Source organism: Botrytis porri (genome assembly GCF_014898465.1).
Source record: "Botrytis porri strain MUCL 3234 chromosome Unknown BPOR_003, whole genome shotgun sequence".
Lineage (NCBI taxonomy): Eukaryota > Fungi > Ascomycota > Leotiomycetes > Helotiales > Sclerotiniaceae > Botrytis > Botrytis porri.
This window is the reverse complement of record NW_024066077.1, coordinates 3,134,284-3,357,461: the sequence shown is the minus strand read 5'-3', so window position 1 is coordinate 3,357,461 and position 223,178 is coordinate 3,134,284. Positions and strand designations below refer to the sequence as shown.

At 39.0% G+C, this 223,178-nt stretch overlaps 57 protein-coding genes across 57 annotated transcripts; 27 read left to right on the top strand and 30 right to left on the bottom strand.

The window, feature by feature from the left end:
- Positions 1-4,785: 4,785 nt before the first annotated feature.
- Positions 4,786-9,141, bottom strand: EAF01_002994 (uncharacterized protein; the record flags this gene model as incomplete). Its single annotated transcript, XM_038911248.1, has 1 exon — positions 4,786-9,141. One exon carries the CDS (start codon positions 9,139-9,141, stop codon positions 4,786-4,788), a length of 4,356 nt encoding a protein of 1,451 aa, XP_038774170.1.
- A 374-nt stretch (positions 9,142-9,515) lies between these two features.
- On the top strand, positions 9,516-10,012 carry EAF01_002993 (uncharacterized protein; the record flags this gene model as incomplete). The annotated part of the gene is made up of 2 exons (XM_038911247.1): positions 9,516-9,749; positions 9,800-10,012. 2 exons carry the CDS (start codon positions 9,516-9,518, stop codon positions 10,010-10,012), a joined length of 447 nt encoding a protein of 148 aa, XP_038774169.1.
- A 418-nt stretch (positions 10,013-10,430) lies between these two features.
- EAF01_002992 (uncharacterized protein) lies at positions 10,431-11,246 on the bottom strand (the record flags this gene model as incomplete). The annotated part of the gene is made up of 5 exons (XM_038911246.1): positions 10,431-10,496; positions 10,552-10,618; positions 10,670-10,839; positions 10,889-11,059; positions 11,112-11,246. The coding sequence occupies 5 exons, from the start codon at positions 11,244-11,246 to the stop codon at positions 10,431-10,433; spliced, it is 609 nt and encodes a 202-aa protein (XP_038774168.1).
- A 1,732-nt stretch (positions 11,247-12,978) lies between these two features.
- Positions 12,979-13,395, top strand: EAF01_002991 (uncharacterized protein; the record flags this gene model as incomplete). The annotated part of the gene is made up of 3 exons (XM_038911245.1): positions 12,979-13,041; positions 13,132-13,287; positions 13,345-13,395. The coding sequence occupies 3 exons, from the start codon at positions 12,979-12,981 to the stop codon at positions 13,393-13,395; spliced, it is 270 nt and encodes an 89-aa protein (XP_038774167.1).
- A 45,386-nt stretch (positions 13,396-58,781) lies between these two features.
- EAF01_002990 (uncharacterized protein) lies at positions 58,782-60,268 on the bottom strand (the record flags this gene model as incomplete). Its single annotated transcript, XM_038911244.1, has 4 exons — positions 58,782-59,781; positions 59,833-59,960; positions 60,010-60,110; positions 60,166-60,268. The coding sequence occupies 4 exons, from the start codon at positions 60,266-60,268 to the stop codon at positions 58,782-58,784; spliced, it is 1,332 nt and encodes a 443-aa protein (XP_038774166.1).
- Positions 60,269-60,825: 557 nt separating this feature from the next.
- Positions 60,826-62,414, top strand: EAF01_002989 (uncharacterized protein; the record flags this gene model as incomplete). The annotated part of the gene is made up of 2 exons (XM_038911243.1): positions 60,826-60,978; positions 61,044-62,414. 2 exons carry the CDS (start codon positions 60,826-60,828, stop codon positions 62,412-62,414), a joined length of 1,524 nt encoding a protein of 507 aa, XP_038774165.1.
- Positions 62,415-62,590: 176 nt separating this feature from the next.
- On the bottom strand, positions 62,591-63,594 carry EAF01_002988 (uncharacterized protein; the record flags this gene model as incomplete). Its single annotated transcript, XM_038911242.1, has 2 exons — positions 62,591-63,200; positions 63,293-63,594. 2 exons carry the CDS (start codon positions 63,592-63,594, stop codon positions 62,717-62,719), a joined length of 786 nt encoding a protein of 261 aa, XP_038774164.1. The 3' UTR covers positions 62,591-62,716.
- Positions 63,595-64,630: 1,036 nt separating this feature from the next.
- Positions 64,631-64,939, top strand: EAF01_002987 (uncharacterized protein; the record flags this gene model as incomplete). Its single annotated transcript, XM_038911241.1, has 1 exon — positions 64,631-64,939. One exon carries the CDS (start codon positions 64,631-64,633, stop codon positions 64,937-64,939), a length of 309 nt encoding a protein of 102 aa, XP_038774163.1.
- Positions 64,940-65,741: 802 nt separating this feature from the next.
- On the bottom strand, positions 65,742-68,381 carry EAF01_002986 (uncharacterized protein; the record flags this gene model as incomplete). Its single annotated transcript, XM_038911240.1, has 3 exons — positions 65,742-66,979; positions 67,033-67,457; positions 67,606-68,381. 3 exons carry the CDS (start codon positions 68,379-68,381, stop codon positions 65,742-65,744), a joined length of 2,439 nt encoding a protein of 812 aa, XP_038774162.1.
- Positions 68,382-69,994: 1,613 nt separating this feature from the next.
- On the bottom strand, positions 69,995-71,581 carry EAF01_002985 (uncharacterized protein). The gene is made up of 3 exons (XM_038911239.1): positions 71,075-71,581; positions 70,909-71,013; positions 69,995-70,734 (listed from the first exon to the last, which is right to left on the bottom strand). The coding sequence occupies exons 1-3, from the start codon at positions 71,381-71,383 to the stop codon at positions 70,330-70,332; spliced, it is 819 nt and encodes a 272-aa protein (XP_038774161.1). The 5' UTR covers positions 71,384-71,581; the 3' UTR covers positions 69,995-70,329.
- Positions 71,582-72,143: 562 nt separating this feature from the next.
- On the bottom strand, positions 72,144-72,762 carry EAF01_002984 (uncharacterized protein; the record flags this gene model as incomplete). Its single annotated transcript, XM_038911238.1, has 2 exons — positions 72,144-72,386; positions 72,478-72,762. The coding sequence occupies 2 exons, from the start codon at positions 72,760-72,762 to the stop codon at positions 72,144-72,146; spliced, it is 528 nt and encodes a 175-aa protein (XP_038774160.1).
- Positions 72,763-87,895: 15,133 nt separating this feature from the next.
- Positions 87,896-89,569, top strand: EAF01_002983 (uncharacterized protein). The gene is made up of 5 exons (XM_038911237.1): positions 87,896-88,303; positions 88,354-88,458; positions 88,513-88,904; positions 88,971-89,048; positions 89,109-89,569. The coding sequence occupies exons 1-5, from the start codon at positions 88,148-88,150 to the stop codon at positions 89,515-89,517; spliced, it is 1,140 nt and encodes a 379-aa protein (XP_038774159.1). The 5' UTR covers positions 87,896-88,147; the 3' UTR covers positions 89,518-89,569.
- A 441-nt stretch (positions 89,570-90,010) lies between these two features.
- EAF01_002982 (uncharacterized protein) lies at positions 90,011-90,991 on the bottom strand (the record flags this gene model as incomplete). Its single annotated transcript, XM_038911236.1, has 1 exon — positions 90,011-90,991. The coding sequence occupies one exon, from the start codon at positions 90,989-90,991 to the stop codon at positions 90,011-90,013; it is 981 nt and encodes a 326-aa protein (XP_038774158.1).
- Positions 90,992-91,879: 888 nt separating this feature from the next.
- EAF01_002981 (uncharacterized protein) lies at positions 91,880-97,457 on the bottom strand (the record flags this gene model as incomplete). Its single annotated transcript, XM_038911235.1, has 2 exons — positions 91,880-92,270; positions 92,323-97,457. 2 exons carry the CDS (start codon positions 97,455-97,457, stop codon positions 91,880-91,882), a joined length of 5,526 nt encoding a protein of 1,841 aa, XP_038774157.1.
- Positions 97,458-99,468: 2,011 nt separating this feature from the next.
- Positions 99,469-101,716, top strand: EAF01_002980 (uncharacterized protein). Its single transcript, XM_038911234.1, has 3 exons — positions 99,469-100,177; positions 100,380-101,322; positions 101,372-101,716. Exons 1-3 carry the CDS (start codon positions 99,664-99,666, stop codon positions 101,562-101,564), a joined length of 1,650 nt encoding a protein of 549 aa, XP_038774156.1. The 5' UTR covers positions 99,469-99,663; the 3' UTR covers positions 101,565-101,716.
- Positions 101,717-102,905: 1,189 nt separating this feature from the next.
- On the bottom strand, positions 102,906-104,210 carry EAF01_002979 (uncharacterized protein; the record flags this gene model as incomplete). Its single annotated transcript, XM_038911233.1, has 2 exons — positions 102,906-103,818; positions 103,891-104,210. The coding sequence occupies 2 exons, from the start codon at positions 104,208-104,210 to the stop codon at positions 102,906-102,908; spliced, it is 1,233 nt and encodes a 410-aa protein (XP_038774155.1).
- A 521-nt stretch (positions 104,211-104,731) lies between these two features.
- Positions 104,732-106,785, bottom strand: EAF01_002978 (uncharacterized protein; the record flags this gene model as incomplete). Its single annotated transcript, XM_038911232.1, has 4 exons — positions 104,732-104,955; positions 105,040-105,660; positions 105,727-106,279; positions 106,489-106,785. 4 exons carry the CDS (start codon positions 106,783-106,785, stop codon positions 104,732-104,734), a joined length of 1,695 nt encoding a protein of 564 aa, XP_038774154.1.
- Positions 106,786-109,104: 2,319 nt separating this feature from the next.
- EAF01_002977 (uncharacterized protein) lies at positions 109,105-110,720 on the top strand (the record flags this gene model as incomplete). Its single annotated transcript, XM_038911231.1, has 5 exons — positions 109,105-109,237; positions 109,291-109,316; positions 109,375-109,411; positions 109,590-110,142; positions 110,198-110,720. 5 exons carry the CDS (start codon positions 109,105-109,107, stop codon positions 110,718-110,720), a joined length of 1,272 nt encoding a protein of 423 aa, XP_038774153.1.
- Positions 110,721-111,807: 1,087 nt separating this feature from the next.
- EAF01_002976 (uncharacterized protein) lies at positions 111,808-113,169 on the top strand (the record flags this gene model as incomplete). The annotated part of the gene is made up of 1 exon (XM_038911230.1): positions 111,808-113,169. One exon carries the CDS (start codon positions 111,808-111,810, stop codon positions 113,167-113,169), a length of 1,362 nt encoding a protein of 453 aa, XP_038774152.1.
- Positions 113,170-115,001: 1,832 nt separating this feature from the next.
- EAF01_002975 (uncharacterized protein) lies at positions 115,002-116,028 on the top strand (the record flags this gene model as incomplete). The annotated part of the gene is made up of 2 exons (XM_038911229.1): positions 115,002-115,451; positions 115,510-116,028. 2 exons carry the CDS (start codon positions 115,002-115,004, stop codon positions 116,026-116,028), a joined length of 969 nt encoding a protein of 322 aa, XP_038774151.1.
- Positions 116,029-116,538: 510 nt separating this feature from the next.
- Positions 116,539-116,958, bottom strand: EAF01_002974 (uncharacterized protein; the record flags this gene model as incomplete). Its single annotated transcript, XM_038911228.1, has 1 exon — positions 116,539-116,958. One exon carries the CDS (start codon positions 116,956-116,958, stop codon positions 116,539-116,541), a length of 420 nt encoding a protein of 139 aa, XP_038774150.1.
- A 556-nt stretch (positions 116,959-117,514) lies between these two features.
- On the top strand, positions 117,515-118,782 carry EAF01_002973 (uncharacterized protein; the record flags this gene model as incomplete). Its single annotated transcript, XM_038911227.1, has 5 exons — positions 117,515-117,556; positions 117,622-117,706; positions 117,788-118,142; positions 118,495-118,613; positions 118,679-118,782. 5 exons carry the CDS (start codon positions 117,515-117,517, stop codon positions 118,780-118,782), a joined length of 705 nt encoding a protein of 234 aa, XP_038774149.1.
- A 109-nt stretch (positions 118,783-118,891) lies between these two features.
- EAF01_002972 (uncharacterized protein) lies at positions 118,892-120,763 on the bottom strand (the record flags this gene model as incomplete). Its single annotated transcript, XM_038911226.1, has 5 exons — positions 118,892-119,008; positions 119,499-119,659; positions 119,720-119,991; positions 120,054-120,547; positions 120,704-120,763. The coding sequence occupies 5 exons, from the start codon at positions 120,761-120,763 to the stop codon at positions 118,892-118,894; spliced, it is 1,104 nt and encodes a 367-aa protein (XP_038774148.1).
- A 60-nt stretch (positions 120,764-120,823) lies between these two features.
- Positions 120,824-121,468, bottom strand: EAF01_002971 (uncharacterized protein; the record flags this gene model as incomplete). The annotated part of the gene is made up of 1 exon (XM_038911225.1): positions 120,824-121,468. The coding sequence occupies one exon, from the start codon at positions 121,466-121,468 to the stop codon at positions 120,824-120,826; it is 645 nt and encodes a 214-aa protein (XP_038774147.1).
- Positions 121,469-125,030: 3,562 nt separating this feature from the next.
- Positions 125,031-126,362, top strand: EAF01_002970 (uncharacterized protein; the record flags this gene model as incomplete). The annotated part of the gene is made up of 1 exon (XM_038911224.1): positions 125,031-126,362. The coding sequence occupies one exon, from the start codon at positions 125,031-125,033 to the stop codon at positions 126,360-126,362; it is 1,332 nt and encodes a 443-aa protein (XP_038774146.1).
- A 1,141-nt stretch (positions 126,363-127,503) lies between these two features.
- On the top strand, positions 127,504-129,674 carry EAF01_002969 (uncharacterized protein; the record flags this gene model as incomplete). Its single annotated transcript, XM_038911223.1, has 5 exons — positions 127,504-127,612; positions 127,675-127,729; positions 127,782-128,981; positions 129,036-129,310; positions 129,367-129,674. The coding sequence occupies 5 exons, from the start codon at positions 127,504-127,506 to the stop codon at positions 129,672-129,674; spliced, it is 1,947 nt and encodes a 648-aa protein (XP_038774145.1).
- A 164-nt stretch (positions 129,675-129,838) lies between these two features.
- On the bottom strand, positions 129,839-131,524 carry EAF01_002968 (uncharacterized protein; the record flags this gene model as incomplete). Its single annotated transcript, XM_038911222.1, has 1 exon — positions 129,839-131,524. One exon carries the CDS (start codon positions 131,522-131,524, stop codon positions 129,839-129,841), a length of 1,686 nt encoding a protein of 561 aa, XP_038774144.1.
- A 1,624-nt stretch (positions 131,525-133,148) lies between these two features.
- EAF01_002967 (uncharacterized protein) lies at positions 133,149-134,521 on the top strand (the record flags this gene model as incomplete). The annotated part of the gene is made up of 2 exons (XM_038911221.1): positions 133,149-133,200; positions 133,893-134,521. 2 exons carry the CDS (start codon positions 133,149-133,151, stop codon positions 134,519-134,521), a joined length of 681 nt encoding a protein of 226 aa, XP_038774143.1.
- Positions 134,522-135,038: 517 nt separating this feature from the next.
- On the bottom strand, positions 135,039-135,431 carry EAF01_002966 (uncharacterized protein; the record flags this gene model as incomplete). The annotated part of the gene is made up of 1 exon (XM_038911220.1): positions 135,039-135,431. One exon carries the CDS (start codon positions 135,429-135,431, stop codon positions 135,039-135,041), a length of 393 nt encoding a protein of 130 aa, XP_038774142.1.
- A 3,970-nt stretch (positions 135,432-139,401) lies between these two features.
- On the top strand, positions 139,402-144,303 carry EAF01_002965 (uncharacterized protein; the record flags this gene model as incomplete). The annotated part of the gene is made up of 1 exon (XM_038911219.1): positions 139,402-144,303. One exon carries the CDS (start codon positions 139,402-139,404, stop codon positions 144,301-144,303), a length of 4,902 nt encoding a protein of 1,633 aa, XP_038774141.1.
- Positions 144,304-144,756: 453 nt separating this feature from the next.
- Positions 144,757-148,725, bottom strand: EAF01_002964 (uncharacterized protein; the record flags this gene model as incomplete). Its single annotated transcript, XM_038911218.1, has 7 exons — positions 144,757-144,899; positions 145,032-146,030; positions 146,090-146,675; positions 146,740-146,825; positions 146,886-147,526; positions 147,576-148,105; positions 148,213-148,725. The coding sequence occupies 7 exons, from the start codon at positions 148,723-148,725 to the stop codon at positions 144,757-144,759; spliced, it is 3,498 nt and encodes a 1,165-aa protein (XP_038774140.1).
- Positions 148,726-149,935: 1,210 nt separating this feature from the next.
- Positions 149,936-151,558, bottom strand: EAF01_002963 (uncharacterized protein; the record flags this gene model as incomplete). The annotated part of the gene is made up of 4 exons (XM_038911217.1): positions 149,936-150,808; positions 150,863-151,269; positions 151,329-151,427; positions 151,489-151,558. The coding sequence occupies 4 exons, from the start codon at positions 151,556-151,558 to the stop codon at positions 149,936-149,938; spliced, it is 1,449 nt and encodes a 482-aa protein (XP_038774139.1).
- A 1,920-nt stretch (positions 151,559-153,478) lies between these two features.
- Positions 153,479-155,803, top strand: EAF01_002962 (uncharacterized protein). The gene is made up of 4 exons (XM_038911216.1): positions 153,479-154,003; positions 154,149-154,341; positions 154,391-154,687; positions 154,737-155,803. Exons 1-4 carry the CDS (start codon positions 153,650-153,652, stop codon positions 155,726-155,728), a joined length of 1,836 nt encoding a protein of 611 aa, XP_038774138.1. The 5' UTR covers positions 153,479-153,649; the 3' UTR covers positions 155,729-155,803.
- A 314-nt stretch (positions 155,804-156,117) lies between these two features.
- Positions 156,118-157,334, bottom strand: EAF01_002961 (uncharacterized protein; the record flags this gene model as incomplete). Its single annotated transcript, XM_038911215.1, has 6 exons — positions 156,118-156,276; positions 156,331-156,393; positions 156,527-156,629; positions 156,684-156,760; positions 156,829-157,104; positions 157,311-157,334. 6 exons carry the CDS (start codon positions 157,332-157,334, stop codon positions 156,118-156,120), a joined length of 702 nt encoding a protein of 233 aa, XP_038774137.1.
- Positions 157,335-159,222: 1,888 nt separating this feature from the next.
- EAF01_002960 (uncharacterized protein) lies at positions 159,223-159,857 on the bottom strand (the record flags this gene model as incomplete). The annotated part of the gene is made up of 2 exons (XM_038911214.1): positions 159,223-159,425; positions 159,626-159,857. The coding sequence occupies 2 exons, from the start codon at positions 159,855-159,857 to the stop codon at positions 159,223-159,225; spliced, it is 435 nt and encodes a 144-aa protein (XP_038774136.1).
- A 1,080-nt stretch (positions 159,858-160,937) lies between these two features.
- Positions 160,938-161,468, top strand: EAF01_002959 (uncharacterized protein; the record flags this gene model as incomplete). Its single annotated transcript, XM_038911213.1, has 1 exon — positions 160,938-161,468. One exon carries the CDS (start codon positions 160,938-160,940, stop codon positions 161,466-161,468), a length of 531 nt encoding a protein of 176 aa, XP_038774135.1.
- Positions 161,469-161,935: 467 nt separating this feature from the next.
- Positions 161,936-162,632, bottom strand: EAF01_002958 (uncharacterized protein; the record flags this gene model as incomplete). The annotated part of the gene is made up of 3 exons (XM_038911212.1): positions 161,936-162,045; positions 162,117-162,360; positions 162,441-162,632. The coding sequence occupies 3 exons, from the start codon at positions 162,630-162,632 to the stop codon at positions 161,936-161,938; spliced, it is 546 nt and encodes a 181-aa protein (XP_038774134.1).
- An 892-nt stretch (positions 162,633-163,524) lies between these two features.
- On the bottom strand, positions 163,525-166,329 carry EAF01_002957 (uncharacterized protein; the record flags this gene model as incomplete). Its single annotated transcript, XM_038911211.1, has 1 exon — positions 163,525-166,329. The coding sequence occupies one exon, from the start codon at positions 166,327-166,329 to the stop codon at positions 163,525-163,527; it is 2,805 nt and encodes a 934-aa protein (XP_038774133.1).
- A 443-nt stretch (positions 166,330-166,772) lies between these two features.
- Positions 166,773-167,129, top strand: EAF01_002956 (uncharacterized protein; the record flags this gene model as incomplete). Its single annotated transcript, XM_038911210.1, has 2 exons — positions 166,773-166,804; positions 166,895-167,129. The coding sequence occupies 2 exons, from the start codon at positions 166,773-166,775 to the stop codon at positions 167,127-167,129; spliced, it is 267 nt and encodes an 88-aa protein (XP_038774132.1).
- A 6,401-nt stretch (positions 167,130-173,530) lies between these two features.
- EAF01_002955 (uncharacterized protein) lies at positions 173,531-175,348 on the top strand (the record flags this gene model as incomplete). The annotated part of the gene is made up of 1 exon (XM_038911209.1): positions 173,531-175,348. The coding sequence occupies one exon, from the start codon at positions 173,531-173,533 to the stop codon at positions 175,346-175,348; it is 1,818 nt and encodes a 605-aa protein (XP_038774131.1).
- Positions 175,349-176,212: 864 nt separating this feature from the next.
- Positions 176,213-177,980, bottom strand: EAF01_002954 (uncharacterized protein; the record flags this gene model as incomplete). Its single annotated transcript, XM_038911208.1, has 2 exons — positions 176,213-177,481; positions 177,696-177,980. The coding sequence occupies 2 exons, from the start codon at positions 177,978-177,980 to the stop codon at positions 176,213-176,215; spliced, it is 1,554 nt and encodes a 517-aa protein (XP_038774130.1).
- Positions 177,981-178,836: 856 nt separating this feature from the next.
- EAF01_002953 (uncharacterized protein) lies at positions 178,837-179,898 on the bottom strand (the record flags this gene model as incomplete). The annotated part of the gene is made up of 2 exons (XM_038911207.1): positions 178,837-179,057; positions 179,400-179,898. 2 exons carry the CDS (start codon positions 179,896-179,898, stop codon positions 178,837-178,839), a joined length of 720 nt encoding a protein of 239 aa, XP_038774129.1.
- A 528-nt stretch (positions 179,899-180,426) lies between these two features.
- Positions 180,427-181,044, top strand: EAF01_002952 (uncharacterized protein; the record flags this gene model as incomplete). The annotated part of the gene is made up of 2 exons (XM_038911206.1): positions 180,427-180,429; positions 180,496-181,044. The coding sequence occupies 2 exons, from the start codon at positions 180,427-180,429 to the stop codon at positions 181,042-181,044; spliced, it is 552 nt and encodes a 183-aa protein (XP_038774128.1).
- A 765-nt stretch (positions 181,045-181,809) lies between these two features.
- Positions 181,810-183,341, bottom strand: EAF01_002951 (uncharacterized protein; the record flags this gene model as incomplete). Its single annotated transcript, XM_038911205.1, has 2 exons — positions 181,810-182,881; positions 182,983-183,341. 2 exons carry the CDS (start codon positions 183,339-183,341, stop codon positions 181,810-181,812), a joined length of 1,431 nt encoding a protein of 476 aa, XP_038774127.1.
- Positions 183,342-184,820: 1,479 nt separating this feature from the next.
- On the bottom strand, positions 184,821-185,618 carry EAF01_002950 (uncharacterized protein; the record flags this gene model as incomplete). Its single annotated transcript, XM_038911204.1, has 3 exons — positions 184,821-185,219; positions 185,292-185,459; positions 185,547-185,618. 3 exons carry the CDS (start codon positions 185,616-185,618, stop codon positions 184,821-184,823), a joined length of 639 nt encoding a protein of 212 aa, XP_038774126.1.
- A 3,285-nt stretch (positions 185,619-188,903) lies between these two features.
- EAF01_002949 (uncharacterized protein) lies at positions 188,904-189,506 on the top strand (the record flags this gene model as incomplete). The annotated part of the gene is made up of 2 exons (XM_038911203.1): positions 188,904-189,025; positions 189,080-189,506. The coding sequence occupies 2 exons, from the start codon at positions 188,904-188,906 to the stop codon at positions 189,504-189,506; spliced, it is 549 nt and encodes a 182-aa protein (XP_038774125.1).
- A 379-nt stretch (positions 189,507-189,885) lies between these two features.
- On the top strand, positions 189,886-191,583 carry EAF01_002948 (uncharacterized protein; the record flags this gene model as incomplete). The annotated part of the gene is made up of 1 exon (XM_038911202.1): positions 189,886-191,583. The coding sequence occupies one exon, from the start codon at positions 189,886-189,888 to the stop codon at positions 191,581-191,583; it is 1,698 nt and encodes a 565-aa protein (XP_038774124.1).
- A 528-nt stretch (positions 191,584-192,111) lies between these two features.
- On the bottom strand, positions 192,112-193,326 carry EAF01_002947 (uncharacterized protein; the record flags this gene model as incomplete). Its single annotated transcript, XM_038911201.1, has 1 exon — positions 192,112-193,326. One exon carries the CDS (start codon positions 193,324-193,326, stop codon positions 192,112-192,114), a length of 1,215 nt encoding a protein of 404 aa, XP_038774123.1.
- A 1,109-nt stretch (positions 193,327-194,435) lies between these two features.
- EAF01_002946 (uncharacterized protein) lies at positions 194,436-195,388 on the bottom strand (the record flags this gene model as incomplete). The annotated part of the gene is made up of 2 exons (XM_038911200.1): positions 194,436-195,047; positions 195,110-195,388. The coding sequence occupies 2 exons, from the start codon at positions 195,386-195,388 to the stop codon at positions 194,436-194,438; spliced, it is 891 nt and encodes a 296-aa protein (XP_038774122.1).
- Positions 195,389-196,787: 1,399 nt separating this feature from the next.
- EAF01_002945 (uncharacterized protein) lies at positions 196,788-197,961 on the bottom strand (the record flags this gene model as incomplete). Its single annotated transcript, XM_038911199.1, has 2 exons — positions 196,788-197,873; positions 197,926-197,961. 2 exons carry the CDS (start codon positions 197,959-197,961, stop codon positions 196,788-196,790), a joined length of 1,122 nt encoding a protein of 373 aa, XP_038774121.1.
- Positions 197,962-199,561: 1,600 nt separating this feature from the next.
- On the top strand, positions 199,562-200,845 carry EAF01_002944 (uncharacterized protein; the record flags this gene model as incomplete). The annotated part of the gene is made up of 3 exons (XM_038911198.1): positions 199,562-199,858; positions 199,912-200,697; positions 200,819-200,845. The coding sequence occupies 3 exons, from the start codon at positions 199,562-199,564 to the stop codon at positions 200,843-200,845; spliced, it is 1,110 nt and encodes a 369-aa protein (XP_038774120.1).
- Positions 200,846-202,741: 1,896 nt separating this feature from the next.
- Positions 202,742-203,371, top strand: EAF01_002943 (uncharacterized protein; the record flags this gene model as incomplete). The annotated part of the gene is made up of 1 exon (XM_038911197.1): positions 202,742-203,371. One exon carries the CDS (start codon positions 202,742-202,744, stop codon positions 203,369-203,371), a length of 630 nt encoding a protein of 209 aa, XP_038774119.1.
- Positions 203,372-204,404: 1,033 nt separating this feature from the next.
- EAF01_002942 (uncharacterized protein) lies at positions 204,405-205,388 on the top strand (the record flags this gene model as incomplete). Its single annotated transcript, XM_038911196.1, has 5 exons — positions 204,405-204,542; positions 204,601-204,638; positions 204,737-204,771; positions 204,816-205,273; positions 205,362-205,388. 5 exons carry the CDS (start codon positions 204,405-204,407, stop codon positions 205,386-205,388), a joined length of 696 nt encoding a protein of 231 aa, XP_038774118.1.
- A 1,789-nt stretch (positions 205,389-207,177) lies between these two features.
- On the top strand, positions 207,178-208,481 carry EAF01_002941 (uncharacterized protein; the record flags this gene model as incomplete). Its single annotated transcript, XM_038911195.1, has 3 exons — positions 207,178-207,432; positions 207,741-208,391; positions 208,455-208,481. 3 exons carry the CDS (start codon positions 207,178-207,180, stop codon positions 208,479-208,481), a joined length of 933 nt encoding a protein of 310 aa, XP_038774117.1.
- Positions 208,482-208,886: 405 nt separating this feature from the next.
- EAF01_002940 (uncharacterized protein) lies at positions 208,887-209,811 on the bottom strand (the record flags this gene model as incomplete). Its single annotated transcript, XM_038911194.1, has 3 exons — positions 208,887-209,219; positions 209,408-209,530; positions 209,650-209,811. The coding sequence occupies 3 exons, from the start codon at positions 209,809-209,811 to the stop codon at positions 208,887-208,889; spliced, it is 618 nt and encodes a 205-aa protein (XP_038774116.1).
- Positions 209,812-211,582: 1,771 nt separating this feature from the next.
- EAF01_002939 (uncharacterized protein) lies at positions 211,583-215,471 on the top strand. The gene is made up of 4 exons (XM_038911193.1): positions 211,583-212,199; positions 212,312-213,025; positions 213,074-214,163; positions 214,212-215,471. The coding sequence occupies exons 1-4, from the start codon at positions 211,762-211,764 to the stop codon at positions 214,976-214,978; spliced, it is 3,009 nt and encodes a 1,002-aa protein (XP_038774115.1). The 5' UTR covers positions 211,583-211,761; the 3' UTR covers positions 214,979-215,471.
- Positions 215,472-216,019: 548 nt separating this feature from the next.
- Positions 216,020-219,208, top strand: EAF01_002938 (uncharacterized protein; the record flags this gene model as incomplete). Its single annotated transcript, XM_038911192.1, has 4 exons — positions 216,020-216,053; positions 216,105-216,144; positions 216,216-216,335; positions 216,382-219,208. 4 exons carry the CDS (start codon positions 216,020-216,022, stop codon positions 219,206-219,208), a joined length of 3,021 nt encoding a protein of 1,006 aa, XP_038774114.1.
- Positions 219,209-223,178: the final 3,970 nt, after the last annotated feature.

Sequence of the window (223,178 nt, the reverse complement as noted above, 5' to 3'; positions counted from 1 at the left end):
CCCGAAACCCGAACCCCGAACCCGAACCCGAACCCGACCCGAACCCCTAACCCCGAACCCGAACCCGAACCCGAAACCGAACCCGAACCCGCACCCGGGCGAAAAAAGCCGGGCGAAAGAGCCCGAAACCCCGAAAGCAAAAGAGCGAGGAGGGCGGAGCGCAACGGAGAGATAGGACGAAGCGCCGGGGGGGAGAGGAGAGCAGAAAAGGCGGAGAAAAGGCGAGGGCGCGAAGGAGGAGGGGAGGGCGGAGGAGAGGAGAGGCGGAGGAGAGAGGGAAAGAAGAGCGCGAAGCCCCGGAAGAAAGCAAGAGCCCGAAGCCGGGAAGGAAGGGAGAACCCGAACCCGGAAAGGAACGGATAGCCCGAAGCCGGGAAGGAAAGAAGACAGGCGAAGCGGGAAGAACGTAGCGCGCGGGGCGGCGGGGCGTGGGAGGGGAAGAGGAAGGAGCGGAGAGGAGAGCCCGAAAAAAAGGCCGGGGAGGCCGGGGAAAAGGGAGGGAGAGGAGGAGGAGAAGAAGCCGAAAGAGGACGAGGGCGGCGAAACGGGAAGGGGAGGGCAACGCGAAGGCAAGGAGAAGGGGAAGCGCGGAAGGCAACGAAAACCCGAAGCCCGGAAGGAAAGGAAGAGCCCGAAGCCGGCAAGGAAGAGGAAGGCGACGGCGGGAACAAACAAAGAAGCCGAAGGGGAGGGGGGGAGGGGGGGGAAAAGAGGCGGGAGCGGGGGGAAGAAGAAAGGGGAGGAAGGAGAGGGCGGGGAGGGGGCGAGGAGGGAGGCGGGGGAGGAGGAGAGGGGGGAAGAGGAAGGCCGGGGGAAGAAGCGGAGAAGGGCGGGGGGGGGCAAGAAGAAGAGGGAAAGAGGAGAACCCGAAGCCGGAAGGCAAGGAGAACCCGAAGCAGGGCAGGAAAGAAGAATGGCCGGGGGGAGGGCAAGCCCGGAAGCGAGGGAGCGGCGCAAGAGGCGGTGGCCCGGAGCGCGGAAGGAGGGGGAAGGCGGAAAAGGGAAGGAGAGAGAAAGCGCAAAAAGGCCGGGGGGAGCGGAGGGAAAGGGAGGCAGGCGGAAGGGGGGGGGGCAAGGGAGGAGGGCAAGGCGGAGAAGGGAAAAAAAGAGGCGGGAGGAGAGGAAGAGGCAAGGAGAGAGGGAAAGAAGAGCGCGAAGCCGGGAAGGAAGGAAGAGGCGGAGCCGGGAAAGGAAAGGACAGCCGGAAGCCGGGGAAGGAAAGAAGAAGCCGAAGCGGGGAAGAAAGGAGCGCGCGGAAGGGGAGGCGAAGCCGGAAAAGCGGGGAGCCCCGGGGGCGGGAGGGCAACGGGGGAGGGGAAGAGGGAGGAGCGGAGAGGAGGGGGCGAAAAAAAGCCGGGGAGGCCGGGGAAAAGGGAGGGAGAGGAGGAGGAGAAGAAGGCGAAAGAGAGGAGGAGGCGAAACGCGAAGGGGAGGGCGGGGGGAAGGCAAGGAGAGGGCGAAGCGCGGAAGGCAAGCAAGAACCCGAACCCGGAAGGAAGCACAGAACCCCAAAGCCCGGAAGGAAGCAGAACCCGAACCCGGAAGGAAGCAAAGAACCCCCAAAGCCCGGAGGAAGCAAGAACCCGCAGCCGGAAGAAAGCAGAACCCGAAGCCGGAAGAAAGCAAGAACCCGAAGCCGGAAGAACGCAGAACCCAAGCCCCGAAGGAAGCAAGAACCCAAAGCCCGGAAGAAGCAAGAACCCGAAGCCCGGCAGGACGCAAGAACCCGAAGCCGGAAGAAAGCAAGAACCCCGAGCCGGAAGAAAGCAAGAACCGAAGCCGGAAGGTAAAGCAACCACCCGAAGCCGGAAGAAAGCAAGAACCCGAAGCCGGCCAGGCAGAGGAAGGCGAAGGCGGAAGAAACAAAGAAGGGGGGCGGGGCGGAGGGCAAGCCGGGAAAGAAGAGGAAAGAGAGGAGCGCGAAGGAAAGAACGCCCGAGGGCAAGGAGGAGGGGAAAGAGGGAAAGGAGAGCGAGCCCGATAGCAGGGGAGAGAAGAGAAAGGGAGAGCCCGAAGCCCCGAAGAAAGGGAGAGCCCGAACCCCCGGAAGGAAAGGGAGAGCCCGAAGGCCCGAAGAAAGGGAGAGCCCGAAGCAGGGAGAGAAGAGAAAGGGAGAGCCCGAACCCCGGAAGAAAGGGAGAGCCCGAAGCCCGGAAGAAAGGCGGGAGGGCGAAGCGCGGGAGAAGGGCGGGGGAAGGGCAAGCGGGCGGGAGGGCGGGGAGAGCGCGCGCGGGGGCGCGGGGAGGAGGAGGAAGAGGAGGGGGCGGGGGAGGGGGCGGGGGGCGGGGGGACGGCAGGCAAGGCGAGGGCGGGGCAGCAGGAGGAGAGCAGGGGGCGGGGGAGCAGGGGCGGAGAGGGAGGGAGGGGGAGAGACGCGAAAAAAGGGAGCGCGAAGCGCACGGGAGGCGGAGGAAGAAGGGGACGGCGGGGGTAAAGGGAGGGGAGAAGAAGAGGAAGAGAACCCGAAAGGGAGGGGAGGCGGGGGGGAGGCGGGAGGGGAAGGCCGAAAAAGCGGAGGAAAGGAGGAGAGGCGGAGGCGGGGCAGGGCGGGGGAGGAGGAGGAGGCGGCCGGAGGCAAGGATGAGCAGAGGAGACAGGGGAGGAGCGGGCGAAAGGGGAGGCGAACGCGAAAAAAGGGGACGGGTGGCGGAGGAGCAAAGGGAGGAAGGCGCGGGGAAAGCAACCCGCGAGGGGAGGGGAGGGGGAGGGGAGGACAAGGAGAAGGTAGAGAAGGCGGGGGGAGGGGGAAAGCCGGAAAGAGGCAAAGGGGAGCGGGGGAAAAGGAGAAGGCGGAAAAGGCGGAAGAACCCGAACCCGGGAAGGCAGGAAGAACGCGAAGCCCGGAAGGCAGGAAGAACGCGAACCGGCAAGGCAGGAAGAACCCGAACCCGGCAAGAAAGGAAAACCCGAAGCACGGGAGAAAGAAAGAACCCGAACAGGGGAAGAAGAGCGGGGGCGAAAGAGCCGGGGGGAAGGGCAGGGAGGGAAAGCAAGAGCGAAGAGCGGAGAGCGGGGAGGGGGAGAGTCAGAGGGGGAAGGAGAGGGAGGGGGGCAAGCGGGGGGGGGGGAAAGGGAAAGGGCGCAAGAGGAAAGGGAGCGGGAAGACCCGGGGGGGCAAGGAGGAAAGGAAGAGGGGAGAACCCCAGAGGGCGGAGAGGAAGCGGAGAAGAAAGGAAGAAGCCGAAGCCGGGAAGGAGCGGCGGGAAGGGAAGGGCACGAGAAAAAGCGGAGAGGAGGGGAAGGAAGGGAAGGGCGGGAAGGGGCAGGGAGGGCAGGGGGAGGGCAAGGAAGAAGAGGAGGGGGAAAAGAGCGAGGGGGAGGGGAGGGAGCGAAAGGAAGAGCGAAGAGAGGAGAGGGGGAAGGGGGGAAAGGGGCAGGGGCGAGAGAGGAGAGGGAGGGGGCAAGCGGGGCGAGGGGAGGGGGAAGACGGGGGCGCCAAGCAGGAAAAGAAGAGGGGAGAGGAGAGAGGGCGAAGACGAAGCGGGTCAAAAAGGGAGAAGGCCAACCCGAAAAAGGAAGAACCCGAAGGCCGGGAAGGACGGAGCGGGGGAAAGGGGAGGCGGGGGAAATAGGAGTAGGAGGAGGAGGGAATTAAGGAAGGGAAGGGGGGGGGCCGGGGGAGGGGGGGGGGGTAACGCCAAGGAGCGGGAGGCGGGGTGAGGAGGAAGCAGGAGGAGGGCGGCGAAGCCGGGGGGGGGGCGCGGGGGGGGGAGATAGGCCCGGGGGAGGGGAGAGGAAGAAGGTGCAGCGGAGGAGGCCGGAAGAAAGGGGAGGGGGGAGAGGAACCCGAGAACCCGGACGGGGCGGAGGGAGGCGGGCGGCGGGAGAAAAGGGGAGGGAGGAGGAGACTGAAGAAAGCGGGGAGGAAAAGAAAAGGCGGAAGCGGAAGCTGCTGGGCGTAACAGCGGGAGAGGAGAGCGAAAGAAGAAAGCTGGATTGCGGGGGCAAGAAAGCCGACGGGAGGAGGGTATGGAGAGGGAGACAGGCGTGGAGGACGGGGAATTAGGCGAACCCTAAAAAAGAACCCGAACCCGTTTAATAATATCAGTCTTAAAGAACGGGGGAGGATTTAAACAAGAGGAAGATCTGAGAGCGGGAAGGAGGGGGAGAGGAATTTAGCGGGCAAGCGGGGCGGGGGGGAGGAAAGGATTTTCAATCCGCTTTAAGGCAAGGATGAAATAATATTCGAGAGAGATACGGGTAACCCAAGCCTAACAAATTAATAATTTTAATTCTTTAATAAATCCCTAATTCCATTTATAACCCTAATAATATTCATAATCTTTAATTAAATACTCTAACTCATTTTATATTTTCAATTCAATATTTATTATTTCAAATCCTAATTTATTCTTCTAAATTTAATAATTTAATAATAATCCTAATTCTTAACCCAATTATTAATTTCAATTTAATTTTTTACTTTTCTTTTTTAAAATTATTTAATTCTATTAAACCCTATTTTTTTTTAATAATTTTTTTCTAAATCTATATTTCCTTATTCTATAAAATTCTTTTATTATCTTTTTAATATTATTCTTTAATTTTAAATCTTACTTTTATATATTCTCTTATTTCATTCTTTAAATATTTCATTAACCCTAATTCCTTTCTTATTATCTCTTAACCCTAACCCTTACCCTTACCCTTACCCTCACCCTTTTTAAAATACGTAGCGGTTCTTAATCATTTTAAAAATCTCTTCCAACTTTAACCCTGATCTCTTACTTTATTACTAGAACCCTTTATTCATTATTTTATTCTTATCTTATTATTATCATTACTCTATTCTAATTCCCTTAATATAAGAGCTGCAACCTTATTCCCGTAAACCCATTCATTCCCCTCCAAATCAGTCCTCTCCCCAAGCCAAATCATATACGCAAGAAGATCTTCCCACGTTCGTTCAAAATGCCTCTCGAGCCATGCCACCCCCCCCACCCTCTTATATGCCGCCACGCAAATGGGAATCACCATGTTCGGAAATCGACACTCGCTCTCTTCGTGATCAGGATCGGCCACTCGACAGATATCTTGTGGTTGATAACAATTCCAACACACGATGTATCGTGGCATCCAATCTCTCTCGTCAAATTGGCACGCTTGTAGAGCTTCCCCCTTAGCATTAATCCAATCAAATCTTCGAGAGCATTGTGAAGAGAGGTGATCGAAGCGACGATGGTGAATTCGACAGTAGAGACAAGAATCCTGAAAGGTTAGGAGATCCTGCTCGTATCGATCGAGGATTTGATCCTGTCGAAAATCTTGAGTGTGAATCTCTCGAGGGCCAGTGGATTCAATTTCTATAGTAGATGGATTTAAAGTGTATATCAAATGAGGGGGGCGAGGTTCCTCATGAGGTTCCCTACACACTTGACAGACCTCATCACTTGACATGCACCAACGCCAATCCGAAGGCCGATCGAGGAATTGACTGAGGACGCCACGTGAGCAATATTGTTGAGTGAGGTAGAGTTGCATGGTAGCTTGATCGGGTGGAAGAAAGGTATCACGTTGAGGTCTCCAAGTCGAATTTAACAAGATGATGGAGGAAGCTTTCCTCCCATCGCGTCCCGCCCGACCGGATTCTTGAGAGAAAGCCGTCACCCGCTCTGGAGCATCGAGGTGAATGACCCATCGAATGTGAGGGTAATCAAATCCAATCCCGAGAGCGGACGTAGCAGCGATCACGGGTTGCTGAGGATTGGAGAGCCACCGTTGAATGATCTCCCCCTTCTCGCGAACCGTCCCGGATTCTGATGTGTACAGAGGACAATTCATCAATTCTGCTACCGCGCCAGCAACATCACGAGTGCGACAGTAGATAATAATCTTATCACAACTTTGATCAAAGATATTAGGATCGGGCCAACACACTTCAATTAACTCTCTCGCTTTCTCCATCAAAGAATCAACTCCATCTCCATAACTAACAAGATATTGAAGGTTAGATCGATTGGTCGACTCTCGAATGATTTGAGGGCAAACCAATTTGTTCTGTTCGATGAATAATTCTTCCATCACCGGAGGCAAGGTGGCAGATAGCCAAATGGATTGAGTACGAATTTGTCGAATGAACCACCCAACTTGCGTCATGCAAGAGCGATACTCACTCGTAGTAATGGTAAGGTGACACTCATCCATGATGATGCGATCCAATTTCTGTCGAAAGACTAGCCCTTGAGCGTATTCCAAAAAGCTATCGTTGCAAACCGCTTCAGCCGATACGATCACCAATGGAGGGGTTTCCCGACACTCCACCGACCACACGACCGAGGGAATCCCAACTGCATTAAAACGTTTGATCATGTCAATCCGCAAGGCCACCATAGGAATGATCATGATGGTGGTGCTAGCGTCCGCAAGGCTAGCGCTGAGCATAGGAATTAAGGTCTTGCCGGAGCCGGTTCCCAAGATCAAGATGACTTGTTCGTGAAAGGTAGTTCCAAAAGTAGTCAACACCCCACGACGTTGACCAGGTTGACGAAATTGAAAAGTGACAGAAGGGAATAATCTTTGAGCCACTTGAAGTAAATCCTCTTCCGAGTACCCTTGCCTCTGACGAAATCGACTTCGTTTCGCGGCTCGCAACACTAGAGCATCCGATGGACTCGAGGCTCGCTTCCCTTGCAGAACGAAATCGAATCGAAAGAAGGAATGCCAACTAGCCGAAGCCCGAAAGCCTCGATGCAACATAGTATTCATGGTGAGATTGGTCGTTCCAGCGTAAGCTACATTGAAGGTTTGAAAGCTGTGATTGCTAAATTCGGCCAACGCCCTCAAATCGGATTCATCTTCAACAAATTCACCAGGAGTATGGTCCAGATCAAAGTTGGCTTGTTCTCTCGTAGTAAACTTCTCTTTCGTGATGGAAGCAGCAAATTGTCGCCAATTGGAAGTGTGTAGTATCGAAACCTGAGCACGTTTACATGCTTTCCGTAAGCAAGTCGAAATAACTCCATCTACCCACACAGTCCCTTGAAGATTGGACCAGAGGTACGGGGATATCAAAGCGGTCGGATTTTCTTGTCGAAGAAAGATTTGTCGAAGGGGAATAACATATGCAATATAAGTAAGTAATAAATTCCCAATAGCTTTCGGGAGAAATCGAATATTATTCTTGTATGCACCAGATTGTTGTTGTCCTTTGTGATATTGGGTATAGATCATCACCAACTTTTCCCAAATATAAATATGTCGCTGTCGTTCCATATTCCGCCACGTGATAGAAAGCAATTCGGGCTCTCGCAGAGGTGGACCAGGAGCAATGTGACAGAGGATCAAGAGTCGCTTTAAGAATTCCTGAGCTTGCACTTCATATATCTTCATAGCTTTCGAACACAAGATTAACCCTCCCTCTTGATCAACCTTGAAGAAAGTGGTGTGCAATTTAGTGTTCGTCTTGATGTATCGAAAAAGCCTCAGATCTGCCCCTTCTAAAAATTCCGAATTGTGTGAGTGGGAGAGCCAAGAATCCCCAAAATCCTCGGAATCCAGATCATCCTTCATCCGCCACGAAACCATCGAAATTAAATCTTGCATGCCAAATAACAATTCATCGTACAGGAGAGAGTGAGCTTGTTGAAATTCCGAAAGCACCACGTTCGAAATCTGTTCCATGGATATTTCTACCCCGCGATACCCCACAATCTGTCGATCCAAAGACCATCGAGCTTGGTGTTTAGCAATGGAAGCCTTACTCACCTTGAATAAATATAAACGCCACTGAAGAATGTAACCGAAGGGGGTCTCGGCTAATTGTTGAAAGAACTTCTTGCAGAGCGTGGTGAGGAGAATGGGAATTTGATCTTCGTCCTCTTGCTCTTGAAAACAGACAAAACCAAAGAGGATCAGTTGCGCCGTCCACGTGAGAGCCGACAGGTAACTATTAAAATTTCCTGGCTCTTCCCACAATCCCCGCCCATAAATCATGCGACTCTTCATAGCACAAAAACTCAAGACCGGTGATTTAAACGGTGCACTTCCAATCGAGTGACAAATCAAGGCTAGATATAATCGTCGAATAGCATGCTTCAAAGCTAATTCAGATTCTTCGGGATCTTCCATATTCAAGGCTTCCATGATAGCATCCATCGCACGAATTTGGGTTGAGGTCGGTTCGATAATATCACGTGGTAATGATTGATCCGATTCCGTGGCGGTGAAAAAGCCATCCTCCGAATACACCACTCGATAATAATATACCAAGAGTTGTTTCCCGATCAGGAAGTATTTGACCAACGTCGAAGCATTCTTGTGATATCGGAACCCATCCGCCTTGCCACTCGCTCCGGAATAAAATTCATTGAGGATGTTAGCTCGCTGCTGAGTCATCTTACGATCGGGGGATGTATCAGAGCACAATTGATAGGCATCTCGCATCATAGCTTCGGCGGCATGGAGGATGCGAACAAGTTGAGGATCATCCGCTTCAAGGTAATCTCCATCCAATTCCTTCTTCGATGGGAGCTTATACGAAGCCCAAATCTCCTCGTCTTTTAAATGAACTAAGTGAAAAGGGAACTTGGTGACGTCGTGCAACCACGGTACCCTCTCGGAGCGAGATTCCTTAATGTCCCGAACGACGCCAGCTGCCTTGAAGAGATCCTTTTTGACATTCAACGCATCTTGCTCAATCTGATCAATGGAATCCTTCTCCGACCGGGTTAAAGGGATCACATCGCCATTTCCACCATGGGGCCCAGGATTTGCAACAACCACAAAGTAATCAACATACCTCGGTGCAGTAAAGTACGTTTGGAGTAAGCATGCCTGCCATAGCGGGGTCGCTTTGTGCTCGCTCGCTTTCCGGCCATGAGTCACCATGTGATCCCGCATTCGTGGGAGGTGAGTGGTTAAAAAGGATGGATCGCATGATAAACACTGAAAGCCGTGGAAGACTCTGAGATGCTCTAACTGCGCAGCCCTACGCGCAGGTTTGTCTTCTCGCAATTGACGCTTCGTCTTCAGACTTAACGATTGAGCGTAGCTCAGTTGAGCTTTCAAAAGATCACCTGACAGGCGGTGGGGTTCGGCTCGGAGGTGTTGCGCGATACTTCGGGCCCCTGGAGCGATGCACGTCTGGCACTGTGTGCAGATCAGAACCTGGTGGTCAGAGTTGTATGCGAGGTCGCAGGCCATGCGGAATGGCAACGAGACGTTCTACGGTTGCAAGATCGGGATGGGAGGCGGGGATGAGGAACCCAAGAAATCCCCTTTTGTGAAATCCCTTTTATAAAATCATGTGGGGGTCGTGTGGGGTCTTGGGGTTATGTTCCCAGACAAATAACGGCCGTGCCCTCCTTTTATGCCATGAAAGGGCCCTCGCATAAGGGGTAGGGTGAGCTGTTAGTAACGTAGGGATACAACAGCTCCATAAACAATAGTGCCTTGATGAAGAGAACCGAGTTATTAAGACCAGTTTGGAACCACACCCCTCTGCAGACCAGGGGTGGAGGTGTGAACTCCATGCCAACCACAGGATACTCGACGAAGCTACTCAGGAACTCGAGAAGATGTTGTCCGGTAGAGGCGGCACCAAAATCATTACATCCGAGATTCTGTCACGTCTGGATTTCGTGGAGATCACTCTACTCTCTTGTGCGATTATAGTTGGACAACCCTTACTCGACCGCCAGACGTCCAAAATTTGGACAAAGAGAGAGAAAAAGGCTTTTCGTCGCAACGATGGCGTGGGTCTATTATCAGTTTTGGGTGAAATCCTAGGTGGATGGGAGCAACTCTTAAAGGTTCGTCGACATATAGAATGCTGTGCAAAGCTAATGTGGAATGACATAAGTTCCTCGTTCACGAGGTGGATATATGGCGGCCCGAGGCGTGTTGTAACATGGTTTGGGAGGCAGGTCATCAAGATGGCACCTATTTGGAATCGCTGGCAGATCTCGAGCATAGAAATCGACATCGCATTTTTAAGGCGACAAGGATGGAACTACAAATCCCGATATGTTTTCAAGTAGGATCTAATGGATTGTATACTGAATGTATTGTTTGATGATATTATTATAGTCCTCTTAGGATTCTGTCTTGCTAATGATTTGATATATTACTTTTCGAGTGACTAATTCTATTTACCTTTCGAAAACGATATCAATGATATACGGCCGAATTTCGAAAAACAGTAAAACAAGTCTCACTTTTATCCAAAACATTCTGATGTAGCGATTCAAAGACAAATTGAAGAACTGATAATACGAGCATTAAGATATCCAATGAATGCGCGACTTAATGTATAATACATCAATTATTTCTGACAAGGACATTGCAGCTTGTATCTCCTTTCGAAGACGTGATGAGATATATCAATACAATGTGTTGGAGCCTCCCCTCGTTTCGTCTCTCCTTCTATCAACTTAGTTCCCAGAAGTAGCTTCCACCATGTAGCTTGTCTCGTGGTTATAATGGCAACTTCCTTAACAAGTAAGATCGCCTGTATTACCATCATAAGAACAACGGCTGCCATCATAGGCATAAGCGAGCTAGATATTCATCAGTCATATGATTTAGCCTATCTAGCACTAGATTCAAACTTACATTCTCGTATCCTCCATCGCCATCGGTCCAGAAAGCATTATTTCCCATCATAAACATACAATCGTAGCTATTTGTAGTTTAGTACGGAGGAATATCATATTTGATAAGCTTGGCTTACTCGGTATGTAGAAATCCACTCTTCAGCTTCTGCTTTTGGGGGGTAGAGATTCGATTATAGTCTCTTACTCGGTAGCCTTTGTTGTAACAGATAGCTGCAGCCCAGGTTCTAACGTCTGGGTTGTTTTTCCACATCTCGTTCGTGGCATCCTGTGTGAAGCGCTGACGCTTCTGCATTGAGTTCAGTAATTATCATAATACTATTAATTAGTGCACTGACCGAATCCCAGGTGATAGCAGCGTATGCCCATGCCACTGCGTGGGCAATAGCATTGACCGTGACCTTGATACCGTTGGCTACACCTTGTTGACGTGGCTCGAGCGAGGTCGCAGTTTCTTGAGCAGATCTCATCATGACTTCCACGCTTGTAATGTTTGCCACGGTAGGTTCCTTGAATATTTAGATTTAGTTTTGTTTGTTATAGCGTTTTGTTCACACTTACATGAACCCCGTCCCAAACCATTGAAACCACATTCAAGTCAGTCTCTGTGCTGTCGCCGCTGTTGGTGTCCTTGGGTAGGACAGCTGCTGTAGCTGTTGTCGCGGAGACGATAACAAGAAGTTTTGAGAAATGCATAATGTATATCGGTACTGAGGACAGTTGATATTTACAATAGATCAAGCGATGATAACTTTGACAATAGATGGTCTAATGAGATAATGTGTGAGAGAAATGTCGTTGATATTTCTTAGATTTTGTGAAGGTCTTGAGGCTTTTTATAAAAACAATTGAAATTTCCATCTCTATTGCTTTAAATTCGCAATTTGGAAAAGTGTTTGCATATGCATTAATATTCAAAGTGTATTAAATTATTTGAGATTGGGAATAAAGCTGAAGAAATGAACTCGTATTCACTTTATCAAATATATTACACTTTTGTAGAGGTCTTGAGGCTTTCTATATGTTGGGCAGACTTGATAAGGTGTATACACAATGTATATGAGTAAAAGGGTTATATTTTCTATCTACCCTCTTTGTACGAAGAGGGAATTGATATCGTGTACTAACCCCACTTACGCACGGGATGCGTATGTGGGGTAAAACGTGACATATAATGTCACGCCCTAGTCACGTGTTCCAACATTATAAAAGTGGTTGAAGTTTCTATCCCTGTTGCCTTAAATTCGTACTCTGAAAAGAGGTTTATACATGTATCAATATTTAAAGTATATTAAATTAACTTAGATTGAGAATAAAACTAAAGAAATAAACTCGTACTTACTTTATTAAATATATTATACTTTTATATAGGTCTTAAGACTTTTTATAAAAGTAATTAAAGTTTCTGTTCTTATTATTTTAAGTTTGTATTTTGAAAAGGGATTTATATATATATTAATATTCAAAGTTTGTTAAATTAATTTGAATTGAAAATAAAGCTAAAGAAATGAACTTGTACTTATTTTATCAAATACGTTACGCTTTTATAGAGACGGTGATTAGGTCTTATCTTATAATAAAAAGTCAACTTAGACCAGGCCACCTCAGTCAATAACCTACACGACTCGTATAATTTAGCTATTACGATCTATTAATAAGATTATACTCAATTTCATAACTAGCTTTCAAAATGTGACTTTTCTATGCCTCATTAAAAACATCTAAATGTTATATTTCTATTATTCATTCTATGACAACTTTACTAATTTGACATCGATTTCAATAAAAATGATATTTTATGATAAATAATGATTAAATCTATCATATACTCAATTTTCAATTAATCTAGAATTATATTGATTAAAATGGAAATTTGAGAGTGAAAATCTAAAAACTAAAAGCTTTCTTTCGAAAGCTAGTTATAAAAACCTTCAAAATATTACATTATTTTAAAATCGTTATTATTTCATCTATATTACTTTAAATGAATTCAAATTTGGACGATCGATTTAATGAAATAATAGCTTTTATTCAATACAGAACTTTTTGATTTTAAAGCTATATTAATAAAGTTAGGATTTTATAATTAATTGATTTCAACTGAAAGGTCGTGAGACCATGAAATCACGTTTTGGAAGCTAGTTATGAAATCGGGTGTAAACCTTAAATACGAAGCATATGACATGTTTATGCACCTTTACAAAATTGGCATCTAACTTCGCATGATAATAGATTTTTTAATTACAATAGATCATATCCAAAGCACTAGGGCTTAGACAGATTTTCACGCGACTCCTAGCAGCACTACAAAGATAGAATTGAACGTGAGTATATAACCTATGCTACAGCCGCACAACCAAATGAATACCATCTATTCAATATCTCCTTCAGAACACATACTCAAAACGCATCCAATCACTGTTTTAAAATGCACTCATCTATTATCGCAGCTTTCGTATGCCTACTAGCATTTGGGCAGTCTGTAAGAGCAGTACGTGCCCTACCTCCTTCTATATTTGGTGGAGCCTTTAAACCTAGCCCACCATTTTACTTATATCAACTAATTGAGCCAATCTCACAGTGTACAAGAAGCGAAGATTGCTGTTGGGGCGGAAGTGATGGCGGCGAATCTGGTTGTAACGGGCAGCATTCTGGTTGGCCCTGGGCAAATCCTTGCCATCGCGATAGTTACAAAGCCGATTTCTGCAAGAACAATGGTGTCAGCCATTATCTATGTGTTAGTTACCAACCGATGCGCTTCTGATATTGTTCTAACTAATGTATATCCATCTAGGATGCCGATTGTTGCACTATTAGCACTCAGAAGGGGCGACCTTGCCCATAAATTGTTGCCGGTTGAAAACCGTAGGAAGTTTAGCATTATGAGTAGATTTTAAGCACTATTTCAGGGCACTGGGTGGAATGTCTAGGACCAAGTTTTTGTAGCTTAAATAGAAGTCTTAGACTCACAATTCTAGAGAGCAAACTATCCTCTATTTAGCCTTCATATATCAGAGTCTACATATTGTGTGGAGGCAAAATTCGGCGTGTTAGGAAACGTCGGGAGTGCCTAGAGGCCCGATGTCGTCGTTGGCTTGAAACGATTAAGCTAGAGGACGAGTATTTGAGAAATTTCGAGGTTCCCGGCGAGCGGAATCAAGATCGCCTGACGAAAGAAGAGGAGGAATGGAAGATCTTATAGGACATAATCAATTGAATGCTGTTGAATGATGCATGTTAAATCAAGATGCTTTGAAGCCACTCAAAGTCACATCGCCTGTCCAAACTTCCTAATTGAATTCGTTGAATAGCCACATGATTCAAGAGCCAAGCAACCTCATCACATTGAGGCAGCAACTGCATCGGCAAAGAACACCCAAGGGAACTCATATATTCATAGAAGGTCACCATTTTCAGAGAGCCTCGTGGCATTGAAAGGCGGACTTCTTCCATTGGCAAAGGGATCCCTAGTGCTCTAGACTATAAGAAGGTCTTCGGCAGCTCAATGCCACAATCTATCATACGTATTTCACCTACTAACACGTTTAGCATACGTGAGCATTCAGATGGAAGGAAAATGCAAAACTATTGGGACGCTCCTCCCCACTGCCACCAATGACGTCCTTAAGCAATGGTCAGACTTTTTTCGAGGAAAGGGATGGACGGAAGAGGAGATTAAAGAGGAGGCCCTGTAATAGCAAAGTTAATATCATAAACAAGAAGAAATTCAGTATAAATCCTCATACAAATTTCTATTATATATATAACGATATTAATCTCTTTTTTATTATTAACGAAATATTGATTTTATTAATAATGAATATTATTAATATAAAATACAACCTATTTATTATTAAATTTTTAAAAAAAAAAAGAAAATAATGGCTTTTAAAGGCCTTTAAGATTTCAAGATCTTTAAATATTAGAATTGTAAGAAAAATAGATGGAAGAATATGTATACAAAAATTAGAAGAAGGCTATAGAGGTGAATAAAAGTTGAAGAAAAAGAGGAGGAAAGTAAATGTAAGGATTAGAATAAATAAAAGATATTAGTTAAAAGTCTAAAGAAGAATTTATTTATCAATTGTAATACTTCATCTTCAATTTATTCTTTAATTAGAAGCTTTACTATTATACTTCATTTTCAATTTATTCTTCAATCAGAAGCTTTATTATTATACTATATAATATGAATATATTAAATAAACAATTTGATTTTAATACAAATAGATCTTTTTATTTGAAAGTGATTATCTTAAACTAAAAATTAGAATTAACTTTCGAAATTCAAGAATTCAATTAAAACTTTATTGATTAAAATAAGCTTTGTAAACTATAAAGATTTAGATTAATTATATTAATATTTTAAAAACAATTGATTCAACATATAATTAAAGGATTGAAGAATTTATTATAATGACAAAGAGTTCACTTCGTCAAGTACTGATTCTGTTACTATAGGGCTAAAGGGCATCCCTATTACCATGACACGAGCAGAGGCTGTCTTACGAATAGTCCCGTATGCTCTAATGGAGATGTCTATAGTGGCTAGGGAGGCTACTGATGATCAGGTAACTACCATCGATATCATCACATATATGACGCTGATATTAGGAGGTCAACGTTCTGATGAGGCCATTGGTGACTGGTGGCAGGGATTGGCTTCTGCGGTGTCGTAGTTTTGCTCGCTCCTGGTGCTGGGCGACGGCGAATCTCCCTCATTGGAGGGGCCGAGAGCTGGCGTTGTATCTTATGCTAGGTAAGCTATACAGTAGTGCATTGGAGTTAAGGCTGACAGCACGCTACAGTCGACGGACGGGGGGAAGCGCCTTGGCGCGCCCTGTTTCTGTTGGAGGTAATTTTCCAGAATATAATAATAATAATATTCTAGTAATAGTGGAAGACTTGGTCACTTTGGCTTGAAGGACAAATCGAATATAATATAAGAGTTGAATTGAAGACAAATTATAAGAGAGAGCTTAATTAAGCTGAATTTGCTTGCTTTTTCCTAGGTTTTCTTTGAAGAATATCCTAGGTTTATATAGTTTATAATGAAATTCTAGTAGTTTTTATACTTATAAATAAAATCGATTTAAATCGAATCTTATAGAATCATTTTATATTATAAAAGAAAAATACAACCAATCAATTTAATTAATTTATTAACAATCTTCTATATGATTCCATCTTATTCTATTTCATTATAAATTAATTTGATAAGAAATATAGCTATATTATAATATAATAATATAATTTTATAATATAAAATCATATTATACTTATATTATTAATATATATATAGCTTGATTAGTAAGATATTGATAAGTGATTTAGTATACTTATTATAACGTGTTTTATCAGTGAGTGGGTCACTTTCACCTCAATTCATTCTCTTCTCTTTCAACATGCGTTTTATCAATAACTTATAATAAATTCGAATACTCAAGAAGCCTATATACTCCTTATTATTAAAGCTATTCAAAAAGACAAAAAAATAAGCATTTGAAAAGCTGCGAAGATTTATAATGTCCTGAATACAATACTACAATATAGAATTAATAGTTCTATTCCTTATTCCAAATGTCAATCTAAATCTAATAATCTTTTAGAATTAAAGGAGAATATCATTTCTGAATATATAATCAATATGAATGTAAGAGGATTTCCATCTAAATTAAGAAATGTGGAAGATATAGCGAATCATATTCTCGAATCGAGGAGTACAAAGCATATTGGGAAGCTCTGGGCGCATTGATTCGTAAAGCGTCGAATCGAATTAAAGATATGTTTTAATTATGTTTATAGCTTTCAAAGAGCTTCCTACAAAGATCCTAAGCTTATTGAAAAGTGGTTTTGATTGAGTACAAATCTGTGAGCGAAATACAGTATTTTGGATAACGATTTCTACAATTTCGATGAAACAAGCTTTATAATAGATATAATATACCTTAAAATAATAGTAACTAATATTAAACGAAATAGTAGAAGCAAGATAATATAACTAAACAATAAAGAATAGATTATAATAATTATATATAATAATAAAGAGAATGAAACTATACCCTCATTTTTAATAGTTTAAGGATAGGTTTATCTTTCCAATTAATATATCGAAATCGATTTTTCTATGAATTAGACTATTAAATCTATATCTAATAAATAAACAAATAATAAGACAGATTTAGAATAATTGAAATACTTCAATAAGTACATTAAGAATCAAAGAAAGGATAGGTATTGAATGTTAATACTAAATAGATATGAAAGTTATAAATCAAGAGCTTTTCAAGTATATTATAAAGAAAACAATATTATATACTTAAGTCTATCATTACATTCAAGTTATTTAATTTAACCATTTAATATGGATTATTTTAGCAATCTGAAATATTCATATAATAATCAAATTGATGAATTTATTAAGACATATATCAATTATATTTTAAAGATTGAATTCTTTATAACTTTTAAAGTTATATATAAAGAATCAATTACCTTTTAGAATATGAAATCAAGATTTTAAAGAACAGATTTAATCCTATTTAATTTTACAGTTATACTCTCGAAATTAGATATTCGAATTCGTATACCTACCCCCCCCTCTTTCGACCTAAATTAATAGATCTCTCAAACCCCTTACAATTCAACTAAAGTTCTTTCTTAGTTAATATTAATTAAATTTCAAATAATTCATTATTATTCAAGCTTCTCTATACCTATATTTAAGACTATATTAACTTTAACTAAAAATACAAAAAGATTAGCTTATAAGAATACACTTTTAAATATAGAGATTCGTATACTTTAAATAATAAATGAAATATTAAGCAAATATTAATATATGAAAAAAACTTAATTATATTAAGGAAGAGTATTTACTAAATAAGAGACTCTTAATATATTATTTTAATAAAAGATTAATATTTAAATTCAATATAACAAGTATCAAAGAGAAAGGAATTCTAATAAAAAAGTATCTTCTAGTTAATATTATAATAAATATAAAAAGATAGATTATAATATAAGAATCTATCAAAATGATATAATAAATCCTAGATTATTAGAATCTTTATAATTTCAATTAATTGATTTTATTATTATTGAATAATATGATTTTGAATAAGTGAATTAAGGTAAAAGTAATCTATTCATTGATATGACTCACTCACTAATAAAACACGTTATCATTTTTAATCATAAACTTAAATTATCTAAAAGATTTTATATGAAATTAATAATACTTATAGAATTTATTGAGTTTCTTAATTATATAAATATTAATATTATATTCTACTTAATTTAAAAGATTTATAAGTTTTTATACAAATAAATAATTAAATCTTTAATAAATTTATTTAAGCTTTATTCTATTAAGTAATTATATATAATTAATTTCTCTTTTTAATTCAAAAGTAAAAAAGAATATTCTTATTCTTGTATAATTGAAATTATTTCATTATTTTGTTTTAAAATATTTATAAGATTATTAAATAACATATATAAACAATTTATATCTTATATATATATAAGAAATAAAGTGTTTATTAATATAATTAAAAAGATAATATTATTAAAAGGTATTTTGATTAAAATATTATTTTACAATTATATAGAGCCTTTTTCAAACTTGATATTATATTAAGTATTATTTATATATTTTATATTTCTTTCTCTTTTTAATATTTATATTTAAAGTTCTTTTATTATTAATATTCTTGATATTTTAATATTAAAAATAATATTTCGAAAAATATTAATCGAATATCAATCTTCAAATTGAAAAATCTTATTTCTATTAATTATCTTTTTATATAATTATTTAAATTAATCTTATTATAAAAAAGTATATATAAAAGATTATCTATTGAAAAGTTCAGTTATATATATTTTATTAATAGATTCTATTTCAATAAAATGTATTTCATATTCTATTAATTAATTATTCAATAAATTATTCTATTAATATTTAATAATATTTTATTTATCTATAACTTTATCAAATTCAATTTTTATATTATTTAGATTATTCTTATATATAAAAAATAATTAATAAAATTGATTTTTGTCTATATTATATTTTATTATAAATTAATTATATTAAGGTTTTCATTCTTTTACAAAATAATTTATAAACCAATAATCTAGTTTCTTATATATATAACATTTTAATAATAATATATAAGAATTATTTCTAAATTATATAAATTGTAAATAAAAAGAATTATCTTAAAAAAAAAGAAAAACTCCCTCTATTTTAAATTCCTTAGAATTAACCTTATTTTTAATATAATTCTTAATCTTTATATATATAATCAATTTAATATATTTCTATATTAAGTAAATTATTAATAATAAAGATTAATATAAAGAAACTTATTATTTTTATATACTCAACTTATCTAATAATATTTTATAAATTAATATAAAGATTTTTATATATTAAAACTAATTATAATAATATAAAGTTATATTTAGGAATATTATAATAAGCATTTATAATTTAATTTCAAAGTATTAACTTTAATCAATATAAATTAATCAAATTATATTATAAATTCTAAAGATTTTTAAATAAGATTTTCAATTATTAAGGAAGTGTTTTTTCAGAATTATTTTGTATAATTTATAAAAATATTATATTACATTATTCAAAAAGATATTTCTATTATCTTTCTTTAATTTCAAAATATATTTATATTAATATTAATATATTCTTAAAATTGAGATTTCTATTAATAATTTTATTAAAATAAAATAATAAAGTATTGTTTTTAAATATTATTAAAAAAAAATTATATTAGTTTAATTTGATATTAATATTTTTATAGAATTTATAAAACATTTGAAACTTTTGATTAAGAAAATTATATTCTTTATTATTATATTTGTAATCTTTATTAATATACATTTTCATTAAATCTAAAAGAAGATTATATATATATTTTATATATAATGTATATAATATATCTTCTTTTAGTATTATATAATCTAGTATTATATAAAGTTTAAAATAAGGTTGATTTTGATTTTATAAATATAATATAGACATTTGATTGAATAAATTTGAAGTAGGTATTAATATATATATTAATCTTTTCAGTCTAATTATTTTATATATATTTGAATAATTTGTATTTAAATTCTTTATTTCTTTTTCAATTTTATATATATATTTATTTAATATTTTTTTGAGATAAATTTAATAAGAACTTTAGTATAATTTAAATCATTCCTTAATTATTGAATTTGAAAATTGTAAATAAAAAGTTGAATTTATAGGAATTTAAGTGCTTCATAATATATGATTTTAAAGGTAATTTTGGTTTATTCTTTATATTACTTTTGAAATTCGTTTTATAATTATTATTCTTTATATTATTTGAATTATAAATTGATAATTTATATAATGATATTAATATTTATTTAGAATTCTGTGAGATCGAGATTACTTAGATTTAATTGTTTTCTTTAAAATGTAAAATCTACTTTATATAAAAATGTTTTAGGGGTTAGAAAAATTATATTGAATAGTAATATTTGATATTGTATTATATTAAATATGTTTTATATAATATATATAAGAATGTAATAAATATAGATAGAATTAATATAAATCAAATTATTTTGAAGAAATTATAATTATAATTAGAAATCTCTTTTTAATATATAATTCAAAAAGATAGTATAAAGAATATAGTATTTTAGTCTTTTCATATAAATCATATATAAACTTAGTTTAATATAATTTTATTCATTTTTTTAAAAAATATCTTTTTTTATTAGATTTGACTTTATTATTCTATAATTAAATTTAGTCAATTACTAATTAGTATTAAGTAAACTTAATAAAATATATATATATATAATATTTATACATTTTGTATATATATAAGGTAAAATGTGATATGTAATATCATGTTATTAGTTATATATTCTGACATATATTTTTAATATAAATTCGAGAAGTTTTTCTTTTAAACTTAAAGGAATAAAAGATATAACAAATTATATTTTCGAATTAAAAAAAAAAGCTATTGAAAAGCTTTAGGCATATCGATTTATAAAACAATATAAAGAATTAAAGATATATTTTAATTATATTTATAGCTTTTAAAAAGTGGTTTCAATCAATTGTGAATATATAAGCGAAATATAATATTTTAAATCAAGATTTCTATAATTTTAATGAAATAGACTTTATAATAAGAATTATTATTAATATTAAGAAATATAATAAAAGTAAATCAGTACAACTAGATAATTAAGAATAAACTATAATAATAATATATGAAAATAAAAAGAATAAAACTATTTTCCTATTTCCAATAATTTAAGAATAGGTTTATTTCTTCAATTAATACATCAAAAGCAATCTTTCTATAAACTAAACTATTAAATCTATATCTAATAAATAAACGAATAATATAGATTTAAAATGATTAGAATACTTCAATAAGTATATTAAGAATCAAAAAAAGATAAATATTAAATATTAATATTAAATATTAATATTAAATAAATATGAAAATTATAAATTAATAACTTTTTAAATATATTATAAAAAGAATAATATTATATATTTATATTTACTATTACATTCAAATCATTTAATTTAATCATTTAATATCGATTATTTTAATAATCTAAAATGTTTATATAATAATCAAATTAATAAGTTTATTAAAATATATAATAATTATATTTCAAAGATTAAATTCTTTATAGCTTTTAAAACTATATATAAAAAATCAATTACCTTTTAGAATATGAAATTAGAATTCCAAAAAACAAATTTAATTCTATTTAATTTTAAAACTATATTCTCGAAATTAGATATTCGAATTCATATATTTATCTCTTTCTTTTTCAATTTAAATTAATGAATCTCTGAAACCCTTTGTAACTCAATTAAAGCTTTTTTTTAATTAATATTAATTAAATCTCAAATAACTTATTATTAATTAAGTTTATTTATATTTATGCTTAAGATTATATTAATTCTAATTAAAAGTATAAAATAATTAGCTCATAAGAATATACTCTTAAATATAAAGATTTGTATATTTTAAATATTAATATATAAAAAAATCTAATTATATTAAGAAGGAATACTTATTGAATAAAAAGCTTTTGATATATTATTTTAATAAGAGATTGATATTTAGATTTAATATAATAAGTATTAAAAAGAAAATAAATCTAATAGAAAAGTATCTTTTATTTAATATTATAATAAATATAAAAAGATAGATTATAATATAATAATCTGTTCACAATAAAGGAGCAGGCCAGTGGAATGCATGTATTATTGACTATGTAGATTAATTGTACTAAGGTAAAATCTAACTACGAAGTGGAAGTGATATATGCACAGTAGCTTAGAGCACGTGCCACAACTTCCAACATAATCTATTAAAATGATATAATAAATTCTAAATTAATGAATTCTTAATAGTTTTAATTAATTAATTAATTCAATTGTTAATAAATAATATGAGTTTGAAAATATAAATTGAGGTAAAAGTAGTATATATATTAATATAGTGTATGTATTAATAAACTATGTTATAGTACTTTATATTAATATATAATATTATTATGAAATATTGATTTCAATGTTACCTTAGTAGTAGTAGTAGTAAATTCATAATCGATTCGATCTATATAGCTATACTAAGACTATGCGATACACTTGTATCTATGTCTAATTGAATAAAATAGATAGAAAAAAGATATAAAAATCTATCCCCCTTTTAATATCCTATTGAGTCGTCTATATTGTATACCTGTTCTGTTTAACATTTATAATCTGTAATACCTATATTTTCGAAGACAATGTTATTACAGTTGCTTTGTTTTCATTCTACAAATTAGTAATGTGTCGTCTATTTCCACTCAGCATAATAGTGTAGACCCCCTTTCCCCTCTTTTTGTTACGGGAGCTGCCTCTAGGGTCACGTGGAAGTGTCTAGAGATCTCTCGAGGTGGTTTAGACTAGACTTCAAGTAGGAATTCAATAAGGTTGTAACTGGTTGCAATTCTCGTAACTATAGTAATGAAACTAATGATTGTTCTTGAGCACGAAGCTCTACATTGTAATGAAACCCATTCCCTTATATAGACCTTCGTTCCTTGTTGTCCCATTGATCCCATCGTGTCCCACCAGGTGGGAGCAGTGGGATCCAGTGGGAATCTCTAATCCCGTGACTTTCTGATCAGGTGACTCGGTATGTTAGATGTCGTCGTAACACTATCCCCTTCCTAGCTTAGCGCTTGTCCCAAGCGTTCATAAAGTGAGTTTCCCCCACTTGATTAATTCCGTAGTGCCTTCCTTTCTGTTTGTTATGATGTCCGTTATTCGTTCTTCAAAATCTGTTGCTAGTCGTAAAAATATTTATTTTCGTTCTAAAGACAAAGGTGTCATTATGTCTTACAAGTGTAGTCGCTGTTTGGAGAAGAACCTTGAGTGTCGGGTGCTTCCAAATGCTGTGCGCTGTGGTGAATGTATAAAGAGTGTGGGCAGTGGTCGTTGTGATGTGTATGGCCACTCTGCGGGCGATTGGTCTCGTGTTAATTCTGAGGAAGAGCGTCTTGAGTTCGAGGAGGAGAAGGCTGCGAATGCTATGGCTGAAGCAGCTGCTCGGCTGGCTCCTGCGAAGGCAGAAGCGTGTTTTGCGGGAAAAGGCTGGCAAAATGCTTCAACATGACCTTCGTACTATTGAAGCTCTTGAAGAGTTTGAGGCTGAGGAACAGCGATTGGAAAATGAGCGTATTGAGAAGGAAAAGGAGTTGGCGTCTGTCTCTGCTGCTGGCCCTAGCGACGGTTCCTTTGTTTTCGATTCTTCTTCTTTGGACCCTTCGATCCTGGCTTCAATGGATTCTCCTTCCTTCTGGGCAAATCCGGATATTGCTGGTGGAACGCCTCCAACTTCTCAGGGCAGTTGAGGTTTGTTCTTGGTTCCCATGAATTTTCGGTATGTGGATAATCTAACCATTTGATCAAATATTTGATCGTGCCTCTGACGTATTTACAATCTAGTATTGTTTCGACATCGTATACGGCGTTCGGGTTGACTGGTTCGATTTCCGTTAATGGCGCATTCGGCGCTCCTGGTGGTGCTGGTTCGAGCAAGGATATGTGGAATACTGGGTGAATATTCATTGTGTCTGGTAATTTCAATCGATAGTTAACCGTTCCTATTACTTTATCAATCTTGAATGGTCCTAGTTTCCTGTGGTCGAGTTTATTGCTTGGTCTTTTGGTTTCAATGTTTCGTCGTAGCAAATAAACTTTATCCCCCTCTTTAAGCGTAGGTCCCATACTACGTTTCGTATTGTAGTACGCTGCTGTTCTGGATGATATGAATCTTAGATCGAGAGCAAGCTGCTCTTGTAAATCCTTTAATTGTTCGACTTGTATTATTGCTGATTCGGCATTAACCTCCTGTGGTATCGGTGTTTGGTATGCTTTAGGATTAAACCCAAAGTTAGCGCGTGCTGGTGTAATCTTTGTGGTTTCCGTTTCCGATGTGTTATATGCGAATTGTGCCATAGGTAATAGCTCTACCCAATTGTCCTGTCGATAATTTATGTAGCATCTAAGATATGCTTCCATTGTCTGATTGGTCCTCTCTGTCTGACCATCGGTTTGTGGGTGAAAGGCTGTTGATAGCTTTCTTTTAACACCCATTAGTGCTAATAAGGTAGTCCAGAATTTCGAGGTAAAGAGCTTGTCTCTGTCCGAGATTATCTCATCTGGTACTCCATGTATGCTTACTATGACCCTAAAGAATACATATGCTAGTTGCTCAGCAGTCCATGTTTCTTTGAATGGTATCATGTATGCAAATTTTGTCAATCTGTCTACTACATTGAGTATTGCGTCGTACTCAATTCCTGTAGTAGGGTCTTTCGAGAGTGGTAGTTTGACCACAAAGTCCCATGTAATGGACTTCCATGGCTGAGAAGGCATGTCTGGGGTCTGGAGCTGACCATACGGAGCGTGTCTAGAGGACTTATTCCGTATGCAGGTATCGCAATTTCCAACAACTTCTTCAACTATCGTTCTCATTCGTGGGAAGTAACTGATTTCCCGTAATCTTGCGAATGTTCTCGCAATTCCCTGATGTCCATGTGCCGGCAACCCGTGTTGTTCCGTCACGAATTCCTTAGTCATTCGACTAGGAATGTATACTTTTCCGTGGAAGTATATGATCTCGTTTTCTATCGTGAATCCTGGTTCTATTGTCTTGCGTATGCGTATAGCTGTAGCATCCTTGTCGTAATGTGATTGGATTTGATTTCTGAGATGGTTGTCTTTCAATATATGAGTAGCTGCAAGCTGTGGTGCATTGTAAACAAGTGATTCGCCTTCTTTCTTGAATATTGCGTATGATTCGTACAACTTATTTTCTTGGTATTCTGGTTTTCGGCTAAGAGCGTCGGCTCTAGCGTTTTCTGATCCTTTAACATATGAAATCTTAAAATTGTAGTTGGCCATGGTTTCCGACCATCTGACCTGTCGTCTGTTTAACTGCTTCGTTGTGGTGAAGTAAACCAAGTTCTTATGATCCGTATACACCTGTACTGTGTATTTTGATCCTTCCAAATATACTCGCCATTCTCTAAATGCGTCGACTATCGCCAGTAATTCTTTGTCATATATTTCGTAGTTCAATTCGGCTGGTGATAGCTTTCGAGAGTAGAATGCGATTGGTTGCTATTTCTCATTTTGACCTGGTTGGCTCAACACTGCGCCTATAGCAAAATCTGAGGAGTCCGTTTCCACTATGATTTGCTTATCAGGATCGAATGTCAACAGTATTGGCTCCTCGGCCACTGCCTGTTTGAGCGTTTCGAAGGACTCCTGCGCCTTGGCGGTCCATTCGAAGCTTCCTTGATCTTTTCTGGTTAACGTGGTCAAGGGTGTAGTAATTCCTGAATAACCCTTGATAAATCTTCGGTAGAAGTTGACAAATCCCAAAAAGGATTGTACTTCCTTAATGGTGTTTGGCTGCTTCCATTCAAGCACTGCTTTGACCTTATCTTTGCTCATCTTGAGCCCTTGGCTTGATACGGTGAACCCTAAGAATTCTGTTTCCTTGACGTGGAATTCGCATTTGCTTGGTTTACATAGCAAATCTGCCTTGACTAAGCTTTCGAGGATGCTGCTGACATCCTTGATGTGTTGGCTCTCGTTGTTTGAATATACTAGGATGTCGTCCAAGTAGCATATACAACAAGTGTCTAAGTATGGTGACAACACATTGTTCATGAGTCTCATGAAAGTAGCTGGTGCGTTAGTTAGCCCGAACGGCATAACTTGGTACTCGTATAGCCCGTATCTTGTTTTGAAAGCGGTTTTCCATTCCTCGCCTTCCTTCATTCTGATCAAATGGTACCCGTTGCGCAGGTCCATCTTGGTGAATATGGTAGCTCCGCCTAATCGATCTCTTAATTCCGTAGCTAATGGAAGTGGATATCGATCCTTCTTGGTAAGCGTGTTGAGCTTTCTGTAGTCCACAACTAGTCTCTTAGTACCGTCCTTCTTGGGTACCCACATAGTTGGACTTGCCACTTGGGACGTGGATTCCCTGATCCATCCCTTGGCCAAATTGTCATCGATATATTCCCTGAGCGTCTTCAGCTCATCGGCTGACATTGAATAAATTGGGGTGTGCACAGGCATCTTGCCTTCCTCCAATATTATTTCATGATCCCATGGCTTGTGTTCTGGCAAAGCCTCATGGATCCCTGGTTCCTTGAACACATGTTCGTATTTCTTGTACTGTTCTGGTATCATAGGCTCTTCTGCCTTGATTGCGATTTCCTGCCGTGTCGTTGGCTTCTGCATTTGTAGAGGAGGTGTACTGGCCTTCGCTCTTAATGGAGGACCCTGGACTGGGTGTCCTACGTCGCCGGGATTGTTCGCGTTCAACTCCCCTTGGCGCGTGTTCCGTCTCGCGGACGCCTTGAACGTGTCCTTGTGACCGTTCTTGCACTGATCGAATGTCACTGTCTCTTGTGACCAATCTATCTTAGGATTGTGTGCCTTCAACCATGGCATCCCTAAGATGGTCTGTTGTTGGCCCAATGGCACAACGTCAAGCTGTATAACCTCTGAATGTTGGGTTATGTTCATTTGTACTGGTCGTGTCTCCTGTGAAACGTTCCCGTCAGATCCTGCTAGTTGTCCGTCAACTAACTGCAATTGGTAGGGTTTTTGTTTCTTCTGGAGTGGAACTCCCAAGTACTTTGCAGCTTCTGGTGCAATAAAGTTTCCTGTAGCCCCTGAATCTATCATGGCTTGCTGTATTTGTCCGTTTATTTTGACCTTGCAGTATATCTGTCCTGCTTGTCCTGTAGCATTCAATTGCTGGGTAACTTGTTTTTTGTCTGTTTCGTTGGATTGTTGGTTTCTTGTCTTTCTTTTCTTGGGGAACCATCCGGTTGCTTCTTTATCTGATCGATGGATTCCGCAGAATTCATCATAGCAAGCAGTCCAGCTCATCATCGCGTGATCTGCTGGTATCTCTTCCTTAATACATTCTTCCGTTACCGATGGTGATGGGGTTCGGTAGTACTCCTGTTCCCACAAGTCTACTGCATTCATACCCTCTTGGTTTCGCGGTAACTCGTCCAATAATTTCCGGAATTCTTCACTGGTGAAGGTCTCAGTTTCTTCGGTCTTAGCTGGATGTTCCTGGGATACAAAGGTAGCGTTAAGTTGGCCTTTGCCGAACTTGGGTTTGAAGTTGCCTTTCTTTCCTCCTGTCTTCTTACTTCGGCAATCCGCTGCCCGGTGCCCTGCTTTTCCACATTCAAAGCATAAGTTGTTTTCTCGCCTTCGTCTTTTCTCTGGGTCATCATTCCCGTTTCTATGGTGCGTGGCGTCTAGTTCCATGGGGTCCCCGTAACTCTGTGTACTGTAACGTGGTCTACCCTCATTCTTGCGGTAGCGCCCTTGCCTATGATTTGTCTGAGGCTTGTATGATCGTTGGGTTTGTTTGTACCTGTATAGTCGGTCATCGGCATCGATGGAGCTTTTGATTAGTCCGTTCAAGTCATCGTCCTCCCCTTCCCTATCAAGTTCCAAACGTACTTCTGGTTTGAGTCCTTTACGGTAATGACTCATGATGGCGACCTCGTCCCATTTAGTTGTCCCCGCATATCTTCGGAACTCCGTAGCATACTTCAATGCCGATCCTGTCTGTTTGAGGTTGAAGATCTTCTCTTCCGCTACCTCTAACTCATTGGAGTTTCCGAAGATCCTACGGATTTCTGTCTTGAATCCTTCGAAACTGTCGAAGATGGTTCTTGTGGGTTGCATGCGTTCCCTGTCGTCATGCTCGAAATAGTCGCGCAGGTATGGCTGAATCCATTTGCCTGCCTCGCCTCTGAGGTATGACACGGCCCAAATACTCTTAGATTCCTTTTCGGTGAACTTGTCTTGGTTGAATCTAAAATAGATTTCGAGTTGTAATAGGAAGGTGTCGAGTTCCTGTTGACTTCCTTGGTACTTGTCTGGTAAGGCAATCTTGAGTGTTTCGTTGATGGTGATCTCCTTGGGAGCATCAGTCATTTCGACATCGTCGAAGTTGCTTGCTGGGGCCTGTTGGCTTCTGGAAGAACTGTTGGCTGCCATATCGTCGGTTGGTATTGAATCGGTACTTGAAGCAGAAATGGTGCTCAAAGTGTTACGGGAGCTGCCTCTAGGGTCACGTGGAAGTGTCTAGAGATCTCTCGAGGTGGTTTAGACTAGACTTCAAGTAGGAATTCAATAAGGTTGTAACTGGTTGCAATTCTCGTAACTATAGTAATGAAACTAATGATTGTTCTTGAGCACGAAGCTCTACACTGTAATGAAACCCATTCCTTTATATAGACCTTCGTTCTCTGTGCTCAGTCGGATCACAAATGATCCCTCTGATCCGATCAACTGGATCACTAATGATCCCTCTGATCCGGTTACCTAAGCGTCGGGGTCACGTGACGTCTATTGTGGCAGACCATCGTAACACTTATAGTATTACTATAGTCTATACATTGGTGATTCTACAGCCTGTTACTAATCCGTTGTAACATATAGCTTTTATAATATTTTTAGAGAAATTGAATAGAAAGAAGAGGATTATTATAATAGAATAAGAAGTATAAAGTTTTTATAAGTATATTAAGGGACTTAATAAAGGAAAGGTTTTTAAATATAATAGATTGTTGGAAGTTGTGGCACGTGCTCTAAGCTACTGTGCATATATCACTTCCACTTCGTAGTTAGATTTTACCTTAGTACAATTAATCTACATAGTCAATAATACATGCATTCCACTGGCCTGCTCCTTTATTGTGAACAGGTTATGAGCCCGGTAGCTCTGCAGTAAGACTAAGGCCGAAAGCTCTTTGAATAGCTTACGTTGCCAAAGGAGAGGTTGACGACGAGAAGCTCCTACGCAACGCGACGTCAACATACGAGGTGCGCACAGCAAACAGATTGCTGAGCAGCGACAGCGAAGTAACCACTTACATCGCGCCTTTTCCTCAAGTAAGAAAACTACGAGTTATTACTGAAAAGACCATTCATTCCAGCTTAACGCTGAAGAGCATCACCTGCTACATAGTGTTCGATATCACTTCAAAAATCATTATCTACAAATCAAAATTCACTATTCTTAATTACCCCGCCTTGAAGAGAATTTCTCCCTTCAAACACTAGTACATCCCAATCGGGACAGCGCAGTCTTAAACAGTTCCTCTTCCACTCTTTCATTCCACCATCAATCACGCCTAGGTCATCGACGCAAGCTTTCTACTTGCAGAACCTTCAAAATGAACGAAGACACTGGATCCAAGGATTACTCCAAGCGCATCCCTCCTCTCACTCAAGAGAATCACGAACGCTAGACTCGTCAAATAAGAATTCAACTTCGAGGAAAAGGTTGGTTCTATACATGCGAAAAGACATTGCATGAATATGCACGGATTGCAGCAGCCGACAACTTAATCCAGGATTTCGAAGAACTTCAAGTCTCCAGCGGCAGCGGCAGTACCACTACAAAGATTCGACTCAATATCGACAAAAAGGCCACCTTTCTTAAGGACGACGCTAGTGCATTATCTTACATCTGTCGCTCATTATCTGACGATGATGAGGCTTTAGTGGACGAATATGATACAGCAAAGAAACTTTGGGATTATCTAGCCGTCAAATACTCCAGAATCGATGATATCGCAGCAGACGAGTACCTCCTCAAGATCAAGACCTTCTCTTTCGACGATACCCCTGATATGACTATTATAGGTGCATGGGATAAGCTCAAGGATCTTCGACGAAAGCTCTTATCTGCGGATGCTTCAGCCGGTGCTTTGTGTACAGATAAATCACTCTTTCAAAGCCTGACCTTGTCTCTCCCTGATGAGTACAAAGTCATCATTGATATGATCCGTGTCGTCAGTTCTACTCTAAGCATTGACGATAAGATCAAGCATCTACAGGTCAAAGAGGCAGAGATCCAGACCTCTGGAGACTCGGCACACCTTGCAAAAGGAAAGAAATATGTCCCACCTCATCGCCAGCGTAAGGCTAGTACAAGCTCGGAGACCGACACATCCATCATCACTTGCGAACTCTGCGACAAACCTGGCCACTCAGTCCTAAAATGCTTCCAGCTCCGTCGCGCCAAGCGTCTCTTGAAATCCGATTCAAAGCACAAACAGAAGAGAAGACAATCCACCTCTCCAGTGCGAAAAGACAAAAAACGCAGGGAGCACAAGGCTCATATCGCCGAATCAAGCTCCGATGCTACTGAAAGTGTCGTCGATAGTGAGTCTGATTCTGAGCATTGTCATCTCACCAAAGAAAGTATTAGTAAGGCATCCCCATCGCAATGGTACGCTGATACCGGCGCCACTTCACACATGTCTGACCAACGTTCTCTATTCAGAAGTCTAATTCGTACTCCGCGACGAAGGATAACGGTTGGTGGGGGAGCTATGTACTCGGATGAGCGAGGAACAGTGGACATGGTGTGCAAGGATGGAACAAGGACATCATTAGCTGGTGTGCTATATGTACCTGGATTGGGGGTCAACCTGCTCTCAGCCAAGAGAATTTGTGAGGCAGGACTCAAGGGTACATTCAGTCTCAAGAAGATGTATTTCACACCAGAAAACGATAAGAATAATAAGATCATCAAAGCAACAATGAAAGATGGGATGTATATCATCTCGCATGTGAAACCAGGATACGAAGATTCTGCATTCTTTGCGCTCTCTGCAGAGATCATTGATGGTACAAAAGGGGAAGTCGAAGAATTAACCATGACGGAGAAGGAAAGATACCTTATCTGGCATAGACGCTTCAATCATCTCGGCCCTGACAAAATCAGGAATCTGCACAAAGTCACTACACTCCAGAGACCGATCAAGGTCCCTTCAACTCTTGATGTCTGTGAAGTGTGCGCTCTCACAAAGATGACTAACAGAATCCCAAGTCAACTAAGTGCACGAAAATCCAAAAGGCTAGAATTGATCCATTTCGATGTTGCTGGCCCTTTCCCAAGGACCATTCGAGGGCACAGATACTTTCTCCTTATTATCGATAGCGCCACAAGGGTAAATTGGGTCATCCTATTGAAACAGAAGAGCGATGCAATACCCTTACTGAAAGCCTGGAAGCAAGAAATTGAACTTGCTACAGGAGTAGCTGTAATTGCTGCCAGAACCGACAATGCACCAGAGCTTCTTCAAGCCGTCCGGGAATGGAAGACTGGTGTGCGATCAGAGGTTACAGTGGTTGTATCGTCTCACCAAAATGGTCCAGCTGAACGCAATATACGCACCGCAGAAACCGACATGAGAGCAATGTTGAAAGAAGCTCATTTACCATTAGAATTTTGGGACGAAGCTGTCGAGCACGACGTATACATTCGAAACCGCACTAGTATTGGCCCAGATGCAAATGGAATCGATCGAAGCCCACTCGAAGCATTTACAGGCACATTACCAGATATCGATACATGCAAGGTCTGGGGGAGTCGATGTTACGCCTATATCAACCCCAAAACCATCCCAAAAGGACAAAGGCATGATAAACTTCGCGACACAGCAAGGGTTGGGATATTCCTGGGATACTCAAAAGACACCACCAAGCATATAAAGGTTTATTCACCAGAGCTAGGTTATACTTACCGCTCTTATCGTGTTACAATCGACGAAAGCTACAAAGGAGGGGATCTGGATCTCAAACTCAGAAACTGTGTAGCTGGATCACAAGGTACCAAGAATATAGAACCTGATCGCAGGCCTCGCGGCAGACCTAAGAATGTCCCTGAATCATCGTCTATTCCAGTCGATCCACCAATATCACCAAATGAAATAATCACAGACTCGATAGAGGTGCGCTTGCCAATACCAAAACGAACAAAGACTGAAATACCACGCTTTGATGAAGATGAATATGGAAATATCCGACAAGTGGCTGATGATTTAACAAGACCGGCAGGGGAAAACAACAAAGAAAGTGATGTTACTTTACCTGATATAACTTCACCACCTGATCATACACCACCGAAGTCAAGGGCACCTGAGGATATAACTTTACCACTTGATCATACACCATCGAATTCGAGTACATTACCTGAGAGTGTATTACCTGATATTGCACTACCTAATGAAACTTTACCACCTACTGCATCTACATCTGCATCTACTTCCACACCACCTTTGAGATACAATCTTAGGAAGAGAAAGAGAAGCGATGACGACGATATAGAAGAACAGAGAGACTCCAAAATCATTCGGGCCTTACTTGCTTCCTTAAATAAGCCAGGATCAGAATCAATTGAGCACGCCATGATTGCCATTCCAAATATTCATCAATTCGAACAGGAGACGAATAATGAAATTGCTTCGAAGATCTTGACTATTTTAGCAGATGCACCAGCAGAAGCTGAGACCGCTCTACCAGCAACGGAAATACTCGGGATCAAGATACCGAATACATATAAAGAAGCAATGGCAGACAAAAAGCACGCGAAAGACTGGCAAGCTGCAATTCAAGAAGAAGTAGACTCATTGGTCAAGAATGGCACTTGGGAAGAGTTCATTTTACCACAAGGGAGCAATCTAGTTTCAACGAAATGGGTATTTGTTGTTAAGACGAAGGATAATAAGGTAGAGCGATTCAAGGCCAGATTAGTGGCTAGAGGGTTCAGCCAAGTTTTAGGTAAAGATTACAACGAAACCTTCGCCCCCACTGTTCGACTCGATACTCTTCGCCTTTTCCTTGCAATTGTTGCAAGAGAGGACCTCGAGTGTTCCCATTTCGATATCAAAAATGCGTTCACCGAATCACACTTGAAAGAAGAAATCTATTTAGCACCCCCTCAAGGTGTTCATGTTCGTCGCGGCCGCGTTCTACATGCACTTCGGAGTCTTTATGGGCTAAAGCAAGCTGGTAGAGATTGGAGCCTTCTTCTGAAAGGAGAGTTAACCAAGATGGGTTTCGTACAAAGCCTTGCGGATCCGTGTTTATACACCAATCACCCGCGCCAGCTAATTCTCCTAGTGTATGTAGATGATATTGTTACTGCTGCTGCACAAAAACGAGATATTCAATGGTTTTATCACAACCTTTCTGCTCGATTCAACACCAAAGACCTGGGGGAGATTAGTAAGATCTTAGGAGTGCGCATCATTCGTAACAGATCAGAGAGAGTGTTAACTATGGATCAAGAAGAGTATCTGGATGCAATGCTTACCCGATTCGGGATCTCCCATGGTCAACACACTCCAAGGAAGATACCAATCTCGGATTACAACCAACTACGACCAACGCTCCCAGACGACGAGCTCACTGATGTAAACGAATACCAGCAAGCAATCGGCAGTACGATCCACCCTATGGTTTACACTAGACCGGACATCGCATTCGGTCTCGGGAGATTAGCACAAGCTATGTCTAACCCTGCCAAACATCACAGCGTTGCACTCAAAAACCTTATGAGATATTTGAGGTCAACTATTAAACAGAAACTACGTTTTGGGCCTGGGGGAGTTCAATCAGATATTTGCAAAGAATATGACCTCCTACAACGCACCATCAAAGTATACACCGACGCAGACTGGGCAAGCGATAGAACCGATCGAAAAAGCATCTCTGGTGGGGTAGTAATGTTCTATGGTGGACCAATCTCATGGGCAAGCAAGAAGCAGACATCTGTAGCTACATCTAGTACAGAAGCTGAGTACATTTCCATGGCGATGTTCACCAAACAAGGGCAATGGGTAGCCCAACTCTTGAGGGACTTAGAGCGACCACAGTATATCGGGAGCAACAGCGGAGTTCAAATGCTCGGAGACAACCAAGGAGCGCTAGCGTTAACCAAGAACCCACATCTACACGAGCGATCAAAGCATATTGACATATGTCACCACTTCATTCGAGATCTCACAGAAAAACATCTAGTCAATACCAGCTATGTCAATACAAGTGATATGGCTGCAGATGGATTAACAAAACCATGCGCAAGGGTGATATTTGAGAGATTCAAGAACATGCTGGGGTTTCAAAGAGAGTAAGCTCTTTGGGAGAGTATTGGAAGTTGTGGTATGTGCTCCAAAATCGACTAAATCGACCAAATTGACCAAATCGACCAAAATCACTGAATCCACCCATTTCACCTATTTCATCAGATTCATTGGATTCATCTTACGTCGAATTTATCAAAAAAAAAAAAAAAAAAAAAAAAAAAATTAATGATTTCAAGAAAATCACGTGGAATAACAGATAAGCTTAAGGTCTGTTCGCATACGATCGGATTTTGATGGTCTACCATATTAAAACAGTAACCCTACGATCAAGGAATAACGAATTTCGAAGCAATCAGTTATTGGGCGTATAAAAGGAATTTTAAAGAAACTAACTACTGAAGCTGAGAGAGTAAGCTCTCTGGGGGAGTGTTGGAAGTTGTGGCACGTGCTCTAAGCTACTGTGCATATATCACTTCCACTTCGTAGTTAGATTTTACCTTAGTACAATTAATCTACATAGTCAATAATACATGCATTCCACTGGCCTGCTCCTTTATTGTGAACATAGATTAATAATATAAATAATTTGAAGAACTTAAAAGGATTATTTGGAAGATTGTTTATAGGTTTTGATAAGAAAGTTTAAAAAAAGATAAGTTTTTATTTCTTTTTCCTATTTACTTTATTTAATTAGAACTATATATAAATGTATTATATGGTTTTAATATAGCTAAATAGATCGAATTGATTATGAACTTATTACTACTATTAAATAACTTATTAAGTTTTTTATTATTATTAAATTTATAATAAATCTCTTAATAAATTTAAGTTTTCTTCTCTTAATAGAAATTATAAATTCAATTATATAATACTTATAAATATCTTTTATATTAATGATAATTCTATTTTACATATTATTCATAAAAGTATACACTTTTATATTATTAAATAATTAAATAACATATCTATAAAACATATATAAAATAAACTTTATGAATATTAAATCGATATGTATATTACTTTATTAAAGTTTATTATTTAAAATGTGAATACTAATCTCATTAAAAAGGAATTTCAGTAATATATTAAATTAATATCTATTCAGAAAAAGATAATCTCTATAAAAATATATTATTTAATTAGTATTATTGAGAGATTTTATATGTTATTTTATAAATCTTATGAGATTATTTAAAATAAAACTTATAATTTAAGTATTAATCAGATTATTATATTATAGATAATTATAAAAGCTATTAACAATATTACTAAATTAAATAATTTAATACTTACTTTACTTGTTTTCAATATATTTCTCTATATAATTAAAAATAATTCTTTAATTTCTATTATTCAATAGCAAACTATTATAATTTCCAAAATTACAATAGAAAACTATGAACTCTATAATTCTATAAAATATGAGAAATAATAAATATATATAACAGCTCTTTAATTACTACATTTTATGATTTACTATTAAATAGTATTATATTAATACAAAAAGAGAACAATAATATTATATTCAATAAATAAAGAAAACCTTTTTTACTTCTCAGTATAAACAAAGAGATATATATATTTGATTTATTTCATAAATCTATAAGATTTCAATCCATATCGATAAAATTATATTATAAATATATTAAGAATAATCATATTAAGGAAATTAATTATAATTATAATTATAATTCTATTATTCTTATTATTCTTAATAATCACATCAATTACATTTCTAATTGGTTTAAAAGATATAAGATAACTTTATTATAATTTAGTAAAGTTAAACTATCTATTTTTAATAAAGCTATTATATATATTATAAACCCTGAAAAGTCCCTTTTAGATTTATTCAAGAATAACCAGATGTTTATAGTTAATAATCTTCCCCTAAATAATATTACTTTAGATTTATACTTATATATAAGATTAATACTTTAATTGTTTTATTATTAATCTTCCGGATTTAATTATATATAAAGAATTTAGAAAAAAATAAATTAATAGTTTAATGATTAAAGGTATATTCAAAGTTGTATTATTATTTAATATTCCTTTCAATATATATATCTTTAAATCATACTTTATTAATGAAATTAAGAATGTAGAATGTAGAAATGGACATTAAATTTTATAAGTTATAATTAATCATTTAAGTATATAATCATATCAATAAAACTATTGTTTTGATATAATTATTAATAATTTAATAATTATATTAATACATTTTAATCTTAATTATAAGTATTTGAAAAGAAAGCAAAATAGATATGTATATTTGAAATATTATTTAAATATATACTTAATCGATTTCAAATTTATACCATATCTTATATATATATATTCTAAAAGAAATGAATATATCAATTAATATGATTCTATGTTACGGGAGCTGCCTCTAGGGTCACGTGGAAGTGTCTAGAGTTCTCTCGAGGTGGTTTAGACTAAACTTCAAGTAGGAATTCAATAAGGTTGGTAACTGGTTGCAATTCTCGTAACTATAGTAATGAAACTAATGATTGTTCTTGAGCACGAAGCTCTACATTGTAATGAAACCCATTCCCTTATATAGACCTTCGTTCTCTGTGCTCAGTCGGATCACAAATGATCCTTCTGATCCGATCAACTGGATCACTAATGATCCCTCTGATCCGGTTACCTAAGCGTCGGGGTCACGTGACGTCTATTGTGGCAGACCATCGTAACACTATCCCCTTCCTAGCTTAGCGCTTGTCCCCAAGCGTTACTTATAGTGTTTACCCCACTTCTTGTAATAATGTAATGACTGATTTCTTTCTTTCATAATGCCTGTTGTTAGGACTCCCAAATCAACTGAAAATCGTGCTTGCTTGTATACCAAATTCAAAGAGAGAGGTTTTATTATGGATGATCCTTGTGCTCGTTGTTCTTCCCGCAAACTGGAATGTCGTGTTTTGTCAGAGTCTCGTCGTTGTGGTGAGTGTGTTAAAGCTGGTCTGAAGTGTGACCTTCTTCCTCCCACTGTCTCGGATTGGGATGCTTTGGAGCGCGAGGAACAACGTCTGGAAACGGAGCGCCGTGCTACTCTTTCTAAATTGATTCGCCTCGACACTCAGCAACGATCCCTTCGTGACCGTGCTGGTGCCATGTTGCGTCGTGGTCTGAAAACCTTGGATGAGCTGGATGCAGCTGAGGAAAAGGATAGGTTGGAAAATGAACGCGTTGAAAAGGAGCGGGAACACGCATCTGTTTCGACTGCTGATCCTAGCGACGACTCCTTTGCTTTCGATTCTTCTTCTTTGGATCCTTCGATCCTTGCCTCAATGGATTCTCCTTCTTTCTGGGCAAATCCGGGTATTGCTGGTGGAACGCCTCCAACTTCTCAGGGCAGTTGAGGTTTGTTCTTGGTTCCCATGAATTTTCGGTATGTGGATAGTCTAACCATTTGATCAAATATTTGATTGTGCCTCTGACGTATTTACAGTCTAGTATTGTTTCGACATCGTATATGGCGTTCGGGTTGACTGGTTCGATTTCCGTAAATGGCGCACTTGGCGCTCCTGGTGGTGCTGGTTCGAGTAAGGATATGTGAAACACTGGGTGAATATTCATCGTGTCTGGTAGTTTCAACCGATAATTAACGGTTCCTATTACCTTATCAATCTTGAATGGTCCTAGTTTCCTGTGATCGAGTTTATTGCTTGGTCTCTTGGTTTCGATGTTTCGTCGTAGCAGATAAACTTTATCCCCCTCTTTAAGCGTAGGTTCCATACTACGTTTCGTATTGTAGTACGCTGCTGTTCTGGAAGATATGAATCTTAGATCAAGAGCAAGCTGCTCTTGTAAATCCTTTAATTGTTCGACTTGTATTATTGCTGATTCGGCATTAACTTCCTGTGGTATCGGTGTTTGGTATGCTTTAGGATTAAACCCAAAGTTCGCGCGTGCTGGTGTAATCTTTGTGGTTTCCGTTTCCGATGTGTTATATGCGAATTGTGCCATAGGTAATAGCTCTACCCAATTGTCCTGTCGATAATTTATGTAGCATCTAAGATATGCTTCCATTGTCTGATTGGTCCTCTCTGTCTGACCATCGGTTTGTGGGTGAAAGGCTGTTGATAGTTTTCTTTTAACACCCATTAGTGCTAATAAGGTAGTCCAGAATTTCGAGGTAAAGAGCTTGTCTCTGTCCGAGATTATCTCATCTGGTACTCCATGTATGCTTACTATGACCCTAAAGAATACATATGCTAGTTGCTCAGCAGTCCATGTTTCTTTGAATGGTATCATGTATGCAAATTTTGTCAATCTGTCTACTACGTTGAGTATTGCGTCGTACTCAACTCCTGTAGTAGGGTCTTTCGAGAGTGGTAGTTTGACCACAAAGTCCCATGTAATGGACTTCCATGGCTGAGAAGGCATGTCTGGGGTCTGGAGCTGACCATACGGAGCGTGTCGTGATGACTTGTTTCGTATGCAGGTGTCGCAACTTCCAACAACTTCTTCAACTATCGTTCTCATTCGTGGGAAGTAACTGATTTCCCGTAATCTTGCGAACGTTCTCGCAATTCCCTGATGTCCATGTGCCGGCAACCCGTGTTGTTCCGTCACAAATTCCTTAGTCATTCGACTAGGAATGTATACTTTTCCGTGGAAGTATATAGTTTCGTTTTCTATTGTGAATCCTGGTTCTATTGTCTTGCGTATGCGTATAGCTGTGGCATCTTGGTCGTAATATGATTGGATTTGGATCCTGAGATGGTTGTCTTCCAATGTATGCGTAGCTGCGAGCTGTGGTGCATTGTAAACCAGTGATTCGCCTTCTTTCTTGAATATAGCGTACGATTCGTACGACTTATTTTCTTGATATTCTGGTTTTCGGCTAAGAGCGTCGGCTCTAGCGTTTTCTGATCCTTTGACATATGAAATCTTAAAATTGTAATTGGCCATGGTCTCTGACCATCTGACCTGTCGTCTGTTTAACTGCTTCGTTGTGGTGAAGTAAACCAAGTTCTTGTGATCTGTATACACCTGTACTGTGTATTTTGACCCTTCCAAATAAACTCGCCATTCTCTAAATGCATCGACTATCGCCAGTAATTCTTTGTCATATATTTCGTAGTTCAATTCGGCTGGTGATAGCTTTCGAGAGTAGAATGCGATTGGTTGCTATTTCTCATTTTGACCTGGTTGGCTCAAAACTGCCCCTATAGCAAAATCCGAGGAGTCCGTCTCCACTATGATTTGTTTCTCAGGGTCGAATGTCAACAGTATTGGTTCCTCGGCCACTGCCTGTTTGAGCGTTTCGAAGGACTCCTGCGCCTTGGCGGTCCATTCGAAGCTTCCTTGATCTTTTCTGGTTAATGTGGTCAAGGGTGTAGTAATCCCTGAATAACCCTTGATAAATCTTCGGTAGAAGTTGACAAATCCTAAGAAGGATTGTACTTCCTTAATGGTGTTTGGCTGCTTCCATTCAAGCACTGCCTTGACCTTATCCTTGCTCATCTTGAGCCCTTGGCTTGATACGGTGAATCCTAGGAACTCTGTTTCCGTAACGTGGAATTCACATTTGCTTGGTTTACATAGCAAATCGGCTTTGGCTAAACTTTCAAGAATGTTGCTGACATCTTTGATGTGTTGGACCTCGTTGTTTGAATATACTAGGATGTCGTCCAAGTAGCATATACAACAGGTGTCCAAATATTGCGACAGTACATTGTTCATAAGTCTCATGAAAGTAGCTGGTGCGTTAGTTAGCCCGAAGGGCATAACTTGATATTCGTATAGCCCGTATCTTGTCTTAAAAGCGGTCTTCCATTCTTCGCCTTCCTTCATTCTAATCAAGTGGTACCCGTTTCGTAGGTCCATCTTGGTAAATATTGTTGCTCCGCCTAATCGATCTCTTAATTCCGTAGCTAATGGAAGTGGATATCGATCTTTCTTTGTAAGCGTGTTGAGCTTCCTGTAGTCCACAACTAGTCTCTTAGTACCATCCTTCTTGGGTACCCACATAGTTGGACTTGCCACTTGGGACGTGGATTCTCTGATCCATCCCTTGGCCAAGTTGTCGTTGATATATTCTTTGAGCGTCTTCAGCTCATCGGCCGACATTGAATAAATTGGGGTGTGCACAGGCATCTTGCCTTCCTCCAATATTATTTCATGATCCCATGGCTTGTGTTCTGGTAAAGCCTCATGGTTCTCTGGTTCTCTAAAAACATGTTTATATTTTTTGTACTGTTCGGGTATCATAGGCTCCTTTGCCTTGATTGCGATTTCATGCCGTGTCGTTGGCTTCTGCATTTGTAGAGGAGGTGTACTGTCCTTCGCTCTTAATGGAGGACCCTGGACTGGGTGTCCTACGTCGCCGGTGTTGTTCGCGTTCAACTCTCCTTGGCGCGTGTTACGTCTCGCGGACGCCTTGAACGTGTCATCGTGACCGTTCTTGCACTGATCAAATGTCACTGTTTCTTGTGACCAATCTATTCTTGGGTTGTGTGCCTTCAACCATGGCATCCCTAAGATGATCTGTTGTTGGCCCAATGGCACAACGTCAAGCTGTATAACCTCCGAATGTTGGGTTATGCTCATTCGTACTGGTCGTGTCTCTTGTGAAACGTTCCCGTCAGATCCTGCTAGCTGTCCGTCAACTAACTGCAATTGGTAGGGGTTTTGTTTCTTCTGGAGTGGGACTCCCAAGTACTTTGCAGCCTCTGGTGCAATAAAATTTCCTGTAGCCCCTGAATCTATCATGGCTTGTTGTATTTGTCCGTTTATCTTGACTCTGCAGTATATTTGTCCTGCTTGTCCTGTAGCATTCAGCTGTGGTGTAATTTGCTTATTCTCGCTATTCTGGATGATCTCATCGGCAAATGTTACACGTCGAGGTTCTTCCTCTTCTAGATAGGCAGCGCTTGTCCCTGATCTAGCTCTGTCATCAAGTAAATCCCTCCATAGGGTGTACCGGTAGTTCCCTTGAGTGACTTTCATTATCGTACCCACAACTGGTGGTGGTAATATGGCTTGAGCCTGGACCCGGTGTTCTTTTCCTACTCTTCTGCATAAAAATAGAACCTGATTCTCATTTCTTTCAGATGTGTGGTGATAAAACACTTCCCATAGCTCTCCTCTGTCTGGCCACTGGAGGTGATCGGTACTGATCCTTTCTATGAATGATGTGTTCGTAGTGATTCCAAACCATAGAATTCGATGCTGATCGACGTACCGAACCTCATACGATTCGCCCTCTTCAGCGTCTGTTACGCTGAGGTCCTCGTTCATAGTTCCTTCGTCTGTATCTCCAAATTTCCAGATACGACGGTTCCATTGGTCAATTTCCCGAATAGACCATGATTCTCCTAACTGCGGGTCTTTGTTTACCCATGAGAGGCCTTCGACCTCTTCTTCTTCTTCGTAAGCTGGTGGTGGCGTGGCTAGCCCTGTCATGCTAACAGCACACAATTGTGGCGTGAAGGTGGCATTAAGTTGGCCCTTGCCGAACTTATTCTTAAAGTTGCCCTTCTTGCCCCCTGTTCTCTTGCTTCGACATTCTGCTGCCCGATGCCCTGCTTTCCCACATTCAAAGCATAAGTTATTTTCTCGTCTTCGTTTCTTTTCCGGATCATCATTCCCACCTTTGTGGTGCGTAGCGTCGAGTTCCATAGGGTCTCCATATCTCTGTGGATTGTAACGTGGTCTTCCCTCATTCTTGCGGTAACGCTCTTGCTTTTGATTTCCCTGGGGTTTGTATGATCTTTGACTTTGTCGATATCGGTAAAGACGATCATCTGATTCGATGGAGTCCTGGATTAGGTCGTTCAAGTCTACACTCTCGGCAGATCTTTCTAACTCCAGTCTGACTTCTGGTTTGAGTCCTTTACGATAGTGACTCATAATGGCGGTTTCGTCCCACTTGGTTGTTCCAGCATATCTTCGAAATTCCGTAGCATACTTCAATGCTGATCCTGTCTGCTTGAGGTTGAAGATCTTATCTTCCGCTACCTCTAGCTCATTGGAGTTCCCGAAGATTCTACGAATCTCTGTCTTAAATCCTTCAAAACTGTTGAAGATTGTTCGAGTGGGTTGCATGCGATCCTGGTCGTCATGCTCGAAATAGTCTCGTAAATATGGTTGAATCCACTTGCTTGCTTCTCCTCTGAGATATGATACAGCCCATACACTCTTGGATTCCTTTTCGGTGAACTTGTCTTCGTTGAATCTGAAGTAGATTTCAAGTTGTAAGAGGAAGGTGTTGAGTTCCTGTCGACTACCTTGGTATTTGTCTGGTAAGGCAATCTTGAGTGTTTCGTTGATGGTAATTTCCTTGGGAGCGTCGGTCATCTCGACATCGTCGGTGTCGGGTGCTTGTGCCTGACTGCTCGCGGATGCACTGGTGGGTGTCATATCGTCGGTTGGTATTGAATTGGTACTTGAAGCAGAAATGGTGCTCAAAGTGTTACGGGAGCTGCCTCTAGGGTCACGTGGAAGTGTCTAGAGTTCTCTCGAGGTGGTTTAGACTAAACTTCAAGTAGGAATTCAATAAGGTTGGTAACTGGTTGCAATTCTCGTAACTATAGTAATGAAACTAATGATTGTTCTTGAGCACGAAGCTCTACATTGTAATGAAACCCATTCCCTTATATAGACCTTCGTTCTCTGTGCTCAGTCGGATCACAAATGATCCTTCTGATCCGATCAACTGGATCACTAATGATCCCTCTGATCCGGTTACCTAAGCGTCGGGGTCACGTGACGTCTATTGTGGCAGACCATCGTAACATTCTACTTATTATAAATTATTATATAAAGTTCTGAAAACAGGAAATTATTAATTTAAAATATATTATATTTATTATTATAAAAAACTTAAAATATAATAATTTATATATAACTCTGGTTTTTTATATACTAATTATTAGGGTATTGAATTTAGTATTATAGATTTCTAGATTAATAATATACTTATTATTGAAAATAATAAATTTATTTAAGTTGAGAATAAACAATTTAGGTAAATAAATTTTTTAATTAAAGATTATAAAGGATTTATTTCTATAAAAAAATTAATTTAATAACATTACTTTTATACTTAAGAATAATAATGTTTATCTTAATTAGGAAAAACAATAACGTAGTTTATGTTACGCCGGTCCATCCTCGGTACCGCGTCACATGACTCTTAGCACGTGATGGACCCTGCATGACAGGCATAACGGAATGTAGGTCCATACAGACCAAAGGTCCAGGACCTCTCTAGGTCCTGAACGCTCCAGTACAGTACGAAGGTCTATATAAGGGAATGGGTTTCATTACAATGTAGAGCTTCGTGCTCAAGAACAATCATTAGTTTCATTACTATAGTTACGAGAATTGCAACCAGTTACCAACCTTATTGAATTCCTACTTGAAGTTTAGTCTAAACCACCTCGAGAGAACTCTAGACACTTCCACGTGACCCTAGAGGCAGCTCCCGTAACAGTTTATTAGTGCGTGCATTATATTAGTATATACACCATTTCAAAATACATCAAAATTAAGCCTTTTTTAATATTCTTATTTTAATAATCAATCATTATTTTAGAGAAAAAAAAGAATATTAAATAATTATACGAGAATAGATTCTTAGAAATCTAATTTTTATATAAATATTCCTATTAAATCTTAAAAAAAGTGAAAATTGTTACGATTTTCGTTACAAAATAGTTATTTCTATAATAACTACTTTATAAATTAAGTTTTTCTTAAAATTAATTAGATTTTTATAATTCATATATAATCAAATATTTTGTATTAAATTTTCAGAAATTTTAATCTATAAATAAAGAAAGTACACGGTTACATACAGACGAATTTTGTATGTAGAATGAGTAGTATACATACTAATATAATATATATACTAATAAATTACGTTAACGTGATTTATCATCAAATAGACCATATTATTAAGTGGATTACTTTTATCTTAATAAATATAATCAACTTCAATATACAATCTATTAATCATTTATTATATAATTTGATAATAAAGAAGCATACTTGCTTTTAGTTATCAAAGCTATTGAAAACAATAAAAAACTAAGTTTTCAAAAGGCCTTTTAATTATATAATATTCCTTATATAATCTTTATTTATAAAATGAATAGTTTAATTTTATATTTTGAAATTTGAGTAAATCGATATAAACTTATAGAATTAAAAGAGGAGATTATTATTTAATATATTCTTGATATAGATTTAAAAGATTTTTCATTTAAATTTAAGGAAATAGAAGATATAACGAATTATATTTTTAAATTGAAGAACATAAAATGTATTAGGAAGTTTTAAGCATATTAATTTATAAAGTATTGAATTAAATTAAAAATATATTTTAAATATATTTATAATTTTTAAAAAGTTTTTTATAAAGATCTTAAGCTTATTAAAGATTGATTTTAATTAATTATAAATATATAAACAAAATTTGATATTTTGAATAGCGATTTCTATAACTTTAATAAAATAAACTTTATAATAAATATAATATATTCTGAAATAATTATAATTAATATTAAGAAATATAATAGAAATAAATCAATATAATTAGGTAATCGAGAATGGGCTATAGTAATAATATATGGAAATGAGGAGAATGAAATTATTCTCTTATTTCTAGTAGTTTAAAAATAGATTTATTTTTTTAATTAGTATATTGAAATCAATCTTTTTGTGGAATGGATTATTAAATCTATATCTAATAAATGAATAAATAATGAGACGGGTTTAGAATAATTGAAATATTTCAATAAATATATTAAGAATTGAAAAAAGGGTAAATATTAAATGTTAGTGTTAGATAAGTATAAAAGCTATGAATCAATAGCTTTTTAAATATATTATAAAAAGAATAATATTATATATTTAAGTTTATTATTACATTTAAGTTATTTAATTTAATTATTTGATATTAACTGTTTTAATAATCTAAAATGTTTATATAATGATTAAATTAATAAATTTTTTAAGATATATATTAATTATATTTCGAAGATCGAATTCTTTATAGTTTTTAAAATTGTATATGAAGAATTAATCATCTTTCAGAATATGAAATCAAAATTTCAAGGAATATGTTTAATATCTTTCGATTTTAAAACTGTATTCTCGAAATTAAATATTCAAATTCGTATATTTATTCCTTTCTTTTTCAATTAAGATTTATAAATTTCTTAAACTCTTTATAATTTATTTAAAACTCTTTTATAATCAACTTTAATAAAATCTCAAATAACTTATTATTAATCAAACTTTCTTATATTTATATTCGAAATTATATTAGTTTTAATTAAGGATATAAAAAAATTAGTTTATAAAAATATAGTTTTGAATATAAAAGTTTATATATTTTGAATAGTGAATGAAGTATTAAATAAATGTTGATATACGAAAAAAACTTAATTATATTAAGAAGAAGTATTTACTGAATAAAAGGCTTTTAATATATTATTTTAATAAAAGGTTGATATTCAGATTCAATATGATGAATATTAAAAAGAGAGGAATTCTAATAAGGAAGTATCTTTTAATTGATTTAGTTGTTGTTAAATAATATAAGTTTGAAAGTGTGAATTGAAATGAAAATGATTTACTCAATGATATAGTTCACTCGATGATAAATCACGTTATAAAAATCTATAATTTGTTTTAATAAAATCTTTAGATATTCATGATATATAGTAAGATTTAAAAATATACTTCTATATATAATTAATATATTATATAATAAGTCTGTAATACGTATATTGTAATTATATATTAATTTAAGATATCCTTTAATTTGTTAATAATAATATAAATAATATAATTTGATAAGAATAACATTATAGTATTAAATTAGTATATTAAATAGTAAAAAGAAATTTTTATTAGAGAATTTAATTATAACGTGATTCATCACCGAGTAGATTATATCACTGAGTAGATCACTTTCATCTCAATTGATATATTCAAATTCATATTATTTAATAATCATTGATTCAATTGATTAAAGCTATTAAGAATCTAATAATTTAGAATCTATTATATTAATTTGATAAGTTCTTATATTATAATCTATCTTTTCATAATTACTATAATATCAATTAAAAAATACTTTCCTATTAGAATTCCCTTTATTTTAATGCTTGTTATGTTGAATTTGAATATCAACTTTTTACTGAGATAATATATTCATAACCTTCTATCCAGTAAGTACTCTTTCTTGATATATTTATATCTTTTTTATATATCGATATTGATTTAATACTTCATTAGTTTTTTAAAATATATGATTTTCTATATTTAAAAGTGTATTCTTATATGCTAGTTTCTTTATACCCTTAGCTAAAGTTAATATAGTTTCAAATAAAAATGTAGGAGAACTTGATTGATAACAAATTATTCAAGATTTAACTAATATTGATTAAGAAAAAGCTTTTATAGGATTATAAGGAGTTTAAGAGACTTAGAGATTTAAATTGAAAGGGGGAGGAGTAGATATATAGATTTGAATATTTAATTTGGAAAGTATTGTTTCAGAATCAAATGGAACTAATTCTGCTTTTTGAAACCCAATTTTCATATTCTGATTTGTGATTGATCATTGATATACAGCTTTGAAAGCTATAAAGAATTCAATCTTTGAGATATAATTAATATGTGCTCTTATAAACCCCTCAATTTGAATATTATATTTTTGTTTTAAAATACTAAAACATTCAATATCAAGAGGCTAAATTAAATGATTTGAATACAATAATAAACATATACATTTAATATTATTCTCTTTGTAATAGTTCTGGAATAATATTGATTCGTAACTCTCATACCTATTTAATATTAGTATTCTATATTTACCCTTAGTTCAATTTCTTATATATTTATCAAAATATTTCAATTATTCTAACCCTATCTCATTATTTGTCTATTTATTAGAAATAGATTTAATAATTCAATCTATAAGAAGATCGATTTCCATATATTAATTGGAAAGATATATCTGTCCTTAAACTATTAGAAATGAAGGTATAATGTCCCCCTCACTATTATCATATATAATCATTATTGCTCATTCTTGATTGCCTGGCTATATAGCTTTACTCCTACCGAATCTTTTAAAGCTAATAATAATCATACCAATATTTATAATTCCTATTATAAAGCCTATTTCATCGAAATTTTATAAATCATAATCAAGAATATTAAATTTGTTTTGTATATTCGATATAAATCGAAATCAATCTCTAATAAGTTTAGGATTTTTGTAAAAAGCTTTTTAAAAGTTATAAATATGAGTAAAATATATTCTTAACTTTTTATTGCATTTTATAAATCGATATGCCCATTGCTTCTTTTGATTTAAGAATATGATTCGTTATATCTTCCACCCCCTTATATTTAAATGTAAAACCTTTTATATTCATATCAATTATATATTGAATAATAATCTTCTCTTCTAATTTCGAAAGGTTATTATCATTTAATAAAAATTCAATATAAGGAATAAAACTATTCATTTTATAGTATAATGTTATATATAGTATATTATATAGTTTAATAGATTATCAAATGCTGAGTTTTTTATCTTTTCGAATAACCTTAATAGCTAAAAGTATTTGAGCTTTATTATTATTCGATTGTATAATAATTGATTAATAAAACACGTATTAAATTGAGACATAAATATTTAAGGTGAAAGTAATCCACTCGATGATATAATCCACTCGGTGATAAATTACGTTATACTATTTGATTTAAACTTATTTAAGATTATTGTTTTATTAATATCTTTTTCATTAATAATAAGGATTATTTAATTCTAAATAGATTATATTATTATTATAATAAAGAAATATAATAATACTAATATTATTCATTAGTTATTTATCAAATATAAAAAAGTTATATATAGTATTTTAATTTCAAAATTATGTAAATTAGTTTAAGGATTTAATATTGATATAAGAATTATTTTTATAATTAGTATTATTCCTAATAAAGAAATGCTATTAATTTTATATATTGATTTAAAGTTATTATACGATTTACTTATTAAATTAAATATAATTAATAAAAAAAGATTAATAATTAATATCATAATATTATAATAATTGTAAGATTCTAACGTGTTTTATTAGTGAGTAGGTTATATTAATGAATGGATCACTTTCACCTCAATTCACTTATTCAAAATCATATTATTCAACAATAATAAAATCAATTAATTGAAACTATAAAGATTCTAATAATCTAGGATCTATTACATCATTTTGATAAATTCTCATATTATAACCTATCTTTCTATATTTACTATAGTATCAACTAAAAAATACTTCCCCATTAAAATTCCTCCTTTTTTAATACTTATTATATTAAATCTGAATATCAATTTCTTACTAAAATAATATATCAAGAATCTCTTATTCAATAAATACTTTTCCTTAACACAATTGAGTTTTTTTCGTATATCAATATTTACTTAATACTTCATTTACTATTCAAAATGTATGGATCTCTATATTTAAAAGTATATTCTTATAAGCTAATCTCTTTATACTCTTAGCTAAAGTTAGTACAATCTTAAATATAAATGTAGAGGAGCTTGAATAATGATGAGTTATTTGAGATTTAACTAATATTAATTGAGAAAGAGCTTCAGTTGAATTACAAGGGATTTAAAAGATTCATTAATTTAGATCGAAAAAGGGAGGGGTAGATATACGAATTCGAATATCTAATTTCGAGAGTACAGCTACAGGATTAAATAGGATTAAATCTGTTCTTCGAAACTCTGATTTCATATTCTGAAAAATGATTGATTTTTTATATATAGTTTTAAAAGCTATAAAGAATTCAACCTTTGAAATATGATTGATATATACATTGATAAATCCATCAATTTGACTACCATATGAACGTTTCAGATTACTAAAACAATCCACATCAAATAATTGAATTAAATAATTTGAATATAATAATAGACTTAAGTATATAATATTGTTCTCTTTATAATATACTTAAAAAGCTCTTGATTTATAATTTTCATATCTATCTAATACTAACATTCGATATCTACTCTTTTTTAATTCTTAATATACTTATCAAAGTATTTCAATTATTCTAAACCTATTTCATTATTTATTCATTTATTAAATATAGATTTAATAGTTCAATCCACAGGAAAATCGGTTTCGATATATCAATTGAAAAGATAAACTTATTCTTGAACTATTAGAAATAGGGGTATAGTTTCATCCTCTTTATTATTATATATAATTATTATAGTCTATTCTTTATTGTTTAATTATATTACCTTACTTCTATCATTTTGTTTAATATTAATTATTACTATTCCAGAGCATATTATACTCATCATAAAGCTTGTTTCATCGAAATTATAGAAATCGTCATTCAAAATGCTATATTTCATTTATATATTTATAATCAATCGAAACCATTCTTTAATAAGCTTAGGATCTTTACAGAGAGCTCTTTAAAAGTTATAAATATAATTAAAATATATCTTTAATTCAATTCAATATTTTACAAATCGATACGCTTAAAGCTTTCTAATATATTTTACATTTTTCGATTCAAGAATATAATTTGTTATATTTTCTATATTTCTTAATTTAAATGGAAATCCTTTTATATTCATATTAATTATATATTTAGAAATGATATTCTCTTTTAATTCTAAAAGATTATTAGATTTAGATTGATATTCGGAATAAGGAATAGAATTATTGATTTTATATTATAATATTGTATTCAGAACATTATACATCTTCGTAGCTTTTCGAATACTTATTTTTTTGTTTTTTGAATAGCTTCAATAATAAGAAGTATATAGGCTTCTTGAGTATTGGAATTTATTATAGATTGTTGATAAAACATATATTAAAAGAGAAGAGAATGAATTGAGATGAAAATGACCCACTCACTAATATAACCCACTCACTAATAAAACACATTATTAAATTTAATTACTTTATTATTCTTAATATCTTTTATATTAATAAAAACTTAGTTTTATATATTATTAATGAGGTAATTATATATAATGTTATAATATTTATATAAAATATATTTATTAAAATAATATGAAATATTATTCGAAAATTTTGAATTAATATATATTTAGAGTTATTAGATTTTATATTATATAATATAAATATAAAATTTGTATTCGAAGAATTCAAACAAAATATAGAATCCTTTCAAATTGATATTTGAGAAGTTCTTATTGAAGTCTATAATATAATTAGAAAAGTTAAAAGATATTATTCTGTTACGGGAGCTGCCTCTAGGGTCACGTGAAAGTGTCTAGAGTTCTCTTGAAATAGTTTAGTTTAAACTTCAAATAGGAATTCAATAAGGTTATAACTAGTTGTAATTCTTATAACTATAGTAATGAAATTAATAATTGTTTTTGAGCACAAAGCTCTACATATAAAGAAACCCTATTCCTTATATAGACCTTCATTCTCTACAGAACCATGAGGCTTTGTTCTGCTTGAATCCTTTGGATCTTATAGATCTAGACATTTATTCTTCAATCCCCTAGATCCTCTAGGTCCATTACGTGACCGTTTGGCCATGTGACGCGGTATGTTGGATACCGTCGTAACATATTCCTTTATATAATATATATATAATATATTCAAAATTAAATTGAAAGATAATAATCTCGATAAAGAATTCATATTATAAATAATAGTGAAGGTAGTAAATAATATTACTAATTCAAATAAACTTATATTAATATTATTTGTATACAGAGTTTATTCTTGGATAATATTATACGATTTATTATTTTTATTAATTTTATAATGAAAAAAGTATATGAAATTTATACGAAATAAATAGTTCAAGATATATTTATTATTCGAAATGATTTAATTATATACGAAATATTTAATTTACTTTTCAATTTGTTAATATAAATATAAGAAGAAAGAAAAGATTGAATAGAATTATATAGATTATTTATAATTATTAATTAAAACTATATAATCGATCTTCCTTATGGCTTAATAGAATTTCATATAATAATAATAAAATTGTTTTATAAAAAAGAAGTATTTAAAAAGGATTAATTATTATTTATTTTGGAAATACTTTTAGTAATATCTTTAAATATTGAAAATTCAATATCTTAAACTTGTGAATTATAAAGTCCTATATGAATAATTAAACAAGTATTTATATAAGCTTTTATTCAATATTTAATTTTTAGAGTAAAAATTCCTAGAATTTTATTATTTCATATAATTAATATTAATAATAAGTATAATTAGCTCTTTATAATCATATAAAATGATTGAGATTTAATAGAGGTGTTTATTATAAAGAAAGAATAAAAGGTATTAAATCTTATAATAAAACTTTATATAAAAGGGATTATTATTATAAAAGGGTTATTATTTAAAGCTTTATAAATATAAGAAATTGATAATTTGATTATAAAAAATGTATTTGAATTTGTTAAGTATAATCTCCTTATATATATGAAAAGATTATTTAATTTATATTTTATAAATGAAATAAAAGAATATATAATAAATTTTTCATATAAAAAGTTATGTTTTGATTATATAAGTATATAATGATTTAAATAAAAAGTTAATTTTAATTCAAGTATCTATAATATAAAAATCAAGTTAAAGAATCATTATAACTTTAGCTTTTATATTAATAAGAATAAATATTAAGTTGATAATATAAGATGTTATATAAATATATATATAATTAAAAACATTATTAAATTATATTATATTAATAAAACTTCTAAAAAACTTTAGAATAAATATTCAAATGGTATAATTATAATAATTAAAAAACTATTGTATAGTATTATAAAAGTAGGGATTTATTAATGAATAATATATTAGAAATATTATTAAGAAAAATTTAATATGGTAATATTTTATATAACTTTTATTTGCTTATTATTAATATAAAAAATATATAATTTAGAATTATAAGAATGTAAATAGATAATATATTTATTTTAGTAAATCAAGAATTTATGGATTTCGAGGATTTAGAATTCAAGAATATAGATATTAAAGTAAAATCGGATGAATATTTAATATATAATTTATTTTTAATCTTTAATAATTGAATTATATAATAGAATAAAAACTATCTAATCTTTATATAAAAAGGTTAGGAAAAGAAACTTATAAAAGTTAATAATCCTGAGTAATATTATAAATAAAAAGCTTGAAATATATATATATTATAACAATTTATTGATTAGAAGTCTTATATAATCTATTTATTATTATACAATATTAAAATCCATTAAATAATAATATTAAGATATTTAATAAAAGATTTAAATAACAAATAAAAAACCTTAATCGAAAACTCTTATTTATCCCCTTTATATAAAATTATATAAAACTATTTATTTTTGTTAATAAATCTTTTATAAACAATAAAGATTTAAGTAGTTAAATAGGTTTTGTTATTATATTAGTAAATGAGGATATATTAGATAAGAATATATTCAAATTGATTAAGAATATTATATATTACAATAGTATAAAAAATAAAAGAGTTATATATAATATATTAGCTTTTGAAATATATAGTATAATAGAAGGTGTAAATATTAGTCTTATAATAAAATTAACTTTATAAATCATTACCTTTTAATTAAATTTATCTAATATTTTAGTTATTATTTATACAGATTTATATTTATTATACAAATGTTTTGTTAAATTGAATATAATAAAAGAGAAGAGATTTATAATTGATATAATAGTATTATAGTAATTATATAAAAGAAGAAAGTTTATTAAAGTTCAATAGATTGATGAACTTGACAATATTATCGATATAATGATAAAAGAAAATCCTAATAAAGTATTAGAAAGATTCATTAATATAAACACTCTTATTATATATATTAAAGAATAAATGAAATAAAAAAAATATATAAAAATCAATTAGATCTTTATATAAATATAAATTACAATTGAAAATAAAATTAATAATATTTTGTTTTTTTGATTTTATTTTATAATTTTTTTTTTCTTTTTTGAAAGTTTTCAATAAACAACTCAATTCCAAATTAAAAATATAAAAAAAAAAACTTAGGGATTATATAATAACAAAAGAAATGTATAAATTAATTGATAATAAATAATTTCTTAATAGAATTAGAATTAAGTAAAAGAGAATGTTTATAAGTATTAGGGGTTTTTAAATTGATTGATAAAGAAGAAGTAGGATTCCGATTAGGAGAAGTATAAGAAGGAGGCGGAGGTTGGTATTATTTATTAGTAATATAAGGATATAAATAATTAGATTATATATATTGAATCCTATAATCTTTTTATTTGTAATTCTTATAATTATTATTGAAATGTTTTTATATATAATGATAATTTAAAAAGGGTATAAAACTATAATAATAATATTCTTTATAAAAATTCTTAATAAGAATCTTATAATTTTATATTAATAAGTTATTTATATATAATATCTAAATTATATAAATTTGTATAGATATAATTTAATTATATATATACAAGATAGGATTACCTAATATTATTAAAAAAGCGAGTTAAAGATTATTGTAATAATATAGTATAAGAATTTACTCATTAATAAGGAAAATAGGATTTTGATTTGAACTCGTTGTTGCATTTATTATATTATATAATTAAAGAACTTTATTTGTATAAATATATTAGTATATTATATATAATTTAAAACCAGTAATAAGTATAGAGTAGTTGATAGTATAAATTACTTATATCTCGATAGAAACTAATATGTATTTCAAACAATTAATTAAATTCGAATTTTCTGTAATTTCAAAAGGATTAATATAATATTGAATCTAAATATATTATCTAATACAATTGAAGAATACATATATAATAGAATGATTTAGATTTTAATGACTTTGATAATTTTCTAGTAGAATATTTAATTGATTTAAAACAAAATTTACTATACTCGTTTGATTTACTATAGGAAACAGGGATTAAATTAAATAATAAGATAATTGCTTATTATAAGTTTCAAATACTAATCTGATTTATATAAATTCTATTTATAATAGTAGTAATAGTAAATTCATAATCGATTCGGTCTATATAGTTATATTAAGATTATATAATGTGTTTGTATATGGTTTTAATTGAATAAGGTAGATAGAAAAAGGAAATAAAAATCTATTCCTTCTCGAACTTTCTTATTAAAACTTATGAGTAATCTTCTAAGTAATCCTTTCAAATTCTATAAATCGTTTGTATTATAAATCTATTATATCTAAAAACCTTTTCTTTATTAAGTCCTTCAATATACTTATGAAAACCCTATACTTTTTATTTTATTATAATAATCTTTCTTTTTTTATCTAACTCCTTTCAAAATATTATAAAAGCTATAATTAATTATAATATCATATTCTTTTCAAAGGGTTGTCTTTATCCTTTAGTACTTCGAGTTCTTTAGGAATCCTATTATAATCCTTAATTTATTACTTATAAGTTTTATATTTATCTTTTTTTATAATATATTAGTAGTATATAATTTCTTTTTAAAATCTAATATCTTCTATTCCTTTTCCTTCTATTGAATTATCCTATTAATATAGAATATAATATATTAGAATTTATTGAACTACTCTATTAATATAAAGAACAAGATTGTATTATAAGACTAGGTGGTTAAATAAAATCGAAATAGTAGGTATAATAATATCAAAATGCTATTATTTTAATAATATATACTTTATATTGAAGGATTACTATTTCTTTAATTATAATTAGTGATATGTTATTTGCTATATAAGGTAATATTGAAATCGGTATTTTATAATAATGTTGTATATTAATATGAAATACTATATATTTGAATTAATGTATTATAAATGTTTTTTGGAAGGTTTGACTTTTCTTTTTATTATATAGAATAGTTATAGATATATTAATAAAATATCAAATATTATATTAATATATTTTTTATAAAATATTTCTTAAAAAAAGTAAGATTTTTTAAAAAGTTTTTATTCTTTATTTTCCTACATTTAAGAGTCTTTTCCTTTATAATTGAAACTTTTTTGTGAGGTTTTTGAGTATTAAAAAGCTTGGATTATTATAGGAATTTATAATTTAATCTTTTTTATTAATTATATTCGATATGATAAGTTTATTATTAATGATGTTGATATTAATAGTTTTAATATAAATATATTAAATCTTTTTCTCTAATATTAATAATGATATTTCTTTAATTCAGATAGATATCAATTTAATGATTTCGGAAGGAGGTAGAGGGTGATATTCTAATTCGAATATAATAAAGATTAATGAGTTTTTTCAAGAAAATCTTTTCTTAGTTTTTCGTGTGGCTTAAGTTATTTAATTATCTTAAAATTTTGATTATATTTCAAGTATTAAAGTACTTTATAGAACTTATAAATAAATAGATAATTGAATTATTAATATATATATTATAAAAAATAATATTCTTTATTATTTATAAAATGATTAATTAGTTCCTAAATATTAGTATTCTAAAATAGAAATATATAATTAAATTATTAATAAATAAAATAAATATTTTTGAACATAATAATAATATTATTGAGATTATTATATTTAAATTTGAATCAATTTATATTTTTTAAATAAAAACTTTATTTAAAAGAAATTAACAAAAGTAATTACTTTAATATTCTATTTAATTAATAATAATCTAATTATACTTAATATCCTTAATCTTTTTTTTATATTGAATATCAATTATATTCAATAATAAATCTTTAAATTATACCTACATTAATTATAATTTTAAAGATTTCATTTATATAACATCTTTTATTATTTATATATATTTCGATTTTCAATATAACGTAGTTTATCATCGAGTGGACTATATCATCGAGTGGACCATTATAAATACATACAAAATTCGTCTGTGCGTAACCGTGCACTTTCTTCATTTAATAATATCATTTTATAAAATTTGAAATTATGAAATCTAATTTGCTTTTTAAAATTCTAATTAATATAGGAGTTATTATTAAAATAATATTTTTGTAACGAAAATCGTAACAATTTATGATTTTTTTAAAATATAATATCAATTTTCATATAAAAACTAAATATTTATATAAGAAATCTTTTCTTATTGATAAATCTTTTTTCTTTTTTAAAAAATATTGATTAATTATTAAAATGTAAATATTAGGAAAAGGCTAATTTTAGTGTATTTTGAAGTGGCCCACTCGATGATATAATCCACTCGATGATAAACCACGTTATAAGTATTTATTATATTAGTAAGAATAATTATTATTAAAGAATGATTATAGATATTTATTAATATAAAGATTTTCATGAAAAACTTCTTTAATATTATTATTATTATTAAAATATTAATTAAAAGAACAATTCATATTACTATTATTTTCCTCTTCATTACTATTTTATCTAATATCTATAATAAATTGATTATATTATTCCTTAAAGTTTTTATTATCGAGTTTATTATATTTAATATAATAATTCGGTTTAAATTGGCTTTTCTCTTTTCAATTATATTTATAATATCTATAGCCTTTTTTTTATAATTAAAGAAATAATACTTATCTTTATTTTTATCTAATAATATAAAAAAAAATGTTTTTCATTATATTTGTTATAAGATTTTCGAAAAGAAGAATAAAAAAGTTGTCATTATAAAAACGTTAATTATAAGAAAAGTTTTGATTATTAATATATATTGTTTTAAAAATATTTTCTAACAAAAATTAATAATACTAAAATAAAGATTATAAATAGTATTATAATATTCTAGAATATTATTATATATAAATAAAATCTTGATATAATATAATTAGAAATTATATTAAATACTTTTTAGAAATATTAAAACTAAGTGTATTAATTATAGATTAAAAAAATAAAGTTAATAATTAGAATAGTATACTTTTTTCAAACTAAAGAATTATATAAACTAAAAGTTATATAGTTAATAATATATAATAGAAAGATAAGAACTAAATAATTATAATCTTTAATATGAAAATAAACAAGAATAAACAAGAATAAAATAACTTTTTAATTTTTATGATATAGAAAGAATAAGAATTAAGAGAGCGTTTTATTATCGAATATAGATGTATAATTTAATCAAATTATTATTTACTCTAATATCTAATAAAACATTATTTTTATTAATTTCAACCCTTAAAGTAAGAGAATTCTATTTAATTATAAATTATTATTAATAGAAAACAAAATAGTATCGTTATAAAAAAACTTTCAGATTTCTCTACTTTAAAAATAATAAAGTAATAGACGGCTCATTTAAACTTTACAAAACTTCGATCTGTTAAAGTATAATTTTTGTTAACTAAGAGAATAGTATGATTTATCGTCGAATAAATTATGTCATTAAATAAATCACTTCAAAATCATAGTAAAAACGATATTTCGTTGATATTTGAATTGCTCTATATGTGTTTTAGTAAGCGAATGATATTGCATCATTTTTCTACTATAGCAGATATCATATATCCGATTTATTACAAGCAGCTTCATCATGATTATTATTATATTCTTCTTTATTCACTAATATGTAAGACTAAGAGCAACAGTCTTCATTGTGTAGAGAGGGACTGCCGGACTATCTACAATGTTTAGACTTTTGATGATGCTGTACTTGCATTCACGAGACTGGGCTATACTCGTGTGCTGGCTTGTGTTGTATGAAGCGAAATAAACTAATGCAGCCGTGGAGCTGTAGAGTCCAGCGAATCCACGTTGTTATTGCAATTGATGGAATCCGCGAATGTCTCCATTCCATAGCTAAGAGTGGAATGAACTAAATGTGCATTTTGGTCTTTGAATGAAAGTAAGCTTTGACGATACATAGACGAAGCGAATTTGACATTGGGGACGGTTTTTTTTCGATGCATATCTTCAAAACTCTGAATTCGGGATACCCAACGTCGACAAAAAAGGTTCGGGATTCAAGACTAGTAGAATCGTTTGAGGATCTCACTGTCGATGATAAGAAAACGGACATGGTCGTACATTACCTTGTAAATCTTGCTTCTGTCAGACATGGATCCATGATCAAGAACTATGCCATTGAGGCAGACTTGATAAAAACTAGTAACATGCTTTTCAAAAGATCGCCGTGGAATATATGGTTGAGACGAGGAACTCTTTGCAACATTTGAGGAATTCGTTTTGAATGACTTCGGAACACACATTGGACTTATAGATTTTGTAAGAAAAATCATTTCATAGAACGTTCCCTACTTCAATAGAGTTTTGCCAATTTCGCTAATGGTGATCCCCTTTAAATCCCAAATAGCATTATTACATTAAATCCACTTGACTTGAAAGCAGTGATAGTCGAAGTTTCTGATATTCAAGAGCAACAATTCTCATAATACTAGACTATATCAGTGTTTTCGATAGTCCAGGCCGTTAAGAATCATGCTAGAAATCAAGTGCAAAGCCGGAATTCATAGAAAGGGTTTGGATTGAGGATACAAATGACTGGATTGATACATATTGAGCTGAACAATGAATCAGATAGAAATTTGTCGAAAAAAAGATACTGAATAACAATTGGGTATTTGCTTTGCAAAATCACAAGTGAACCTGCCGCCTATTGAATTAAATACATCAAATTCTAAAGTATCACTTGTCTTCAAAATCATTGCGCACCCAACGTTTGTAGTGCCGCCCTTAACTCCTTTACTGCCGTTTCAGCATCCTCAAAGTTCAAGGCTGAAATTGCCCATCTTGCATGTTTTTGTGCTTTAGCAATTGCTTCATCGTCCGTATTTAATTGACCGCGAGCTTGTGTAAGTGGTGGGACTATTGGTGCTGTAAAATCATTTGATGGGGGAGGTCTAGGTTGATAGGTCTGGTTGGTAGGTGATACATGTACTTTTCCATAGTCTGATGATGGAGGTTGACGATAAAAGTCTTGAGGTGTAGTAACTGACGGTTGTTCTCCGGGTAAAGTTGGGGGTGGAAATGATTGGAAATCTGGAGATAGTTCCATTCCGGAAGGAATTCCGGGAGAAATTCCAGGTGCTACAAGAGAAGATGTATCAGGTAGACCAAGGTCAAATGCGGTATCTGGAGCGGGAGCTGTTGGTAAAGTTGCATCTCGAGGTCCAGATGTAAAGGTTGGAACTTCTGGAAAATATCCTCCTCCTATAGATCCATTTCTATCTTTCGGGGATGGCTCAAGAGCGGAAACATTATCGTCTTGGACTGCATTAAATGGAAACCCATCTCGAGGAAATGGTTCAAATGGGGCCGATTCATTGTTTGGAGATCCACGAGCAGATACTTGTTTAGAGGGATGTAAAGATCGATCTAATGATGATTGCCTTGCTAAATTTGCTTCCAACTGATCTTGCTCATCGGTGACATCTTCCACAGAAGCTTGTTGTGCTTTCTGTTCGCCCAAAGATTGTACTTCTGGATCATTTGGATCTAATGTTGGTAATTCATCCTTGGGAGTTGGTTGTGGTTTGGGATTAGATTCATTAGGATCTTTTCCTTCTTTCAATGCTTTAACGATACGAACTGCGTTCCACTTTGCATACTTGATCTTTGCTTGAGTTTCAGCATCCGGTGGTGACCAGATATTCAATAGTTCCAGGAAGGTTGCTGCGGCTTGAAAATTTTCGGCAGTTTGTCTAGAGATCATTAGTCAGTGTGTAAGAGGCATAGAATTATCGAGATCGTACTTTGTGGCTTTATTTGCTTCAACAGCTCGATCCGCCCTTGAAAATATTTCCATGCCAAATTGTTCACAGTATGCCTGACCAGCAGTATCATCCATGATTGCATCATTGTTTGGATTCTCGGATTTTATCTGCCACGATTTAACTATAGTCAGATTCGCAAACATAGGGTTATCATACCCTCTCAAGTTTTTCCATCAAAGTAGTAGTATATTGTAGCGTCTCTGCATCCCCAGCATGTAGTCCCTTTGAAAGAATCTGATTGACGATCCAGTATTCACCTGCGGGAATGGTAATGTTAGAATTTGGATTGTGCGGTAAGACTTTCATACGTACACCAATATGATATAACCGGCTTCGCATTTTCGAGTTGTGCCGCCTTGATAATGAATCGAGTTAAGTCTGCAGTCTTCAACTTTGGGGGGATTTGTGCCGCCATTATTGACTATGGGTGTTGAGTTCAAGAATGGTGGCTCGGTGAGTATAGGTAGGACGGGATATGATTAGAGACGGATGGGAAAGCTTGCGCTGCATATATTATTTGCAATTTGAATGGAGAGCGGCAGCGAGGTTAAGTATGAGAAAAGTTAGTGATTCGTTGAAAGCTCTACCTGAACTTTTCTTTGTGAATGGTGTACGATGAAAATGCGATGCGATAATAGAACAACAGTAAATCCGGCCTTAATTACAATTGAATATAACAACCCCGCCCTTCACTAATTGAATTCTGCCATTTCACCGCCAAATGAACACTAAAGTAGCATAGCAGTATGGACGGGATGCCTAGTAGGTGTTTTTACCCCGGATTTCACTTAATAATGATGCCTCATCCAAATTCATCCACCTAGTAATGCACATCTTGCGACTGTGGCCTTTTCGCCTACACAAATACACCACCTTCACATACTTCCACTCTGTTTATCTTCTTTCATGTATTGATAAAATCCAATAGCTCCTACAGCTACAGGTAGTAAGTACAATTTACAGTTATTAAAAATGGTTAACACTGGAGTCATTTCAACTGCAGCTGCGGCTTTGTTGTGTGCTTTGCCCGCAGTTCATGCTGGATTGTACCCAAAGAGTTCAGTGGTTTTGTCAATCAATGGAAAGGATTATGATCGTGTGATCGCGCAATCAAACCATACTTCCGTAAGCATTCCGCTTGTTCTCAATCATTCTATCGGCACATCGGTCTTTAACCTTTCACTATACAGATTGTCGAATTTTATGCTCCATGGTGTGGACATTGCAAGAACCTTCAACCAGCTTACGAAAAAGCCGCCAAGAGTCTCGCTGGTCTCGCGAAAGTTGCAGCAGTCAATTGCGATGAAGAATCGAATAAAGCTTTCTGCGGAGGATTCGGTGTTCAAGGGTTCCCTACTCTCAAGATTGTTAAACCTGGAAGCAAACCCGGAAAGCCAATCGTTGAAGATTACAATGGACCACGAACTGCGAAAGGAATTGTCGATGCAGTAGTCGATAAAATTCCAAATCTTGTAAAAAGAGTTGCAGATAAAGATTTGGAGAGTTTTTTGGCCGATGCGAATGACACTGCGAAAGCAATTCTATTTACCGACAAAGGAAAGACAAGCGCAACATTGAAAGCCATTGCCATTGATTTCAAGGGCAGTATCAAGGTGGCACAAATCAGAAACACAGAGAAAGCTTCCATTGAGTTATTTGGCATCACTGAATTTCCTACACTTATTTTGTTACCCGGTGGTGAAGCAGCTGAGGGAATTGTGTATGGTGGGGAATTGAAGAAGGATGGCATGGTCAAATTTCTTACACAAGCTGCCGAACCTAATCCAGATCCACCAGCAGCAAAGCCTAAAGCTTCCAAATCCAAAACAAACAAAAAGTCTTCCGCAAAAGCAAAGGAATCTTTCGAAGCAGCATCAGAATCTCACGCCAAATCCGAAAACCCTGTCACTCAAACAGATGAAACATTAGAAGATCAACCCATAGAATCACCATCACCAGAAGTCGAAACAGAAAAACCAATTGTACTTCCACCAGCGCCTGCAATCCCTATTCTTACTTCTGAAGCCGACCTGAAAATGAATTGTCTTGGCCCTAAAACCGGTACATGTATTCTTGCACTTCTTCCAGATACCTCAAACGAGATTATGGGTTTAGCTTCTACATCATTAGCCGAAGTTTCCCATAAACATCATTTACATCAACGAAAGTTGTTCCCATTCTACATCCTACAAGCCGAAAACCCTGGGTTCTCTCAAGTCAAAGAATCTTTAGGGTTGAAAGGCGATGCTGAAATCATTGCTCTCAATGGACGACGAAACTGGTATCGAGCTCTCCCTAGCAAAGGCAACTCCCTAGCTTCTGAGGATGTGACAATCGAAGCAATTGAGAATTGGGTTGACGCCATCAGATTGGGTGAAGGTGAGAAGAAGAAGATCCCCGAGGGACTCATTCCTGAGGAGGTTGAGGAAACTGTTGTAGAAGAAGTAGCTCCAGAACTAGAACCAAAAGCTGCAGATGAGCCTATGATTGTCATTGAGGAGCTTCCGGAAGATTGGGAACCACCAACTCCAGAACCCGAGATCAAACATGGAGAACTTTAAGCAAGTCTTTGTTAAGGAATCTCGGAGTCCTTGGGAGGAATTCTGTTTTGCGAGTTCTCCTGGAATGGTAGTTTGCAGCACTTGTTTATATTTTGCGTAGTAATAGTAAGATACATACCATCATACATTTCGTGAATATATGAGGCATGCGCCGAACTTCTATTAATCATCACATGTTTTCCTTGATGTAATTTTTCCAATTCCTGACATCCTATCCCATTTCCATTATGACGCCATCAAAACACTTGGGTATCATCTAATGATGCTGTTCTTCCCTCGTCTAATGTACAGATCTAGCCCTACTAAGCCATTGCACCACTTAATATTTTCTTTCCTCTAGTTCTAATCACTCCATCGAGAATCTCTCTGACCTGTTTACACCCATCAACTCCCACAGCTAACATGCCCTCCAATCTACCGGCTTGTACTCTTGTTTCCATGACCAATGCCACAACTCCATCGCCGTCGCCTTCTCCTGCTGTCGCAACCGTGAGGAATGGTAATTCTTGCTCCTCACCCAAGTTTAAATCCAATAATGGATCTGCTTTTTCATCATTACTTGAATATGAAGATGTAGAACCAGCTGTACAAGCGCAAATATAAGAAGGCATTGGAATACCAGCATCGATTAAAGCAAGAGTTGAGACATTGATAAGTGCAGAGAGAAGTGAGCCGTCTAATGACAAAATATGAAGGGAAATGAGGATTGTTGAATGAGAAGTCAAAGATGTAAGGAGATGAGGAGCAAAGGTTGTGGATAAGGTATTTGAAAGTTCTTGGAGACGTCTGCAGCGAACCGGGTTAGTTTCTATTCCACTCGAGCCAGTATAGTTGAGATTCGCAATATGTAGCGAATAATAGAATCAAAGGGAACTCACTTATCATTCCTACCATACTTCTTCCTATCTACGCCTGCGAAGCCTGCGAAACTGATCTCGACTCTTACTTCCGCTTTTTCCCCCGCATTATTACTTCCACCACCACCAATTGATCGTAATTTCAAAGGATCGCAAGGACCCGTCACTGTGCAGAGAACTTGGGTATTACCCATTGAAAGATATGAAGATCCATCGGATGAAGGTTGAGTTGAAATTTGTGCTGTGAGACGGCGAAGTTCATTCCATCTGCGACCGTCAAGACGAAGGAGAGCAAGAGAGTAGGTTGAAGTGTCGAGAGGCATGATCGTAATCTTGAGGAGGGCGTCAAAGGGAGTACGTAATGGGATGTGCGCGGACACAAACTGATGAAGTATATGAACTTTCAGTAAACAAGAGGTTATGCGGAGGACCTTCTGCTGAGATGGGAAAGTTATAAGAGGCAATGATATGAATGACACGAGTCTTTCTTGAAAGCTTCCAAATCATGAAGCTCAAAAGCTTTGGTAAAAAATTATTTTTGTTGATCTTAGGCTTCGTAGATTAGATAAGATTCGATGTGAGGGTGTTAGTCAGCTCACCATAGGATGACCTTCTCATTCTCAATATTTATTCAAAAGTAGGAGGTCTTCTTTCATCGTTCACGAAGGAAAATCTAGGTGGTTGAGCCCCTGCCATTATCAGTACCAGTCGATTCATACTGATATCGCTGTGTTCATAGCAGAAGCGGTACTACTTGATTCCAGTCTTTCTCGCTCATCATAGCAATCAGTACCTACTTACGGGTGTTCGCATCTTCATGCGATCTGACTCCCAAGTGAATGCTCAACCACTTGATCTCTTTGGCTTACCCCATTTGATCCTTCAATCTGCTTTACAGAACGTTGCATCGTTCTAGCTTCCGGGAAATCCTCCCTACAAGGCTTATGCAAATACATTTTTGTACCCCAATCTCACAATGCTTGAGCTTCGAAATCTCTGTAGTTGTTTCAGAGTCGAAATCCTTCAGAGTCGAAATCCTTCAGATATACGTTCTTGAACTTTAAGATGTCTCCTTTCTCATTGGTCTCTTACGAAAAAAGTCAATATGGAAAAGTTTACAGCCGCAGTGTCAATGGAACAAACCGGCGCATGGAATCATTTCTCGGTGGTATTCGACGAGTTGTAGCCCAAAGAGTCATTACCACCTGATCCGTATGTATCTACCTTTTAATTTCAATGGAATATTTTTAGATTTAGCTATTCTTTGGTAGGACTTCACTTCCCACTTCTTACAAACTCAATACATCTTCGATCATTTCTACTTAATGTTTTGAAATATCCTTTCATCATATTACACCAATGGATACATACAAGCAAAGCTTTTCGAAGAGTGGTTTATGCTTGAACACATCTGTTGAGACTCAACCAGGTCTTGAGGTGCGAGATGTTCCTTCACAACAAACATGGCAATGGTCATCACAGAAAAATCACTCTGGAATACAGTGTGAAAAGAGTGCAATTTTAGAGCGCAGGCAAATTGCGGGGTTATCAATTGGAACATTTTGGGCTTTGGTCGTCTTGCTATGTCTCATTGTCGCAGGCGGAATAGGTGGAGGTGTAGGAGTTGGAATTCGCGGCACAAAAGAACAATTGCAAGAGGTAACTTGAGCCTATGAGAAATCAATGGATAGCTTTTAATCCAACTTCTTAGCACAGGTATCAACACAAGTTTGGGAGTAGAGAATCCTGCCGCTGGGGTATGCTCGACAACAACGAGCGTCATTTATTCCACAAGTATCATTAGCTCGGCAGCACCTTCAATCACGAGCCAAGGATTGTTTACAGATAATTCGAATATAGTTTCATCATCTACGATATTATCTACGCCATCTAATCCATCGGTATCTCCTGCGCCAATGTCCCATTGCTCCGATGAATTCTCCACATTCAATGATTCTCTGATTCAGCCGCTCTCTTCAGAGGGTTCAGCCATCAAATTATCAGGCATGGCTCAAACTTTTCGCGTCGCTTGTTACACAAACTTTCCGTCTGGCGCTCAATATGGAAATCCTAGTGTCCATGACATCATGAAAATATATATGCCGGATTTAAATCAATGCATGATGGCCTGCGCAGAGTACAACGCGGGCTGCTCCACAAGTTCACAAGGTGGAATCGACGTAGGAGGGGCTTATGTAGGGCGGTTAGTATGGTGATAAAGGATGGGGAGTTTTGTTATTTGAAAAATGGGACTGGTGTTAACAGTACGGCTAATAGTGGGGGCATTGCAGTCCGAAAGGATAGTGCTATCTTGCAATAACCAAGGAGTCATTTGCACAGGGTACTCTCAATAAAAGCACACAAAGTTTAATGAAACACCTTCATTATCATTATCTCAAATCGAGTTCATAACACCACGTTCATCTAGTGAATCATTCATATCCATGAACTATACCATCATATGTCCCAATTACTTCAAAGCAAAACATCTATCTGTGCTATCCCCATTATTGCCCCACCAATTTGGCATGGTAATGACCTTTCCTGCGCCAAAGAACAAGAAAATCAATAACATGTTCAAATTGAATCCAGCATCGAAAGCAGCGGCCAGGATATAATTATATCGTGCCCACATCTCATATCTATATCTGTACGCCCAGTATGCGACAATGAAACCACCAATAATGGAAGAAGTGTATCCAGTAGAGATGTTGCCATAGAATGTAGAGAGACCAGAGAAGAAAATGGTGGTATTGAAGAGGTGGAATTTAGCTTTGGGAAAGCGACGGTGAAGAACATAGATGATTCCTGGGAGAATTGCTCCAACAAGAAATCCGTATGGAAGAGGTTTGAAAATAGGCAACTGGAAGAGACGTAGAGGTCCGATGAGAACATATTGCGTGCTAGTAGTCAAGGTAGTAGCGAGACCTTGTCCAGTCCATTGATGTGTTGGATCTGTTGCAGCACCACTCAAATAATCCGCTTTCGAGCTGAGTACCCATTTCACGACACCGTAATTAATTGGAATACCAATGAAACAACCGAAGACTTGGGCAAAGAAGGTGTCTCGAGGAGGGATATGCATGTAGTGACCAATTTTCTGATCTTGAAGCATAAGTTGTGCACGATACCATGCATCGCCGGCAAGAGATGAGTAGACCGATGCACCCGAAGGATTCTTGTGTCCGTCGACCGCGTTAACCATCAGGCCATACAAGAGTTCGTTGAATGTACCGATTGGAAGTTGGAAGTTGGAAAGTGCATATAACCAGCCGAGTGGGACAACGACCACAACTCCTGTAAGGACCGCAATGAAATATGTCCATAAAGGAATGAAAAGGTTACCGGTGCCTAAGATTACCATCATAACGACAAAGGTGATAAGGAAGAGGATCAATGACCACCACCATGGAACTTCTTTATAAGAACGTTGGAGGATATTCAATTGATCGCCATATTGGTGGTTGATGGTCTCTCCCTCGACTTGGTTTTTACGACGAGCATTCAATTTCTTGATTGTGTCTCTGATTTGTGTAAATCCAAAGAAACAAATCCAACTGATACCGGAAGTATATGCTGCATAATCGAAGAACATGTTCCAAAGTTGTTGAGTACCAACGTAGATTGGCCCATACTCCTCGTAAGCAGTTTCATTAAGTGTGGCTTGAGGAGTAATGAGCTTGGTGGTAGGATATAAGGTTCCATTCTCTGATAATTCGTTAGCGATTGTCAAATATATCGGTCTGGGACAGGTGACATACCCATGAAGAGACGATTAGACATCAGCTCAAGCTTCCAACTACCCAGACTTCCCCATTTTGCGGCTGGAAGCAATATCCAACAGTTGACAACAAAAGCCAAGAATATGATGACTTGAGTCCACCATGGAGTTACAAACAAGCTGTTGGAATTACTCAAACTAGCAATACTTGACCAATCAAGTGTTAGATTTAAGAAACCCATTCCTCCCAAACCTGAGCCCATGAAATTCGCAACCTTGTTCTTTGGGGCAACCCAGCAGAGGAATGCCAAAGACCCAAGCATTGGAAACACAAACTCTGGGAGGAATTGCCATAAAGTGATTCCTGCAAGAACTCCAAAGAATACCCTCATCTGTTTCTTTGAAACACGGGATGGATGTTGCCTCTGCTTCTTTTGAGTTTCAAAGAGAGCAGTTTGACAGAGTCTATTGAGATTGGAAGTTAGCGATTATCATTCTCTAATGTTTTCACTACATCCAGCTGTAAAAGAACAGCTGGGATAGGGCATTATAAAAACAAAGGTGAGACAGGAGCAGTATGATTAAAGGACGTCGAAGAAAGTCTTCAGCTTACGCTTGATACCATGGGTATACAGGATCATAGAGCAAAAATTGTCTAGCAATGGCTGCAAAAGAATATCCAGTGTATACTACACTCCACATGAAGAATATCGCAACTGCTGGATGAATAGTAATTCCAAAGTAGAGCTCAGCAATAGAAACTGGGGCGTAAGCCAAGTTGTAAGTGGCACCAGATGCTGCAGAAATGGTAACCAATACATGTTCTTTTGTTCCCCATGGACCGGGATTCAAACTGAAGCTTCTTCCAAGTGGTAACCAGATGGTCTTGGCTGGAAGAGCCTTTGCTAGCCAAACACCAACATAATTGGAACAAATTTGAACGAAGAAGACCGAGTATGGAGCGGATGTCGTACGGAATGAGCTCATTTGTGATAAGAACGCTCCCGGTGCGACAAATATCAGAGTCAAAAGGAAATAGCGGAACGTGATTGTAGGTTCGGTAGGATCATCCTCGAGACTGACAATTCGGCGAACTTGCCATGGGATATCCTTAAGTAACGGATCATCATCACCAAACTTTCCTGACGTCGGTGTCGCTTTTTCGATATCGAGAGGTGAGCTTTCGACAATGGGTGAGGTCTCCTTGACGTCTGTTTCGGGATTGATTTTCTCGGTTGAAATACCATTTTCCTCAATGGATTTACTGATTTCGTCGGTGCCAGTAACACTGGATGCTACCCCATCATCTTCATGATCGACAGCGGCGGGGGTGATGTTATCCTCCTGCTGCCGAGGAAAGAGGCGGCTTCTCAAAGATGAAAACCCCATTTCTCCAAGACTGAATGTTGAAATAAGAGAAAATACCAAGAAACGTAAAATGTAGGTGAGGGAGGCATGGCATGGCAAAAGTTACAACACCTGGTATATACGCAAGAAAAGTCTCATACCGCCACTAAGCGTATTCGATATGGAAAAAGTTGATCCATCGGTATTGCACCATTTACCATTCTTATCGCATGCTAATTATTAGATTACAAAAACGAATATCTTTCCGATTTGTGGAACTGGCCGTGCTAACGTCCCTTAGTACACCCATGAATAGCCCACAGCGGTGGGAACTCGACGGGACGTAGAATTCTTTGAAGTGGTCGGGCTAACAAAATCGATAGGGATTTTGGATCTCACGATTCAAGATTTTGGTGGTGAGATTTGACCATTGTGGGTATCAGATGAATAGAGTATGGATTTATGTTGAAGAATGAACGACTTTATTTGTTCGTTTAATATGGAACACAGATGAAGGGGGTCAAGAAGACATATCACTGGTATACTATTATTTTAAGCTTAACTGAATCCTCTAATAAACCGCCAAAAACAAATCAAAACTACGAAGTATTATTCATACATCGGAGAACAGATTCCTATTTAGATGATTACAAACTCACGACAGCATTTTCCCACATGACGTGCTTTTCAAAACTCCACATTCATTGAAAATTTTGCATAGAAGAGCAAATTGGTGGTGAACAATTGAAGAGAACGAACGTAGTCCATACGTAAGAAGTGAACAAATTGGAAAGCGTAGGAAAGTATAAGGAAGCCTGCGGGATTTGATAGTAAGAAGACAACGATTGTCTGACTGTTGAATGTTCTAGCCGCCAGTGATAGAATGATTTCGGTAGCAAGAATATGTCAGAGGATAGGTATTGACTGATCCCATTTAGCTGTCCGAGATTCGGCATCGGCATTTGTATGGGGGATGCGGTTAAGTACCCAACTATCATGAGAACATCCAATGATATCAAAACAGCAGGCCGTTAGGCCCTTGGGGAATTGTACCAGAATTCAGGATGTATTGGAATCATGCTCGCATCGGTAACCTTACGTATATCGGAAAACATCCGAACAATATTTCAAAGAATCATATTCGTATTGGAAAGATACAGTCGGCGGCGGCACAAACTAAAGTAACGTTACTCTCTGAGAAAGGTCAAAGTCTCTGTACGATCAGACAGAACGCATAGACAGGGAAGCTTATCCCCATTCAGCATTTCATACTTGACTTCCAATGGTGCAATGGCAAGGAATCATTAGACGATTGCTATTAACTTCATGTTCTATAAACTTTGCAAGGAAGATCATCTTCCATCATTGATAATACTTGTAGGATCGATCATGAAGAGGTGAAGTCTGATATTCGATAGTTATTCATATTGATCATGGCTAAATAAGCTACCGCCTTGTCAAACTATCTACCTACTCTCAATCATATACAAGCATTTCGTGCATTTCGTGCATCCGAGGGGAAACGGCAGGCTTACTTGGCTTGGAGCAAGCCTATGAATATTCCGGGTCTAGTGCTCACACGCCACTACTTAATTTGAACGTATACTCTGTACATTCATTTAGCTTTCACAACTCGTCATGTCATATCGAACATCGGTGAGATTTGAGATTGAATTTTGAATCATGTAATTTCGTAAGAGAGGTGTGTTTTCAAGTATTTCTCAGCATTTTCTCATATAAAGCATTCATCAAGGACCGTTCCGAGCTGGCATACCATTGCTCGCCGTCATTTCTTTCCATTTCACAGGGTTTCGAAAGTGGTTCCATCTGCTTTCATGTTGCATTCAAGAACAAAAGCCCGACCAGAAAATTCAGGTAAATAATTATCTTCATTTCATTGAATCTCATATCATAGTATACACTGTTTCCAGAAAAGAAATCTCACAAAGTATATACAATTTCCAAAGCCTTCTTTCATCGTGCAAAAATCCTATGCTGGAAGGGTGTTATTTGGTAGAGTTCCAAATCCACTCGGAAATATATAAGTTCCACTGGCAACATCTTTGGCAATTGTCGCATTCGGCTTCGTATAAGTCGTAATATCGAAACCCATTGAGCTACCCACGGCCACATCGATCAATCCACTGACGATATTTCCGAACAAGACACTTCCGGCAGCATTAATGTGTGTGAAATCCGTTGGTTTCAAGTTGTACGTCGCAGCATCAGTCGCCCCAATAGCATCGACATAGTCTGTGGATGCGCGGTTAAGATCTATGTATAAGGATCCGATCGATTTAGCAACAGCTATGGTAGCATTGGCTTGGACGGCCAGATCTTCCTTAGCAAGGCCTGAACTATTGAACGCTCGGCGGGTGAGAGAAGTGACGAGAATCTAAGTAGTCAGGTTAGTTAGCTCTGTTGTATATTGAGATTTTCGATAGCACTGCTCTGCGGAAATTTCAGGTCTCGAATGGATAATTATTCGTGTTTTCGACCCCAACATAATGGAGGCATTTGAATATCCTCCAATAAAAAGATTCAACCGTGTGAAAGAGTATTGACTTACTGGAGTTCCACCAGCCGCTACTACATCCTCTGCCATGTTCTTCAAATTGGTCATGTACTCCGCAACTGAGATGTTTGCTGTTGCCTTTTGATCATTGTGGCCGAACTAATTCGTGCGTTAACACTATCTCATCACTCTTTCCTCTGCACCGTTTGTCAATACTTACTTGAATTGTAACAAAAGTTGTATAGTCTGTCTTATACTTTGCTACAGATGCCAACACTTTTGCCCAATCGCCACCATTCACAAAGCTTACAGTCGTTGCACCATTGTGTCCATAATTGATACCTCCAGCTCCATTGCGAAGGGTAGCCAAGAAACCATTACCCCATCCACCACCTGTTAAACCTGCATTCTGAACGGCGGTTGTTGAATCACCGGCGAGTAAAAATGCTGGTGGTGCTGCGCTGTAAACGGGAGATGCGAATAAAGTAGTAGCCAGACCGGTTAAAAGGAGTCCAAGATTTCGAACCATTTTGAGAGTATTGGGAAGTACGAATTAATTGATCAATTATCGAGATCACGGAGGGTATTCACTGCTTAACAACTGGTTGGATGAGCTTCAGGAGAGTGGAATCAAGTAGCTACTGGTGAATGTGAAATGAGGGACATGAGGCGGTATATAAAGTAGCATGAGGTAATAAGCCAACATATATATATATATATATATATGTATATATGTATATGTATATATATTCCTCCGACATTCGGCTCATTATCGAAAGAATTTGTCGGTGAATTATTGACCGATACACTCGCCTACGTGTGTTTCCAAGACATGCTGCAAATTGCAATGGATATGCGAACTTATTAGCAGACACTTTGGCGAAGGCATTCATTCATAATTCTTCCGGACTGTTTTACCCTCGGGCGGATCTTCAGCAAACCCCGCATTGCCACGTAACCCCACTTGTTTTGTTGTAAGCAGGCAGAACTTTAATCGTTCAGGCAATCTCGACGCAATCTGAAGGATAGATCCAATACTTTATTAAAGTTTCAATGTCTACATACGCATCGTGTTATAGATTGCATACCATGGATAGTCAAATTCAAAATTCAACGAGGACCATGAGCGCCCTGATACCGACAGATTCCTGCGTCCATGACCAGCATGGCTAAAATTCTAGCATAAACCTCATCACAAAACCAGTTTCATCGTCCATGAAACCTACCCCTCCCCCCTCTCTCGGCGGATTGATATTCATCTCAACCTGGGGTTCGGGTTCGAATGACGCTCATCCTATTCTTTGCTTCCTTCTAACCCAAACCTCCCTCTCTTCATTCTCTGCTCCAGAACTTGGCCGTAATTGAACTTCCCAGACTTTCAACTTATAACTTCCTCGATCGCCTTTGCCATGAATCAAATCAAAAGACCAATCGTGTTTTGGACATTGTATCCCTGCGCTCAATCGTATGCCGAAGTCCTCAATATCAAACGGTGTGCCTCGTGAAAGTGGGAAAGAGGAATGTGGACAGCTCTACCAATTATTCAGTAGTAGCTCATCAACTTTATCTTAGAAATACACCCTCAGTCTTTTCATAGAACGAGGATAAGTAAACTGAACTTACATGATCAACGGCATGAAACCCGCCTTGGTATTGAAACACTATAACTTGCTCCTTGAGTCCAGCTGCCACGGCATCATCAAGCTCGACTTCAACTGCTTGAGTGCTATTGGTAACAGGCACATGAAAAACTTTGCAGCCAGGTGCAAAAGAACCTTTGCATGGGAAGCGATCGGATAGGACAGTGTTCCCGGAAGCCGTAATATTTGGAAAGGAAGATGTAGGGCCAGCCAGGAACCAAGCATCACCAGATCGAGAAGTACCGACAAAGGGGTTAAAGAATGACATGGCTATAGCGATAGTGATAGTGGTTTGTCATCAAAACTACTATGAATCTCTACCCTGTGGTGCTTTTCCCTGTGGTTTTGGGAATTCGCAGAGATTCTTATTCTGCAGCTTTTACTTGAGAGCTTGCTATCCGTTGCTACCGATGCTCCAATGATCTGGCTCCTCGAAATAGCCCCTCACAATGCTCACTCTATTTTGAAAGAAAAAAGCAATGAAACCACGAACGGTCCTCCCTAACTGTTTGGATTGAAGATGTTGGAAATCATACTCGAGTAAAAAGATCGTTATAGTTTTTATCATAAGATTGCGCCCACATTAAAACATATCTCCAGATTAGGTAATCCTTCAGCTACATACATAAAATATGTAGCACTTTCTTTATGTCTGACTCTGTCTAAATATTTCTTCATCTGAACATTTCCAGCATGGTCGAGAGCTTCCAAACTACTAGGTATCGGTATTGTCGACAGCTGCCTATGCTGAGTTTGTGGGTTCTTCGTGTTCCCAGCTTACGATCAAGACACATTCCAAGGGCCCCCGGATCCCCTCGGACACAAATTTGCCTTTTTTGACAGTTGCTCGTTTGACCTACTTATTCTATCTATCGACTGGCTTAGCGTACGTCACAGCTTATTCCCAATAGGAATGGGCAGATTATATAACATGAGTGATGATTATATAATTCTATATTATAACGCTTTTTGAGGCAAGTTATATAAAATATTATACTAAAATTATTCATGTGATTAGTTAACCAATTAAGTTAATAGAGAATATATCATATAATACTACATATTAATATCATACAATTTATGCTAAATTCGAGTATTATTGTATACTGTAATGAGGTAAGGATTATTACATTTATAATCATTATAAATCGCCCAACCCTAATTCCCATATTCTGAATGATGAATGTCGCCAACTGTCAACGGAGTTCAAATATTCTTATGCTTACCGCAACTCAACTTAATTCATCAATGTCATACGATCTTTTCTCCGCCCTGAGAAATGATCCTCGTTCTTACTTCTTTGAGCGGCTCGTTCTGGTCGCGCACCCCTAAAACTGAAACATCTACTAGAAGAATGATAGTCATGCCACCAAAAGGATATGAAGATGAAGAGGCTCCCCACGTGCCCGAAGGTGTAGTTCGTTGATCCCTATTTCTCGGATGCTTCGGCGGTATGAATAACCGACATCAACGTTTTGATTATCCATACTGGGCAAATTCAATGCTCATCGTCGTTCCAGCATCTTGGCATCTTGGAGAACATTGATCCCTTCCTCGATGCACCGTTGAAAAAGTAGTATATATTTTTGGCATCTTTGATCTGACAGGTTGTGGTTCCTTGAAGGGATCACTCTTGGATCTATGCCACCCATGCCAATGCGAACACTTCACAACTTCACGAGTCGCTTCATTTCATTCATCAAATAATTCACTAAGCTTTACGCGGCTCTTTCGCATCTCGTTCCCCTACCTATCCTATGTGGCGAATGGATTCCCGAACTGTACAATCTGATAAAATATGAAGGTTGTCATGAGTAGTCTCAATCTCGACATCTTGCACGTGGAAAAAAAAAACGGGTGTCCATTGACTCTTTTATCGATTCTTTCACTTCATTTCCTCCTTTCCATGGCAAAGTTCGCCAAGGTATCATTAATTATTCAAACACAGGGGCTACACAGGGTTCAGGGAGACTGTTTTTTGTTCTTCCATATCAGACTCGCCGGTATTAATCCGACATCTGTCACTTTCGTAAGTTCGTATTGTTCTACCCTGTGCAAATTATAAGACCGTATGGATTAAATGTTCAAGAAAACTTCAGGGTCTTGAAGCTACTTATGAACAGGCGGTGCGACATCAAGAGAGGCAATTATAGTTTAGATAAATGTCTAATCTCAATCGGCATTCAATCTAAGGTTACTGCTCCGATCCGATCTTACTCAAACCACTTTTTCCAATGGAGTTCTATCGATTTCGAAAATCCCAAGGTCAGTCAATCTTGTCGTCTCACTCTGAGACCAGTGCTACATCTACCAAGCACGGAGTATGAGTACCTTCATGTGGACGTCCATGTGGATACAGAAGAAGGTGCTAGCCTGAATAGGCATATAATGTATGATAAGATCGACGCCAGGGATATGACTGGCCTAATGATAACTATATTCATTATAATAAAATCTACTTTTCTAATAATACATATAGGGAGGAACTCCTATTTTCAGCTTTAATAATCTTTTAATTTTTTAGTAATCGATTTCCCTACTATATATAAGAGTTGAGGCCCTAGCTTATCGTACACCACCCTTTTTTGTGATAAATTCCCCGCAAAAATACTGTTTTCCTATATAAATTAACTATTTTTATAATTCTTTAATTATTTAAAGAATTGATTTAGAAATTGTAGATATAAGAAATAACTATATAAAGAATATTCGATTCAAATAGTTCTTTGAAATTATAAAAATTAATAAAGCTATAGGTTTTTAAAATTGAAATTTTTTAAAATTTATAATATGTGATGCTTTTCCTATATTAAAAAACCACTTTTTCAAGATTTTTAACAATTTTAATTTTAAGAATCTACAATTTTATTGAAAAAATAGCTAAAAATATTTCATTTATTTTTTTGAATTATTTTAATGATTTTAAATCTTATATATTATTTTTATAAACTTAATTCATGAATTAATTGAATTAATATATAGTTTAAAAGTTGAAGAGATAAGGGTTTTTGGTGTGTTTTTGTTTAGTGTGCGATAAACCGGGGTTTAAACTCTTATATCCTTACTATATGTACAATTTTAATCACCTACTTTGAATTACTTGAAAAATTAATAATGATTTTAATTTATAAGATAAAGAGCTGGTAATTTGACTGATAAATAATAAGATATAATATTATTTAAAAATATAATAAAATCTTCAGATTTTAAATTTCAATGAAATTTATAGTATTTACCCTTTATTAGATTATAATATGACCTTCTTCTCCTTTCTTTTTGAATTATTAGTTTCTATAGCATTAAAAAGCTTTATAATCTCTGTTAATATTAGATTTATAATAGAAAAAGTTTTGAAAAACTTTTTATTTCTTTTGATTAGAGATTTTATTGATTTTAGAGTCTTTTTAACCTCCTCTTTTACATTATATATAATCTAATAACCAACCTCTTTTTATAATACTTTTTCTTTTATTTTAATCTCCTTTTATTCCTTTTTAACTTTCTTTTCAGCTTTTATCTAAAGCTTAGTTTTTTTTTTTCTTACTTTTCTTTAAATGCTTCATCTTCTTGATATACTCTAGCTTTAATAATAATAGAGGGTGATCATAAAAACACATTATTCTTTTTCTTTCTAATAAGATTTAAACGTTTTAAACAAGCTCTTTTCCTTTTTTCAAACTTTAAACCCTTATTTAAATCTTTAGATCTATGCTCTTATATAGAAGCTTCAGTTTCTAATACAGTTATAATCTTAAAAAGCTTTAAAATAATTTTATAAATAGAAGTCTAATAAAATTCTAATTTCATTCTGTTGATATCACCATGGGGATGGTGAAGTCAATATAGTACTATGGTTCATATTATTATTATATTGCTTGAGGTTCTAAAAACTAAGGCTATAAAACATATTACTATAGTATTAGAAGATACTAATATTAATATTGATATAATTATATAATTTTTATCCCAATATTAACAACTCTTTAAAGTTGCTGGATCGTATTCTTCTAGTTAATACCTCTTTTGCCTATATAATCACCCATCCTTTTAATCTCTTTCAACTCATTTTATAACCTTAATCTTTATAATATTATTATTAATCAGATCTTTTAGGACTTGATACAGCTTAAATTTAATTATTGTATCTATAAGATTAGAATCTTTATTAATTCATTTAATCTCTATAATCTCTTATTTCTTATATACCTCTTAGATTATTATTATATCAATTATTAATTTCTTTTTATTAATAATTTTGAGTTTTGTAAAACAATTATAAAGTGATTTGAAATCGATATATATAACTAATAGGATTTTATAGTTCGGGAAGATCTTATCGATTATACTTTTGATTATTATGCTAATAATAAAGTCTAAAATTATAATATAGAATTCTAATATTAATATACTTCTAATAACTTTCTTATACTTAATAGATAATTAATGAATAATATTAGCTTTGTTATACTTATTTATTAAAACAATAATATATTCAATTTAAAAGAATAAATTTTTATTATTAATAAAGAATATATTAATAAATATAATTAGTTTTAGAGAATTCATATTAAATGAAACAAATTGTAAACCTTTTTTCAAATTGTTAATCTACTATTACATATATTTATTAAAAGAATCAACATCTTTTTCCTTAAAATCAATAGTTTATATAGTATAAGATAAATCAAAAGCTATTTTTAATTAATATATTATTATAATATATACTTCTCAAGTATATTATATAATATATTAATTCTTTATTGTTACAGATTTTCTTAGTTTTTTATATATTTCTTATATATCAAATGGTTCTAATTTAATTAGATATAAGTTTTCGTATTAATTCTTTTAATTAAAGTAAATTACATTATTGTCTTGTTGAGTAATTAATTCGTTATCAAACTTAAATAGTATATCTGATATAAATATCTTATATTTTTTCACTATAAATTTAATATTATAGAATTCTTTTTATTTATAATCTATAAATTCGTTACTAATAATAATAAGTATATTGTTTATTTATAATTCTATAATATTGAATACTATATTGTTCTTAATTATATATAAAAGATATGAATTATAAGTTGATTATATCATTTTGAGGATATTAATATAATACTTATAGTAAGTACTAAATCAATAATTACCTGCTTTTGAAACGCTATATAATGATTGTATTACTTATAGAATAAAACCTTCTAGAATGTTCATCTCCGTTAACAATTATATATAAAACTTTCGAATTAAATTCAATATTGATTATATATATACTTATGTAATATTACAAATATTTATAATTACTTTGTTTTTTGAGAGTATAGTTATTATTAATAATATAATTTATTAATTGACATATTATATTATAAATAACTATATTAAAACAATATCTTTTCCTTAATTCTTTTATACTTATATTATTAATCGAAATTTTAAGAATATCTTATTAGTTCCCTTATTCTTTATTTCATCAATAATTTGTAAATTAAATATTCTTATATTTTCAGATATATCTATAATCTTTACAAACTAAAAAATGTTATTTTTTATTAAACTATTAACCTTCTTTTGTCTTGATTTAATGAAAATTGTTGATATCGAATTATTAGTAAATACTATAAAGTAATCTATATACTTAATATCATTAAGTTCATTATTATCTGAAAAATAAAGTACTAAATTCAATACTTGTTCCTCAAATTCAATATAATCAATATTTTTGTTTATAAAAAAGATTGTTAATATAGGAATTATAATTTAAAGAATTAATAATTATAAGAACTAAGAGTTTTTAGATAAATTTAAAAGGATTTTCTTTTTATTTCTATTTCATATAATAGTTAATAAAGTAATTAATTTAATTTTGTTGGCTTTTAATAAAGTTATTCTTCCTTTCTTTTGTAATACGTTTTGTATTATTTATACTAATTATACTTTTTATATAGTTTTAATAAATTATTTAGATTTTATTAATTCTATTATTTATATTAATTCAATAGGTTTTTTATAGGATTGGTTTTAAGATTAATCCTTTTTTTTTATAATTTAATTTAAATAATATGAAATTCTATTAGATTATTTGTTAATTGTATAATATATATCTTATCTTTTATTCCCAACAAATAATACAAATCTATCCAACCTTTATATTTTCTTTATATTTAAATCTTCAAATTAATAAACAGATTGTATAACATTATTATAAATAATTCGTTATATTAATTTAATATATTTGATATTTGTTTTGTTATTTATAACTTATTAATTTTGTTTATTACCTTTTTAATTACAATCTACCATTATAAGATTATAAATGTTAATAGGTCGAGATCGATTATTTACAAATATATTTTAAATATTAAGGATATTGAAATTAATTTGTTTAATTCTATAATATTGTTTATTATTCTAATAGTTATTTATAGTATTATCTTTCTTATTATAGAACTTTTTAGTTTATTAATAATAATATTATATACTTGTTTAATAATTATATAATAATGTTTAATAATTTTAATTAACTAATAGATTTTAACTAGTATACTCTTTATTCTAATATATATGATTGTTATATATTATATAAGTTCCTTGCTAATAAAGTTCTTTTTAGTATTATATATAATGTAATTTAGAGAGCTAATATAAATATCTATTTAGTATTTTCGAAGTATATTAAAGTGTTACGGGAGCTGCCTCTAGGGTTATGTGGAAGTGTCTAGAGTTCTCTCGAGGTGGTTTAGATTAAACTTCAAGTAGGGATTTAATAAGGTTGTAATTGGTTGTAATTCTTATAACTATAGTAATGAAATTAATAATTGTTCTTAAGTACGAAGCTCTATATTATAATAAAACCTATTCCCTTATATAGACCTTCATTTTTTGTTGTCTCATTAATCCCATTGTGTCCTATCAGGTGGGAATAGTGGGATCTAGTGGGAGTCCCTAATCCCGTGACTTTCTGGTCATGTAATGCGGTATGTTGGATGCCGTCGTGACACTGTTAATAGAGTGATGAACTCTTTTAATCTATTTTGCCTAGCTTTTATTATTCTATTTTTATTATAGGTACTAGCACTTATTATTTTCTTTATAGTTCTTCTTATATTGATTATAAAGTCCTTCTTATTTCAATTATATATATCGTATTTTATAATCACTTTTATTAACTAAATTAAAAAAAGAGCAATTAGTAAAAGCATTTTAAATAATAAAGATCAATAATAATAAAAAATAGCTTAAATTAGATTATAAAAGTAATCAAATATAACAACATTATTAAATTTTACATATAAATTATCAATACAATGGAAATACCGACTTTTAAAATGTATTGAATATCTTTTAACAAAATTATTAGTTCAGTTTTTTTTACCTTTTTGTCTAGGATTTCTTCTATAAGATTTCTAACTATATGACTTATAGGAAGAATAGATCTCTATATTAGCTTATTAATTTAATTAATTAAAACCTCTTCCTGATTATTAAAAAGTGTTTATTTTATATTAAAAAGGAATTGTTTGTTACGGAGGTACCCGCACCGCAACATGGATTATAAGATAAACCTAAGGCCTTGGTGTTGGGACCTACGAAAACAGCACTGTAGGGACAGTTGAATTAAAGGGTAACTAAAGATAGCGGTAACCGAATAAATAAGCAGTGATTAAAAGATAGGTACCTATCTTTTATTGGCACCTACCCCACAGTAGGCACAGGTTGCACAACGGTTACAGATTAGCTAGTAAGCACAGGTTAAATAAGCGGTAGCCTTACCAGGTCACGAGGACAAGTGTCACGTGAAGGAAAGTCGATTCGACTTGTCGACTCGAGTAGTCGAGTAGACTTGACGATTCGATCAAAGTACGAAGGTCTATATAAGGGAATGGGTTTCATTACAATGTAGAGCTTCGTGCTCAAGAACAATCATTAGTTTCATTACTATAGTTACGAGAATTGCAACCAGTTACCAACCTTATTGAATTCCTACTTGAAGTTTAGTCTAAACCACCTCGAGAGAACTCTAGACACTTCCACGTGACCCTAGAGGCAGCTCCCGTAACACTTTGAGCACCATTTCTGCTTCAAGTACCAATTCAATACCAACCGACGATATGACACCCACCAGTGCATCCGCGAGCAGTCAGGCACAAGCACCCGACACCGACGATGTCGAGATGACCGACGCTCCCAAGGAAATTACCATCAACGAAACACTCAAGATTGCCTTACCAGACAAATACCAAGGAAGTCGACAGGAACTCGACACCTTCCTCTTACAACTTGAAATCTACTTCAGATTCAACGAAGACAAGTTCACCGAAAAGGAATCCAAGAGTGTATGGGCTGTATCATATCTCAGAGGAGAAGCAAGCAAGTGGATTCAACCATATTTACGAGACTATTTCGAGCATGACGACCAGGATCGCATGCAACCCACTCGAACAATCTTCAACAGTTTTGAAGGATTTAAGACAGAGATTCGTAGAATCTTCGGGAACTCCAATGAGCTAGAGGTAGCGGAAGATAAGATCTTCAACCTCAAGCAGACAGGATCAGCATTGAAGTATGCTACGGAATTTCGAAGATATGCTGGAACAACCAAGTGGGACGAAACCGCCATTATGAGTCACTATCGTAAAGGACTCAAACCAGAAGTCAGACTGGAGTTAGAAAGATCTGCCGAGAGTGTAGACTTGAACGACCTAATCCAGGACTCCATCGAATCAGATGATCGTCTTTACCGATATCGACAAAGTCAAAGATCATACAAACCCCAGGGAAATCAAAAGCAAGAGCGTTACCGCAAGAATGAGGGAAGACCACGTTACAATCCACAGAGATATGGAGACCCTATGGAACTCGACGCTACGCACCACAAAGGTGGGAATGATGATCCGGAAAAGAAACGAAGACGAGAAAATAACTTATGCTTTGAATGTGGGAAAGCAGGGCATCGGGCAGCAGAATGTCGAAGCAAGAGAACAGGGGGCAAGAAGGGCAACTTTAAGAATAAGTTCGGCAAGGGCCAACTTAATGCCACCTTCACGCCACAATTGTGTGCTGTTAGCATGACAGGGCTAGCCACGCCACCACCAGCTTACGAAGAAGAAGAAGAGGTCGAAGGCCTCTCATGGGTAAACAAAGACCCGCAGTTAGGAGAATCATGGTCTATTCGGGAAATTGACCAATGGAACCGTCGTATCTGGAAATTTGGAGATACAGACGAAGGAACTATGAACGAGGACCTCAGCGTAACAGACGCTGAAGAGGGCGAATCGTATGAGGTTCGGTACGTCGATCAGCATCGAATTCTATGGTTTGGAATCACTACGAACACATCATTCATAGAAAGGATCAGTACCGATCACCTCCAGTGGCCAGACAGAGGAGAGCTATGGGAAGTGTTTTATCACCACACATCTGAAAGAAATGAGAATCAGGTTCTATTTTTATGCAGAAGAGTAGGAAAAGAACACCGGGTCCAGGCTCAAGCCATATTACCACCACCAGTTGTGGGTACGATAATGAAAGTCACTCAAGGGAACTACCGGTACACCCTATGGAGGGATTTACTTGATGACAGAGCTAGATCAGGGACAAGCGCTGCCTATCTAGAAGAGGAAGAACCTCGACGTGTAACATTTGCCGATGAGATCATCCAGAATAGCGAGAATAAGCAAATTACACCACAGCTGAATGCTACAGGACAAGCAGGACAAATATACTGCAGAGTCAAGATAAACGGACAAATACAACAAGCCATGATAGATTCAGGGGCTACAGGAAATTTTATTGCACCAGAGGCTGCAAAGTACTTGGGAGTCCCACTCCAGAAGAAACAAAACCCCTACCAATTGCAGTTAGTTGACGGACAGCTAGCAGGATCTGACGGGAACGTTTCACAAGAGACACGACCAGTACGAATGAGCATAACCCAACATTCGGAGGTTATACAGCTTGACGTTGTGCCATTGGGCCAACAACAGATCATCTTAGGGATGCCATGGTTGAAGGCACACAACCCAAGAATAGATTGGTCACAAGAAACAGTGACATTTGATCAGTGCAAGAACGGTCACGATGACACGTTCAAGGCGTCCGCGAGACGTAACACGCGCCAAGGAGAGTTGAACGCGAACAACACCGGCGACGTAGGACACCCAGTCCAGGGTCCTCCATTAAGAGCGAAGGACAGTACACCTCCTCTACAAATGCAGAAGCCAACGACACGGCATGAAATCGCAATCAAGGCAAAGGAGCCTATGATACCCGAACAGTACAAAAAATATAAACATGTTTTTAGAGAACCAGAGAACCATGAGGCTTTACCAGAACACAAGCCATGGGATCATGAAATAATATTGGAGGAAGGCAAGATGCCTGTGCACACCCCAATTTATTCAATGTCGGCCGATGAGCTGAAGACGCTCAAAGAATATATCAACGACAACTTGGCCAAGGGATGGATCAGAGAATCCACGTCCCAAGTGGCAAGTCCAACTATGTGGGTACCCAAGAAGGATGGTACTAAGAGACTAGTTGTGGACTACAGGAAGCTCAACACGCTTACAAAGAAAGATCGATATCCACTTCCATTAGCTACGGAATTAAGAGATCGATTAGGCGGAGCAACAATATTTACCAAGATGGACCTACGAAACGGGTACCACTTGATTAGAATGAAGGAAGGCGAAGAATGGAAGACCGCTTTTAAGACAAGATACGGGCTATACGAATATCAAGTTATGCCCTTCGGGCTAACTAACGCACCAGCTACTTTCATGAGACTTATGAACAATGTACTGTCGCAATATTTGGACACCTGTTGTATATGCTACTTGGACGACATCCTAGTATATTCAAACAACGAGGTCCAACACATCAAAGATGTCAGCAACATTCTTGAAAGTTTAGCCAAAGCCGATTTGCTATGTAAACCAAGCAAATGTGAATTCCACGTTACGGAAACAGAGTTCCTAGGATTCACCGTATCAAGCCAAGGGCTCAAGATGAGCAAGGATAAGGTCAAGGCAGTGCTTGAATGGAAGCAGCCAAACACCATTAAGGAAGTACAATCCTTCTTAGGATTTGTCAACTTCTACCGAAGATTTATCAAGGGTTATTCAGGGATTACTACACCCTTGACCACATTAACCAGAAAAGATCAAGGAAGCTTCGAATGGACCGCCAAGGCGCAGGAGTCCTTCGAAACGCTCAAACAGGCAGTGGCCGAGGAACCAATACTGTTGACATTCGACCCTGAGAAACAAATCATAGTGGAGACGGACTCCTCGGATTTTGCTATAGGGGCAGTTTTGAGCCAACCAGGTCAAAATGAGAAATAGCAACCAATCGCATTCTACTCTCGAAAGCTATCACCAGCCGAATTGAACTACGAAATATATGACAAAGAATTACTGGCGATAGTCGATGCATTTAGAGAATGGCGAGTTTATTTGGAAGGGTCAAAATACACAGTACAGGTGTATACAGATCACAAGAACTTGGTTTACTTCACCACAACGAAGCAGTTAAACAGACGACAGGTCAGATGGTCAGAGACCATGGCCAATTACAATTTTAAGATTTCATATGTCAAAGGATCAGAAAACGCTAGAGCCGACGCTCTTAGCCGAAAACCAGAATATCAAGAAAATAAGTCGTACGAATCGTACGCTATATTCAAGAAAGAAGGCGAATCACTGGTTTACAATGCACCACAGCTCGCAGCTACGCATACATTGGAAGACAACCATCTCAGGATCCAAATCCAATCATATTACGACCAAGATGCCACAGCTATACGCATACGCAAGACAATAGAACCAGGATTCACAATAGAAAACGAAACTATATACTTCCACGGAAAAGTATACATTCCTAGTCGAATGACTAAGGAATTTGTGACGGAACAACACGGGTTGCCGGCACATGGACATCAGGGAATTGCGAGAACGTTCGCAAGATTACGGGAAATCAGTTACTTCCCACGAATGAGAACGATAGTTGAAGAAGTTGTTGGAAGTTGCGACACCTGCATACGAAACAAGTCATCACGACACGCTCCGTATGGTCAGCTCCAGACCCCAGACATGCCTTCTCAGCCATGGAAGTCCATTACATGGGACTTTGTGGTCAAACTACCACTCTCGAAAGACCCTACTACAGGAGTTGAGTACGACGCAATACTCAACGTAGTAGACAGATTGACAAAATTTGCATACATGATACCATTCAAAGAAACATGGACTGCTGAGCAACTAGCATATGTATTCTTTAGGGTCATAGTAAGCATACATGGAGTACCAGATGAGATAATCTCGGACCGAGACAAGCTCTTTACCTCAAAATTCTGGGCTACCTTATTAGCACTTATGGGTGTTAAGAGAAAGCTATCAACAGCCTTCCACCCACAGACAGATGGTCAAACAGAGAGGACCAATCAAACAATGGAAGCATATCTTAGATGCTATGTAAATTATCGACAAAATAATTGGGTAGAACTATTACCTATGGCACAGTTCGCATATAACACATCGGAAACGGAAACCACAAAGATAACACCAGCACGCGCTAACTTTGGGTTCAATCCTAAAGCATACCAAACACCGATGCCACAAGAAGTTAATGCCGAATCGGCAATAATACAAGTCGAACAATTGAAAGATTTGCAAGAGCAGCTCGCTCTTGACCTAAGATTTATTTCTTCCAGAACAGCAGCGTACTACAATACGAAACGTAGTATGGAACCTACGCTTAAAGAGGGGGATAAAGTTTATTTGCTACGACGAAACATCAAAACCAAAAGACCAAGCAATAAACTCGACCACAGGAAACTAGGACCATTCAAGATTGATAAGGTAATAGGAACAGTTAATTATCAATTGAAATTACCAGACACGATGAATATTCACCCAGTATTCCACATATCCTTGCTCGAACCAGCACCACCAGGAGCGCCTAATGCGCCATTTACGGAAATCGAACCAGTTAACCCAGAAGCCATATACGACGTTGAAACAATACTAGATTGCAAATATGTCAGAAGCAAGGTCAAGTATTTGATCAAATGGTTGGATTACCCACACTCAGAAAACACATGGGAACTTAAGAAGGATCTCAGCTGCCCTGAGAAACTACAGGCATTCCACCTGAAGTACCCACATCTGCCAACAAAGCCTCGAGCTCAGCGTCAGACAACGGAGGCAACGAAGGGTCGAAGAAGTCGAAGGAAGAAGAACCGCTAGGAACAGGCGCGCCTGCCTTTTCCTTTTCCAGTTTTTCATTTTCGACTTTCTCTTTCTCCAACCTTTCATTCTCCTCAGCCAGGTCAAGTTCCTCCAGCGTACGAAGATCGCGGCGAATCATTTCTTTTTCACGCTTGCGAAGGAATTCCTGTTGACGACGTAAACGAAGAATGCGAGCCGTCAATTCTTGAGATTTAGCAGACAGAACTTGCGACTCAGCAAAAGCCTTCTCCTCCTCCAGGCGAAGTTGCTCTTGCTGTCGCTCCAGAGCATCATATTGAGAGGGCATTGCGGGCCCAGGATGACAACGACCTTTCTTGAAACGAATACACGCGGAACAACGTTTCGACAGATCCTCGTCCACGAAACAATCACGACCAGTTTGAAGGCACAAAGCACAAGGTTCACGTTTGCTACCAGAACGGGCGACACGATTAGATAAAAAAGCGGGATCATGAATAGAGGTTGTTCGTGTAGGAGGCATAATGAAGAAAGAATAACACTCATTTAAAATGTATAGTTAGGTGGGGAGACCCCGCTATATAGACGCTTGGGACAAGCGCTAGTCTAGGAAGGGGATAGTGTTACGGAGGTACCCGCACCGCAACATGGATTATAAGATAAACCTAAGGCCTTGGTGTTGGGACCTACGAAAACAGCACTGTAGGGACAGTTGAATTAAAGGGTAACTAAAGATAGCGGTAACCGAATAAATAAGCAGTGATTAAAAGATAGGTACCTATCTTTTATTGGCACCTACCCCACAGTAGGCACAGGTTGCACAACGGTTACAGATTAGCTAGTAAGCACAGGTTAAATAAGCGGTAGCCTTACCAGGTCACGAGGACAAGTGTCACGTGAAGGAAAGTCGATTCGACTTGTCGACTCGAGTAGTCGAGTAGACTTGACGATTCGATCAAAGTACGAAGGTCTATATAAGGGAATGGGTTTCATTACAATGTAGAGCTTCGTGCTCAAGAACAATCATTAGTTTCATTACTATAGTTACGAGAATTGCAACCAGTTACCAACCTTATTGAATTCCTACTTGAAGTTTAGTCTAAACCACCTCGAGAGAACTCTAGACACTTCCACGTGACCCTAGAGGCAGCTCCCGTAACATTGTTTTCTTGAGATAGTTTTACTTTTATACAATTAAAAAAATATAGATCAATTAATTTTAAAGAAATTAATTATTTAGATGTATTTAGAAATTTGAACTCCTTTTAAATAATTTAATGTAAATTTTATATAAGTCTTTAAAGATATATTATTAATATTTAAAGCTATAATGTCGATATTTTTAAAGTTGTACATATAGTAGGAACGTACATGTAGTGGGGAAATCGATTAATTTAGTTAATTAATTTGAAATTTTCAAGTCTTATATTCTCTTTCAGATTTCTTTTATTCTTTAATATAATGGAAATTTACTTTTTAATTAATTTTAATAAATCAAATTTAGTTTACTATTTGAATTTCGCTTTTGCTTTTCGATATAATTTAAATTTATTAAATATATTAATTACTCTTATAATTTGTATAATTATATATAAATAGATTAAATTTGAAATGAATACCTATAGAAAAGATTATTAAGAATAAAAAGCTAAGAATTCAAAGAATAGATTTTGATTAGTTAAAAATCTATATAAAACTCATTAAATGTTAATAATTCATTAAAATAAATTTAAAAGTTTTCAGATTTGTAAATGTCTATTAATAGTATTAATAATATTAATAACAAAAGAAAATACTAATCTAAATAGATATATAATATATAATAAGATTGATATCAAGGCCCTAAGGGATATGACTAGTTTAATGATAACTATGTTAATTCTAATAAAATCCATTTTTCTAACATCTGAACTCTCAGCGGCTTGAGAGTGGGTCAGATTGAGTGGGTTGGCCTGCTTTACTTTACTAGAAATACATAGAGACCCACATGTAGGCCTTATTCAGCCACATTAAGGTACTTGTTACATTCAAATTTCTTTCTTTTTCAATCCTGAGCGTTGGGTATAGAACGAGGGGAGTCAACAGGAAGAAGTATTGTTCTAGAATTCAGGACTATTACGCGAAGAATGATTGTGAATTTATGACTGATAAAAAGAGCGGATCCATCACTTCCTTTTATATCAAAACAAGGGCCAACGTTATCATTAAGGAATGACTATCTGTGCTCTATCTCCACACAATATCGAAGAATACCCGCAAGATGTCAGAAAACAGAGCTTCGGGGAGTATGTTAAACAAATGGAAAACCAAGAAACCTTCTCCCATTCTTGATGATCGTCTTCATTTTGCAATATTTTCCAATGAATCACTAGGCTGGTCATTATCTCATTTCTTATGAGTTTCTCTGATCATTGCTTCACTTTCCTTTGCACGTTTTAGCCTGCCGAGATGGTGACAGAAGCTTCAGACAAACAAGTTGAAATTCTGATCATTACATTGCTGTTCTCTGGGATTGCGTGTGTGGCGGTTGCTTTACGATGCTATGTTCGAACTAGATTGTTGAAGGCATTTGGTGCTGATGATGCCATTGCAGTTTGCTCTTTGGTAATATCTATCACGTAGGGTCACACAGAATATCTACTGACATCACATAGCTACTTTTGTTCGTTGGAGTTGTCTTTACCATGTTAGGGATTGATTCGGGGTTTGGGAGACATATCGATACCATGACGATGGAGCATTACTTGCGTGGATTGAAAGTATTCTTCTCATTACAAAGTCATGGCTTTGATTTTTCTGACATCTTTGTTTAGTGGTGGTGTCTTTCGGAAATCATTTACCCTCCTACTATAGCTGTTATCAAGATATCCATCGCTCTTTACCTCGTCCGCATAGCCGTGAAGCCAATTCATATATACATCATTTATGTCTCAATGACAATTTTTCTATTGTACACCACAGCTTTTTTCGCCTTTTTGTTGCTTCACTGTAGACCGATATCATTCTACTGGAGGCGATTTGAAGGAGCAACCGATGGGCATTGTTTAGATGCCTCTACGATAGCCGGTATGGCATACGGCCATGGAGCCGTGAATGTCTTGACAGATTTTACTCTGGGGATAATTCCGGCGTTTATTGTGGCGGATCTTCAAATCACGACAAGAACAAAAGCAGCGGTCGCAATGACTTTAGCATTAGGTTCCATGTAAGCGACGTTGTTCATTTTTCAAATCGATAGAAGTTGCTTCAACAGAGACTGACGGATTATCAGTGCTAGCGTGTGCACCCTCACAAGAATCGCATACATTAACGATCTTTTGCATACCAGCGATTATCTTTATTCAATAGCGTATGTTGCCCCTCGCACATCATTTCCCACTTACAGCTTCACGTATTAACCACATATCAGTGATGTTATTATCCTCTCGATTGTTGAAGCAGCTGTCGGACTTATAGCCTCCTGCTTAGCGACACTCAAGCCTCTCGTCCGCTCATTCCTTGACTGGTCTGAGAAATCCATCGGATCAACTGGAGGCCTTCACACGCGCATGATGGATGGAATGAATCGAAGACGAACAAAAATGTACGACACTGAACTAAATCTAAGGCCCGATCTCGCCATTGTCGGATTCACGACGACAGTAATATCGAGTAACGGACGAGAATCACCACCTCTACACCCGAGTATAAGTCAAACTATGGATGTCAAGAGTGACGTGTGGCTTAGTCCGAGCTCTTATGGAAGTCCCGAGTCATATAGGAGGTTGGAAAGTGGGAATGGGGACCAAGCCGTGGTGCCGGCTTGTCAAATAAAGTAGATATCAATGGACGTGTATGTACCACTTTTCCACACGATGAATTTCATTTTATCCGACTTGAGTTTCATGGTTCTTATTTAAATTGTATAATTGAGCTACCCCAAGGTACATCGACCAACCAAGTTGAATGCCTTATGATGAGAGGTTAAAAAGATTTGAAGCCTCATGGTCGGACACATGAACAAGGTACGCTCAGATCATAACAGAACAGACAGGGTTAACATCTAAAGTTCTTCCTTCGTTCTTTCAGCTGATAATTGATACTAAAATTACAGCTCATTAAGTAAATACTATATCCGAAATCCGCCAATGGCTGCTCTCCAGCTCCTACCATGTGCCCATCCCGACTTCCAACTTCCAACTTTTACCCCAACTCCAGAACTTTACAAACAAGATACCTCATCTCTCTCCATCACCTAGATCATCCCTCTCGGTGTTCTCGCTGATCTCATTTGCCTCAATACAATGGCTACTTTCCTGCTCAAGGCAGGAACTAGCATAAAAAAAGCACCAACGCTGCACATGCAAAACTAATCAATATAACCATCGGATCACTAACATCTTTCAGTTCTTGATTTCCGTCTTGACTCGTGTCGATTCCTCCAAACACAGGCATTGAAGCTGTACTGGTCATTGATCTACTTATCGATGTCACCGAGATTGTTTTCACAATCGAACGCGTGGTCTGGGTGGGGGAAGGAATAGCAACGGTTGATATGACCGAACTGGCAGATCCAGGTATACTGGCTGGTGATGGAGAGTTTATTGAAGTCGAGGGATCCGGGCCCACGTCAGATGACGTTATGGGGTGCAAGGTGGTCATAGATGAAACGACTCCCTCCGTTGTCCATACGTTTCCCATACTTTCACAGATACCATTGAACATATCAACTGTCGAGACTAACCCTGCAATCCCCCTTTCACTTTGCGCAAATTGTGAACAAGTCTCCATAGCATTATCAAAGGACTTTGGGATCCAAGATGCGACACTCGCGTAACACAGGCATGAAGCCTGTTGAGAAGGACTCAAAGCTATAAACCCTGGAACCAGGCCAACACAAGATTGTATCAGAGATAAAGCAGTATTGCAAGCTGGTATCACACTATGTGTTGTCGGAGTCTGAGTTGAAGATTCAAAAGTCGAAATAGAAGAGATAGTAGCAGGCTCCTTTGTCGTCATTATATTTCCAATATTACCGCAGAATCCCTCCAAGTTAACAAATGCCGGGTATGCGCTTAGCACGGCTGTACTTGCAAAATCGGCACAAGTCTGTACCGCTTTGTCAAATATTGTCGGAACCCATTTCGAAGAATCATAACACAGACATTGTGCTTGTGCTGATGGGACAAGAGAGGTAAAGCCGGGACTGATCGATTCGCATTTGAATAGTGTGGAGCTAACTAAGGCACATCCGGGGTTCTGTTGAAGAACTGAAGCTGGTGCAGTTGTTGTGAGATCATTTCGCGGTCGCATGGAGTTGACTTGGTAGGTATTGAGCAGTAGAGAAAGCAAGAGGGGTAACTTGAGTCTCATTGAATAAAAGTTCTGCAATCGTGTGTCGTTCAAAGTCGCGGTTGGTGGAGATGCAATTGACTTGGTTCTTCGAAGGTTCAAAAACAAGACGCTGATCTTTCAGGTGAAGGGGGCGCATTCAGTCGTTTCTCGAGCCCGATTTGACTCCGTATAGAGGGCAAGTTGATTGTTCGAGTAGATGAGATTAAACAAGTTGTCCAAAGGGAGAATGAATCATCTCGAAATGTTATTCTTGTGGATGGCTGTAAGTAAACCTCCAAAGGCAGCTCTTTCCTTTTGGAAAACTGCACGCATGTCATATACCATTCAAGAAGTCGCGATTTGGTAGTATTCACCTGGCCGTTCCTACTTGAGAAGGGCCTTTCATGTTGACATCACTTCCATGTTAGCTAGCTTGAGTTGAAAGAATAAAAACGATAAGCAATTGGTACTTGATGTTCAAACCTTGAGTGTAATAGAATAATATTCATATTTATATGATCTCGTGATATCACTAACAATCAATATTCATAGCAGTCATTTCCCTGCTTTCCGCATCCAGCTTCTCGCTTCATACTTCGTCCCACGTCTTCAAGAAGAAAATGAATATGTACATACAAAATACCATGACCCATAATTCCAACCCAGGCCAACCTTGGGACTTTCCAAGTCTCCTAGCTCATCACTTCATGCGACGCCGATTCCATGCCATAAGATATAACTTGCGCCTAAAATCAGAGATATTTTCCATTGGAATAAGATGCACCTGTGCCATCCCTTCCCCATTCTCGATGTCGAAATGACTTGTTCCCTTGCGAACCTGGCCATCTACCTAGTCGACCATCCACATTACTCAGTCCTATAAAACTTTCTGTACAACAAATGCAAGAATAGATTAACATTTAACCTCATCGCACCCTCAAACATATCCATATACTGATGGTTTGCGAATTGTGCAGCAAGAAGTGAGTCCATAGGAACCTGAGCCATTGCACCAGTAATGACAATGCTGCCTTTGCTACCCTCGATGGAGAATACACCAACTTGATCACATGAAATTGTAAGATTGATCTTATCCCATTCACGTTCGGGGTATCCTTTCCAGGCGACCAATACACCTTTATCCGATAAAGTTCGAGCCGAATATTTGAAAGAGCCGAATTTGTATGTACGACCAGTACGCTCGAGTTCCTTTTCGTGGTTGTATTGTTTAGAGAAAGGCATAAGGAAACGTTTTTTCCTGTTCAATCAATTATTAGCACATCATCAAGAGTGTAGAACGAATCTCATACCCTTTTTTCTGCAGAGTCATCATAGCTTGTTCGATGTAATTATCGTAACTCTTCCTCTGTGACTCAAGCCAATCCGCCTTCTCGCCCAAATTCCCTAATGTCATCTTAACACCTTCCAATTCTCTTTGTCTCTGAACACGACGTCTGCTTTTGGTACGAATGTCAACAGCGATAGCATTAAGGATGTCCTGGTAAAAATTTTGTCTTGAGATTCTTCCAAGTTGCTCAAGTCTCATGATGTTCTCCAGAGCAGTCCTCTTCAGTTCCCAGTATGACATGGATTTTATGTCTGTTAAAGTATTGACATCAGAGTATGCTCCACGAGTCTTGCTGTCTGCCGAAAATTCCTCCCGTAGTAAATCATGCCACTTTTGGTCATCCTCTGGTGTTATCGGTCTCACCAAGATTTCCATGAGGTTTGGACCGGATTGGACTCGAATGATATACAGAATACATCGCTTGGTCTCCATAAAGAGCGTTTTCACTTCAGCTTCGGGATCATCCACGTCATGAAGTTTAGGACTTAAAGTCATTTGAAGTTCGCCAGAGGAGCCACCTAACATCTCGGACTCGTTGTTCTTGGCACTGCCGAGTTCTTGAATAATTTCTCGAAGGACATCATCGCGGTTTGGACAGATTTGTGGCAGCTCATCACAAATGAGGTTGTGAATTGCGAAAATATCGGCCATCTTGATATAAAGTGTAGGTTTCGTACGAGCATACAGATCATTGAACTCGTCAATATCGAAAGTACTTTCCGCATCCGGCACTGAGATAATATTGGAAAATATTTCAGTGATTCTGGTAATGGCGTCAGTGACGTAGGCGTTCAACGGCTGCAAGAACATATTCTCGCCACCAAACAACCGTCCCGATGAGATCTGGCCAAGGACTTTGGCAACTTCGCCTAAATTGCGCTTTTGCAGTGGGGTGAGTTGTCTTTCGACTACACCCATAGACTCAGGAGTGGTCAAAGCTGGGAATAGGTAGAATCTGAAGAACCAATTACCAACAACTTGTAGAAGATTTAGTTGTGGTTCTCGTGGAAATTGCTGGCAAAGTCCTTCAAAGATTTGCTGGCAAATAAAGCGAACACCATAAGGCATTCTATGCAGAAGACTTTCTAAAGCAAGCATGAAAAGATCTGAAATCTCTCTCAAGTCTCTTAAATGATCAATAAACATATCTCGAGTTTCTGGATCCTTGATTGCTTGATCTCGAGGAATCTCTAAAGCTCTTTGACTTGGTCTACCTGTTCGAAGCTCTTCGTTGTTGATAGCCGAGCGGTAAATTTGCATTGGATCACTCTCAAGGTCGAGCGCGGGATCCTCGATGATATTTTCCGTAATGAGAGGACCCAACAGATCACGAAGAAATTTTCGGTCTCGAGGAGACCGGGTGTAATTAGCGAGGAGTTTTGTCCAAAAGAAATTGCCGCGGAGTAAGTCTTGCGTTGAGGCGAAGTGTTCGATTTCTACTCTGGCAGAGCGAGCAATTAGTTTAAGCAAGTAGTACTCCTCACGGCGCTTTTGCGCATATCCAAACAACCCCATCATTAAGGTCTCGATGCGTTTGCAGTCTTTTTCGGCAGTACCCTGTTCTCGGATTATTTGGAATAACCGGGCAAGGTACTGAGATTGGGTTTGTAAGTTGAAAAAGAGTTGTTGATACAAGTCGAGCTTCTTCCTCGAATTCTTGTTAAGAGCTTTCAGATCAAATTGATTCCCTGAAGCCATGGAACTATTGACGAGGATGTTTCCTGAGTGTCCGCCAAAATTTCGCTGATGCTTGACGACTTCATCCAGTGTGATCTTATTCTTCACCAAAAGGGCAATCTTAATGTCCAATTGATCGATATATTGCTCTGCCAATTCGTTTTGACGAACTTGCTGTACAACAGTTTTTCGCATACGCTCAAACTCAATTTCCTCATTGAAATCGAAATCACTATCATTGAGAAGATGGACGAAGTTCTTAACGGTGTTGACAGGGGGGTTCTTTCCAGTTGTCAAGCTCTTGTAAGCCTCGCCCTGTAAACGCCCACGAACAAAACTTTGGATCTTCACAACCTTTTCCATATTCTCCTTGAAGAAACGCTGCTTCTCTAAATATGCGGCTCGGACCAAAGAAGCCTTGGCTGCCGATTGTACTGCAACAATGAAATCTTCTTCAGATTCTAATTCTCCCAATACCCCTTCGATGTCGTTACGAAGTAGTACAGCACGTGACAAGGCCTGGAGTTGTATGATTTCTTCTTCATTCGCCTGAAGGTCATCCAAGATCATTTCCGTTTTCTGTCTGACCATACCAGCTCTTATCATAGACTGTAGATCCGTGATTGTCGAGTACTCTGTGACAAGGATGTCATAATCATCCTCAATTGAGCGTCGAACAAGCATAGCACGAATTAAGCTCTGAAGCTCTACTATTGCCGATTCGTCTGCTTCTAAACCTGACAAAGTCTCTGTGACATCACGGCGAACTGCTCCGGCACGAAGAAAGGCTTGAAGGTTTGATATGCTTTCAGAATGACTCTTCAAAGCTTGTTGTGTATCAAATACTTCAAGTCTAAGAGCACCCGCCCTGGTAATTGCTTGAAGCTTTTCCCAGATAGGTGTACATGCATGTAATGCTTCCTGCTGTTGAGTGATCTGGTTTCTCGTCAGCAAGGCCCTCGCAAACCCTTGAATAGCTGTAACTGAAGGTTCTTCGCGATAAAGATCTTCTTGATCATCTGCAATATTTTTTCTGAGAATCATTCCCCTCATTGCAGCCTGCAAATTCAACACTGGAGTAGAAACAGCTTTGGATGATGTTTCTTTTTCTTGAGCTACCATCATCTTTCTCACAAGCATCCCTCTCATTGCTGCTTGCAGATCCGAAACCGAGGTTGACACGGTGTAAGAGTTCATCTCTGCTTGTTGTGCCAAAATCTTCTGTCTCACAACCATCCCCCTCACCGCAGATTGCAAATCTGAAACGGATGTCGATATAGTGAGAGAGTTCAGCTCTGCTTGTTGTGCTAACATCTTCTGTCTCACTATCATGCCCCTCACTGCAGATTGCAGATCTGACACTGGGGTTGACACAGTAAGGGCTGACATGTCTTCTTCTTGCTCCATCATTTTCTTTCTCACAAGCATACCCCTGATTGCAGCTTGCAGATTCAGCACTGGGGTTGACACATTAACAGATCTGGCTTCCTTCTCCTGAGCCACCAAAACTTTCCGAGCAAGAAATCCACGAATGCTTGACTGAAAATCTTTGATAACAAATTCTGACTGCTGCAAAGCGGATCGCATCATGCATACCTCTTCTCGGACTTGTTGTCCAACCTTCGTAGCCCTGAATAAGCTTTGAATCTTCTGTACATCTCCTTCACGGCTTTTCCAGAATTTCTCTTGGCTCGATTGGTTCTTTCGTACTAAAAATCCGCGTGCATGGCTTTGTAGGTTCACTGCGAACCGTCTCATATTTAACCGATACTCCACGATTTGTCGCGAAAAGTCCCCACGGATCATCGATTGAAGCTCTACAAGCCAGTCTTCGGTATCCCAAAGTCCTTGCATTGTTCTTCCTAGGTGCATTCGCATACAAGCTCCCCGTATTTGTGCCTGTAACTCCACAATTATAGCTTCGTTCTCACCGAGCTCTCGATCGATTCGCTCCTCCTCGGTTTCGACTGGCTCAGGTTCAGGTTCAGGTTCTGGGACTCCAAAATCCGCTCCCATATTCCCAAAACTAGGCATACTAACTCCAGCTTTATCCAATCCTTTCTGCATTTCTTCCAATTCATGATCTTCAAATTCCAGTTGTCCAACAAGATTACCAATTCGAAAGTCCACAATTCCCTTCCTGAATAATAGCCAACTCAAAGCGTGTATACAATAAATGACTTTAGGAATGTTCTTCTTCTCGTATAAATCGATAAGTTCAAATCGAAATAGCTCGGGAAGTTGTACCTCGTCCAGAAATCGGAAGAACTGAGCGATATTGTCCCAATGTCGAGCTTGTAGTTTAGGATTCCTGAATATCCGTATGCGTTGTTCCGGGTTAACAGCCTCCACCACCTCTGCCAATGTGACCCCGTCTCTCAAAGTTTGTTCCAGTTGCACGGTTGGAGGAATTTCTCGCTTCAATATATCTTCAATCCATTCCTTGGCTTCTCCAATATGACAAAGATACTCATAAGCCTGTAAAAATTGTCGCTGTTTGTCCATCCAATTTCTACCTTCCCAACCATAGCCACCGATAGATTTGTTGAGGGTGCCATTTTTGTCCTTCGAAATCGCGCTGCGCTGCAGTCTACGTCGTCCCTGTAATCCTGCTACCTCTTGTTCTGGTGATGTAATGGTAAAATCGTCAGGAGTTGCGGACTGCGCGAATTTTGAGAGGGTTCGAAGTTGACTTGTCGAGGATCGTTCGAAGCTTTGTAGCTCAGGCCTAGTGAGAGGTGAATGGATATGCGTTGGGCCAAGCTTTGAGAGAGCTCCTGCTCCAACACTGATTGAATCGGAACGGCTCAACAACATGGAATTGGGTCGAACCATAGGTGGACGGCGCGTCGGACTGCGAGTCGGACTTCGAGTCGGACTTGTTGCGGGGCTCATGGGCGATTGGGCAGGAGACTCAAACAATGTTAATTTGGATACATCTATACTCTTTCCGCGGTTGTGGTGTTTGATAGATCCCTTCTGGACGTCTACACTTTGTGTTCGAGAATGCGGTTGAAAATTACTTCTGATGACATCGATACTCTTTCCGCGATTGTGTTGGGCTGGGGTTTTGTCTCTTTCTGGTGGACTTTGGCCTGGAGGTTGAGGGAGTGGTCGCAAAGACTTTCTGGCATTCTTGTACGCACTATCTGGACTCGATTCCATGCTCCCTTTCCCGTTGCGATTTTCTGAAGAGCTATACATCCCAGCGGCTTCACTTAAACCTCTCCTACGACTTCCGTACTCACTCGACGTCGTTGAAGATAGTCTGCTTGTGCCACTCGATTCATAAATGCTAGATGAATTGGAATAACCACTTGATGCTGTTGATGCGTTCGAAGGTGCCCTCTTTGTCGTATTTGAATTACCCGTCGTAACAGGGTCGATTTGTGTTTGGCGTAATAAATGACGGTACGACATTACGACAGCGGGACGAGACGAGAAGTATGGATCTCAGGCGCACCAAACAGCGAAGGAAAGGTAAGCGCAGAATGTTTCCGAGTCGCCGATCATTCACTAAAGATCTTTAAGAGTATGTCGCATGCGGTATCCGAGTTGCCTCGTCGGCTGCGCGTAGTTTCTTTGGAGGGGTACAAGAAGGAGAGATAATCGTGGTTGTTATAAGGAGTGTGGTTATGGTGAAGTTCCTTTTTCCCTCCAATGTTTATTGTTTACACCCTTCTCGAACAATGGCGTCCGGCGCGACGGATGGCAACGAAAGACCAGTTGGTATCGACTTCTGTTCCACTCTGGAAGTATGAATGCGGATGGATATTCAAAATCCCTATAGCTATTAAAAGAAGAATTGAAGGTTGAGCAATGTGGAAGGGATTCTTTTCTCTCAAGCCAACAGCATCCAATATTAAGATTATTCAACAGACAGACAAGCTGGAGGAGGTGATAGCAGAAGCAAAGGAAGTGATATTTCAGTAGGGTATAGTATTGTTATTGTTGTTTATGTTTATGTGTATGTGTATGTGTGGAGTGACGACTTCGTGGTAGTTGGGTATATGTGGTATCGTTATCGAACTGATAAAAGGAGTGGAAGGGATGATGGATGCAAGGAACAATGGATGTGATGGGATGATGGTAGGATCAGTGATATAATAAGTGTCTAACTGGAAGTCTTGTATTCGGAGATATTTAAATTAGGAAGGAGGGATAAAGGTAGGTTCGATGTTTCGATGGATCCAGAAGAGTACAGAGAAGAGCGAAGAGTGAAGAGTGAAGAGTGAAGAGTGAAGAGTGAAGAGTGCAGAGGAGTGAAGTTTGAAAATGATGAGTGAGTGAAGTGAAGTGAGGGGCTGGGGAAAAAAACGACGTTGAATTTCCATTTGTTGATCCGTGAGTGGAAGTGGAACACTTGATCAAGGTACACATGATGCTTACTAGGTAGAAAGGACATTTTACTATGTACAGTACCGGTGGGTGGTGGATATTGTTCACATCATCAGGCACCGAGCGAGCATTCACTCAATTCATACCTCACTGTTGAAATAGGGTTTTTTTTTTAACTCCCAATAAATTGCTTTTTCTGGATCCAACGCAGGGTTAATTTTTGTTTACATTCATTTCTTGCTTTTACACACTTCGCTTGGGTTGCTCCAGCAAAATAGGTTGACAACACAGAGAAGATATTAGCCAATAAAAATCCAAAGCGCTGAGAATAAATGCTTGTACCCAGTAGAATTCGTCCATTTCATTTCATTTTTGGGTTTTATAGAGGGAGAGCTCTTATTACAATGTAAGATTACTCCGTACACTTTATGGTGTCGGATCGGCCTTACCTTGTTCCTCGCTCTTTCTCACCTCGCACGTGCCTGAAAATGTGTAGTACCTATAATAATAATAAGGTTTGGACTTTACATGTAGTTATGGAAGATTGGAAAAAGTATTGGATCATCACATACAAATTATCATCAATCAAGGTTATATTATATCTACCTACCCAGGTACTGTATATGTACCATTACAATATATATATAACTTATATAATATCTGTGCAATATATGCACAATATTTTACCTTTGCTATTAGAGCGGAGCGAAGAAGCCTCCACGGCAGTGGCCAAGCGGAGCGTCATTTATCGATTATCTCCTGTGTACCTAGGTCTGCTCGATCTAATCTGATATTGCATTTCTCAACCATCCCCAGTCATCTATTTGAAGTCATCTCATTGCTCAATTCTCATTGTTCAATCCCCAATCCATACCTACCTACCTACCTACCTACAATGATGTACTCTTCTGGTCTGGCCATGCATTGAACTTTTCATATCTCCACGTGACTCTCTCTTATCGACAAGCCACTTAACCATTATTGGTCTAGTTCCTCAAATAATCCGTAATTTTCGCCCCGCATATTTCACATTCATAATAATTTTTCTCTTCTCTTTTTTTCCCTTTCTCTTTTTCCTCTTGGGAGAAGGAAACTTCAACCCGTCGACTGTACATTTTCATTCAAGAGATTTGATTTCATCGATCACTTCAATTTCTATTCTTCGTACTTCCAGGGTCGACTATCTCTTTGTCATCTTTTCCAATTTTTCTCTTTTCTTTGAATTCTTGATTCGAATTCATTTCCCTCTTACTTTTTCCCCGCACATCTACCCATACATCTTTACACCATGTCTCCTCAAGCAAACGGTGATTCCAAGCCATCTGCTTCAGACTTCTTGGCTCCAGCTAAGGAAGTCTTGGATGTCACAAAGGCTCTCGAAATCCTCAGGGAGTATGAATCTCGCGATGGTCTCAGCATCAATGATTTGATCGATTCCAAGAAGCATGGAGGTTTGACCTACAACGATTTCTTGGTTCTTCCAGGTTACATTGGATTTGCTGCTTCTGAGGTCGTTCTCGACTCTCCAGTTACCAAGCGCATTACCCTCAAGACTCCTTTCGTTTCTTCCCCTATGGACACTGTCACTGAACACGACATGGCCATTCACATGGCTTTACAAGGTGGTCTTGGTGTCATTCACCACAACTGCTCTGCTGAAGAGCAAGCCGAGATGGTTCAAAAGGTTAAGAGATACGAAAACGGTTTCATCCTTGACCCAGTCGTACTGAGCCCACAGGCAACTGTTGGTGAAGTTAAGGATTTGAAGGAGAAGTGGGGTTTCGGAGGATACCCAGTTACAGGTTCGTACCTCCTTTTCTCTCTCTCTTGCCCCTACCTGCACCTCTACATGATTATCAAAACACAATTCAAATAACTTTCGTTCATCCGTATTGACCGCAAGGTCGTGGGGAGACAATTACTTTTTATGATTTTTGGTGTTTCATCTTTACTGTTGACGGAAATGATCCTATCTTGCAGCCGCTAACATATCTGCACAAACAGAAACCGGAAAATTGGGCTCCAAACTTGTCGGTATCGTTACCAACAGAGATATCCAGTTCGAAGATGATAGCGCCTCGGTCTCGAGTGTTATGGTTACAGATTTGGTCACTGCTTCATACGGTACTGAATTGGTTGAGGCCAACGCCATCCTCGCCAAGTCCAAGAAGGGAAAGCTTCCAATTGTTGACAAGGACGGAAACCTCGTTTCTATGATCTCCCGATCGGATTTGAACAAGAATATCCATTACCCATTGGCTTCCAAACTTCCAGATTCCAAGCAATTGATCTGCGCTGCTGCTATCGGTACCAGACCCGAAGATAAAATCCGTCTTCAAAAGTTGGTCGATGCTCAATTGGACATTGTCATCCTTGACAGCAGTCAAGGTAACAGCATGTACCAAATCGAGATGGTTAAGTATATCAAGGAGAAATACCCTGATCTCGATGTTATCGGAGGTAACGTCGTTACTCGTGAGCAAGCCGCTTCATTGATTGCCGCTGGTGTTGATGGTTTAAGAATCGGAATGGGTAGTGGAAGTGCTTGTATCACTCAAGAGGTTATGGCTGTTGGTAGACCACAAGCTGCTGCTGTCTATAACGTCGCTTCATTTGCTGCTCGCTTCGGTGTTCCATGCATGGCTGATGGTGGTATCCAAAATGTTGGTCACATTGTCAAGGGTCTTGCTCTTGGTGCTACTACCATCATGATGGGTGGTCTCTTGGCCGGTACCACTGAATCTCCAGGTACTTCTTTCGTCAGTCGTGAGGGTAAGCTCGTCAAGGCATACCGCGGTATGGGTTCTATCGATGCTATGCAAGATAAGAAGGCTGGTGCTGGTGCCAAGGACAGCCAAAAGAGCAACGCTGGAACCGCCAGATATTTCTCTGAGGGTGACAGTGTTCTCGTTGCTCAGGGTGTATCTGGTGCAGTCGCACACAGAGGGTATGATGTCCATTTACTATTCTAGTTTTCCAATGCTAATAATCCATAGTTCCGTCACCAAGTTTGTTCCATACCTCGCTGCAGGTTTGAAGCACTCTCTCCAAGACTGTGGACAAATGAGTCTTCAAGCTCTTCACGAGGCTGTCGAGAAAGGTACTACACGTTTCGAATTGAGGACTGCTAGTGCTCAACTTGAGGGTGGTGTCAACATGGAGAGTTATGAAAAGAAGCTTTACGCATGATGTCCTTAAATAACGCTTTATGAGGAACATGAGCCTTGAATCTAGTCATCTGGACAGGAATTTGATTTTATGGAGTTTATCACCTGGCGTTTAAAATGGGACTACATCGTTAGTCTTTGGGTGGAGAAAGAATAAAATACATTACAAACACATGTTGCTATAACTATGATGAAGTGATGTTGACATAATGTGACACAAATTACAACATAGGACTTCTGGAAGGGACCTTACCGCCAAAACCAACCTGCTTTAGATGATGATATTTTGACTCTTTCTATCTTGTCACGATTCGAATTGTTGCCTCCAGCAATGACCCGCCAACTAACTCACTACTCCCTCCACTGTAAAGATTTTGCCGAAGTACTATTAGGTGCGAGTGCGGGTTCAAATGATTATCAATGATGGTATCAGAGGTTAACTAGGCCCATGAATTATCCAAAGGCTCTCTTGCCGGCCTCGGCAGTTGGCGTTTCTCAGTTCCGAATAGCATTCATCTAGTATCGACGCCTCCATGTCAAGGTGGGGTAACCTTCGTCGAATATGGCTCGCGTGGTCGACTTTGTGCATAGATCCTGCAATCACTACATCGTGCTACTATGTGAGTCCCAAGGCTACGGTACCTAGTGGTAGGTAGGTAGTGATGAGCGCGCTACCCGACAGAAGAGAATTCTTCTCAGAATTGAATTTCACCTTACTTTCTACAAGGAACTTCAGGTGCTTTATGGGAGAATTTGCGATAGGAACAGTAGCATCCACTCGAATAAAATAAAAATCTGACGCCTTTATACGCCATCGCTGGCAGCAATTGGTGGTCTCGAAGTCGGTAATGGAGTGATTGATGCTACTCACACCTTCTACGCGGATGTCGAACATTCATACAGAGCTGGATTGAGGGCTTGAGAAACTATCAAAGGTATCCTTATACGGATTTGGATGACGATGAACATTGTCTTTCTCCAGCGGAGCAAAAAAAAAAAGCAAGTTGGAAGAAAACCAAGGATTAAAGTGAAGGTGGTGGAGGCGTCGTCGCTAAACGCCAAAGGCTTCATGGTGCTTGGTAGATGTAATACTATGTGCTTCGCTTTCTCCACTATTGAGCCATTGCTCTAATGAATCCCTAGTCATTTCAATGCAAAGATCTACGTTGTATGAATCACGATTTAAAGATGAAAATGAAGATAATTTGGATAGAGAAATGTGTACAATACGGAACAGAAAACTATTTATCTACGTAGGTACAACGAATTATTTCCAAGAAGAAGCCGTTCGCAAAGTCTAAATTTTCTTGAATCTCGACCTGGGCAGCACATGATCCTTTTGAAGTTCGTCGGGCCTACCTTCTTAGATCCCCTGGAAGATTTTCGACTTGAAAGCTTTCAACATCAAAGGTTTCAAGGTCGAAAGTGTAGGAGCCGATAAGTAGTCACTAGAAACATCATCTGGAAGAATAAACACATATCTTACTTTGATGAACCTAGTATCCTCGGGGCCAAATATATGAATGGGTTGGGGTCTACCAATCTTAACATCGCCGTCAGGATGAGTTTCATAATCCCAATCTGGTTTTCTCGTTTGTGGAAGCTCACAAGCTAACAGAACCCCGCAGTACGAGTAAAGATCTGGTTCGCGCCATGACTCAATGGTTCGACGTTCCACGTAATAGTAGGAACTCGCAGGCTCCTCTGCCATGAAGAGAGTGGAAATCTTATCATCGATGAGTTCGCTTTTCGCTTCAAGGCCATTTAAAAGAATACCTGGTAGATGCGCCGGACTCGTGCCATGGAAGAGCACCATTGGCCCTGTTATCTCATCATTGGGGTTTTGGGATGTATCAGGGGAGTACTTCGATGCTTGAGTAACCACAAACTGACGGACAGAGTTTGGAAACCCGGATATCATTAACTTACTATTCGCTGGGATCAAGTATTCTCCGTAGTTTTCAGAGAGATGCTTTACGAGCTTCAAGCACCCAGGTGCTCTTTTTAAAGTCTCTGCTATCTTCCGCTTGGATTTCATATTTGCAAAATTCTTGGGGAATCCCTCCGTAAAGTCGTCAAAAGTTATGAATTGGAGAGAGTCAGGGAAACTTATCTTATCATGATTCCGTAGCACTGCATTAGCATAAACTGAACTGAGAAGCAAATCGATGGCTTCAGGATTCAATTTGATGGCAGCAGCAATCTCAAAGATAGGTCTGGGCATTGAAATATCGTCAACGTCATTTTCTCCTTCCTTCCTATTCCATATCCAAACGCTAAAATCGAATTAGTATCTTCAAAAAGTGGCGAAAACCTTCATCCTCCTAGCTGAAAAGCTTGTAACTTACACATCTTTCAGAAGCAGATTGATACAATCTATTCTGGTCAATCCATCACCATCATGAATCAACTCTTCATTCTGGACCGTTTCGCGTAATTCTGCTCCTGTCATTCTCCACCATCCTGCAATCGTATTGATGAGAACCGGATCGAGAAGCATCCCTGGTTTCAGATATCCAGTTTGATAGAGAGCGTAAACGGCTTGAAGAATAGGCTTCAAAGAATGACGATAAAAATTGACCTTAGAAGCGGCGAGCTTACGAAGTAGTGTTTTCTTTGTGGTGGTCATGGTGTTCAATACCTTGCTGAGACTAGGTGCTGAAGTCATTGTTGCTTATGATAATAGTCGAGGTGAGGTAAGAGATTAAGTAGATGCTGTTGTTGAAGTTTTCGAATGCTTTATACAGGCTTTGTCGAGGGACTTGAGATGAATGGAATTGTTGACTCGATGATACTTCATTGGAAACCATCCTTTCTTATACTTATCCATGGTAACAGATAGATACTTTGTCTCGAGTATGGAATGGAATCGATCTATCAGCGAGATTCGTGCAAAATCCGCACATGTTTCAACGCTAGAAAACTGCATCAACAATGGGAAATGTTTCAGCCATCTACAATGCGCACCCTTGAGCATCATTGAGAATTGTGTAGTCTATTCCAGTAAATTAACTGAGGACTTTGCTACATCAAATCAGATCATTATCAAACTCGAAGCGAACAGATACGCCATGAACTTCATGATCAAAGAAATAACTGCAGAGTACAGAACCTGCTCACGAGCATGAGAAGGGATCAAGTCTTCCTTCTCTTCGTTTCTAATCTCGTATCTTGTTTATTAGCATATATCTAATTCCAACATAATCTTCCGTTCTCATCTGGAATAGCATCGTTACTAACCACACTAGCAACTTCACTTCCAGCTTCCGTCTTGGTCCAGAAGAATGACCATGGATCAGTCGCATCCTTAATGCTCAACAATTTATCGTAATTCACACCATAGAAGTTGTGTTGCCAATCTACCTCTTCAATATCACACTCTCCAAGATATGCTCCAGTGCCCGGGGTAACAGCTTTCCACGCGAGTTAAAGTTCGCTAAGCTTAGTCCGAGCGGAAGCCATAGTGGTAAAATTGGTAGGATCCGTCCACGACGTACCTTGCAAAGTGTGAAGAGTAGTCTTCCTCCAAGCGGGCAAAACAGCATTCTCAACCCCTGCGACATTTGGTGCATTGATATTGAAACCTACGAGTAATGAAGCATTAATTCCCGATGAGCTTGACCAAGCATCGAATATTGCGTTAAATTTTGCTTCATCCTCGAGATATTCCTGTAGAAAGAGCCGGGAACCAAAAATAGCGTCATCAGAACCAACAGTTTCTTGAGCAAAAGATGCATCCCATCCTTCGTATAGTGTATCATAGGTATTGTATACTGGTGTAAAGCCTATGCCGAGTGCAGTGAGTTTTCCGAACCAAGGTGCCAACAAAGCTCCAGTATCGGCTTGGGTGTGATTTGGAGCCCAGAATGGAGACATGATGAAATAATCCACTCCAAAAGCTGAAGGGAGAGAAACGAAGAAGTAGCTGTAGATCCCGGCTTTATTGAAGGTGGTAAAGCTCTCCCAATAAGCACGCACACCGAGCCAGAAAGCATCATCAGTAACGGTTCCACCAGAGGCGAATGTAAAAGTTACAACTGCGACGGGAGTTGTTGGGTAAGCTTTGATTATGAGAAATGTCGCCACACCCCATGTTGCGGGACCACCTCCACGTAAAGCTCAGAAAAGATCGGTGTTTTCAGTAGAGGATGCAGTGACAAATCGTCCATCGGCTGTGAACATACGAGCAGAGATGACCTGATCTGCAGCAAGATCATAGACTGAAGTCATGGGACCATGTCCTCTACCTTGATTGTGACCTCCCAGAACTCCGACATCTCTTGCTTCGCCGCCAACAACAATCATTCCCTGCTCGCTAGCTACTTTCATGATATCTACACCAACAACACCACTTCCAGATGTGAAGGCGGGTCCAGTGTAAGGGAAATCCGCATCGGTAAATTCAGCACCCTTATATCTAATGTCTTGCAACCAATGTGTCCAAACACTCAAAGCACCTGCAACACCATGTCCTGTATTCTTGATCACGATTCTGATGCCAGTATTTCTTGCAAAATTGACGGCAAGTTGTATTTGTGCGACATTTGTGGCATTGACTGCGTAAGCGGGGTAAGCGGGGTAAGCGGGGTAAGCGCCAAGTGTGCAGGTTGCTGTTGGGTCGGTCGTAGGCATGCACGTTAAACCTTTATATATTGGAGACATCATGGATGTGGGATCCTCTTCGTGCATAGTAGAGTTAGTCCAACTATCTGTGACAGAGGCACATTTATCTGCGCTCTATACAATCTATTAGTATCATATCGTTTGAAGAAGCAATTTGATCAAGTAAGTAATGTTGAAGGTAAATTTGAACATTGAAGACAACATTCATTTGGGGGAATCGCGTTGGATGTTCCACCTTGTTTCATGACTATAAGTATAAAAGTAGACTCACATATTTTCAATCATTATAACAGCTTGATGCGATTGGTATTTTTAATCAATACACCGCCAACTAGGGCATCCCAAACATCATCCGCAGGCAATTCCGCATCTCCAGGAAACACTTTACAAGCCGATCTTGAAGAAGCAATGCTTGATGCATCTACCGAAGAAGCATTCCCAAATGCAAAAAGCGCTTGCAAGGAAGCATTGAGGTGTGCGAGATCTGAAGTTTTCAGCTGGATGGTCTCAAAATCAAAGAGTGCTATTGAAGAAGTGCCATTCTCTTGTCTGCGAGCATTTGTGGCAGCAACCAGGCCAGCGTTAAAAGAAACATGCTTGTAAAAGAGTGAAGACTTCATCTTGACTTTGACCACTCTGAGATAATCTCAGATAGGAGAGAATAATGGAGATGATGAAGGTAAACTAACGAAAGCTACAATAGCGATGAAGTGAGGGAAAGGACCTACGAATTATCGGGATCAACTTTCCTTTTCATAGTGAAGACGAGATTCGACATGGAAACCAAACAATATCAACGTGTGGGTTTTCACGATTTGTGTGGAGTAGTCGTTCGGAGTTTGGTAAGGGTAACCGAGTCCCAATGGAGATGAACCGCCTCATAGTGTGGCAAGAAACGGCGAAAACATCAATACATGATGCTGGATGATGGCAACATATGTTCGAGAAATAAAGAGAGTGTGTGAATGGATTGCAATCACAGATGAGGAGCAGTATTTGTTTGTCGGTGGTGTTCATCTGAATGAAGGGTGAGAAAAGAGCTGCGAGCGACTAACAAACATGGATATGCGGGGCTAAAAGTATTCATTTGGTATGATAGCCGTGAACACCCTCGAGACACCTTAACGTTGGGAATCTAGAGGTGGATATATGTCCGTTCTTAGTGGAAATGCTTTTCTCATGGCTGCAAAGATCGTTAAGGTAGAATGGAGCTCCCGCCTAGTTAGTCTCGATCGTTTATTTTTCGGTTGTGCTCTAAGGATGGAATAGAAGAAGAACCAAAAGACATATGTCTGTACCCAAGATATTAAAGATATATTTGACATAAGCACGTGCATATGCGGTGTGATTCAATTCTTAATCCTACAGAGAAGATTGATTGTCCCCAAATGCCTTGGAGACGACGCCTCTTCCGTTGACGGTTCCTCCATTCTTCCAATTCTCGTCGAGGTGACCGAAATCTAGACTTGCTTTGGCTATTTTTTCAACAGAAAAATAAGCAACTGAGCCGTCTTAAGGGTCAGGGGCGGGCCGGTCGAAGCCAAAAGCTTAAGATTGTGGATAAATTAAACTGAGTAGTATTGGTCGGGTTCTCTCAGGGTTCCTTCCGCACCCTACAGGGCTTAAAATGAGCCTTCGGCGACTAGCAACAGGGAGTTATAAGACAAAATCGCAATTAGCTCCCGCTCTCTACGCTAAGGTCGTTCTCAAGCCGCACTCTCTCGTCCCCTCAACAATAGACCTCACGCAAGGATCGACGGGTAGCACGGGAATTGGTCAGAGCGACAAGGGCAGATCCAATCATTCTTAGTCTAATCGTCGCTTTTCCGACGAGCGTCCACTAGTGGGTGCATGGACTCACGGGACAGTTTGTAAGTAAAGTATAATTCTATATCAAAAAGGCCGATTTTTATATTTCAATTATAATTCAATCTTTCAATAAATCCTCTTGAAACTAACAGTGATAGTTTATAAGTATAAGAATTTTATATTGTATAAAAATTAATTGAAAAAATTAAGAAGTTAAAGCTTTATAATTGAATATATAATCTCTCATTAACTTTTTTTATAAAAATATATAATATTAAGCTTTTTAAAATCAAATCTCAAATGTTTCAATTCTTTTTTGAACATATTGTATTTTAATATTTAATAAATCTAAAATATCTATTCAAAAAATATTCAATATATTATTGAATTTTGATTGAATTTTGATATGAAATTATACTTTCTTCTTAAGTATCCCGTGAGTCCGTGCACCCACTGGTGGAAACCTCTGAATGAGATCCAACCACCATCCAGTGGTTGTTCTTCCGTCACTTACGCCTGTCATATCACCTCATCCGCTCGATGGTGCAATTATCATAGCTAGCTTTCACTATTGCCCACTCAGTCGATATTGCTTCACGGATAATGCAAATAAGCCGCCTGAGAATCGTTGCCAAAGACACAAGGTATTGTTAATGTTAGGTATCTCTGTCAAGCACGTTAGATATCACTTCAATAGTCAAAAGTATGGAAGCCAAGGCATGGAATTTGGACTCGTTTGTTGTCTTTACTTGATAAACCCTTTCTTCAGCGGGATTGAAGTTCTCAAACGGCTAAGGGCTTATCCTGCAGATCCCACTTCCCCAGCACTCACCCCTGATTGTATTACCCTTCTTGAACCTCACTTTCTAGCATCTAGAAGACTAAAATAGCATTTACTCGATACCAAATATTGTAGGGTAGTTTTGCTAAGAACTTCAGGAGGGTCCCAACTCAAACGCGTGAAGGAACAGATTTGTGAATTTTCACCGAGATCTTCTATTAGCGACTAGAGTCCATACATCAATATATGATGTTATCCAACCCATATGTTCTAAACTGATCGAAGCACCCTTGATGAACATTCAGTCTAGTGGAGTACCTTTTGCGAGGTACCATTTTTGTCTTTTACAATGGTCAAGCAATTGAACACCGCATGTTTGGTCATCATCGTTGTTTTTGAAGCTGTTGGCTCAATTTTCTGCTTTGGGCGTCTAGCGTCAAGGTTAGTATCAAAATCACAATGGAAGGGATTGATGATGTGCAGTGAGTCTTCTGAAGTTTTGCCTATACTGCTTGGTCGCTAAAGACTTTTTTAGGTGATATCTGTATGGTTATAGCTTGGGTAAGACATCACTGAGAATTAAGGGTTTCATCTGAAATTGAGGCTAAGAAAAGTATAGGTTCTATCGGTTGTGGAAACTGTTGCTATATACGGACGTGAGTATTTCTTTCCGCAGATTTCTGGGAATTCTTTGAAATCTAGTCTTCGCAATGTCTCTTCGCACACACCTGAAGTACTTGCTATTTGTATACAATATCTGCAAAACTGCGGAAGGGTTTCTCAACTCAGTCTATATGATGAAGTTTGATCCAATCATGCTAACCTGGAAACCAGTAACATCGTACGCGAAATATGGCTATAAATCATCAGATCTTGGCCAATTTAATATCGATATACCTACCGAGATGAAATGGTCAATGTTTGATTCCCTTTGCTATAATCCGATCCTCGGTTTCGTCAAGGCCTCCATGATTCTCCTATATCTTCGAATAGGGGGAATAAGACCTAGAGTTCGATATGCTTCATATGCACTCTTATGCATCAATTTCACCCTTATGATCGCCATCTTCTTTGTCGATATGTTTCAATGTATACCGTTCTCATATAAATTCTACTCGACAGAGATGGATTTGAGGGCTCAGATTAAAGTAGATGCCACAGATCCGGGAATCGGACCTTATGGGCCTGTAGCATCTGGGTTCAAAGATGGGAAATATATAACGGGAGGGAAATGCATCAATAGTGTCATTTTTCTATTTTCAACTGCTGGTTTGACTATTTTGACAGACCTATTGGTTCTATGCATTCCAATCTATATGGTGAAGGATCTCAAATTGAATCCTCGGAAAAAGGCTGCAGCAATCTTCATTTTGTGCATGGGCTTGGGGTAATGATCATTGTTCCCCTTCTGTGTTCGTCACGAGCTAATACTTCTTTTCAAGTGTTACTGCTATCGGAATCTGTCGTCTTGTTTTCACTTACCGTGCATTCTACCCCGATGTCCCTGACCCAGGATTAAATGTTAACAGCACCATATCTCAAATGGAGACTGGTCTCGCATTGGTTATAGGATGCGTCCCGGATCTTCTGCCTCTTTTTCGCCTACTGATACCTAGATTCTTCAATTTTGCGACCAGACAATCAACTCATCCAGCTCGGTATTCTTACCCTTCAACTTTCGGTTTCAAAAGGAAGCCAGAAAGCCAAAGCGACATTCTCAAAAACACCATTTACGAAGAACATGGATTAGACGTTTTAAAGTTACGTCCCAACAACGGATTGGTAGAACGTGAAACGCAGGTCAGAGGTGCTGCGAGTACCGATAGCTTGACTGGTAGTCAAATAGAAATGTTCGACAAAACTATGGACGACAAGACGGAGTCAAAGACAATTATAAAGACAACTCATTTCTCAATGAAAGAGTCGGACCTAAATGATCCAAGGAATACTTGGAGTAATGTCTGAGTTAGTCAATAAAATCGCTCTTGAACTTCTTTGTTTTGGCTCGTTGGCTATGAATTCGAAAGGGCATTTAGCCTGTATATTTTAGAGCCTGCGAGAAATCATCGCGCCGAAGTTTTTGTGCATTTTGTATGCCATAAATGTCATGACTCGTGTCTTTCTATACTTGATCACATTGCATGGTTGTATGGCAATATATCTTTCCATATTGTATCAATGTTATACAATCATGTAATTTTAAGGTCTTTTGATACTGAGGGGGGCGTTGGGGTCACAAGGAGTTTCCCCCTTTGTCTCTACACCCCCAGACATACGGGCTTCACAACAACATGTGCAGTGCACACTATAAAAATTAATAGCCAGGAGCGATTATTTTGACAAGAAATACGGGGAGTGTGCTAGAAGGTTAGAATGTGCTGTCGACTGGCCTCAGAGCGCATGTTGCTTCATCTCATCTGGTTGCATGTATGGAGAAACACTGTAACCACATCTATTTCATTCTTTTGGTGCCTCGAAATTATTATGCGACTACAATCAGCCGCTTCTCTCCTTTCTATTTTTCCTTCCGATCCGAGAGAAAATCCACCAATGGGGGTAATGATCTACAGCATTGCCCCAAAGTTGTGTTGTCAGCTGCGGGGAGCTGTACATAACTGCATTTGAGGCTGGCTTGGCATATATAAAAGAACCAACAATCAGATATTTACCAGACCGACAACTTGGAAAGTTCTTCTGGTGTAATAAAGCTCACGTCTACAGGAAGAACATTTTTAAATGCATTCCGTCATGGAGCAACAAATTCCGTTTGCCAATACTTCTACCCCGCAGTCCGTCTTGGATGGACTCTGAAGGCCCTGGATAATCAAGAGAGATTTGAATCGCAATAACCACGTAAAACTTATAAAATGCATCTGGTCCAGCTTGTGGAAGAAGTTGTCCTGGAAACTCATTTCTGGCAATTGATTAGCTTTTGCATATCCTCTTAACATCTAACTCCGAATTCGAAAAACAGAACCCTCAAATCAGTTGACACAGTCAACGTGTGCATGGTGATATTCCTCGAGAGTTCAATATCTCACTGACTTCTACCATGAAGTTGTTAGAATTCACTGCCGTGATATCTTCATTGGCTGTCCTTGCTCAAGCTGGAAACGACAATGGCCATGAAAAAGCAAAAACCTGCACAATTCCCTCAAAATACAAATCCTCAAATGGGACCGCCGACGACTCACCAGCAGTAGCTGCCGCATTTGTCAAGTGCTCCTCAAATTCAGTTATTGAGTTCAAGAAAGGTGTCGATTACAACATCTTCAGCCCAATCTCCGCAAAGAACTTGTCAAATGTTGTCATTCGTCAAGAAGGCAATCTTCATCTTCCCCAAAACATCACCTATATCCAAAACCTTGTCACAACCTCCAATGCACTTACATATACCACCGCTTTATACTGGTTTGCATTTGCCGGTCCCAAGATTCAGTATGAAGGATCAAAAGACGTTACGACGGGGTGGATAAATTCATATGGCCAAGCATGGTGGGACGCGAATCCCGTCAATGGAACTGGCCTTGCCAATCGACCACATCTTTTTCAACTGAACACTACAAATGGCGGTATGAATTATTTCAAATCACGCAAGCCGATAGCGTGGAATGTTCAACTTCTGGGAAGTAATATCCGAGTCAAAAATAGCATCATTGACTCCTTCTCCTCGGGGACTGGGTTTCCATTCAATACCGATGGATTTGGTGTCACAGCGACAAACGTTCACATTTCTGATTCTATCATATACAATGGAGATGATGCATGTGCTGTTCAATCTGGTTCTCATAACGTTCTTTTTGAGAAGGCAACAATCGGGTATCAATCTCATGGCTTGTCCATCGGCTCGCTTGGACAAAATCAAGCTTCATTCGCCAATGTATCGAACATCCATTTCCGTGATATAACAGTTGTTGATGCGGTCTATGCTGCCCGATTCAAGAGTTGGATTGGAGGTCAAGGAATCGCGAAAAATATCACATGGGAAGATATCCGCGTGTACAATGTTTCATTCCCGATTTTTGTCACTCAGACATACTACAATCAAGGATCTAACGCGACTCAGCTGGAACCTGGACAAATCTCTGGACGCCCGAACAACGCGAGTGTCAATATGGAGGATTTCACATGGAAAAACTTTCGAGGAACAATTAATACCTTTCGGCCTGGAGATGGTACTTGTGTTTCAGACCCGTGCTGGTACGATGCTGGATTGCCAAATTTGCAGCAGACAGAAACTATTATCATCGAGTGCAATACCCAGAGTTCTTGCAAGAACTTCAACTTAGAGAATATTGAGGTCTATCCACAGGATTATAGAAATCCAACGGTGATCTGTATCAATGCTACGAGTACGTTGAATCCGGATCTGGGATTCAATTGTGCCAATGGAACATTTGTTCCTTTCGGTTGAGGTGGGATTTAGAGATGAGAATATGATGGGCTAAGATTTTCTAAGAGATTAAAATTTTCCGTGTACTGGTGTTCCTTATAGTGACTTTGTTTTATTAATGTGAACTCGTTCCCCACAGTCATCTTTCCAAGTGGTTCAAATATGAGCCTCAAAACGGTATTCAATTCTACAAGTCCGCGTTTATTCTGAACGATATCCATGAACCTGTCGAGGAGGTGTAGATATGATGGGCCATCACATATCAATACGGTATATCATGACATTCATGTGATTCACAAGTTCCAACAATGCCATTGGAGCACCTCAACGATTCTTAATACTCGAATAATGAAGCATGTAGGTAGGCAAATGGAGGAGAACCTGATGGAGATGGATTTCCCTCCTGTGATTGAATATCTCCTGTACTCAAATATCTCCCATAAGTGTTCTAGATAGGGCTGAAATCATGCATCGTCAGCATTCCGGTTCGATCGAATGAGCTTTGAGATATATTCCCTGACCCTTAGGAGTCTTAGCTTTTCGATGACTTCACAGAAGAATATATCCAAAACCCCAAACCCCAATTTGGCGTCATCAAGGACAAAAAAGTGGCCTGGAGCGCCAAGATGTTTCAGAGAAAGCAATTGACGAAGACGAAAAAGGAACGAAATTAAAGTTGTTTTTCAAGGGGTTGTGGGGGCCTCTGCTCACTGCTTTTCTTTTTACCCCTTCATTTTCGAGAAAAAGACTTTGGGACCTCGGTGGTAAGAAAGCACAAGGAGAATATGGAAAAAGCGACATTATTTGAATGGCATTGATACAAGAGGACATGAGAAGTATATTTGTTATGTGTGCAAAACGCTATCACCAAACCATACAATTTCACGGCAATTATACATCCCTTAATTTCATACCCTCGAGACTTTCTTTCCCACCTCTTCACGACGTAAGCTTTTACCATCAAGTCAATTGGGAAGCCACAGTTACCAGTGCACCAAATAGATTGCATTTTTCCCAGATGAGGCTTGCCTTCAGATGAATTTGGTAGAAAGGAAATGAAAGGTTTAATATATATAGAGATATACATATATATTGGGTTAATGCCGGCCATGGCTTTACAAGGATTGGGCCAATGGAGGTTCATGCTTATCCGGATGAAACGTTCTGCTCTTCGCATCAAGCGACTAATAATCTAAACTTGATCGACACACTACATAGCACAGCCTTCAACAGTGAGATAAATGAAATGGCGACTTGAGTCCAGAGGTCGACAAGATACTGTTCATGGATATCAGATGGATTTGTAAACGACTGATTCGAAAATTATCCAGCATAACAATGTATGAATTGTTCAATCGGCTGCATGATCGTTGTCGCAGTGCTAAAAATCAAAGCACAGTATCGAATAAGACAATGGTCAGAATTCAACAGCGCGTCTATTTTCTTTTGTTTATTCGCTGGAAGAAATGTGGAGTAGAACCTACGGATCGTATATCTCACACATCTTCGAACGGAAGATCACCGAATCACGGTTGGCAAACGAAACGTTCATCTAAAGATCTTGTTTCTCTGAAACGGACATGGGTATTATTTCGATTCTCCTAGGACTGGCATCATATATCGAATCGATTCATGGTGCGTGCTTTTCAGTTCTATATATTGAGTTGGCTGTCACGATGGTAGCCTTTGCTATTCTTCCTCTTCAAGTCAGTCTTCCTAGTTCGTCGTCTTTATTTTCACTCTCTTAACTTTCTCTATACATTCATTTCAAAGTGTGATCTGTGATCCACGACATTCATTTTCAATTTTTTACATTCATTCCACCATATACCTACACACAAAATTCTATCAAGATGTTCTCCAAATCAATCATCGCCGCTTCCCTCCTCACAGCAGTCACTGCTCATCAAAACTTCCATCAATTCTGGGTCAATGGAGTTTCTCCAGGATATCAAGTCTCCATCCGCATGCCACCTTCCAACTCTCCAGTTCTAGATGTAGCATCCGACAACATTACCTGTAACGTCAATGGAAACGTTGTCCCATCAGGTGTCAAAACAACCGCCGCAAATGAGGGAGATGCCATCACAGTTCAATGGGATTCCTCCACTCATCCAGGACCCATTCAACATTATCTTTTCGGTCCAGTTGATGATGCGTCCATGGCTACTGGTATCGGTTCATGGTTCAAGATTGATGAGTACGTTGAGGTTAACGGTACTTGGGCCTCTAACCTCATGAACGCGGGAAACATGAGCTATACTTTCAAACTTCCTACGGGAATGGCATCTGGTGAATACTTGGTAAGTCTTTCTATCTTGACCCTTTATGCTTCTCCATAACTAACATATCATCACACAGCTCCGTTCGGAGATGCTTGCTCTTCACTCCGCCCAGACTGTCGGAGGTGCTCAATGGTACATTGGATGTGCTCAACTTTCTATCACCGGTACTAGTGGAGACTCATGCGGACCATCCATCGAGCTTCCAGGTGATTACAATGCTACCGACCCAAGTATCTATATCCCAGATATCTATTATGGCTTTGATATTTCCACCTACAAACCTCCCGGAGGAGCTATTGCCAAATGTGGTGCTTCCGGAGCTGGGGCCACAGGTGCAGCCAGCGCTACGGCCGTTGCAACATCTGCTGTTTCCAGTGCGGTTCCATCATCAAGCGCCGCAGCTGTTTCGTCGAGTGCTGTGATTGAATCGAGCTCAGTCGCCTCTTCCGTAGAGGTCTCGTCCAGTGCGGTACTTGCATCAAGCTCCGTAGCCGCCATTGTAACTTCTGCTCCAAGCACTTTCGTAACAGCCACCTCCGCACCAGCAGCCACTAGCTCGGCGGTTGAGGTTGGTGATGATGAGTGTGATGCATAAATTTGACAATATGATATATATCAAGTGGTGGAAATATGTTTGGATTCTTTTGTATATATATCTAGATCTATTCACTGTATACGAATAGACTTGGCACTTGCCATCGTACAAATAGAGACTGATCGAGATTTCAATGTTGAGTGGTTATTACTTATGAAGTGCATTGCCTTACTGTCGAAACTTAGAATGATTCCAAGAAAACATATACAACCCACTTGTGCCGGGCTTGCTCGAGGATGACCGGATTGATGAATGGTGTAAAGAAGCTCGAAGTCAAAAGAATCATCAAATCAAGCATTGAACATATGTATTACACAACTTCATCTTCATTGAATACCCGATCAAAGTAGAATGTTACAGTCTGGCTTCCGTGAATTATATCAAAACCAATGTAAGAAATGCTTTCGTTATTAGAAATGACTTGAGCAAATATAACGACTTCATTCCCGGACGTCAGTACAGACAATCTAAAGCCCCCGCCATGTCTTAAAATGCAGGGATCAGCTCATCTCACTCCTCAGCATGCATCCTTCTCGCAACCTGAACAAGCACCCTCTGCAAATTCATATCGCTTCCCGCCGGCGAAGTTCCCCTCTCATCCAACCCCTTCGCCACATCTACCAAAGTTTTTCCCAAGATCCCACCGATATCCTCCCCCAATCTCGCCATAACTTTATTCCATTCCCTCTTATTCCGCTCGTAGGCGTCAATTATTACCTTGATATTCTCGTCGAGAGTATCTTGACACTCTCGTGCACCATTTGTATTGCCGGCGCGAGTTTCCTTGCGGAACGCACGGAGTAGTTCGCTTGTATGTTGGAGAACGGGTTGGACGATGGCGTGGTGGTCTTTTTCGATTTGTTCGAGCTCGGGGTAGTAGGGAGTTGCTTGGAGGATGAGCACGATTTGTTGGTGAGTTTTATCGGACATTTTGATTTCGAGTGTGTCGTAGCTTTGTAATTTAAGAATCACTCGAGTTTGGCTTTGCTCGATGTTGTTTATTGCTGTTGATGGTCAAGTGACTTGAGGATAAGGAATTCGTGATAGGAAGGATCGATGTACAATGGTTTACTTGATTCACTGATAGCTAGATATTATACCGGCGCTTTGATTGCTGTTGAATAATTCGAAGGATATTGTTGTTCTTGAATCTTAGAACTTCCGATGATAGTAACCTGGGATATTTGCTGAGCTAAAAGCCACAATTGAGCCCTTGGTTCTCCAATCATGAAGTTGTATTACCATGCCGAATGCTATGGAAGTGAATTTCTCAGGGATTATTCAAGACATTCACTCGAATTGCTTGCTCCTACCATAATACGAAGTGAATATCTGTATCAAACGTTTCATGTGTGAACGGAACGGCTTCGACTTCAATTCAAGATCGTACTTTCTAATACTCGTGAGAAATCGAAGTAAATCATACATTCTATTATTTCAATAACTACATCATAAACACACATTTTGGAAGCAGGAGCTCTGCATCATGAATTCTGAGAACGCTTCAGATGAAAGCGCCGCTGATCAGGTAATCCAAATCCTTCTTGAACAAAAAGCACATCACAATTTACCACAAGCTGACAGAAATTGTAGGTCGCCACATTGGCTACACCTCAGCAGATGAAAATTTCAACCTCAAGCACTCAACACCATGATAGGAATGACAATGAACAAAATCGTAGCCTAGATGCCATCGATTAGACCGCACATACTGAAGAGGTTGTGGGGAAGGATACCAAAGTCGATATGAGAAATAAAGATGCACCGGTCATTGAGTCCGCTCCGGATACCTTTCAACGATTTCGAAATCTGCCAACAGAATTAAGATTGAGGATATGGAAGTTTGCGGGTTTGCAGCCACGTGTTATTCATGTTACCACCTACAACGATACGTGGCCAGAAAACGTTTATCTCTGTCCGACTATGCCGCAGCAGTGTCCTTTGACAATGACGTGTATGGAATCGCGTGATGTGGTGCTGAAGTTTAAGAAGCCTCTGCAAGGTCTCGTTTTAAGATCGAAAACTTACATTGAGAATTCTGAGCGAAGAGGCCCTTACCAACCTGATACGGAATATGACAGTCGAATTTTTGGCCAAGTCGAAGCCGAAATGCTGTGAAGAGAACAACCAATCATATGTGCCAACCTCGATATCGACGGAATCTGGCCACATACAGGAGAATGTTGGACAGGCATGATTCACCTTTTGGGAGGCGTTTATAGGGATCCTGGGATGAAGCGGATCATAGTACCAAAGAATAAATGCAACTACCCTGCGGAGGTTCTAGGTGTGCCTCGCCTAATTGACGATCGGTCTCTCAGTGTCTATCAATGGGCCATACTCTAAATGCCCAGGAGCTTTATTTCCTCCAGGAGGGTGACGAAGATTTCAGTATCATTGAAGAATGCACTCAGGAATCACATCTATGTGATGGATTTGTGTCAGAAGTATCCCTTGACCAACTAGCATGGGAGGGAATGAGATGCGAGGATCCTTAGAGGACATTCATGAGGCCTACAAGAAAGGCTTTGACGATTCCCGCAACTTTACGATAAGATGTTTTCAACAGGATCTAGTCAAATCAGGTATGATCAACTCTCACCTCTCCAATCACTCCTTGAAGCTCAATGTAACTAACGTGAACTTTCAGGACATCTTGATGACAAAGATCAACGCGAATTACAAAGACTACTGGCCTGGGAACCACCGAAGATTGAGTACATCAAAGAGTCCCAGATCAATGATAGTCTATGATGGAGATAGCAATACACTTAATGCATGAAGTATAGCTGTAGAGTCACTCGAGAGTTATGCTGTCCGATACTTCGGACTGCGAGTTGACAGTGAGAAGCTTCTCGATTATCTAATCTGCTGGAGATAATTGAATCTTTTGAGAAGACGAGTAGGTTGGCCAAATGAACCGATCCCTCTGACCTGTAGGTGGTGATCTCATACTCTGATCTGAAATGGAGCTACTAAGCTATGCCTCCTAATGGAATATTAATCGGAAATTTGAGTCCCTATTGCATAATGTATCTATGTTATTGATATATTTAGATCTTTTTGACCACTCTGTCTCGTACCCATTGATGTACATCCCAGAAACTTTTTCAGGATGTCCAATTAAACAATAAGTTGTAATCATCGAGATTTTCCGAGTTCTTAAAGTCCACACTAGATCATGTAGAAAAATTGGCGAACAAAACAGTTGCAATAAAAATAAAACATAACACAAGAAATGATACTGAGTTAGATGAAATTTACAATGTTACTACATAAATACATATGCGTAGGGGTATCACTTCGTGTCTCGCGCTTATAAAACTTTTTTAAATCTCGAACATTCCTTGTCATCTAACATATCTCAAGTATATATATGTCCTGCGTGATCAGATCAAAATCGAAGGGGGATAATCGGGAATCTGACGTGTATAATGATCTGTATGAGTGGGCACCCTACAACAACCTACTCCGCCCGCGCTCCGTTTACAGCAACTCCAGAACCAATCGCTAAGCCAACGGGATGACCCGTAAACAGCCAACATTTCGTCAACCGATTTGCCTTCGTAACATCTCTCACCATGCCGATCGACGAGCATTGGAAGGGCTCGCGGGTGTATTGTTTTTGCCCCTAAAATAGAATCATGTCAGTATTGCGCAACAAGTCAAGAGCATGAAGCCGAATACTAACCAGGATGATATCGGCAAGGCCCATCGGCATCTTGAGATTTAATGTTTTTGAAACACTGCCCACATTTACCGCCTTCAAATTTGAGGGATTTTCTCTCCAACCCTAACTCCTCTAAAGTTGGATCAAGCCTCCGCTTCTTCGCCGATGATGATGATGATACTCCAGCAACTGATTGGCTTCGAGTTCTTCCATTCAAAAGTTCCTCATCCACCTCTGCCAACGCTTTCCGTTCCTGCCTTTGTTCTGCTAAAACTTTCCGAGCTAATGGGACCCTTCTCCTTTTCCCATCAAGTCCCTCTCATGAGTTAGAGTCCTCTCCGTAACTTCCCTTAACCTTTTCTCAATCTCGAGCGCTTTCTCCAAATCTTTCGACTTCTTTTTTTCTCTTTCTAGTGCTTCTACGGCAGCATCCTTGACGGCATTCAATGAGGAAGCGCGCGTGTCCACTTCCGTGTATTTCATTTGTTGATCGGCAAATTGGTCCTTGAACCACTGAGATCTAGTCTTTTCCTCTTTCAAAGCTTTTTTCAGATCCACTATCTCCTTGTGGGCGACTTCCACTAAGCCAGTTTGAGGGATATTATACGGCTGAGATACAGGTGTTCCAGTGCTTGATTGAAATCGTCTCTGATGGTCTAATGGATCGTTGAGTCTTTTTGTTTCCTTCCTTTCATCACTCAACTGCTTTTGAACTATCCCAATGTATCTTCTCTCCGTTTGTAAAGCTTGGTCTGCACTATCATTTCTAGGCACCAATTCTGGCGGAGAATTTTGGGCGTTCAAAGCCTTGGCATGAATTTCCCTCATCTGCTGTTGTAAAGTTTCGACCTGATTCCATTCAATTTGATAACTATTTGTGGCATTCCTTATCTCTTCTTCCGCTGTTTTTGAATCTTGCAACAACACCGCAGTTCATTGCCTTTCTATCATCAATGCTTCTTCCAGAGGACTTTCCTTCTGCAAGGTATCCTCATCATCACTCACCAGGTCAATGACCAACCCCTTCCCTGGTATGATTCGTTCCTTTCTCGAGTTAATGGGCATTCCTCTCCGGTCCAGCGACTTCTCATCTACTTTATCATTGTTCCAGAGTCCCTTGGTACTCTATCCCTCCTCTTTCTCCTCTTCGACATATTTGTCACCAAGCAAAAATCTTAGAGTAGTCGTTCGCATGTGCGGATACAAATTTCCGGTAGCTCTAAGCAATGCTTTGAGGGATTTGACATCTGCATCATCGAGAGCAGACTCTAGAGATTGGGATTGAGGAAGTGCTTGTAGCTTTGACTGAGGAGCTGGGGTCGATATTGAAGATTCTAGTCTAGAGGGTATTCGAAGCAATGGAGAGGCATTTGATGGTGTAACGGGAGTCAGTGGGTAAGGGTCCAGAGCAGGCAATTGTGGCTGCGATTGAGTGGAAAATTGAGGAGAGTGTTGGGTATTGCGTCTACCGATCTTAGGCCCAAGTGGTGGTAACTGATGTTGCGTTGAGAATTCATTAGGATTTGAGTATGGTCTGGGGTAAGTTGAGGCTTGCATGGTGGATGTCCACCTTGGTGCCGGTTGAGGAGAATAATGTTGCTGCGAACCAAGATTATCTGAGAATATCGGACTTGGCGAAGGAAAGTTTGACTGCCGTGGAGAGGAATTGACGAGATTTGGAAAACGTGTGTGGAATAACGAGGGATTGATGTGATCTTGATAAGTTACAGGTTGTCTTGCACCATTCAATTGTATGGCCTTTCTTGACATTTGCCTCAAGCAAAAGGTCCCAAGGTCATCAGTGTCTAGGGTGGCTCAAGGGTCGTTTTACTGGAGAAGGTATGACAGAAGAACGGTTCGAGTAGGCGTTGAGGAAGACGCGTTAGCGGGGAATCGCGATTTTCTCGATAAGCTGCTGCTGGGAAGGCGCGTAAACGCTTATCGGCACGTGATTGACCCCCTCTTCACGTATTTTTTTGTCAAGATACCACATCCTACTGTCAATTTCAAGAACCGTAATTTGGATAATCACATCACAGCAAACATGTATCAAGTGCCTGACGGCTCTTCTCGTTGGATGGATCTGATGTTAATTGGCTTACGCAGAGGGTTAACTAGATTTAGAATATATCATATCGTACTTAACATGGTTTATCATCGAGTGGCCTATATCATTGAGTAGCCCACTTTCATCTCAATTTATATCTGTTTCTTTCAATATACATTTTATCAACAACCTATAATGAATTCGAATAATTAAGAAGCTTATATACTCCTTATTATCGAAGCTATTTATAAAGATAAAAAATTAAGTATTCGAAAAACTACTATACTCTATAATATTCCTTATATAACTTTTCAATATAGAATGAAAAATTTACCTCTTTATATAGAAACTCAAACGAATTGTTATAAGATTATAAAATTAGAAGAAGAAATGATTATTCAATATATACTCGATATAGATTTAAAAGGATTTCCATTTAAATTAAAGAATGTGAAAGATATAGTGAATAATATTCTCGAATCGAGAAGTACGAAATGTATTGGGAAGTTTTAAGTGTATTAATTTATAAAATATTGAATCGAATTAAAGACACGTTTTAGTTGTGTTTATGATTTTCAAAGAGCTCTTTACAAGAATCTTAAGCTTTTTAAAGAGTGGTTTCGATTAGTTGCGAATATATAAGCGAAATATAGTATTTTGAACAAAGATTTCTATAATTTCGACGAAACAGGCTTTATAATAAGGATTATATATACAATAATAATAATAACTAGTATTGAACGAAATAACAGAAGTAAAATAGTATAGCCAGATAATCGAGAATGAGCTATAACAATAATATACAAAAATGGAAAGGGTAAAACTATTCCTTTATTTTTATGTTACGACGGGTAACATTGGATCACGTGACGAGTGTCATGTGACAGGACGTTGGAGCCTTTGGAGCTTAGGATCCAAGGAGCCAGGAGCCTTTGGAGCTTAGGATCCAAGGGATCCAAGTAGAACAGAACCATGGGTTTCGTAGAGCAGGAAGGTCTATATAAAGGAATGAGTTTCATTATAATGTAGAGCTTCGTGCTCAAGAACAATCATTAGTTTCATTACTATAGTTACGAGAATTGCAACCAGTTACAACCTTATTGAATTCCTACTTGAAGTCTAGTCTAAACCACCTCGAGAGATCTCTAGACACTTCCACGTGACCCTAGAGGCAGCTCCCGTAACATTTTAGTAGTTTAAGGATAAGTTCATCTCTCTAATTAATACACCGAAACGAATCTTCCTATAGAATAGGCTATTAAATCTATATCTAATAGGTGAACAAATAATAAAACAAATTTAGAATAGTTGAAACACTTCGATAAATATATTAAGAATCGAAGAAAAAGCAAATATCGAATATTAGTACTAAATGGGCATAAAAACCATGAATCAATAGCTTTTCAAATATACTATAAAAAGAATAATATTATATATTTACATTTACTATTATATTTAAGTCATTTAATTCAACCACTTAATGTTGACTGTTTTAGTAATCTAAAATGTTCATATAGTAATCAAATTGATGAATTTATTAAAGCACATATTAATCATATTTCGAAGATTGAATTCTTTATAGTTTTTAAAGTTGTATATAAAGAATCAATTATTTTTTAGAATATAAAATTAGGATTTCGAGGAATAGGTTTAATTCTATTTAATTTTAAAACTGTACTTTCGAAATTAGATATTCAAATTCGTATATTTACCCTTCCCTTTTTCAATTTAGATTAATGAATTTCTTAATCCCTTGTAATCTATTAAAAGCTCTTTTTCAATCAATATTAATTAAATCTTGAATAACTTGTTATCAATTAAGCTTTTTTATATTTATATTCGAAATTATATTAACTTTAGTTAAGAGTATAAAAAGATTAGTTTATGAGAATATACTTTTAAGTATAAAGAATCGTATATTTTGAATAGTAAATAAGGTATTAAGTAAATATCAATATGTAAAAAAAACTTAATTATGTTAAAAAGGAATACTTATTGAATAAAAGACTTTTGATATATTATTTCAATAAAAGGTTGATATTTAAATTCAATACAATGAATATCAAAAAGGAGAGAATTCTAATAAGGAAGTATTTTCTAATTGATGTTGTAGTAAATGTAGAAAGATAGGATATAATATAAAAACCTATTAAAATAATATAATAGATTCTAGATTATTAGATTCTTAATAGTTTTAATCAATTGATTTAATTATTATTGAATAATATGGGTTTGAAAGTGTAAATTGAAGTGAAAGTGGGCTACTCGATGATATGGGCCACTCGATGATAAACCACGTTACTCTAAAAGCTAATTTGAATATACAAATCCGATCAGATTTTATCGAATAATCCACTCTTCTTGATAACGAATACCTGACTTATGTTTGGAAATAAAATAACTTAAAATGATAGATTTTAAATAGTTTTTTTATAAATCAATAATAATTTTATAGGGTGTTTTTTAAAATCTTAAATTTAATTTATGTTTCAATCTATATTTTTAATTAATTTATATAAAAAATAATAGGAAATATACATTAAAAATAATTAGATAAAGTAATTATTATTTTTAGTTATACGAAAAACCTATGAATTTATAAACTTTTATAGATTTTTATAGTTTCAAGCTTTAGTAAATATAATCTAAAGCTTTAATAAATATAGCTTAAAGCTTTAAATATATAAGTCTAAATTTTATAAACTCTTTTTAAGCTAGAATTTAGATTTCAATTTCAATTAAATAAAGTACTATTCTTACATTCGTTTTAATCTATTTGAAGTTATTCTCATATTCGTTTATTTAATTATTCAAATAATAATAGTAAACTTAAAATGTAGTTTGTATATTAAAAATTTAATTTTTCTTTATTTAAAAGTATATACGTAAATATACATTATATATACATTCTATTTTCTTTTATTTTTATAAATTTCATATTGAAATCGATATATAAATAAAAAGACGAAATAAAAAATCCACTTTTTTTTTTAATAAAAAAGCATTATTACAAAATCTATTATAGTAAAAAAAAAGCGGAAAATTCGATGGATTCTAATCGGAATTGACATTCAAAGGAGCCCTAAGATGTGCTGATTTGGCGCTACCACTATCACAATGAATTGAGAAGGCGCCCCTCGCCATATCAAGCTGTCAAGTATCATATCGAATATTGTTGCTAGAAACCAGTTGCTAGACACTGTCATTACGTATTGTCAGTTCAAAAAGTTCAAGACTCTCATCAAGCCTCCTTATCTAGTTCTAATCAGTTCTCTGGTCTCAAAAATGGGGGCAGAAACCACGAATCCGAAGCTAAACGTTGCTATCATCGGCGGCGGTCTTGGTGGACTTGCTCTCAGTATTGGACTCCTTCCTTATCGTGATGCCCTCAATATCACAATTTACGAAGCAGCTCCTAAGTTTGCAGAAATAGGAGCAGGAGTTGCATCTGGTCCTAACGCAGTGAATGCCCTAAATCTGATCTCCCCTGATATCCTTAGAGGTTACAGGAAATGTGCAACGTTTAATGAGACTCGCGATCACGACAACGCATGGTTGACTTTCCGGTATGGAACGGATAGTAGAAATGGTAATGGCAAGAAAATGGACTTGATTCATCATGTGGGAGAGGAAGGAAAGCCTCTGGGAGATATTTCGAAAATGCTGATAAGAGAGGATATTAGAAGGAGAAGTTGTGTGCATAGGGCTAGGTTCTTAGATGAAATGGCAGCTTTGATTCCGGACGGGATGGCGAAATTCAATAAAAGTCTAGTGAGCGTTGAAGACCCGGAGGAAGACGACGAAGGATTGAAGTTGACGTTTGAAGATGGTGAAACTGTTCTTGCTGATGTAGTGATTGGCTGTGATGGAATCAAGAGTGTCACGAGGAAGTTCGTCATGAGAAACGAATTAATCGAACCGGAGTTTTCAAACACCTACGCGTATCGAGCTATGGTTCCCAGAGATGTTGCTAGGGAAGCAGTAGGAGATGTCTTAGCACTAAATGGCCAATCATACCTTGGATACGATGGATATATGATTAGTTACCCAGTTGAGCATGGGAACTTGATCAACCTCGTCGCATTGAAGACAACGAAAGATGTAGAATGGGACAAGGAAAATTGGTTGATGCCTGCTGCTAAAGAAGAGATGGCGTCCGATTTAGAAGGCTACGAAGAAAAGCTGGTTGGGTTGGTCTCGAGATACTGTACAGGAGATAAGTGGGGGCTCTTCCACCTTCCACATTCTCAGAGATATTTTCGCGGAAGGATATGTCTTATGGGAGATGCTGCTCATGCAAGTACACCCCACTTAGGAGCTGGCTCTGGTATGGCATTCGAAGATGCATATATCTTGAGTCGTCTTTGTGAAGGTGTCAATAATAGGCGTGATATTCAAAAAGCACTCGAAGCTTATGATTCGGTGAGGAGACCGAGGTCGCAAAAGCTACTCGAGTTTAGTAAGAAAGCGGGAGAACTCATTTCGTTCACACATGATGACTTTGGAGATGATGTGAGAAAGATAGCTGACGAGATGGATTTGTTGTATGAATGGGTTTGGACATATGATCTTGAAGGGAGTTTGGTAGAGGCAAAACAGCTTTCCGGTTTGTTCTAGTCTCTTCTTTAACGATTGTGGATTATTGAGAGACTGTATCGGGCAGGTAGAGGGGTAGCGTGCGTCTTTTTGTGTCGGAGGCTGCCATCTGTTGAAGAGATCATTCTCCTGCAGGAGAATCCGAAGGATTGACGGCCTGGTTATACACGGTTAGCGAATTCTGAGATGATATTGATACCTGGCCTTTCTTAAATGGCTGAAGAGCGAATTCTCATGAGATAAATGCTGTTTGTAAATGCATGTCTGTACGCTAAGTTGCATTTGCATGTATCCACAAATATACCTAGAAGGCTAGTACATCGACTACGATTCCGCGATCGACAGAGAATGGCGTGGCAGTCTGCCCTAAAGTCGTCCAACGGTCTCTCTATACGGGATCATGCCCGATACAAGGGATGTACTTGTAAGTCTTACAAATCATAGACGAATGAGCTTGCGGGCTCTATACGAATGTGAAAAGTGGGCAATTTCAATCATTTCTAGGAGACCAATCATACTTGATACCAAGACGTATTCGAACAGATTTCTGTTATTGAGCATAAAATTGAAGATCAGATATGGTATCAAGAATCACGCGCGGACCGTGCTTGTGGTTATCAAATTTCATTAATCTTAGTAAGGGGGAAATAGCTACTGCATGAAATTAATTATACCAACTTACACTTGCTTGGATCACTAATCATTAGGAATGACGACGAATCCATACCGCCCATCACTTCTTACTTACTTCGTACACTCCTACTCGAGTAACTTAAAAGTCTAGAAGTAATGGAAAAGCTTTTGAGAACTAATTGAATCTACCCCCGCAATTTAATCTCGCCGCTTGGATCAAATAGGTTTAATCTGTTACTTGATACATCCGAAAATGCATTAAAAAAAACTCTATTTACCACTGTCCAATCTTTGGTCCCGGCTGTCATTTCCAGTCTCGTTCTCGCTTCCTGTATCTAACCTCATCTAGATATGGTAGAAGCGTAAATTCTCGGTTGTAAGTTTTCGTGAAGCATACCTCTAATAACTTCTACCTGTTCCAACCAGCAATGGCGAATTCCAACCATTGTAATGGCCAGCGTCGTTTGAATGAATGGCTTTGATGGATTTAATCAAAATCGACTGTCAACTACCATCACCTTGACCTAAGATGAAGAGATCCTCGCCGTCGGCAGGTACATCGTTTCCAAGTTATCAATGTCAAATATGTTTATCTACATACTCCACAATCGGACATCTACGACGTCATGAAGCTGTGCGTAAGTTAATCCCACCACTGTCATCCGCAACGCGGGACATATTAACATTGCAACTCGAATAGACGCTGGACAACGACTTTACGGGTGCCACTTTTGTGATCAACACTTTTTCAGATCGTAAGTTACAGAATTGACAGAGCCAAAATCATTCTTACTAATAAGATCTTAGAGATGCTGCTAGAAGACATTCCAAATCATGCCCGGTCAGGGGTGGAAGGCCAATGCCTCAGCCTAGGCCGAGAGGAAAGCAAAAACAATCATGTGACTCTTGTGCACGATCGAAACGAGCCTGTAATCAAGGACGCCCATGTGAAGGTTGTCAATTGAATAACATACCCTGCACTTATTTTCGGTCGACGGGAAGCAATGATGGCCCGCAGTCTTCGCAAGTTATACAAGACCTAGGGTCTTCAATACAGCCATTGCAAGATACCGCACCAACACATTTTGATCAGGCTAGCAACAATGCGACAGCTTCTGGTATACCATCTCAAGATCCTAGGATGCAGTTTGATTTTCTTCTCCATTACACAAAACCTGGAAGAGAGACCCTTTTAGATTTTTTTGGCACCTCCACGGCTTGCAGTCTATCCACTCCAATCGTTTCTACCTCGATTTCTTCATCCCTGATGCCAAATTCCTCACTACTTACTTTTCCGGGTGAACTAGAAGACATCATGCAGAGTAATGCACTGCCAATACTAGATGATTATGTTTGGGATGGTGAAGTCAATACTCTTCCAATCAACTCGTCCCTACGAAACTCATCTCAATTGGAAGGCCGGCTTCAGGAACTTATATCAAAACTTTCTGTCACTCATAACAGATTATCCGAGCTTTGTGATGGAGACTTACCGCCGTTTTCCGAAGAAACCAAAACTGTTTTGTTCACCGTTCCTAACTTGATAGATTTTACTCGATTGTTCTTTGATCATTGGTATCCAAATTGTCCAATCATACACCAACCTACTTATAACCTCGAGACCGTCTCGCTCCCGTTGTTATTGGCCATCTTCCTTATTGGCGCAGGTTATTCTTCACCTCGAGATACTGCTGGCTTAGCTAGCGAATGTGGTGCTTTGTGCGAGGAATTCGTTTTCGAGAATGAGGAACTGAAAGAGATACTTCGCTCGAACCAGTACAGCGAAAAATTAACCAGTCTCCAGGTTATCCAAGCAGCATTCCTTGCATCAGTATTGCGAAATTGGCAAAATGGGCAACTCGCAAGGAAGAACATGCGTAACAGGCGATATTGTGATGTTGTCAATAGTGCGAGGGCACTGGGATACAACTCATCAAGGAACATGTACGCTACGGGTGTTTTCCCTTTTAATTGGCAGGGCTATATTGAAGCGGAAGCAAGAGTTAGGTCAGCTCAGCTTGTTTCTATCATATTCTATCCGAAATGCTGAATATAAATTAGGGTTATGACTTTGATATATCTTGTAGATTGTCATTATACTCTTTTCAACAAGTATCCACCACGATTAACGGTCGCCGAGATGGTCGGTGATATGCCATCCTCAGAAGAAGCATATGCCGCTACAGATGCCCTTCTTTGCGAAGGCTATTTGTTAGGGACAAACGAAGAACCTCGAGCCTCTCTGGCAACCTCGGTGGAATGGCTAATGGGAGATGAATGGAATCCAGTTCATCATTACGGACTCACCACCCTCAGTTTATTCACGTCTCTCAACGGTAAACAAACTGTTCAAGACTGTCTACCTATATGAAACCTTTGCTAACTATATAAGCATTAAATACAACAATCTTCCAACTAAAAGCGACGTCTCTCTGGGTCTATAACTCCGCTCGTATCGTTCGAGCTCTCGATAGATGGAAGATACTTTGGGATAATTACTTAAAACAAGTCGGGCCAGATTTTGCAAGATCTGGGTTCTTCAAGAACTCTCTGGAATTCTGGCAGCTTACCAAGTTACTGCTTAAAATAGAAGGAAACACAGGCCAAACATGTCTTAGTGGCAAGGTCGAGATAATTAGCGATTCGATGACAGAAATCAATGCCTTAATGGACAAATTTCAAGGGGTCACCATCTCTTGATTTTGATTGTCATACGTTAAGAAGTCCTGGCAAACATACTATACAGCGCTAGGAGTGTCTTCACACTAAAGCGGAAACTATACGATTCACTGCGATAGCCTGCAGAGAACTCTACTTACAAGATTACCTCGACTGGAGAGAAACAAATGAAGAAGCGAAAAAGCTTAAACCATAGGTCCTAATGCGCCCTTCCCACTGATCTCGATTTTGTTCATCTCTCGAACCAGACTTTTGGTTCCTCTGGTTTCAGTGGCTTCAACCCAATTACCATGTACTTGAGCTTTAATATGAAATGGCAATTCAACAATAGCAATTGCCTTTTCAAAATCTCTCGTATCAATCACGATCAGATCGCATCGATTGGCAATTCTTCTTTCGACCATTGCCATCACCCATCCATCTCCTTCCTTGGAATCTTTCGATCGAGGAATAAAAATCGGTTCTTGAACATGCGAGTCTTCCCCTGCATAGAAATATTTCGTTTCGCTTGTCTTATTGTTATGCATCGCAAGACCATTTAGTCCCTGGTATATGTTACTCCTTCCATCACTTTGTTCTGGAATGAAAACATCCAAGAATACCCATTCGTATTCCTTCGTCATGAATCTCTCGTCAATTCTCGGAAATTCACATGGAATGTCCAAAACTACCAATGGATCCTGTATCTTACTGCCACTCGGTTGACTCAGATCAAATTCCCAACGGGCGAAATCACCTTTCGTATCCGGATTCGGCATTCGTCCATCATCTGGCGGAAAGAACGGAAATGCATTATCATGCACTCTTGAACTCTCCATGTATAATTTTCCATCCTTTCCTTCCCAGGCTCCTGCTGTGTGAACCGGCATGCAGTTTTTCCACTCATAATATCTGCTCTCTCCTTCCTTCCACCCGTCTGGCAATGGCGTCGACTTTCTCCTAGGAACCACAATGAACGTAGCAGGTCTTTCATAATCCCATGCCCAATGCTGGCCCCCTTTCTTCATTCTTTCAATATCCGCTTCGAAACACCAACATACAAGTATCAACCAATTTTCCGTTATGGCACAGTCATGAATAAACGCACACCACGGACTCTTCACCCATAACTCTTCTACCTTCTTCCCTTGCGCATCCAGCGTATATGTAACTACATCCAGCGTGGCCAATCCCTTTGCCTCATACCCAAACACAACGAGTTCATTCGTGTATGGATCCACCTTCGGATGGGCCGTGAAAGTCTTCGAATTCACTCCCTCAGAAGCAAAAGGATCATACCCCAAAGTCTCCAAAGTATCGCCATCAACTTCATAGGGCAACCCCACTTCCTTCAATGCCAACAACTTATCAGCCCACATGACTAAATTCGTATTCGCTGTACTATCTACCGCAGCTCTTACACACGGATGATGTGTATATGGATTCCGATATAATCCAAACAAAGCCTTATTAGCCTGTCTTTCGAGTTTGTACCTTTCGGTCTCGACATACCGCATTTTCATATCGACGATACCGTCGTGGAAACGAAAGGCGGAGATATTGCCGTCGCCGTCTACGGGTACATTTTGTGGGTGAGGCGGAACGAAAGGGTCGCACATGACACGGTAAAACGTTCCGTTTATCTCTGAGGGGATAGACCCGAGGACCACGAGGTTGGCGACTTCACCTTCGAGACGGCAGGGGAGATTGGAGCCTGCGAGGTCTATTGCGGTGGGCCATCTGGAGGTAAGATTCTGAGGATTTCGGCTGTCTTGAGTGGTGGGAGTGCGGGAGGTTGTAGGCGGGGTAAGTTTTGAAGAAGGAGAAACATCGGGAGCATCAAGGGAGAGAATTGTTGGGGAGGATGACGGCGGGTCATTTAGTATCGCCATTGTTTATGAGGTAGTATATATAGCAATGAGTGAGCTGACTGTTATGATAGGATCAATGTGACAGGTAGAGCGGTAGATTGAATTGTTTATATACTACAAACGTAACGTACCAAGAGCATCAATAGTGTACCAGGAGCATTAGTAGATATCATGACCCCAGACGGACTTTTCCCTCACTGCATATATCTTTTCCCTCACCCATATTATCCATGTAATCTTAAATCTCCAGACCAAGCGACTAACATACGCACCACTGACAGTGGTCCCACAGTCCAGCATCCCCATATATATTCAGGAGAAGATAAAGTCCGTAAATCCCGTGAAAGTTTCGCCCCCACAAAAGCCCCAGATGCGTTCTTGGTCTTCTCCCCCAAGCTAGCCCTAGGAGCTAAAAGTAGCTGCCGAAAGAACTCATATGTGGGTAAATGGCTTTTACGGATGATGAACATCATGCTGCTAGATCCCAAAGGGCTCGAGACTGCACCGGAAACATCCCTCCTTACCCCATATTTGTGGGGTGATCTTCCTTACCCACGCTTTCTGTCATGTGTCGTGCAACTGATGCATACATAGCGTGTTACTATTGACTACCTGACGAATTTATATTGAAGTATTTCAATTATCCGATGTCTAATTGGTCAATGCCATGGAAGAGGAGCAATATTTTGGCGAATCCTTGCATTGGATTTGCTAATAGTTGGTATCGTACCGTTCTGGTATAAAGTGTCAGCATTGATGTTCAGAGAAGAATGACTTGCAGCATGCAAGTGTATTTTCTTAGATTGACACGATACGTGGAGAGGTGATAGACGTTATGGAGGTTCTTGGAAATGTTTCCTCATGAAGTTGAGCCTTGTAAGTTGGGGACCGGGAATTTCCCACTTGTGCATAGGGTTTTGCCGTTCGGGCTTCGGTACCTGCAAATATTCTGCTCGAAGTGTTTCATCATGCCTTTGGCCCGGCCGGTAGTTCGACTTGCTTAGGATTCTTTCTTCGTGATTGGAGATTGATCGAATTTAATATGATGGCGTGGCGTCGACAGTACGGAAAAGCAAAAAAGTCATGACACCCAAAATATATTCTTCTCAATAATGGACATTATTAAGTCAAGCAATCGATAGTGCGCATCACAGATTGATGAGATATGTTTCTGGGCTTGAAGCCCATCATATACTCGACTTTTTCTTCATTTGAATATGAGTTTGTACCATTATAAAGTGTTGAAATCTAAGTATTTTCAATCACAGCCTCACTAAACCGCTGGACAGAATATACTTCGAACCACTTTACTCAAACCTATCCGAAGTACGAGTTTCCACACCACGCAACGGTTATTCTGTCAAGATTTGATCGAGGATGCTACGATACGTCTCCCACGCGGAAATCTTTGCCATGGACAAAGGTATAAGCTTTTTGTCTGCCCCGTACTCAAAGTCATTCTATACACGGAGTAATCATAGGTTACGAGCTTGCTCGGTATCTGTAGTCGACATGGGGAAGGAATGATACTCATCAAGAACTCAATCGAATTGGAGCATTAGAAGTGATGATATGGCATACATACCAAATCAATAAAGTGATTACGAATTCTTTATCTTCCTCCTAATCCATCTTAATACATCAAATGTTCCAAAAAACGTTACAGTCATGTGAGAAGCTGCAAGATGCTTTAATAGGTAACCCTATCCAACCGTTCTTCTTATATTCTCAATCTGCTCTTATATCTTCTTCGTTAGTTCTTATGACTGCCCAGTCCATATCATCCTAAAGAAAATTACAAACCTTCGTTCTTCCAAACTAACCGAAGATGTTTTCAATTTTCTTCGCCTCGATTCCGCAGCACTTCGAGCTTTATGCGAGAAGACGAAATGGAATCCGAACAAAGTCATCTTTACATGCGACTATTCCATCGGCGGAGTTGGGGACATACGTGACTCGATACTGAACTGTGTACGGTATGCAATATCCGCTGGGGCCGGTCTAGTAATCCCTCGAATTATTCTTCGAAACCCGAATGATATCTCGCAGATTCGAACTGGGTGAAAGAGTTAGCATGGCCTATATGTTTGACTATTTTCGTTTTGTCGATTCGCTCAGGTATTCTTGCCCGCAAATGAACATATATCCATACATCGATGACGTTCCAAATTCAAACGAGGGAAGAGGTCCCATCACACTATTGCCAGAAAGCTTATTCTCTTCTCCGATTCCGAAAACAGGCATAGAACATCCGGAAAATTGGAGGGAATGATTTGAGGGATGGTTGGATGGATATTGTTATTCTGCGACGAATGAGACAATGAATATGCCGGTAACGGTTGAGCTTGGGAGATCGTATTTGCAATATCCGATGTATTCTAACGGGGAGGAATTCGCACTTTCGTTTGGTGGGATATTGAACGGATATTGAAGTTCCGCGACAACCTGAGGATTCTTGTTACTACCGTTTTGCAGAATCTGTTATCTACATACAACATGTCTAGGGATCTCTCGCTGCCATTCCTCTCGGAAACGTTTTTTGGTGCACATCTTAGGACAGAGATAGATGCTACGAGATCTTTGTCAGCCGAGGATGGGTTTTATCAACGTTATGAGTTCCAATCGATACTATACTTGAAGAAATTGGCCTCTACAAACCTCACCCTAATTTATGTAGCATCAAGCAACGAAACCGAAGCCGCGCAGTTTACGCGAGACGCAGCTGCATACAGTGTTACTACGAAATTGATGCTACTCAATGCTGAAGATAGGGAACTATTGAGCAATTTATCATGGGGTCAACAAGCGGTAGTCGGTTTTCTCGTTTTGACAAAAAGCTCGAAGTTCGTCGGAATAGGCCATTCGAGTTTTACGTGGAACAATGCGTTACAGAGACATCGGTTCTTGGACAAGAAGAAAGACTATTTGAATAGACCGGAGTTGTTAAGTGATGAGTTGAATACGGTGTTTGAGGAGCCGGGTGTGCATCCGGAATACACAACCTATTTGTGGCCTTGATTACAAAAACATTAATTAGAAAGTATAAAAAGAAATATAATGTTACTTAGTGTAAGTTTGATATGAGTAAATATTCATTCATATTTGTTTTTCAAGTAGAAATAAAATATACATATAGCATTAGAAAATAAACAAGACGATAAGGGTACAGTTTAGAGATTTAAAGCGGGAAGGGTTTATCATAGTACCAAAGATAGATCGTTGGATTATAATGACGATGCAAATGCAAAATATAAAACTGCATATGTAGCAATATCGTAATATTATGAGCTAAGACACGCGAAGCTATCGAGATGCCTTTATAGATACAATGAGTGTAACGGTCGCTGATCACCTATTTTCTTCTTTCCTATCCATTTCTTCTGTTTGTGAAACTCCATTTCCCGTATTGATTCCCCACTGCCTTTTCGAAATTCAAAAATGAAAAAAAAGAATAACGAGCGTGAATTGCGCATAGTGCACTTACTAAGGAAATCTTATGTTAATTACTTGAGACATCCTGCAACGTGCGAGTCGTCTAATGGCGATTGGAAGAGTTGAGAACGGTGGTCTGGGGATGGGCGAGGCCTGCAACTCTTCGATCCTCATTGATTTGTCTCCAGATAGTACGGGACCAATCCGCCCAGTTTCCGAATTTCTCATGTCCGACACCATCGTTGATCTCAACCTTGTCATGGATAGTTGGCCACTGGTTTTGAAGTCCCTTAGTAATTTCATTCATGAAATGTTCTGGTGCTCTTCTTTGCCAGTCTCTCTGGGTTTCCTGTTCCTTGGTGGTGATTTGCCGGTTGACGCCGCAATAAGTGTTGACGGTGACCCAGTACGTTTTGCCGTCTTGCTCAACAGACTGCTTATCCCACCATTGGGCTGGATTTCCAAGGGGAAATATTTCTTGTGTCATAGTAGCCATCTTTTTCGATCCTTTTGGACTGAGTACTGACTGCGTTAGGATCACGTAATTGCTAGTAAGATGCATGCGAGGGATTGACGATGCTTACCTTTGATCGGAATGGAGACTATGTGTGATATATGCGGATATGTGTAAAAATGGCTTTATTTGTGTGGATATGGATGAAGATGAGCAGACAACGTGTGGAGATATGGCTCGATGAAGGTATCTGAAGGTAGATGGATGGAGAGGTACTTTGTGTTTAATTGTGTAAAGATTGGTGAAAGTAAGTTTCGTGATCGAGATGTTGTTGTTTGATGAAAAAAAAAAGAAAAGGTTGAAGCAAAGGAGAAACCTCGAACTATTTGAGCACAATTGGTGAGGCTCTCAAGGCATCAATCTTCATAATGAACCACCATTTGGTAGTCATTTTGATGCCGTATATATGAATAATACTGTGAATTGTTCGAATCGCATGATTTAGGAAGAAAATGGAGTCATTTGAGGGATCTTGTCCCTTAAACCTCACTTCTCATGATTCAGAATACTGATAATTATGTTTAGGACTCACAAAAATATCTATCACTGACCAATGAGGCTTCTCATACATCATAGTGGTGATTAAATCCAAGACGACAGTCATTCATAAGGTACAATGTGTCGAATAATATTGAATATTCATTGAATGGTATGATCTGAGCGGACAATGTCATTATTTGGTGATTGATATATTGGAATGGTGATTCGAAAGTTGATGAGGGGTAGGTATTGGAGTCATGTTATAGATTTCTTAGCTATCCATTCACAGATAGTAGTCATTCCGGAAGTTAGATTCATAAAATATAACTTCGTACTTAATGAATATTGCGAAATGGATAGGGAACAGAGTCACCGACGGGAATTCTGTTATCGGCATTTCGAGTAAATGTGTCGGAAACCAACAAGTGACCAAATGTTGATTCATGCCTCTTAAATCATTTGTTGCATAGGAACTTTTATAGACAATTCACGGAGGAAGTGAGAGTCATCGCTTAGTTTCTAACTATTCAGAACATCGAGGTTGGGCATTTTCATTGCTTGGTCGACAGCTTCACAGTGGAGGATACAACAAGTGGTTTCGCCGCAAATTTATTGGGCATCAGCGAATAGTCAGAATAATGATCTTTATTTGGTGATGGCTTTAGGGGTTTATCTTCTAAATCAATCGTAGAAAATTTGAATGTTCTCCAAACTACACGGAGGGACGAATGAGAGCGAAGACTCTACAACTTTACCTTTCCTAAATAGGAAATCATGGAAAGTCCCTTGAAAGTATACGAATACGATGACAATGAGATTTTACATCGCACAGAATATATATAGTCTTGAATGCAACTCATCGAACATAATACAAGTCTGCCGTATATAGCGCTGGAAAATTGAACATATGGATCTGCAATGCACCGTGTTCCGTCTTTTTCTGTGTCAGCTATCGCGAAAAAAAGGACAAGACAACACAGCCTTTCAACATCAAGAAGCTTGATATAGCACGGATTAAAAGAGCTTCCACGTATAACATGGCCGGATGAATTTTGATAGAATCACCGAGAAAGCAGAGATTGTTTCCTCTTCAACAGCCATGTCAAATACACGGAAGGTAAAGGGTTTGGATTCTCCAATCATGATTTGATGAACTGATCAATATGAAATTCAACAACGATCAGGCAAACTCGCCAGATGCTTCAACGGAAACGGACATTCCAGACTTTAAGCTATGGCAACTAGAGGAAATCCATACCCATTTGGCGATCATTGCGGCCGAGTCTAGAGTTATCTGTATTGTTCGTGAAAAGTAAGAGAATGTGTGATGGATGAAATCTAAACACTCGCGCCGCTTGAGAAAAGAAGGAATATGATTTTAACTGTGCCATTGCGAGGTGAATAGCAAAAGCACAGGAAAGGACATGGGGACTGTGTGGAGAGCTTCTTGAACGTAGAGAACCAGGGGAAACAAGTACAGACGACGACCGAAAGCCGAATGATCAAAGCAGAAAGACGAGGCAGATGGATTGATGAGTACCAGCACTACTGGTCATGATATCGTATGGTCTGAAGTAGAGACCATTAGCATAAGTTCTATGTCACTTCAGGAGATGGATTCAGAGTAGCAACTGTCCAAGAGGAGACGGCTGAAGTTATTCGAGATAATGCTGCTGATGGTGACGGTGATGTTTGTGCAGGATTGAGAAATCGAGTAAGTGGCTGATAATGTGAAGCTACCTACCCGTGGACCTACCCGTGGACCTACCTACTTCGTACTTATGTGGCTTAGGTAATCTTACATCCATGGATTGGCGTGTTGTGGCGGACCGGTGTTGAGGCTGCCCCGTACCCCGAGCATCGATATCAATGTCCGGTAGAAATGATTAAATTGAGTACCCTACTTTCGGGCCCCTCTCCTTTTGGACCACTTTTTATATCAAAAATGGAATTTTTAACTTTCTTATTTATAAATAGAATTTATTAAAAATTTATATATATATAATTCAGATCGTTTTGAATCTAATCTGAAATTTTTAAATTTTTAGGATTTTTCTGTATTGAAATCTAAAGCTTCAAAATATCAATTTTTAAATTTATATAGGAATCGTATATGAATTTAAATTTTTTATAAAATCTTTAATAAATTTTTAATAAAAATTGTTAAAAATAAACTAAAAAGTTTTATTATAAGTTTATAATATATTTACTTTAAAAAAAAATAGAAAACTTTTTATAAATCAATATTTAAAAGAATATTCTCAAAATTATAAGGATTATTTATATTACTTTAAACTTATTATATATTATATCTCTATATCTATTAATTTTTTTTAATTTTTTTTTTAATTTCTATATAAATTTAAATTCAAAACTTTTAAAAAGATATATAGTTTTCTTTTAATAATTATTATTAAAAAGTTATTAAAGATTTTATAAAAATTTTAAATTTATATATAATCCCCATATAAATTAAAAAATCAATATTTTGAAGCTCTAAATCTTAATATAGAAAAATTCTAAAAATCTAAAAATTTCAGAATAAGCTTAAAATAACTTAAATTATATATATTTAAATTTTTATTAAATTAGATTATATATTAATAGAGATATTAATAAATCAAAAAAGCGATTTTTGGTATAAAAGGATGGCCCAAAACAGGAGTGGCCTGAAAGTAGAGTGGTCGACTTAAGACTCACCTGGGCACATCTCTGATTGGATTTCTCATTTCTTCTTCTTCCAATTCTCGATTTTAACTTTCCACGCATGCAAATATCTGGGCGATGTTTACGAAGTGCTCCGCACATTGTTTTTTTTTTTTTTTATCATTCTCCCGTGTTTGTTTGGATTTGGCTGCATATTCCCAGTCCTCTACGTCGTACTTTCCTTTGGGGCTTTCAACATCGCTAGGTTATGCAAATCTTTGATGGAGCGCCTGTTTCGTAGTCAGTTTCGGCTCTTTCATCTATCGACATGGCCTGGTCTATCTGGTCTACTCTAGCTGTCCATCTCTGTCGAAATGCCTCTTCTAACTCTTCGACTCTTCGACTCTTCGTGTTTCAGTCTCTCTCTCTCTCTCTGTACATAACGGTGTTGTGATCCTTCTTATGTTTAACGTTCTCTACCAGATACAAGAATTCAACTCCATCTACCAATGATCTATTCATTGATATCTAATCGTCACCGTGTTTACCTTTAGCCGTGACATTTGCCTGCATCTCATTCAACACAGCCTTCTTTCGTTCTTGCTTGGCCTCTTGGACCCCTTGTCCTTGACACGACGATTGATCACACAGAACACCTACTTTGTTTTGTCGGCGATGATATAAAGTCGACTTCTTCGACCACTACCCTGAATACAATACAGTTCAAATTCAATATACCCCTTCGACGACGATCGCCACACACCGACAGGCATGCGCTCGAGTATATCTATCTAATTCCTCAACGAAAGAGGCCCTAGTCACTATCATGGGATTACTCCGCCAAGTCAGAACTTTGACTGGAAAGAATCTCCTCATTACAGTTAATCGACATGCCTTCAGCACATTCGTACGCGCACTTATCCTACCAGTGGCCTTGATCGTATTTCTTAGTTATGCCAGAAATTTATTCATACCACCTTCAACCTACGGCATTGGCTCCAGCCAGCCCATTCGATCATTGGGAGAAGGGCTCCGATCCGCGACAGGTGGACGAAATACTTTGGCATTTGTTAACAATGGTTTAATAGGAGGAGATGTTGATAAAGTTATTGCTGATTTAACCTCGCAGGCTGAAGTTGCTGGGGCAAAGGTGAAACGTTTGACGACTGAGGCTGAACTACTGGACATCTGCAAAAGTAGTCTGAGGGGAGCAACATCTTGTTATGGTGCCATCGTTTTCAATTCTTCGCCCTCGGAAGGAACAGGAGGAATATGGAACTATACCATGCGAGCAGATGGCGCGTTCGGCACGCAGATTGATGTTACAACAGACAAAAACGATGCCGAACTCTTCCTCTTGCCACTGCAGCGTGCTGTTGATTATGCAATTGCTTCAAGAAATACGACAATCGATCAGAATGCTTTGCCCGCTACCGTTAACGAATATCCGTATACTAGTCAGACTCAGAAGCAACGCGAAACTGCAATTCGGACAAATTATCAAACTGCTATCATCAATATTCTTGGAGTAGCTTTCTTGATTGGTATTGTTGGTGTTACGTATCATTTGACTGGATTCATTGCCTCTGAGCGAGAGCTTGGAATGTCACAACTTCTAGAAGCTATGATGCCGAATCTACGCAGATGGGAACCTCAAGTAGCTAGGATACTTTCATATCATCTAGCCTTTGATATCATTTACATACCAGGATGGATCATCATGGGTGTGGTTCTAGGAGTAGGAGTCTTTGCCCAAACCTCCATGGCTATTGTGATCATATTCCATGTTCTGGCCGGCTTATCCTTAACATCATTTTCCATCCTTGGTGCCGCTTTCTTCAAGAAAGCCCAGCTCAGCGGAATCACTCTTGCAATTGTCACACTCCTACTTGGTGTCCTTACTCAAGTCATAGACAAGACAAACTCGGGGACTGTGGCAATCTTGAGTTTACTTTTCGCTCCATGCAATTATGTATTTTTCCTTGTTTTCATGGCTCGATTTGAAAGGCAAAATATTGGCGCCAACCTCGTGCAAGCTGCGCCAAACAATCCATGGTCACTGCCGGGAATCGCCCTATGGGTGTTCTTGATCATTCAAATATTTGTTTATCCAATCCTCGGGGCTTTGGTCGAACGTTCCCTTTTCGGAACAACATCCAAGGGTCGTTCAGTTGTTGGTCAAGGCTCGGATAAGCATGCACAATCACTTCGGTCCAACACATTGGAAACCGTCCGATTGGAGAACTTCACAAAACATTATCGACCCAATTGGTTTCGGACGAAGACAGCTGGATTCACAAAGATCCCTACAGCTACTGTCGTCGCTGTCAACGAATTGAGTTTGACCGCTAGTAAAGGCCAAATTCTTGTTCTTCTAGGTGCTAACGGGTCTGGAAAGAGTACTACCTTGGATGCGATTGCAGGACTGAATACCGTCACCAGTGGAAATATCACAGTTGATGGAACAGGAGGATTAGGCATTGCTCCACAAAAGAATGTTCTATGGAATGAACTTACAGTAGAGGAGCATATCCGTATCTTCAATAGCCTCAAATCCACAGGACCTCGGGACAGCAAAGCAGCTCTCAAAGGGTTGATCAAAGCAATTGACTTGGACCGAAAGATTGGCGCAAAATCTAAAACTTTATCTGGTGGCCAAAAGCGAAAACTTCAATTAGGAATGATGTTTACTGGTGGAAGTTTGGTATGTTGTGTGGATGAAGTAAGTAGTGGGTTGGATCCGTTGAGTAGAAGAAAGATCTGGGATATTCTTCTGGCCGAAAGGGGTTCACGAACTATTATTTTGACGACACATTTCCTTGATGAGGCAGATCTTCTCGCGGATCGGATTGCAATATTGTCAAAAGGCACACTTCGAGCGGAAGGTTCTTCTGTGGAATTGAAGGAGAAGCTAGGTGGCGGTTATCGCATCAACCTTCCCACTGGTCACGAACACAAAGAGCCTCCTCTGGTTGAGGGCATAAAGCAGAACGTGTCATTCGGCCAAACGACTTATGTAGCACCAACCTCCAAGCAAGCCGCTCAGATTATTAAGCGTCTCGAGAAAGAAGGCATCACAGAATATCAATTATCGGGACCAACGATTGAAGATGTGTTCTTACAATTAGCCGACGAGATTCGTGCCGAAAGCGACGAAAGTCTACTCATCCAAAACTTATCATCTGACAATGAGCAATCTGGAAAAGAAAAGGATACTGTCACAAAACTTGCAATGGTTGGTACCCACGAGCGTCAAACGTTGGAACTATATACGGGCCAAAATATTGGTTTCTTTCGACAAACCTGGGTTCTATTCAGAAAAAGGCTGACTGTTCTTCGACGAAATTATCTACCTTATGTTGCAGCTCTCCTTGTACCGATCATTGCAGCTGGTCTCGTAACTCTTTTCCTGAAAGGGTATAATGGTGCCGGTTGTACTCCAACCGACCGAGTTTCGATTTCTGATTCAGAAAATCTCTTCAACGTTGAAAATTATGATGTTGTTATCGGACCGTCCTCAAGGTTTTCGACAGAGGTACTTTCTTCTTTGTTTCAACCTTTACTGTTTGGGCTGTTTCCTACCCAAGATGAATTCCAAAGTCACACTCATCTAGTCGAGACATTGACCCAATTCAACAGCTACATCGATCAAAATTTCGCCAATGTCACCCCGTCAGGATTTTTCCTCGATAACGGTGGTTCACAAACCACCCTCGCGTATAAAGGAAACGGTCAGATATTTGATGCTGTATGGGGTCAGAATGTCATGGACATCATGCTCACTAACATATCCATTGCCACACAATATTCTGAATTTGATATTCCATGGGCACCCTCAACTGGTAAATCATTACAACTTGTCGTCTATTTCGGTCTTGCAATGTCGGCATATCCAGGATTCTTCTCACTGTACCCTACTGTCGAAAGAACGAGGAATATTCGAAGTCTTCAGTATTCCAATGGTGTTCGGTCATTACCATTATGGCTTTCGTACGTTGCTTTTGATCTCACACTCGTTCTCATCTCGAGTGCTTTGAGTGTCATAATCTTTGCAGCTGCATCTTCAGTTTGGTATCATATCGGCTATTTATTTATCATATTCGTTCTGTTCGGTCTGGCATCGATCTTATTATCATACGTGGTATCACTTTTTGCCAGCACGCAACTTTCAGCATTTGCATTCGCAGCTGCTGGGCAAGCGGTCATGTTCCTAATCTATCTAATTGGTTACTTGTGTACTTTGACCTATGCTCCAATCAACCAGATAGATTCTACGCTTCTCATTGTTCATTTTGTTATCAGTGTTTTCACACCAATGGGAAGTCTTATCCGAGCAATGTTCATCGCATTGAATCTGTTTTCTACCACTTGCTCTGGCGAAGAATTGGCACCTTACCCTGGAGGAATCCTGCAATATGGTGGACCGATTTTATATTTGATCCTCCAGATAAGTGCACTTTTCGCAACTCTGATATGGTATGACAGTGGCTCTGTAGTTGCTTGGTTCCGAAGGCATCGCAAGTCACCTAACGCAATGACTGATAATGAAATTCCTGCGGATGAAGAAATTTCCGATGAACTCGTTCGCGTCAACTCATCAAATGACGGTCTGCGAGTTCTTCATTTGACCAAGAGTTTTGGATCTGTGACTGCAGTTGAGAATATAACTTTCGGAATAAAGCATGGTGAAGTATTCGCACTTCTCGGACCAAACGGTGCAGGAAAGTCTACCACTATATCATTGATCCGCGGTGATATTCAACCAAGCAAAAATGGAGGAAATGTTTTTGTGGAGAACATTGAAATCAACAGACATCGTGCTAATGCAAGAGCTCATTTGGGAGTTTGCCCTCAATTCGATGCTATGGATCAAATGACCGTTTTAGAGCATCTCGCCTTCTATGCATGCGTAAGAGGCGTTCCAGACGTCGAACATAATGTTCAGGCTGTCCTACACGCTGTTGGTCTACAAGCATTTGCTTCTCGTATGGCAACCAAACTTTCCGGCGGAAACAAACGAAAATTATCACTCGGAATCGCTTTAATTGGTAATCCAACAGTGCTAATCCTCGACGAACCATCCTCCGGTATGGACGCTGCTGCAAAGAGAGTCATGTGGAAAACGCTTGCTTCCGTCGTTCCAGGCCGTTCACTCTTACTCACAACTCATAGCATGGAAGAAGCTGATGCATTGGCTGATCGTGCAGGTATCATGGCTAAAAGAATGTTGGCAATGGGTACTTCAGATCGGTTGAGAAGTAAATTTGGTGGTTCTTATTATGTTCATTTGGTTCTTAAAAGTGCACCACATACCACCGATGATGAGATTTCGACTTTGAAAGCTTGGGTCAATGATAATTTCCGGAATGCAGCCATTGAAGATAAAACTTTCCATGGTCAAATGCGATTTTCAGTTCCGGTGTCTAGCTATTCTTCAAAACAATCCGATATGAAAATGGATGGCGAATCAGACGAAGACGAGATCTACAGTACTGGAACTAGTATCGATGAACCAAAGTTAAGAGACTCGGGAATAGGATCATTAATTATGAAATTAGAAGATCAGAGGGAAGAACTTGGATTGGAGTATTATTCAGTTAGTCCAACAACCCTGGATCAGGTTTTCTTAACGATTGTTGAGAAACATAATGTGGAGGAGGAGAATTATGCTGCGCTTAAGGAGAAGAAGACTCTTGGGGGATTAATAAGAAGGAGGAAGAAGGAGTGATGGAGGAGGAGTGTGTTTGACGAGAGGGCTGTGGCGATGCCTTCATAGTGAGGGAAAGACGGGGAATGGGCTAGACGACACATACCGCATATGCTACCATAATATACGGGATATGATTGTATTAAATAGAGTTTACCAGTTTTGTATATAGAGATATTGATTAATGATGAACTCCTAAACTATTTGCAGTTGTTAAGCTCAATATTATCAGATGGTGTGGAATTCCAGTGTAAGCAGGATATCTATCGACATTAATATTAATTATTTTTACAATGGTCAATTTATATGCACATCCAAATTCAAAACATGGAGGGGGCGGGCTGTCAGAGGTATCAAACAAAACTTCTATAATTTTTCTTCGACGATTCCCAAAAACGATAATAGCAAATAAAATCTACTCTGCGCATCAAAAATAAGCACTATCATTTTCCTTCCTAACCTTCCTCTTTAAACTTAAACAACCCCCTTAGCCCACTTCCGAACATCCACCCCCGCGAAATTTGTCTTCCCTTTCCCAATAGCTTCGCTTCCTCCGATTCTGAAACTTTCAGGCGGTCCCAGGTAACTTTGTCGTACGCCTCCGAGATCGATGATTACTATTGGGGGGTGGGAGTTAGTATATTGTGTTATGATTATTATGTTATGTTTGTTATGTTACGGTGTGAGGGGGTTTGAGTCGCCGGGGAAAGGGGAAAGGAAAGAAACGGAATATAAAAAAAGTCACCCACCCTTCTGAAACACAACCCCCGGTTCAATCGCCCAAATCTTCAGCGTATGCTCCCCCGCCACCCTCAACGCCGTATGCCTCGTCGTCGTCGTATTCCCACTACTCTGTCCCCACACATTATCTACCACGGCGCCGGCCCATCCCACTGGGAAAATCGCCGTCGAGACGCTCGAGGGCACGAATTGGATTATCTGTGGTTTTTCATCGTCGATGGCGATGGCGTATTTCAGGGTTCTTTCTCTGCCGTTTTGGTTGAGGGAGGGAGAGATCAGGAGGGTAATGTTTGAAATGGGGACGGGGGTGAAGGTGTAGAGATTGTAGAGGAGGAGGGGGCCGGTAGTGGTGTTTTGGGTGGGGGCTAGGATGGGAGAGAGAGTTACGCCGCTGGAGGTGCGGCCGAGGCCTGGGAGAGTGATGTAGGAGATGCCGTTTACGGATGTGGGGGAGGAGGTGTGGTGTGCTTCGATGGAGATGTGGCGGTCGGATTCGACGAAGCCGCTTGTGAAGTTTGAGGGGGTGAGAGTGTTGTTTATGGGGAGGAGGACGGAGGGGGGACCGTAGTTTCCCCATTGTCCGGATTCGCAGGAGGAGGTGACGAGGAGGGTTGCAAAGGTGCTGTTGGGGGGTGGGGGGGCGGAGGCCCAGTCGATGGAAATGTAGATGCGGGTGTCGGTGCCGTTGGAGCCGCCGGTTGTACCGGAAGTTGGGGAGATATGAACGTATGGTTGAGAGGCGTTGATGGTCCAGCTACAACCGAGGAGTCCGCGAGCAAAGATATCGATGTAACGAGTTTGGGGTCCGTAGGGATCCATGGGAGGTAGAGTTAATACTTCTGAAGATAGCGTGTGGTAATTGTCGTCTCCGGATACTGTGGCATTTGATCCTTCGATTCCGACGCCGATATTTCCAGCAAGGGAAGTTTCGAGATCTTGGACATAGGACATTGGAGGGAGAGCATTACGCATTGGTTGTTGCCAGTAATCGTATCCGAGATGGGTTTCTGTGTAATTATAAGTATGCCCATCATGAAAAAATGGGAAGGGAAGGGTGAGGACTCACGATCAAGAAAGTGATTCCACTTTCCATCAAGCAAATCATGATATCTCTGCGTCAAATTATGATCCATCTTAAAAGCCTCTAATACCTCTTGGAAAACCTCATTCGCAGCATTCCTCTTCTGCAGCGTATAATGTGCATTCTTACCCGCACCTATATGTATCTGATTGACCACCTGTCCACCCAGTACCGGCTGTAAAATCATCTCATAATAAGCTGGTTTCCAATCATCTCCCAATTTATCATAAACCGCTTGAGCTTCTTGGGCCAATTCATCCCACTGTGCGAGAATTGCGTCGGCTTCGTTGTAATTGATTACCGAATAAACTGTCATATCGATATTTTCGTATTTTCGTCTTGCAGCCAACATACCATATGTATCCATGATGCTTGAGATCTTCGAGGCATACTCAGGGCCGAATTCTCGGGTTGCCCATAGGTTGAGCCACGTGGGGACGGAATCATAACCCCATTGAGGTGTATTGTAGGCAAGGTCCATGAAGTGGTTTATGGGGATCTCGAGGGGTTTCAGATCGCCTACATTGAGCATCCAGATGCGATTTGCTTGACGGGCGGATGCAAGTTGCATCTGTTGTTGGTATCTTTAGTTAGACGTCTATGATCATGATGGAGGGGATTAGGACATGACTAACCTGCTCAACAGTCTTCTCAAGTTGAATAGTATTAATCCACTTATAATCTCGAGGAGACCCAACATAATCCACATGATAGTAGACACCTATTCATAAAAAGTCAGTAAGTTGATCGCTATCCCAAACAAAACCAACAATATACTAACCAGAACCACCACTCCTACTCGTCTCATTAGCCAATGGCAACCTCCTTACATTCCCAAAATTATCATCCGCCCACAGCAAAGTGATATCATCCGGAACCGTCATCCCCGCCTCATAATACCCCTGAACCTCACTATACAAACACCACATTTGCGGAATCTCAGTTACGTTCCTCCCCTCATATACTTCCTCAAAGATCTCCCTCTGTTTTGTCACTATATCCCCTAGTACCGAAATAGCCTGCGCTTGAGTCAAAGATAAAGCAGTATCACCTGACCCACGCATAGCCATTGTGAAAAGAGTATTCGCAACATAGGGAGCCGCACGCTCGGCGCCGTATTTGAAGAAAGGCGCGACAGATGCATTGTTGGTGTCGTATTCCCATTGTCCATTTCCGCCATATTCTTTGCCGAAAGTAGACCATTCTTTGGTGGCGCGCGCCATTGGTTCTGTATGGCTTGTACCCATTACGATCCCATAAGCATCCGCCAATGGTTGATTAGCGTAATCGTCTACATTAAACATGCTATCCCATTGAGCGGGCCAGAAGTAATTCGCTCTTAATCTTAGGAGGAGTTCAAAAACCTGAGAGTGGAAGTAATGATTAAATCCAGGACCATATTGTCCTTTTGGATAATTCGCACTGTGAGTATTAGCATTCATATCTTTCTGGTCTTAATAATAAAACTTACTTGATCCAATTCGTTAATGCAGGCTGTTCATCATTCAAGAAAAATCCCCTGTATCTCACACTCGGTGTATCCTGAATCTTCAAAATCTGCATTCCTCCACTTGGAGGTCTAGGTGGCGGAGCTATTTGTCCCGATCCTCCTTGTTGTCCTTGTCCCGGCCCATGCTGCTGTGTCGCATTTGGATCTAAAGCCCAAACACCGTCTTGATTCCTCACTGGAACATCCGCCCACCACCACCAAGGACTAACACCTGCTTGTTCACTAATATCATAAAGTCCGTATATGGTACCTCTGAGATCGCTTCCCACGATCACCATTGCTTCCTCGATACCAGGGAGAGGATTTTGAACTATGACGGACATAAATGCTTCCCACTTCCCTTTGATGGGATTAGGATCCAGAAGACCTGATGAGACAAGTTGGGTGATCAGTGGCGATTGTGTGAGAGTTCCTACAATAAGGACAGTAGATGAAGGCTTAGATGGATGTAGAGTAGGACCAGTGAAGTTTCGTTCTGGACCAACGGTATACTGTGTTGGTGTAAGAATTATCATCTGTAAATTCATTGGGTATTTCATGACATGACGCTTGCCTATACCTAGGTCTAGGCAGTTACTAACGGAGAAAACAAACTTACATTAACATCATTAGTAGGTACTCTATAAGTATAAAGCACCTCGATTGCATCGCTGCCGTTACCACCAACCGTTGCGTTGTGTCCCGCATCACCACCTGGGTTGGCGATATCACCTACTACTCCTCCTTCTCCATTACCATTATTCCCTTCAGGCGGTGGGTGATCATTTCCATTCCCATCACCACCTTGACCACCACCGAAATTAGAAATTCCTGTAGAAACATTTGGACCAGCATTTCCATCCCAATAAGCTAACGTCAAATTCTCTCCCACAACCTTTCCTAAATCCCCGGCCAAATCCTCCGCTACCCTCAATACTCCCCACCATTCTTCTTTACTTACTAATATTTGTGCATGGAGTCCTTTACCTGCTATCTGCAAGTGAGAAGATGTGCCATTTGTCGGTCTTGTCGTTGTGATTGTCGGATCTTGGCCTAATGCAGCAATCAACGGCAAAAGAAATGTCAACGAGCTGAGGAAAAGAGGCAGTCTACAGAGACTGGAAGATGTCATTTTGAATGCCAATAATTGAATTGTTGGTCACCGCGTGGAGGTCTCTAAGAAAGACATGCAAGCAAATACAAGAGATCACGCCGGAAAGAATCGTGCGGAATCAGAGCATTGAAATCAGAGCATTGAAATCAGGAATTAAACGGTACTTAAATACTATAGTGGCATTCTCCATAAGAAATCCGGGGCCCCATATAGCAGCTATATCGCCTAAACTAAACTTTCTACAACTTACGGTAAGGGGCGGATCAGAGGATGAAGCCTTTGCATATGCAGATGTTGGATAGAGAAGCTCGTTCTGATCGGGCCAATCATCCAGAGTCAAGTATGGGATAAATGCAAATCCCTTGTATGCGTTTTTGTTGTGCCTGGCAGCGTGGTGTCTTTTTGTAGTCAGGCCAAGCCAAGTTCTAAACTTACCCGTGGAATATAGTGGTGTAGGTGCTTTCAAAAAGAGTGGTGTAGAGATCGGCATAAAGATTTTGCGGGGTTGAACATGTCACTTTGCTATTTAGCCTGAATAGAGTAATAGGACAAATCACGTATGGTCGCAACAGTGGGAGAAATTGCGGGTAAAAGCTTGTATGTAACCGAAGAAGGCAACTATTGTAGAAGATTAAATAGTCTAGATTATAAACTTTAAGGTATAGCATACATGAACCCTCCAGGTCAAGATGACCTTCGCCAACTATGGCGGAGTTACGACGACTAATATTCCAATTATTTGCAAAGAATTAGAACTAATCACGAAATATACGAAGCGGCAAAGAATACGAAAAAGTCTGTTCGGAATTATGGAAAGCATGTGATGTAGAGATCGCCAACCTTGAAGTACTTACAAGCAAGCCTCCTCTTTCTTTCCTTTTTTTGACCATCACAAAGAGTATCTCGTCCGTAGTTTTCCTTTTCTAAAGTGTAATGCTAAATCCCCTCATCATTGAAACTTACCAATATCATGCATGAACGCTCCCTAAACCCCAAACGTAGACACTAAAATCAGGTCGCGAATTTTTAGAGGAAATATTAAGTCAGACATATTCCCGAAAGACTTAGCTGTTTTCAGCACGATTCCTCCCCATAAGTCTGTCGAATACAGCCGTGCTGTATCGAAATATCCGAGGCACCAAAGGGCTTTTCGAAGTTTTCAAATACGTGCTTTGAAAGTGATCCGAGACGACTCCTGTGATATAATCTCGAGAAATCATTCCAATAATCAATTGTTGACAGTAACAGCAGCAACAGATTCCTCAAGGGATGTTTCAATCTTTCCATCTGGGACAAATGCGTACCTGGGCATCTTGGCCATTTTCTCCTCCGGACTCACTTCATTATCTGAGTATATCATTTTCATCGGCTTATCTTTCTTGGATTTCTTCTCGGCAACCTCGGTCTTTGCTTCTGGTTGTGGCTCTGATTGAGTGACACTTTCAGGAGCAGTAACTGCTCCTGGAATTTCAGGTTTTGATAGATCGACAGCGTTCCTATTCGGAGGCTTAATACCTGCCTCTGCCATTCTGATTATTTTGTCAATGTCATCATCGGCATCTCTGGCCGCACCTGAAACAAGGTCATCAACAGTAGATGCGTTAGTCGAATGTTCCCCAAGACCTAGAGGATGAGGATAAGCTGATGACGTAGCTGAATTTTGATCTTGTCCATTCCACCCATTGCCATTCCAGCCGCCCTTCTGATGCATTTGTTGCATTTGATATGGCGGAATTGGCGGTGCACCAAATGATGGTCTTTGGGGAAGACCAGGCGCTGGTGGTAGACTTGGGGGTCGATTGGGAAGGCCACCATGTGTAGGAGGAGTGTGAGATGGTGGTGGTTGATATCCGTTAAACGGTCCTAGAGGAGGGGAGCCGGCGCCATATGGCGGTGGTTGATACGCAGTAGGTGGATATTGCGGCGGGGAGTATTGGGGTTGATAAGCTGGTCCGGAAGGTCCGGAGAACGGTGGCTGTTGGTTATATGGCTGTTGGTAAGCTGCCGCAGGTTGAATGTATGGTTCTTGAGAAAATGATCCATAACCCGCACCTTGCGTTGCACCATAAGAATTTTGGGGAGTAGGGAAAGGAGAGTTGTTCTGTTCATGGAAGTCAGTATTGACATTAGTTGGAAGGACCTCGGAAAAACTTACGAATGCACCGGGACTCTGTGTAGTTGTCAAAGGACTTGCGGCACTAGAAATGCCAGCGTCTAATGGTGTAGTACCACCACTACCACCATTTGCTGCTTGTTCAGCTTTCCGCGCTTTGTGCTCTGCTAACCTTTTCTTTAAATCTGCTGGTGATTCCACCTTTGGCTTTTTTGATTGACCACCACCAGCATTGGCAGTTCCTGGAGCAGGGTTTCCCGTAGCAGCACGACGATCTTGCTCCGCTTGATAGAAACCTGCAATTATGCGCTGATTATGTGCTTGAACCACATCCTCAGGAATACCTTCCATACCAAAAATTTCGACCTCGAGATCCTGTCTATTTGGAAGAGAGTTGTCGACACTTGCCAAAGTTTCTTTATGCACTTGATTCATATGAACGGAGAGTCCTGCAGATTACCGGTTAGCTTGAATTGGGTGATATCTGTTCAGACCATAGATGACATACCTCCAGCAGTGTTCAATCGTCGACCACATCGTTCGCATTTGAAATGCTTGGCTTTTTGATGGGAGATGAGAATCTTCAAATCATCGAAATCGCGTTCACCTGTGATGGCAGAATTGTTAGATGGCGATTGTGCGATGATGGGAATAGTGGCGATACTTACAATAATAGCACCAAGGGCGAGCCAGTAATTCCTCGATATCGGGATGACCGCGCTTCTTTTTCCCAACCATTGTCTTGATTGAATACGAGAGGTGCTGAATGAGGATTATCTTTAAAAAGAGAATTAATGATAAAATGCAAGGCTTAGTATTAAGTAGAAAGGTGATTTCAGAAAGCTGCGAAAAGATGAAGCTGGCGGCTGGCTGGTTTGATAGATTTCGTGTATCGACAAATGGGCTTTCCCAATCCGAGATTGGCGCCATAACCTTAGTCACGTGAGTGACTAGAGCTAGGACCTTTTTGCGCGCAAAAATAAAATTTTACTTTTTTCTCTCCCATTGTCCGAATTTCAACACAAAGATATTGCATCTCAATGACAACGAGAAACCTCAAAGTATTGAGTATGCACAAGTCCAGGTCTGATATCTACTCGATAGCATGCCACGAAGCAGCAAATCTTTTCACTACCGGCCACGGTAAGTCCAGGCGTAGTATCGAGGTGCAGTGAGTGAAAGAGAGCGTGTTCTCATCCGGCTCACAATGCCATAAACGATAGCAATACCTTGATCAACCACTCAGCCTTCATTGGCACTCACAGATGAGACTCTTCTTTGAAGAGCCTTTCAATATCTTCGCGTCTTGTGTCGAGATTGAATGGAGGTTGAAATAAGGTATGATCTTTCGGGATTATACCTTCACAAGAGGATATATTGCAAGACTAATTAAAGGACCTTCATAGTCCATACTCCTACTCTTTATGAGAGCCCTACAGGAGTGTGGCTCCTTGCGTACCTACATCCTACTACCAATTAATACTATTGTTTGCCATTGCGTACCTGCTAGACTGATCATTAACGAGATGGTCCCCATGCGTTTGTTAAATGTGCCTTCTTTCCTCCTTGCTACTGTACCGATGTTGTTTTGGGGACCCAATTAGTCGCAAATTTCTATCTTGTGGGTTATCAAGAACGTTCATGGAGCTTGTTTCTAGCTTCATGGTATGTTAGATTATACAGAGTATTTCTACTGAAGTGAGAGGCTACAATGCTTAATTTTCACATCACTCTCGAGCTTTTCAAATAGGTAGTTCCAGCATGTCTTGCAACATGTGTTCCGTTGAGCCCCTGGAACCCTTACCGAGAAGTCCTATTATGAGGTAGTCGTTGATACAGCAAATATTTGGAAATAGCTTCAGATACCAACTTATTAGGCCTGCTAACTACCATCTAATGGATGGATGTAAGACATGTATTATAGAACTTTCTAACCGTGCAGTGTGCACAGCGATTGGATCACATTGAGCCCTGCCCTCTCAAGACATGAGGTAAATCATAGGAAGAAGCGGCAGGGTGGATCTGAATCATTGAAGCTTATGCTCTATTGGGTAAAGTCGGCAGCGGGATTGCGAAGTGAAGTGATTAAAGCTACTACGATACGAACTATCATCTATTTTGATATATGGACTGAGGGGGATTGTTGATAGTAAAGATTCAACACAGGAGTGAATAACATCGACCTCGCTAGACACCAAGTTCCTTCCATGTATATTGATAGAATGACAAGAATAGTAAGAGTGATTTTATAAAACTAATCGGAGTAAATGATGTATTATCTAGGTATAGCCCACACACCGTACCATCTCCAATCATCAAAGCACAATCGAAAAACAATATCCGGGTTCTGGAACGAATAGCTACGAGGTGAATCCGAGAGCTAATTGGGAAATCCAAAAATATCGACCATAACGACATTATATTGGACGTACGTTTAATGATCTCCATCCCTTTTGATAAGTATAGATCATATGCACCATACTAAGCATCTAACTTATATTATCTACAAACCCATATGAAATCAAGCTTTCCAATGCTTCGGTACTTCTTCCCTTATCCACAACTTCAAATGTTCCAACTTGTGCCAAGTAACGTCATCCCGTAGATTAGAACTTTACTCCTGTCCTACATAAAATATATATAGCCCAGTGAATTTGATGAATCTTAATATATGCTCCGTTCTTCAATCACCATCTTACCCTTGATATTAATTACACGGCTCAAGCCTTCAAACGAAATCTGAATCCTCTCAAGTACAACAATCTTACATCAACCCCACATACCAACTACCTCCGAAGCACATCATTAACTTCAAGACGGCAATCAATCATGTCTTCCGATAACCCTTCCCTCCAGAGAAACATCTCCTCTGTTCACAAGCGTACCAAGCCAAATGAAAAACATCCCAAATTTGGACATCTACCTCTCAGTACCAGTGGTCCTCTAGAATGTGCTTTAACAGGCACTGCACTTCTAAACACACCTTACCTCAACAAAGGTGCAGGCTTCCCAGCAGATGAACGTAAAAAGTTCAAGTTGACGGGGTTATTGCCATCAAATGTCTCGACTTTGGATCAACAGGTTAAGAGAGCTTATGATCAGTATAGTTCCAGATCAGATGATTTGGCGAAGAATACTTTCATGACTTCATTGGCTGATCAGAATGAGGTTCTATATTACAGAGTAGGTTCTTCATCTTTCACCAACAACCTCAGTCTCACACAGAAGTGCTCTGCTCTCTTCGGAGGATGTATACCTCGAGCGTTTTGGACGATCACGTGTGAAAGGCATGGCATGATGATGAGGATCTGTTCTAACTTCAAATCAGTTGATTCAAGATCATATGAGGGAAATGTTTTCAATTATATATACACCAACAGAAGGCGAGGCGATTGAGAACTATTCTAGAATATTCAGGAGACCTGATGGTTGTTTTCTGACTATTGATGATACCGATCGAATTCATGACGATTTAGCTCAATGGGGCGGATCAGAAGATATTGACTATATTGTTGTTACTGGTATGTCAAATACAACCAAGTTCTTCACAGCAGAACTAACACTCTATAGACGGGGAAGAAATTCTCGGAATCGGGGATCAAGGAGTCGGTGGTGTCTTGATCTCAGTTGCGAAACTAGTTCTCACCACACTCTGTGCTGGTATTCATCCAAATCGTACACTTCCAGTTGTCTTGGATTGTGGAACCGATAACGAGAAGCTTCTGAACGATGATCTACACCTTGGTTTGAAGAAACCTCGAGCGAGGGGAAAGGAATATGACGATTTTGTCGACAAGTTTGTTCAAAATGCCAGAAAACTCTATCCTAATGCATATATCCATTTCGAGGATTTCGGACTTCCAAATGGTAAGCAGAGTACCCTTTATTGAAGCAGAAGATATTGACAAATCTACAGCCCGAAGAATCCTCGACCGATATCGCCCCGAGATCGCCTGCTTCAATGATGATGTCCAAGGAACTGGATGTGTCACCTTAGCAGCAATGATGGCCGGTCTTCACGTGAGTAAAGTCAAGCTCGAAGACACACGAATTGTAATTTTTGGTTCTGGAACGGCTGGAACAGGAATTGCCGATCAGATTCGCGATGCCATTGCAGCAGATAGTGGAAAATCTAAGGAAGAAGCCGCCAAGCAAATCTACTGTGTGGACAAGCCCGGTCTCCTTCTGAAATCCCACGGTGACAAACTTACCCACGCACAAATCCCGTACGCACGAGAAGATTCCGATTGGGAAGACAAAGACCACGAAGATCTTCTCCAAGTCATCAAAGAAGTCAAACCACACGTCTTGATCGGTACCTCCACAAAACCCAAATCCTTCACCAAAGAAATCATCCAAGAAATGGCCGCCCACGTCGACCGACCTATCGTTTTCCCCCTCAGCAACCCCACCCGTCTCCACGAGGCCGATCCAAAAGATATCAACGAATGGACCAAAGGCAAAGCATTGATAGCCACCGGCTCACCCTTCCCGCCCGTCAAATACGAAGGCCACGAATACGAAGTCGCAGAATGCAACAACTCGACCTGTTTCCCCGGTATCGGTCTCGGATGCGTTCTCTCCCGCACAAAGTTACTGAGTGATAAAATGCTAGTCTCGGCCGTCAAAGCACTAGCTGCGCAAAGTCCGGCATTAAAGAATCCAGACAAGGGATTGTTACCTGATGTTGCCGATGTACGCGAAATCAGCGTACGTATTGCGAAAGAGGTAATCAAAACTTCGGTAGAGGAAGGTCTGGCACAGGAAAAGGGTATTCCAACAGAAGATGAAGATTTAGAAGAGTGGATTAGAGAACAAATGTGGGATCCAGTATACAGACCATTGAAGTTTGTGGAGAAGGAGACGGCGAGCAGAAATGCCAGTGGGAAGAGTGGAACTGCTGATTAGAGGGGGTGCGAGTTGCTTCTTCTGTGCTCATTTTTGATCTTTTTGGATTGTGGATTCGATGTGAGAGAACAGATGAGATATAAATTTTGATAACTACTTTGTTTTACTATGGATTGTGGCTCGTTGTGTGCCCGCAGGTGAAGTGATCATCATCTTGGTGCTGTTGAAGTCTAACATGGTAACATAGTCTTTACTAGTATTGTGCAGAACCCCAAAGTCCATGAAGACTAGACTACACAATGTTACAGTAAACACAACGCATCATAGTAAATATGTCAAGTGCATATCACATTTTATAATTTGTTCAGAAGTTACAATTCCATTTACTGGACTGTAGTATCTATGATAGACAGAAGATGCGGGTGGAAATGTTATCAATTATTCATATCCTACTTTACTAGATACCGCATCGTCAACATAAACAACATAAACATCCCAGCCCAAATAGCTCCAGCTATAGCCATATCGCCTTGCTCAGTGTAATAATCGAAAATCATTGCTGCGCGGGTGCATAGAGAGTAGGCAAAGATACCAATAAGGATGTGAATCTAAGTCAGAAGATCTATGTAGAGAAACATTGAAGAAGAGATATTGTGAAACACTATGAAGATGGCTTTTGGCAAAGTGGTTGGTCCAGTCAAAAGATTTACAGCGACGCGTCGCCACTGAAACACGCGGATATCACTTAAATGGTAAAACCATTTTGAAAATTGCGTGGTTCTCACATATTGAAACCTCATGACTATCCCGCCAGCTCAGACTGCTGGATAGCTTGGGAAGTGGTGGAAGCATACGTACTTTGTGAACCTTCGACTTGAAAACACTCTTCTCGGCCGCAGCCTCTACATTTACCATAGAAGCATGTGCAGTGACGACACCGACAGTAATTCCATTGGGAGCCCTAAGATTTTGTTAGTGATACGGTAACCAGTATGATGGATGCAGACGAACTTACACGGTAGCCACTGCAGAGTCGTCGACCTCAAAACCAAGCCGACGATTGCCTCGGGGAGGCCTCAAAGTTCGATGAATCTAAAGTAAGAAATAAAAGTCAGCCAATGTGCCATGGCTGAGTAAGACCACCATCCTGTCAACCAAACTGTATGTGGCCAAGTCATCATTTCAGTAGAACAATGAGAGTTTGGTGCCCCGGTACCCCGCAAAAGCGCACCGTAAAGATGTAAAGCTACCACTCGAGATTCACAGCTCGAGTGCCGGGCCAGATCGCTATATGACGTTTCCGCCGAGCGAGTATCACTAGTTCTCGTAATCTGATAGTTATCCCCAATCATGCGTAACTGACTACAGTCTGCGTTGGCCAAGGAAGTCCCCCCCATACGAGAGTACGCTGGTTTAGACCCAACCACAATGGGTATCTAGAGGACGAACATGCCTGGCTACACTCCAACCAAGTCCCCAATACCTGAGAATCGAGGTAGAAGAGAGAGATGGACCAAAAAGAGCTAGGAAGGAAGCAGCTGTGACCGCCCCCAGTTTTAGACGCTCCATGACCCGAGATCATGGACTGAAGGGGATGGCATATGGGTGAATGGTTGACAGGTAATAGGGAAGATGATCTTACCTGTTGAAATTCGTCACCGGACATTTTGATGGTTGCGAAATAAATGTCTGTAGTGGTGATGAGCAATTAATATGTGAGCTTTTCTGAAGAAGGGGAAGAATTATGAAAGAGTTATGGTTTTGAACAAGGTAAAGCAATGAAATGGTTGAAAGAAAGGACCGACTTACCAAGAGTATGATAAAATGTGTGTGTGTGTAACCATGATTTCCCAATCGATTTGGGAGGTTGGTTCGTTGTGTAAGAAAGAAGAAGAAAGATTGAAAAATCGGGGAGACCAGTCTCTTAAGTAGACACTTCGTTCCTGCTCGAATGGACAAACGTAGTAGACTGGTAAGTTCTTTCCCGTTCTATTGAAATGTGAATTCACTTATTCTTGATTTCTAGCCAGTAATAATGGAGGAATCGTCAAGTCTTCCTTGACCTGAGCCCTGTGAGTCGCCGACGATATTCACTTCAATGGCGCAATCATCCGGGAATTTTCTGAGGGAGAAAAGTTTTTCACGCACACAATTCTTTCAAACTTATCAAAATTATCTCATTGGCTTGAAAACTCGTTGGGAAGGAAAACTGAATCTGTCGTCGTCGTCCTTATCTCATTTCCTACCTCTCGCGAGCGGGGTTTCCCATATATCCACCTCGCTGGCGCAATCTTTTGGTCACGTTCAAGACCCTCAAGGTAGAAATCTCTGCACGCACAATGGAATCACTCGAGTTATTAATTCCTTAATTGGCTTGTTTCATGTCGTCGTCGTTGACTGATCGTTATCTCGTTACCATCGCCCCTCCATCAAGTATCATAAGGTATTCGGTCATATGGTGATTTCTCACAGCGGTTTTTCATCACTAGTAGCCATACCAAGAGGTTTTTGCATGCGCATATATCAAACGATTGAGGTTGTTTATATGATTGGCTGCCAAGTTTCGTGGAGTGGGCCATGCTGTCGCTGCATCGCCGCTTCACTTTCTCACCTCATATGTGTCAGTTGTTTCCTTTCATAAAATTCACTCGTATATCAGACACTAAAAAGTAATGCGGGAAAACTCTGCAAGTACTGCCCGCACCTTGATGGTTAAAGGATTCGAGATATTGAGAACGGGCGATCAACATGGAATATCAAGGAAGCCGGGACAGGATGGGAGATATCAATCTGGTCATGACTGTTTGTATTCAACGTAAGAAGCTTGAATAGCAACCCAGCAGATAAATCATAAGATATTCGCATGTACAAAGATACCTAATATCTGGGTAAGCAAGAACTACGCCTTTGCAGTGAAACAGAACCATGTGCAGGTATCTTGATACCAGTGTTGTGAAAGTAAACATTCCCTCTCCCGAGAACCTTACGAGTGAGCTGAGAGGTTGATATGATCCGTCTTGCGCCTGTCAACTTCTTTCCATGTTTTGAAACCCCAGATTGCACATATCGAAAAGTTCCAGCTCCTCATACCCCGGGACTGTCGTCGGTCTCGCCCAGACCAATCTCCCTACTGAACGCGACATTGCGTCAATTTATCAAAGTAAATGGATAGTAGTCGACGGCCGGATGGCTCTGAGTTTGAGTGAGCAGCTGATACTCAATTGCTATCTTGTTCTTTCCCATCAGGCTCCGCTGTTTCTGCTCCTCAAGCAAGCTGAAGACCGGATCCATATAGGCTGGCCAAGTAAAACCATCACACACTAAGGCGATTATAGTCTCAAGCCCATGAAATCTTTTCAACAAAGTCTCACACATGTCGTGAGCATTAGAAAAAGACGTCAAGCAAACGCGTTTGATGTCATTCCTCTGCGTCATTGATAAGGTGTTTAATACCCTTTGCATGGCATCCATATTATGAAATACGAAAGTATTTTGATCGTGCATATTATATCTTTTCTCTTGGTATATCTGTCGACATACTCGCCAAAGACAAGTCACTGAGAGATTTTTGTAGTAGGCCAGACCTCCTTTGGTGTACTTTCTGTAACGTATACCATTACGTACTTCAACATCGCGCTGAAAATGGTGATAGAGCACCCTAATGGCCTGGGAGGGAGGAGATAGTAGGTCATAGATTTGAGTTCGAATCTCAGGTGGTAAGCGTAGGAAGGGCGAGAACGTTTGATTGTTTGGTATGCTATATATTCTCGCATCAGTAAGTAATACCAAAGGCAAAGACATTTATTCCTTACACTGGCTTGAGTTCCACAGAAAGGCCAGCTTTTCGCCCTCGGCCCCGCCCCCGTTTTTGCTTTAGCTCTCTCTTACCAAAACGTTCATCCTCTCCATCGGCTTCTCGGGTGAATGTACCCAATAATGACCATTCTCGTCACTTACTCGCTCTTCCAGTAGCTGTCAAGCCTGGTGGTAGAACCGTAAACACTTTTCCTGATGCTAAATCTGTACATCTTGTCTCTCCAATCCGTTGACTGGGTACTTCCGTGAGACTAGTGCTTCTAATTGCAGATAAATAGGAGTGATAGGACATGAAAACAGCATTTGATGCTAAATCTGTATAACTTTTCTCTCTGACCCCTTGGTTGGGTGGTCCTGTGGAACTAGTCTTCATGATTGCCGATAGATATCATCGAGGTCGATGTGTTAATGATCGAATTAAAGCAGGGCTTCGATATGGTAAGCTTTTAACATTAGATGTAAGGTTTTTAGGAGATTTCGCGTCGAAACCGAAACAACAAACACTCTCGACTTACATAGTAAGCTTGACTTCACAAAAATGGCAGCGTAGAATAATATACTAACTGAATTATCGGCTGGAATGACTCGTCCAACGGTAAACTTGAGGCTGCTTCGTTCAGTATCCCACACAAGAGTAAATCTAATTCACGTCTGAATCAGATGAGGATTGAAAAGGTGTTCGAATCGGAAATGTGTTAGCTCTTCGGCATACTACATGTTGCAGCCTGGCCATCACATGCCAAGAGTATAGTTGTGTAACATCAACACGCAAGTTTGCTTCCTCGTTTGAAATAAATTAGACGCAAGAGGTGAAGAGTACTGATTAGAGTACAACGTGCCGGGAGGCTGCACACAATTCACATACCCTTGGCATGTGATGGCCGAGTCAATCCAACTCCATTGCTAGTTACTCCTTACTTCAATCCAATGATTGTCAATTGTTCACTATTATATTGAATCGTGATGTTTGAGCCAGATTACTTCATTATTCATGTAGTTGCGCAGCTTGAGACTAATTTAAATATCTACCAGGACGCCTCCACCCGTCGTACCGCAGCTTCGATCAATCCCTGGTTTATTATACAAGTCGAACTCGCAGAGATGAGAGAGTTCAAGGTGTCATCTGTTCGAACAATGTTCTTCGGTCCTCACCATTTCCAATAGATTTTTCCAAGGGAAGACAGAGCCCACCTGTATCTTGGGGCGTAGAGAGGGATCTTATGACTGAGGAAGATGATTCCAATCGTTCAAAAATTCAAATAGGACTGACCCCTGTTCCGCAAAGACTGTGTGAAGCCCATGCCACCTTGTGAGGATTAGCTACTGATACTAGAATAGATTGCGACAGTACGACAAACGGGACACATTTTTTTGCCTCCCACCAGAAGTTCGTAATCAAATTTTAATCTACTCGTACCTACTCCTCAGTAAGTCATGGTAGATTATCAAGCTCATGAACACCGCTAGCTCGAGCAAAATCACATCCGCTCGAGCAATGGACCAGAGGTGGTATTTTTACCAAGAGCAATATCCCGTCACCCGTCTTTGGCTAGCGAACCGACAGTTTACCATGAAACCAAACACATTGGTCAGTCTGGCTGGAGTTGCAACACTTTTGTATTCAAAAATCACTCCATCGCAACAAGATCTGCCAGTCATGTATCTTTGCAGCAGACGAGCTCTATTCAGAACATCAGCTTTGGGACGATCAATTCTGCCAGAGAAGTCCCTGGAGATACCTAGAGCAAGTTTACCGGGCTGGGGCCTGTCATTATTTGTGAACATTGGTCTTCCAGAAGGCCCCATAAAGCAGCTGATAAAAGCATGTAGATTGGCTCTAGGGGCCACGTTCGAATACAGGTTAAATGAGAATATGAACCACGTCTTCCTTCGGAAATGTGCACTCGATACGAGCTTTCGCATCAAAAACTACCAGCTTAGTGGAAAGGAAAAGGAATTATGTTCCACTAAAGACTGGCGTTGAATGGGAGACAAGAGATGATGGCTATCGGCGATTGAACATTCGAAGGTGAAAATTTGAACCACATTATCGCGAACTCAGGAGGAGCTTAGATTTTGGTGATGGGTTATTCTATGGATATGAATAGTGTGCTACACTTCTACTGGACTAATGAGTCTTCACTCGATATTTGCAAGATGAGACTCATTGGATTTTGTTGCCTATCGAAGTATGCTTAGTGTTTATCTTTAATATCAAATTCCATATCGATGCATCTCAATGAAATCTCACCTGTGTTCGGAGTCACACTGTCGGTGTTCGCTCACGACTAGTCTAGGCTTTGAAAACAATTGAAAGTTTTTATACTCGGTCGAGAAGATGAAAAATCCAGTGCTTCAATATTATTCATTCTTGTTCCTCTTTTTAAATCAAATCCAACACTAGTTAAATGCGTATTTTTATTTCCAACAGTACCCTTCACACACCCTGACTTAATCTGTCCCCGAGAAACTAATACTCTGGCTAGTCTTCCCCGCTTGCGCAACATCCAACGCAACATTCGTCGCCAACTTCTTTTGCTGTGTTGCAAGTTCAGTCGCGCCTAATTAATCATTAGCATAATCCTTCAAACCTATTCTCTACCCCCCAAAACATGAAAAGAGAGCAACTCACTCCCAGCATTTCCCTGTGCCGTCTGGATCTGAATCCTCAACACATCCGTCTGTAATTTCAAAACCTTATTCTTGACCTTCCCAACCTGCAACGTAGCACCAGCAGTAGAACTCGCTCCACCTGCAGCATCAATCGCATCGTTGAAACCACCAGTGCTTACTTCAGCATCCTCGGAAATCTTAGCAGCTTTGGTTATTATAGCTAGATCAGCAGCGGAGACACCGGCGAAGTTTGAGGTGTCGATCTAGGGGCTTGTTAGGAACTAGGATTTTTGAAGACGGGAATGGACAAGAGAAAATCCGGGGGGGAGAGGGGGGTGCATACAGGAAATTTGGCATTAACTTCCGCTAGAGCATCTCCGGCTACACCGTCAGAGACTTGGAAAGTACTGTAGTCTCCCGCGGTAAGAACATTAGCACTTGTGGCTTTTGTGGCAGCACGTATGACTGTATCGATTGGTGCTGCGAGAGTTGCTACTGAGAGCGAAAAAAGGATTGCAAGGTTCGAGAATTGCATTTTTAGTATTTATTAAATATTGAAGGCTGGCCTCGAAGTAATTTTATGTATATAGATATAGGGATAAAAGTAAAGATTGAATGAATAGAGTTTAGAAGCGAAACAATCTACAGCACAGCTGAAAAGAATGTATGGATAGTTGGAATAGAACAATAAGTGAGATGGAAACGCAATGGAAAAATGGAAATAGTAGTGAAAGAAAGAAGTGAACTTATAACAAAATCATTGCATGATCACTTCACATCGTCTTATTTCACCAACAGACGAAAACTATTAGATGAACTATCAAGGTAAATTCATCCGAGACATCGGACTGCTTTAGCCAAGCGAGCATGAATGCACCAGTCAAAATTCTCTCATAGAAAACCACTCGCATCACCTTGGCGATGAACTTTAAGAGTTAGGATGAAATGGAAATAGAATGTTACACTGGCACGACTATTAGAGACAGTTGATGTGTGAGATTCCCAATAAGCTCCTGTTTTGACAGGGGGTTTTCAGGCGAAGGGGTTTTGCGAAACCCCATCTTCTCCCCCTGAGATGTTTGGACTACACTATTAACTTTTGACGCTAGCAAAGTTTGAATTTAATCGCAACACTGAAAGCTATTCTGATTCTTTCTTGAGACCTTGGTATTCTTCCACCAATTTGAAATATCGAATTTGTCAACACTATTAAATCCACCAATGTTCGGAAGACACATGAGCATTCCAGAACGGTGAAATAAAATGAGAAAAAACTGATCTCTTTAGCCATTATCATAGTAGACGAGCGCACTTGCATACCTAGCAAACTCATGAGCTCAGAATGATATTTATACAAGATAGGGTATCTAAACATTAAACAGCAAAGGCCAACTGACTAAGCCACAACAACAACTTTATATCCATAATCAATATCTACTCCTCGCCCCACCGCCCTGATTTTCCTTCCATAAACAACAAATACTCTTACTTTCACACCATTTCTTAACCTCTTTCGGAGCCACCTCCCCATCCCAACCAACTTTACCCAATGCTCCCGTATTCAGCCATGATGCTAAATCCTCCAATACAATAGGATCGTAAAGTAGTATTTTTTCATGCCAGCTTGGATTCGAGAGGTCTTGTGACGGCGGTGCACTAGTAATTGCAGTATAAATGTGAGTGAAAAGTTGTGCTTGTTGAGCCTCATCATCTTGATCGTTTTTAGCAGGAGATAATTTCAGAGCTTTGGCAGCTTTTCGAATTTGAGATGGAGATCTTCGTGGTGGTGAAGGTGTCATAGGGTAATCAGAATCGGAGACATCTTCGATGGGTTGTTTTCCCTTCTTCGACTTTTTGGGTGTACGAAGCTCGGAGATGGGGACATCACTGTCCATTTCCGGAATTGCTATTGAACCTGTGATCTTTGGCTTTGGCTTCGCCTTCGATTTCGTAGCTGTAGTATATTTGGTCGATCTTCCACGACCTATTTGAGAGGAAGTGGCAGGTTCGAGTTGAGTGGATGAGCTGGCTGTAGTTTTAGAGATTTCCGATGGCCCCCGAGACGTGATTGGCATGTTACCCTGCAGGACACCTAAGGCCGGACGGTTCTGACTCTCAAAACACTGAACCAACAGATCAATCATCTTTTTACGACTTTTGATTTGTTTGAACTTGTATTTCTGAATTTCTCTGGATAGTTGTGGCGTGGTAAAAGATTCGTAGTCAGGCATCTTAGCGGCGGTAGTTTTTTTAGGTGTACTTTTGATGACGGAAGCCTTGGTATTTTTCTTTCGTGGAGAAGAAGTAGATATATCCTTAGAACAATTCTTAGGTTGAAGAGGGCTCTCCGACAGCTCCGAATTGATGGCCATCTCAATCGGTCCCATTTGCCTCACTGGAACTTGAGTGGAAGGTGGTCGATTATCTTCAATTTCATCAATATCGAACCACTCTTTCTTGGCAGGAGTGATCCATGATGATGAAGGGTTCTGAGAAAGTATTATTCTGTCCGGCTTTGCAACAGGTGTGTGTGCCAAGTCTATCGTCTCGATATCCATCAGATCCCCACGATCATCACGCGCTGCAATGGACCAAAGATTTCGCTTCGCAGCTATTACAGCTTTGGCTCTTTCGGCTATCTTCGTCGGTGGTGAAACAAAAGGATCGTCGTAATCATCCAATTCATTCGATGCTTGCATAGCATCATGCAGGTCGCGTAATAACGAAGGTGAATCCTCTCTAGCTAATTGACTTGAAGTTCCAAATACAAAATCTTGGTTACTAACTTGCTTAAGCGCAGATTCTGGGGAGAGAAGAATCGGTTCTTCTGCGGAGCCCTTCTTTGATTTCGATAATCCTTTCACTGGACTCTTTGACCTTGGTTTTGGGGGTATTTTGAAGCCATCATCTGTGAGTTCTCCAGAGGCTGCATTCGGGAAGTATTGAAGTAACGGCGCAGGCGCATTGCTAGTGGTATCATTATCTTCTGTTGTTGCATAAGCAGAAGTTGCAAGGTCCGTGAGAGTTCTAGCCTTTTTCTTCACAGCTTTCTCCTTTGTAGCTTTTGTACCAAGTGATGTAGGAATATTGGTGTTAACCATCTCGATTAGTTTCCGTTTCCTTGTTGCAGCAGCTCCATTAGGTACACCTGAAGATATCCTCTTCTCAAAACTATTTGCCTCACTACTGCTGAAACCAAAACTTCCCAATAATTCTGTAAATCCTTGATTGGAGCTCGAGCCGCCAGCTTCTGTACTATCGTCATAGTCAACTAGCACATTGTTCGGTTTCGGTGGAGTCCAATTCTTTTTTCTCTTGACCGCCTCAGCTAAACCAAAGCCTTCCTCTGCAAGGATATCTTCGACGACGGGATTAGATGCAAAATGCTTGCTGACTTTATCAGCTTTAGGAGTTTCGATCTTGTCCAGATTGGAGGCATTGGTGGTCTTGGTCACTCTACCCTTAGCCATCTTAGGTTGTACAGTTATGCCCCCGTCCGTTTTCTTAGCTCGTGGTTTCCTTACTGCTTTCTCTTTTGTCACGGATTCACTTCCAGCTTCAACGTCGGTCTTCTTCGCCCTTGGCTTGCGCGGGGCTTTCTCCTTCGCCCCATCACAGGTAACAACATCAGCTTTCTTAGCTCTCGGTTTGCGCGCTTTCTTCTCCACTGCTGCCTTTGGAGAGTTTGGCACAGTTGCAGCCGCATTACCCTCATCCTCTCCTTCTCCAAGATTATCCGCTTTCTTAGCTCTAGATTTTCGCGGTTTCTTTTCCGGAGTTGTCTTCGTACCATCTTCTCCCTCTTCCACAATTGCTTCCACAACTCCCTCTGTTCCATCCTCAACCTTCTTCTTTGTAGTCTTGCGGGGTGCCTTTGTCACTTTCGCAATTGTCCCGTCTTCCTTCTTCGCAGCGGGTTTTCGTGGAGCTTTAGGCTTCGCGGTCTTCTTTTGTTCAATTTCATCATGTTTCATGGTCATCGCTAGTGATCGAGCGGTATCGAATCCTTGCAAAGATCCAGAGGAACCTCTTCGCAATAAAGCTGACGCGCTCGTGAAAGTGGCTGTCGCGTCTAGAGGAATAGATGCAGCACCACTACCTCTTTGAAGGTTGGGCGCGCTCTTTTGCTTAATCATTTCATCTAAAGAAGGTAAAGGTGGTGAAGATACATTGTAAGACACCGATTGTCGTGGCGGCGAAGAGGAAATAATGAAGACATCTGTAGTAGCCATATTGATACCGTTACATGAAGGGACTTTGCGCCAGGCGCGATGTCCTGAAAGCAGAAGGCGCAACACGGCTAATTGAAACTTTCATATGAACATAAGGTGAAAATATTGATAATCGTTGGTGGGCGCAATCTTCACTCCACAGAACCTCGATCTTTGTTTACGAATACGACTAAGCAATTCACGCCACTAGTTTGAAACCTGACTCGAAAAGTGCGCCAAGTCACATGTCGATCGATCTAAGCCCATAATCAATGAGCCACATTGCATCAGCCATAATAACCTTGAATATATGGCACCAATTCAAAAAATCTCTCGCTTACCATAAACCCTCATTTTCCAAGCCCCACGATCAAATTCCAATTTCATTCAACCTCGACGACATCAACGCCAATTCAAGAAATCCCTAAACCTTTCTTCTTCTCACCAACCAACAAGTCGCAAAAATGGAAAACGACAAGGGAGAACTCGTTGATCTGTACGTTTTTACCAATTTTACGATATGCGCTCACAGTTATTGCGTTGGAAGGTCTTGAAAATGGATTCTAATCTTTAATTCTTCATACAGTTACGTTCCACGTAAGTGCAGCGCCACCAACCGTATCATCAAGGCCAAGGACCACGGATCCGTCCAAATCTCCATCGCAAAGGTTGACGAGAACGGACGCGCTACTGGCGAGAACCAAGTTTACGCCCTTTGCGGTTTCATCAGAGCTATGGGAGAGTCCGATGATTCTTTGAACCGATTGGCTCAACGTGATGGTTTGTTGAAGAACGTCTGGAGCGGTCAATCCCAAAGATAAATTCGCACTATTCGGTTGGTTCGGTAGGATTTCCCTCGATTCGATACGATTCCGATATGACAATTGTTTGAATTCGGGACTGATTGGTTTGAATAGATTTGGCAATTTTTCTGGTTGGGATACCTGGGAAGGATGGGGATTGAAGAAATGGAGGACGTACATCAAGTGAAGGAAGAATGAGCTTTATGGCCATCATATGCTGAAATAGTCACTTCACATCTGTGATTACGAATCGACGATACATTCCACATCCAACAAACTCATCTTCTTTTTTGGTGACGGTGATAATGACAGTGTGTGGACCGGATATTTCTCTTAACATGTAGCACCTTTCGCGTTCCATACCGGCTTTTCGAAACTTCTCGGACCACACTTCCAAGTGATACATTTGTTCGAGGAGTCAGATTGCTTTCTTGATGGTTTTCATTAACCCATTTAGCAGGACAAGCCGGAGAATGATATTTACACTGGCCTTCTGATGAGCTGTGACGTTAGAGCATCTCGTTGGAGCACAGATACGGGTCTGACATTTTTGTAGGGGATATTATTTGGATGCCTCTTCTATCACGATTCTTGATGCAATAGAATGGCGAGTGTCTTCTGGTTGTGATTGAAGCTATCAGCAAAATTTGTCATAATTGAAGTGGAGGGAGTTTGGTTCTTGTGAGAGCATTGCTAATATGTATGATTATCATATCTGACAATTTAACCCCAATTGCTAATAGAGGTGCTGCTCAATGACAATTGAATTCTTCGCTTTTTCTTGGATGGTATCATAATTGTCCCTCATAACTGGACCTTCTAGTCATGCCGGGTACATTCGACTGCATTATCCGCCTACCCAGCATACATTAGCATTTGATGTTCAGTACATTCGAAGTTATCTGCTTGATTTCTCTTCCATCTCGACATGTGAGAGATAGGAGAAATTAGTAGCCATAGAAATCAACGCAGAGAAACGTTGGCACGTCATTTCCATTCAACATTCCAATTCCTGAATCTTCTTGTCGCCAAAAAGGAACGGTCAAACTTTTGATACGGGTTCATCTACTTGACTGATAGATTTGTGGAATACATCAAACGTTACGTCCGCAATACGCAGCTGAAATAATATGAAGAACCATTTGTCTTGCGGTTTTTGCTTTTACAATACCATTTTTCATCGTCTAAGACCTTGTTGAATTCTCAACGATGTGCTCGATTGTGAATTTGTGATGAGAGGGATGAAAATGGGGAGGGTGATAATTGTGCAGAGGAGTGAGAATTTGAAGGAAGCCAGTTCCTACAGGATTCTTCCTCGCGATGAGGGATTCGGAGAAAAAGCGTGTGGAAAGAGGGTGAAGGGGAAGAATGCTCTGGGAAGTAGAAAAAAGAATCTCCACTTGACGCTTTACTTATAGCCATGATACCACGAACACGACTCATCCCATAATACATTAATTTGCTGTCTTGAGATTGAGATAGAATTATCTTTTTGTTTCTGGTGCTTACCTAGTCAACAGTTCGCTACCCCCTTCTTACCATAGCCATCGGTATCACATTGCCAAATTTGGGAATTGCACTTTGCTTTATAAACTTTTTGGTATACTTATGGAAGGGACATGATCAATACACCCTAATATATGCGTGAATTCTCATACATACATATACTGCACGAGAACAAGCAAGGGGATAAAGTTTGTGTCTTGAACGTCTGAGATAGAGATTCCCCATGTCCATAAATATGTATACACGATTTGATGTATGCATCTCTGGATGTCGATAATCCATGGGATTGGGGTTTATACACATAGATTAGGTATCTAGGAATCTAAAAGAGGCGAAATTTAAGAGATAGGATTTTGGAGCGCGTGATATTTCGTGGAGTTCATATGGCATATTGTTATATTGTTGTATGGGATGTTTTGCAGTGTAATGGGATGTAGATCTTCGAGGAGAAGAGTAGTTAAGTAAGCCAATCTGTAATTAGATGTCAACTTCTATTATTCTTCATTTTCTTATTTTCTCGAGTCTCAAGGGACTGTGGAGTGGTCTAGTAAAGCGAATACACAGATTGGGCAGGCCTTGTAGCTTTGATTAACTGGATGATGTTGAATAATGAATGTAAAGCGAGCAAGCGATAGATCTGTTGAGATTCACGTGAAATGATATCTAATTGTGATGAAGATATGACCTGGAGACGTCGAGAAAGAAGAGTTGTGATTAAGGAAAATTTATATGAAAGAGTACTGAGACTTAGGGTGCGTTCGGATCACTTATTTTAAATTATTTCGAATTATTAACGTGGTTTATTATCGAGTAGCCTATATTATCAAGTGGTTCATTTTCATTTCAATTTATATCTGTCTTTTTCAATATATATTTTATCAATAATCTATAATAAATTCGAATAATTAAGAAGCTTGTATACTCTTTGTTATTAAAGCTATTTATAAAGATAAAAAATTAAGTATTTGAAAGGTTGTTATATTTTATAATATTTTTTGTACAATTTTTCGATATAAAATGGAAGGTTTACTTTTTTGTATAAAAACTTAAGTGAATTGTTATAAGATTATAGAATTAAAAGAAGAGGTGATTGTTTAATATATATTTGATATAGATTTAAAAGGATTTCTATTTAAATTAAAGAATATAGAAGATATAACGAATAATATTCTCAAATCGAGGGGTACAAAATATATTGAGAAGTTTTAAGTGTATTAATTTATATAATGTTGAATTGAATTAAAGATGTATTTTAATTATATTTATAATTTTCAAAGAGTTTTTTATAAGGATTCTAAGCTTTTTGAAGAGTGGTTTTGATTAGTTGTAAATATATAAACGAAATATAATATTTTGAATAAAGATTTCTATAATTTTGATGAAACAGGCTTTATAATAGGGATTATATATGTAATAATAATAATAACTGTTGGAAGTTGTGGCACGTGCTCTAAGCTACTGTGCATATATCACTTCCACTTCGTAGTTAGATTTTACCTTAGTACAATTAATCTACATAGTCAATAATACATGCATTCCACTGGCCTGCTCCTTTATTGTGAACAATAACTAATATTAAACAAAATGATAGAAGCAAGATAATATAATCAGATAATTGAGAATGAACTATAATAATAATATACGGAAATGAAAAGGGTGAAATTATTCTCTTATTTCTAATAATTCAAGAATAAGTTTATCTTTTTAATTAGTATATCAAAATGAATCTTCCTATAGAATGAGCTATTAAACCTATATCTAATAAGTGAACAAATAATGAGACAAATTTAGAATGATTGAAACACTTCAATAAGTATACTAAAAATCAAAGAAAGAGTAAATATCGAATATTAATACTAAATAAATATAAAAGTTATAAATTAATAGCTTTTTAAATATACTATAAAGAGAATAATATTATATATTTATATTTACTATTATATTTAAATCATTTAATTCAATCACTTAATATTAACTGTTTTAGTAATCTAAAATGTTCATATAATAATCAAATTGATGGATTTATTAAAGTATATATTAATTATATTTTAAAGGTTGAATTCTTTATAGCTTTTAAAGTTGTATATAAGAAATTAATTATTTTTTAGAATATGAAATCAAGATTCCAAAGAACAGGTTTAATCTTATTTAATTCTGAAACTGTATTCTCGAAATTAGATATTTAAATTTATATATTTAATCTTTCCTTTTTCGATTTAAATCAATAAATCTCTTAAACCCTTTATAACTTAATAAAAACTCTTTTTCAATTAATATTAATTAAATCTTGAATAACTTGTTATTAATTAAGCTCTTTTATATTTATATTCGAAATTGTATTAGTTTTAGTTAAGGGTATAAAGAGATGTTACAACGGATTAGTAACAGGCTGTAGAATCACTGACTTATAGGCTATAATGGTATTATAGGCCTCAGTGATTCAGCTGCAGTATACCGGGGGACACTAGGCACCCAAGGAAAGCCTCAGGCATGTATATAGTATTAGTTATAGAATACACTGAATCATAGGACATGGTTCCTAGGACAGTAGGGTCCTAAGAAGAATAAGCAATACAGGACACAGTAAGCAAGAGAGGTCTTGCTAGGATTAGTAAGCTCCCAAGGGATTAGCCCTAGGACAGGAAATAAGACAGGACGACAAGACTCACGGGACTAGTATCACGTGATGGACCATCCCATCAGTCCCACCGATTATTATCAATGGGATCAGTGGGATCCCACTACGCCCACTACTCTCAGTGAGTGGGATCGATGGGATCGCAGAGTGCAAAGGTCTATATAAGGGAAAGGGTTTCTTTACATGTAGAGCTTCGTGCTCAAGAACAATCATTAGTTTCATTACTATAGTTACGAGAATTGCAACCAGTTACAACCTTATTGAATTCCTACTTGAAGTCTAGTCTAAACCACCTCGAGAGATCTCTAGACACTTCCACGTGACCCTAGAGGCAGCTCCCGTAACAAGAGATTAGCTTATAAGATTATACTTTTAAGTGTAGAGAATGATATATTTTGAATAGTAAATAAGATATTAAGTAAATATTGATATATAATTTTTTTTTAATTATATTAAGGAGAAGTGTTTATTAAATAAAAGGCTTTTGATATATTATTTTAGTAAAAGGTTGATATTTAGATTCAATATAATGAATATTAAAAAGAGAGGAATTCTAATAAGGAAGTATCTTCTAATTGATATTGTAGTAAATACGAAAAGACAGAATATAATATAAGAATCTATCAAAATAATATAATAGATCCTAAATTATTAGATTCTTAATAGTTTTAATTAATTGATTTAATTATTGTTGAATAATATAGATTTGAAAGTATAAATTGAGATGAAAATGAGCTACTTAATGATATAGGCCACTCTATAATAAACCATGTTAGACCTAAATTATTTAGTAAATAATACTAAATAAAATCAAATAATAGCTTTACTAAACACTTGAGATTGTGAAATAAATTATTAGGAATTATTTAATAAATAATTATGTTTATTGAATGCTTAAAACGATGAAATAATTTCTAATAATTTACTTAATAAATAATTTTTAAAATAATAAATTCTTTCAAAATCCTCATATATCTATCAAATAAATTATAAAGCAGCTTCTTAGAGTATTAAAAAAAGTGTTTAATAAATCTTCAATAAATCTTTATTATCATCCACCCCTATCATTTTTCAACGTTATTCAAATATATTTAATACTACTCAAATATATTAGTCTGAATACCCTTGCCGTTTTAATATTATTAAAGATTTCATTAAATAAATCAAAAATCGATCCGAACGCACCCTTAGTGTTGAGGCTATACCCTTCATGGGTTGATTTGGTGGATTACGTTTGTTGATTGAGATAATTGAGATTTATAGTGGATTAGATGATTTTGTGTAGGGGAATTAAGCTCATGTTGTATAGGTAATGTACGCGAAAGCGCGAGGGCGGGGCAGACAGGAGGGAAAGTTGGGAAAGGGGAGAACGGGTATTGATACTTGTGTACTATTTATAAATGTATATAGAAATCTAGACAGCAATTGAATCTTTGATGATAGGTATCTAGAATAACTGTACATGTTGGGAGCTCCATGATATATGTATGTATTCATCTTCCTTATTCTCCTCGGCTGCTATTCACTATCTACTACTGCTCCGAGTACACTGTCTAATAATTTCTTATCCTCAATATGTGAGATAGTATACAGTTTAGCTTAACCGTAGCATATATATTTCGATTTAGTTCTAAAGAGTATTGATTCTATAGATATATATACATGAGTAGAATCTTAATTCTTCTTTAGGACTAAAAGTAGTAAGGCATACAATTTATATATGATCAAAAATAAAAAGATACAATAGATGTTAATCTAATCTTTACATGATATATATCTACCTAAATAAAAAATGAGGATGTATTTCTCCATCAATACACAAGCAAATATCATAATGTGAGACCAAAAACCGTTCTCTATCAACTACCTACCGAACTCTTCCCCTGCATTTAGATCGACGCTAGCTAAGGATAATCCATCGCTTATCTACGTACTGTCGCCAAGTCTTTATTCCGATTGTCAGCATAGTGACGTCTTTGACCTTGGATCGAGAAAGTACGCGCTGGTCGCGTTGAATCTCGTGTTCGTAAAAACTCCTTTTTTCTTTCTTTATTATGTTGATTCGATAACTCCCTTGTATATATACATCTGCGGCTCCTTTGGAAAAAGTAAGGAAAATTTAATGTTTTTTCTTTCTATTGCTAGAAATCTATTATTGAAGCAATTACCATCAAGGGTAACCTCTTCACAACAAACTCTTCTCCCTCTCCCTCAATTCTGCGCAAAACAACAAATACTGCATCGAAACGGCATCTCTACCTCTCAAATCCTCAACATGTCGACGAGAAAATCAACCGCCGCCGCATCCGCAAAACGTAAGGCTAGTTCTACTCCCGAACCCATTTCTCATCTCAATGGCACCAAAAAGAAAGCAAAAGTCGGCGACGACGACCACGATTTATCTGAACTTCGACAACCGCATCACAGCGCCAAAGAAGCAGAAGAAAATGGCATTGTCTTGAGGAAATATTATCCCCATGAAATGTGCAACCCGCGCGCCATCGCATATAATAATAATGAATTGGAGAGGCCAATTGAGGCATTACATACTGCGCTTGCGGAGACGGAAAAGGAGAGGAAGGGAATGGATAAGGCAGGGGAATGTGTGGTTCACTGGTTTAAGTGTGATTTGAGAACGAAGGATAATACGGCATTGTGGATGGCGAGTCAAAAGGCGAAAAAGTTGGGGGTTCCTCTGGTGACAATGTATATTGTTAGTCCTGAGGATTTCGAGGCACACTTGACGGCGCCGGTTCGAGTGGATTTTATTCTAAGGACGTTGGAAATTTTGAAGAAGGATTTGGCGAAATTGGATATTCCGCTTTATGTTGAGACGATCGAAAAGAGAAAGAAGGTCGAGGGCAGGATTCTGGAACTGATGGGAGAATGGGGATGTTCACATCTCTATGCGAATATGGAATATGAAGTTGATGAATTGAGACGAGAAGCTAGAATGGTGAGAGCTTGTGTGGAAAAGGGTATTTGTATGGATGTCATACATGATACATGTGTGGTTCGTCCAGGAGATTTGAAGAGTGGACAAGGAAAACAATATGCGGTTTATTCTCCTTGGTTTAAAGCATGGGTGGCTCATGTTCATGAGAATTCGGATCTCCTCGAGCTTTTTGATGCGCCGGAAAAAAATCCTTCTAGTGCGCGCAAAACTTTTGCAAAGCTATTCGAAACGGAAATTCCAGATGCACCAAAGAATAAGTCTTTGACCGCTGAAGAAAAGGAACGATTCCGATCCATGTGGCCAGCAGGTGAACATGCAGCCCACGAACGACTCTTGAAATTCGCGGATGAAAAAATAAATAAATATGGAGATCATCGAAACTTTCCCTCCTTAAACTCTACCTCATCCCTCTCCGTCCATTTCGCCTCCGGAACCCTCTCTTCCCGAACCGCCATCCGCACCGCGCGCGATCACAACAATACCAAGAAACTCAATGCCGGGTACCAAGGAATCCAAACCTGGATCTCCGAAGTCGCCTGGAGAGATTTCTACAAGCACGTTTTAGTCCACTGGCCCTTCGTCTGCATGAACAAACCCTTCAAACCCGAATACACCAACATCGAATGGGAATACAACGCTGCCCATTTCAAAGCCTGGACGGAAGGTAAAACCGGGTATCCGATCGTCGACGCCGCCATGCGCCAACTGAATCATTGCGGCTACATGCACAATCGCAGCCGGATGATCGTAGGTTCTTTTCTGGCCAAACATCTCCTCCTCGATTGGAGAATGGGCGAGAGATATTTCATGGAACATCTGATTGATGGGGATTTTGCGAGTAATAATGGAGGATGGGGATTCTGCGCTAGCACGGGTGTAGATCCGCAACCGTACTTTCGTATCTTCAACCCCCTGTTGCAGAGTGAGAAATTTGACGCAGAGGGTGAGTATATACGGAAATGGGTAGAGGAGTTGAGGGGGGTGAAGGGAAAAGCGATTCATGAACCGTATGGGGATAAAGAGGCGGCGAAGACGGCGAGGAAAATGGGGTATCCCGAGAGGATTGTGGAACATAAGGTCAGTAGGGAGAGGTGTTTGAAGAGGTATAAAGAGGGATTGGGGAGGGCGAGTGCGTAGGTAGGGTATGGGTGTTGGTAATAGTGTTAGGGTCGATTGGAAGTTGTACAATCAGGGAGATGCAGTTTGGGGGTACCTAGTAATGAATGAAAATTTTAACAAAGTTAATAAAAATACAATGTCATCCCCATCCCCATCCCCTTTTCCAAATTCGAATCCCACATGCTAATGCTAAACCCAAAATTTTAAACTCGAGCGTAGCGAGCTAAAGGGGGTTTGGGGGCTTGCCCCCATGATGAAGAAATGAAGAAATGAATAACAAGTGAGAGAACACAATCAATAATGAATAAACACAATGAATAATAAATAAACACATAGCTTGAATAATAAGAATAAGAATAGTATACAGATAGCGTGGATAGTGCAGACATAAATGATTAGATATTTCATTATCCAGGGGTTTTTAAAAATGAGAATTCGATGGATGGATGGATGAATGAATGGGTGATGAATGGATAATAATAAATGGAGAATGTCTACATCTACTCGAGTAGGTGGGTAGGTAAAATACCTAGAGAGGTAGGAGGTATATGGAATCATCAAAATCACAAGTTACAATCAAAGGCGGTATTCGAGAGAAAAAAGTATCGGTATTTGCTCGTTTAACTAGCTAGTACCTAACCTACTCTGTGTCTACCTACAAACTACCTAGATAGGTAGGTACCTGTTATAAAAAAGCTCGCTCGCATACAAATTGCAAAGATGCAAAAAGGCCAATCCAGCCCAAACAAACAAACATACCAACCTAACCCCATCCATCCAAGGCATGCTATGCAATGCAATATATTAAAACCCCTGAATCCGTGCCCATTCATCATCTCATCTCATCTCATCCCATCACGTCAGATTTCCCTCAACTATAGATCACACACCAAAAACCCCCTTGACTCTCCTCACCAATTCCCTCCCCATTTCATTTCTCCCCTCTCTCGTCCTGCCCACCGCATCTCGATTCTCATATGCTCTCCTCAAAAGATATTTCATACACTCGCCTGTCGTTCCCCAAGTCAAATACTTATACGCCTTTGGAATATCCGTTTTCAGATGCAATTGATCTTTCCCTCCTTTCGTTCCCCCAATCAATTCATTAATTCCTCCATGAACCGTAACTTTTGCATCCTGAGCATGTGAAGAGTTCATCGATTCGGCCAATTTGCCCTCGGCGACAAGTTCGCAGGATACTTCATCTGCCATGCCTTGTAATTGTGCGTAACATAATTCGATTCTCTCTTCGCCCTTCTCAGCCTGTTCGGTACGAATGACTTGTGCCTTTCTAACTGATTCCAAATTATGACCTGCGAGCGCCAAATCCACAGCTTGGAATGTTCTTTCTCCATTCTCCGGTTTCAATATCGAATTAGGAGATTGACGAATCAATGCCTCAGCAATGCCATCATAACATTCATCTGTTTCTCGCTTGGTATCGTGAATTAATTCGCGAGGATCCGAACCCATATATGCGCCTCGAACCAATTTAACTCCGAGGGTGAAGTTTTCCTTTTGCGCAATAGCCATGTGGTTTGCGACGACTTGAGGACAGGCTTTGAGATATGCTTGATAAGTACCATAGATGACTGCTCCTCCTTTGCCGGGTTTATTATATCTCTTCATATATTTCAATGTCCAAAGATCAATCCCCGCTTGTACAGCAGCATGTTCCGCATCAAAAGCTAATTTGACACCTCGTTCTGCACCCAAAGCACAAATATCATCGATAGCTTGCTTAAGTGTATCATGACAAACTCCCTTTGCCTCTAAAGCTTGTAGAGCTAAACTTCCCGCTCCAGTAACCTTGATGGAAACGAAATCTCCCGGACCAGCTAATCGAACAGTAGCCAAAGTACCTTCAGCCCAAGGTAAAACTTCATCCTTGACACATTTTTCCACATCGATGTTTGCACCTGGAGATTTCTCAACTTCTCTTGCATAACAGAGAAAAACCCCCTTGAAACCAAGATCTTTGATTGCGCGAACCGTCTTTTGAACTTCAGCATGGGTTTCACCTGCACAAAATTGTTTGTAAAAGGTATTTTTGAGGAAGAATCGTAAAATGGGATTGCGATCGGGTGATAAGATGGGATTTTGAGAATGGGCGAGGATGGTCATTATTTTGAGGGATGGAGCGAGAAGTAACTATGATTAAGAGATGGAATGGTTAGTGAAAGTTTGATACGTAGGTATAATTGAAATAAGTAGTAAAAAGAAAACAAAAACAGATCAAAATCATTAAATATAAATGACGCTCCACTGGCCCTCCGGGGGCCACTGCCGTGGAGGCTTTTTCGCTTCGCTCTAGAATTAAAGGGGAATATTTAAAGTACTTAGTAGATAGATAAGACAGGCTTACAGGAGAAGAAGAAATCGTATTGATAACCAAAGATCTTACAACATTACTCAGAGGTAATATGGAAAGCGGACTAAGCTTCGGCACCGTAGCTGATTTAGATGTTGAATTCGTATTGGATTGTAAAGGATGAAGAACATCCGTAGTAGCAGAAGCAGAAGTGGGATTTCCAGTATAAGTAGATTGAAGAGGTGATGTTCTAGAAGATAATGTTCTGTAATGTGAAGGCGCAATTAGGAATGGTCTTTGAGAACATCGTAATGCTTTCCGTGATATTAGATTCGACATGATGGGAAAGGTGGAGGAGTTGGGAAGACGATAGGTAGACAGATGAATAAATAAATAGACAAATGAATGTTAAACAAATACGGCCTTATGTTTCTCTTGCTGTTGTTCGGTTCCTGTGTTGCGCAATGAATACTGACTGATTGCGAAGGACTGATATGTACCAACAAACAGGAATGAAGGGAAAGAAGAATAGAGAAGGAAATCAGGAGTAGATGAGAGGAATTTAAATAGGAAAAGGGAACTTGGGAAATAAGAAACAAGTCCAAAAGAAGAAGAAGAAGAAGAAGAAGAAGAAGAAGAAGAAGAAGAAGATATCCAACCAGCGAAATCGGAGTTGTGAGTGAATAGTAAAGTACGGTACGGTATCAATCGTCTAATCCAACATACAACCAAGAGACGAGAAATGGATGAAGCTTATCGATAACTCCCATCCATCCAACATGCCGTCGACAACCATCAGATCCAAGCTTATCGTCAGTATATCAGGTTATCCACTTTGAAAATGAATCGAGATGATTGGTTGGATGGACTTTCTTTAAACGCTTCAGATAGTTGGGGGAATTCTACAACCGATGGAAACCGAATCGATGGTGCTTGGATGTCGGTGATATGGTGATGTGGTGATATGGGATAAGAGGGACTACTAATAAACTAATAACTAAACTAACAAAAAACTATTCGAATGTTGATGTCGATATAATTCAACTGTTAACTATATATTGGAGATCAATATGATATGTTGAATACTCAAAAAATGATACGAGGATGGGAGAGAGGAATAGAGATGAAAGTAAGTCTGGATTGAATAACGAGGTGAATATAATTACCATTGAATTTCCATTGATTATTATGGTTTTTATATTGTGGTCTTTTCGACATCTCTCCGTCTCAGATCTTCTTCCTCCTTTCCCTTTCCCTTTCCCTCTCTTCTTCCTGTCGTTGCTCCGGTCATGAAATCTATATATTCTAATCTTCTACCTCTTGCATAGCCCACTGCATCTTGTAATAATCCATATCCTATCCCAAATGCTAATCCGGTTTTGGCGGTTCTGGCTGCGGTTATTATAGGGAATCGATCTGGGAGAGAAGTTATGTTAGTATTGATCACTCATCATATGGAATCTTCTCCCATCTATCATCTGCCTTTTGTCTTTTTCCATTTACGTTTGCCAATCCTCATCTCAGCCAGAGGGAGAAAACACCATTGGTGCAATAATCCATTGTCCATTGTCCATTTTCCATTATCCATTATCCATTATCCATTGTCCATTGTCCATTGTCCTTTGTCCTTTGTCCATTGTCCATTCTCCATTCTCCATTGATTCATATTGAAATCACAACTCCCCGCACACAATCACAAGCACAACTGCAGAAACCAAATAGAAAACAAAAAACAAACACAAACAAGATAAAACTCACTCCATAAACTAAACCCTCCCGCAACACTCAAACTAGCCACCACAGTATTAACCACATCCTTCTTCCCCCTCCACCTATCACACATATCCTCAATCGCCAACAACCCCGCCGTCCAAAACGCAATTCTCCCTCCCATCCTCAATCCCTCCTTGACTCCCCCCAGCCCCGTATTATAATTCTTACTCTTGTGATACAGATACCATCCCGTCGGCGACGTGGGCAAGCGATGCGCATTCTCCGCGCGAAAACGCAAAGATGCAGCTTGCGAACCGTGGGAGATTCCAAGTGCCATGCCGCAGAGAAAGGATATTGATGTGCAGAGCGGGAGACGTGCGCCGTAGGGTATGGACATGCGGGAATCGAGGACGAGGGCTTCGTGGTGGGCTTTGCGCCAGGCTTTCATTTGGGCTTCGAGGAGGTCTTCGAGGAGGTCTTCGGGGGTTGGAGGATCTGTGGTATCTGTGGTATTTGTGGTTGGGGGAGGGGTTGAGGGATCCATGGTTTGAATTGGTTGATTGACTGCTTGATTGATTGACTGCTTGATTGCTTGACTGCTTGATTGCTTGACTGCTTGATATAACGAACTGAAGATTGAAGTAAAATACCGTTTCAATACCAGTAGATGAGTGAGGTTGTATAAAATTGTATTATATTAATAAGTAAATAAGACAAGGCTGAAGAATGAAGAAATCACTTTTTTTAAAGATCAGCTGCTTTCGCGAATTTATTTATCAAGCTTTATTAACCTTATCGCGTCGCATCAGTCATTCAATAATAATTCGAAGCTGATGCCTGTCTGTTCTTAATCCGCCGAGGTACTTAATTATCTTCTGTCCATCTCTTTCTTACAAAGAAATAAATTCAGATCAAAAACAACAACAACAACCACAAAAATCAAACGACTCTCTTCGAAGTTATATTGTTCAATCAATAAATCATCACACCCATTTCCTATCTATTTCGAAAGTCAATCAATTCAATCCAATCCATATACACCACAACAGAATCCAATAAACTAACCCTCATAATGGTAAGCCAACCTTTCCTCTCCCTTCCCCTCTACAACTCATCTCCAAACTAACCCCCCCTCCACCAGCCACCCAAACGCAAACTCAGCACCTTCGACCCCCCAAGCGACACCAACCTAACCCTCTTCCTTAAACACACCATCCACACCATTCTCCTCCTCGTCCCTCCCACCCAAACCCTCCCTCAACTCCTCACTCTGCTTCTCTCCACCCTTCAAGAACGCTACCCAGAAGGTCTCTCTCCTCTCCCCTCCCCCGGAAACCCCGCATCAAAAGCCACCACCACCCTCTCCTCTACTACCACCACTCCCACAGAGCGCAGAATTCCCCTCCCGGAATCGATCAAAAATATTGCGTTAGCCGTGCCACTTGATCCCCATGATTTGAAAGCGGGATGGACGGAGTTGCGGTTGGGACTAGGGGATACGTTGGAGAGTGTGGGGGTTAGGGAGGGGGGTGTGTTGGCGTTTAGGTTTTTGGGGGAGGGGGAGGAGGAGGGAGAAGGAGAGTTTGAGGTTGCGTGGCCGAGTTATGAGATTTATGATGAGGGGGATGAGGGGGATGAGGGTGAGGAGGCGGAGGAGAGGACGTTGGCGGGGGGTGAGGAGGGTCTTTGATGCATGGGGTGGGTTGGGGTGGATGGGAATGGGAGGGGATGCAAGATGATGGGAGAGATGGAATTGGTGGAAAGCGCAATGGGATGATGAGTTCTGCGCGCAGTTCTTCATAAAGATGATGGTGTGTACACTATACTGGCAAATTATCATACTGGCGTTATAGGTACGGAACGGAATGGAATGGAATGGATGTTATCGATTATGAACCATATGTGTACGAGGAGATGATTATGAATCAAATGCGTTATGATGATATGGTGAGATAGATACATAACGTCTTTCTTATGGCTGTCTCTCTCAATAAAATAGCATAGTTGTTGAAATTGTAAGTGTGTGTAAGATGTTTGAGATGTGGATCATAAGGTTGACATCTTGTGATATGATGAATGAGATGGTTATTGAGTCGTTCGTTGTGAAATAAATTCAAATTTCAGGGTATCTATTCGAATTAGATCGTAGTTTAATAATACATTATGAGGATTGTAGTGTTTGAGAGGAGTTGGAAATCTGGAAATACCTGGGAAATTCTGTTTTGATCAAATTGGATAGCTTGATTTGATTGTTGAGTGTTCGTATTAGATTGGAGATGGGATATAATGGTCTTTATTGTTGGATTATAGTGCGATTGAAGTATTAGATACTGCTGGTTTAACTTTCAATTTTAACTTTTAATCACTGTATTATATGTATATATGTGTGTGTGTGTGTATAGATGTATGTACTAGGTATATAAATACCAACGCCTCCCCTCCCCTCCTTCTCCCCTCACAACTTCGCTCCTCCCTCACCCACCCCCCTCTCCTCCTCCAAAACCTCTCTTCTCTCCCTAACTTCCACCTCCCTAGGCCCCTCCTTCCCAAACCTCACCAGCACAACTCTCTTCGCATCTCCTTTCCTCCCCCTCCCCTCCAATTCCGGTCCCTGTCCATCTAATCCTAGAATGACCTTCCCATCTCCATTTCTCTTTTTAATCCCCAACGAAAGCGGACTCATTACTTTATCGCCCCAGAAGATGCCCGAGGCATCTCCTCCGTCTCCTTGGAGGAATTGAAGGACTTGGGTTCTTTGCAAGGAGAGTTCTTCGGTTGAGAATGAGGAATTTGATTCTGCGCCTGCTGGGGGCAGAAATTTCGAAAGCAATTCCATGAGATAGAATTGCGGAGGGAAGAGAATAATTTCTCCTTTGCGGGCCTTTTCGAGCCAGGTAGAGCAGTGGGCAAATTCGGCGGCGGTGTGTTCGATGCCGCCGTCGTGGGTGGGCGTTGTGTGGGTTTCTTTTTCAGTTTCTGGTTCTACTCCTTGGTTTGTGGTCACACTTTGATTTACTCCTTCCGTTGAGGTGGAAGGAGAGGAAGAGGAAGAGGACGATGAAGATAAAGGAAGGAAATAGATATACATCTGTGTAGTAAAACGTTTTGGGAGATTAGAAGGGGTGATCCAGCGGGTGAAGGGGTGGAGAGACTCGATATCGGGGATTCCGCCTTGTTGGGCTAGCCAGGTTGAGAATTTGATATTCCGGGAATGGATTTCTTTTCTTGCGCGCGAGATTTCTTTATGGTCGATGTGGAGATGTGCTTCTTTGGTGCTTTTTTGCGAGGGATCTTGAGGGGAAGGGAGAGCGAGGAGTATTCCGCTCTCTTCGAAACATTCTCGGATAGCGCCGAGACGATATACCTCGGAATCTACGTGACGGGATGGAGAGGAGGGAGGGGGGATAGGTGATTCGTGGTAGAGATCGAGGTTTCCGCCTGGAAAGACGTGGGCGGAGGGGAAGGAAGATGAGGTGCGGATACGATGAAGGAGAAGAATCTGGTTTTGGGGGGAGATGAGGAGGACACTGTGGGGTGTTAGTTGGTATTGGAAAGAGGGATGAGAGAGGAATCGATGAAAAGAAAACAAAAATAGGGGAAAGTGAACTAGCAGAGATATATCACACACCTCGAACTAGGCTGTGGAATCGCAATCTCTTTCTTGGCCTTCCTATCTACTTTAGAACTACTAGTAGATGAAGTATATTGTTTTTCCAAATCAGATTTTGGAGATCGAGATCCGGGTGATGTCATATTTCTCGGCCTTCTCCCTATTCTTAAGAGTCTTCCTAGATTTTGTTGAGATGTATTGATTCGTGTGGTATGAAAAGATCTATAATGTGAGTGTGATCTTCTCACTGCTAACGCTCTGAAGGCGGAGATTTGACAAGTCGATGGAGTGATAACCTTATGTATACTTCTAGACACCAACGGAACTGGAATGAAAAATGTAAAGCAAGAAGTATAACAGAAATGTATTATAGACATTGAAACACCAGAAACATGGATCAGAAAACGATTAGAAATCAAAATAAGGGGGTTACGGATAGAAGGCTTGCACGTGCGGGGGAGGTGCGCGTAGAAAGAAGCATTTCCGAAAATCTGGGGAAGCTTGATATGATGGGTGAGTGAGCTGAACCGAGGTTGGAGGGTGGGGATGGTCTGTGCTTCTGTGCTTCTGTTGTTGTGTTTCTTGTGGTTGTGATTGTAGTGGACGACGTGTTGAGATTTAGATGTAATCATCAGACTCTGAGAAGAGAAGGGAAGAGAAGAGAAGAGAAGAGAAGAGTGCTATTTTATATAATTGAATAGTTTCTGGATTGGAGATTCGAGAGGGAAACTCGAGGCACAATGGATGTGGGTAAGATATGTTAATCTTAGTGAAAGTGCTTGCCGTCCATCGAGTGTATGGTTGAGTAACAATGGACTTTAATGCTGTGCTATACGTAGGTAGGCAGTCTTTATCCTCAAGCTGTGCGAAAAACATATAGTTATGTATCTGATATCTACATCAGACATCTCCTCGACACAATCTCAAATTCTTCCCCTGGTCAAAACCCAATGCGTCGGCTGGGTAGCAAATGAGTGCCAGAGTCAGAGCATACCAGTTACCATGCTGAGATGAAAGTTGTCTCCTAGGTCCACAAGAAAGGTTTCGCAGATGTAGTTTGTATCATTGAAATAGAATTACACAAACGAACATTATTTTTGTAACATCAAGTAGAATCAAGATATGTTAAAAGACTTTTATTGTTATCAGCATCTAGTCTAGAAGATTTCTTGCTTCGATACTGTAGTTCAAGAGAAAGTATCAAATCAAGAAAGTATCAAATCGAATGTCCATTCAACCCAAATCTCACTAAGACGTTTTCCTAGTGGCCTATTCATCTCCGACAGTAGCTTTCAAACGCTCGGAAAGAAGGGCCCTATCCCCCAAATACAGAAGCAGGTCCGGCCTGCAGTTTCAGTAATCCTATCCATACCTTATCCTTTCCCAACAGCCAGAAAGAAACAGCATCAACGATCTCTCTATTTCTCTTGTTCATTCCTCAATTTACAATATCCCATCCTCTCATGATACAACTCCTCTCTCGTTCTAACTCCTCAATCCAGAATTTCGCTTGGTGTAATACACTGATATACATGACGATGACAACAATAGCTTTGCTAAATAAGACCAAACGATTTGCTGCTTCGGAGAAAGAAGTTGGATTGTTGTAGTAGTGATGTGCGGCCCAGAAAGGGATTGTGGATAGGGCTCCGGAGATTATGAGCTAGGTAGGGTGTATATTAATCTAGAATTCCTTAATTCGAGAGATTGAGGGACTAAGGAGAGAAAGGAAAGGAAAATGCGATTGTAGAAGACAGATGGGACGGCGAGACTGTGGAATTATATACATACATAAATATTAAGCTTAACTCTCGTCTCAGAAGTCATATCTTTCATTGCCGCGGTAAATTTCTCATTCATTTGATGTCGCATATTGCCCAAACTCCTAGGAGATTGATTCTCAGGGATAGTCTGGAGATTTTGAATATGAGCAAGGTGAGTGGTGCGAAATTTTCTGCAACGCCAGTGTTAATACATGATTCCATATTGGCAGGTAGGGAAAGAGAGAAGTACGTATTTCGATCGTTGGCATATATCCGATCTTGAATCTCTTGCGCGGTAGTTTTAGTCTTCATTCCCCAACTCGCGGAATAGGACTCGTCAAGTTCTTTGCTGCTGCGAAGAAAATAGGAGATGAGTGATAGAATGAAGAATACACAGCCAGTCATCGCAGCCCAGGAGTACTTGGAGTCGCGGAATTGAAAGAGGATGTTGACGATGATGAGAATAGGAGCAATGAGAATGGCGATGAAGGACTAGAGGGTATGTTAGTAGGGAGTGCAAAATAGGAGTAACAATCTAGTGAGACGTAAAGGGAACCAAATTACCCAGAGGAGCATTTGTGCAGCTTGGTAGCTCATGGATGAACCATGGTATGCTTCTTTCTGGAGATACTCTGCTGACATGGTGTATTCATTTTCGATGGAGTCATCCTTAAGGAGTGTTGGATGAGCTACACTGTCGACTTTTGATCCTGAAAGTTTGGCGCTGTGGATCTAGATGGAGGAAAGTAAGTATATGTTTTTGGTAATAGTATACTAGGCTTGGGTAGCTCCTATTAGGGATGTGTGGAACAGACTTACTGAGTCTGGGTAAGCTTTCGCGTTAAAGACTACACCGAACACCTTTCTGATAGTAGATTTGTAGGATTCCATCATAGATGTAGTCATGGATTTAATCATCTACCAAGCTTTGTGTCAGTAAACTTGTCAACATCAAGGAATGGAATTGGTAAAAGCAGATAATCAACTAAACTCCGAAGAGCATATCTAGAAACATGAGATAGAAACATACCTTTAAATATTCAGTTGTAGAAGTATCTTTGTTATTAGAAAGTTCAAACTTGTTGTATGTAGGTAGTATCTATATCAACAGAACTCCAAAATTGATGGAAGTATCTTTGTCCTGCACGGAAATTTCAAACGTACTGTGATACTTGTTGTATTGTAATATCAAAAAGAAAACGGCTCGCAACAGCATAAGCCTCTATATCTTTATTTAAAAGGTTCGCTTCCTTTCTCCGCTTCTTTAAGATGCAACTATGAATCTCCAGGCCCAGAAACAGTATAGATGTCTAATACTAATTACCGATGCAGAATCATACAAAGAGAACAGTATGGAGATCTCATTACCTAGGGATTACCACCGTAATATGGATGAGAAAAAATTCTACCGAGAAAAATTCAAAAATGAATTTTTCTAGGTTGCGCCAATCGCTTGCCTGGGTTACAGCGGGGGTCAGCAAGTGAAAGTTTGGCTTTCACTTCATATAACGACTTACATATTAACTTTTAACTTCTCCGCATAGCGGAACCCCTTGGCGACCCGATGCCCTTTGAAGGGAAGATTTTTAATCGAGTAGCTACTTCGGGCAAATACAGAAATCTAGCAGGGAGGCTGGATTGGTGGGCTCATGTAGGGCTGATCGAGTAGCTTCCATGACTATCTCTAGATAAGTTTAACATTTCATGAATACTAGGATTATTAATATGATAATGGGTCTTACAGAAGTATATGGAAGCGTTAAATGATAAGCGAAAGCAATCGGCCTGTAGAAGACCCTATGACAGCAGTTAGATTCCGTTGATAACATCGAATGCTCGCCATTGCGTTTCCCCATTAAAAAGGACCTTCGCTTGATTAGTGGACTGTTGCTCTAAATCATACCGTTTTGAGTTCTTTTACTGTATTATTACATGCATCTATTATTAGCATGATCTACTCTCAGTCAACAGAATAGACAAACCACAAAAACACCATCATCACAAGTTATGAAAGACTTCTCGTGTTACTTCTGCTAGAGCCTAGATGGTCAAGACTTATTATGCCGAGCGAATCTGTGAGTGTGATTTTTCATGAATGTCAGATAGTCTTCCAGGAAGGAGCGATAAATTTGATATTAAATGATCAGAATCTTCCACCATCATCAGGTCTTAGAAAATAAAGCTCCTGGCTTATTCTATGTCTCATAAAGCATCTTCTTATGTGGAATTAGCAAGGCCATCATCTCTTCATTCATGAGAGCAATAGGAAAACTATGAAAATTCTTTCAGCCGCTCTCAGCTTCACATATATGCTTGTATTACTTTGTGCATCTAATTACCCTCTTTGATCAATCGTGAAACAAAAAAATATCGGCACTTGGAGTTCAAGTTCTTTCATTCATCTGTTTAAGCTAAAACTTTTATCTTATTTTTATCAGTTCCCAGGCCAAAACTGTCTAGGCTTGAACACTCTCATCCAAGTCTATAAATTTTTTTGCGTTTTTTTTTTTTCCGAACACGTCATGCTGTTTTCCCTTTGCGCTCCTCACTCGCCAATCTCCTCGGTAAAAATTGAGTACAGTGAGTCTATACGTAGGAGAAAAAACAGGCCGGAATTGACCACTTCTGAATACTTATAACGATCCAATTCTTTTCTTCCAATTTGAAATAAAATATATATTCTTATAAAGATCAACATAATTAGAAAACGAGAATTAATTTGATATTATTAGATTTATTTATTTGATTTGGAGTTGATTTATAGTTCGATTAATTGGAGATTCTGATGAAGATTTAAATGGTCAATTGCGGTCTGTTTTTTTCTCCTACGAATAGAGTGAATGTCATAAGTAGTAGATATCAATTTCATAACTTCAATTGAAAGTGAGTCAAATAATGTGTTGATCGACCATGATTCACATTGTTCACATCTGAATTACAAGAGATTCCTAGCATAGCCGACTGCTTGTATGTCGTGGTGTGCGTCTCATGGATGTCATCGAACATTATTGTACTCTTCTATTCAAATAGTCCATGCTGATGTGGTTTGGTGCAGCTTACCCACAAAATATCGTGTCTATTTTGGGAGATTATTCCAGAAGAGCCATGAGTGAAAGCTTGTGTGGTATTGTGATGAGGACTTAAGATCAAAAATCGAAATTCGAAGTATGTTGTTCTTTCTCTTCTGACAAGATTTCGGTGAAACTTCAACCTCGTACTACGGTAGATTGAAGTAATCGTTTTTCACTGAGGCAGGACATCAGGATATTGAGCACTATCATAGACTAATCAATATCTAGGTGAATGAAGGCCCATCAGAATCACTCAGTCTCATTTTGGTGGACTTGAGAAAGAACCTTTTCAAAGATCCGTTCAAACATCATTTTATATAGGATACTCTATCATCTTTGACTCTCAATGTATGGGTTTGCCATTCCTCAACAAGGCAGTAATAATTACTGCATGCCCGATTGCGATGTATACTCGGCAAAGTAATAATACCCGAGCCGAGGTGCTCCGTATTGATGCATCTCGAGAAAGTAGCACAGGTGAGGATATGGCCGTCTCACCAACATCTAGTCCCAGATTTCATCAGCCAATATCTGACTCGTTTAATCAAGTACACTGTCTCTGAATCTAGTCAATAAAAAGTTGTAGATCTTTTTATTCAAGTTTAAGCTAGCTTACACTAAAGAAACTAGATTTCAGCCCTATATGAGTTGGGCTGTAGGGTCGCCGTTTGACTCATACCTAATGGTTTAAGCTCATCGTGGGCTAAGGTTGTGATAAATACCGGAGCTGTGTGATTTGATCATTCAATAGATTAATCATCAAATGCCTTTTATTTCTGTTATTTGGGAATGTTTTACTTCGTTCAGAGGGAAGCCAATTGGCCCTTATAGTAAAAATCCTTGCTAGCTAGCTAGCGTATAGTCAATTTTTCGAATGAATACGGTCCTGCATGTATGTCATCTCAGACCGTACGCCACACACCTTCCCCCCTTAATTTATATCGTGTATAAAATAACGAACTTCTTCTCGGATTATCCAGTCTCTACTATACTTCAAATACACTTCAAATACACTTCAAATACACTTCAAATACACTTCTCAAACTTACTCAACCTCCAGCTCCCTTTTATTCTACTATAACAATCATACAAACCAACCACCAAGATGGGTAACAATGGACCGCTATTTTTCTGGCATCCGGATGATGCCGAGTATCCCTTTTTATCCCAACACTACATATGTGAATTTACGGATGAGCATGGTCGAGTTTTTACTTCAACGGAGCAGTTTGTTTTCCATTCCCATGCAGGAATGCTCCATACTCACATGATCTGATCCAGGTATATGATGTTCCAGAAAGCTCTTCACTTCAATGACATTCCCACCTCGATCGAAATTCTTGAAACGACTTATCCTAGACAAGTCAAATCTCTCGGTCGCAAAGTCAAGAACTTTGATGAGAAGGAATGGAACAAAGTGAAATTCACCATAGTCATTCAAGGGAATGTATCCAAGTTCTCGAGGGGAGGAAAAGAGTTGAGGGAACAATTAGAGAGAACCGGCGATAGAGAACTGGCAGAAGCAAGTCCGTATGATAAAATTTGGGGTATTGGGATTAAGGGTGGAGTGAAGGAGTGTCAGAGACAGGTGAGGGATGGGACGTTGGATGGGAAGAGAAAGGAATGGGGGAAGAATCTTTTGGGTTTGGCAATGGTGGAGGCTAGAAGGTTGATCAGAGAGAAGGAGAAGAGTGAGAGAGGAGACTGATACTCTTCAATGGGAAGACTTCGGTTCATACAGGTTGAGACAATAAGTAAGTATCTTCTGGAAAGTTTAGACGAGAGTTGCTATATGTCTTGATCTGATAGTAACATTCCATTCTCAGGTATCACTTCTAGAAGTACCTACGGTAGGAAAAATCAAGCCTTTGCAGTAGCGTAGTAATTCTAGGAATATCTCATCCCAACCTTCACTTTCATTATTGCAACCAATCTTACCACAAAAATATTTGGCTGAAGTCCACAAAGACAAAGCTAAGGCGTGCTTCCAAATTTTATCTGCGTTCCCATTTAAACTCATAAACCCTCACCTCTTCGCACTTCTCAACCACAACAACTTCAACAACAATTGTCAGACAATTAACACAATGGCAAACCACGATTTACTAGCAAATCCTCTTGCAGTTCGCAATCCAAATCCTCTCAGTCTCATTCCATACTCCGTTGCTACTGGATATTACTCCGAGGAAAGTAAAGATGTTTATCTCACTAACGCCAACATCTACCCACACACCCACGTTCCTGGCATTCCCTCACCTTACAGCCAAGAACAACTTGAACGACGCACTCTCTATATCACCGGTTTTCCACCAGAATGGACAACTCCAGCTTTTCGATCAATATTCGAACTCTATGGAGTTGTCGAAAAATGTCCCATGATCTTCGACCTAGCATCCAAATCTACATTTCGCTTTGTGGTTATGAAAAATACGGAAGATTGTCTCAAGGCGAAAGATCAAATTCACGGTGTTGTTTTGGAAAATAATACCCTTTACACAACTGAGGCATTGCCTTCGAGCTCATTGTTGAGACTTTACAATTTGGGTTTGGATGAGTTGGGCTTGAACGTCGATGAATGCTTAAAAATCTTGGAAAATAATCGAGTCGTTGATGATTTTGAAGTCGGTGATTTGGATGCTGCAGATCAAAATGCCGCGGTCAATACACAATACGTCTATACCAGTGGCACTCTCGATCAAACACCAACTATGCATAGTCATCAATCTCCTGGGACCAACTTACCTATCGTCAAAATCCGAGCAGCAGACTCCGAAACCGAAGTCGAGTTTCCACCTCCAAAAATGATTCGCAAAAATCGACCTGCACCCTTAAACCTTGTCGGAGCAAACAACATAACCTCTCGCCGCATCTCACCACTTCTACCCCCTCAATCACCATTCCCAACCCAAACCCACTTCGAATCCATCTCTGAAAACTCCACATCCAGTCCCACCGATTCCCTCACCCCAACACCCACACCCACCCAAACCGCCTTCAAAACCCAAGTCTCAACCTGGGCCGCCATCGTCAGCAGCGCCTCCCCCAACCATCGAAATGTCGATCTCCACCCCTCGACCCCCCGCTCCGGCCGTCGACTCAACAGCATCGGACGCATTCCCGCCCTCCCCCCCTCAAAAACCATGATCCACGAAACCCTCTCCCAACAAGCTCGCGTTGTCCTGATCCTTAACATCCCCTCCACCATGACCCTCTCCGACATCTCCAACGCCATCCACGAAGGCCCCATCGTCTGCATCCGCTTCGGCATCGATTCCGACACCGGGAAACGCTTTTCCGGTATCGTATTCCAGCATGCTGCGGATGCGCATTCTTTTTTCTCCGTGCTCCTCGCGGAACGAGAAGCGCAATCCCCAAATCGCTTTAGATCCATTGCGGATTGTGTGCGCGGTGAACCGTTCCCGATAAATGATGATATCATCTCCATGAGTGCACCTACATTCGCATCACGCAGATTGACAATTGTGAAGAAAGCCTTTTTCTTTGCATTCACGGGACGCAATCTCCAAACCCTGTGTGAAAAAGAAGTTGGGAGAGAAAATGTACAATTGGTGTTTGTGTATAATGGGGGGAATGCGACGGTGGTGTTTGCAGAGGTGAGCGCGGCGAGGAAGATGAAGAGTAAACTTGAGAGGTTGAGGGAGGGGGCTGGGAAGGTGGGTGGTACGAGTAGTATTTATGAGGGGTTGCAGGTGACTTTTAGTAAGGATCCGTGTGAGCTGGAGGGGGGCTTGAATTTGCAGGCTGCGGATGGGTATTGTGCTTAAGGGAAAGGTGGTGGGGAGCGCGAGTGTGCTGTGTGGGCAAAGTGGCTTTTGATGGAAAGTTTACTTTGCTGAATGGCTCTTCTTCTGGAGTGTTTGCTTTGTCTCAAGTCGACTCGCATGATGGTCATGATGACTGCATTTTTCACATTTGGCCAAGTCATCTTCTTGAAGAGGAAGTTTGATTATTGCGATGTATTGAGTCACCTCGGCGTTCTCTATTTCTTTAATTTTGTATTTTGCGATACGATTGAACTATGGATACAAATCTTTCGATGGAAAGATGTCGAGATTCATAGTGGATATCTCGTTCTGCATTTCTGTTTAATAACGCTTTACTTCCTTTACAGGCATCTAATAAGACCTGATATCATAGCACCGCGGATCACCTCCCGTGGCACCCCTAATTACTTTTCTTTAATAATAAAAGATGAATCAAATCCCAACCAAACGCCTATTCATGCAATTGATATCCGTGTCCAAATCGTACAATTCCCTACTTATACAAAAACCCTCCAGTGATAACATAGCCTATCCAAATACCTTTTGCCAAACTGAGACAGAAGGCCTCTTTCCATAAACATGATTTGTACAAGCATCCTCATGACCAAATGTTCCCGACCCACTATGTCTCTGGCCACTTCCCCAAACATTAATAGGTAATATACCCAATCCTCTCAAGTTTTCCTCAACGGCATTCCTATCATTGAAATCCTTAGCCGAAAACCAATAAGGAGATCTTAAAGCACGGAATTTCTTCCACGTAACTCTTCTCTCCAGTCCTGCATCCATATCTCGTACTTTGTGTACCTCTTTAAGATTCTCACTCAGCATCTCCAAAACGATATCAGTTAACATGGCACCCCCACAAACTTCCCCAGATTCCTTCGAATCGACTTCTTCTCCAAATAGAGAGGTCATAGAAGAATGTGAAACACATCTCACAATCGCTTTTCTCAATAATGGATCAAATCTTCCCGGTGCCCACATAGCATACGTCGTGAAACTAAATGTTCTAGACCATCCCCATTTTTCTCGGATATGGGGAGCCATATATGGTTCATCAATATCAATTCCTAGCACTAAACTTATGGGACTGGATCGCTCTCGCTGCTCTACATATCTCCCCGTTGAATTCGGATATCGTCGAGGCAAGGATAGAGAAGGATGTTCAATGGAATCCAAATCGAAACATTCTTGAATGCTCATTCGAGGCCAAATATCTGGTTCCAAGTAGAATCCTCCATGATACCAAAGTAACAACCATCTAAACAGATCGACTTCGAGTTCTGGATGCGTGGAAAGAATTTGAGAAATCGAAGGTATGGAATGCAAATATGGGAGGATATCTGGGCCTGGTGATGTGGTATATTGTTTTATTTCCCACTGCGGGTTTTTGGACGCCCATTCTTCTGTCCAGCCTTTCCAATGAGGCGCTTCAGCTGCGGAAGTAATTTGCCATATTTTCTTCGGCGCTCGAATATCTTTTTCGAGCTCGAGAAGGGAAGATGTAATGCTTTCTTCGATTTCGATTAATTGCTTTTCCAGAATGGTTTCTTGTGTGTGGTTCGCATGGAGTCGGTAGGGTGAAGCATGTTCGTAAATTGGTGTATCGAGATGTTCATCTAGAGGTTGTTTCGGAGATTCCTGGGGAAATCGAGATTTAACAAGAATAGTAATGAGAAATAAGAGAAATATTGAGTAGAGAAGAGTTCGACATCTGCGAGGATGTGGCAGATGTGACATTCTTAGATTCTGGCATGATGCGAATATAAAAGATGTAAGACGAGAGAAGAAAGATATATATATATATATATAATTGAGGGAAAGGGGGTCAGACATTTGGATTGTTCGAGATTTGATGTCGCAAGATGTGATGTGGGGCTGACCACGGACCAATGTTTCTATTTTTGTATTCGTGGGGGTTAGACGTCGACTGAATTGATAATAGAGGATATTGAGGTTATTTCGATATAAATATCTCTCAAATTCAATATAATCCCCAACCACTTTCGAATGAGAACGATGCTATTGTTTCTTTACACCCATATCAAATAGCTGCATATATGTCTCGTCGTTTCGTGTGTTTAGGCATCTGGAATGGCTACCAACGAAAGTATCATTCCGTTGACGTTCAGGAGAACTTTTCTTTGATTGGCGACGATGAGTATCAGTATGCTTACTATCTCTTATTTCTCCCCGCTTGTTGTTCAATTCGACAGGAGACGTCTACGGAGAAGCGGCTGGCACACCAACATTCAAATCCGATGATGAGAGCTTGATGTTTCTGTCATACTACTCTCACCCTTTCCGGTCTGTAATATATTGATCACAAGAAATACCTTTATATCAATTCCACAAAGATGATACGTTGACAAGATTTCAAGGTCATTCGGACTTCAATTCCTGTCCAAGGCCGACGTTAAATCGAGATTTCTCACGCCACTTTGGCTATCCATAGCCCGAATTACATCTATTTGCTTCACAGTCACAAGCCGCCATATAGCTTCTATGCTTTTTCTTTGCTAAATTATTGTTACATTCTATAAGGGTATTATTAAATTTGACCCCATATACTCTAAACGCTATTCATCATTTGTGATTGTCCAAATCCTGACGATATATGGCTGAAATAACACGCTATACTCCACAATATGAAAATATATTGATATACGCACTCCGAATCTTCACCAATCCACAGTATCCTGATCCCAGGGAAGATCCTCGTCTCGGATTTTGGCACAGAAGAAGCCCCTTTTGTTACTCTGTGAGCCAGGGCTTATTTCCTCGCCGACCCGACCTAAAAATCGGTCAAGAGCCAAGTTGCTTGACAATAAAGTCATGAAACTTTGATACTACTCCATAGTAGTATTTTTCAACTCGTCTGCTTCCAAACGATTCATCACTTCTCGGTAATAGGTAGCACTCTGATACTCTAGTGCATCATCCTTCATACCATATCTCACCATCAACATCCTCTTCCAAGCCGGCGTCTCTTTGCTAAACGATTCTATGCCACAATCAACGGAAGTTCGTACGAAGTCAACGCTCTGGAGCGCTTTAAAAAAGCAAGATTTGATATCTTCGTCGTCCTCGAACTTTGATTGCCAATGTTCTTTGCCAGCAGTACTTTTTGCTTTTGAAACTTCGTAGATTAAGCACTCCCGGAAGAGAACAGGGTGGTGCAGCTGTTTAGCGATTCGAATCAAAGAATCACTGTTCTGGCAGATCCTGTCAGTAAATCCGGGACTTCTATGAAACGCGGAATCTAATGTATGTGAAAGGGCCGGACGAGCACACAAGGAATCTGCCGAGCGGACGATGTCCTTGAAACTTTGATAATTGCGAATGACATATGGTTTATTGTAAAAAGCAAAGAGTACGGCTTCGAAAGCACGTCTTTCTCCTTCCTCAGTTTGTGGGGCTCTCAGTTTGTTTGTGTTTGTCAGAATTTCGAAGTTTGATGTCTACGATAGATTAGTGTTTATCCTCTAGACAAGCATTTTTAGCATTGGACTGGTGTGCGTACCGATTTGATTAATTCCATAAGCCAAATTCCATCCTTGTCAACTACAGAGGTAAAATCATAACGGAACTTTCCTGATGGAATTGCATGCTTTTCTCCCCATTCTAAAGTTGACCGGAAATATTTGGATTTTAGTTTTATGATAATGGAGTGAGCATAATACACTTGGCCGAAGACATTGAGGCGGACATCATTTTTGAAGCCGGGTTGGCGAAGGATTATAGGCTCAGCTATCTTCTGGTTGCCATCGGAATCGCTCTTTCGTAGAATTGAAGAATTCATGATTACCGATGATGGGTGGTGAAATTGAGGTAGCCTTTGAGGATTTAGAATGAAGTCACGAAAGGAATTTGAGAGTGTCTTTTTCAGAGTTTTCGCTGGGTGCTCAGTAAAATTCGAAGGGCTCAATCACTTTTTATCTACCTTTGGATTTACATCTGGACTGGGTCAATCACTTGACGTGTGCCAAATACCTCTAGTCACCGCGCTATCTGTTAGTCTACTGAACCAATCTTGACTAATGATACGCTAAGTATAGTGCAAGACATACCATTTCGAATTCTAGAAGAGTTTCGAACTTGGGTTATCTTCTAGAATCCATGTACTCTAAATTCATCAATTCCATTATCTACAAGGCTTTCAGTCAAAATGTCTTTCGCGGACCTCATGGTGACTCTCTATTAGCCGAGATGTCTTAGAATCTTTGAGAAAATATCTGTGAGGAGTGTTTCGGAATTATTTTTTGAATGACGTTTGAGGAAACCATTTAATTAGCGTTTCATTTTCTGCAGGGCTGACGTCCATAATACCTTAAAAAATACTAGAGTTTCGATCGCAGCAGACTTAACGCCATAGATACTATGCTTAAGACAGAATCTTACTGTGCTTGTCTTAGCCATACTGCTTTTTTCTTTACCATTGCTTAATGAAAGGTATCTGACACAAAGAATAACCACTATCCGAGTTTGTGTTCTCTCTTATTTTAAGGAATTTTTGATGCTCGTGAAAGCCATTAACTATAGATTACGGATATCAAGTTATCTCCCAAATTTCGATGATGAATCTGGCGTTTTGTGGTTTGAAGGTACCAGATTAAGCTTTTTACGGAGTGAACTAGTCATGCAAGTACATGCAAACTTGTTAGGATCAAAGCTGTGATATAGAGCCATTAGATATGCAACAACGCATTTGGAGGACGGAAATTGATACTTGATTGGTTCGCCGCCTATCACGCGATAATCTGGTAGTCTATAGTCTAGTTTAGTTACTACCCTATGCTCGATCTGGTAGTGTAGTGCCTGTGAAAGCTATTCTCGACAAATCACACCCGGTCATCGTATTGCCTAAAGGAGAATTAGTAGATTTGAGACTTAGAAATTGAAATTAGTCATGTCTATGCATCTAGAATTTCAATCGCCCGAATCTACTTCATCCAATTCCAGTGAAAAGCTTCACTCAATCTTATATTTCTTTGAAGTGTATTCTTTATTTTTGCATTCTAAGTACCTAACACATTAAGTATATCGCTAATACTCCAACAACTCCGATAAAACCCGCTGGTGACGAGATCCCATCTGAAGTACAAACGCACAATATGCTGATGATCATCTTCCTTTTTGAGTCTTCCAAATCCCGATACAAATGGCAAATACTAAAGGCAAGAACATAGCCAGCGCCAGTATCATACATTTCGCGATGCTTCATACTCATGGAATACACTGACAGAGTCCGCAGCTCCTCGTATAAAATCTCTCAAGCTGTTCCCAAGAGATAGACCAGAAATCTTCAACAAAGAAAGTTCCTCTGGGCCCAGCTTATAAAGATGTCTTGGTTTACCAGTGTAGCCAGTATCCACAGTGAAAATGTTGCCATACGCTGCTTCTTTGGCATTCTTTAACATTTCATGAGCAGTACTACCCATCAGAAAAATTTCAGCCGTTCTGAGTCTTCTTGTAAGGATAACTAATTCGTTGCCGATGAATTGCAAGTCGATAGCTTCATGAGGAGGAGGCAAATGGATCTCTCCCACAACCTCACTGTTCGGGCTTATCCTAATAATTCTCGAGGCACCAGCTACTCCGCACCACATATGATCTTCTGAATCTATCACAAAAGCCGTTGGACACTCCTTGGGATGTTTGAATTCATAGAATAGCCTGTCTTTTTCCATGTCAATGATGCCTGTCTCGATATCAAAGTCATAAGCGAGTATGCAATTATTTCGCGCGAGCTCATGGATGTAAATGGTTTTTTCATCCAAGCTCCAACCTATTCCACCGAAACGCCGGACACTCACGTAACGACGATTGGATGGTTTCCAGTCCTTATCAAGGTGAAAGAGTTGGCCAGAAGAGTTTCTTCCCTCACTAGTCATCAACCAAACTCTCCCCATGCAATCCACGCTGCCCCCAGTGTAACGTAAGTTATTAGGTGTTTCCACATCCAACTGGGATCTCGGTGAAATCCCTTCAGATACAACTCGGGAGTCCCGATTTCCTAGGTGACGATAATTTTCTATGAACCCGAGCTTTTCCGTCGTGGCAACGAAGAGTGTATCCGAGTATCCTTCAATCTCGACACAAAACAATGGTTGAAATTCGGGTTTCATAATCGAATAAGAGATTGAATCGTTATTCCCCATGATGAGATTATTCCGTATTTCTTTCAGTGTGCCTATTAGATGGATGCTGTTCGCCGCTATCAAGTTGATGCTTTGATCTTCCGCGATCAATATTTTCTTGAAGTCTAGATTCCTGGGAAGTAATGGCTGTATGAATATCAGTCAAAGGATCAATCAATTTCATTTTTCTAATACTTACTTCTTCCACAGACCATGTTGTTACTGAACCGGACATTTTAGGTTAAGTCTGACGAAAATTATACTATTTATGGCTTATTCGGAGTAGAATGTATGTCTGATGATGAATACAATGTATTTGACAGTGATGTTTTCGTATTGGAAAAAAAATCATGACGGTACGGGTTGAGCGATATGTGAATTAAGTACGTATACAGAAAGAGCGATAAGTCAGCGTTGCACACCGATAAATACAGATTATGCCATTTGTACCTTCTTGATGAAGTATAGCTAATAGGGAACTACGACCCCATGGATGATATGACGCTTTCCAACAATCTTTGATATGCCAATTTAGACTTAATAAAGAGGAAAATCCTGAGGCTCTGATACTCCCAGCGATAGGGTTAGGATCAATCAATCAAAAATCTTAGAAACAAGGAAATTTAAATGTTTGAAGTTTGGGAAAGAGCATTTCAAGAGGCGTAGTTTAGTGTCCATCGCTGCAATTCTATATAAGATTGAGAACATCGGGCATGAATTGCCTGGTTTGGTATTAAATTGTTCAAGGTATAGTTTACACAAAATCGATATTCGTTCATGTAAGCGCTGTTAAAACAACACATGCGCTGCAAGTAACCAGGTCAACATTCATTTTGTGATCTGAGTGCTGGCAGATTCCTCGAATTTGCAAACTAGGGGGTCTTCGTCAGCGACGATTGGTGTGGTCTTTAGAATTAGTCATGATCCCGTTGCGTAGATATGCATAGATGAAAGTAGACCACAGCAGGAGGTCCGACTAGATACATACAAGAAGCTAAGGTTTGTAAGTCATACATAGAGGGTTACTCAAATGCTCACAGTGTTGTAGAGATTTGAGATAAAGAAGTGTCTTGAAAACATGGCATATAGTGTTTGGTGTATAGATTATATGTAAGACCTCAACGGGCGTGAAACACATATAAGATTGAAAGTACATGATGTATGTCAGCGGAGAGAACTAGTAAGAGATGAGCTAATTTGCATAGGATAGCATGTAAGCGAAGAACTACTTCATTCGGAGTAAGAGTTGTGTGCCTAGCACTCACATGGGCTTCTATTTTCAGACCTTCGTTCAATGACATCGGCTTATTGATAAGAGTCTACTATCCGTTATTTCATTCTCGCTCTTTGACACTCAAAAATGTAGAAAGTAAGGCCAAGATATCATTGAGCTAACGCTCGAGGGTTCGTCGAACAATCGAACCCAAGTCAGAAGATTCTAAATACTTAAACACATATGATAAGATGAAGACCATCAAGGCATCATGTCTGCACTTTCTTGTCTATCCTAGTGTCAGATGACACTACGATGGAACTGTGAAGTTGGGTACGGCAACCGCTGCCAATTACTCAGAAGAAAATTTCTAGTCCGGCTTTCTTTCAAGTCAATTAATGATAGTTATCTCTAAGTGTTGCTGTATTGGGTAGAAGTCGCTTGTACCTATTCAGAGATCCGCTAATACTTAAGCTTAACTCCTCCACCTTCTCGAAAAAAATATCCTCCTACTTTTTTACAATAAGAAGAACATCTTTCATCATCATCATCAATTCCACCCGCATTAACAATAAAACTTTCAAAAACATATCTGTGTTACTAGATACGTATAATTTTCACGATGCCACTGGCCAAAAAGAGAAAGCTCGACCTAGAAGACAACGGACCATCATCCACAATCGTCCGTACTTTCGATTTGCCTGGTCAGAAGGTCGACGTTAAACTGAGTATATTTGATGAATTGCAGATCCATGTTCACTCAACGGTCTTGAAACCTCATAGTGCTTTCTTCCGAAGATCGCTGGACTCATCCAACAAGAATGATGATGATAAAAACACTGGAAATTTCAAATATGAATGGGCAACAGTCTACGACGATGATGGAAGCTGGAGTTTGGTTGAAACCAGAAATATGAAAGTAGGTTTTTGGATTTCCATGTGTGGATTAGCTTGCTGACTTTTCACGCGTAGCATGACATTTCAAGCTCAAATTTGATGCCGAGACAAATAAAACGTACCCAAAAACTACATGAAACAGCGTTCATAAACTTCATTGGTACTTTCTACGGGAAATCATGGGTAATAAAAAATACCGAGGCTTTGCAGCTGGTCACCGAATTAGCCGATTATTATTGCGCTCTTCCAGTTGTTTCAAAATCGCTGCATGGCGCATTTTTCAGAAGCCCTGAATTCTCCAAAAGAATTTTCTTTAGCAATAAATTGACATTGCTCAATTTAGCATTCAGATTACGTTCTCCTGAGCTCTTTCGGGAATGCATGATATGCTTAGTTGGAAGGTGGCAAGACCACACCTGCCAATATCCGATTGAAAGCCAACCTGAGATGCTGTATAACCCAAAACTTACAAATCGGAAGCTAAACGAGTTAGCGATCAAGTTACATAACCAAATATGTATCAAAGTATCTGCGACTCAACGACAAATTGTTTTTCATTGTCAAGTCAAGCCAAATGCTCTAGGAATCAAGGCCAAAATCGAAAGATCTTATCTTGACAAAATGAAGCGGAGAGAGACTGAAAAAGGAGTCTACGGTGGCCAAGTTTCACTCCCTGAATATTTTCAGACGTTTGGAGAAGATTCTTCGGGAATTTTCGCGCTAGCTGTTAGTGACATATTGAAGAACGAACTTATCTTCAACAAGTCTTTACGGGCAGGGGACATTCTGTTTCCTGGAAAAACACAGAACGATATTCAGGCACATTTTCTGTGTGCAGAAATTAAGGACGAGGATCTACCGGTAAGCAATTTCATCACCTTCTGAGGAGATCCTTAGTAGGCCTGTGTATTCTTCTTTTGTCCGAGAACTGCGATGACGTTATATTTTGAAGTTATTTGTAACACTAACATTATGATAATAGTGGGATCTGAACGAAACTGATTGGTGAGAGACGTTTTCGATAGAGCTGCAATTACGTTAAGCGAGTCGCGATTCAGCTGTTTTTTGTTTCACAGCTGTGTTTGTACTAGATAAGATAAGATATGATCACAGTCTGTTCACTGGAGTGGTAATGATAGGTAGCTGAGCTTGCAGAAATATATGACATCTACACGCAGAGGCTTTCGCAGATTGTGATAGTTATCAGATCAAAGACACGGAGTCTGCTCTATTCACTGAATTCTGGCTCATAAAAACGATCATGGAGCTCATACTTTTGTTAATTAAGACGAGAGAGTAGTGAGAGATTATATTAAACAAAACAATTTGCAAAAACTGTTTGCGTGGTCGATATGTACACAAGTGCTTTCCTGGTGCCCAAAGATGTATGATGAAGATATTGAGATATTCTAGCCCTGTTTAGATGTCAATGACCAATCAGTTTGTATGCGGATGGCAGTCATGCAGGTTTGTGGTCTTCGCAAGCTTTCGGGTTGACTGTAGATGCTAGCTGTTGGAGTGCAAGTGATGATCAACTACTCGGGAAAAAAATTCTTAGACGAATTAAACAGACAAGCATTGTAGATATTTTAACACCAGACGATAGATAGATGACTGCTTTGATATTAGATTATATGTCAACTGATCTTCTGGCATCTACATGCCTGATACTACAAATGGAGAAAAAGTTCTCCTAGAGACCCGGGAAAAAAAAGAATATACGCTCAAGTCGATATATGTACGCAAGTTGTATTCAAATGAACCCAGAATCTTCGTTCTGGTAAATTAATGTACAGCAAATCTAACTAGAATATTTATTTCGGGAACGCGTTCTTGTGACTGTGTGGAGTGCCGTGAAAGATAAGAAGTTAGATGATATTGAGATTTTAAGCAAAGGTCCAGAGAAGAAGGAAGCCGTCTGCATCCACCCCCTTCGTGATCAAGAAACAGAAACTCTGCGGCAGAGTATATGCCAAAATGTCAATATTCATAAGGGTAGCCTCTCTAGCAAAGGTACTGGTGGCATGATATTCCGAGTCAGAAGCATGAAGGTACAGTTTTCCCTCACTGTCCTCTGAATCAAGTACATATAAATCAATGATTCCTTAACAATACTTAAAGGAATAATGAGCACGAGTAAAATATGTAAAATTCGAATCCGCAATTTTGGAGGGGGGAGGGGGCGATAGTAATGAATGTCTACTAAACAATTTCACTGATACAGTGGCTGAGAGAACATACTATACGCTAGTTTGTTAAAGGAGCCGTACGTTCCCACCAAGCAGGTTAATTTAGCGAAACTAGCGTGCCTAGATTTATTATTTAAGTTGTTCTTCCTTTTGTTCAAGACTCTTACTCTCAAACATTTCATACTCATAGTCTTGCTTCAGAATCTAACTACCCTAATAGCAACCAATTCATACCATTACAATTTCAACAGGAGTGATCATGGATCAAACCCAGAGACTATCCCCAAAGTTGAAGGTGTTTTCACTTCCCGATCAGACACCTGATACCAGATTTGTCTTGTTCGATGAAATAGAAGTACACCTACATTCAACAGTTTATAACTACACTCGGCATTTTTTCGCAAATTTCTAGACTCTCCAGACAAAAAGCCTGCAGAGCCGTCAGCAGAATTCCGATACGAGTGGGTCAGTGAAATTGAGGAGGATGGCGAATGGCATATGGTCGAGAAATTCCATGCAGTATGTTCAATAAACCTTCATGATTGTTTAGTTTTGAATGACGATTAATGTTAATCATAATACAGAAGTCAAATAATAATGTCTTGTCGGAAAAGACATTCTGGGATATGGAGGTACTGGTTTTCATTGAGATGCTCAACGCATTATATCGTTTTCCATATAAGATCTGGGTGACTCGGCTGTTCATCGTCACTAAGATGGCAGATTACTATTGCTGCCTTCCGGCAGTCTCGCACAATCTCTTCGCATGTTTCGATCAAAGCAACAACGAATATATCGCAGAATATGCTGCTCAGCTTCTTGATATTGCTTACAAGCTTCGTCAACCACTCTTGTTCAAAGATTGTCTCATTCACGTTACTGGTTATATGCCTCCTGACTCCCGTGATTTCCATCATGTTTGCAGCAAAGTGGTCTGTGACGTCATAATGAAAGCTCGTAACGAGGTTAATCGACGAGTCGTTGACGCCCAGCAACGTCTCCTGCTATGCACATCTAGCGAGGAGCGCTCGAAGCTTCTAGGCCATTTTTGGGAGACTGGCTGTGAGGAAACAGAAGGGCAGCTGAGCTTGTCTCGTTACTTCAGAATTCTGGCGGAGCACGACAGTGAATTTGCCAGTGTCCTGTCTAACGTGCTCCAATGCGAATTACGTTTACCGTCTGAATCAAGTCACGAAGCGGGATCCCGTTATCTCAATGATACGGATCACTTCTATTGCGCAAGATTGTTGGACAGAGATCTACCAGTACGTAATACCGATTCTCTTGATTCTAGCATATTTTTCTCTCAAAATCTGAGGCTTATCTACTTAGTGGGATCCGACTGAGACCGACTGGTAACAGCGCACGTTGCTCATCTCGAAGAAATATTGCCTGTACGTATATCCATCTATCTAATCCTACTGCGGAGAACACATGTCAATCGTCACGTCAAATTCAATACTAATTAACCAATAGACCTTAAGATTGCAGATGTGTAATCTACATCAGAGCATTATTCTTCTATGACATCCCGCTACGATAAGTAGGAAAGGCAACAACAGTGCGCCAATTGTGCAGATTGTAAGCTCATTTTGGTTAATTGCTGCGTACCTTGGATGATTCCAAATATCGTGGACATAGTAGCTACAATAAATAGCAATACCTGATACTGTACCCTTTGAATGTTTTTATGTCGGTTGAGATTGTGAACTTGAATTTTTACATGGGCTTGTAGGTGCAATTTTCCAGATGCACTCTCAAGTAGACTGTGAGACCGGGTATCCGCAGAGCAGATGATGAGTCGTGCAGATGATCTGTAGTAGAAAACTTGTGAGTAGGTTGTGTAATTTCTGCGTAGCCGCATCACAGAGTGACTTCTTTCATATCTGGGTAGGTTGAGTTTCTGAGAATGCTCTTGAAGAAATGTGGTGTCCGCCAGGTGCTCTTAACTGTAGTATCAATTGATAGATAGAAACAATCTTAACAATCTTAAACTCTTGAGAGAAGATATATGCAACGGATCCCGTTAATGATAATGCCATCGAATACATAGATTGCAATGAAAAGCAAACGAGAGAGATTGTATCAGTCATGTGATCCACTAATAGTGAATATAAGGATTTGGATGCGCGAGTACCAGAAAGGTCTGCGCTGCCGCCATACTAGGTAAACGACGCTAAGGTTTTCATCTTCAATTTCTCTTCGCCCCTTTTTCCAAAGCTCGTCCAGCAAAAAACAACCATGGCAGCTGCTCTATCTGATGGAGGCTTAGCACCCTAAATACAGATCAAGAAGTTCGATGTCCCAGGCCAGCTTCCAGATACCCGATTTCGTCTTTTCGAAAAGATGGGAACTCATGCCCATTTACCTTTACTCAAAATGCATTCTGCATTCTTTCGAAAATTTATCGATTCTCCAGATGAGATACCCGCAAAAGCTGGAGCGGCCTTTGCATATGAGTGGGTTGATGAGGTCGATGATGATGGTTCTGGATGGCATATCGTTGCTGATAGTAATGTATGAAGTTATTTGCCCTCTTATACATCCCACAAATGCTAACTGGGGTGAAATCTAGAGGAAGAGTTCAAACAAATTATCGGAGGGCATGTCAGAGTCAGCAACAGATGTCTTTGTTAGCATGCTTAATTGAATTTATCGCATCCTATTTAAAACTGAACCAAAGCAATTGATCGAAGTTACAAATCTTGCAGATTACAATCGTTGTTTGCCAGCAGTAAAACGATCTGTATGCTTGTTTCTATATGAGCCCTAACTTTGATATTCGCAAAGCACGCGATCTCATCGAGTCAGCGTACAAACTTCGTCAGAAATTATTGTTCAGAGACTGCATCATCTATATTGCTGGTAATGTGCACCAGACGACTGTTTTTCTGCACGAGATCGAGAATTCCATTTTCAAACAGGCTCTGCAACAGGTGCTACTGACTGTACGGAACAAATTCTTCGAAAGCCTTGTTGGAGCCCAAGAAGCAATGCATTTGACGGCGTCTGATGATAATGTGCCACTGTTCAAGATAACGAAGGATGTTAGCATGAAAGTATCGGAACATGGAAACTTTTCCCAGCCAGAATTTTATAGAAAACTGGTCAATCGGGAAGAGAAGTTTGCCGAAAGCCTAGAGGAGGCGCTTTCCAGAAATTTACAGCTGGATAGTTCAGCCATGGCAAGAGTTGGTGATTACGAGGATCATTTTTTCTGCGGAAGTCTGAGCGACGAGGAACTACTAGTAAGCTTGCTTAAACTTTTGATCCTGATTCTCTACTATCTACACATTAATATTCAAGAATAGTTTTATACTAACATTAATCTTGTAGTGGGACACTACCGAAACCGACTGGTAGCTGTTTGATACTCGGTCATCAATGATTCATCAAGATTCCTCCACTTTTCATCTCTTCACCTTCACGCCCGTCAGCTCTACAGAAAGACTTGTTCATTTCAAAAGTGAGCCTCCAAAAAACGCGTGGCACATCGTTTTCTTGTAGGCCTTTACCAGCGGGCGGTTTTCTATAAGCATTACATGAGTGGCCTTGGTATTGGGTGGCGGCGATGGTGGTGGTGAGTAGATAGACAAGATCAATCTGGAAAGCTTCACATGCTTCATTTCGTCAATTTGGGTATGGGACATCTAATACCAGCAGGCATCATAAAGCTTACACTACACGTACCTGTTCAACTTCTACAACGGTATGCATAACCAGTTTCCCCAACTTTTTTTTAGTCGATGCGTTTAAGAAATTTCATTTTTCAGTTTAATTTGAATTTAAAATGCTAGTAACTTTACAACTATATATCCAAATCTTATTAAATCCGAAGGACATCATTAGATATACTATAAAAACCTAAAGTTTGAAATACAGGAAACTAATTTAGGAAATTTGTTTAAATTATATACTAAATAATTTTACATGTATTGGTTTGAGAAGAATACGAAAGACGTAGTACTCACGGTATTTATAAGTTCTAAATGTCTATATTATATTCTGCCTAAAGAGCTAGTCTCTATCGTCTTCGCTAAGGGGTTGAAATACAGTAGCTAATGAATTGAGGTGATTTACTAGATTCTAGTAATCAATATTTGTATAGTATGTCTATTTTATTTGAGAAAATGAAAACAATAAACACCTTATTGATTTAATAATAAATATACTTTCTATTTATTTATTTAAATAAATAAGTATAGCAAAACTTTGATTTCATTATTAATAAAAAGTATAAAATTAGTTTAATTGATTTCTATATTTATTAATAAATTTACTCGATTTAATGTGATAATATTATTTATATGATCAATTATTTATAAGTTGACAAAGTTGTGTTTAAAAGTATTGATTAAAGTTTTTAAGGGGAAACTAGTTATACATATTATTGTACTAAAGAATCCTCATTCAATCATTTTCTTCCGTCTCGATAACTACGTTTGTGAAGGTTCTAATGATCTAGGGAATAATTAAGCCTTCATTCCGTGAGTTGCATCAACAAAGTAAGTCGAGTAAGTTGTCTCAACGGTCCACCATAATAGTCGGAGGAATTTCTTGTGTAATGTGTAATCCAGGCAGGAGTGACCATCCATCGCTTAACTCCAACTGCTAACTTCGCTAGTCTTACTTAGATAGATACAGTACCACTCAACCAATTTTTCTGATATACTTCACCCATGGTGTAGTTGCTGGTCATAACTCTGATGTTTTCGAACGCCGATCCCCTGCAGTGTAACCATAACATGGCTCACTGCATCTCTCGCATGTGCTAATGTGTCATCAACACGTGACGGACCCAATGAGGACGGGTTTCCAAGGTTTCCAAGGTTTCCTCCGGACACCTGCATTTCCCCGCCTAACGACATCTCATCACTTTAAGCACTTTCATTCTTACTTTCTATTCTTCCTCATATCTTTGTTTTTTCATTTTATCTGGTGAAGTGAGACATTCAACGTGTCGTTCACAGACATTCATACCATATTCATCATACATTAGTCAAAGCTTGCGGGAACCTTTAGGAACTGGAACTTCGCGCAACCGCGTCAAAATCAGCTTATCAACTTTGGCCGACAATCGATACTGTCTGTTTCTCTGTCTCAAATCATCTCTTACCTGCTACTAAAAGCGTAAATCTATTCAGACACGATCATGCCTTCTCCCCAACTTGTGACGTTTTCCATCCCGGGACAAACGCCCGACACTCGGATCACGATTTTCCAGCTCAAAGAGTTACATGTTCACTCCAGTATTCTGAAACTTTACTCAGCCTACTTCCGAAAATTTATGGACTCTCCTGACAAGGATTCGGCTCCTCCCAGCGCAATGTGGAAATATGATTGGACTGAAAAGGTTGAGGAAGATGGTAGCTGGTATGTTGTTGATAAAAGAGGTCAGGAATTTGAGGTCAGTCTGCTTTATCCGTAATTTCACATATGGTGGTTAAGATGGTAGATTGTTGAAAGGTTTTCAGACAAAGTTTTGTTTGTGTTTGCAATCAGGAGATCTAACGTTGCTGGAATCACTCCAGTAGATTGGATCCTTTAAATTATTTAGGTCTCCAAGCACATTTCATTCTCCCATTTATGATCTAAAATGTCGATAAAGATCTCCTCATTACGATATATTAGACATGAATCCGAGAGTATGCCATGCATAGCTCAGAAATCTACCGAAATGGTTGTTCGTATCCACTATTCTAACATGTACTACAGGAACAACAAAGTGTAAACAGTCGTGATGATATGGATATTGTGGCCTTTGAAAATGTTATCATGAGCATGTACCAAAAGCCTTACGAAATTACATGCACAGCGCATTTGCAAGAGATTACAACCTTGGCCGATTTCTACCGTTGTCTACCCGTAGTGTCAAATTCTCTCTACTCAGCCTTCTTCCGCAGCCCGAAATTTCTTGCCGATATAAAAGAAGATAGGGAGATCTTACTAGAGTTATCATGCAAATTGAGACATCGCGAGCTGTTCAACGACTGTCTCGTCCTGATTTCTGGGTATTGGTCTCCCGACGAATTTGCATTCAGCACAAAGATAGAGGATACAGGACTTGCAACACTGGCTGAGAACGTACATAACCGTGTTGGAACACTTCTGGCAAGAAACATACAGAGCATACTAATAGATACGAGAAACACGGTCCATGCTGGGGACTATCTAAAAGCTGCAGTATCTGGTACCGCAGGCTCACTAGTAAAATACCACGTGAAATTGCAGAAATCCCTTTCCCCCATGCATGTTATAAACGACATCACCAAGAACAACCTCAAGTTGAATACTTCTGCAGTAGCTGGGGAGGGGGATTATGTTTACAACTTCCTTTGCATTGAATTGAAGGAGGAAGATATTCCTGTAAGTTTTGAGTATTGACAGGCATAAACCTCATATTCAAAAACAAGGCTGATATGTTACTAGTGGGATACAACTGAGACAGACTGGTAAGAGCAAAATGAGACGGGTAGGATTTCAGTATCCCGGGTTGCAACCCGACCATGAAGTGTTCCTAGTCCTCAACTTCCGTCTGCACAATGAACCCACTCTTAAACCAAATACATACGGAATATTCAATCCACCTCCTTCATCAAACTTTGATTTTGCGTTTGCAACTTCTAGACAGCCGTTTCCCTTTCTTTCTGTTTTTGTTTATTACTTTCTGTCCCGACCGTTGCAACTCCAGACGTGGCCAAATGCACAGAACTTGTAGCGAGAATGCTCGATATTACCCAAACGACTTTCCGGATGAATTATCACAATAAAACAAATAAGAAGACACACTTGTGGCCCGATTATTCCTGAATACACAACTTTTCATACTACAATAACAACAATTTCATTGAACCGACTTCGCTAATTAGTAGCACCCCTCAACGCCATCGCCCCCAGAACCATAATCTCTAATTCTTTCCTCTCATCCACTTTACTTTCGCCTTTCCCACTCACACCATTCGTACCAACCTTCTTCCCACCACCGCCAATAGCATTCAACTTGTAAAGTTTCTTCACCCTCGAACTATCGACCATACTCGCTAAAGACTCATCATCAAATGGAACAGGTTCGCCTTCAATTACAGACGAAAGATGTTCCGAGATTTGAGATGCGGAGGATGCGGGTGCTACTTTGACGACGAGGAGAGATGCGGTGGAAGGAGTTATACCGAAGCGACGGAAAGATTCTGCGATCTTGAGGGGTGTTAGTTTAGTTGTTCGGGAGATTTACTGAGCGGTATCGCGATAGAAATGACGGAAGTGTGCAATGATATAGTTTCATATGATCCAGTGTATCTTGAAACGTGACCGTCTACCGATTGAGTGTACAATAAGTAGAAAATGAATACAAAATAGGAGAGCAGAAGCGGAAGCAAACATACATTATTATTCATACTCAGCGAAAAAACAATTTCCGAATGAATATTCCGACTCTTCAATCTCTCTTCCAAAGCATCATTTATCGCTCTATAAGCCGCTGCTAAAATGTGTAATTTCGAAAGTACCTATGCCCCCAATTTCATTTAGTCACGTGATATCATAAAAATGAATTTGATGGTGGGCCAAATGGAGGGGTAATGGGTAATTTGTGAGGGAAGAGAGGAGGCCAAGATGGAGAACGTACAACGCTCGCATCGATAAATGCATATTCGAAATCGGTGTTTCCGGTAAGAAGTTGTTGGTGCAGGAAAGAGGCGTTGGTGAGGTTGCGGTATAGGGCGATGTGGAGGGTGTGCGATTCGGGGAGATGTTCTAGGGGGATGGTTTGGAGAAGTGCGGGAGCCATGGTTGGGGCTTGGGGGGTGGTGGGAGATTGGGAAGTTTCTGTTGTGGTTTGGGAGTTGTGAATGGATTTGATGGGTTGTCTTTCTGGTTGGCTGGAATTTGATCTTGGTCGTGGGCGCATAGAGATAATGTGACTCTATGCGCTGGTGCTGGGGAAATGTGACTAATCACGTGATCTGACCCAATGTGGGATTTTTGAGGCACCGCAGATGGTGTTGTGATGGTGTACTTTGTGGCATTTTTACTACATTTACGAAAGATTTATAAGGACTACAGTGAAATGCCAATACTTTTCAACAATTGCTTTATCTTCCCACGTTTTTCGGACTGTTCGCTTTGTTGCGACTGAGATACTGGGCTTGGCTCGAGCTCGAGTTTCCACGTCTACTACGATTCATCGCAATGAGCAGAAGACCATATTTCTGAGAAACTCGGCAAATTATCAATCATTTTCTTTTAGCTCTCTGTTTCAACTTTCAGGAGAGAAGCATTTTCAATACGAAAATAGACGGTCGTATATGCATTGTAATTGGATGCCTATCAACCAAGTGTTTCTTGGCTCAAAGGTTATTTTCGCGCCCCTCGCTTAATGTGGGTTTTTTCCATCCATACAGGGTGTCCGGCGACCTTTCGAATCCCGACAGTAAAGGTCGTTCTCTTTTGGAATTGTTAGGACAGATGACGGTTCCAGAACCAGCCAAGATCGTCCTTTGTGATACTTCAGTCACAGAAGACCAATGTGCCAAGCCATTCCTGAGCTGATACTTTGAAACTCTGGTCGTTGTACTTTTTCACTGCTTGGGCATGTGGGGGACAAAGAAAAAGCCACGTGTAAGCCATGTTTTCCAAATTGGCCCTATGGAAAGAGGGGAGTGTCATTGCTGGGGCTGGGTATTCCCCGGGAGATGTGGATTGGTTGGGGGAAGGGGGATAGAAAGGAGATTGTGGAACGGGTGGCTGGTGGTGTTGCATCCCCGAGGGGCGGCGAGAAAGAGTGTCAGGCTCTGATATTCAGACCCAAGGTATGGGATTGAGTATGTATCGTAGATATCACTGCCAGGGAGGGGAAGACATAGTTGCTCTTCCCCGGTTCTTGCAATCAGGTTGAGGTGGTGCAAGGAGTACAAACATTCTACATGAACAGTTCTGTACGGTCTAGAATCAGAATCGAGCACGGCAATGGGAATGAGTTATAGAATTCTGTGGGGCGTTCCTGAGCAATTCGGGATACTTTCTGTCATTCGATGGGTAGGTGTTTAGTATAAATACAACAATGATACAAAAGGGGGTTTTGGACATGTAAAGTCACGGAAAAATCCAGAATTAAGGGACAAAAACGGAGAAAGGGGTTCAATCCTAGATCGATCATTGATGCACGAGGAAGCTTTTGTTCCAAGGTTGTTGTTATGATTCGAAAATCGCGATATCATAGCATACTCCTATTGCTCCTCTTCTCTCAGTATATCGTTTTAGGACGGCGTATGTAGAAGCTTTTGTTATCCCTTAATCCCAAAGCTTAATACATCATTTTCTTTATTCTTGAAATAGAATACCTTAGCATTCATACACATTATATCTTCCAACAAAGTCGATCTAGATGTTCTATCTTTAACAACTCTCCATTTTTTCCATCAATATATTTGACATTTGTATTCCCCTTCGTTATGGATGGTCATCATATCTATCTGGACCTTCCCGATACTCCTTAGACAGATTTGATCTTCTCGTATCATCACTGTATGAGGATTGTTCTTCATCTCTCTCCCATATGTTGAACTTTGGTCGATGAGTGGTACTGGAGGGAACACTGTCTTGACTCTTTCATCACTTGAAGGAAGGAGAGCTTGATGCCTGGACTCCAAGGCCCAAACCTTATCCAATCCCATCTCAATCGGTACTAGCGCCCAGAAGAACGAGCACAATCCGATTCAATTGGCTTTCGCCGCTCACAATGATATTTCATGGGGGTCTCGGTGTACGATTGTCGCAATTCAATTCACCTCGTACTCAAACTAATCACCAGGAGCGACTCAATCGACAATTTGATTTATTAAATCCTTATACCAATTCTTCATGGCAATTCCAAGGATCAGCATTAGAAGCATCCAATAGTTCCAAAGTATTGGCGGACAATATAATTGAGAACCGACAGAACCGACGGATTGGGTGTCCAACGGCTTCTTCCACCTCAGTACATAATACGGCGTTTTCCGGCTCATTAATTGCGACGATGCCTCCAAAACGAAATGCTTCAGGTGAACCAAATGGGTCCAACGCGCCGGTGGCCAAACACATTAAATCAGAGCAACACCCGGAAGAATTCTCAAATACTGTGAAGAAGAAGTTGTTGGCGTCAACGAGAACTGGTCAAGCTTGCGACCGTTGTAAGGTTAGTTGGTTAGTCAGTAGCGGGTGGGCGTTGGAATGATGGGATGAATGAGGATGCTGCGCGCTTTAGATATTGGTTCAACTGACTAACGGTGAGAACCCTTTGAATATAGGTTCGTAAGATAAGATGCGATGGGTTGGCCGGTGGTTGCTCGCCATGTATTCAAAATCACAACGAATGTAAAACGACGGATAGAATAACCGGTCGTGCGACATCGCGGGGTTATGTCGAGGGAATTGAACAACAAAATCGGGATCTGCATCTTCGAATACAGGAATTGGAGCATCGATTAATGCAAAGTGGTGCCGATGTCAAACCTGCGAATGGTTATCAGGATTCAGCATCGGGTCAATATGGTTATGGTCACTCTGCAAATGGCATGCAATCAACATGGAGTACGACAGGTCCAGCATATACTTCACCAATTTCAACCACGGGCAATAATGGCCAGCAGCAAGAAACTAATATGTTTCGCGCATTGCCTGCTTATCGCGCTGGATGTATGGGTGATAATTATCTCGGGGTATCGCCTGGAAGTTCTCACTTGAGCGCAATCAAAGGGACGGCTTTGTCGATTTTAGGCATGGAGATTGATATTGCGGACTTTCGTTCAACGGATGTGGATGAACCAGATCCGTCGATTTTTCATCCTCAACTATACAATAAGTCATATCAGTCGTTTCTACAATCGGCTTGGAATGTAAACCCACGGATTGAAAAGGTTGAATTGCCAGCACGTTCAGAGGCTCTGATTTATGCGGAATGGTATTTTCGGGTTATTAACCCATATTGTCCTCTACTCCATAGAGGCACTTTTATGAGATTGGTATGTGCACTACCGTCGAGATATAAGTTTCTTTGGCTAACAATATAGTTATCTCGCATGTATGATGATCCTACCTTTCGCCCTACCACTGCTGAGAATGTCATTGTCCATATGCTTTTCGCAATCATGTTTTTTCAGTATGCAACCAGAAATTGGGAAGATGCGGAACAACAAGCCAGTTTAAATTCCCAATCAAATACGCATTATCATTACTGTCTTGGGATGTTCTATCAACTGGCATGTAGTCACACAGCACAAGATGTTCAAGCATTGGCCTTAATCTGCTTGCATCTTCGAAACTTTCCTAAGCCTGGAGCCAGTTGGGTACTTGCAAGAATGGCAATGACTCTTGCTATTGAGCTTGGTCTTCACCGATCAATGAAGAGATGGGCACCTGAATCAAACACACTAAGTGAACTCGATATCGAAATGCGCCGACGAACATTTTGGGTCATCCTTGCTGTCAATGTCACTCTTAGCGGCAAGCTTGGCCGTCCAATGCCCCTTCGAAATGAAGATTACGACGTTGAATGTCCATCACAAATTGATGATGATTACATTCCTGGCGAGGGCATAGATCCACCTAACCCAATAAAGTGTAACCATGAGATTGGAATCCAATGTTTCAAACTTATACCATGTTACTTGGAGCTTTATTCGACAATCTATTCGATTTCTCGTCAGCCCAGTACGTACATTGCGACTGTCAACAGATTGGAAGCAAAGATTCGTGCTTGGAAAGATGACTTACCCCCAGAGCTTGTGAACGGAGAGCTGGGACATAATGAACAAGAAGGTCGAGTATTTGCTCTCTATGCTCAATCTTGGTCTCAGGAGTTCCGTCTCCTGCTTCGCCATCCATCAGTTTCTATGACCACCGATCCAGACTTCAATGCGGAGAGTATGAGAATTTGTGTAGAGTCTTCTCGGCAAATGCTGGGAGTTGTTCGCCAACTGCAGAAGTACAAGAGTCTTGATACGACTTGGTACAATACCTCAGTATTCGTTATGGCACTTACGACTACACTTTTTGCTCAATGGGAGAAGCGTGGAGGGACCTCATCGGCTGATTTGGCTGCATTGAGAGAAGAGATGGATATTTGGTTAGATATTATGGGTGACATAGGCTCGCTTCTTGGTAAGTGACATCTCATTGAATCGCAACTACTTTACTAATTGATGCTAGGCTCCGGAACACGGCTCAAGAAAGCTGTGCAAGTTGTCACCGATGGGACACTTGGATTGCTAAGTCGAAATCTACCTTCTAAGAATGACAAGAGCTACGCTTCGAATAATAATGGTCAGGAAGAAGTTAGACCTTCGGAGCAAACATCGAATGGCAATGGGAATAATGGTTACCCGGTGACTACTCAAAACTATAATTATAATGAACCAACTTCTGCTACGGGGAGTGCGCCTGCTCCTAACTACTCACCCTCTGAAGGTCAAATGTCTCATCAACAGACACCATACCCAGCTGCAACTCAATATTCGCCATATCTTGAATCGGCTTCTAATACTTCTGATTTAACATATGCGCAACCAGAGAGTCAAGGGTATGGAGGGTATGCGGCCCCAACCAGTGATTCTGTAGAAGCACCATTAATTGCTGCGTTAGCTGCTCAGGCAACTCAGGTTGCCCCTAATACATGGCACAGAAATTCGACTCAGGTCAACACAGCGCCAACACAAGCCTGGCAACATTGGGCATCTACCGTCACAGGTAACCTTGAGCCACAGGAATGTTACTCGGCAAGTGCTTTGATGCAATTAGGAGGAAGGGATATGAGTAACGGGGACGCAACACAATTGAATACATCGATGGGCGATGTTCAAGGCGGAGGAGTTGGTGAGACAGGGCATTTGGGTGGTCAAGTTTCGGGGGCTATTGCGGGTGCCCCTACTTGGCCGCTAAATCTTTTTGATATTGGTGTGAATGGTTCGACGGGTTGATCTTTTTGGATTTTCTAAATGTGATTAAAAGTCTGTGCATATTATGATGGTGGACGGAGATATCTGGCGTATCAAGGACTCGGGAAGATAGAAAAGCATGGTGCAATGGATGGGTCGGTCCGCTTACTTGGAGTTATCGGGCGGTAGAAAGAGGTTACATGTTAGGTAGGTGGCTTATATAGCATTGGTTTGGTTGCTTGGATTGGCTTTTGCCTAGGAGATTCTTGTATTATATTTGGTAGGCGAAAGAGGGCGAAGAAGGATTGCAGAGGGGCGAATAGCGAGGTAGCCCAAATAGCAGCGGATAATAATGAATCTCAAGGAATCAACGGTATGACAACTTGTGGTCTGTGATTTGTGGTGTTGAATCATTAGACGGAGACATTTCCTTGAGCCCCTATATCCAAGAGCGCTCGAGGCAGGTGATTCAATACTCGGTAGTTTTGTTTCATTTTTGTCTAATTCCCCTACACATGGACAGCTTGGGCGTTGACACATCCCAGGATCCCTCGGTATTTGAGTACATCCCAAAATCTCCCCTCTCATACATGATTGAATAAAGTGAAATAAGATTGAAGACATCTGTACGAGTTAAGGATAGCCTTGCATGAAAGGCTGCGTTAGGAGCGGTAGGGGGAATAGCATTAGTCTTTCCAGGGTCACGCTAAGAATTCATGCGGAAGGTGGGCCATTTATGTAAGGTTGACGGGCCAACGATGTTTTCCCGAGAAATGAAAGTTTCACGAACAAACCCAAACACATACATATGGATAGACAGACATATCATGGGTATATGGACATTATCAAATTCGACAAATACTACCACTTCACGACTTTCCTTCCTGGTATTTGTTCTTAACAGTCAATGCTGCAATCAGATACAGCTGTATTGTGATTCTTCTTCCGCATTTATTGCCTTTTGTAATTCTTACTTGACATTCAAGCCGATCCTGTATAATTGAATTCACTTTGGCGGTCTGTTTGTATTGACTTCAGCTGGAGAACAATACATCTAAGAGGAACACGATTGACACCGATAAGATGTCGTCAGGCGCGTCTTCGATCTCTGTCACTGGTATGAGTATTATGGTAATTACATCGGTGGCCTTTTGCTAACAATTGCCAGTTCGTGTCCGACCGTTTACTATCCAAGAAGCAGCGCAAATGTTCGTAACTACACACACAACTCCTCAGAGCCCCTAGCACTATAGCTTGATCGACTACTTACGTTCCATAGCACAAAAACCGACGATGGCATATCATTTCTGGGAGAGGGCTCATTGGCAGGAGCTCCTACTCCAAAGCTTGGTGGAAGAGGAATCCATCCTGTCATAAAGGTTATTGATGACAGGTGCCTGTACGTATTGCGAAAGAGATGGCGCTCTCAAGTCTAACATTGGCAGTGTATTCGATCCCCCACAAGATGCCCCTATAACCAGATTCCAATCGAAAGTAGTATCGAACATGGGCAAACGAGTTAAAGATCAAACATTCGCATTCGATCGGGTTTTCGATGACAATACGACACAAGGAGACGTTTACGAATCAACAACCAGAGGGCTTTTGGACAATGTACTTGATGGTTATAATGCTACAGTCTTCGCATATGGTGCCACTGGTTGTGGTAAAACTCACACAATCACAGGAACGGCTCAACAACCTGGAATCATTTTCCTAACTATGCAGGAACTCTTCGAGAAAATCAGCGAAAGAGCGGAAGAAAAACAAACAGAAATCACATTATCCTATCTGGAAATTTATAATGAGACGATCCGAGATCTTTTGGTTCCAGGGGGTAGTAAAGGGGGTTTAATGTTGAGAGAGGATGCCAATCAAGCGGTGTCTGTCGCGGGGTTATCGAGTCACAAACCCCAAGATGTTCAGGAAGTTATGGATATGATTGTTAAAGGAAACGAATATCGAACCATTTCTCCAACTGCGGCCAATGCAACATCCTCTCGGTCTCATGCAGTTCTACAAATCAACGTCGCGCAAAAGGATCGCAACGCATCAGTAAACGAACCACATACAATGGCGACTTTGAGCATCATCGATTTAGCAGGTAGTGAACGTGCGAGCGCGACAAAGAATCGAGGGGAACGACTGATTGAAGGTGCAAATATCAACAAATCCCTTCTCGCTCTTGGTAGCTGTATCAATGCTCTTTGCGATCCCCGAAAGAAGAATCATGTCCCATATCGAAATTCGAAATTGACGAGATTGTTAAAGTTTTCTCTCGGTGGAAATTGCAAGACAGTGATGATTGTATGTGTCAGTCCTTCCAGTGCGCATTTTGACGAAACCCAAAACACCTTAAGGTACGCCAACCGAGCCAAGAACATTCAAACGAAGGTCACTAGAAACGTTTTCAATGTCAATCGTCATGTCAAGGATTTCTTGGTCAAGATTGATGAGCAGATGGCTATGATTAATGAGTTGAAGGCTCAGCAGAAAGATGCTGAGGCTATCGCATTCGTAAAATTCAGAAAGCAAGCGGAAAAGAGAGATGCAATTACACGTGAGGGTGTAGCGCGCATTCGTGCAGCCTTTGAAAATTCAGTAAACGACCGACAAGAAAAGGTCACCCAGATGAAGAAGCTTCGACAGATCGAACGTCGCATTAGTGTACTATCCTCCTGGATTGCATCATTCGATAACGTTTGTGATTCTCGGGATGATGAACAGATGCCTCCCAACTTGACATCGATGCGCAAGACAGCTCAAGGTATTCTACTCGAATTGGAAAATAGCCGGCAACATTATCATCAACGAATACAAAAAATAAACTGGGAACGGGCCATCGATTCTGCCTTACAAAACAGCGTTCGTCAACTTGTTGAGATTGATGGACGTGAGGATGGCAACGATATCGCTTGCTTGACTAGAGAAACAGAACTCTTGAAAGCTAATGCTGCACGAGATTCATTCCAATATGTCTTGGAGCAAGAAAAGGGTGTCGATGCGGGTGTTATGCAAGTGCTGCTCTCTGCCCAATTCGAGATCATGTCTTCGCTTAATGACGTTATTGGTATGACGGAAGAAGATGCTGTGCAGCATGGCAAGAAGACCATCTCAAAACTTTTAGAAACATGTTCAACAGCAGCTGCCTCAATAGTGAAGCCAGATGGATCTATGAAGATTACGGAAAAATTCGCACCTACCAAACGGGGTACACCGAAACGCAACAAGCAGATCAATCTCTCTTTTGATGGGGAATCACAATCACCAATTAAAATGCCTTCTCTAACAGTGGCACCACAAATTCCATCTCCGATGAAATCCTCACCGAGGCGTCGTAAGATAGTAGTAGGTAAGAAAGGACTTTCTTTCACACCGAAGAAGACCTCCAAGCGAAGTGTCAGATGGCGAGACGATGACGATTCCGGAGCCTTGGCCGAGTTCGAGAAAACACCCCAGAAGTTTGAATCCACTCCGGATGTATCCTTGGTCGAAGAGACTATTACCCTACCACCCTTACCATCATACCTAGGCGAGGCTTCCACGGACCCCCTGGGCTCATCACCTGTTCCCACGGCTCCACTAACTTCCCTTGATATTAAGCCCAAGAACAATCGATTCCAAGCAGGATTCCTGTCCAAAAAGCCCCACTCGGCTTCACCGCCTCCTCCAACAATTACCAATCTCTCCCCAACGTCTTCGGATACAGAACATTCTCCGTTGAGAATCCTCAAGAACGGTTTTAGTCCGAATCGATCCTCCCTTCGCGATGTAGATGAAGCTGCCGAGACGGCAGGTAATAATTCGGGCGACGAAACTGAGAACTATAAAGTGGGGAAATTGGAGGGCGTTAAGATTGGTATGGCACTTAAGAGGCATGGTAGTCTTTCGAGGTCAGGTCATAATCACACAAATTCTGAGGGTAATCAAAGAATCAGAAGAGCCAGAAGTCCGACGGCGGCTCAACTTGCAACAAGCCCAAATAGCGAAAATCAAATGTTTACGGCTAGTCATGCGAGGCGGATGGTGAAGAGTGACAAGGGGGATGCGTTGAGCAGTGTATTGAGTCCGAGAACGGCACCAGTAATTAAACATGGTCATAATAGACGAGTAACGGATTCGGGGAGGTCAGTGTCTGGAGGTCATGGGCGTGAGGGTAGTGGAAGTTTGAGAGTTAATGCGGTTAATGGAGCTGCCGGTGGTAGTATTAATAGGGAGGCGAGAGGAAGAGAGAGTGTTATGAGTACTATGGGGAAGGGTGGTTGGAGATGAGAGAATGAGGATTCGATGGATCATGTTGAGGTTAATGTGATTGTGAAGTTTCCATTTTGGTAGTGCATCGGGGTTGGGTGGCGTTGGTTTGGTTTGGCTTTTAAAGTCTAGTTGACTTCCTTTGTTTACTCAAAATAGTACATAGCCCAAAGACGCAAGGAAGTGCGCACGATTCCATACTTGCGTTGCTAGGGCGTTTGGTGTTGCGACATGGGGGATTGAAATGAATACTCTCTTCGTATTGATCGGTTACAGAGTTTTGTAATTGGAATGTGGGTTGTGGATTAGTTGGATTGAGATGAGCTGAGTGGGTAGATGTATGGAAAGGGGAGGATGGTGATGTTTGGTGATTATGATGTCTTGGTGGGAGATTGAAAGTTGGAGATGGGAAATAGTAGTGGAGATTGTAGAGATTAACAATGTGAATATGATTATGAGATTTATTCTTTTGGGGTCTGGTGATGTGATATGGTGTGGTGTGATTTCTGATGTGGGTTGACATAGGGTGATATGATGATGTTCTTCAAGTTTTTGTAATGTTTAAGTGTGATGTGAGGATATATGTGAGTTTATGTTATAGGGCGTAGGATGTTTTATGTATTTGGACTGGAGACTGGGAGACTGGGAGACTTGAACTGGGATATGATTGTGATTATGAGTTCAGCACATTTGGGGATTTTAATTTATCATTTCGTTTTTGTCAATTGTGATTTTTGTTTCTTTTTATTTTTTGTTCTTTTTAGATTGAAGGGGGAAGGGGAAGGGGGAGAGGAAGATGTGAAGATGTGATGAAGAGAGAGAGAGAGGGATGAAGTGAAAGGGGGAAGGGGAAAGGGGGAAGGGGGAAGGGGGTGGGTGTGGGTGTGTAGAGGTAGATGGGTAGGGAGATAGGTAGGTAGATGAGTAGATGAGTAGATGGGTAGGGATAGTGTAAAACCAAAGTGTGAAGTGTGAAGTGTGAAGTGTGGAGTGTGAAGTGTGAAATATGAAGTGTGAAGTGTGAAGTGTGAAGTGTGAAGTGTGAAGTGTGAAGTGTGAAGTGTGAAGTGTGAAATATGAAATATAAATATTAGAGTTTGAAATTTAAGGATTTCAATGTAAACTTAAAGAATAAAGTATGGAGATTGAAATAGAAAACTTAAGGAGAGAGGGGTTATAGTAGTGATATAATATGAGGAGTGTATAGTTACTGAGTATAGATAATAACCGATCGCCTAAATTACATCAAAATTTATCCTTAAAATAAATGAATTTAAACATAACCATATCTGAATTGGTTATATATATCTATAGAATTCTATCGAGTTTTAATTATAGATTTCAAAGAAATGAATAGCTTATTTTTAGGATTCTTATTAATTATATTATATAACTTTGAAATATAGTAATTTAGGAATTCCAGAATTTACTAATAAAATAAGCAAAATTTAAAAAAGTTTCTTTAAGGTTTTATTTCAATTATAAAATATCAATTTTATAATTTATATTAAAATTAAAAAACTAAATAATATAAGTTTTTATTATATAAATAATTCATTTGGAAAATTTCAATTGAAAAACATAATTACAAATATTAATAAATCATTATTGTGGCGGGCATCTTAATGATTGTAATGAAGCTGTTCTATTCTTCTTATCAAAATTATACTATTATATATACACTTGCTTAAGTAAACAATACTACTAAGTAATATACTATATTTCTCCTAATCTAAAGAAAATAATAATATCTTTATTATTTATATATATAAATCATTTAATATAACTTCCTTTATATAATTAGACTTTTATCTTTAATGTATAACATTATTTATTATTATTTAAAAGTAAACAATATCAGATTACCTTCTTCAAGTATAAATAGCTTATAATTATATATATTTAATAAATTAAAAAGCAATGAAAATTAATAATATAGAATTATACTTATTTAATATTAAAATAATATAATACTAATTATAAATGTATTCAGGGTTTGCTTTTAATTACGAGTATTTATTTATAAAGATTTGTACTTCTTTATATCTGCTGTGGCTATATAGCTTCAAGATTATACAAATTTGTTATATTAAATAACTTCTTTGTTACAATTTTATTTATATTTGTTTTAATAAATATACTAGCTATAAAGTGTTTTTTATAAAAGATGTATTGTATATTACTAATCCATACTATTAAATTGTTTTTGTATTTAGATATTGCTTTCAATATTGATTCTTGATTGATTTTATTTTCAATAACAAAAATGTTAAGTATTACTTGTAAATCTTTAGTCTATCTTTTTACTTTTTTATTATTATTTATTTTAATTAATATTTCTTTAATTTCAATTTCTGCTTTTGCTATGATTGTAAGAAGTTATCCTACATTTTCTGACAATTAGTATAACATTTATGCTATTATATCATTGAAATGGATTATATTAGCTATAATCTTTGTCATTTCTAATTCGTTATTTTATAAACAATTTATAAATGGGTTGATAGATTTAATATATATTTTAAATTTGTTATAATTATACTTATTGTATTTATTGTAGGTTATGCGCTTAGCAGGGGATTGACTAGGCTGGATTGGGAATAGTACTATAATAGTACTATATGAGAAGCTTAGGCTTATAAAATTTATAAATAGAATTACTATTATTATTGAAGCTTGAATTGTTATTGTATTATATAATCTTGAATACATATAAAAGTGGGTTTTAGAAAAAGATCTGAATACAGGGACCTAAGCCACTTATTTATGCTTTTTTCCTGCCCTCTATACAGCCTATAATACGTAGGTGGCGTACATGAAAATTCTGATTTGAAATCAATATTTTGATTTGAAATCAATTTCTTTATTGATTTCAAATCAATTTTATAATAAAGAAAAATTAATATTGCGTCTTTCATTCCGCATTTGGACTAGCTTCCACGTGATATTTCAAATTTTTCAAAATAATGAATTATTATTTTGAATAAAGAGCTAATAAAGGATTTCTTTATTTTATTTTATAATAGTATTCTTCCTTATATAAAGAAAATAAAGAATATAAGAAATTTTTCTTATTTTATTATAATAATAGAATTTTATTATTATAATTAGTTCCCTTAATATTATAATAAATATTAAGTGATTTAATTAATATTTATTAAAAACAACAGTATTATAAAATCTTTTCCTAAAAACTAAGTTTATTATAATCTCTTTTTAATTCTGTTATTATAAATATTTTCTGATTAATTAATCTTTTAGCTGATTTATTTCCTTTAGAATTGTTTTTTCTATTTTTATTATATCTTTTGTTAATGAATATTAATCCTCTTGCAATTTTTCCTTTATATATATTATCTACACTTAAGAATTGTTCCTATATTTACACTTCAATATTAAGATTAGATAGAAATGTTTATGATAAAAGAGTCTTTCTTATTGTTTTGCTAATAATATTGTTTTTATTGAATACTTTCCTCAGGAATATTAGATTGTTGTCTTTTCTTAGTTTAATTATGTTTTATTCTATATGTTCTATTTTAATTACATAGACTTTTCTGTTACGGGAGCTGCCTCTAGGGTCACGTGGAAGTGTCTAGAGATCTCTCGAGGTGGTTTAGACTAGACTTCAAGTAGGAATTCAATAAGGTTGTAACTGGTTGCAATTCTCGTAACTATAGTAATGAAACTAATGATTGTTCTTGAGCACGAAGCTCTACATTGTAATGAAACCCATTCTTTTATATAGACCTTCGTTCTTTGTTGTCCCATTGATCCCATCGTGTCCCACCAGATGGGAGCAGTGGGATCCAGTGGGAATCTCTAATCCCGTGACTTTCTGATCAGGTGACTCGGTATGTTAGATGTCGTCGTAACACTATCCTTTAGAACTTAAAAATCAAAAAGTAATAGAAAAGGATTTTAATAATTTAATAATATAGAAATACTTTAAACAAATCTATTTCTCAATATTGTTTACCTTTCTAGTATT

Coding starts and splice junctions, on each gene's coding strand:
- EAF01_002985 (XM_038911239.1), bottom strand. CDS start 71,383: ATGGTTCGAAATCTTGGACTCCTTTTAACCGGTCTGGCTACTACTTTA. Junction 71,014..71,074: donor CAACTTTTGTTACAATTCAA/GTAAGTATTGAC, acceptor CGCACGAATTAG/TTCGGCCACAATGATCAAAA. Junction 70,735..70,908: donor TAGCGGCTGGTGGAACTCCA/GTAAGTCAATAC, acceptor CTGACTACTTAG/ATTCTCGTCACTTCTCTCAC.
- EAF01_002983 (XM_038911237.1), top strand. CDS start 88,148: ATGGTGACAGAAGCTTCAGACAAACAAGTTGAAATTCTGATCATTACA. Junction 88,304..88,353: donor CCATTGCAGTTTGCTCTTTG/GTAATATCTATC, acceptor GACATCACATAG/CTACTTTTGTTCGTTGGAGT. Junction 88,459..88,512: donor ATTACTTGCGTGGATTGAAA/GTATTCTTCTCA, acceptor ATCTTTGTTTAG/TGGTGGTGTCTTTCGGAAAT.
- EAF01_002980 (XM_038911234.1), top strand. CDS start 99,664: ATGTCTCCTCAAGCAAACGGTGATTCCAAGCCATCTGCTTCAGACTTC. Junction 100,178..100,379: donor CGGAGGATACCCAGTTACAG/GTTCGTACCTCC, acceptor CTGCACAAACAG/AAACCGGAAAATTGGGCTCC. Junction 101,323..101,371: donor GGTGCAGTCGCACACAGAGG/GTATGATGTCCA, acceptor AATAATCCATAG/TTCCGTCACCAAGTTTGTTC.
- EAF01_002962 (XM_038911216.1), top strand. CDS start 153,650: ATGTCTTCCGATAACCCTTCCCTCCAGAGAAACATCTCCTCTGTTCAC. Junction 154,004..154,148: donor ATGAGGTTCTATATTACAGA/GTAGGTTCTTCA, acceptor ACTTCAAATCAG/TTGATTCAAGATCATATGAG. Junction 154,342..154,390: donor TGACTATATTGTTGTTACTG/GTATGTCAAATA, acceptor AACACTCTATAG/ACGGGGAAGAAATTCTCGGA.
- EAF01_002939 (XM_038911193.1), top strand. CDS start 211,762: ATGATATTTCATGGGGGTCTCGGTGTACGATTGTCGCAATTCAATTCA. Junction 212,200..212,311: donor AAGCTTGCGACCGTTGTAAG/GTTAGTTGGTTA, acceptor CTTTGAATATAG/GTTCGTAAGATAAGATGCGA. Junction 213,026..213,073: donor GAGGCACTTTTATGAGATTG/GTATGTGCACTA, acceptor CTAACAATATAG/TTATCTCGCATGTATGATGA.